Source organism: Primulina tabacum, chromosome 4 (assembly GCF_025594145.1).
Source record: "Primulina tabacum isolate GXHZ01 chromosome 4, ASM2559414v2, whole genome shotgun sequence".
NCBI classification, from domain to species: Eukaryota; Viridiplantae; Streptophyta; class Magnoliopsida; order Lamiales; family Gesneriaceae; genus Primulina; species Primulina tabacum.
Genome location: NC_134553.1, coordinates 48,438,541 through 48,671,394, shown reverse-complemented (window position 1 = coordinate 48,671,394; position 232,854 = coordinate 48,438,541). Strand labels below are relative to the sequence as shown.

Sequence of the window (232,854 nt, the reverse complement as noted above, 5' to 3'; positions counted from 1 at the left end):
TTTGACACCGTACACTTGCGGTAGTGAAAATATGCAACATCCGCAAGGACTTGATATTCCATAGAAGGTAATTATCATCACTGAGTTTTACAGAATTAATTTGGTTGGCTGGATTGATGAGAAGGACATTGGAATTGTGGGTTTGGACGGGACTGTCCACTGAAACAGAGTTGGTAGCCATGGATGGCTCTGATACCATGTTAGGAAACATAAAAGGAAGAAGGAACAAATTGAGAAATGAATTTCATAATTTCACGTGTATTGATTTACAAGTTGATGCTCAGCATAAATACACAAATATAGCAAATCAGATCTTGACACACATCTAACCGATTCTGTTTTTACGGTTACAACGATTTCAACAGCTTCAAATCTTATCAATAGATATTGGGTTTAGCTTGATGAGCCAGTGTATGGACTGGTCTTCAATCATGGGCTTCCAATTCTTTACTTAACTGCCACAACCAACAGCAGCAACCCAGGGGTCCAACCGAAGGCTTGTACTCAAGAATACGTATGAAACATGCCACAATTTTCAGAAAACTGTTTCAGTTGTTTTAATCACATATTTGCATATAAACAATAAATTTTCATGCATAATTTGTATCGACATACATAATATGACAAGATCGATTCGCAAACGAAGGATTAAAACATGCATTTGCGTTTTTAAACGCTCCAACCGTCGAATATCGTTGCGGAGGAAGTTGGTGGGCGATTGGAGCGACGTTCTGATTGTTTTTCTTGCGTAAAAGGGACGTGAGTCTATCATGCTACGTGTGATGAAGGGTCGGTGATGGTTAGATCAAAGAAAAGAAGCCAAAAAATCGAATTCCCACTGCTAGGAAGTCTCTCGGCTGAAGTGTGTGTGTTCTAAGGTGTTTTAGTGTGTGAAACTGTGTGTGCGTGAGTTCGAAGATGTGCAAAGTGTTCAGAACTGCAATCAAGGTTCATAAATCTCTCATTTACTGATAAAATTTTCATTTCTTGGTTTCTCAAATTTCTTGTGAATGCCTGTCTCCTTGAGAAATGACCCAAATCAATATGCATTTTTAAGAGAGATGCATCGTACCGCTCCCCTAGTCTGCATATCTCTATGTTTTGACAGTGCCAGTCAGTCTTTTGACAAACCTGCTCTCACGCAGATTATTGTTGTAAAATTTGAGTCTTTAGAATAATATTGGTCTTGGGGCTGCCTTTATGTCTTGATCTCTGCACAGATGCTTCCAACATATACATACCACTATACCAGCATTTTGCGATTTGTTCTATTTATGGTTAGTTTTGGATGCCTGATGTCGTATGGTTGTGAAGCTTTACTTCGCTCTCAATTTTTATTTTTTATGTCAACTATGTTTTTGATATCTGATTAGAATTTTCCTTTTTTTTTAGGCTTCTCCAATTCAATTGGCCGGAAGGCAAGTGTTTATTGAGGAGAGGAGACCGAATAGTGGCGCATCTCGTGGTGGTGGACGTAAGTATCTCAAAATCCTCTTCACTAAATAAAGAATTAGAGTGCAATCGTTATTTCTTTTACTTGAATATAAAAGAAATCCCCTGTGATCCCATAAATTCTTTCTTGTTATAATCAACTTTTTGATAAAATGAATCAGAAAGTTTATCATTGTTATGCTTATGAAGTAACTAATGCTGTCTGGAGCATGAGATTGTTATAAATGGATATATATATATATATATATATATATATATATATATATAGCGGAAGATTTAAAAATTTTATTTTATTTTGAAAAACAAAATAATTTTGCTTTAGGCACTCGTATGATTTAGCAAAACAAAACATACATAGGATGTAAGAAATTATACCTTTGTGAATTTAATTCACTTGGACACCAACCGATCCGGTATTACAGATCTGGCTCTTGATGATTCCCTACGAACTTTTTTCAAAGAAATCCTTCTATCAAGTCCACGACTAGATAGTATGTTCCTCTTTCAAATTGCACTAGAGAATGGGAAAGAGATTTTGCGTAGGAGAAGATTATTTTTGAGAGACGGCTCAATATTTTTTTCTCTCTTAAAAGGGTTGGCCGATTTTTCAATTCTCGAGTGGAGGCTTACGTAAGGTCTTGTTGTGGGGTGGGCTAGGTTTTGCTTTGCATATATTATTTATAATAAAATAATAACCTAATTACATAATTAACATTAATGGGCTTGATTTAATTAATTGGGCTAGTCCAACTAGTTTAATTAATTTAATCAAAGCCCATTAAAACTTTAATTATTTATTATGTTGGACTTGTACTCCTACAAGCCCATTAAACATATTACCCACCAATTTTTAATTAATTAATAAACTCAACTTTTGAGCTTAATAAATTAAATACATTATAAATTCAACACTTGAATTTATTATTTAAATTATAAATTCAACTCTTTGAATTTTTATCACCTCCAAAATTTAATATTTAATAAACCCAACATTTGAGTTTAATAAATTAAATTATCAAATTTTATAAATTCAACTACTTGAATTTATTCTCTCAAAATTTAATTATCATAAATTCAACTCCTTGAATTTACTATATAATATAAATTCAACTTCTTGAATTTATTCTCTCAACGGGAACAAACAATCCAGTACTTGTGTGACCCTCAATGGTTCAGGGATACAGCTAGCTGTTGGTTCACAACTCTTTGTGATTCAGGACAAAATCCTTTATTCGGGCTTATCTTAGTTAGCCCCATTCTTTTCATCAACACTTTGATCAAGAATGTCAGAACTCATTTCTGATTGCACCCTTCGGATCATGGTAAGAGCGTCTAGTAGCATCGCCCCATGATCCCCTAGGTATCACTGATAGTGCCTGCAAGAACCAGTCGATTATGATCAACGTACAGTATGGTCCCTTCATCTCAAATATCCCGATCGAATTTGCAACCATTGGTTCATCGAGGGTTACATATTAATTCGATAACTATGTGATAACTGTAATAGTGGCATCGCGTGTACTATTGGAGAACTCCTTCTCCAACGTACATCTCATACTCTGGCCAGAGATTCCATGCACTATTATTATGTTAGATCACATAGGATATCCACACCCGTAGGTGAGCGGTGAATCCCCGACTACAATGCACTGGCTCCTATATGTGTCGCAACTGTACCCAACCTCGCCACCTAATGACTCTCCTGGAGCCGGTAAACGAGTCAAAGCACAGCCCTAGCATATAGAGCCTCAGTGTTGTCCCAGGTCGTAAGGACTAATGGTGTACAATCATAACCACGGACTTATCCTCTCGAGGAATGATAACCACTTGGAAAGTCCGAGGGAGGGTTGTTCGGTATAATCATCATATGACTACCCATCTGCATGTTTGGACATCTCTATGCCCTTACTAAGAAACGCAGTACACAACATCACAGATGCTAGTCTCGAGCTCAAGCGACCTTTTCCAGGTTTTAGGCGGCTGAATCGACTAGGAACGAATTTAGATCATACAGTATTTACAAACGAGTTTCAACATCGAATTACGATTCATTTGTATTAAAGTATAATCAAGGTCTTTATCTATGTTTGATAACATGAGTATACAAATATAGAAAGAACAAACCATGAAATAATGAATTATATTAAAATAAAGATTGTTTATTACACTTGAGTCAATAAAATCCCTAGCCAACAGTTGGCTTGCAGGGCATCTACTCTAACAATCTCCCACTTGCCCTAGAGCCAACTACCCATAAACCTTAATCTCATTGCTTCGCGATGCTTCTCAAACAATGGTCCTGGCAAGGGCTTTGTAAGTGGATCAGCAACATTATCTGCAGAGAGAACTCTTTCGACTGATATGTCTCCTCTTCCCACAATCTCCCGGATGATGTGGAACTATCTCAGTATATGTTTGGATCTTTGATGAGACCTTGGTTCCCTTGCTTGCGCAACGGCACCAGTGTTGTCGCAGTACACCGGGACTGGATCAACTCCATTAGGAATGACGCCCAACTTTTGGACAAAATTCCTCATCCAAACTGCCTCTTTGGCTGCAGCCGATGCAGCAATGTATTCAGCTTCAGTGGTGGAATTCGCAACGGTGTCTTGCTTGGAACTTTTCCAAGAGACAGCCGCACCATTAAGCATGAATACGAAACCAGAGGTCGATTTCAAATCATCTACGTCACATTGGAAGCTAGAATCAGTGTAGCCTTTCAATTTCAATTCTCCACCCCCATAGACCATGAACAAGTTCTTAGTCCTTCTTAAGTACTTAAGAATATCTTTCACGGCCTTCCAATGCATTGGACCAGGGTTCGCCTGATATCTGCTTGTAACACTCAAAGCGTAAGCAACATCAGGACGCGTCGATATTATACCATACATGATACTACCAATGGCTGACGCATATGGAACACGTGTCATCATTTCTATCTCTTCATCAGTTTTGGGACACATTGCTTTAGATAGAGTAACACCGTGACACATTGGTAAGTATCCTCTCTTGGACTCTTTCATAGAGAATCGCTTAAGTATGGTATCGATATAAGTGGCTTGGGTGAGTCCTAGCATCCTCTTCGATCTATCTCTATAGATCTGTATTCCCAATACATAAGATGCTTCACCCATGTCCTTCATGGAGAATTTACTAGCCAACCATACTTTAGTTGATTGCAGTAATCCTACATCATTCCCAATGAGTAGGATGTCATCAACGTAAAGTACTAGGAATGTCACCGCACTCCCACTAACTTTCTTATATACGCAAGGTTCCTCAGGATTTTTGGCAAAACCAAACTCTTTGATAGTGCTGTCAAATCTGAGGTTCCAACTCCTTGACGTCTGCTTGAGACCATATATTGATCTCTGAAGTTTGCATACCTTATGCTCACTTCCTACTGATGTGTATCCCTCAGATTGAGACATATAAATTTCTTCTTTGATGTCTCCATTGAGGAATGCAGTCTTTACATCCATTTGCCATATCTCATAGTCATACCATGCTGCTATGGCTAGTAATATTCTAATGGACTTAAACATAGCAACTGGTGAAAAAGTTTTCTCATAGTCAATTCCCTGCCTTTGAGTATAACCTTTTGCAACTAGCCTTGCTTTGAAGGTCAATACCTTCCCATCCGCCCCAAGCTTTTTTTTGTAGATCCATTTGCATCCTATGGGAACGATTCCCTCAGGTGGATCCACTAATGTCCAGACTTGGTTCGGATACATAGAGTCCATTTCAGACTGCATGGCTTCAAGCCATTTGGTGGAATCAGTATCAGATAGTGCTTCCTTAAAGTTCTTTGGATCACATCCAACACAAGATTCATCATGGTCTTGTTCATGAAGAAGTGTATATCTTGCAGGTGGTCTAATAATTCTTTCAGACCTTCTAGAAGCTTGTACTTCAACTACTGGTTCTAGGGGATTAGGTTCAACTTCTAAAGTTGAAGGAGTATCTTGAATTTCTTCAAGTTCAATCATCTTGCCTTTTCTATCTAATAGAAACTCCCTTTCCAAAAAGGTGGCATTTCTTGAAACAAACACTTTTGCTTCATTGAGATGATAGAAATAATATCCAACAGAATTCTTTGGATATCCTACAAAGTAGCACAAAGTGGATCTACTATCCAATTTGTCTCCCACTGTCCGCTTCACGTAAGCAGGACAACCCCATATTCTCATGTAAGAATATTTGGGAATTTTTCCCATCCATATCTCATATGGTGTTTTATCCACTGCTTTAGTATGAACATTATTCAACAACATTGCCGCTGTTTCAAGCGCAAAACCCCAAAACGATGTAGGCAATTCAGTGAATCCCATCATAGATCGAACCATGTCCATCAAGGTTCGATTACGACGTTCAGAAACACCATTCAATTGTGGTGTTGCTGGCGGAGTCCACTGTGAGAGAATCCCATTCTCTTTTAGATAATCCAAAAATTCAGCACTCAAGTATTCTCCACCTCGATTAGATCGAAGTGTCTTAATACTCCTTTCTAGCTGTTTTTCTACTTCAGATCTGAATTCTTTGAACTTTTCAAATGCTTCAGATTTGTGTCTCATTAAATAGACATACCCATACCTCGAATAGTCATCAGTAAAAGTAATGAAGTAGGATTGCCCATATTTTGTGCTAACGGTTAGCGGGCCACAAACGTCTGTGTGGATCAAATCCAGTAGACCATGTGCACGTTCCACGTTTCCCTTAAATGGAATTTTAGTCATTTTTTCTTTTAGACAGGACTCACAAGTTGGTAGAGAATTTATGTCTGACAAGTCAAACATGCCTTCTCCCACTAGCTTGTGCATCCTTCTTTGAGAAATATGACCTAGTCTAGCGTGCCATATTTGTGCGGGATTTGGATCTTCTATTTTTCTTTTGTTTGTTGTTCCTTTTGTATGCGCTTGGACATTGTTTAACGGAATATCTTTCAATTTTAAGTTATAGAGATCGTTCATTAATTCGCCGGTTCCTATCAAACATTCATTCTTGTAAATATTGCAAACACCTTTAGCAAAAACACAAGAATAGTCATCTCTATCAAGCATAGAAATAGAAATAATGTTTTTAACCAATTCAGGAACATATAAAACATCTCTCAAAAGTAACTTAAAATTATTGTTCAAAATCAAAGTAATGTCTCCAATAGCAGTTGCAGCAACCCTTGCTCCATTCCCCAATCTTAGAAATGTCTCGCCATCTCTAAGTCTCCTGCTTCTTGCCATCACCTGCAAATCATTGCAAAGATGAGAACCACATCCGGTATCCAATACCCAAGAAGAGGAATTAATTGAGACATTTACTTCTATGTAAAACATACCATGGCCAGAACGCTTCTGGGCTAGATATTCCTTGCAATTACGCCTCCAATGTCCAGGTTTATTGCAGTGGAAACAGACATGCTCTGACTTGTCGGGCTTTGAGGGCCCTGGAGTAGGTTTCTTGTATGGCTTTTTGTTGGGCTTGTTCTTCTTTAGAGGGGCAGAACGCTTCTTGCCTTTATTTGGGGCTCCTTTTTTCGTACCAGACGAAGAACCCACTAGAAGAACATGCTTCTCCTTCTTTATTGTGGCCTCATAAGTAGTAAGCATATTGACCAACTCTTCAAGGGTGGCCTCAAGCTTGTTCATATTAAAATTAACCACAAATCCATCGAACGAGGGGGGTAATGACAGCAGGAGAATATCAGTCGCAAGCTCACCAGGAATAACCACGTCGAGCCCCACCAATTTCTCAATGAGCCCAATCATCCTAACACCATGCTCATGGACAAAAGTCCCATCTCGCAGACGTGTAGTCATGAGTTCTTTCACAGTAGCATGTCTCTCTGAGCGAGTCTGTACTCCATACAACTCTTTCAGATGAAAGTGAATGTCAGCAGCATTCACAGCCTCCTCGAACCGCCTCTGCAGTTCATTCGACATAGAAGCCAACATATAGCTTTTAGCTTGGAGATCATGGTCCCACCATTTCTCAAGCTTAGCTATTCAGTCTCACTGATGTCCGAAGCTGCCTCCTTCGGTGGCTTCTTATCAAGCACATACAGAATCTTTTCCGAGCTCAGAACAATTTTTAAATTTCGAAACCAATCATTATAGTTAGGGCCAGTCAACTTGTTTTGATCGAGGATGATAGAAAGTGGATTGCGTGACGTCATTTCAAATATACTGAAAGAAAAACAGATAATTGTTACTGATTATTTTAAAATAATTTTAAGATATAAAATATGGATTTTATTTTATAAATCTCCCTCCCACTATTTTGACATTTCCACCACCCTCTGATGAAAAAGAGAAATCGTATTTCCTTAGTGGGCACGTAGAGTCCAATTAGCCAATTATAATCCCGAATAATATCAGCCAATTATAATTTCTAAAAGGTAGAGTCCAATTGCATCCCTATGCAACATCCACGTGTTTTGCCTCACGTTTAATAAGGACCCAATAATATGACGTCGTTTATTTTCACGTGTCAAACCAACCCATCAATATTGAATTGTAGTGGACGGTCGCCATGAGTTCCCCCAATAATATGAGCCGAAGTCATGGGAGTTCCACTCAATTCACATCATATGTCCGGTGGAAGTCACAGCTTTCCGGCGTACAGGCCTCCCCAATAATATGAGCCAGACACTGTCTGCGGGTAGCGATCAACATGCAACCACGGTTGATGGAAGGCAAGGAAAAATTAAACTCTTTTAATTTTTACTTTTTCGGTTTGATATAAATTTTGAATCATATTCAAAATGAGGGATTTTAATTTTTAAAATTGTCTCATCATTTCAATTTAAAATCGCGTGCCACGAGTTTGTATGTTTGCCGGATTCATGCAACTATTTTATATAATAATATACATACATGCATACTACTATATATCACATATATCATAATATGACATTTAACAATAAATAAGGATGATCGATCGCCAACACTATTAGATCCTGTGAGCCATACATGGATCCTGGTCCAAACCTAGGTGAATGCAGGGATGCAAATGCAACTATTACAAGAGCTTCCAATATTTTACATGTCTTCGTCTTGATCATCGGGCCCACCATCTTCCAGTCTTGATCTCCCACTATTTCTAATATTACATTTAAATAGCCATGACACATAAGAGATACATCTCATGGGGTGGGAACGGGCCATAAACCAGGCCCACTTTAACAATATCAAATATTAAAAAACGAATAAAACAGTAAAATATCCTAACATACACCTAACACATTGGTCAAGGCTCTCGATCATCCTTCATGCATTTAATATCAAATATTAACATCAAATTAATTAAACAATTTAATTAATTGATAAATCATATATCTAATAATTATATCACTAACCACCACAATTATTTAAGAATTTAATAAATTAAATAAACTCCTTTATTTAATTTTCAATTAAATCAATAATAATTGATTTCTTATAAAAACTCATTTTTACTATAAATAATTAAAATCATATTCTAATTATTTATTTTACAAGAAAATTATTAATTTTCCAAAATCAAATTTTTTTTTTAAAAAAATTGAACCAATTTTCAAAAATATCAATTTTACCCAAAATTTTGAAAAATCAGAAAATTGCACCATGGGCCCAAACAATTCAAGCCCACCAATCAGAACGCTTCCCGAGACGATCCCGGGCAGTCGCCCCCGCTGCCCGCCCGCTGCCCGAACGTTTCGGGCAGTGGCAGCCACCTGTGCGCACAGGGGCGGGCGGCGCCGCGCGCGGCGTGCGGACGCTCCGCACGCTGCGCCGCGTGGTGCGCCGCGCAGGGCGGCGCACAGCGTGCGGACGTTCCGCACGCTGCGCCGCCCCGCACGCGCTTTGATACCACTGTTGGATCTGGTTTTCTACGCGCCCAAACGCAGCGGAAGATTTAAAAATTTTATTTTATTTTGAAAAACAAAATAATTTTGCTTTAGGCGCTCGTATGATTTAGCAAAACAAAACATACATAGGATGTAAGAAATTATACCTTTGTGAATTTAATTCACTTGGACACCAACCGATCCGGTATTACAGATCTGGCTCTTGATGATTCCCTACGAACTTTCTTCAAAGAAATCCTTCTATCAAGTCCACGACTAGATAGTATGTTCCTCTTTCAAATTGCACTAGAGAATGGGAAAGAGATTTTGCGTAGGAGAAGATTATTTTTGAGAGACGGCTCAATATTTTTTTCTCTCTTAAAAGGGTTGGCCGATTTTTCAATTCTCGAGTGGAGGCTTACGTAAGGTCTTGTTGTGGGGTGGGCTAGGTTTTGCTTTGCATATATTATTTATAATAAAATAATAACCTAATTACATAATTAACATTAATGGGCTTGATTTAATTAATTGGGCTAGTCCAACTAGTTTAATTAATTTAATCAAAGCCCATTAAAACTTTAATTATTTATTATGTTGGACTTGTACTCCTACAAGCCCATTAAACATACTACCCACCAATTTTTAATTAATTAATAAACTCAACTTTTGAGCTTAATATATTAAATACATTATAAATTCAACACTTGAATTTATTATTTAAATTATAAATTCAACTCCTTGAATTTTTATCACCTCCAAAATTTAATATTTAATAAACCCAACATTTGAGTTTAATAAATTAAATTATCAAATTTTATAAATTCAACTACTTGAATTTATTCTCTCAAAATTTAATTATCATAAATTCAACTCCTTGAATTTACTATATAATATAAATTCAACTTCTTGAATTTATTCTCTCAACGGGAACAAACAATCCAGTACTTGTGTGACCCTCAATGGTTCAGGGATACAGCTAGCTGTGGGTTCACAACTCTTTGTGATTCAGGACAAAATCCTTTATTCGGGCTTATCCTAGTTAGCCCCATTCTTTTCATCAACACTTTGATCAAGAATGTCAGAACTCATTTCTGATTGCACCCATCGGATCATGGTAAGAGCGTCTAGTAGCATCGCCCCATGATCCCCTAGGTATCACTGATAGTGCCTGCAAGAACCAGTCGATTATGATCAACGTACAATATGGTCCCTTTATCTCAAATATCCCGATCGAATTTGCAACCATTGGTTCATCGAGGGTTGCATATTAATTCGATAACTATGTGATAACTGTAATAGTGGCATCGCGTGTACTATTGGAGAACTCCTTCTCCAACGTACATCTCATACTCTGGCCAGAGATTCCATGCACTATTATTATGTTAGATCACATAGGATATCCACACCCGTAGGTGAGCGGTGAATCCCCGACTATAATGCACTGGCTCCTATATGTGTCGCAACTGTACCCAACCTCGCCACCTAATGACTCTCCTGGAGCCGGTAAACGAGTCAAAGCACAGCCCTAGCATATAGAGCCTCAGTGTTGTCCCGGGTCGTAAGGACTAATGGTGTACAATCATAACCACGGACTTATCCTCTCGAGGAATGATAACCACTTGGAAAGTCCGAGGGAGGGTTGTTCGGTATAATCATCATATGACTACCCATCTGCATGTTTGGACATCTCTATGCCCTTACTAAGAAACGCAGTACACAACATCACAGATGCTAGTCTCGAGCTCAAGCGACCTTTTCCAGGTTTTAGGCGGCTGAATCGACTAGGAACGAATTTAGATCATACAGTATTTACAAACGAGTTTCAACATCGAATTACGATTCATTTGTATTAAAGTATAATCAAGGTCTTTATCTATATTTGATAACATGGGTATACAGATATAGAAATAACAAACCATGAAATAATGAATTATATTAAAATAAAGATTGTTTATTACACTTGAGTCAATAAAATCCCTAGCCAACAGTTGGCTTGCAGGGCATCTACTCTAACATATGGCTATTGTTTTTTGATAACATGTTGATGCTTTTAGTTTTCTTAATTGGGCGGAGGAGGGCGAGGCAGAGGGGGGCCTGGTGGAAGGACTTTTGGAAGAGTGCAGCAACCAAAATGGCAGCGACAACAGCAGCCGCTTAAGAACCAATGGTTTCCGTGGCATATGATGAAGTAACACCTGTGTTAGAACCTGTGGCATTTGATGAAACAACCGAAGCAAATGCCTTCCGTTTCGTTTCCTATTTTTGTCTTGAAACTAATCCTTGTTTCCTCTTGGTTGCGTATTTTTTTCCTTTCATTTCAAGAGGTGCGTATCTGTACTTTGGAACACTAACACATGGTCACATGGACTCGTCATTGTGTGATTTTCGAGGTGCCTTAGTTTACCATCTTTTTTAAAAGCGTTTATTTAGACAAGATATGATATGATGAGAATCTCACTAATTTTGGTGTTAAAGCCATTTTGAATGTGGCTCCCAACTCAATTTTCATGTCCTTTTCCACAAATTTTTCTTTTTATGATTATGATATACAGATATATGTGTGCTATAATCATACATTGAAGGTACACCAGTTCTTCACCAGATTTAAGATCTTGACATAGATCCATTGAAACCACAACAACGCATGTTTGGATCCACCTCTGGATCGGGTTTCACGGGTGACTTCTGAGTACATCGTATAAACAACAAAAAGAATTAGATTCATGTGTTTCAATCGGTGATGATATGTGGAGTCTGCAATTCAGTATTGATGATATCCAGGTGAATCGGGTGAGCAGGGTTGGAGGCAATTCATCGGATGATTATGAGAGTTGTATTTGAGGAAAAATAAGCAAGGAGATATATATGTGATGAAGGTATATCTATAAGCTATGGCTTCCAATGTGACTTGCAGAGAATGAAAAGAACTCGTGAATGAGTGCCAGAGGGGTGTCTGGCGTAGCCACTCCGATGCTTAATTCAGCAGGTGAAGATGAAGGATAAATGCAATATATGTGAATGCCAAGAATTTAGAAACAAGAATGTCTGATATCTCAAATGTAAAACATACATGCTATTTATAGAAAAGAAGGTGATGAGTAACTTGTTTTCAGTGCCTACGCCACTTGTAATCTTAGATGTTGACTTCCTGTCACGCCGTCCTAATTCTCCATCGTGTCACATCAGTAGGATTTTGTCAGAAACGCTTATCGAGGTAAGATTTTACCTGCTTTTGCAATCGAGTGCGACATTGTTATCGAGATACCTGGGTAGAAATCATCTGGGACTTCATATGAGAGCCCGGGCTTCCGGTAGCTCGGAGAGAAGATGTCTTGGGCATCCACCTGCCCGACTTCAGAAGAATTTATCATGTAGATTGACCCTGTTTTGGGATACCCATTTAATATATCGGGCCATCCATGACCCGGGCCCCATATGACCCGGGCTCTCATGGGAGTATCAAGTATAATTTTTTTTTTTAAAAAAAAATTTTAAAGACCTATTCTATTAAACTATTAAGGTTATCACGATTAAAAAAAAATAGTCCGGTTTGGTTTATCGGAAAATTCACCAACGTATAGGCACACAATACCCGAACAAAAATGCGGCGATCAGGTCGGATCCCTAAGATGCCCACCCCTATATCTGGATCAATTATCTTGTGTTTGGATGAATGAATTTCAAATATTTTCAAATGTTTTTTTTTTGTAATATTAGATATACAAGATCATGAACTTCAAATTCATTATTCCATGTTTATAAAGTGTTTATGTTAATTATGATGTATTTCATGTTTACTCAATAACTGGAGACAATTGAAATTCATTTTATTTTTATGTAACTAATGTTTAAAAAAGTAAGTTATGGACTTAATATTTCATTTATTGTTTCATTGTTAATATTAAAATATAATCGAAATCTACAAATTCAAATTTATCCTTTCAGATTCATCTTGTATTATTTCATTTCACATCATCTTGATAATTTTCTAATATATTTATGATCAAAATGGCTTGGAGGCTGCAAAAGGCTTGTGGTAGTGACCGAGAGACGAAGCGACGAGGTTTAATCCCACTCATTGATCGCCACAAAAACACCAGATCGAGATCTTATCATTTGAACTCCACTCATGTTACATGTAAGTTTGAAATATAAAAATTGGGGTATTTTGTTTTTTAACCTCGGTCAACTATTTAATTATGAAAATCACATCTTCATGTGTATTTGAAATACACATAATGAGGTCATTTTTTAATTAAATAGTTGACCGATGTTATTTTACAAATTTTCCCAATATAGGGGAATATAAATTATATTAGGATGTGTTTGGATTGATAAATTTCAAGTTCATGGATTTCAAATATATATAAATATATTTTTGTTGTTTTATAGAAATAAGACCATGAACTTTAAATCCATATTTTGAATGTATATGCAGTGTTTTGTATTAATTACGATGAATTTCAAAATCAATCAATAATGATGTCATTTTAAATTCATGTCATTTTGTGTAATTTTAAACAAATAAATAAAATATGAATTTAAAATTTGATATATTATTTTATTATTAACATTAGAAATATAATTGAACTCGGTGTATTTCAAATCCATTTATCAAATACACCTTTTATTTTTTTAAAAAAAAATTAAAAATAAGATATATTATATAAAGAAATAAATTATATTGAGGTTGTAGGTTGGGTGGATCTTTACCGTCGCCTTACGTTATTTTACCACAAAAAGATTCGTTAAGTGGACCCCACATTCCTATCGGGTGGCTAGTCCACTTGGTAATTGGGTCCCACGGGTCCCGGTGTATGATGCCTCTTTTGTCCCAGTTTTTATTTATCTTTTAGATTATTTTCGAACACGATAAAATCGTTTTATCTGAATCTATACCCAAAAACTGATTGCTAATGAAGTTTTAGGGTGACGATTGAAATGATTGAATTGAATTGCAACATTATCATTAATTTTAAAACATTCGTCTAATTTTCAAAAAGCGATTACATATTTAACTATTATAGATGATAAAACGTACAATTACTAAGATGAAGATTGTTGGAAATTAAACAATGATTTCTTGTGTTAGAAGAACAATCGAAGCGTAATGTTTTGACATTTAAACAATTAAAAAGGTTCGAGTTAGAGCTAATACACGCATGTTTATGGTCAAAATATAGTTGTATGAGTTTAGGAAATACATATATATATATTCCTTTTTATATATTAGTTGGAGCAATTTAATTTTGAGAAATTGATTATTTTAATCCATTTCAAAGTCATAATTTTAAAAATGATCTTTTTTATTACACATTTTGTGTTATATCTTATATATTTTAAAAAAATCCTAAAACATCATTTTTTTATGAACACACATGTTTCATTTTCGTTATTCATTTGTTTAATTATCTGTTATTTTTTTTTTTATAATAGGTTGATTTAACATTTGTTTTGTTTTGTTTATTTAATTTATAATATATTAAAATTTCTAATACTACTTAATTATATCAATAAACATATCTTAATAAAATTACAAATTGTTAGTTTGAATTAGTACATACGAAACCACCAAGGTTATAATATTCTAATTACGATTTTTTCTCATGCAAAATAATATAAACAGAGTCATCAATCACCATGGTTATGAAACGTAATAATTACATCAATGTGAGTTTATACAAATACAAACAAAAAATCTGATAGTCTCAATTAAGTCTCTACCTTATTTCATACTAACAGTTTATGAATATGCACAACAAACCTTAAAAAAATAAAATGCATAAAAATACAACCCGTCAAAAGAATTATCTCAAATTATCATCACTCTGTGTCCAAATGCATGGAATTTCATAAGATTATTCGAAAAATTGCGAAAATCAAATAATAAAAAAAACGAAATCCTAGTGAAGCAATAATCATATTCGAAAAAAAATTCTAAACATAATCAAGTCAAGTCAAAATAAGAGCAGAATTTTTGCAACATTTCTTATTATGTCAACTGGAACGACATGTAGAGCAATGACGCATACAAGATATTTCACACGTGGATCATATCCTTCTTGTTCGTGGTCTTCCACATGATCTCCTCAGCACATGGAGGTAGAACAACCCTTCCTTGAACTTCTTCTGGAATCAACCAATCTATTTGGTTATCTACATGATGAATTGGCTTAGCATAGGAGATTCTCCAACATGTAGTTCTATAATATTCAAAGCACAAACTATAAATTGATCTTGTTTAAAGAAATAGGAATGATATGTTTCACGGCCACCTCCGTACACACAGAATTGATGAGATAATAAAATACAGATTTTGAGATGAAAAAATTGATGATAAATAAAGATTAAAAGATTGAGGATATCTTTGTAATTTATTATGATAAAAAAATTATTTTAATAAATTAATTTAACTGAAAAGTAAAATTAATTATAATAATTATACGAAATCTCTTTAAAAAAATCTTTCTTTAATTTTTCCTTCCGATAAAATCATATTTTTTTTGTGTGTAAAAAGAGAGAAACGGTGTCAGTCGAGGCTGGAAGTACAAGGCAAGAACCAAAGCTGATTGCTCTTTGTCGGTACAATACAAGCAGCTTTATCGTACCATCGTGGGCCCCACTCAAAAGGGACTAATTGTATTCTGTTGAGGCGCATTAAGCCGACAGTCGGGGCCCACTCCATCTTCTATGCCTTCTCTCCGCAGTTTTCTTTTCCTTCACCCAAAATCCAAAGAAACCGAATAATCTCGACATTTCGTTTAACTTCAAAGGATTCTTAATTATTTTTTTTGCGTAAAAACTGAATCTTTTCGTGAAGAACAAGATTCCCAGGGAGGAGGAGACGGCGGAGGCGGAGAAGTTTCAAGTGGCTCAGTTTAAGGTTCTCGTGATGTCGTCGGAGGCATCTTCTTCGTACATGGATGACTCTGAGCTGGATTTGGGCCTCGGACTTAGTCTTGCGGGCTCTCGCGGCGGAGGTGGAAAGTTCAAGACCAAGTCTTTGGGGCCGGCGGCGGGTCAGTGGTATCATCAGTATGCAAGAATTTTTACTGCTAGGGATTTTTCATCTGTAGCTTCATCATCATCTTCCTCTTCCTCTTCTGTCACCAAAAGAACAGCTGAACCACCTTCACCTCCAGGCCGCTCTGGAGTCAGGTATAATCTTTTTTTGAATTGAAACTTTTTATTTTTATTTCTGTCAATCAAAGTTTATTTTAAGCGAAATCTTAGATACTAGGATGTTAAGATTTTGGCTTTGCAAGATCAGATTTTTTTGTCTGAATGGAGTGCTTTACATGAGAGATGGTGAAGATCGTTTGATTTATATATGTTGTGATTTCGATTTTTATGATGTTTCGCTAAGAACTTTTTGTATCAGTTGATTCTTGCATAATCTAGTAAATTATATCATATTTATTCTATCTTTTGAAAGTGCAATGAAAAAATTCGAAATTTTATATGTAATTTTTCTAAACAATTTTATATGCAATGTATTAGATGGCCTTGACTGGCATCATTCCCTTTTGGAACTTCCTGGATCCGTACCTAATAGAAAGCGATATACTTCTCGACAAGAAATGTCTGGTTTTTCGGCACAAGGGATTTTAAAGCGAATTGGCACCCGACCAGGCCATTAAATGTTTCTTGGAGTAACCTTTCCCTTGCACTTTTGTTGTTGATGATGTTGTTATGCGTATCTTGTTATTTTATTTCTATCCTAGGAATTTATTCTTAGATAGTTAGGGAATTAGTGTAATATTGATAGTTTTCGATTTAATAGGAAACACCTGTATTGTATCAGTGCAACTGATTCAAAGATGTCTCATATGTTTCCTTTAATGGAATTATTCTTTTAATGTGAGTTTTGCTTGCAGCAGTCATGTTGTGGGATGGCCTCCTATAAGAACTCACAGAGTGAACAGTTCGGTATATCATACGAAATCGCCAGAAACCGAAGAATTTAATCCGGCTGTTGATAAATGTAAAAGCAGGAAAAATGTAGTGGATAATACCGACTTTGGAAGCAGCCGGAGCTGCTCTTTTGTGAAGCAAAAACGACCCTTAAAAGCTTCATTTTTGGTGAAGGTGAACATGGATGGGTTCCCTATTGGAAGAAAAGTAGACATGAATTCCCATGACTGCTACAAGACTTTAGCTCAGACAATCGACAACATGTTTAGTTTCAATGCAGGAGTCGGCGCAAGACGTAATTTTCTATGCTTTCATTTGTTCTGATAAAGTATTACTATTTTTTTAATCATTTTCTCCAAAAGCTTGCGAGTTACTGTTTTTGTTTGATCCAATGTTGACTCCTGGGTTCCAATTATCATTTATACCACGAAAATGTATTTATGAGCTTTATGTATATTCTAGTACTCGGTCCGCCATAAATGTTTACTAGTTATTTTCTTACATGGGTAATGATTTTAGGGGTAATCACCAAGCTTACTGAAGCTGGAAATTGGATAGAATCTTACTAAATTTGTATCCTAGAAGCAATTTTCGTATGTAAGTGTATAAAAGTGCCAGCTTTGGTCGGAAGTTTTAATTTCAAGTATTTTCTTTATTGAGTTTCAACACTCATATGGTGATCTCTCACTTCTGTTAAATTACCAACCGATGGTTTTACTGTTATTAGGATCAAAAGTGGAGGAGCAAGCAAGAGGACCTGCAAGATTATTGGGTGGTTTGTCCGACTTTATGCTCACATATGAAGATAAAGAAGGGGATTGGATGCTTGTTGGTGACGTCCCTTGGGAGTAAGATGTCTTAAAACTACATGTTCTCTAATTATTTTACAGCTGTTGTTGTATAACAATCCTCACCCACTCTTGTAGTATAGACAATTAACCGATAAAGTAGACATATCACTGCAACAAATGCCCCTATGATCGTGTGTGTCGGTATATGTCACATGATGGTAGAAACATGATATGCGGGCTGTTACGTGGTTATGATATCTGGGTTGAGCAGCTAACACCAGATACAACTTTTGTATACTGCTAATGCTCTGTCCTACAATTGTTGTAAGCTGGTGCAATTAGTAAGACAATTGCCCCTCCGATTCTGTGGCTACATGTATAGTATAGTACTTGAAACATGTAGTTGTATGGCTTAACCATATTTAAGTTATACCATTATCACTGAAAATAATTTTTTGTGCCGAAGCACGGGTGCTAGGTAATCAACATTATGTTTAAATCTGATGGTCTTATGGTTTGTCTTTTGTATCAGGATGTTTCTAAGCTCTGTGAAAAGACTTAGAATTACGAGGACAGCCGATGCTCATGGACTTGGTATGAACTAGGTTTTTTGTGCGGATTCTTCCATGCCCGCTCGATGTTATCTTGTGTTTACGTGTCCTTTCATTCCCCTTTTTGGTGACAGCTCCGAAGTCCCGTGAAAATAACAGGACACATTTGTCAACACGATTATAAGATGATGAAGAAACTCTATACTCAACGAAGATCTTGGTGCACATTTCTTTCTTGGTTTTGATATCTTTTAAACCTTACTGATACTCATTTGACAAAACACGGAAGTGATGATCTTTTTGTGTAGGTATATATAGTCGGGTTACCTTTTGTTAGATTGTAACATATCGTGATTGAGTTTTGATCTTTATACACTCACAAGCTGCTAAATTCTATCTCCATGAATGAAAAGTGTGCAATCAACTTTGTTTCAAGCTGTTGGCCAGATGGTTGTGTTTCTCATTTTATTTCATGTTTTTAGGCAATATTTACCTGATGGTTGAAATTTGAATTAATGGTATTACAAGATGAACTACTATATTATTTGCAAGATGAACCCAACCTATATCCCTCCAAGTCCAGAAACAAAACATCAGAACCTCCGTGATCTTGGTAAAAGCTAGAATCAAGAAACAACTACGGCCGAAAAGCAACATGTAATTATTTTACTCAAAGAATGCCATTTACAGGTGAGACAGTGAATATTGGCTTGTCTTTGTTATCAGCAGCACTTCCTTCTGTGCAGCTGCCACCTTTTCTCCGAGGCTTAGCTCCTTCAAGAATAGTTAAAACGTCTCTCATCGAGGGTCTATCCTTTGGTAGTTTAGCTGTACAAAGTATAGCAATTCTTAGAACTAAAAGCATCTCTTCTTGAACGTGATTGGTATTTCCTACAGTGGGGTCTAAAGCTTCTTCTAGTGGCTTGTTTTCACGAGTCTTTTTACGGATCCATTCGACAATATCTACAGATTCTCCAAATTCAGGTTCCAACGGTCTCCTCCCTGTGAGAAGTTCCATCAGAACAACACCGTAGCTGTAAATATCACTCTTCTCGTCTACTTTCAACGTGTATCCGTACTCTGTCAAGAAAAACATGAGAATACGTTATTTAATTTGACTGCAAAATGATGTTATCTAGCATAAAAACAGAAGGAAACAAATTTAGTAACTCACCAGGGGCTATATAACCATATGATCCTGCAACCATTGATACTGTCTCATTCTTTTTAACCATCATTTTGGCCAACCCAAAATCAGCAATTCTTGCCTCGAGATTGGAATCAATCAATATGTTATTCGACTTAATGTCTCGGTGTATAACAGGTGGATGACAATCGTGGTGGAGATAAGCGATCCCTTGTGCTACTCCAAGGGCTATACTATATCTTGAAACCCAATCCACCAGTAACCTTTCCGATCGTTTTCCATGTAAAGCATCTCCAAGGCTTCCATTTTGCATAAACTCGAAAATGATCATTGCATCGGAATCATTGTGGAGAAATCCCAACAGCCTTACAATATTTCTATGCCTTAATCTTCCTAAAAGATTGACCTCTCCTAGAAGATCCCCGCTGCCTCCTAATTCAATATCTGTTACCCCTCTCCATAGCTTCTTGACAGCAAAAGTGGTGTTTAATCGCTGTATCTCAGCTTTATAAACGGTACCCGTTGCTCCCATTCCAATCACATTCGATTCCTTGACACAAGCTAGTATGTCATTGCTGTTGAAACCAAGTCTTTGAAATGCCATTAGTCTCCAAGGCCATTCCCCATTGCCGGTTTCAAATCTTTCTTCAAAGCAATTCCCATCCCTCCATTTTTGGTACACATAGAGAGATGCAAAACCTGCTAGGAAGACAGCTAAAAGAGTTGAAACTCCTATCAGCCATCCTCCGAGAACGTGTTTGTTATGCAGGGCTTGTTTTTTCGATGAATCTGCTGCATTTTGTAGGCAAGGTGGAAGCACGCCACCGCAGAGACCTGAATTTCCTTCAAGGTCATCAGGATTGATTGTTCTTAACATCCCATTCGCAGGAACAGGCCCCTCCAGCTTGTTGTAAGAAACATTAAGCATTTCCAAGGCTGGAGAATTCCCGAAATTTTCAGGTATCCCTCCAGTCAGAGAGTTGTTCGACAGATCCAGGATAGCCAATGAAGGCATGCTAGCAATTAGCTTTGGAATAGGCCCAGTTAACTTGTTGTTTCGAAGGTTCAAATTTACCAATTTCTCGCACGAAGCAATGCTAGCTGGAATGCTTCCAGTGAAGTGGTTTGAGGAGAGATCCAGCACAGAAAGTGAACAGTCTTGGAACTGATCTGGGATTTCTCCTATCAAATCATTACCCGAGACCATGAATGTTTGGAGATTAGGAATGGAGAGAATCGAAGAAGTTAAAGAAGATTGAAGGTAGTTTCTTGATAAATCAATGAAAAAAAGTGAAGTTGACGTTGAAAGGTCATATGGAATTTGGCCTGTGAGATTGTTATTTGCAAGCTCAAGCCGTTGAAGCTTGCCAAGCTTGCCAAAACCAACGGGTATTGTGCCCGAAAGATGATTATTTTGCATCCTGACACGAACTAATGATTCACACGTTGATAAACTAGAGGGAATTGAATCAGAGAAGGCATTGTTAAATAGAATCAGCTTAGTTAGATTGCTTTTACTGCACAAATTCGAAGGAATAGGACCTGAAAAGGCGTTTGATGAAACATCCAGCCATTGGAGTGCCGAATGTCGGCCCAAATCTCTAGGCAAGGGGCCTGATAGCGAGTTGTTCCAGAGCTCAAGAACCTCCAATTGAGTCCATCCTGCGATGGCAGTAGGAACCGAACCTGATAACCGGTTCGACATCAGATTCAAAAGCTGCAAGCTCCCAAGATCCGATATTTGGGCTGGAATTTCACCAGATAACATGTTGTCTGAAATATCCAAAACCTGTAAGAAAGTCATGTTCCCAATCTCTGGTGGAATCTCGCCTTCGAACTTGTTTTTGTATAGAAAAACGGTGTTCAACTTCTTCAGTTTTCCCAGTTCTGAAGGTATCGACCCTCCAAGATTGCCTATTGCCAGATCAAGATACACCAGATTACTAAGATTCCCAAATTCCACAGGAATCCCACCTTCAAACTCATTATATCCAAGAACAACAGTCTCCAAAGCCGCCAATTCGCCGATCTCCGCCGGTATCCTCCCTGTCAAATTGTTCCCCGAAAGCCCCAGAAACTTTAATCTCCTCAAATTCTTGTAATTTATTGGAATGGAGCCCTCAAAGAAATTCCCCCTCAAGTCAAGACTCTCGAGAAAAGTTGCATTTCCAAGATCTTCAGGCAGAAAACCAGAAAAGTTATTTCCAGAAGCATTGAGGGCCACCAATCCGGGCGCCATTCCAAGACCAACGGGGAATTGGTTAACAAAAGAATTCTGACTCAGATCGATCCACTGAAGTTCAGTGAGATTAGACAAAGATCTCGGCAACTGCGATTCGAACCCATTACAGCAAAAGTTAAGAGAATTCAAACTCTTCAATCCCTGGATTTCATCAGGAATCTTGCCACTAAGATACTTGCGAGAAAGATCAAGACTTTCAACAAAACCATCGGAGTTGCACTTCACTCCAGTCCAGCTGCAGTGAACTGAACTACTAGACGATGCATTTTCTTCCAATTTCCAGTTTTTAAGCTCATCCAATGGATCAAAAAGACTTGCTTTAAGCTGCAGCAGAATCGAAGATTCGTATTTGGATTCGATCGCCCCCGCCACCTTAGCGTGACAAAGAACGTAAAAACAGGTGCAAAAAAGCATCAAAAAGAAGAAAAACTTATTTTTCAACTTCATTTTGCTTTAATTCTCTATGACAATTCGATTCTTTTCTTAATTTTCCACCATCTTTTTCGATTTCAAGAATCATCAAGATTGATGATGGAGCTGGTGAGGTGATGTCAGAAATCGAAACTGAGGTGATGATTTATGAAAACAGATGGGGAGAAACATTTAATGATTGATGATTAGTGAGAGATTAATCATTTAAAATAAATCAAAGATTAATTTTTTTTACAAATAATTAATAACAATAATTCGTGAGATCTTGGGCTCTGTAACACTAACAGCTGTGGATACAAATAAAATTGACTGGAAACTTTGGCTTTTCTTGAAATGTAATCCGACAGGAAACATGGCAAGAATTTGTGATCAGCAGTCAAATTAGTTGGTATATAAAGTTTTTTTTACATGTATGTGTGTATAATATTAAAATATTAAATATAATTTATATACAATTTTTGTGTTTTTTGTGGAAATTGTGCATTTTTTATTAATATTTCTCATATTTATTTCAAAATTATGACAAAATTCTAATAATTTCACATGCAAAATAATAGGTGATATTTCACATGCATGCATGTGGAAAGAATGCATAAATAAAAGAGTGAGTGGGTATGTCACTGAAGTGGATGATGCCATGTGAAATAATAGTTCCCATACATCAATATTATTAGACAGAGACATATAAATATATAATTTGTTTCAATTGTTTAATTTCCTCACTTCATAATTGCTAAAATTAATTTCAATTTTATGAATAAGAAGTTCAATTGCCATTTTCCAAAATCAAACTGATATCTTGTTTTTGGATTTTTTTAGTTAGAAGGTAATGAACCAAGATTTCAAGTTCATTCTCGACATCTTGTATCGCGGTTCGACTTATTTTATTGTTAATTTTTTTTTTCAACTTACGCAAAATTTTGTCTTATTTTTAGTCTTCTCTCTGTTCATATAGTCGAGTTAAATGTAACATTGAGTTCAAAAACCAAATTTTAAATGAGAAATTATGATCTGTTTATTTATTTAATTTTAATTGTTGAGATGGCTTCACGTGGAATTGTGCTAGTTATGAGCTAAAGTGTGATGGTGATGGAACATGTGGCACGTGCACCAAACGTGGGCCACTGATTAATGGGCCAAGAGAATCAATCCAATTATTTCTCTGGGTTTAAATTTGGGCCCTTGAAGTCGTTGGTTATTATTAATTAGAGTATGTCTATTGTAAAACAGTATCATAAATATTTATATGTGAGACGAGTCAACTCTATCGATATTCACAATAAAAAGTAATAATACTCTTAACATAAAAAGTAATAATTTTTCATAGATGACCCAAATAAGAAATCCGTCTCACAAAATACGATCTGTAAGATCGTCTCACACAAATTTTTACTTATTAATTATTATTCAATGATTTGAAAACACGTTTGTGGAATTTAGTTTTGTCAGTAATATCAAAAGTATTTTGGATAGTTTATCTATTTTAATATGTCATTTTTTGGTCAAAACATATTCAATATTTAATTAAATACCTAAACACATAACATGGAAACTATGTAATACCGGAAAAATAGCATATAATTTCCAGGCTTGGTATTATGTATCATTTAGTTATTTCATCCAACCAACCGAGCAGTATCATATAGTTGTATATTCATCAAATTTGAGAAATCTTTTATTTGGAATTTTTCTTTATGCCATTCAAGACAGAGACAGTGGAATTCTAGAATACATAAAAAAGCTCAAACGAGGACAGTGGATAATAACATGAAAAGTGTCTGTCTGTCTACGAGAACATTTGCAAAACTTATTCCACGCAAAAAGAACTAGATTTACTGCACTTGCAAAATGCAGGATGCAGTCTCATTTTGGTCAGTTTTTCCTCACCTCTTTCTCTCTAGAGACTTATTCTATGTACAAATCATGCCCACGATGGCCAGTCACAGTGACTCACCCTCGTTGCACCTTCGAAGGTTTGATTCTGTCTCTCCTCTTCTGCAGTTTGAATTTGTACTTGCGCGAACGCAGCAGGGATGGCAGCTTGAAAAGCTGCATTTTGATACCGAGCAGCTCTATTTCTTAGTTTCACGTCTGACGCATAAACAGATCAAAAGTCGAGCATGCCATTTGATCGTGATGAGTACTCTGACACGAGCTTAAGAAACATGGAGGACTTGTCATCTAGTAGTCGTGCTGGAGTGTCGAACTCCGCAACTTTACCTGTGAAATATACAATGAGATGGGAAAATTAGCATGCTGTTGGTGTTAGGAGTAATACCATTTTAGGTAGGATTCTACACATCCAAGGGGAATTCAGAAATCTGAAAGCGGATTCTCTCTTTTCATATATCATTATTCCATCGATAAACACTATGAACTCCGAGATCACAATGGGCATAGGAAGTATAGAAATAGTCAAGCTAATACTAATATAAGAATGAAAATGTAAATAGGGGCAGATTCAGCAGAGAGGGAGTTGATTCATTGCTCTCTTCAACTTTTATTTGTAGTTTTGTCCAAAAACTATGATTCACCTTCCAATAAGTTGATCGGGCCCACCTTGCTCCTTCCCATCGTGTCTCCCCCTCTCAAGATCATTTGAATCTGCCCTTAAGTAAATGGACATAAAAACGGTATGTATAGAAAATTATGAAGGTACTGACGCACCATCACTGAGGACAAGAACCAGGTCGCTATCAATAACAGTAGGGATGCGATGAGCAATTGTACAAACAGTGCAGTCCTGAAATTCGGTTCTTATTATCTTTTGGATAAGGTTGTCAGTGGCTGTGTCAACTGAGGCTGTTGCTTCATCAAGAACTAATATTCTAGCCTGTTTAAGTAACGCTCGACCAAGAGATACTAGCTGTCGTTGGCCCACACTCCAATTATCTCCACTTTCTACAACTGCCCATGTCAAAGACAACGATTAATTCCTCATGTATACTCAGGATCTTACGAACCAGGAGAAATTTTTTATTCTAATCTGTTACCTGGTGTATCGAGTTTATGTTCTTTCTGGCGAACTATCTCTCCTAGCTGAGACTTATCAAGTGCCTGAGGATACAAAAACAGAATGAATGGCACGCAATAGTCTGAAATGATATAACATGATCTCAAAGATAAGTACCAAAAAAGATAGTCATTTGAATACAGAATAATAGACACCATTTATCCATCTTTGGTTTTGAAAGGTCAAATGAGGCAAGTAATAAATATTTTGTTGTGCTACTAAAGAAGGCAAAAAATGGACCTGCCAAATTTCTTGATCAGAATGCTCTTCGAGTGGGTCTAGGTTGCCTCGAATAGTTCCTTCAAATAATGTCGGATCTTGGGGTATGATACTCAGCCGGCTACGAAGGTCATGAAGCCCGATTTTCGCAATATCAATGTTGTCTATGATTATTCTGCCACCTGCTGGTTCAACCAGTCGAAAAAGGGCCTGTATCAAGGTAGATTTACCACTTCCAGTACGCCCAACAATTCCTATTTTCTTCCCACCAGGAAACACGCAGGAGACACCATGAAGCACAACAGGAAGACTCTCCTTGTAACGAACCTAGGATAAATCCGACAGCTTTTAAACACAAGTTTTAAAGTCGACATATTATGAATCTTAAACATACAAATAGAACATGACTAAAACAATACGTGTGTACCTTTAAATCAATCAATTCGATTGTGCCAGTCTGTGGCCAAGAGGATTGTGGGCGTGAATCATCAATAACTGCTGGTGCCTCGCTGGGTATTTCACAGTATTGGTGAATCCTTTCTATAGATACGATTTTGTTTTCAAGCTTGCAAAAGCTAAGTATCCATCGTGATAGACGTGCATTTAAATTAAGGCCATACGTCACAGCAAGGCCAGCCATACCTATGGAGAAAATAGCACAAGAAAATGATTTACTACAATTTCCATGGACACCACCTAAGAAAAATATTTCCCAAAATCACCATTACTAAATCAGTCACATAGAACCTTAGAAAGAAATAATTTTGAAAGCCAAAAGGAGTGATTTACTCACTTGGGTCAATACTTCCATGTGGGAAGCTCACAAGTAAAACCATGCAGAAAGCAAATACAAATGTCGAAAGCATTTCCATACGTAGGCAAAGCCATTCGATAGCTGCAAGACTGCAGAAGAACGGACGAGTAAAGCAATCAAGAAGATAAAGATTCCTCTTCATGAATCGCTTTTCTTGGCCAAAACCTCTTATTGTAGCTGCTCCAGCAATCGACTCGGTAAAAAGATGAATCACTGGAGATTTCTGGATGCTAACAATGCGCACCAGTTCTCTAGATGATGCCATGTAGTATTTCTGCATGTGTGAAGAAAAAAGTTTCAACTTAGCGTTTCCTTGCAATATGCGATATAGGCATATCCGTAAATGCAATTGCTTTACACTAGATGCAAAGTTGAATATAATACAATTTATGACATTGTACGACTGCTTACCTGCATCCACAAGCAGGCAATTGCCATTGGCACAACAAGGAGCAATATTTGCCAAGTAACTTGCGTCATCACACCGACAATACCAAGAAGTTGGATTGTAGTTGAAGCAAAGCCACCAAGTCTAAATGGAATATCGAGATCAACAACACTTTGGTCAATTGAAACCTGATAGATCATAAAAAACCATTTTATTAGAAATAAAACAATAGAATCAGATTTAATATGACATTATAATTTAGCAATAGGAAAGATTTCACTGCCATATTTTTTAAAAATAATTTCACATATATAAAAGATGGTTATTATATTCTATAATATGAGAGATCAATCGAGTTTTAGCTCTTCAGCCTTCAACACATTTACAGGGTGAAGCAGACTTTAATTATGTAATTGGAAGGGATCCAAATGAAAAGGGAATGAACCTAGGTGTAAAGGGGAAAGATTAACAAAGGCAGAAAGACCCTTTTTCATCATCCATCTCGGCCTTTCTCTGAACTGCGAAAGCTCTCTCTTACTTAACCAGTCTCTTGTTGTAATTGTAATAACAAAGTTGTTGCTATTCAACAATGCAGTGAATCATCTATTTCATTAAAACACGCCACTGACTAGTGCAGAATAAGAACCAAGGCAAAGTCTTTTTTCCGAATTATTTAATTGATTTCTCATCAAGTAGGAGAGCGCTTACGCGATTCAGTATTCTTCCAGATGGAGTAGAGTCGAAGAAAGCCATCGGTGCGCGAAAAACTGTGCTGAGCATCTTCATAAATAACTTCTGGGCAGCTGCAAGACCAAATGTAGCAACAAGAACAGCCCTGACAAATATAAACCAGGAACTTCCAAAAGCAAGCGCCATATAAACACCAAGAAGCATCATACTACTGGTTTTAGGCTTGTCCCCAGTGGTTTGTGGATTAGCCCAAGCCATCCACCAATTACTTGCTATTTGAAGGACCTGAAATAACGTTTGTGCAATAATAATCAATGGAATCAACAACCCCTTGTACGCCGCCGCCATATACGACAAATACACTTTCATGCTCACTCTTCCACGCTCTCGCTCCTCTTCCTGAACAAGCTGTTTCTTCCTAGCACGTTTAGCCTTCTTTTTCTCTTTGATAGCTTTCAGGTCCGAAGCTGAAACACCTTCTTGTATGTCCTTTGCCATGCCAGCAATATTACTACCGACGGAATCACATTTCTTACACATGAGAACAGACCTATCAAGAGGATCGTCTTTTTCTGGTTCTTCAAAAGCTTGACTCGCAAAATCCATGGCTTCAATAGCTTCATGATGAGCAGAGACTAATGTGCTGAAATCAGTTCCTGCTTGCAAAAGCTCCTCATATCTTCCAGCTTGAATAATACGGCCTTCCTTTAGAACCTATTACAATAGCATGCTTGATTAGAGAAGAATCGTGAATTTACCTCTTGCCTTTATTAATTTATTGCCTTTAAACAGTTTATCCGTTACTTTTGATTGGTGAGTTTCACGTTACGCATTAATTTTCTGATCGTTGGTATTGTTGGACAGTACCATGCTTAAAACAAACAAACAAATCAATAAGTAAAAGTACTGATCAGCAGATAAATTTCTGAAATTCCATCATAAAATAACTAGATTATATGTGCTGGCCTCTCCATTCACTTGCCTGATATTCTAAGACGATGAATATATTTTTCTCTAATAATACATGGAAGGTTTTTTTAAGGGAAAGTTAAAGGTGGGGAAATGCAGTGAAACTTGATCCCTACTTTGTAGAATAGTTCAAATACTAATCTTTATTCCACGTCATTTGATGTCAGCACAATGATTACTCTGAGAAGCATAAATTTGTAAAGATAAACGATATGCATTTTATATGGAACATGGAAAGATGGTCTCATTATCTCCATTTGCACATATATGAGAAGCTCAATTATCCATGAAAGATGCTGGACTAATTCTCCAACAACTACAACTAGTTATCCATCCACGTTTTACAGTCTACCACGAGATAAATGTGAGACAAGAAGATACTATGCTATTTTCAATTAACCAATCAAAAATATGCTCTCATCCATGACTTAGATGAGTAATCAATATAAAACACACATAAAAAGATCCAAAACCAATCACATAGATGTCAACTTGTGATTTCTACACATGTGCGTTAATAGATACAGTGAAGAAAATACCAAAATCAAGTCGGCGGCTGGCAAAAATTCAACTTGATGAGTTACGAAAACCACAGTCTTTCCAGATAGTGCTGTCAGTATGTACTCCTGCAGTTACATGATACAGATATTTAGGCCAACCCCCTTTTCAGAGAAAAAAAAATAAAATTATGCTAATGATTTCTAAACCTTAAACAATTCTGAGCCAGTGTGTGCATCAACTGCACTGAAGGGATCATCAAGTAAATAAATGTCTGCGTTTTGATATAATGCCCTGGCAAGTTGCACCCGCTGCTTCTGACCGCCACTAAGGTTTATCCCTCTATCACCAATAATGGTCTGATCACCATGTGAGAATAGCTCCAAATCTTTCTTCAGAGAGCAAGCATGAATAACACTCTTGTATTTAGCCTTATCCATTGGACTTCCAAAAAGAATATTTTCCTCAATATTTCCAGATTGTATCCAAGCAGACTGAGGGACATAAGCAGCAGACCCACAAATTCTTACCTAATGAACACACATGGAGCATCAGCAGTGATTTAATCAACTAAATTCATGGAACAAATACTTCAGTTAGCATTTCATATAATCTGACTTACCTCACCAGTAACTTTTGGAATCTCACCAAGAATGCAAGAAAGGAAGCTTGATTTCCCAGAACCAACGACACCACAGACAGCCACTCGCATTCCCTTTGTCACCCTGATTTGTATGCCTAATAAGGTTGGAACTGAAGAAGATGAATCCCAGCTGAATTCTCCGTTTTTGATTTCTATGGAGACATCTGAAATGCCTCGGGGTAAAGTGATGGTTGCATCTTCCTGCAGCTCTTCCTCATTCAAGAATCCTGCTATTCGATCAAGCGAGACTTTAGTCTGCGCCATCATTGAAACCAAGTCAGGAAAATTTCTAAGTGGTTCTTGCAGGATTCGAAAAGTAGCCAATGCAGAAAGAACACTGCCAGCTGTAAGCTGACCCCCTAACAAAATGGAAGTGCCAAAAGTGATAGCCGAAACAAATATAGGGGAGCTCCAAAAGATAAACGTGATGAAAGCCTGTGAGTAAAGAGCTTTTCGGAGATACTTGAATTCGACATTTCGCATTTCTTCCAGTTTCACTCTGTATCTATCCTCCCAAGCTTGCAGTTTAAGAATCCTCATATTCCTGAGGCATTCAGAAGTCCTCCTCATCCTATCATCCTTTGCAGCCATTAACCTATCTTGGTAATCTTCCTGAATCCTCGCTAGTGGGACAGTCGCGATAATCGATATAATGGTGGCTATGAGAGTGGCAACAGATGCAATGCCCACATTTTTATACAAAATTGCCAGGGCAAGAATAATTTGGAGAGGAAGCATCCATATATCATGCAGATACCAAGAATAGTCCCCTACTCTTTGAACATCAACAGCCATGTAGTTAACAACCTCGCCACTGGTGTGACTTTGCCTAGCTGAGCTTGAAAGTCTGAGTCCTTTTCGATAGACCATTAGCCGTTAGAGCCGATCTTACGTGCATACCCAAAATATCGACCCCAAGATACCACTGCCGGGTTGTTAGGGTCTCTACCAACTTGGAGCCAAAAAAAATTCCAGCAAGAACGTAGCCTTCATGGGGGAAAGTCTCCTTTCCTCCTAGGTAATCCACAAAGTAGCTTATCAAGTACGGACCTACGTACGAGACCAGAGTGTTCACACCAGCAAATATTGCATTACATGCTGCCTCTTTCCAAAAAGACTTGAAAATGGCCCAGGCTAAAGAAGGCTGATTCAGAGGATTCTCAGCCTTCAACTTCTCCCAATTTGTATTCAATAGCTTATAGTTGGTCTTGGACCGATCTTTTGGCGCGAGCAAAGGAATATCTTTCAGTTCAAGTGGTTTCCTTGCCCCGATCGAAAGGAGTGGATTCAACCAAGAAAGAGTCAGCAAACTAAGAAGGCCAGCTTCACTGTAAGGAGTAACCTTAAGACACCCTGCTTCTTCTTCTTCAAGCAACAAAGGTTCTCTAAGATCAGAATTTCTAAACTTTTGAATACCAGTGACACCTCTAAAAGCAGCATAACATAGAAAACAAAGAGCCGGGGTGGCCGCAAAATTCACCAAAACATGAGAATTCAAGTGGCCTAATCCTTCTCTCAGAATCCCTCTACCATCGGCATATGCAGTACACAAGCAAATAACAAAAGATGCAACCCACCAAATTCTCAACAAATATGGGAAACTCACAACAGTCTTGTATTTACAGTAAAGAACAGAAAAGCTCAGCACAAACCAAGCTAAACTCTGAGCAGCAGGCAAAACTATAACAGTCCAATTTGAGCTCTTAACCCTCCCTTGTGCAGCCTTCTTTATTAAACCAACGCCATCAAACCCCAATACCAAAACATGCAACAACAAAACATAAAAGCAACAAAAGAGTGAAACTTTATAAGTTTTACCGATCACCACACTCTGACCTTCCTCACCGATTAGAACTCCTCTTTGGCTATTGGCAACAGAATTGCCGTTCAAACTCTCCTTCGGAAGTCGAATCCTACCGAAACACAAGGCAACCTGCCTCGCAGACACAATGGAGAGTAACACAAGAACCAACGTCAAGTTGATGCAAACTGAGGCCAATTCCAATACGGGTAAGCCCTGAAAGCTCTCTAGGCCACGGTTTGAAGCTTCAGATGCAGTTGTTTTAGTGACGAGAAAAAGATTCATACCCATAATTTTCTTTATAGGTATCAATCTTTAAGCATAGGAAATGACGGAAAGCAATGACTCCGAACTGAAAAACAATCGCTCCACAATTTACCGAGTTTAAAATTAATGTGACTGCAGAGAGATTGAACCTCGTGAAGGGCATTTCACCATCTGGCAATCGGTGCTGTGTTCAATGCGCAATGCTTATGACAAGTAGCAAAAAGGGCAGAATCTGCAAGACACATCGCACATAAATTCTGGTCAGTTTTATCCTCAAACCCAACGCAGGTACCGACAGAAATGTAGACAAAGAAAGGAAATTAAAAAACGAAAAAGAAAAGAAAAGAAAACAATCACGCAAAAACTCCTCTCTCGTCAGACCATTTTTGTACTTTTGCTTCAAGAAAAGGTGGGCAAGAATCGAATCGGAAACGTACCGATTAATCAAAAAGACAGAATCCTGACCTGGCCCGGTAGCGCTTTGATGACAAATTCGTTTATCGAGCCTGCAGTAATGGCCCTGGCCAAATTTTCTGCCTTTAAACAAACAGAAACAGGACCCTTTGAAGGTTAGAGAAATACGCCGCCAACCTTCAGCTATCAGTACTTAATGGGGTGACGATGAAAGAGAAAAAGCCAAGAAAAAATGCGAGCTGTATCGTAAGCCTAATATATATACGTCGGCATAGGTTTTACAAAAAAATATTGAATCTTTTCAACAGTTTGATCATGTTATAATCACTGTGATTATGGTCTATTATTCTTCAAATGGGATAATCATAAAAAACCATTCTTTCTTGTAAACATCTTCCAACTGGGTTCGCATTAACCCTTCCAATCGTGTCACCTTTTGTAGTGTTGTGCGCCGCCTGTCATGTACCGCCGTCTGAGAGCAATGACACAATTTGAACGTTTCAATGGAAGAAAATTGTGTGCAAATTCTTAAATCAATAATTCTTTTTCTGTTGATGGGATGTCAAATTTTTCGTAGCTTTTTTCTATCATATTATATGCATCATATATATAATTGCAAGATTTTACGGGTTGTTTTTCTGCTGACAGCGACGAGAATGTTTTTCAACTCGGGCTTTTATATATTTTTTCCACTTGTTAAAATAGGTGACTCATGCTGACATATGCTCTTATACAAAATTATACGTGACGTTTACTCGCTCACTCACATATTTAAAATATAAAAAAAAACACATCCAATCTGCTGAATCTTCTTTTCTTTTAATTTTTTTGTATTATTTTTAAAAATTGATTCCATTGGGAGTTGAATATAATAAATCTTAAGAAAGAATATTATATTTATGTTTATATATTAAAATAACCAACAAATGTTCCTGAACATATACTCTGGTGACAAAAATTTGTGTAAGACGATCTCACGGTTCGTATTTTATGAGACATATCTCTTATTTGGGTTATTCATGAAAAAGTGTTACTTTTTATGCTAAGAGTATTACTTTTTATTGTGAATATCGATAGGACTGACCCGTCTCATAGATAAAGATTCGTGAGATCGTCTCATAAAAAATCTATTCCAAACATGAGGATGAGATTTGCCTAATAAATAAACAAAAAAGTAACTGAGTTTGGGGAAAAGTTTATTAAAATGTAGGTAAGCATTTTTAGGTAAATTAAATTTTGAGTTGGGTATGAGTACGATAACAACTAAAATGATGTGTTTGATTGATGGGACATAATCCTTTTAAGTCACACCAAATCCAATCAAAATTAAACAAATATATTATATATTATATATATAATGAAAATGAAATGTTTTTATCTCATTCACGAAGCCACATGGCTACTACTATAAATTATTTGAGATATCAGCCGTATTATATCAATATTTGTTATACTTGTTTGTGTATTTAAATATCATATATTAATATCAGATCTGAAATAGTTGGTATTGAAATATTCATATATCAGTATCATATTTTGAATATTTTGTACCGATTTTTATCCGAAAAGACACATGTTATTAATATCAATACTCGTTAGACTGCGTTTGCATACTCAAATTAAATTAATAGAAAGTTAGATTTCTGTAAATTAAGGCTAATTGTTTAGGTCAAAAAGATTGGTGACTCGTGCGTAAAAAAGCCGTACGAACTATATATCTTTTAAGTAATTTATCTGAAAATGATGTCATAACTTAGTTATCTCGAATTTTTAGTGAATATCCCTATGAATAAGGTATTTATTCGGGGGAAAGCGACTTTTTGTTTATAATGTTTTTTTTTTTTTACCTAAAAGTTGGCTTACACATCTAATAACGTAGCAATTGACACAAGTTAATTGGTGACTCAGATGTTTCCATTAGCCCAAGATGATGAATCAAATTAGAGTCGTGTCCCTTCGTAGATCATCTTCTCACTTGCCTAGCCATTCTTGAATATAAAATTCTGATATGTTTCATCACATCTAATAGATAAGTGTGACGGATAACATAACAAATATAACTATAAAGTAAACTAGTTCGGTTGATAATTTTTTGACTCATCAAAATAGCATGTTTTCCGATCCTCCTAATGGCGGGTTGTGGTCCAGTCCGACCCGCCTAATTTGACATTTAAAGATAATAAATTTTGCTAGGATTGTCAGGCATGGGGACAACCCACCCGATAAAATAGGTGGGTTGAGTTGAGAATTATCCGATCAGTCAAAATGGCAGGCTGACCTAAAGGTGTTCAACTACGGTTTAATTCAGTTTTAGATATGAAAAAATCGAAACAAACAATTTCATCGGTTTCATAAAATTCCAAACCAAACCAAACCAACCAAACCATTGAATTTATATAACCAAACCAACCCAAATAATGAATTTCGATTTAGTTCTTTGATCTGGTTCGAATGACTAATTTTAACTCCTAAGTTTCATTTGGAGAATGTAGCAATTGACACTTGACAGAAGTTGAGTATATATTTTATTTGATCAGTAACTATAATGCATATAAGTAAAAACATGTATTAAAATACTTATTAAAGTTTTTTGCGACTTAGAAAAAAAAAATACTTTTAGTATTGTAATTATGTTTGTTTGGACAAAACAATAAATCAATTCTCAATGTAATCGATTCGTTACAAGCTTCCTAGATACATATTATATAATACAAACTAAAAAACAAATAAAATATACATATTTTCAAAAAAAATCACTCTAAATTTTTTAAAAATTTATTACTTGATTTTTTTTATATTAATGTACATTTTGGATCAGTTTGGTTTAATTTGATTTATTTTTATACAAAGCTTGAACCAGGCCAATTATTATGGTTTTGTTGATTTTTAAACAATCCAAATCGCAATTGCCTGAAAATCGATCCAAACCATACATTTTAGTTTTACAGTTTGATCGGTTCGATTCAGTTTATGAACACTTTTAGATCATCTTGAGCCACTAGTCCATTCTAGCATTACTATTTTTCAACATCCACAACTTAGAAAAATTAAAATCTTGGTGATAAATAATTTTTTAGATTATGGACATTGCTGTTCATGTTTAATATACATTAAATGACTTCGTTCATCGTTCATCTCTTCTAAATTTTGACTCCATCATATTCCACTAGAGAACACTCCATTTTCATTTTCATTCCTTGTAAATTACTTTTCAAAATGGTCTAGTCGTTTTCAACGTCTTATCTATATATCTATTATATATATATATATATATATATATCTATATATATATATATATATATATAAAAGCAGAGTTTTTGTCAAAAATAGTAATTTCCCGCCAAAATGTCATTTCTAAAAAATATATATATATATCATGAATATTGAAATATGTGTACTGCAATAAATGATCACTTCAATTATTGTTTGCATTGATTATATCAATTCATTTAGTTCAAATTTGAGTTTAATTCATTTTTATATTAATTCAAATATAATTTATGTATTATATGTTTTTTTTATTTTTTTATTCAAATTGAAACTAAACTCTATTGAAAACATAAACTACATTAAAATTTTTGCATTAATTATATCAATCAATTTAATTAAAAACCGTACAAATAAAATTAAAATACAAATTATTACAATGTTCATTATAGATAAATTATTCAAAAATACATTTTGCTATTTTAATAATTTTCTGCCCAAATTACTTACTAAAAAGGAAATATAATATTTAATTGCTGTGGGGACCCGGACGCTAATTCATGTCTTAATCGTTATTAATGTCAAATATAACAATTAAGAAAAGTAGGACTATTTTTTTTTTAAATATAAATGCGGAAACGTAATGTAATCTATCTGATATACATATCAATATCAAAGTACAAAACATGTACTACATGTCTATATCTCAACTAGGTTCAACGACTATACATCCAGTGCTGAATCATATTCTGCTTTTGGGCCCGGATCTCCACGCTAACTATAATCTCTCATCTTCTTCCTGTTTCTGATCCTGTCCCACCTGTTGTCAAGCACACATACAAACAAGACAACAGCCGGATAACTCCGATGAGAATTACATTCCCAGTATAAATCACGTATACATGCATTTCATATAAACAAATATAACAACATGAAACAATTATTCATAAGATGTATCAAAATCAGAAACATGAATCAATACAAACTCCGAATCACACTCCGTGATTCTTAAACTCTGACTCGACTCATCCTAATCTAAGGATCCCGATCTGGATAAGAACATACACCCACCTACACTCCCGATCGGGGTGGTGGTACGTTCTTATTCACGGACTTTGGCCCTTTCCATATCGAACATCAATAATAGAAGAAACTCCAATTCTATCCACTTCGATATAACCAAACATCCGGTGTCTTGACCTATCCGTTACAGACTTTGGAAGTTTCGCCAAATCACTATCCCGTGACAATGTGCAATGTGCCCGTGACGATTCCATCCCTATCAGGCACTCCTGTCACGAAATCAATCGTCTACAACTAGGCGCATCCACCTATGACTCAATACATAAATCAATAGATCACAGATATCAAATTCATTCAATTGCAAATATCAATGCAATAAGGTAAAGTATGTGATTTTGGGAAACTCAAGTCAAGTCAACTCGAGTTGTGCAATCCTGCATCAACATCAATTTATACCTTTCTCTTCTCGGTCTGACGAAGTCGAAGTCTCGAAGTCAAATCTGTCCATATCAAATGTCCAGTTGTAGCCTGCGTTGATAGCAACCCGGTACTGAAGTCGGATTTAAAATCAGACGGACGGATCAAAATATAAAGGCGTAAAGATTTTCTTCAAACCCTCCCTTTCCTTTCCTCGTTCTTTCTCTTGTTTTCTTACGGAGGAACTGAGTTATACATACATATATCCCATTTGCATGTCTAAGCAACGTGTCCTCTTTTCACATATTTCAGGTGGTGCTCAGGCGGTCGAGAATTACCGCCCGGGCGCGGAATGTTCTGCCCAAGCTCTTTCGGATTGCACATTGGCGCTCGAGCGGTCACAAACTACCGCCCGGGCGCCGCACCTTCTGCCCGAACACTATATTTGATGAACAATGGCGCTCGAGCGGTCAAAAACTACCGGTCGGGCGCCAATAGTTCTGTCAAAAGTTGTGTACTTCATATGTTTGGCCCAATCCGATCTCGGAATGATACGTCTATAATCAAATCAATTCAAACTCATTAATCTCATATTACCAGAATCAAAATCTCGGGCATTACAAGTTTATTTAATTTTTCTAAAAATAAAATTGGTTGAATGTTAAAAGTTATCACTACAACAAGGTTTTTCAATGGACATTAAATTACCATTTAATAGTCATAATTTTTTTTCCCAAATGCATATTATTTCGAAATTACCTTAATTTGAAAGGATTAATGCATTGTAGTTTTCTTCCAAAATCATATGTATATTGTATATCTTGAATTGTCTTCTTAAAAATTCAAATAAGATAACACAAGAAAATCAAAATAGATAGATTCAAAAGAGTTTCAAATGAACATTAAATTATTCTCAATAAACATGTATATTATCATCAATAATCAGAAATATTTGACACCCAATGCATGCAATTCGATATTTCCATAATTTGAAAGAGTTAATGTGTGGTATAATTCTGTCAAAAGCATCCAATGTATAATTTTTGTTCATTGAGATGTCTTATTTGAATTTTAAATTATAAATAATGCAACACTGCATATTATATTAGAAACCAATTTTATTCTATTTATCTTCCTAAATTTATCTACTCCAAAATTGAATTCTGAAATGACTTCTCTTTTCAACACCATATATGAATTGAATCCTTCCAAGACGTAATGTTCGTTTAAATTTAGATTTGTTCGTTGTTATGAACTACCTACATATGAAAACAACGAGAACAACGAGATATTAAGTTTGAAATATGTCTTTCATGATCAAGAAGTAAAAAATATTATTCTTCTATTTGCACAAAATTTTAATTATTACGTATTACTAATGTGATAATTTTCTTCTATATTACAAAGTTCACGGATACATGATAGTATAAAATGTCCCGTGATGAAAATGATTAAACTAATTCTAAAGAAAGTATGCATCTTATTAGAAGACACCTTATAAAATTTATTGACATTGTTTTGGAATAAACATAGTAAATATTAATAAAACAACTTTTCTGATTTATACATAATTTACTTATGATCACATGTTTCATTTTTCTTTCGAAATAATAGGCTGTTGTATATATTATGAAGAGATTTTATAGATAAAACCACAATCCATTTGGATAAAAATATTGATGAAACAATTATTGTTATCATTCAATTTTGTCAAACACGTGTCATGTCACAAAATTATTTGTGAATGTTGATTTAGACGAAATTACTGAATTTTTTAAAAAATATTTCTCATTAATTTTATTGAATGTGATTTAAAAATATATTTTTATCATATGTTAAAAATTAATAATATATATAACTTCTCGAAAATTAAAGAATTAAATATGTATTAAGGTTGATGGTCGACATCAATACACTAAATACGATAAACATCGTGTCATTGTCTTAGGCTAATACAATCTAAAATTTTGATATATGATAGTGATTATTACCCCAAAAATTAATCGACATGCATTGTATTTAAGAAAATTTTTTAAAATTAGCGAAAAAATAAATTTTATTTTTATTTTTTATAATTATATTATTTTTTTCAATTTAAATATCTATTTATTTTTCACTAATTTTTAATAATATCATCCCGTGCATCGGGTTAGATACTAGTTAAACACTAAAATGAATCGTGTCACAAAAATAGTCATCCGTCATGTCAATAATTGTGTCAATTTCTGTGTCTATCAATGAAATGACACTCACTTAATTAATATGATAAAACATATTAAAATTTTATATTCAATATTTAAGTGTCATTTATGGTACATGAAGAGTTGTTTAAAAAACATTTATTTTATTTTTATTATTATTATTAGATTTAAGGGACAGTAATTATATATTGATATATATGCTCATATCCTCGTCATTATAATTCAAATCACATCATGTCATTGTGCCCGTTTGAAATCTCAGGCTCGAACATTAAATATTGATATGATACATGCGAACAACTTATTGATTATGGTGTCAAGAACGACTAATGAAAATAATAAATTAAAATATAAAAATAAAATATTTATTTTTATTTAAATTATCGTAAAATTCGATCTAAATGTTAGATGATATAATAATATGAAGTCATATCTTTGACATTAAATGATTAACATTTTGTTATATTAGGTGTTTAATGAGTCAATTTGTGGCTTGACTTTATTGACTTTTATGTAAAATAATATTTGTTTTAATAATATTTTATGGTTTTATCCAATTATGACATTTACTTCATCTATATATCCATGAAGTTTCATAGATAAAGTCCTTGTATATACTAAATGTATCATGAGGTTTGCCTCTCAACCTAAGATCATGAAACTCATTAGGAAGTGTAATGTATATTTTAAACAGGTTTCTAGTCGATTCAACCACATAAAATAAGGATAAAGTCGTTTGAACTTAAGACTAACATTTGTGATGTAGCCGACATGTTTTATTGGTAAGGGCATAGAAATACTCATTCATACATATGAGTGATCATTTGATGATGCACTGATCAATTCTCCATCGAACTTTTCAATTAGTTATCACTTATTGAGTGACATTGTTCGCGGTTATGGTTATACATCATTAGTCATTTGACACGGGACAATATGAAGGCTCTACGTACTAGCATACACTTTGATCTGTTTACCGACTTAATTGAGGTCACCAGATGGTGAGATTTGATGTAGTTTCGAAATACGTAGGAGCCAATGCATTTTAGTCGTGGATTCACCACTCTCCTATGAAGTGAAGATATCATATGTGATATGATCAGTTATAGTGCAAGAAATATCTGGCCAGAGTAAGATGTGCACTTTGGAAATACATTTTTTTAGTTATACATACGATGTCACTATTATTATTTAAATATATATCACATCGTTATTAAATTCATTTACAACTCTCGATATACCAATGATTGTAGATTCGATCGGATATGTGAGTCAAAAGGACCAGACTGTATGTTAAACACGACTTAAGGTTCTTGCAGGCACTATCAGTGATGCCTATGAGATTATGAGGCGATGCTACTAGACACTCTTATCATGATCCGATGTGTGTAATCAGACTTGAGTTTTGACGTTCTTGATCAAAGAGTTGATGAAAAGAACATGATTAATAAAGGTAAGCCTGAATAAAAATAAATGCTATTCTGAATCATAATGAAGTTGTGAACACACGACTAGGCGGACTAGCTGTATCTCTGATTCATTGCGAGTCACACAAGTAACCGATCTTGTGCTCCTATTGAGATAGTTTTATTCAAAGAGTTGAAGTAGACGACTATAGTTTGATTGAAAACAAACAAATTGATTATTAAGGAGTTTATAAGCGGATTCCATCTAATACAAGTTGTGAAAGTTAGCATAACTGTCAATTAAGTGAGAAGAATATAAATGTCTGTTTTAGTGAAAGAGTTCACAAAACTAGAAGGTGATAAAAATATATAAATGGAAATTTGATATTCAAAATTTTCATTATATGAACAAAATTTGTATACTTGATGTATTGATGATGTCTGATCGTCAATCGATGTTATAATGAGTTCACAATTATTAATTTAGTAAATTAGGAATATACTAATTAAATAATGATTTTAGTAATGTTGATTGCTATATGTACAAGATTCTCATGGAATATTCCAGAGGAGTATATAATTAATTAATTAACTAATAGTTAATTAATAAATTAAATAATAATCATTTATAAGAAGAGCTATATCCGCTTAAAAATCGAAATAGTTGAAGTCATCGTTAAATATGCAAAGGTAAATTAAACTAAATACTCAATGAATGATTTTAAATAATGCGACGCCCAATAACGTTTTGAACGTAATAACAAAAATTTTAAAACTTACGCTCCGTCCTGAATACGAGAAAACGGTATACCAACACATATTATACGAATTCATGAATATAATGATCCTATGATTTCTATCCAATTACACACTTCGAATGGGTGTAAACTCTTTTAAAATGAAAAAAAAAAAGGAAGGAGAGGAAGAAACCGACTGGAAAATGCGAGAGAAGATCGAAAAAGTTAGCTTTATATTGCTCAACACACACATATGTATATGTATGTATGTATGTATGTATGTATATGTGTGGCAAATTGCAAAAGATTGAAAAAGGCTGCTTTATATGGTACTATTTTAAGAAACCGTAGGCTACGAGCCATAAATTTTTGTCTTTCCTCGACTTACATTTGACCATAAACCAACATAATTTTTTTAAAATATTTATTTTATATTAAAAAAACTAAAAAAACGACGGATTCACTAGTCCAACCCGCCTCGGGTTCGCATGGCAGGTCTAAGATTTGATCGAACTCGCCTCGTTGTTATCCTTGGTTGTTGATCTATTATTTACCATTGTTACATTTCATATATGAATATTAATTATTTTTATCTCTCGTTTATAACAAATTTAAGATAAATATTAGAATTGACATTCGATAATATATATGATTAAGATTGCAAAAAGACAAAGCACGAAAGAACATATTTGTAATTCCCTGAAATATTATGTATAAATGAAAAAAAAAAATGGAACAAACGATTTCATTCTGGTACACACAAAATCATTATTTAAAACATAAAATAATATTATTTCTATCATCTAAGACCGAATTTTTTGTGAAAAATGACCTCTAACATACTATCTACAACTCAAACTCAAGTAGGTTTAATACCGAAAAAAGAAAAAAACGTAATAAAGAAAAACTTTCCTCTCTTTCAACTAAAAATTGTAGGCAAAAAATTGCGTGAGACGGTCTCACAGATCTTATTTTGTGAGACAAATATCTTATATTGGGTCATCCATGAAAAAATATTACTTTTTATGCTAAGAAGTATGACTTTTTATTGTGAATATCAGTAGGATTGACCCGTCTCACATACAAAGATTCGTGAGATCATCTCACAAGAGACCTACTCAAAATTGTAACTTCAATTTCTTATTAGGTTTAATTTTTCTCTTCGCATTTTGAAAGTGAAATTTGGGAAAATAAAACCCTGGTCAGCTATATTTTGAAAAATGACAATCTCCAAGTGTATTTTCGGTATTTCAAATATATATGAGAAAATTATTCTTTTAAAAATGTTTGATCAAAGTTATTTTGCTTAGCGTCCTGTTTTCAAATTGTTCTTATAAACAAGACATTACACTTAATCGTTTATATTTTTAGACGAGAATTGCGTATATGTGAGACAAAAGTAGGAGTATAAAGCTTCATCGTTTATATTTTTAGACGAGAACACGTGATAATTGTAAATTTGAATATAATGTATGCAATTCCAATTTGTCATGTTTTGATCGATTGCATTCAATATGAATTGTTGGGTATCACCCAACCGTAGTCGTGCTTTGCCAAAGTCATCCCACCATGCCTCATTCAATGTATACAACATTGCATACACGATTAGTCTTGTTTGAATCATAGTAAATACAATTGCCCATAGAAGTCAATAGAGGAGTGAGATTCTTGGTTATATATTCAATTTATTTCGAAGAAAGCAAATACTTTTCAGTCACTATTTTGATTTCTTGACGAACAAGTATAATTTCCATGTAAATAATTTTACTGTTTTGATTTATAGTTCTAAATTGAGGATTAATGAGTTTAGTGATCATCATATTCAATCCATACTTATTTTGTGTTTGTGCATAACTTTTGGTGTCAATGAGTATATATATGTTGGAGTATCACATCTAAAGTTTTATAATTATTTTCTTTTTACGTTCAAAATGTTATTGGGTATTGTATAATTTAAACAACTCATAACGTGTTAAGAAAACTAGGCACCAAATTGATTCGAGATTAACGATGTTGTTCCTTCTTGTAAATCACTTCGAACTTTCTTCGACATACTAATCAGTTTTAAGATCAAAAACTTTGTTTTTCGTATGGATTACATTACAAATTCACACGAACTTATGCATTGCGAATAAATCCATCAATTGCAGTAAATAGAAAATTCTGACGAGGGACGACGTGGTGGTGTCGTGATGTTGCTCGGCCGTGAGCCTTGGACAAAGTGGTGGTCGAGTATCATAGGGGAGAAAGAGAAGGTAAGAGAAAATCTTGACTTGATTTTCTTATTGTGTTAATCTTTATCTTTTTTTACGACTATTTGATATCGTGTATATAATAAATACAATATTCTCATTACATTAGGATTACCTTCAAATCATGATTCTATATTTCCATTATTTATAACTTTCATATGACATTTTTCATTATTGAAAATACTATGCATAACTAAATCATCAACTCTTGATAATAAATTATATATATTATATCCACACACACATATATATGGACATAAATTAAATAATCATTATTTAATTATTTAATAAATTATTAATCAATTCTAGACTCTTCTAGCATATTGAATGAAAATCGTATACTTAGTAGTCACTATCACTAATATGTTATTTAATTAGCATATTCTAAAAATACTAAATAAATAATTATGAACTCACTATAATGTCGATCGATGATCAGACATTGACGATATATCGATGATACAAATCTTGTTCATATAATGAAAAACGAAATTTCGAAAGCCAATTTTTTTTGCTAATTTATTTTTGGTAGTTGTCAGTTTTGCAAACTCCTTCACTAAAACAAACAGTTCCACTCTTCTTACTCATTTAGCTGTTAAGCTAACTTCCACGGCTTCCAATAATGGAATCATATATAAAATCATTTATAAGCAATCTGTTTGATCTCCATCAAAATATAACTGTCAAATTCAACTATTTGGATTCAGCTATCTCAACATGAATACAAAAATTCAAAACTTTTGTGATGTTCAATGGTTCAGAGATATAACATCATGTGATTCAGAACAACATTTGTTCTTATTCAGACTTACCATAATTAGTCTCATTCTTTTCATTAACCTCTTGATCAAGAACGTTAAAATTCAGGTCTGATTGAATCAATCAGATCATGGTAAGAGCATCTAGTAGCATCATCCCACGATACTCTAGGTATAATTAATAGTGCCTGCAAGAACCAGTAAGTTATGATTAGCGTACAATATGTTTTCCTTCTACTCATATATCCCGATCGAATCTGCAACCATTGATATCGAGAGTTGCAAATGAATTCGATAACAATGTGATATATCTTTGAGTATAATAATGACATCATATGTACAACTAAGAAAACATATTTCCAAATTGCACATGTCTTACTCTGACCAGAGATTCCTTGCATTATTAACTCATCATATCATATAGGATATCTTCACCCGTAGGTGAGCTGTGAATCACCGACTACAATGCATTGACTCCTACGTATTTCGAAACCACACCCAATCTCGTCACATGATGACCGGAGTCGGTAAACGTATCAAAGTACATACTAGTAAGCAGAGTCTTCATGTTGTCTCAGGTCTAAGAACTAATGATGTATAACCATAACCACAGACTAATCCACTCGACAAGTTATAACAACTTGAAAAATCAGAGGGAGGGTTGTTCAGTACCTCATTAAATGAGCACTCACCTATATGAATAAACATTTACACGTCCTTACCAATGAAACACGACATATTTACATCACATATACTAGTATCAAGTTCACACGATCTTTATCCTTATTTTAGGCGGCTAAATCAACTAGGTACCAATATAGAATATACAGTACATTTTCTAACGAGTTTCATAATCTTAAGTTGATAGGCATACATCATGGTACTTATTGTATATTCAAGGGTTTTATCTATGCAGCTTGCATATACTAAAATCAAGATTGTTTTTACATAAGAGTCCATAAAGGCTAATGTGATTTACCTGACTAACGTGCTTGCATGCTATTGGGTTAATTATGTTAACCTAATGAAAAGAAAAAGATAACACACACAAAATTTGCATTTATTGGTATCTTAATCTATCATTTACTTTGGTCAAATTAGTTTTGGAATTTATATCTTCATCCTTTTTATCATCTACTATTGTAACATAATAGTTGTTCATGGAAGTCTTGCTCCGAATGTGCAACTCGTGAGCAAAACAAGATCATTATATTTTGGAGTAATATTTGACCATTAATCATGTTACATCGAGATATTACTCACGAGAAGGTGAAATTAAAAGTTTCTTTAGTCCAATATTTTGACACGCATCGATCTAAATATTTCCCACCTAAAATTATACTTATATTAACCCATCAACCAGATTTTTCCAACAGAAATGTGTATCAATAATTCATTGCATAATACATTCCCTTCATTTTCTCTTCCCACTTCTTTGTTCAGTTCCAAAAACACACGAGAAACAAAACTAATCAATATATCCCATACTTTTTCCTGCCCAATACTTGTTTCAATTTCATCCTAATTTTGACGGTTGTAGCCATTATACTTTAATGGTACCAACAATAGTTCTGTGGTAGAATATATATAACCAGGGGCGGATGTTTATCAGTAGGCCTTCTTTCTTAAAATTGTTTACACAAGCACAGCATATCGAATCTTAATTTTCCCACATCAATATACCACAATGAATTAAATTAATTAAAAGAAATAGTTTGTAATTTGTTTCAATATTACAACTCGCGGGCAAAAACTTGTGTGAGACTGTCTCACAGATCGTATTTTGTGAGACAAATCTCTTATTTAGGTCATCCATGAAAAAATATTACTTTTTATGCTAAGAGTATTAATTTTTATTATGAATATCGTTCGGGTTGATTCGTCTCACAGATAAAGATTCGTGAGACCGTCTCACAAAAGACCTGCTCCAACTTGTGACGGTGTAGCCTTTATCTCTTGAGTCTTTTTAGTAATTTCTTTCATTAATCTTCCCTTAATTGTAAGTTTTAAGTAACTTTATCATCAATTTAAGGGATCGAAGATTCAATATATGTAATATTGCATGCTTATGTTTTTTTCACACCAATATTTACAATTTTTATTCTAATTATAAAAATAGGAGAATATTTCACAGTGTTAAAGTTAATATAACTTTCAAGGTAATATAAAAAAAGTCAAAGTTATTTCGTCCACCAGATTAAAAGTTTCTGTCTACTCCCGTGTACATAATACTACCTTTTCCCTTCAAGAAAGAAGGTAAATTGACTGATAGACAACGTTATTTTGCATACTTACAATGAAATACTAGGTAGTATCAAACCAGAAGATTGGGATAGACTGTGTACATAGTTGCATGGGGTAAATAAAATTATCAGAGCCGTATAAGCAGTAAATTTCCTCGTCTGCATTCACAACACGCCCCCATCCCCGAGTGGATTATAGGGGAGAATCTCACTTCCGGAGTCGAGTTTTTGAACGGACAATGACCTCAATGGGGGTACTCATTCTCGAAACTTGAGAGACGAGAATCGGAGAGAACGGTGAATAGTTGTGTTTCCACGAATAACTGCAGAAAGCAAAAAGAAAAATGTATATATATGTCCCACCAATAAAAGTATAACGTCTTCCCCAGTGAAACATTTCAATGTTGATATAATAGGCTATGACAAAGGAAGTGGTCTAAGTTTATCCCTAGCCAGCCCACAAAATAACATACATGCATAGTTCTCATGATTGTAGACATAGGCTTTTTATAAATTTTTTGGTCTACATATTTATCTAGTAATTCGGCCTACCGTCATCTTTTGGCTGTGTTTCATCAACAAATGCAGTTAAATCAAGAAAACTGAAAAGAGAAGGTGACATAGGTAATTGGCACATATTATACCTCAATGAAAGACTGGTCCTCATCAGGAAAAGAATCGATAAAACTGTCCTTCAGAAGTATGGAAACCTGAAATTGTGATGTATCAGATAAAGCTAATCATTTGACTATCTGAAGTGTGTGTTACTAGATTAAAATGCAAGCAATAAATCAAAACCCTGTCGTCGTTGGATTGCACGCTCGTAATTGTGTGGGACCTGAAATCTGCACAGAGTGACTCCATGTACTGCCTCATAACAAGTAGAAATTGTGCAGCAGCATTGGCCTGCAAATTTGTGACACAAACATACTGTCATGTCAAGAGGAGGACAAGTACAATTCATTCAATATTCGAGTACCAAAACAATAATAAGGAATCACGTTAGTAGAAAAGCTAGGAGCAAGAGAAAAAAGCAGAAAGATGGTGAAGAAATAAAGAGTGAACGAAAAGCTCAAGTCGGGGTGTTGTAAAACTGAATAAGGAATACAAAGAAATATGTTTATATAGCTAGGGTAAACACAAAAAGATTAAAATGACTAATCTATCATTGAGAGCTAACAATAATATATTCTAACAGATGGAACTCGAAAAGATTTGTCACGTTCAAGGATTCTACATAATGGATCCTGCTATCAACAATAAACCATCCATTCTCCCATTGCAAAAATTATTTCCTGGAAGAGCTTATGGAGCAACCCGTTGAAAAATAATTTTTCGTACTTAAAGAAAGATTAAGCGAGCAAGTTGCTATGCACAATACCTGCACTTCATTGCATTTATGTACTGGATGTTTTTGGGAGATGGAGCTTTCCCGAGATAATAAGGAGTAGAATGGCCCAAGTTCTGAAATGAGTTCTTTGCGTCTCGGTAGTAGTGGCAGATAACATGTTTTCACCTACCATAAAATAACAAAGTTGCCCATCGCTAGTGCTATGATCAATAAAAAGAGACAAAATCTAGAAAAGAGGACTAAATCAAATATCGAACACTGGAAAAAACCTAAAAAAATTAAAAGCTAAAATCAGACAAACCTGGTTTTTTATAGCATTAACACGAACCAGATTAGAAATTTTTTTCTTCAGGTCGCCTATTTTATGTTGTATGCCAACCTACACAATTATTGGGAGAACAAAGTGCACAATGCAGAGAATATTTTAGCTCACTTAATAAATATACTTCCATTTATGGCGAGATTCATGGACAATGGACATCTAGAAAACAAAAAACAGCGAGTGCAAAACTACAGCAATCATCACTTGAAGAAACTTCTGACATTTGAAAACCATAAACTAAATATTATGAACTTCTCAAAATAGTTGAATTCTTGACTAAGAAAGACACAATCCATGTAATGGATTGGAATGGCGTGCACACAAACAAATGTCATCGGAAGAATATATATATGTACCAAACATATACATACACAAGCATTCACATTTTTGTATAACAAGTACAGAACTAGTTAATTGATTGTCTATTTTCGGTGTCTTGGCACTTGAGTTTGTATATATTATTATCTACTGGGATGTGCACAAAACCTTTTTACCTCTTTTTTTTTTAAAGGTACAGAACTAATTGGAAATAAATTAGACGAAGCACAATCAACAGCATGACACAAAATATATTGAAATACAAACTCACAATGAAAGGAACAGGTGCATCAAGAAAATCTAGCATTTTTCCAGGAAGAATCTGCAAAAAAAAAAAAAACTCAAACAAAACGTAGAGATGAAATTTCGAAATGACAGTAAGAAAGCTGCATAACAGAACAAGGACAATGCCAACCTATGAAATTCTATGATCAATGGCTATCCACCAGCGGTGAAAAAAAGAGGTTAAAAACAACACATATTCCAAAAAACATCATAACAAGAACGAAATGAGACATCTGAACAACTTGACAATAAAGAAGTTCTAACAGAGCATATTTTTCAACACTGAATGACAATTTAAATTATGTACATAATGTTGCCTGCTAGACTTACCGGAAGAAATAAACTCTGCCATTCGAATGGTCGGATCATGGGAATAATAGACAACACCAGAGCTGATAGAACTCCCTGTTGAGAAAAATTACATAATAAATGCCTTCAGAATCAGAAGTTTACCTTAACAGCCAATTTCTGATAAAATTACCAAATTTGGGCACAACACAACCACTTGCTTTTCCAAGAGGACACCGGTGACCAAAGCCAAAATCTGGAAATTAAAAAACTCATTACACTCCACAAACTGCAAGGAATTTAAATGCTTTAATCAGAATGTGTAAAAACTTCAGCCATTAGTAACAGACTGAGAAAATTGTATGACGGTACAAGAGGTGAGGACTAGTCTGCGAAGACTTTGTAGCAAAAAAATTCTCTTGAAATAAGAAGTTTGAAGTTTTTAACTGGATAATATCAAGGAAATAGATTTATTAAACTCAATTCACAAAAAACAAGGAATGCGAGAGAAATGGGAAAAGAGTATCCTGTTTTAAATGCAGATTTTTCTTGTAATTTTGTGTGATTGCCTTTATGAAAGCACCGTGTTTCTTTGAGTAATACTAAAGCTTCAATTCACAAAAAACAAGGAGTGTGAGAGAAATGGGAGAAGAGTATCCAAAATACTTCCTCTGGAGTGGTTAAAAAGGAGTTGAGCAAAAAGAAACGTGAACTAATATCAGAAAGGAACATAAGAATCCAAACAATACTAAAAGAAACAATACCAGCAGAGCATAAATCAAAGAAACTTGGTAACTATAATGAAAAAGTGAATGAACATGATTAAACTTCTTTTGTGGTTTTGGTATGAGCCGTGCAATTTCTTGAAGCATTTTTAAAGGGGTAAATATTCTTAAAGTGTATAAAAGAGCATTAATGATAATATTAAACATGGAACACAAAGAGAAAACAAGAATGTAAAGTTAGAATAACATTACACTTTCAAGGGAAAGAACACGACATATTGTAGCAGTAGTCCATAAAGAGAGTGAAGCAGCTTCCTCGGCAGCAGCTAATTTTAACTTGACCTACAAAACTGAATTGTGTCAACTAAATTTTATTATTATTTCACATGCAAGCATTCCTATATAACTAATAAACAGTGTAAAATCAGTCTAACCTGAGTGACTTTGTTACAATTTTTCATTTCGATATCAAGATACTTCTCACACAATCCGAGGGCTGAAATAGGAGGCCGCTGATATTCAGAGGCCTGTAGATGCTCCAGTGGCCGAAATATTATTTGACTTCCCCTAGGGGGCAGAGGGATGGAATGATAACCACAAACTAACTGCAGTAAATCATTTTTACTCTCCTATAGCAGAAACCAGAAAGAAACATGGAGTATGAGCAAGTATGAGCAAGAAAATGGCAACCCATATAGCTGAAACAATATGCATATCAGTATTATAAACTCACCCTTGCCCACTCCATTACTGTATCATCACTGGGATCGTCATTTACGTCAGATAAGGTCCCATCAACATCCACTTCTGAAGCCATACTTCTAGCTGAACTGCCAAAAGAAAATTACTCATTCATGAAAAACAATTACCAACATTGTGTTTAGAAAGCAAATAAAGCAAGAATAAGTCCAAATGCAACAGTTGAATAACATGGACTCAACCATTTGTCAGCACAAGTGTATTAAAAATCAACCAAAGAAACTAACTATTTTCCTACCTAAATAAGGCCTCAAAACTTGAAGAATGATTCAATGACTGGGTCCTCGGGTAGACAATGGGGCGACCATCTGGAGTATGACTATTAACATGTGTCCTGTACATCTGTTCGATGTCATTGGACTGATTTTCTGCCTTAGACGAACAAGTATCAAAATAATGCATATTTGTTCTATCATCCTTATCTAATCTCCTAAATCGACTGTTATCCAACGAGTCATTAGCAGTAGGAAAATTGAGTTCTCGGCCCGATGATGGTACATCCTCCTCTGATATAATTCCTGCAGCAGCAGCCGTGACAGCTGTTGCACTATTAACTGGTATTGCTGAAGCCATCCAGTCAGTGTCACTTTCTTCACAAGGAGAATCAACATTTCCATTTGTATGATCTTTTGACACAGAATGGAGAGGGACATGATCGGCAAAAGATATTTCACTGACAAACTGAGTAATTCGGTTCAGACGGTCTTGCGAAACAATGCTGCATCCAAGCATATGAAACACATTAATTTAAGTATACAATTCTCCACCAAAAAGCCAAACATGGAAGAAAAATGAAATGGTCCCGACCTGTTCAATATCTCAAAATGTAACTCAAAGAATGGTACTCTTGTTAAAAAACAATAACAACGAGGAGCAGGAACCAAAAACCTATTGCATCCAGAATGAGATAGGGAAAGGCCGGATGAAACCCCTGAAATGGCATGTGGTTTCTGAACAAACTCTTTTACATGCAAGCAAACACCATAAAGTGTTGCATTATCTGCCACCTGCTCAGAGCATATTGGCACAAAAGAGTTTTCAGGTTAAAGGAATGGGAAATTCTGTAGACAAATCTAACCAACACGGATTCCAAGACAGAGAAGCAAAAAACATCCAAACTATTCATAAGAAAAGTGTAGTGATTTTGCAGATAAAGGATCTCAAAATCACCGATATGATGTATAATATTCATGAAGTACTTCCAAGTATCACCTAAAATGAAGATCAAACCACTAGAAGACGAGTGGCGAGCCATAAAATACGGTGCAACATAAGAACATTCAGCTATATTAACTAAGAGAGCAAGGATGATAAAGAGAATGAGATTATTAAGTTGAATGAAATGTTCCTCACAGAAAATGGATTACCAACAAGAAACTTGAGCGTTGTTCAAAATAATCAATTGTCTGGGTGAAAATATATGGAACTTGCCTTGAGAGAAAATATAAATGATGAATCATCTCTGAATAAATGTTCCTGAATAAATGTACAACAAACAGTCATATTTGGGATGAAAGACCGAGAAGTTAGAATGAAGAATGAGTGGCTGTGTTTTTCAAAGCTCTTTCTCCCGTAATAAGTTAAATTTTTTTGTTCAAATAGCTATATGGTCCATGTAATTGAAACACAATAAAAAAAGTGTCTCATGTGCCAGATATTCATGATGTGAAGAACGAAAATTGAAATGAAACACAATAAAAAAAGTGTCTCATGTGCCAGATATTCATGATGTGAAGAACGAAAATTGAAATGGATGTGTAAGACTTCCCGCATACCTGTCCATAGACAAGCTCATTCAACTCACTAAGTGATGGTGTTTTCTCCAATACTTGTGCCTAGATTTAGAATACAGAATCTTCAGATATTCGTAGATTTTTGGCATTGAATACGATGTATTTTACAACAGCTTTACACAATTAGCAAGTTCCTCAAAGTTATAAATTGATAAATTGGCTGAATGGATTTCATATATCTAAATAGGACATTTAGACAAAGTATAGACAATCTACTAGAGGAAATTCAACTATATAATCAGTCATGATCAATCAGAATCAGTCAAATAAATGATATCCTCATTCTAATATGTTAAATTCTATCTAAAAAGGAAATTTAAAAGTACAAAACATTATGCAAGTTGTACATGATAAATCTTCCCCTTGAGTTGGTCCACGGAAATCACATATGCCCTACTTGAAGTGTGCTGCATACAATGCCCCGCCATAAATTGTGATTTTCAGTGTCATTTTGGAGAAATATTCAATTTAGAAATGAAAATTCTTACCCATCTAGATTATCGAACAATTGTTAAAACAGAACTTCCTGACAAAAAACAAAGAGAGAAAGATGATAGATTGTGCAGACTATATTATAGTCCATTCGAGAACTTAATGAATTTTTTTTATAATAAAGCACTGCAGTGTGCCGCTAACAAAGAAAACAAGCACATGCACACGTTGTCTACCATTTTGCTTAAAATTACTGATGTCTGGCTGACAGACATGTAGATACAAAAATGCTAAGTTGCCAAATTCATAACTCAAACTCTTGGAAGAGTCATGGAACAAGGCAAGCACGTACCCACCTTAACACCTTCGGGAAAGCAAAATGCAGCCAAATCTTTCAGTCGCAAAGCCAATTTTTTTCCAGGAGGATATTTAAAGAGCACCTGTTGATTGCAAATGAAAATATAAGAATAAAACTCTAATTGAACTGCCTCTGCACATGTTAAACATATTGAATAGTAGGAAAATGAAAAATAAAAATATTAGTTTCAATAGCAGCCTTCTTCACTTGAATCAGTTATATCCATATGAAATTTAAGATATAAATATGTTTCTACCTTAAACAAGGAGAACGTTGGATGATTGCTTCAATTAAGAGAGCATAAGCTTATTTTTAAGGAAATCATAACATGTGGACTGTTAAAAGTGATTCGTATACAGCACTGTCAAAGAAAGCATGTGCATGCACTCGATTGCAAGAATTTGGTAAATGTTATGTCGAACTATAAATAATAAGCAACAAAACCTGAGGTTCCAATTTTGGAAGTGTGGGCTGCTGATATGGCGGCGTTTTCAAGCTCAACATTTCAGCTCTTGCCTTTTCCCATTTCTTCTTCCTGATGAAGGCATCCTCAACAACCCCAAGATTGGCATCTGGATGAAGCCCCGCAACAATAAAGTGTTCAAAAAGAGATGTAGGCTCCTTATATTTTTCACGGTCCTACATTCACTCTCATCATATAAAATTATAGAAATCATAAAGAATCTCAATCTTCACAAGTAGTTAACCAGTCAACCACAGAGAAAAATTGAATGTACGGGGCATGTGGAACAGCATTAGTGTAACTAAGAGATACCAATGAGAAAACGGAAAAATCAATGTCATGACATTTGTTGATTTCGAAGTTGTGGCTTCTGATTGTTGGAAATAAATTAGTTCTGAGCATGTGACATGTTCTCAAGGGAAAAACCACAGAAAGGTTTCAATAAACATGCAGGTAATAATGGAGCTTAGCTTTTAAAAAGTTGTTAAAAATCCACAAGGAAATAATTCGCATGTATAAGAATAAAATCAGGTCGATCAATGACATCATAGAATCTATCAAGACAGATAAGTAAAAGAAATCAATGTGATATTGAGTTTCGAAAGTAAACTTAGACCTGTTACCCTTGACATAATGAAAAAAATATATTTAGCTTTTCGCTGTTAATGTTACAAGGATGCATACCAATGTTTTTGACTGAAGCTGATACCATTGTCTTTTCTGGTTCGCAAGAATCTCAGGATCAAAAGAAGGAAATTGGCTGCCTTCACGAAAACTACTACTATTCCAATGCAAAGCCTTTCGCATTTGACACGTCCATTTCTGAAAACTGCTAGTGCTACTGCTACGCCTATGAAACGAATCCACTACTTCACTACGGGCACGCCTATGTCTGGGCGCCGGATCCAACTGTGGAGGAGTTTTGAAGATTGGACTCCCTGAATATGCTCCATGGAGTGCTTCACCGGCCCTTCTAACTGCCTCCTCGGATAGTTTCTGCAACACGACGATTGGGGATGCTGGAGTCGACCAGTCTTCTTGCACATCATCGTTTTCTTTTGTTTCCATTTTCATATTCTAGTTATGCAAGAAATTTGCTATTTCACACCATTAATTTTCACTCTCCTACTCAAAATCATGGTGAACCTGAGAATGCCAGCATCCTCCACCATATCCATTTTATTTCAGTCTGTGCAGTGAACAATCACACCAATTGCAACACAACTGCCTTAAAAATCCTATCCCGATCCTTGTAATTATAGAACACAAACAATCCTGAAATGAATATCCACGTAAAAATACCTTAAAAGATAAACTCTTTTTCTGTGTCGCGTGTGTGTGTTCGCGAACCATGAAAACAAGAAAATGAAACAGAACAAATAAATGAATCATTGCTTCCAATTTCCATTCAAATTTCAAGAAATACACAAAGTATCATCAACAAAGAGCGATCTTTATACCTTCCTACTCTTCGTACCACGATCTTCAATACATTTCCTGCGATTGAATCCAATGCTTGACCGATTTCTTGTAAATGTATGCGTAATGTATGTGTGTCAAATATAGAAAGCGGTGCAAAGAAAACACAGGTGGGCATGCAGAGGAAGTTATCAGACACATACATCAAACTGATTTTCAACAAATAAACATAAAATATATTTACCATTTTCCTAAAACAAATTTTCATGGAAACAAAATACAAAAAATATATATAAATAATTCGTAGATATTTATGGCAGTAACTACTGCTTCATGTAACAGTCACTCTTCATATGGTAGAAAGAAATTCAAATATTATTTATAATTTTAAATTTTTAAAAATTTCGAAGTCGATTTTAAAAATTAAGTGAAACTGAAATTAAAATATACACAATAATGAATTTGAAATGAAGTGCGACGGAAAAAACTCATATTTTCTTTATTGAAATATTTAGAAAAAATTTCAATTTATTTTTTTAAGTACATCTAAAAAGAAGTTTTGAAAACTCCTACATACATAACATATCTTATGCTTTTTTAAATTTAAATCTTATTCGAGTTTTGAAAAAAAAAAAACGACAATAACAACAATAATATATTGTGTGTATTTTACATATGCAACTGTGTGGTGATCAAAAACACATTCATAATCGCGTTTTTTTATTGAGAGAGATTTATGTCATTATATGTTTGCGGGAACAGCAAACAAGCTAGTTAATGTGAGAACAAGGTCTCGACTCCAGCTAGCAAGACTGAATGTTGTTAAAATTATAAAATTGATTTTCAAATTTAAGACACGTAATTTTATGTCTTTTTAACGGTTTGCGATGATACATAACACCGACCAAACTTATTAAATTCACAATCTTTCCAGATGGTTTTTTTTTTTTTTTTTTTTTTTTTTACTGATGATCTTTTCATTCGGGAAAATAAATAATACAATACGTAATACAATATTTAGAAGTGAATGTTCAGTATCAATACACAAATGCTCATTTGCATTGTCTGAGAAATTCTAGAAAATGAGTCTCGACCTTTAAGCCGATCATTATGTCTCAATTGGCTTACAATAATCAATTCGATCATTTTTCAAATGCACATTCTCTCGTTCGATATTTTGAGGCATTTATGCGCAGCATGGCTTGCTTTATGCATAGAACTGCAACTACGCGATTGTCAATATGAAACGAATACGAGTACATTATATTGTGCATGCGGAATGCGTACAAGAAATGAAATGAAATGAAATTTAAGTTGAAATCAAAAACCAAATGGACAAGCAAAACATGGGCGGTATCATAGAGTTTATTTACCTCGTCGAGTAAAAAGCATAAGAGCTGATACAATCTCAGAAAACATATTTATGTAGTAGATAGAGATCAGAAGAAAACAAAGAAACAACCATTCAAATACCATTATGATCAAGCTATGCTTGCATGTTGAGTACAACACGGAGGCAGACGCCATCGTGCATCAGATCAAACGCCTTGTTTATGTCTTCAAAAGTCAGATTGTGACTGATGTACTCATCAACCTTGATTTCCTGTCAGAAAATTGAAAGCAAACAGACCGAATGAATGAGCCATCTTCAAAATTGAGGAGAAAATGGTGGTTATGGGAATAAATTAAAGCACTCACTTTCTTCATATACTTGTCGACAAGCCAGGGTACTTGAGAACGACTCTTGAAACCCCCAAATGCTGTACCCTTCCATACTCGTCCTGTCACCAGCTGAAATGGACGTGTAGAAATTTCTTGACCAGAGGCTGCAACTCCAACAATAACCGATGTTCCCCACCCCTACAATTTCATCATGAAGCTCAGCATCACTGAATGTGTCGATGTGAATTGGATAGATGTTAAATAAATAAATAAAATTCCTTTGTTATGCCTTATGGCAGCACTCCAACGCAGCCCGCATTAAAGAGACGTTTCCAATGCATTCAAAGCTGTAATCAACTCCTCCATCTGTTAAATCCACGATGACCTGTTGTATTGGTTTCTCGTGGTCTTTTGGGTTGATAAATTCAGTTACCCCAAAATTCTTTGCTGGTAATCACAATTATCACCGAGAAAGGGAAAAATAACAGTTAATAGTAGGACATCAACAGTACAATAAAGAAAACTTTCTAGCTCTGAGTCATAAGACTCCTACTGTCGATAAAAAATGGATAAAATCCTATGCTCACAGAAGTAAACAAGTCAAGGAAACTCTAATGATAGCAGGATATGTTTGGTTAGTAATGGTGTGATTGGTTGATGGCAGAGATAATAAAGCAAAATATGAGAATGGTGTGTCATCAGTTGATACTTCATACACAAGGAATGATATAATCAACTTGGAAAATACAGTCAAACATTCATAATTTAGACAGATAATTTCGACAGGCAAAATCTGCATTTCTTTCCCAAATCTAGTCCTCCAATAAATGCATACCTCCAAAAGACCCCAACTATTGGCCAAATTCAGAATATTTATATCGAAAAGATTTGCAAGCAAGTTCACAGATTTGGACCGGAGTAGTGTTGAGTATAAGAAGTTAGCATAGAATTTGCCTATGAAAGCAAGCATACTAATTTACTTACGTTTGTTTAATTGCAAGATTAATGAATTAATGTGATTGATCAAGACTTCCACATGAAATAGTAAATTAGAATAGCAGTGAGCAAACAATTTTGTTATCGATAGTTAATATTTCAGATAACCAATTGGAAATATAATGGATGCAATGCCTGTAATTCAACTATATTTTCATTTTTTTCTCAATAAATATTTTCCCTCCATTCTGCCTAGTTCTTGAGTCTTCTTCAATCTGCAGGAGTGGCTATCATCTACAATTAAGATTTAACAAGTGGCACTCCAGAGAGGTTCCAGAGTACTTTTCCGCTTTTATCCCCTCTACTGAAAGCACAATAAATTGTTGCAAATTATAGCAACCATTTAACCCATTCAACAATGGTGAAAAACTAGGTAAGCCTTTACGATGGGTGATAGCGAGAGGTGGATACATAAGACAGCAGCTGGTATTCCAACAAATGGAAGTATTTTATTCACACAGTGAATCAGTTGTAAGGTGCAAACATTTTTATGGGAATGGTGAGGTTGGCTACCTAAGTCAAACTTTTTAACGTCGATATCTATTCCAATAATTCGTGAAGAGCCAGCAGCTTTGGCACCCTCTGCCACCTAAATCAAAAACAATTAGCCAATCTTCATTATACGATGAGAAAAGTTCATTAGATCAATTTTATAACAACTTACAGCAAGCCCAACAGTGCCAAGGCCAAAAATAGCAACAATGGAGCCTGCTTCCACTTTAGCTGTATTCCAAACGGCTCCAAGACCTATAGGCATCAAATAACGCAGTGTGAGATTCAAAGATATTAACTAAAGTGGTATTCAGAAGTAAGTTAAGACAGATTTATTAAAGACAGGAAGACCATATGAACATGCAAATAAATCTGATTGGAAGAAATTTGTGATTGTGAATAGAAGCCAACAATTTGTATGATTATCAAACATTTATTGGCTTACCCAATATTTTAGAATGAAGTTAAGTAGCTTGCCTGTTGGAACACCACAACCAAGCAGACATACTTTGTCCAAGGGTGCTGCAGGATCAATCTTAGCTACACTGACATCATGCACAACCGTATACTGGCTAAAAGTTGATGTTCCCATGAAATGATATATTGGTTTTCCATTGATTGAAAAACGACTCTGGCGATCGCTCAGCATAACTCCAACTCCGGTAGCTAACCTTACTTTTCCGCAGAGATTGGTCTTCCCAGATTTGCAAAACTTGCATTCCCTGCACTCTGCCTGGTAACAAGGGATGACATGGTCTCCTGGTTGAACTTCAGTAACACCTTCTCCGATACTTTCAACTATCCTATAATTCCATATGAAAAGAGAGTCAAATCTGATAGGAAATGGAGTGCATCTCTTTGAAAATTAAGGAATTAACCTACCCTGCAGCTTCGTGGCCAAGAATACAAGGGAACAGACCTTCAGGATCCTTCAAATAAGATAAATAATTGATTAGAAATACTGTAGTGGCACTGGAACGGTAACAGCATAAGCTTGATCATTTCTTTTCTTTCCTTGATCTTCATTTTTCTGTACTCTTATTATTATTTCTTCTTAAGGCGGTGGTGAGACGAGCAAGGGAAGTAACCCAAATCAGAAGATATTACGGATGTTACACCCCATTCTACAAGAATACAAGCTGCATTTGAATATAGTGGAAGGCGGTGGTAAAGCTTCTCAAACATAAGCAAAAGAATAAATCCATCCAGTCCAAATGCACTAATTCACAAAACTTGGTTGACAACGCTATTAATTTGCCAAGCTACATATTTTTTGACGAAAATAAAAAGTCAAAGTTTCTACAATTCAAGTCATCATCATCCAAAACCTCTATTTCACTCAACATTTCCACCGATCCAGTAAAAGCACAAGGATCTCAGAATTCGGACACAACACACCTTGCCGCCCCAGGTGTAGGCATCGGTGTGGCAGAGAGCAGTGAAGAGTATCTTCACTCTCACCTCTCCGGCCTGCGGCGGCGCCACCTGCACCTCCTCTATCACCAGAGGCTTGTTGGGTTCCCAGGCCACCGCAGCTGGGGAAAAAAAACACAAAAACACTTAGATGAAGGTACGAATCATGATTACAAAATCCAAATCGTAGAAAACGAGATAAAAACTATACCTTTGCAAGTAATTACTTGACCTTGAGTAGCCATAGCTCGAAGAAGGCAAAGAAAATTCACTCACAGTGTGCGACTGCAAGGGATAAGATTGTACCCGAGAACAATGATGGTCGGGTCATCCCAATTATGATATGGGCCTGTATATGCTCCTGGGCTTTGGTCCAATATAATGGGCCCGGGTTAAAATCAAACTTTCAGAAGGAAAAAATCAGCGCTCTTGAAGCCCAGCGGCCTCCGCATCCTCACCAGACACCACTAAGGCACCTCCAAATCTGCAGACCCGCCTGTCAAAAGAAGTCACGGCCGGCCGCCTGTCACTTCCATACCCAGCTGGTATCATGCGGAAGTTCCATATCTTGTTATTAATATGGCTTTTTTTCATTGCTTAATTTGTTGATTTATGTTTTATCTGGATAGCTTACCAATCCTGATTGTTTAGTACAGATTTGCGTACGATGAAATATATTTCAGTTGTTTATTGATATTAATTAGGGTGAGGTGATTCTGTTGGAATTTCTGAGCTTTCAATTTTGATTTCTGACACGCCAGATTCATGACATTGATTTTGATTGTTTTCTCGGCTCAATGGATTTCATTGAAATCATGTTCTGCTAACTGAGATATCCTGTTCTTCATTTTTGTCAACGGATTGCCCTGCCATCCTTGCTATACACTAAAAAAGACAAACCTTAAATCGAGACATCAGGCCACATATCTGTGGAATGAAATGAATCTCGAAATTCATTCACTACTTTTGTAAAAATTTAAGTTTGCTCCTCAGAATTTCGCTAACTCCTTCACGGGACCTCTCCAGCTAATTTGCATGTGGTTCGAACTTGGGCGAGTTCTTTAGATTGTGTATTTTTACTTCATAGTCGTGGAATATAATCCTTTTCTTTAGTTCATCTTGACAATGCCATATTCGTGAATTTATGCTCAGTTTTTTCTCCAGAATCCAGATAAAAAACCAGTAGTCTATCATGAGCATGGAAGAGAAAGATCCAACAAAATCAATGGATTGGAAAGTTATTGAAGAGCCAGTAAGCAGTAATTCCAGTTCTGATCCAGTTGTAAAGAAACGACTCCCTAGAAGACTCTAAGGCAAATCTCAGATTATTATTTCCTTCTTCGAAGATCTATATTGTATAACCTTGCTTTTTATGGAGCATGGATAGCTGGTGGAATTGGTGCTGGCATGTTGATAGAAACCTGGATAAACAAAGAGGTCAAACGTATGGCTTGCGCTTTCCACTGCTTATTCAACGTGTTGCTTGTCTTTACATCACTTTGGGCTACACACTGTGACAATGATTGAATTCTAGCTTTTGTCCCATTAGTCTTGCACCTGTCTCGAAGACCTTTTAATGTATGAGGCACATAAACTTCCTTCTCAGCTCCCAATCTCTCTTCTGTATTACATGTTTTTCGTTTTCCACATATGGAACCAAGTTTTGCAAAAGGTTTAGATACAAAAATTTTCAGCAGTACTTGTTGAACATTTGTGACATTCTCTGAATGGTTGACGCATTTCCCATGACATTTACTAGTTTCGAGAAACCTTTCAAGTTAAAACTTAAAAGACTTGTCTTCTAACATCCCACGTTTGGGATGGATCCATGGACCAACTTATATAATGGGACATCGTTCCCAATTATTAGCCGGTTTCAAGGCGCGGATTGTTAGGGAATTACCGACTTAGTTGTAATTAACAATCTTTATTTTAGTATAATTTACATCTCATGTTTTCATTTTACTTTATCTGTATACCCATGCAATCAGCATAGATACAGTCCTTGATTATATTTTAATACAAATGAATCGTAATTCGATGTTGAAACTCATCTGTAAACACTGTATATTCTAAATTTTTTTATAGTCGATTCAGCCACCTGAAATAAGGATAGAGGTCGCTTGAGACTAACATCTATGATGTTGTGTTCCGTGTTTCATGATAAGTGCATAGAGATATCCAATTATGCAGATGGGTAAACATACGATGATTGTACCGATCAACCCTCCCTCGGACTTTCGAAGTGGTTATCATTCATCGAGAGAAAAAGCATGTGATTATGATTGTACATTGTTAGTCCTTACGACCCGGGACAATAATGAGGCTCTACATACTAGGATTGTGTTTTGAGTCGTTTACCTACTCCGCGGGAGTCACAAGATGGCGAGGTTTGGTGCAATTGCGAAATATATAGGAGCCATAGAGATCTCACGTCAAGAAAGTTATGATCGGGTTTTGTCGCGTTCTTGTGTTGCACAATGGTGTTAGTCATGAGCCTAGATCGAAAGATTGGTATATCGGAGAGTCACTCAAATTTATTAATATTTTTTTTTAATGTCCAGTCACTTGAAGTCTTATTTCAAGAAGCATACAAAGAGATCGAGAAAACGAGGGATCATAAAAAAGAGCGAGCGAGACTAAGCCCACATAGGAAATTGCAACTTTTGCATTAGATCTTGATAACTAAATACCAAATAACTATAATTCGAGCAATCGAGCCAAATTAAAGCCCAAAATAATAAATTTTTCGAGTTTCAAGCCAGATGAAATTTTTTACATTGGGCTCCAATTTGAAAGAAAAAATTATTATTCGACTCCAGACAATTCGTTTGTTCATTCCCATGATGCGAAAAATATGAACGAAGGCTCAGAAATTGAACCGAAATTAATCCAATTCAACGTCAACGTCAATTTCTTCTGTTCATTTCCCAGAATCTAGTTCCATCGAACATGCCTTAAAAAATAGCGTTGGTGAAATAAAATGTAAAATGGTAAAATATCACTCCAGAAAAACATCAGCAGTTTGCACTTCGCAGTGGCATAGCTATTTGCTGCTCTTTTTAGCACGCTTTCCTTGGCCTTTCTTCGGCGGTCCCTTTCCACGACGCTTTAACATTTCAAGTTTGTTTAAACGCCTGCAAAAGTCGATAAAAATCCGAATACAAAATCATTTGAGTAAAAGTCACACCCAAGAAAAGAACATAGATGCAAGTGCTGCCATGTGTTGAAAAAGGAATCATCAAATGATACAAGATTGATAATTTCTTGATGATGTTTCCTCACAATATCAACTTTTTCCATCACAACTCCAGAGTAATTTGTCCACTGAATTTATTATATTCTCATAGTAAGAACTCTCCAAATTTCTTTTACATTGTTGAACTACACTATAGCATTTCTTGATTTGTTAACGCCCGTCTCAAGGAGGTAAGACCTACAAGTGTTGAAAAATGATCATGCTAGTGATTGAGATTTGACGCAACTTTCTGAACAGGTTTCTCACTATGACCATCCATGTCATTCTTCTTGAATCAAGCAAGATGGTATGATGACGATCTTGAAGAAAAAGGGTCCATTTAGCAATATATCCCAAAAGTTTAATGCATTTCTTTCGTGCAAAGGGAGTGTCAACAAAATCTGCTCTTTTGTTGCCATCAGACAGTTAGAATAACACTACAAGAGACGTCTTTTGATGTCAAACTGCGAGTTTCTTTTTCATCTTGCCCAAACACATTATTTATTCCCATTTGAGAAAGAGACTCTCCCACACTGCTGCAAGGTTTTTCTATAGAGCCAGCGGCTTTCTTCATCTTATTGTGGTCACAATGCGCGAGAATTTGGAAATATTCCATATCCTGCCATAACTAGGTCCAGCCGCGGATAAAATCATATCCCAGCACACGTAGTAATGGTTCGCCGGAACAGTTGCGGTGCTTGGAACAGCAACTACCGTTCCAGTTCCAATGTTATGCTGCGGAACGGTTGCGGAACAGTTGTATAAAAAAATTAATAAATTCAAAAAATTGGTAAAAAAATTTAAATATAAATTACATCATACTAAAAATAAAATATATGAAGTTATTACAAATTAATATATCAATACAAAACTATTTTACAATAATAGCACAATAAGAAATACACACTAAAAATTATAACATACCAAAGCTAATACCATGAAGAGTGACGCGGAGGAGCGAAATCATTGTTATATTCTTCATCACTATCTCGTAGATTAAATTGATTTCGAACATTTGGATATTGACGTGATTGTCCATAGAGATATTGATTAGATTGAGATGACGAAAGATCATTAGAATGGGATGACTAATTTTGTAATAGTGTTTCGTCACGACGATTATAGTATCCGAATCCACTGATACACAGTAGAACTATCAGCTGTACTTGAAGATCTATACTCGGGACTATGACGTCCAACACCCCGCCATATAGATGATGAAGATTCATTGTATCTATCACCAATATATTGAGACAACCCATAATCAAATCCACGATGTCTAATTCCATGTGTACCAGATGTTGAAAAATCAAATGATCTATCAAAACATGAAAATTATAGCCTTATATCTTATCTTTCTAATGGAAGTGGCCTCACAACAATTGGATCAATATACAAGACATTATACTAAAAACAACAACTACTGCAACATTTTTCATACCGTTTCTGCAGTTCCATTTCCTATTTGGCTCAAGATCAATTTTCTATTCTACACATTCATTTCCATAATCATCAACAAGTATGAAATATAATACCAATAACATAACCATTTTATTACCATTCCAATAAACATAACCATAAACAATAACCATCTACAATAACCATTATCATACCTTACCGTAATGAACCATGAATATCTCATAACCATATTTTTTAAACACCAAACCGTTCCGCTCGGCCGTTCAGTTCCGCTTCGCCGTTAAATCGCCAATAAAACGTCGAAAAACAGCGCTACAAAACAATTACCGATTTGCCCTGGAACTTTGGAATGGCGGTCACCATTCCCGTTCCGTTCCGGCCGCGTAACGGCCGTTCCGGCGAACCATGCTTAGTATCACAACTCTCAACTTCTCTAAACATTACTGACAAGGAAAAAAACATAAAAATAAACACAAAAAGGTATCATATAATGAACTATATCCTTACTCTTGTTCTTGACGAGCTATGATGAGAGGATCATCCTTCTTGATATCGTAAGGGTACCAGGCAGCCACTTTCTCGCCAATCAGCTTCTTGCGCAGTATCTTATGGGGAGACCTTTGCCCTGTTGAATTGAGAATGTGGCCGAAAATCCTAGCCCTCGCCTCTGTAACCCCTTTCAAAGCTGCATCAGCCAGCACAATCTTCAAGCTCCCCAAACTTCCTCCGAAACTCATCCCTTAGATATTAATTTCCTACTTCATTCACAAAAAAATTCAAAACCCAGATAGCATTCATAATGACTATTGACAAATAAAGTAATCTTAGCAAATCACACTATACTACCAACAAAACTGCTTAAATCTGGCGACAGGCATATAATCAAACAGTTGTGGCGCAATATTTAAGTTACTAAAGCACGAAATAGTTATAAAAAATAGTTATAACGAAAAAAGGGAACAAGAAGGGCTAACATGTAATCAGTCAATTTGACGATAGCAAAATTCCCAACTCGATCTCATCCGATTTTGTATTGAAATTGACGAGACGAGCTGGCCCAGCCCAAGCACATCACGGATATGCGTACCGAGAGATGTAATGGAGTCTAATTTTTTTTAAATATTTGAGTTTGATTCGTTTATAATCGATCGAACTCAGATTTTAATCGAACATATTTAAATATTAATTCATTAAAAAAATAAATTATATATAAAAATATATGTAATATTCTTATTAAAATTTATAATTTTATTCTAATAAACAAATTTAATATATTTTTATATAATCAAAATATAAAATATAGACATCAAATATCAAAACTGTTATATTTTCATCTAAGATCTGACTCATGAGTCTACCAACGAACATGTTCACGAACTAACGAGACTAATATTGTAAAGTTCGAGTTTGAACGAGATTTTATCGAACCAAGTTTTAAATGACTTAAAACGACTTAGTTCATTTACATCCCTCACACATATTTATCACATTGTTGATAAGTTAGATAACTGATTTTCCTTATTTGGTAAAGATGATCGGATTTGCATCTCAATTGAGTTTGGGCAAAAACTTGTGTGAGAGGGTCTCACGGATCGTATTTTGTAAGACGGATCTCTTATTTGGATCATCCATGAAAAAGTATTACTTTTAATGCTAAGAGTATTACTTTTTATTGTGAATATCGGTAGGATTGACCCGTCTCACAGATAAAGATTCTTGAGACCGTCTCATAAGAGACATACTCTTGAGTTTGAGCCGAACAACTTATTGCTCGGTTGAGTGTTACCAATTTATTTTTCATATTTAATTTGTGATGAATATTAAATGTAAAAATCTAAAGAATATATGTCGGTAAAATATTTAGTCAAGTAGGGCGACTGTACATTTAAACAGAATAATTGAATTTCAAACCATGTGTTCAGACAATGAAATTGTACGGAAGGTTCCTGCATTCAGACGAGGAATTGCATCTATAAATATATGCATTCCTTCATAATTCAAATCATCAATAATTCGAGTTTTCTTTCATCTTATAGCATTTCAGTGCTTAATTCTATAATATTTATGAGGTGTTTTGTTCTCATGTATTAAAAGAGTGTGTATTCTCTTTGAAAACACAGTGAGTGGTTGTACATTGTGAAATATTACAGTGAAATTCTTTTCATCTTACATGTGATTTTTACCCTAATAATTTTTAGGAGTTTTCCACATAAATCTCGATATACAATTTATTTTTTATTTTCATATTATTATCTCGCAATTAGACCGGCAATATATTGGATTTGATAATTAATAAAGTCTTAAAGATGACCCAATTGTACCATAACCCAATCACAAGTAGGCCTAGGTTTTAAAATTTGTTTTATTTACTTCAGACACTGCATGTGTTATGTTTATTTAAACATAAAATAAAAAAATAAAGCCAATTGAGCGAACGGTTCGGACTTAAAAGTCGAAAGCAACAACTTGTACACTTCAATTTTAGTTTTTTTCTGAATAAAAAATACAACAATAAAAATTTCCTACATATAAAAAAACATCACGACGACTTATAAAATATTATATAATACTCAGTTAAACAAGTCAAAATTATATTACATCACTTTTTAAATTAAATTATGAATTTTTTAATTAAAAAATATGCAAATTGCCACAATTTATTTAAAAAAATCGAACATTTTCATTTTGAAATATATAAAATTATCTCCCCATCACCATCCACTTTATTCAAAATTGAGGTCCCTTATTAAAAATAGGTTAGTTGAGAATATATCTCCCAACTTGTGTGAGTACTCCATCCCTTTGCTTCGATTTATTCTTATACCCCACGATGGAGACTTGGAGAAGATAAATTTATTTGAGCTTTTGCAGCAGAGAGAATTGTGGTGAATGTATCTACTTAAGATTGACTTGGAGTGAAGGAAAACTACATGTCTTTACTTCCAGTTTCCTAACACATATGAGATGTAATCGAATACAAATACATATTGGACACCATCACCAGAAGGAACTCTTAAAATAAATGTCGAAGCGTCGGTGATCAAATCTTTGAGTTTTTTAAGATTGTGGAGAGTGGGTCGAGACTGTTAGAGTAGATGCCCTGCAAGTCCACGGTTGGTTAGAGAATTTATTGACTCAAGTGTAATAAACAATTTTTATTTTAATATAATTTAACTTTTTATGGTTTTATTTTACTTTACATGTATACCTATGCAATCGACATAGATAAAGTCTTTGATTATGCTGTAAAACAAATGAATAGTAATTCGATCTTGAAACTCATTTGTAAACATTACATATTCTAAATTCGTTCTTAATCGATTCAGTCGCCTAAAATAAGGATAAAGACTGCTTGAGCTTAAGACTAGCATATGTGATGTTGTGTACCGTGTTTCATGGTAAAGATATAGAGATGTCCAATTATACAGATTGATAATCATACGATGATTGTACCGAACAACTCTCCCTCGGACTTTCCAAGTGGTTATCATTCATCGAGATGAAAAGTCTTTGGTTGTGATTGTACATGATTAGTCCTTACGACTCGAGACAACACTGAGGCTCTACATACTAGGATTGTGCTTTAACTCGTTTACCGACTCTGCGAGGGTCACAATGTGGCGAGATTGGGTGCAATTGCGAAATGTGCAGGAGCCAGTGAATTGTAGTTGGGAATTCATCGTCCACCTACGGATATGGATATCCTATGTGATCTAACGAAATAATAGTGCATGAAATCCCTGGCCAGAGTATGAGACGTACGTTAGGAAATTTTTGCATGACCGGTTGAAAGAGTGGAAAAAATGATCCACTTTTTTATATCTGTTTTCATCGGATCAAACATGCTTACATGATAATTGATTTGAATAATGACTTTTCTAAGTAAAAGTTTAATAGAGACCATCCTTTATTCCTTTCAAAAGGAAAAAAGAGTGAATCCCTTTTTTTAGAAAAAAAACGAATCCACTTCACCAATGATTTAAAACTATATTTATGTATATAATATACTTTTTGTTGGACTTATTTTTTTACATTAAAATATTCTCTGTTAGAGAATATATTCTCTCATTAAAGGTATAGATGTTATTTTTAATAAGATTTTCGATAATTATTTGGAATACTTGTTATATATTGATTTTCTGATTATTTCAAAAGATCAAATCAAAAATTTGTGTGAAACGGTCTCACGGGTCGTATTTTGTGAGACAAATCTTTTATTTGGGTCATCTATGAAATTTTTTTACTTTTTATTGTGAATGTCGGTAGGGTTGACCCGTCTCACAGATAAAGATTTGTGAGACCGTCTCACTATAGACCTACTCAAAGATCAAATAGGGCCGAAGGCTTGACGATTTATATATTATATCTTATCTGATATGATGTCTAAAGTTTGGATCAAAATATTGGATTTTATATTCAATTGTAACAAACATCTCTTGTAATTTAAAAAAATTGTGACTAATTAAGTATGATGAATTCATCAATATTTCTATAAATTTTTCCCTATCAAATTATAAAAGCTTACGACTTCTTAAACAATAAAAGTAAATATACAAACTGTTAGAAATGCAATTAAAGTTACATATTAAAAATACATAAGGAAGACCATGAATTTGTAAGACAAAATATATCTTCATTTATATGAGGTTTTTTGGGTAACATCCAAAAATAAATCTTACTTTAGAATCAAAATTGACAATATCATACTATTGTTCATATATCTGAGTTCCATTGCACAAAACAAAAGTAAAATAAATTTTATTTAAAACATTAATAATAATAAAAGTACTCAATCACTAGTAGAATTTCTTTGATTTACTTCGCATATTCAATGAAGTCAGAGGTAGATAATTGTCGAAATAGACGCACGTGAAGTAATAGGGTACCATTTTACTTCGCATTATAATTGAAGTCGTATACGAGAAATTAATGAAGTCTTTGGCCGGTTCAATGAGGGAAAACAGGTCCAGAATTCAACCGATGCCGAAGTAAAACAATGTTTTTTACTGCATCGATCTCGTAAAGTGCTGAAGTAATAGCTTATATATAACTTCATAGTTTACATTCATCGACGAAGTAAATGTTTTGTATTACTTCATAATTAATAATCGTCGAAGTAACCAGTGACAAAGTAAAAACCAAAAATTATACTAGTGCATCGACGTACATGTTAAGTGATTGTACAAATTTTTTTATAATCAAGCGTGCACGACAGAGAGTTTTGACCAATCATTTTTTACACATTTACAAAGGATAATTCAATATAAGTTCATTCATACTAAGATTATTTTTCTATGTCGTACATTATTTGTTCCATATTTACGATTACTTAAAAAGTCTATAAGTATCTAATTTTTGTTCATAATGGAAAAGCCGAATAGACCAAAGTAGAAAGTCCAACGAATTATTCTTTTTCCGTGTTCATTTCGATCATCCAAGGCAACCCTAAACAACTTTGGCAAGAATATTCATCACATTGGCCAAGGAAATAAGTAGTTTAAGCCATCGTCGAGCCCGTACCAAAGAAAGAGCCGACAACTTTGTAAGGTATGGGGTATATTTTGTTTGACAGTAAAATAAGTAAGCTTGTATGTGACCGTAAATTTGTGCTTTATCAGAATTAAGTGTTGCATGAAATGTTATAACATGTCAGTTAGCATACAACGGAATATATAACGTTGTAACAGAAATTAACTTTAAATAAATACGATGAAACATAATAAATTTTGCACAAGTATAAATATTTGCGAGATGTCTCAGGGCAAAAATAATCACTAGAAAACCAACGAGTTCACACAAAAATTATCACTAGGTATTTTAATCAAAAACCAATTTTTTCAACACATTGAGAAAATCAAATGCTTCTTAAAACAAAGAACCACATTAAAACGGTATATAAGGAAGCAAAACACAATGTCAAAATTGGAGCAACAAAAAAAAATTTCAGCCAACTCCTTCACAGTTGTTGTCTGCAAATGTCTCCAACAATCACGACAACATATGGATTCAGCACTCTTCGATCAACAACAACCTTGTAGATTGTTTTCTCTAAAGTTTATAGCGTGCAAATGTGCAATAATATGCATGTGCTTCTGCGTAAATCACCTCCCTTTTGCATGAGATAAATCCTCTTATTTATAGCCTATGATTTATCAACAAGGAAACCTACACAATATAAAAAATAAGAGTTTTATTAGAAACAAACTCTTTTTAATCAAAAATATCATGTCACAAAAATCTTAGCATAATTATTACATTAATTATCACATTATCTATAAAGACAAAACCATAATTAAATATTCAAAATCACATCAACAAGAAAAAAATTAATCTTGAAAAATAAATTTAATACGAAAATTATATTTCTCTTCAAATTTGAAGATCCGATTTAAAAGTTTATGTATTGCAACATAAATAGGATTATTGGTTGAAAGGAAATCTGTTCTACCTTCGGGAAATAATCGAAATTATTTATTATTAAGCGGCATTTTAAATATAATTTTTTTGTTCGGCAAGTTATGATTTGCTCATAATGATTCATGACAAATAAATTTTTTTTAAAAATTTATTGTTACATATGATTCTCATAATTTAATATATGTATTAAGATGTTATAAATATTTATTAAAATGAAATGAGTACACTAATTCAGACTTTGCATAATGTAATTTAATAACATTTATCAAATAATTATACATACCAATTATAATTTGAAACTATTCATATTGATAATGACAGAGAGAATATCTGAATGAATGATTATTGTGGGGACCCGGGCTCTAACTCAATTCTTTTCGGGATTAATCGGATCTTTATTCAAAAATGTGGGTCAAAATTTTGTTTTTTTTAACATTAATTCAAATGTATATAAACAGCATAAGATAGTTCTTCATTTTATTTCAATAAACATAATTACATGTCTTGTTCTAATACATTCATATAAACCAGTATTTAATACAAACTACAACCACAAGTAGTACAAGTCTCGTAAGAAACAACTAGTAATCTTCTGCGCCCGAAGTCACCACGCTATCTCGAACTCATCTCTGTCGTGATCCAGATCCTGCCCCACCTGTTGTTATGCACACATACAGACATAACAACAGCCGGAAACTCCGGTGAGAACAAATCCCAGTATAAAACATGTATGCATGCTAATACATAGTCATAAATCATGCATGAAAGCAATAACAATGGGTTCCATAGTCTATGAAACCAATCTATATGAGCATGCAATTCAAATGAACTCATGTCTTGACTCGACACGACTCTACTCTAGGGATCCCGGTGTGAATAAGACGTCACTGTATGTCACCTACCCTCCCAATCGGGGTAACTGTACGTCTTATTCCTAGACTTCGGTCATGTCTGTATCGAATGTCTACAATCGGACTGAATCTGATCCGAAGCGTCGATACCACCGAACATCTAGTTTGGCAAGTCTGCCAATGACTCTCCTATCTCAAAGGCTTGAATATAAATCTATAAACAAGACAGCATCATATCAAGAGATTTGAATATAAATCTATAAACAAATCAAATTCATATCAAAAGATAAACAACAATTCTAGTATGTGATTTGATTGGGAAACTCAAATTGAATCTCATTTGAGTTGTGTCTTCCCCAAACAGAACATGAATTATACCTTTCTTGTCGTTGGAATAATTCGAAGTCTCGAAGTAGGGATATCGAACCTGTCAATCCAAATCTGAAATGACAATGTTGAGATGCACAATATCAAATCATAACTCCAACTAATGCTAGTACGGTTTAATATCAAATCTTGATACAATTCGACGGTATAACGGCATAGTTTCTCGATACCGATCATCCAATAACAATCAACATATTATCCACAAGCCATAACATCAATAACAACAATCATAATCTCCCGAAATCTGCTTTATCTCAACTCATACAAGATGGAATTTCATAACAATAGCATATAGTGTCCGTTCTTCGATCCGGTTGCAAATATACTATGTCCAACATGTCAAGAATACATAATAACCATCATATCATAATTTTTCAACACATGGAATCTAAATCATGCTGAAGCATAACCCAACTTACATCCTCTTGTAGCCTTTGAAGTGAGGAACAAGAATCTAAGCTTGGATTAAATTTTGGATGAGTAATTCTTACACAACCAAATGATAAAGATGGAGGGAAAGGCTTGAAGAAACTCTCTCCATCGTTGCTGGTATGCTGGAATGAAGAAGAAGTGAGTCATGCTCAACTTATATATACCTCAGGCCATGTGTCAACATAAAATTCAAAGGTGGATTTCTCGCACCAAGCACCGCGGGTGCGCTCTGTCTAGACCGCGGGTGCGCTACATATAAGACCGCGGGTGCGGTGACATCAACGCGGGTGCGGTTACGTTTGAACCGCGGGTGCGGTGTCATTTCTGTAAATACTTTCCAACTCTCTGTCCATCAACCGCGGGTGCACTCCTTCTTGGACCGCGGGTGCGGTGACCCTACTGTAAAAATGGCTAACTTTCTGTCCATGCACCGCGGTGCGGTGCTTCTCTAGGCGCGGGTGCGGTCCCTTTCTTCAAGCAACACTTCATCTTTTCATTTTATCCACATACAATCTAGGGCCTTACAATTGTTAACCAAACATGATATTTATAGGATAAAAATCAATGATAACTTTGTTTTCAGTGTCCAGCTGCTATTCAAGGTGAGATGACCGCTCATGACATGTCTGACATTGTTAAATCTGACAACATATACTACTTTTAGCCTAGTCATATCACTCTTATGTGTGCTGAAAAACATGTCAATGATTATCAAGACATGACGTCTCATACCTGTGAACCTGGAAATGACACATGTACCGGGGTGCTCAGGTGGATGAACATGATGTGGAGTACTGCCCACTAATTACATTACCCGAGCTTTCATTGACCGGACTCAGCTGAGAGCTCGGCTCCTTCTGCACACTGGTCGGTTTGCTTAACTTTCTTGGATTCTTAACTACCCGAAACCCGGACTAAAGATAACCCAGGTACATCTTGGATGACCCGGATATCTCCGGAGTATCATTACTCCCATCTTAGATAGTTGGGCTAGAGTCTTACTCGCTGTTTCGAACAATCCGAATGTGCTTTGGGCGAGAAATTCACTGTTATTTTGAATTCATGTGATGTAGGGTTAGACGTTAGCATTATGTAAGCCCTAGCATTTGAAAGTTCGGGTGTCGCTTCTTATTCCGAGCCTATCTTTTCGTATGCTCTGCACAACTTTCGAGGTGCATCATATTGTTTATTTGTTTAGATATCAACTGTCCATATCAAATATCTTCCACCTATATAAAATAATGATCGATTTTTCTCATTTCACACTTTTACATCTTTGCGTTCTCGTCTCAATTTCTTAAGATTTCGGCGTACCCCGCTCTTTTTCCGGTGACTTTGACATTTTCCGACCTCTTCCAAATCCCTGTAAGTTCTTCTCGTCTTCTTTTAATATGTCTGATTCTACTTATTCTACCTCTGGAATGAACGCGAATGACTAATCTATAATGAATCTGCAGCGGTGCGCTCCGATTCTTCCTCCTCCTCCAAAAGACCAGTCCCCTCTACTTCTGATATCCGGAGTACCCCTTGGTTCTCTACCACTTTGAAGTTTGAACTCTTATCATCAGAGGCGCGAACCCAATCTCCGACGGAAGAACTCAATCATCACAAGGCTCGTGCCGAAGAGGCGGAATCCGCTATGGTGGCCTCCAAGTGATCTGAAGAGGAATGACATATTTCCTTCATTCAAACCCCGGATTTTAGGGCATCAGTTGAAGATAGGGCATATTACTTCTTCCGAGTTTGACAAATGCAAGAAGCAATTCGAAGAAGCCAACCTTCTCCCAGCAGATAAAGGAAAGCTTCCCAGATTTTGTTAAAAGAATCGATTCTTTGCCCTAAGATTATGATGGGGAACGAGGTGAAAACGCCAGGGCTTAGGGTCCAGAAGTCCAAGCACTATAATGTAAGATGGTAAACCTTTATCTTTCTGATGTTTTTCCGGGTACCTTTTGGATAAACAGGATATCTCGTGGGATCATCACACACATATATATGTATGTATATGCATGTAGGCATTGTGTGTAAATAGTTAGATTATGATTGAAAGATTTGGTTACAAAAATGGAAGGTGGAGAACTGTGAAAGAAGAAGAAGACAGAGCAGCACTGTGTTCGATACTTACATACTGTCAGCATCACTTTTCGTCCTTTTCTTCCCCAAATTATTATTATTATTATTAATTCCAAATTCGAGAAAACCAAAGCACAGCACCGAAAGAGAAAACACCACCTTATCTTCGCTGCAACAACTCATTTAACACAACCCAACAATTTTTCCAACTCCAAAAAGCTAAGAGCTCGAGATAAAATTAATGGAAAATTCTCAAATACGGCGGTTGATCTATTAATGGGTTTTCTGTCTATTCCCTTTACTCGGTTTCCTCGACCCTTTTCATTTGGAAGAGATAAGAATTTTGTGGGCGAAAACAGGTTTCCATATCTATAGCCTACGCGATAATTTATTGGGTTTTTTGTATTTGCTGATCAACGTTGAGTGAGGGTTTTGTTTTGTGCTGAAATTCGGATTATTTGGGATATTTGCCTCCGGATTGAATTGAAGAGGGATTTTGAGTTGACGAATCGAGAGGTGGAGACGATGAATCACCGTGTTCCGGATTTTCAAGAGGTGGAAGATGATTTTTCGATTCCTACGTCTTCTGGTTTATCCAATTCCAGACCCAGAAGGCCTGCAATGTAAGCACTCTTCTTGTTTTTCAACACCCGTATTTGGATGATTTGGAACCCTTGAAATTGATTATGTGGTCACTTTGGATTACTTGCAGAGGTGAAGAGGAGATAATGGAGCTGCTATGGCAGAATGGGCAAGTTGTGGCGCAGACCCAGAAATCGTCGAAGAAAGCTGCGATAGGAGACGGCTGCGAGACAGTGATTACGGCGGAGCAGAGAGAGATCCGACCTGGCGGCGAAGAGGAGCCGACGCAGCAGCATTTGTTCATGCAGGAGGATGAGATGGCTTCTTGGCTTCAGTACCCACTCGATGTTTCCTCCTTCGACCGCGACTTGTACGCGGATTTTCTCTACTCCGCTCCTCCTCCATCTACACCACCTATCACCGCCCTCGCTCCGCCGCGGTCGGTGGTCGATATCCGCCCTGCCGCGCCGCCGGTTCAAGTTCCCCCACGCATACAGAACTTCCTCCATATCTCACGGATACCGACCCGGTTAAGAAACGAATCGGGGATACCGATGTCAGGCGTGGCGGCGGGGACGACGAATGCGAGGTCCTTGACTGTTGTGGAGTCGAATGAGACCCCGGTTTTGGGGCAGGTGTCTCACACGGTGGAGGATTCTAAGGTGAACGTTCCCGGACGTAACGTCGAAAGCGGCCCTCTGGTGGAGGCCGGAGAAGTGGCTGTAGGTCCTGCCGAATTCACCGTTACGTCCTCTCCCAGCTGCTCCGGAGCAAGTTTCAGTTCTGGCGGAGATCGTCGTCCTCCGGAGTCGGTGGCGGAAGACCGGAAGCGGAAAGGAAGAGAAGCCGGATACAGCGAGCTTCCGAAGGAGGTCAGCTACATTAAACTTAACAGTCCTTACCTTATTTAATACTCTTTTATTACTAATTATTTAACTCAATCAAAACTCAAAAGTGAGATCGAAAACCGGTAGGTTTGTTTTTTTTTAAAAAAAATTATATTTGGTTGGAGAATAAGTTTTTTACAATTAGGTTCATTGGAAGGATTTCCTTCTAATCAAATTATTTGATTATTTTTCAAATCCATTCATTTCAATATCACGTTATATTTGAATTGATAAATTTTAATATATTCAAATATATTTTTATAGTTTCAGATACCATAAATCTCAAATTTATCTCTCTTTTCACTCAATAATGAAGTTATTTGAAATTTATCGTACTTTATGTAAGTAACGTGTGAATAAGGAAAATATGAATTTAAGATTCATCCATCAAATCCAAGAATTTAATATCCTTTGGCTCATCCATGCAAATATAACTTTAAATTATTATTTAAACCAAGTCAAACATATTTCAAATCCCTCAACTATTGATTCGATCCAAATGCAACTTTAATCTCTATTCATATTTAACTTTAGAATATATAACAGTAATGGGGCCATTGAAAAGGTATAATATTTGTAAACTATATGGTTGTTGATGATATTTATGGTCCTACAAAATTTTGTAACTCAAGTTTGTAGTTTACAAATGTGATGCAATAAACCATTTTATTGCTAGCTTGTGTACACCCACTATCCAAATGGCTCTATACTGTTAATTGTTCATCCAAATATTTCTATCATGATTGTTAAATAATAAATAGAGATGAAAGTTTTATATTTAATTTTGTATTAAATCTAACATTTCTTTTTTCTCCGTATTTTGGGATTCTGACAACCACGAATGGTCATGGTAGTACACGTGGCATATGCCAGCGTCGGCAAAATGGCATTTTGCCACGTGGGTAGGCAGGCTGCATGCCACAAGGTTTTCGGTTGCAGGGGGCACTTTGAATTATGGTAATAATATAATAACATATAATTAAAAAAATGAAGAGGGATTTATGTGGCTGGCTGGATTGGGGAGAACCAAGTTTTCTGTGCGGGATCACGGGGAACACCTACAGAATGTTACCATTGGCCTTTGGAGTAAAACAAAATAGGCAAAATCAGACTCTGTTGGATCACAAATAATTTATGTGGGTTGGTGTAAAATTTAATAAATAATCAAAATACCATAAGAGAAAAGCTTTTGAAGAAAAGATTTCTGTCTTATTGGGTTAGTTTAGTTATGTTAGTATTTTCAATGAGTTAGGTTCTTTAAATTCATGTAGTTCGATCTCATAAATATTTCGGTTGGGTCGGTTATTTTAAAAATAAGATCAGTTTTAAAGAGTTGAGTTGATAGAGTTGGATTGGGTTGGTATGGAAAAGGGACACCTTTGGACAGGTGTTAAGTTGTTAATGTTGTACATTGATTTATATCAGTTAATCCAATTTAAAGAGTATAACGAAGCATAAGTGTAAAGAGTGATTTAGTGCTTGTTACATTTGATGATCAGTTTATCTTATTTCTGCTTCTGTTTGGTGTAATTATAGGATACCGAGTTCCAAGCTACAGACATCAAACCGCAAGCTCACGGTTCAACATTAACAAAAAAGTCTCGTGCGGCAGAAGTGCACAATCTGTCCGAAAGGGTTTGTGTGGATTTATGATTGTTTCCTGATTTGAATGCTAAACTTTTTCAATCTTTTTAATGTTGTAGAAAGGACTTACTTATTGAAATGATTGAAGTTGTTATCAATGCAGAGGCGTCGAGATAGGATAAATGAAAAGATGAAGGCACTCCAGGAACTCATACCTCGATGCAACAAGGTCAGAAAGCTTAGAAATTATGAAAAATTTCAATTATTATGTACGTTCACTTGTCCCTACTATGCTATTAGCCCTTCTGGATCCATCCCTAATCGCCCTGGTTATATTTTATGGAAAGTGGTCTGTAAGACATAAAGATTGAATCGATTATCTTTCCAAAATTCAGTCAGACAAGGCTTCGATGTTGGATGAGGCAATTGAGTACTTGAAATCACTACAACTCCAAGTACAGGTATGGTTTCTAACATCTCGTTTTTCAGACTCAATCTTGGAAAGGAGACACTCTTGATATGATAACTTTGGAGCTTTATTTAGTAACCCTGTCACATCTACTCAAACTTATGAGAAGAAGTTGGTGAAAATGTACCTGCAGATGATGATGTCCATGGGATGTGGAATGGTTCCCATGATGTACCCTGGTATGCAGCAATACATGCCTGTAATGGGAATGGGCATGGGGCTGGGAATGGGAATGGATATGAGCATGAATCGACCTATGATGCCCTATCCATCTATGCTACCCGGTTCAGCATTGCCAAATCCAGCAGCAGCACATATGAGTGCTTGTTTTCCGATGCCTGCATTTCATCTGCCACCAGTTTCTGTAACTGACCCTTCGAGAATTCAAGCTTCTAATCAGACTGATCCCACTTCAAATTCAGCAGTCTCCCATAATCCAAACCAGCCGCAAATGCAAAATTTTAACGAACCATATCAGCAATTTCTCGGTCCCCGCCAGGCACAACCACCATTACCACAGGCAAGTTTACATTGCCACACACTGAATTGTTGGTATCTGCTGTCAGATTATTCAGTAGATTACTTATGAAAATACTTGCATATCAACTTATGCAGGACATGTTTTTCGGGTAGTTATTTATATTGACAAGTCCCCTCCACTTGTTTTGCAGAATCAAACTGTGGTACAATCTATTAGCAAGCAGCCTAGTAACAGAAAAGATATTGGAAACACTTAGAAGCATCAATCTGGTAGGAAATCCGTATAGTCATATTTCTTATATTCATAAAATATCACTTTTTTAGAAAAAATAAAATATCATACTTACGATCACTAAAAACTGTTGGATATTATTGAAATTCTTTGGATTGTTTAATATACTGTGAAGGAACCATCGATCGACGTTTTGTCTTTGTAATTGCAGTGCAATAATGGTGTTGAGAACCATGATGGACTAGGATAACATCATTGTCTGAAACAAAAGTTTCAAGTTGAATTCAAGGCAATCACATAAGCAAGTCATCCGCCCGACTAAATTTTGTAAGAGAGTAGAGCACAAGCATAGACATTAGACACCTGACCTGTACCTATTACCATAGTAGCAGATTTTCTTATATTTATCTTGGATGGACTGGAACACTTTTCTTGCATTCTGAAACTTTGAGATGAATAATACGTCACAAATTCACGTGGTACAGCAACAGTCTGGTTTTTGAGTATTAATAACCTTTGATTTGGCTGTTACTCCTTTTGATTTCACGAAACAAAGTCAGATCGCAAAAAATTATGCACTTCCATTAAAAATTCCTTCAATCCCCAAAAAGCTGTGAAATACGCTCCGTTTTATGGAGTTATGGTGGCCAGGATCTGCAAATATGAAAATGCAAGTTCACTCAACTGTTAATTTAATGAAACCATGTTCATTTATATCCTGGGAAGTACAGTTTAACTTAAAGAATTGAAATTGGACTGGTAGAAATAAGTAAATACCTTTTCAGTGAACAGTCGGAATTCCTCCATTTCCATTACTTTATGAAGCTCCTATTAAAGTACAAAAACACACAGCAATATTCACATATTCAGAAGTTTGCTTTGAGACTGAAATTTTTTGTTTTGATCCACAGTTTTGGAACATTCAAACTTCATGAAATCAAACTATTGAGTTAAAAAAATGGATTTCAAATGCTGGTAAAATCTTTTAATTAAAATTACCTTCTCAGGATCCAAGGCAGAATCTATGTCACATATAAGTTTCTTAAGTTTTTCATCCTTTATTGCATCCCGGATTTCACTAGAAGAAGCTGCAGCATCAAGGAGAGAGAGAACATGAGAATTCATCAACACAAATTTTAGGAACTACACGCAACATGCCTCGAGAAAATTTCTCTTTCAAATGCATTTCCAAAAGTTATAGCATACCTGTAAACAATGTTGCAGACAAACTTAAGATATATGCATTCTGTCACAAACAGATGGAAACAAGCACAACCGTAGTAGAGAGATATGAAGAACAACTCAGATTATGGTCATTTGTTAGACACACCTTCTCCATACCTTAGCTTGGGAAATTGCGATGAATGTAACAGAAAACTAGGTGATATTCTTACCTATCGACTCTAGTTGTACTCCTTGCAACACTTCACTTGGCTCCTCAACATAAAGCGGTTTCTCATCATTCACGATTGGTGAAATAGCTAATGCAAGAATGTAGTATAAAAAGTCATGTAACTTCAAGTACCAAATAAATAGTATAATCAGATAGAACTTCCTTAAACCATTACCAAAGGAGTAAATAACTCACTTCAAGAAACAGAGAAAGGTCTGATCAAACAATTCCTTCTTACCATGAACTCAAACACAACCACATATTATCAAAACTACAATAAAAGTGTTTTACTAACTTAAACGGTGCGTAAAAACTTGCAGAGTTCTTATCCATAAACCAACCATGAAAGAGTCAGCATCATATAAGTCTCAAGAAAATCATACAATTATCAAAGAAAATAAATCAGTTATAATTGTATTGCAGCAGCACCAAGCTACGACAAAAATTAACAAGTGCTTAATCCCTTGCTTAACTAATACGATCCCATAAATGTAATTCATATGGGGTATATGGTCGACAGCACCTAAATAAACAGTTTCTCTCAAAAGCAGAAGTCTTTTTCCATTAAAATGACCTCGACATTCCATCACGAATTCCTTTGATCAACTAAAATACAAAATACTTTTGGAAAATAATAAGTACCGGTTGCCTCGGAAACTTTAACTTCCACAGGAGATTCCAGTTTTTTGCAAGGAATTTCTGGGTAAACATCGCATAAAAAAAAAGTTACAGGCATATATCCCAACTGCAAATCCAAAGTAACAAATGGCAAAACTGCTGTAAAAGAATCAATTCATTACACTACCATTGTGTTTCTTGAAACACACCACCGAACAACTGCAAGAAATCAACAAAATCATCGTCAAATCAAGTCGAAAGATTTAGAAAATCAATACACATGGAGAAATCAACGCACTAGGGTATCACACAGATAGGGCACTTGTATTTTGATTGCGCTTCCGCACACACTTCGCATTTTCTGGGTGCCATGATTCAATCTCAGCGGTTTTTGCAAGTTCGTTCCAGAGCTTCACGCCGATTGCTTGCCTTACCTTCGTAGTCTGTAGAGGCGTTTCTTGGGCTTTCTTAAGATTGGGCTTCAGGCCCGTTACGTCAGGGATGTAATCGAGCCGAGCCGAATCGAACTCTTGAATGTTTGAGCTTGGTTCGTTTATAATCGAGCCGAGCTTGAGCTTTATTTAACGAATATATGTATGGCTCACGAGCTTATTTAAGGCTTTATCGAGCCTAAACAAGCTTAATAAATATGAATTATATATTTAAATTTTAATTAAATTAATTAAAAAGTAAATTATATATTTAAAGAAAAATATATTATTCTTATTAAAATTTGAAAATTTATTATAATAAATAAATTTAATAGATTTTTCTATATATTTCATAAATAATATGCAAAATCAATAAATCAAATATCAAAACTATTATTTTTTCATCTAAAACATTACTCATGAACTTACCAACGAACATGTTCACGAGCTAACGAGCCGAATACTGGAAAGCTTGAGTTACTTTTATTTATCTTAACGAACCTCGTTAAACGAGCTCAAACGAGCTTTTATCGAATCGAGCTTCGAATAGCTCACAAACGGTTTGGTTCGTTTACATCCCTAAACGTAAATATCGATATTGAGTTTTATTTAGTATATTTAAAAAATATTAAGATAAATGACAATTTTATTTTTTTAAAAATATTTAAGTCATTATGATGTTGCTTCACTGTTTCCCCATAACTCTTTCTTCGCTGAGACAGAAGCCCTAATTTCAATTCTCAATTTCAAATTAGAAATCATGGGTCAGGGTACTCCTGGTGGTTTGAACAGGCAACTCCCCGGGGACCGGAAGAACGACGGAGATAAGAAGGAGAAGAAATTCGAGCCGGCTGCGCCACCGTCTCGTGTGGGACGGAAGCAGCGAAAGCAGAAGGGTCCAGAAGCGGCGGCTCGGTTGCCGACGGTGACTCCTTTGACGAAGTGCAAGCTGCGGCTTTTGAAGATGGAGCGAATCAAAGACTATCTGTTGATGGAAGAAGAGTTCGTTGCTAATCAAGAGAGGTTGAAGCCGCAGGAGGAAAAGACTGAGGAGGATCGATCGAAGGTTGATGATTTAAGGGGGACACCCATGAGTGTTGGAAATTTAGAGGAGCTGATTGATGAGAATCACGCTATTGTATCATCGTCGGTGGGGCCGGAGTACTACGTCGGGATCTTGTCGTTCGTGGATAAGGATCAGCTCGAGCCTGGATGCGCTATTCTTATGCACAATAAGGTATTGTTTGTGCTTTGATTTGTTGAGTTAGGGTTATTGAATTTGGAGATAGAAATGGGAAATTAGGGCTGAACTGGAATTGTTGTCCGAAATGCTACTTTTTGTATGCTCGTATTCTACCATTAATATTTTGAGACAGAAGTTCCGAGTGGTAAGATTTAGTAAAGTTATGCATCTTAAAGAAAATACCTGAATTAGCTAAATCGGTTGAAAAATGTAGATGAATTGAATTGGAAAATTTCCTTTTTGCAGGTCCTTTCTGTTGTTGGACTGCTTCAGGATGAAGTGGATCCTATGGTATCTGTCATGAAGGTTGAAAAGGCTCCATTAGAGTCTTATGCAGATATTGGTGGGCTTGATGCTCAGATTCAGGAGATTAAAGAGGCGGTTGAGCTTCCATTGACTCACCCTGAATTGTACGAGGACATTGGAATTAAACCTCCCAAGGGCGTCATCCTTTACGGAGAACCTGGAACTGGAAAAACACTGCTAGCAAAGGTTGGTATATTTTTACTTTCTTTAGTTGGTTTCCTATTTCTTCCATTGTGTATTTTGAGATGCATATGTCCTCTGTGAATAAGATGAATGTTGATATGTAATGTGGGCCTTATTGTCAGTGTCACGATGTTTGTTTTTTAATGGGCGAGTTATAGTTGTTTTATTCTTGATGTGTTACGGTGGGGAGAACAGGGAGAACCTTGTATCCCGATCGGCTGCTGTTTCTTTGATAACTACGTTTTGGGCTACATACTGGTGATTCATATGACGAGGGATAGTTGAAAGTATTTGAAGCATGTGGTGACATTTTCTGTTGTGCTTAATTTTTTAGTTTTTCTCTGTCAAGCTGGATAATTTTTTTAACAACTTTTTTCCTTTTGGGGCTTAGTGCATGAATCCCTAGATAAATGCTGAATATGAAGGGTTCTGAGTGGAATTTGTTTACGACAATATATGATTGCTGAGTATTGTGGATGGCTCCTGCCATGGGCATGATCGATGGCTCATGGCTGTAGGATTAAGTTATTGTTAGTTGATTGGCTTCTTTAATAATCAGTTTTATATTACATCCGGAAACAGTTGAGTTTGAAGCATTGTGTTCTTATCCTTGTTTTTTTTTATTTCCTTCAGGCTGTGGCAAACTCTACATCAGCTACTTTCTTGCGTGTTGTTGGTAGTGAATTAATTCAGAAGTACCTGGGAGATGGTCCAAAATTGGTGAGGGAATTGTTTAGAGTCGCTGATGATCTCTCTCCATCTATCGTCTTTATTGATGAAATTGATGCAGTGGGCACAAAAAGGTAATGTTTTCATTTGGGTCGGTCCGCTATCATTCGGCACGGTTATCATCAATGCAATTATTGGAAAATGCTCTCTACAGGTATGATGCTCATTCAGGTGGTGAACGTGAAATTCAGAGGACTATGTTAGAATTGCTGAACCAGTTAGACGGCTTTGATTCAAGAGGAGATGTTAAAGTAATTCTTGCGACAAATAAAATTGAAAGTCTTGATCCTGCCCTTCTTCGGCCTGGTAGAATAGACCGGAAAATTGAATTTCCTCTTCCAGATATCAAGACAAGGAGGCGTATTTTTCAGGTATTTTGGAATTATTTGTGATAGATGTAACACTGGAATTGGTACAGAGATGCCAACATTTTAATGACTGTCAACACCACTCAATAAGCGACTTGTTTGATGTTTAGATACACACATCAAGGATGACATTGTCTGATGATGTCAACCTTGAAGAATTCGTTATGACCAAAGATGAGTTTTCTGGAGCTGATATCAAGGCTATATGTACTGAAGCTGGTTTGCTTGCCTTGAGAGAGCGTCGCATGAAGGTAAGCAAATCCTTGCGAGGAATAATCTAGTGCAATGTTATGGTGTTTATCATCATTATGTATTTTTGTTGCTTCCCTTACTCAGTAAATATGATACTGAAGTTAGTGAAGTGCATATATCAGAAAATCTTTGTGAAGGAAAAGCATCTTTCAATTCACTTTATCCTGAAAATGGATGTGAAATGATCCTAAACGTATGGGTTTCTTGATGTAAACTAGACATGACATTGGAACACCATTTCGATATCCCCGACATTGGAGTGGCAGCTGTTGGATGTGAAAAATTCTGAACAATTAAGCCCTTTAATATCATAATATGTATGGATTTGCTGTATTCTGGTTATCAATATCAAATTTTTCCTACTTATGTAGGTGATGCATGCCGATTTCAAGAAGGCCAAAGACAAGGTTATGTTCAAGAAGAAAGAAGGCGTACCAGAGGGTCTTTATATGTGATGATTATAAAGGAAATATGTATCAGTTCACTTCTCTATTTGTGGAACTTATCAATGTTCGTTTCTTGATTTCACTTGTACCTGAATGTTTTATCTGACAGCAAATTGATTCCATGCATTACCATTCTCGTGCTGTGGGTACTCAATAACTTGATATTATAATATTATATAATTTTGTAGTGCAAAATAATGAATTGTTTGTTGTATAAGAGTAAATAAGTTATTTTAAATGATAGCTGGTGTTGTTTCTTGTAAATCAATTCGATTTTATTCAAATAAATTAAATTTGACACATTTAATATCTAACATATGGCATGGATATTTCAGAAGACTATGGAAATGTCTGGTTGGACTGCACTAATTGCGGATAAATGGACGTTTTTTGAAAATGGACTGTGGAAGTTTTGTTTTAAAGTGGGTTCAAACTTATGCGACCCCAGCTGAGAAGAAATGGATCATTGATGAAATATACATGTAAATGTATAACTTGGTTAGAGGTAATTTTTATCAATGCACATTTCATATCGAGACTCTTATTCCAGTTAAATCACGTCGCATAAAATAGAATAAAATCGTCCGCTCTGCATCCACCCCGAGTATATGCTTCAACAGGAATCTTCGTGTGCCGTTTCCGTATATGCAGTTCATCTATGGCCCTATAGGTGATCATGGAATGAAATCTCCAGCCACCTTTTGTATTTTAGCATACTGTGGTAGACGTGATGCGTGTATTTCGTGAAAAAATTATTTTAAAATAAAAATTACAAAATTTTGAAATTGAAAGAGTGGTAGATAAATAAAATAAAAATATATAATATAGTAAAACCGTGTAATTAATTTGATGAGATGGAAGATGTTTTAGACAAATCCAAAATCCCATTACTCTATATAGTTACTATATGATGCTCTTGTATTATATATAGTAATCGATATATATATGATATAATTGTCTTTATTTTCGGCAAGTAAATCTTTATATAATATAAAATTTTATACTATATATTTGTGTAGTGTATAATATAACATAAATGGTGCAGAGAAATTTAAAAATCTAATTGCACAGAATATTTTTAAATTGTAATTCGTATACGATCAAGCGTTTACCGCTTTACCAAGAGTTATAGTTAGTTGTAATGATGCTACTCAAATATTTTAAACCGTATAACATCATGGTTCAATCGCTCTATCCATCATAAACAATTATGGCACCTCAATAATTTGTGTAGTCAAATTGGTCCATTGTCTTGGTTTTCAAATTTTTTGTTTCGCACCTAGTTAATATCAAATTTTATATATCTACATGCATGCCGATATCAGAGTTGGAATTCAAAGTTATATAATGTGAAGCATTCAATTTTCATCACCAATTTTTAAAAATTAAACTAGTAATGAAGTATAAACACAAGTAAAAGTATATAATAATCAAAACATGTATAATGTAATCAAATAACAAAGTTAAAGTATTTTGATTAATCGATAAACCAAAACTTATTGTGACGATTTAGAGGCATAAATATTTGCTCATTTTGCACGATCAAGATGTTTAACTATTTTTTTTTTTGCAAATGATAATATAGTCGATCCGTTCTATATTCAAATCGATCCGACTTCCAGTCGAATCGAATGCCATGTTTGGTTAAGTACTAATCCTTTTAGCTCCTCATAAAATTAGGTCCAAGGCTATTAGGTCTCGGCTTAGCATGGAATAATTATTCTGAAACTTAAATAAAAATTTGAAAACTAATTAAGCTAGTTGAATTATTTTCTTAAGATTCATGCTATATGTAGAATAAGGTTACACATTGAGTCACAAAGAACGTTTGAAATAACAAAAATTTCTTAAATGTATTTTGGAAAGAGTTTTACAAATAAAATATAAGGATAATTTTTTTGTTACTAATAGCAACCCAATTTGTAACCTTAGTAGCTCTCTTGTGAAACGATCTCACAAATCTTTATCTGTGAGACGGGTCAACCCTACCGATATTCATAGTAAAAAGTAATACTCTTAGCATAAAAAGTAATACTTTTTCATGGATGACCCAAATAAGATATCCGTCTCACAAAATACGACCCGTCAGACCGTCTCACACAAGTTTTTGTCCCTTTTCCGAATGATATTTACACTAATCCTATTTACCGTAATTAAACACAATCTTTATTTCTGTAAAAAAAACCAATAAATTAATATGAATTTCCAATAATACTGGTCTATATCACACCCCAATATATTGCAAATAATTACTCAATTAAATAACAAAACATAAAAAATCAGTATAAATAGACGAGCAAAGTTTCATTTTTTTCATATTCATTTTCATCAATTCTTTCTCACTTTGACGCCATGGAAACCAAGAAAACCACATTTCTTTTCATCGGGCTCTTCTGCATGGTCTTGTTATTCAACTCAGGTAAAACTTATGTTTTTCTTTTCAAATTTATTTGAATATTTCAAATATATATATATATATATATATATACAACTTCGATACATTGTCCACCAACCGTGTTCACATTTGTGTCCACTGCTGATAAGACACTCATCTATTGGACGTGATGAAATATATCAAAATTGTATATTCACTAGGTGAATTTCATCTCAACGGTGGGCAGAGGGAGGAATACGATTGATTGATGAACAACATATCAAAATTATATACGTATATTTATAATCTTCTTTAAATTAAATGAATTTTTTTTCCAATTATTACAGTGAGTGCAGATTTTGAGAAAAAGGACTTTATATATCAAGGGCTTTGCTCGATATTCTCAGATTGCGATGCGCATTGCAGGGAAACCGGATTCAAGAGCACCGGAGGGAAATGTATTCATATCACCGGAGAAGCAAGTTCACCTCTGATTTGTGTCTGCATAACTGGCTAATTAATATAAATTAGTATTGTGTCCTATTTTTGATTTGAATAAATAAATGAAATTATTCATTATTCAGTATTGTTCTCAAATTCATAATTATCTACTAGCAGCACGTGTGTGTTAAGTGCAAATATGTTAATTTTTTTGTGTTATTTTTAATTTAATATTTTTTAATATATTTTTTATATTAAAAATGCTATAATCATTTGAAAATTCAAAATTTTGAATTAAAAATAATTTTTTTTACTAATTTTAAAAATTGTAGAAAGTTAATATGATATTAAAAAAAATACATAAATTTACTAAAATATATTTTTATATTTTTTTAATTTAAATAAAAATAGAGTAATTTTGTAATTTAAAGAGATATCATTGGTATTTTAAAAAATTCACCATGAAACCAAAATTATTAATTCTAAGTGAATCAACTTATTAATATAGCATACATATATTATAGATAATATAGATGCAATTATATATTATATGATTACTATTAGTTTAAACACATAAACTCCAATGAGAATGTCATCAATTTTATAATACGGATCTTCGCATGAAAAAATATTAATTTTTGTGTCAAAAATATTATTTTTTATGGTAAATATAGATCGAGTCGACTCGTCTCACATATATAAACTCGTAAAACTATTTCATGAGAGACATTCTCTATATTAAACATCTACGTCACATAATAATTATTCGTTGTCATGGTGTAATTTTAACATACCAATATGTAATACCTCGATTATTTATTTATTTATTTTATCAATTATCCTCAAGTGCGTTTCATTTGGGCAAATTCAAAAAAATAATCAATAAATGATAAAATTTTCTCTATGAATTACAATTTGTAAATTAAAAAAATTTGTGATATTGATTTCTGATCCAACTTTACTTACGAAGAATATTATTTTTTATGTCAAACGTATTACTTTTAAATGTAAGTATAGATCATATCGACTCATCCCATAGATATAGATCTGTGAGACCGTCTCATAATATATATATATATATATATATATATGCATCTATGTTTATCGTATTGTACAATCATACCCACATATTTCGTTGGTTAAATTAAATTTTTTTAATAGAAGAAATTTTTTTACAATTGATCTCGAACTCCAAACCTCATCTCACCGTACATACTTGGTATTAAATAGAGACTATAAGACATCCACGGTTAAATCAGTTATTCTTATGGAAAAAAATGACATTATTTATTTGAATAATTTAAGTAAATAAAATTAGAATATCTTTATTTTCAATCAGAGCCCAATAATATCCACGGGCCTTCCAACTAGAGTCAATTTCAAAAAGCCCACTTTTCTAGTAAAGAAGCCCAATTAATGAAATATCCATTATCTCAAAAAATAATAAAATAAAATCTCATTCATGTCGCTCATAGATTTCATTTCTTGGATAAAAATGCAGCAAAAATATTGAGATTGCTAAAATATACGAAAAATGGAACATGCCGGAGTTATATTTCAGTATCCCATTTCTCTACTACATGACCCATCAAAAGTTTGCTGCAAAACTCGGGCGTTTGCCCTCAACCCATCTGAATTCTTCTCCTCAAACTCAGTTTTGAAGGTAAAGGAGCAAACTTTAACCTCGGCCACTCGAATTAAGCGGCTCAAGGATCCCAAAGTTCATGCTTCGCCTGTTGTTTATGCAGCACAATCCAATTTCTTGAAAGGTGCAAGTCTTTTTCGGCCAGGCCGAGTCAATGTCTTTAGTTTTATTGTTGGTTTTTTTGTTTGTGTAGTTTCTTGATGGTGAAGTGGCTTGGGTTTGGTGTTTGATTAGTATTTTTTGCTTTTTATTGGGGGTAGTTGACATATTGATGCTTTCGAATTGTGGCGTGATAGGGGCTTTGCTTAAATGTTAAATTTTTTAGAAAGATGCCATAAAGTGTAGCTCGATTAAGATTGCCTCGCGTGACTTAAGGGTGTTGTGTTTGTTCTGGTGGGAAGTGGAGTGAGTGTGTGGGGCGGGGCGGGAGGGTGGGGATGATTGACCAGAGCGACGAGCAACGAATTAGTGTGATCCTAAGAGTCTTGTCGAGAGAGATTTTCTAATAGAGCTTGGAGGAATCTGTATTCCATTCCATTCGAAAAGCACATGATAGTTGGTTCTTGTAGATGGCATCCGAAATTTTCCCAGATGGTACTGCCATTGTCACTGATTTTAGTTGGCAATGTTAGGGACGAGTGGGATAATGACGGCGTGGGGAATTATTTTGAGACGGCGTGGATTTTGAGGGAAAAAAAATTAATTTGTCAAGTGTAGCTTTCAAATTTGTACTATGAAATCATGTTTGGGAGTGTAATTCATTGTAGTGAAGAGAATTGAGGGAAAATGAAAAGTCTGATTTTTAAGAATACAATACAGTACAGTACAATCAATATAAAGTGTCCCAACCGCACATATATACATCCATTGTTTTCTAAATAATTAGTAACTAACTATTATAAACGTCAACTAAACTAACCATCGGATAATTCCTGAAAAAACCGTCAACTAAACTAACTATTGGATAAGTTCTGAAATAAGTTGGATATTGAACTCTACAGAAAAACAGTTAAAACTGTGTTAAATTATGACCTGTTGGAATTGGTTTGTTTTTTCTCTTCTATAATTAAAAATTAACTTAATTTTGTATTCTCGTTAGGTTCTTGAACTTGATTTCTTTATGTTGTCGAATAGTTTTTCAAACAGTACTGAAAGTTGGCAAGGATGGAATTGAAGCCGGAACCAATATGGTGCCTGTAAGTGCTAATTTATAATGATGGTGGATCTTCATAGATATGGGAAATTTTTTTGTCGCAGTAAGTATTCTCTCTTCTTCAATCATTTTCAGGAATCTATTCCAAGACCGATAGCAAGAATATCTGTTACTGTAGTTATGGCGGGTGTGGCACTCTTTTTACTGAAATCATTCCTATCTGCGGCATTCTTTGTTTTGGTATGCATTCTCTTTTTGTCAGTTATGATTAAAGAAACACAGATCCTACGCTGCCATTGTCTCTATTAAATGTTTCAACTTATCCAATTTTTGGCTCGTCGTTATGTTAGCTGTTTACCATTCATTGCCATGAGAAACATATACTAGAGAACTTACCTTTAATATTGTTATTTTTACCCTATATCTGAAGAAATGAAGTTTATTGTTTTCCTTTTGTTGAAACCATTTTCAGAAGGTCAAGCTAATAAGATGTGGCTTACCATTAGTATTTGCACTTTAACATGTCCCTAACGTATGAATCACAGACGGGGAGAATGTGCTTAAAATTAATATCCAAAATGTGCACCGGCATGTTGATTGGTTATCAGGCAAGAAAGATCACATGAAACCTACGGGATGTTGTTGTTTTGAGCCGTGCCTCGGATGCCATGTTGAAACCATTATCCCTAAAAGTTTGAGCTCATAGGAGCTGACTTAGTAACACCTTTATCTTAGCAATACGCTCCTAGTATTGTTTATGCAAGTGAACTCACTCTTTCAGTAACATTTTTCCGTGTCAGTAGGGCAAGAAACTGAATTTGGTTTTCGCATTTTGAAGAGTCCCATGGCAAACTGCGTTAAGAAAAGGGAAAAAAATATGGGTGCCATTTGAAGCTAACTTATTAGACAAATAAGGACTTGGATGATTCCGATTTGCTTCTTAAGATTTCATTTATCTCAGCGTCTTCTACTCAACCTCATGTTACCAAAGACCTCATGAAGTTTGAAAACGTGGATAAATCATCCAATGCACCCATTCTTTTTTGACTTGTTATTGAATTTGTCGATGCTTGTTACTCATCTACCTTCCTTGTCCTCGCATGGTTTTATATTTGTTCAAATCTTGAGCTCGTACTCGGTTAATGACCAGGCTATGATGGGACTAAGCTATTTCATATTCATAGCCTTGAATAAGGATGAAGGTCCAAAAGGGGGTGGAGGAACCACTTCTGTTGATACTAGTTTGGAAGAAGCCAGAAGAATCATGGAGAAGTACAAGTAAATTTGCCTTGCCCCTGTTGTGATTATGATTGTTATCGGAGTTGTAGATTTAAACTTCAAGATTCAATTTTGAATCTAGATGTAGTCTTTGTATGTTCTTATAATTATTTTCTTCCCTTCTCACTTTCTCGAAGAATACCAAGGATTTAAAATTTTTATGAACATCAGTGATACCATCATAGCGGTAAACCGTAATCCCTCCCGCGTTGTGTGTGTGTGTGTGTGTGTGTGTCTATATATATATAAAGTTTCCCTGGTAATTAAATATCATCTGATTACTCTAAATTAAGATTTTTCTTCCTCGAAATTATATTGGTACTCATGTAGATTAAATATACATACCATCAAGAATCAAGCAAGCACCATTAATTCATGATTATTCCGAATTAATTTATGTAAATCTCCCGGGCATTGAAGTAGTTAAACCTCAAAAGTTCTTTTTTAGGAGATAAAGTTCAAATTTAACACCCAAAAAAAGACTGTAAGAGGGAGCTTTGTTGAAATTTAATCACTCCGAAGAGATTCAGTTTTTGGTAATCACATCAGAACTAAAGATGAAATCACGTTAGAATGTTTTTGCTGACAATAAAACCGCAGTAAAATTGAGGATTACATCAATTCTTGAAACCAGACACCAAAAAATTTGTATCACTTCCTTGTCTATGTTCCTACTTGAATCAAGAACAAAGGCATAGGAAAACTGTTGGAATTATTATATTAGAAAACTGAAATATCATGGAATAACAGATGAACAGATGAAACAACGCTTCTGTACGTGTCCCTAAAATCCCAAAATTTTTCGAGAAATAGACAGAGGTTGAGGTTGATCAATGAAGAAATACAAGAATGAAGGGATATTCGAGAAACCGTAAATTCTTCGTGCCTTCCACCTTTATACACTGTCATATAATCTTGTCTACTCAACACCGGACACCTTTATGACAATAAAGCACACCAGCATCAGCAGTGAGGATCCCTACCATTGAAGCCGGTTTAGCCACCAGACTCGAGGCTCTGGTGTAGCTCGCAGGTGCACTACGCCCTGATGGCACGAAATAGGCGCCATTTAGCATCATATCGCCCTCCGATTTCCAGTTCCAGTGTCTCCATTTATCGTCACTAGGATTCACCACTCTCTTTGTAATCTGTGATCAGACAAATTTTACGCCGTAAGCTTCTTGATAAACTCGGAGTTTTTGACAAAAATATTCGATGATATTGCGTTGAACTAACCTCTTTAGCAAAAGGGTTGCTTGAGGCGAGGAATCTGTTGCCTTGACTGTTGATTGTGGGATTAGCGCTGCCACCTATGGCATACATCTCCCAAGATGTGTAGTCATTGTTTACTACATGGAAATGTCCATGCCTGCACCTGGATTTCGAGAAAAATGGTCGATCAGTTACACGAAAATACATGTATTCGAGGAGCAGATGCGAGTTTTGTCTCGCCGAAAAGAAGGAAAAAGGGGCCTCGAGGCACGTACCTCGGCATTCTCTGGATTAGTCCCTCCCCAAAATGATTATAGGCAACGGTAACTTGCATGACCCTGTCTCCTGTGTAAGAATCGTTGTGTCCCAGTAACATGACCTATTTTTTAACGAAATCCAACACAATATTAGATGAGAGAATATCTTAAATTTATACCATGCATAGCAAGAAAACCGGCGAGCTTACCTCATTATGCTGAGTGAAATAATTGTTCGAAATCGTAATCGCAGTGGAACCCATGATAGCATCAATCAAACCATCAGAACAGCTCGAGAGCCAGTTATGATCAATCCAAACATGGCTTCCTGCAAATATCGAAATCCCATCACCATCAGCCATCGTTCTCCACCCATAATGCGAAGGCGAGCTCCGAACCATAGCATTCCCCGTGCGCTTGCAGTCGTGAATATGCAGTCCATGGATGATGATGTTTGTCACATACTGAATCGTAACGCAAGCTCCATTCGCGATGTGCACGTCCGCGCCGCGGCCGTCGATGGTCTTGAAGCTGTTCATGACCAGCTCTTGCTTTAGGGTAATCACCATGTCGCGTTTGAACACGATCCATAGCGGTTGGTCCTGGATAACAGCGTGGCGGAGGGTTCCTGGACGGGGGTTCACGGGATCGTCGTCACTGGGGTCGCTGACTACGTAATATCTGCCGTCTCTTCCGCCGATGGCATTGCGGCCGAAGCCGATGGCGCAGTCTGCCAGGCGCCGGCGGTGGCGCATCCAGTTTGGGTCACACCGCCAGCAGTCGTCTATTGGGTTGCCCGTTCCGCAGGTCTCAGTGGCGTTCTGGCTGGTTCTGCATTAATGCCAAGAATACACAATGTAATCATATATACATATATATATATACACATGTATTTAACATCGATAATACATTTTTTCACCTTTCCAATACAGATTTTTACTAGATTATATACGACATAACAAATTACAAAATCCAAACTTCTAACATGCATGTGATGTAATAATGTATAATCATTTGAAAACATCTGGAGTTCATGAAACTAATTCATATTATGCGTACACCTTGTACATAATTATATATCAAAAGAAAGATGAGTTTAAGATAAAAGGGAGTACTGAATCTTACACATGGACGGCGGGAGCCTTGGCATGTGGATTATGTCTTACCGCGGTGGTGGTAACAAAGAGCACAACAATAACACACGAAAAAAACAATAAATTTCTCGAAAACGCCTCCATCGATGCTCGAAAAACTTATATGTGAGTTTAAGTTTGAGATATGAATTTGGAGCAAATGGAATGAAGTTTGTGTTGAATTGAGGAAAGGGGCTCGTGCAATTCCATTATATAAGTGGATGGGAGGAGGCTGGAAAATGGGATTGCTCCATATTTTGCCCAACTTTATTAGACTTGGACTTCACAGTGTTTTTCAAAAGTTAGGTTTATTAGGTTGTGTCCACTTCTTAGTGTATATTGTATTAACGTTGTTGAATTTGACCACAAATAGACACATCGTTTGACTTTGTGAAATTGGTCAAAATTATACTTCTTTCTTCTATTTGTCGGCTCCTCTTATATTGTTTTTATTTCTTTATTTTTTTAAATAAAACTTCGTAATCCTAAATCTCATGTTTTGTACATGTAACGATTGAATATATTTTTCAAAGCAGTGTAAATATAACATACACGCGATTAGTATATACTAGTTATTATGCACACGCGATGCGTGTGTGTATAATTTTTTTTATCATTATCGATTGACTAAAGTGTAGTTTGACAATTTATGGAGTGACTAAATTGATATTTGAATTGTTGAAATAAAGTAAAAATAAAAATAAAAGTGTGTGTTAAATTTAAAAAAAAAACAAAATAACAAAAAACAAAAGCGTAATATCAGTATCATATAAGGGTAAAATTGGAAGAAAAAGTTGGTGTCCTCCTAAGTAGTTACTATCATGTGCTCAACCTTAGTAAAATAAATAGATAATACCAATTAATATTTCATATTATAATGTTTTTAATGGTTCATTAATTTACAAAAAATGTTCTACTTCTTTATTTCCATCTTTGTCTCAAAATTTACAAAACATGAGTAAATTATGGTTATTATTTAATTATAAGAATATTGAAAGTCAAATTAACTCGATGCGTGGGTCAACCACAACAGTAAAATTATACTTAGAATTCAAGGTCAGGTTACATGATAATAACTACCTAGAGAGGACACCAATTTTTTCTTCAAATTTTACCCTTATATGATACTAATATTACATTTTTGTTTTTGTTTTTGTTTTTCCAATTTCAACACACAATCTTTCAATTTTACCCTTATATGGTACCAATATTACACTTTTGTTTTTTTTTTTTCAATTTCAACTCACACTTTTATTTTTTTATTTCGACAATTTAAAAATATCATTTTAGTCTCTCCATAATTTTTCAAATTTCACTTTAGTCCATCGATAATGATAAAAAAGATTGCACACACACGTATCGCGTGTGTAGAGTAACTAGTATATATAAAGATGTTGTGCTATATAAAGATCTTGTGCGCCATGCATGACATATATATATATATGCATGACATCTATATATATATATATATAAACACACTTGTGCGCCATGCATGACATGGTTATCATTATGTGATATAATGAGACAGACCCAATTTAAATATAAAAAATATTTATATTAAGGGATATTTCATAGCTATTTTATTAAATGGAGATCTTTTATTTTTGTTAAATAGCTATTTGGCTAAATTTACCTTAAATATTTTGTGAGTTATTATATTTTATAAGGGGAGTTAGCTAGGAGCTTACTGTAGAATTAATCTTATTTTGAAAATAAAAGAATGGTTGGTTATATTTTAATATTATAAGTTTTTAATTTAAACTTTTTTGACCTTAAAATAAATGTTTTGCATAAAATTATATCACTTTAAAAAAATTTGCCAGTCAAATACCCCCAGCTCTGCCCGATGAGTAGTAAAAAAAACTAAATCCCCTGAACACCCAGTGTCTTTTTAAGAAAGGCGAACATACATTTTTTTTAATACAGATTCTTTTTTTAAAAAATTGTATATAATATCTATGAAATGGTTTTAATATATTATATTATGTAGTGGGAAAGATTGAAACCAAATAGCAAAAATTTGTGTGAGACGATCTCACGGGTCGTATTTTGTGAGACAGATCTCTTATTTGGGTCATCCATGAAAAAATATTATTTTTATGCTAAGAGTATTACTTTTTATTGTGAATATCGGTAAGATTGACCCGTCTCACAGATAAAGATTCGTGAAACCGTTTCACCAGAGAGCGACTCAAGCCAAATTGCTTATGTTGTGTCATCCACCAATTCAGTTTTACATTAATTAAGGTTCAGCAAGATTAATAACACGTGAAACACGACTACCTTCGATATTGTAATACAGTAGGTAGACGTTTCATAGATATTTTGAATTGCTGGATTAGCACTCATGAAAACTTGAATTTATACAGAAAACTCTTCTTTATTACAACCCTATTTTTAACCAACTTTCAAAACATCAAACGATAATCTTTCAAGAAATTTTTGAATCAGTTTATATACCATCCTTTGGACTGATGCTCAGCTCGAATCCTAATACACAAAATAATGGTTTTTAAAGAAAATGTGATCTATCTATCTTTGTCAATTTTACAACCTATTGTTATTTAATAATTTAGATGATACCGTAAAAACACTTCGGCCGACATCGACAGAACCCATTCATCGGAAAGATGCTACACAAAGTAATAACCTTAACAACAAACTCAAACCTATCGTTCTTTACAAGTAGAAAGTAAGAACTCTTTACAAACACGAGTCGGCAACTTTTAATTTCAACAAGCGTATATTAAAAGTGAGGTACAACAGAAGCAAATCAAGTAAGAATCACAAAGATGTTGGATCTGTATAACTGGCGTATAATAACAAATATATGCCACATTTAATAAAGAAGTAAAATAGAATCGGGGTTTTGACCTAATAAAGAGCTCACATTTGTGTGCACATCTATGCTGATTCATATTTAGGAACAACCAAAGCATCTCAGAACGGACAAAGAAGTGGATGGTGCAGATTTTGATTTCCATTTTGATTCGGACTCGGATTTTTTACGAGGAAGATGTTTAAGGAATGCTTTCACAGCTCCAGCAACGCCATCTTCGTTTTCCATGGACTTTGAAAGTTCGACTGCGCACTCCTTCACCTGCATATAATCCTAGCTAGTCGATAATCATGCTAAAAGTATACACTCCTTCCATTTCCACATTTTGCTTCTGATGACATGTTCGTAAATCAGGTGCAACACAAACTCAGTATCTAATTACTGGGAGACCAGCTGTTACACAGACTGTTTCTCTAACTGAAATTCGCAAAGAGTATATGGCATGGCGGCATGACCGTGAAAGTTGAAACGAAAGGAAAACAATATACATTGAAAAGTGTTATTTTTCATAGTTTGAGATTCCCATAACAAGTTCAGCAATCTGTTTTCCAATCGCTAGAGATTATACACCATCAGAAATTGAAAATTGAATAAAAAACAGTACCTTGGGATCTATCATGAATTTAATTGCATCGACCAGCTTCTGGAGCGAAAATTTGTCAATCGGAATTGGTGGAGGACCAACACCTCTAACATGGACTCTCTCTCCCCAAAAAGGCTGGTCACCAAAGAAAGGGATGATTGTAGTCGGGCACTGCATTGAAATAACACATTATAGTGGTAAAAAACAGTCACTTGCATTAGAAGTGCAACAAATGCTAGTTTCCATTAATTATTACCGCAGCCTTAAGACCAGCAGCTGTTGTTCCGGCTCCGCCATGGTGCACCTGAAAACAAATTGAAAAATAAAAGAAATAATCTCAAGACTGCCAAGATAGACATGCCAAATTCAAACCATTTCACCACCCTCATACGTGTATAGAATAAGGTGTTCGCAAATTTATGAATGCTCAGAGCAGGATGCTGTATACACTCCTAGTTCTACGTCAAGAAGAGATGCATCGAATCCATTAACACAACTACCCGACAGGCTGTACATAGTACATAATAGAGCTATAAAAAACCGAATTCAGTTTCCAAGTGTCCACAAGAAACACTGAAAATAAAATGATGTACCACTGCAGCACACTGCAAGAAAAGCCAGTCATGAGGGCAGTTATCCAGCAGATATACAAAGTCCTTTTCTTCTGCCACTAAGAAGAAGCATTAGGTTAAGAAATATTGTCAAAAATTAGGGATGTAAACGAACCAAACCGTTTGTGAGCTATTCGAAGCTCGATTCGATAAAAGCTCGTTTGAGCTCGTTTAACGAGGCTCGTTAAGATAAACAAACCAAACTCAAGCTTTATAGTATTCGGCTCGTTAGCTCGTGAACATGTTCGTTGGTAAGTTCATTAGTAATTTTTTAGATGAAAAAATAATAGTTTTGATATTTGATTTATTGATTTTGCATATTATTTATGAAATATATAGAAAAATCTATTAAATTTATTTATTATTAATAAATTTACAAATTTTAATAAGAATAATATATTTTTCTTTAAATATATAATTTACTTTTTAATTAATTTAATAAAAATTTAAATGTATAATTCATATTTATTAAGCTTGTTTAGACTCGATAAATGCTTGAATAAGCTCGTGAGCCATGTATATATTCGTTAAATAAAGCTCGAGCTCGGCTCGATTATAAACGAACCAAGCTCAAACATTCAAGAGTTCGGCTTGGCTCGACTCGATTACATCCCTATCAAAAATGAACATTCATACCATAAATTTTGTGCAATTATTGCAAAATGATCATAGAAGGAAAATGATACTCACAGTTACCAAGGCCACCCCAGCCTTTGTTAATAATGCCCCTTTGTTTAGTTATTTCTAATGCTTCAACAATAATCCGGGTCATTTTCTCTGGCTCTTGAACTGGCTGAGATGAAAAAAAGGTTACTTGTAGGAAAGAATCTCTCTCTTCAAGAGTAAGTCAAGGTAGCTGACAAGCATGAAAACATACACGATGGTGTTACAAGTTGCAAAGCTAATTCTAGTTGAAAATGACAACAGAAAATAGAACTAGTTTTTTCAAAGCCAGCCAGAGATCTTACTTGAACAAACAACAAAATGTACTCCTCCAAAAGGATGTGCACTAACAAACATGAAAACACTCATTTTCCATTAAATCATCACTTCCATTTTTGTAAAGAAAAAAAGTGAAATGTTTTCCAATGACCGAAGAAACTTTTTCTCTGTGGGTTCACCACAGTAAACTAGAACTCAAACTCCAAGCTCCAAAAAAGGGAGTTCAAAGTAACATGCAAACTTAAAACCTCAAATTTTATGCTAAGAAAAAAACAAGCTCAAGTCAATAATCATATCAATTTTTTTCGGCCCCAACAAGAAAAGAAACATCTCTCTCTCTTTTTCTCTCGTGGCATACAACTGGGAAATAAAGCTAGCCAAACTTACAAGACTGCCAAACCCAATGTAGATAGGCTTTGGACCAGCTTTAAGCCAGTTTAGAAGAGACTCTGGTGGTTCATAATTTGAGGCAAGATCAAGGAAGCAAAATCCAACAACATCAATCTTGGGGCCCCAGTCTGCAAAACAAGAAATATAACCATGATTTTAGTATATTGCTAAATGATTAAATTGACATTTTGCTAATTAATGTGGGACGAGTCAATTTTTAGCAAAAGAAAATACCTTTTGGTTTGGGTACAAGGTGAGGACTCCAGATATATCCATGTGGGATATCCGATTCTGGCCCTTGTGGACCACTCAAATATGTGACTGGCCTTAGCTTCAGCTTTTTTTTCCTGAAATTATTTATCATGTCTCTTATTCCAAGCCAAATCAAGGAATCAACAATCTGATATGACAGCTGAAAAAACATTCCAGGAAAAAGTCAAATATGGTAGAAGTAGATTGCTACAAATCAAACCATATATTTTTTTTTCGAGTGCATACTGTCTAGCTGACTATCAAACTCACTCTATATCCAGCTGATTGGTTAACACGAGATAAAGGATGCGGGAATTCACTGGTTGGCCTGGCAGAAAACATGACCATTTAGCAAGATCATAGGGTAAAAAACAAGAAGTGAATAATTTTTAAGTTCTAATTCAACTTTTACTATTAGCTTTAACCAAAAGGAATGATATAATCTCTATATGAATATAGAGGATTCAGATAGACTTACGACCAAGGCATTGTGAAAAATATATGTATTGGAACTTTCAATGCCTCTGCAACATGTACATGCCCTGCAGTTGTCAGAGTAAAGGTAAGCATCTGTTGTTTCATGTAATACATAATAATAACTGTTGAGAACATATGATTGTTTTAAACAAAATTACTGGCCAAGGCCCCCTACACCAATAATACCTTGTTCAACATCAGAATGTGTACGAGTTTGTATAATCTTATAAGAAACGACAATGTACTTTAGGTTGTGCTTGGATGATAGATTTCAACTCCATGATTTCAAATTCCTTGACTAGTTTAAATGGACAAAATTCAAATAATTTGCAATCCATTTTACATCAATTTAAACAATTTCAATAGTAATTATGCTGAATTTTAAATTTACCCTACATCAGTGTAAATTAAAATAAGTTGCTCAAATCATTCACCAAATCAAATCTCATTCCTCCGAATCAAATCCATCAATTCAAACGCAACCTTAGTTAACCTGTTGAATGTCACACCTTTATCGGATTGATGAGGAAAGGTACAAAATGATAATCATGTTATAAAGAAGGAATAGTTGTAATACAAGTCAAAGACCGAATTGTGGGAGGAGTCTGGATACTTTCAGAAAAAGAAAACTAACTAGGATCAATTATTTCACAATGCAGTGACGAATGCATAGTAACTGCTAATGAAGATTATTCTGTTAAACCACCCATTGGCCCAGGATGAGATAACACCTCTAGCAAGTAAGAGTTATCCTTAATATATGATAAGAGCTAACTATATTATGTGATAAGTTTATGGTTCATAACACCATCTGATCCTTGTTAATGGTTAGAGCTTGCTTTTTGACAATCAACACCAGCAATTAGATCTCATTCATGGCGCCTAGTGCCAAAAACAAAACAGCAATGTACCATAGTCAATTAAGCATACCAATTGTCAATTGGTAAAAGAAATAAGAAATGGTTCCTCTTTTTCCCAGCGTAATGCCGTAATGTCTACTTTAAACAATGATTCCAAGAATTGTAGAGAGCAAAACATGAGAATTGTTTGACTTATCTTCTAATGGACATTCCATAATCAATATAAATCTGAAATCAACGATTCAAAGTGCCAATCATCCAATGCAATATTTCATGAGAAGCCATGTACCAACTGTATAATTTGTCAATTGATCTATGTAAATCCCAAATCAACAATTTAACGAGCCAATCATCAAATGGAACATTTCATGAGAAGCCAATACACAGTGTAATCTGTTAAATTATTTAAGAAAAATACTTGGGCAAAATTTTTTATTAATTAAATAATAGAAATGACAGACATAGAAAGGGGGGAAAAAGACTCTCATGGGGCATGATCTAACCATATGCTGGAGGATTAGCAATAATTGCTTCTGCCTTAAAAGGAATTCCAGAGTCAATGTCAGGATCTTTGCATGCATTGAGTAAAGAATATATTATTTCCTTCATTTGCTTTCTCTGTACAGGCACTTCTGATGGCCCTGAAGGCAAAAACCCTTTGTTCTTAACCATGTCTGCAGAAGAGAAACAACCAATTTATCAGCCAAGTAATATATTCATTTGTAAATTATGAGTTGCCAGCAAGGCAGCAACTAAAAATTGAGATCTGTAACTACATAAGATGGTGCTGAACAAAAAGATAATATATGTCTCATAAAAACTAACACAAAAGCAAAATTGCCTTAAAGCTCTTATCCAAATTACATAAGAAGTCCAATAACAAACAAATAAGTGACAAAGATTTCAAGGACCACATAAGACAAACAGTGTCATGATGAAATACTAAGAGATAATTTTATAAGTTCGAAATTGGAGTGATTATTAAGAGATAATTTTATAAGTTCGAAATTGGAGTGATTATTTTTGTTCCAGGTATATATAAACTCTACACATAAGTTAGGGGCCAGGAGAAAAGAACATGGAATTCAATTTAGAAAAATTTATAATTCAAACATTCTGAATGTCTTGTATTCGAAGGTCAATGAGAAGCAAGGTTACCGTGACAATTTAGCAGCGCTGCATTGTGATGATTTTAAAATTTTAAACTGAATTATAATACGGTCTAAGTGGTAGTGACAGGAGGACGTATTATCCAGTATAGGCAATAAGATAAAGGTTAAATATGACAAACAATTAAAAACCAAATCAGTCATACTCAGAAAATGCCAGATTTAACCCATAACTGAAAACCTAAAGCATCATGTTCCAAAACAACAAATCCATCAAGAATGCTGAAGTGTAATAGCAAGACCAGCGAAAAATACAGATCCAATTTGAAGAGCAATATAAGCATTAGAAACATACATTCTGCAAGAACTTTTGGATCGCCACCAAGAGGATGAAATTCCAATCCAGAGGTCAATACAAACTCCTTGAAATTTGAATGTGTTGCCAGTCTAACACGATGACCATAGTCCTACACCACCCGATCATCCCCATCAAGAACTTTGCATACACCCGAAAGATGAATCTTAGTTGCGATAGAAAATTATTTTATGTTTTTTTTAAAAAAAAATTCTTCTTCCTCCAATGGCAAAGAAAACAAATTTTCCGTCTCCATATTGCCTTACCTGATTAAGTAGATGACATTTTAAGAAATACAAGTCAGTATGCATCTAATGTTGAAGATTCATACTGCATGTTGAAAAACGAAATTATCATAAGTGTTCCATTTACCAACAATAAGGATCAAGGACTTGACAATCATAATTGTTCAATGTAGAAAACTATATGCAGTATAATTCAATCACCACCAACAACCTTAGACTTGTTAATACTTTTTAGACCGCTTACTTTAGCATAATCTTAAAAAAAAAACCAAGCAAGGTTACAAAAAATAATGAAGGACAAAATTCCAACTTGGGGAATCCAAAACAAATATTCATTAACTTGTTCTACTGCAGTTGACTTGACTAAAAATCACAATAATAACATAGAAAAGGAATGAGTGGAGATAGGCTCGTGGTGGCTAACAACCCTAAATTTAATAGCTAGCTTTCCTTCCTTTATCAAACATTCCAAAAATCATCTCATTCGCAAGAATCAAAAAACAGGACTACCATCCTGCAAGACCCACCGAAAAAACTTTCCACAATAAAATATTTGTTTGCTCTTCATTTAACTCATCCTTAACTCCTTATTTGACAGGAAGAACCAGCAGAGACTAAAGGTGAGAATAATGACTACATCGACTCATTTACCTGTAGCTTTTTTCCAATTGCAATGAATGGCTGAACATCTCCACGAGTTCCAACAATAAGCATTACAATTTGCAACGGAGGAATATACTGAAGTTCTGCCGCATCAATTAGCTCATCATCAACTTCGCTATATACACTATCTGAACCGACTACTGCAGTTTGAGGTTCAACATCTTTTGGAACGTCAAGTTGTACAGTCCCATCGTCTTTGACAGTGGCAATTCTCTTCAACAATACGAGCTGCATTTTTTTAGATATTTAAAGAAAATCCCAGGTATGTGAACATACTGAAATAATCTCAAATGTCTATGACAGTTTTGTGCAACATTTTGAAAATAATCAACCAAAGATATTTTTTGTTGTGCAACATTTTGAAAATAATCAACCAAGACACCGACTATCTAACTTCGTCAAGACCTTTAAAAAGCATAGCCGCACTTTGGTAAACAATTTTTGTCATCAGCACACTTATATGACTAATGCAGTAACCAAATGCAACAGCTAAGTTAAAGAAACATGATTCCCTTGGTGACTGTCATCCAGAACAAAATTTTAATTGAAACAGAAAATTCTACGCAACTCATTTAATTATTCTAGTTAGAGACTAGTGGACCTACCTCACGTAGTGCATCCTTCAAGAGACTGATTGACAAGTAGCTAAGAATTTATAAGAGAAAAAATTGTTCTTTTCATTGAAAAAATATCACTGTTGCACTCAAACACTACGAACCCTGTACATTGATACAAAGCATGAATACATCAGCGGGATGGCTTTCCAGAACACAATCATAGCAAATCACATACTCTCTATTTCTTTTAAGTGACATTCTCAGATTCAAAATTCTTTCACATCAAATACCATTTTGTAAAAAGAAAATGTCATTAATGTCTCTTGTTACTCATGAGAAATTCAAGAACCTCTCTCTCTCTCTATCTCTACTCTCTCTCTCTCTCTCTCTCTCTCTCTCCCCCCCACCCTCCTCTCCCGGCCTCTGACCTCTTCAAACTACAGTCCATCCAGACATAAAGGTGACTAAACCTAGGTTTCTGTTAGACTCCACAGTTTGTTTCATTCAGCTAAGCAACCGATGTTGGTGTGACCTTTACCTTCTGCTGGTCGGAAATCCTGTCATCAAAAAACTGAGCAGCCTCTTTAGCAAACACATTGTTATGAGGTTGCCTCTCAGTCTTGGATCTTTCTATCTTAACTTTGTCAGAAGACGGCTCAAACCTTTCAGAATTAAACATCACCGGAGGCGTGGTATTTACTCTTGTAACGATCGCCGCTCCACTTCCTGCATCAAATTAATTTCGATTATTTCCAGGTTGATCCAATCAGTAACTCATAAAACAAGTAACAAACATAACATATCCAAACAATAACAAAAACTAACAAAATCAGATGAAAAAACTAAAACACAGCATTTGCTCTTATTTGTTCCAACTTCAATCACGTAGCACTGCTAACAATAAATCCTCAAATTTCACGGAATCAACCTGAGGAATAGCTGTCGTCATCGGAATACCGAGCAGCAACTCCGCTACTGTCTCCGGGAGCGGAGACTTCCGAAATATCCTTCGTCGAAACTTCACCTGCACTTGAAGAAGTGACGACCGCGTCATCCTTGACCATCGGCGGCGAAACCACCTCAGCTGCACTCCGATTTTGATCCAGATCTGCAGAAGCTTCCACAGTGAACCGTTAACTCTACGAATGGACAGCGTGAGAAGGATATTGCTTCTGAACAAGTTTGTTCAAAGGAGTTCTACCAGAGGTTTGAAATAACCAAATATTTGGTCAACTCCCAAACAGAATAACCATTTTAATTAATTCGATCTTTCAAAACTAGAATAAATAATATAACCTTTTTTATCCTTAATATATACTAATATAATATACATGTGTTATTATTATTTTTAATTTGATCAAATAATAATAAATAATTAACACGAAATTATTTTCAATTTAGAACAGTGGTTCGAATTAAAATGAGAGAGTTTGTTTAGATTATGTTCAATGTAAAAAAAGTCATTACTTGAGTAGATTTTTAACAGTGGTAAAAAAGGATAACTATGGAATTAAATATTGAGTAGGTTTTTTGTGACACGGTTTCACGGTGAGACGGGTCAACTCTGCCGATATTCACAATAAAAAATAATACTCTTAACATAAAAATTAATATTTTTTCATGGATGACCTAAATAAGATCCGTCTCACAAAATACGACATGTGAGATATCTCACACAAGTTTTTAGCTTAAATATTTTGGTGTTCTTTCAAGGTAAAGTGATGCAAGACGTCAGTTGATATTTTGAAAAACTCTCGATTCCCAGCCTACAGTAAAAGTGATTAGAGAACCATTTGTTCCCAGAAGATAATATTCAGTTAGAGATCAAACAGGCAAAATATCTATATCATGCATAAGTTTTCTCCTTTCACTAATTTGGGCTTGAACTCTTTTCCAGAAGTTGATTGATATCAGTGAGAACATAGTTGATGTGGTGTATCTCTCTCTCAATCTTGGAAGTATGTATCTTCATCAGTTGTCAACTTATCTTGTCTGTGTGGGTAATTAGGAGAGTTAGGATCTGGCAGATATGGAACTGCATCTCATGGGAAATGGAGAGGAACAGATGTTGCCATCAAGAGAATTAAAAGGCCTGTTTTTTAGGAAAATCATTGGAGCAAGAGTAGTTGGTGGGTTATTTGTATATTTTCCTTCATCTGACGCTTTCCTGAGAGAAACCTTTTTAACACACGCGCAAGTGAAGTTATTTTTTTGTTGTGCCTTTGCAGATGAAAGACTTTTGGAGGGAAGCACAATTCTTGTCAAATCTTCACCATCCAAATGTTGTTGCCTTTGCCTTTTAGGGGGTGGTACCTGATGGAGCTGGGGGAACTTTGGCGACCGTGGCAGAATTCATGGCAATTTGATCACTTAAAAATGCTCCAATTAAGAAGATAAGTATGGATACTTTCCTTTCCTCCTTAATTCTGCACGATCTTGTTAATTATTTTGTGATTGACATTCTGAAGTCATACAACAGGGTACTCGATCATCGTAAAAAGCTTATGATTGCCATGGATACTGCATTTGGTATGGAGTACTTGCACTCAAAAAATATTGTCCATTTTGATCTGATATGTGACAATCTGTTGGTAAATCTGAGAGATCTTCAGAGACCTATAGGCAAATTTTTTTTTTATCAGTGATGTTGTGGACAAAATTTTGAACTGTATGTTAGCATTTTCCCTGGAAAGGTACTGACTGATATTGGGATGCCTCTGTTCATAAAACAATAAGATGTAAGACGTATTCAGTGATCGAGGGGAAAACTCGTTTAACCAATTGGGTTATTATTTTTGTTTACTTTTCCTAGTTTTGGTTGTTACTGAATCATAATCCGCCTTTTCAGATTCTGTATTCAGCAACTCAGAGGTTTGACAAGCTGCTTTTGATTGTTTTCACAAGAACAAAGTTTGCATTGCCTTTTGTGGAGTCATTATATGCAAATGAAATATTCATGATGGAAGATAATTAATTTTTTTGTTAGGATCTTTTTGGGAGCAAATAACTTACATGTAAGCTAAGAGTTCCTGGCGTAGTTTGTCCTTTTTTTTTCTTTTTTTGAGCATGGCATAGTTTGTTTATGTAGAACAGAAAATAAAATTCTTCCCTCTCTCATTTGTGTGCAGGACAGAATATCAATTATATGAAATGACATTTATGATATTTTTGGTTGCATATCCTTCAGATTTTCTCAAAGGGACTTTCTTCACCGGTAATATTCCTGATGATAAAACACAATACTCTTGTATCTGGTCCTTCCATGGATGGCACTCGAACTGTTGAATGGAAGCACCATCCGCGGGTATCTGAAAAGGTAAGGACAATTGTAAATATCTGCCAAGTTAGGTCTTACCAATATTGCTACTCAGTCACATCTGAAAGAATCAGATATAATTTGAGTTCAACAGGTTGATGTGTTTTCATTTGGCATATCACTGTGGGAGATTTTGACTGGGGAAGAACCTTACTCCAATATGCACTGTGGAGCAATAATTGGTAAGCCAACATCTTAATTGTGACTCAAGATCAATTTGTTTTATGAAATTTTGATGTTGATTGCTAAAATGATAACAATGCTGGAGCATATAAAAACAAGTACATGATAAGGTGCACAAGGTATTGAAAATGCTACTGAAATATGGCTTAAATTTGACCAGCTTCTAGTCAAATAATATGGAGCACATACTCTTCTTTTATCCTCCCAAGCCCCAACATTCATGGCATAGTTGGTAAAGCATTTGGATGACAACGTGGGCAACTTTGAGGGGGGCCAATGGGAGTGAAAACTAAATGAGAATCATCTCTGAGTGTTTATTGGTTGTAACTACATCCGAATTTACCCAAGGGATGAACCATAGGAGAAAGTCGTCCTCCCTTGGGATTTGTACCTATGTTAAACTCCCGCCCCCACTCCCTTTCCCGGGCCGCCAACAAAAGAGAGAAAAAAAAAAGAGCAACTCAGAATGGGACTAAATTAATTTTGTCCATAAATAAGTCTCGCCACATGTTTTCTAACAAAGATGTCAAATGAACCAGACTGTCAGCTTAATGGTGGGATGTGGGCCGGCCTCCTCAAACCGTCAAATTACACATAAAATTAGCTAGATCCACCCCGCTAACTAAAATAGGTGAGTTGAGTTACTAACTTCCCAACCCGCCAAAAAGGCGAGTCGGGACCTGTCAATCCAACTAGTTCATTTTGACATGTCTAGTTTCTAACATTCTCGAACAATACAAATTCGAATAAGATGGTACAAACTATAAATTTGGTTTGCGGACTTGATATGAACATGAACTTATTTTCTAATTATGCATCTAGTTGGAATCGTCAAGGATGCTCTACGAGCCCCAGTGCCAGAAAAGTGTGATCCCGATTGGCAGAAACTGATGGAGCAATGCTGGTCAGCTGACCCAGAATCCCGGCCTTCATTTACTGAGATGGCTAACAATTTAAGATCTATGTCTGCTGAACTTCAGGCCAAGGGGAACATGAACCCAGTTCGGCAGATGAAGCCCAATATCCCATCTCAAAAGAATACACTTTTTTCGGGTACAAAATACGTGGATATCTACTTGTTAGCCACCTTATGTTTCTCCAATTTGATTAGATTTACTGTGTTCTAAAACCGATAGTTCAGGTCGTGGAACCAACCATTCCAATTGCAATGGGAACCACTTGAATACGGTTTTGGTTCCTAATCTTCCGACCCTCGACGTTTTCGGTTCTGGTTTTACTTGATTTGAACTGGAATTTATTCGTTTAATTATTAACTAGCAAGTAACACGTGTGTTGCACGTGGTGAATAAACGTTGTAATGAGTAAGTGGACATAAAACAGTTATATTGAGTGAAATCGAAAGAACCATTTTCTATTGAATATTCATAATATGAAAAAGTGTTATCAAATTTTTTCTTGTATAATTTTTAGTTTTTGGGTATCTCTGTGTGGCTGTTTTGTCTAAGTTTCCTCATCATTTTGTTGAAATCATCTATTTTATGTGGTTTTATCATTTCTTTAGTATCTCAAATTAAAATTCAAAATGTTGATTTTATGTTATATAATAAATTATAATGAGCATAATATATAGAACGAATTGAACTGAAACAAATTTTGAAAAAAATATATATCTAAGCACTACGTACAAGGTATAATAACTTAAAAATCAACTCAATTATGGATTTTATAAATGCATAAATCATAATTTATATAAGTGAAGCACAATAATGACAAATAATTATTAATTTAAAATATTTGTGACTAACTCATCAAAATATTATCAAAACGAATGAAATAATAATATTTATAATGAAATATAACCTCTAATATTCAATTTAAATATTATTTAACCTCCTACAAAACTTTTTTACCTTTTGCTTTTAGAATTATATATCATAGATAAATTAATTTTCATATACATTAGTTAATGAATAAATTTTTAAAAAGTACATAATTTATATTTTTCATTAAGCCTTCAATTACGAGGTGATTAAATTCTTTAAAAAATATTTGCTTTTAAAATTTATTTCAATCGTTTTTAGACGGTTGAAAATTTTTCTCATGAACCACGTGAAAAGTGCGGAAGACAGTTCAATATTTCTGATGAAATTTTCAACCGATTGACAATCTAAATAACAAGATATAGTTCGAAATATAAAGACTTGTGAAAAGTAAAGACATGAGAATTTTATGGATGTTCGGAGAAAAATACTCATATGTCACCTCTTCTTCCTCTGCATGAAGGATTCTACTAAAAGACTTTAGCTTTACAAAACTTTTTGCAACAACCCACTCCAATCAGGACTTATCATACTGCCTGTTTTGGAGCTCTTAGTGATCACTTTACACTTGTGGATTTTTAGAACTCTCAGTTCACCAGACACCACTATTAATCAAATAACTCAAAAGATTATTGATGTAAGTAAACAATTTGTTTTAGTAGCACAAATTTGATCATTGAATGATCAGATAACTTTCTGTTGAGTGCGTGCTTGATGAGCGATACATATATGATCTTTGATTGCGCTCAAACTCTTTAAGTATGCAGACTTGAAGATAATCACACTGTTGAAAGCTTGATGATTATGTGGAGTAATTAGGCTACTAATTAATTATATATTAGGTGGAATAAATTAAAAGTTTTGATATTTCATTTTTATTATTACAACAATTAGAAATTCACATATATATGTTTATTGAATTCTTGGATTTGTATTGATAAGGACTTAAAAGACAAATGTTTTGGTTATATGTATAGATTAATATTAATAATTAATTAAAATCTATAAATTAATGAAGGGCTTAAAAGACAAATCACAATTCTAATGAGGACTTAAAAGACAAATGTTTTGGTTATAGGTACAGATTAATATTAATAATTAATTAAAATCTATAAATTAATGAAGGGCTTAAAAGACAAATCACAATTCTAAACAGATTGGCGGTAATAGAATAGAGTAATAGTCAAGAAAAAAATAACGGTATACCTCGTGAGATAATAATGCTAATTAAAGTTAATTATCTAATATAAAAATATTATAAACATTTAAATTCATAAAATTAAACAATTGAAATTGTATATTGAAGTTTGCGAATACACTATAAAACCTTCCATTTAAGATTAATTTATGATTTCGATTATCTTTCTATATGATTCCGATTATGGTATTTTTGGAAAGAATATGTCTATTGTGAGACGATCTCATGAATCTTTATCTGTGAGACGGGTAATGATATTCACAATAAAAAATAATACTGTTAGCATAAAAAGTAATAATTTTTTCATGGATGACCCAAATAAGATATATGTCTCACAAAATACGACCCGTGAGACCGCCTCACACAAAATTTTACCTTCAACGAAATAAGATAGAACACAACATCACCAACCAAAGTCAACATACAATGAATGTGTAGTTAAGTTCAAAGACCATGAAAAATAAATAATATTCAACAATAGAAATTTATTTATTTTAAAAAAAGAAAAGAAGCAAGAAAGAAAAGAAAAGGTACAAATATATATAGAGCTGAAAACACAAGTCATAAACAAGCCTTCTGCTTATTCTGCTCCCTACAATGAAAGAAGCCAACACTGCAACAAATCCAAGCAAATATTCCCTCAACTAGTTTTGTCCATCCCTAATGTTCTTGCTTTATGCTTAGGGGAATCTCAAACTCGGTTACACAGCTCATGCCCACGACGATCTCACCATCAACCTGCGGATCGTCAGAGATTAAAGAACAACGATATGGTTTGGTCAAAAACTACCTGTACTTTATTCAAGATATATTCTAATATATGTTTTACATGCAAAGAAAGAGAAATACCAGATCGATCAATCAGTAACTTCTGGTTGATCTTCATGGGACCGAGCACGTGTCAATCTCCTACGCCTTCTTGGGTTTGAAGGAGTGTCATCAACAGTATCTATGTTCAAATCCGGTATACCTTCTCTATTGTCTTCATCACGATCATCATCATTTTCTCGAATGCCTAATAAATTTTCACCCCATAGATAACGACGTCTTGAAAATGTTCCACCAGAACGACGGTGTCTATACAACATTCTTGACCTGCCACCTCTAAGCTCGGCTCCTGATTCCATCGAGCCAATCATATGAAACAAGAAGAATGTGCTTAACCACCGGCCTCCTTCACTGTCACCTCCACCATTATCCCTTTCACCAGAAAATCTATCACTGTTATCTAAAACATAATCACCAAGTACCATCGCACCGGGAATGGCTGATCGAATGGCACTGACGATATCGTCATGCTCTCTTTGGTGTTCAAGCCGACGCCATGCACTTTGTCTTGATGGGTCAACATCAGCTGGACGAACTGTTGGATGAACATTTCTAGCATGCCTACGTAGCTCTCCGTAGTTGCCAAAGAATGAGCACGATTCATGGGAGCAGCTTCGAGTCTTCAGGTTAAGGTATTTTCTTGCATTTTCCACAACTTTCCAGCCCAAAACATCTCCTCGGCATAAAGGGCATTTTAGGTTTGTCGTCTTCTCTGACTTCTCCATGTAGGTTTCATCAAGGTTAAGATTTTCCCATGATGTTGGATGTACATTTTCGAAATAAGGATTCACATTTTGGGAGCTATTTAGTCTTGATCCACCAGGTATGCCAACAAGGGTTGCAGAGTTGCCTGCAGTCAGAGAGACATCCACGTGATTCACACTGATGTCACTTGAAGTCATCGAGTCTTCATTAGAAGTAACAATAGAATCAACATGTCCTTCATGTTCCAAACTCGGTGCAGACAATTTATCAGGATTATCTTCTCCAAGTTTTTTAAATCGATCCAAGCAATTTGAATGCCTGTAACTGGTATCACAAATGAAGGAGCGACAGCCATTGCCGTGGGAGCTGCAAATGAGAGAAACAGCGTTGTGTGGGTGGTCCATGCATATTGGGCATAAAGCTTCATCCAATTCCTTGTTCAGAGCAGAGACATCTGCATCATTTGATATGCTTCTTTTTCTAGTAGCCATCTATTTGCACTGTGATATGTTGCTAATATTAAATTCATTCGTATAGTTGTTCTACATAAATGCTGATGCAAGAAAAGAAACCGAAGAAACTTTATTCTATACTTGACAGTAGAGATGGCAAAGACAATAAGATTAAAAACAAAATACAACTAAACAAAACATTCTCATTATCAAAGTTATTAAAGGCCACAAGTTCACATGAGGTATAAGCAGAAGGTGCACAAGTGTTCTCCAAGTATAAGCATGACCCTTGAGACAATGTGGGTGCCTTTCAAAATTAAGGGTTTAGGGTTAATGCGAGCTCCAAGAATTTCAGGTGCTTGCTTCACATTGAAGGAGCGCACTTCACTGAAGGGCTGTGCAAGCCAAGGAGCATAGCTGAACCATACCGCATGTTGAACCTTGGCACACCACTCGCAATCTATCTACTAACATCTCAACTTATGATGAAGATATATCAGTTCTACCAACTAGCTACTGAATATCAGTTTTAACCAACTTACCTGTGTTGATATAGAATCCAAGAAGTCTGCAGATAATAACAGAACTATTTATACACGGGTGCTCTTGCACTTACAGAGAAAAGATCTTAACTAATTCATCAAAGCAATCATATCTTCACCAATTTGAAACCGAAATGTTCATTGAAAGTTTAAACACCGTCTTAGAAAAACTTCCAACATGCACTATGACCGTACTACACAGGAAGGATTTTTTAAAGGATAAAACTCCTTAGTTTACACAAGGATCGATGGTGGAAAACTTAAATCTTTTCCACCCTTACTAAGAGGTTATCATAAGCAAAAGAAAATAATCAGAGAATAAAAGAATGGCTAAAAAGAAGTGGTGGCACCAAATCTTTCAACAAAAGCAAATTTATGAAGTCAAAACGAAAAAAAAAAGTTCTGCTTGAAACATTTTGCAGGCGAAGGCATAATATTGGGAAAGCAGCCAAAGGACTAACTCCAGAACATCACAAGTCACCATCACACCCCTGCCAATATCAGTAACAAACTCAAGGCACATGTTAACCTATGTTAAAAACTTCTCAACTAAAACTATGACAGCCAAATATCAGTTAAAGGTCCAAGTACAAAGATGATCCAATAATCATAAGCTTTCAGCAGATATAGATAGAGCCAAATCATCGATCACAATCTCTACCCAAAAAGAGTTCCACTTATATGTGGATTTACCTTGATATATGACGGAGAATAACTTACCACTTCTACTTATGCACCAGAGGACAGCTACTATCCCAAAAAACAATCAGCTGAGAGACGCAAGGATCAGAATGCTCCATTCCCCACCCTTAGGCGGCCAGATAAAGGTAGAAGAGGCATAATTTGAAGTATAAAACAATTTAAAGAGATGCAAAAATTGAACGTGTTAAGTTGACAACACTGACAAAACAAAGTAAGATAGTTTAATTTTCTGACGGTAAATGAACACGAAAAATTGTATTTTGGATCATAGACAATCAGAACACAGTATATCAGCCATTACATTTGTACTTACCGGTAAAATTGCACTGAAATTTCTCTTTTTTACTGGCAGCTTCAGTATTGTATAACACAGGATTGATTTTATCAAACGAAATATCAGTATCTTTAGTTGACTTTATAGCATATCAGATTGCAACTGGGCACGAGCATAAATCAATACAATTCAGAAATGAACAGGTGTAAAATCTTGAGGATTGAAAAGGCTTCAAATAAAGAATTATTGACTATTTCTTTGGCCACGGACACCAATGAGTCCCGCAACCTGCAGTTGTATTGTGGGACAATAAATGGTCATTTGCGAACAATCCAGCATCACATCAAACATAAAACAAGCAGAATATACAGAATAAATCCCCCAAATAAAAAAGCACGACACAAACCAGGATGCAAACATGAAAACACTAAACTTTACATAATTCAAAATACAAAACCAGCAAGTGTGGCGAGTACATCACAACAACATTAAAGCAACCCTTAGATCTGGATGAGCAATACTGCGTTGAAATCACATCAATACAGTTACAGGTCAAATTTGACAGTCCTAAAAGTTTGCCATCAATTTCCAAAAAAAAAAAATAAGCCTTTCCAAAATCCCCCAAAAGTTCAAGAACCCAGACATCAATTTTCAACCATCAATTATACCCTCTTGATCCTCACGTAAACCCACAAAGCTTAAAGATGGTAAAGATCCTCCCTTTATACAAGACACCCATCAATCAACAAAACCAGATAAATTAAACGACATATCACATAAACATAACATAGACACCAACCGATCAAACCAGAAACCATCTGATTAAAGTAATCAATAAAAGAATCCCCCCAATTAAAGATTTCAAGAAATTAAAGGTACGGAATTACAATTAGGAGAAATTAAGGCCCGTCTTTAGTCCTTTGATTGTTTGATTGAATTTTGCAGGGGTTAATTGAATTCACAAAATAATAAAAAAATTCGGTGGGAAAAAAAGAGTGTGTCCGCTGAAAACGGGTTGAAGAAACTGTAAGGTTTCGTGTGAGGTTTTCTCATTTCTGAAAATAATGGGACTTTTATGTAGAGGACAAGAGAGCACGGTGAAGGTAAAATTCATGGGGGTAATTTGCGATTTCAAATAATTTCAATCAAAAAAACAGAGTGATTATCGATTTTTTTTCATAAAAAATTTCGATTTTGTGTTTTTCAAACTCAGATTTTGCTTTAGTTTATGTTTAATTTAATCGAAATTCAAAAATTGACGGGATGCCGAATCATATTCAGATTCTACAAAAGTAATTCGTAACAATTTAGTACAAGAATTTTTGTTTTCAAACGTTACTCACTTTAAATTTTAAACATTTTTTTATAATCTATAAATTTAATCACTTCTTTAAAAATCATAATCTATTACAAACATTGTCTTACTTAGCTACCTAGGAGGAAAAAAATATCCGACTGGGACGCGAAAAAAACGAATACTTATAAAATCGAGTATATGACATTAGGGAATCCGGTGATCTTCAATGTTTTTAAATTGATGATATGGTTTGTGATCAAATATTCTTATACAGTATGCTTTTGACAATATATGATATACTATTTTTTATTTATATTGGTTTTGATGAATAGCGGAGAAATGACTTGATATTAGAAATTATGCTCAAGATTTTTATACAAGAAAGAAAATTAATGTATTATTAGATGTAGTGAATACGCTATTATATTGTCATTAATTAAATGAAATACAAGAGGTAAATTCTTTTTATAAAATTTAATGATTTTTTTTAGATTCAAAAGCTCGTAATATCACTGTAAATAATCGTCAATTATAAGTTTAAGCAACCAGAAGTAAATTCATTATTCATTCAAACAAACGAAGAAGGAGAGGACAAAGTAAAACGATCAATATGATGTGTTATTTTATTAGCCGATCTGCGATCATGAATAATCTCAGAAACCTTAGTTGTTTTCATGTTCTATATTATTTCTGCCGTACAATATCCAATATAGCCAAGATACTCCTGATTGTTGGTGACTGTCTGCTCCGCCAAAAGTAAATATGATGCAACTTGAACATCTAGAAAAAAATTCTCATAAAATAGTTTAATGTCTTCTCGAATTGCTAGGAGTTCACCCTGGACTACAGAAATTGGTTGATTAATTTGTTTCCCAGATGCCAATAATAGCCGGCCTCGAGTGTCAACATTTAATGATTTTTATTTATTGATAATACATGTATTATTAATTATGATATCACGAAATGTATGATTATATATCGCAACAATGGTTTTCGAAAAGAAGATCTCTAAAAACAAATAGAAAAAATAAAGAGAAGTATCACTATTCCTATTAATAGCATTTTTATTTAATGATCTATTGCTTAAAAATGTTCGAATATAAAGTTTATTATGTAGCCAATATACATTTATTAAAAATATTCGAAAAAGCACCAAAAGCGATCAAAGAGCTGATGGTTTTTCCATACCCTTTTTGCAAATTTACAATACCACAAAGGAAGAATCATATCTCCAGAAGATTTATCACATCGAGTTGTAAGGACAGTGTTCACTGGTAAAGCATCAAAGATATGAATTCTCACTTCATTTGGGACCTAAAGATTCCATATTTTACGTAAAGGAGTCGTAAATGTGCTAGTGTTGAACTCATCAAGAATAGCAAGAACTGGTTTTTTTTTTTTTTTTTTATGACTTGAGAATTTACAATCGTTATTTTTCGGTTTACATTTGGTAAACTATTAAATTATTGCAATTCCACTATGTATGGATATTGATTCCAAAGTAGAATCCCCAAAAATTCTTCATTGTTTTCTTGAAATAGTGGATATTGATCCTTGAACACTGAAGAGAAGGAGATTCAAAAGAAATTCTGAATTCATGGCAAATCAAGAGCCACTGATAATCTTTGATAGATGATATGAGAAAATGGTCGAGATCCATGAGAACTCAAGGCAAAATCCATTGGCTCAGTCCCAACAACGGGCTTCCTCCCATGGTTCGCCGGAACGGCCGTGATGCGGCTGGAACGACCGTTCCGGAACGGGAACGGCTTATGCCGTTCCAAAGTTCCGGGGTGGGTAAGGTGATGGCTTGTATCGGCGTTTCGTATACCGAAAACGGGGATACAACGGTGGAAAACGGGGATAGAACGGTGGAACGGAACCGGAACGCAATTCGCGACGGTTTTGTTTTGAACAGTCGCTATTAGCGACGGTTTTTTGTATGTAGCGACGGTTTTAATAAAACCGTCGCGAAATTAAAATCGGCGACGGTTAAATAAAAAACTGTCGCTAAATTTCGCGACGGTTTCTCATAACACCGTCGCAAATTCAATGCACGTATCTTTGCTTTCTATACAAATAATGCAATTGTAGGTCCTAATGCACGTATCTTTACTTTCTCGATGATATAATATTTACATGTACCTTTCTATATAAATGTTTGTTTTCATCAACTTATATTTCATTTCTCATTGTTATTATATTATCATATGACATGAGTAATTTAATAAGCTTAACATTAATTTCACTAGGAACATTGGAAAGCAAAGCACATCGGTTGATGTGAGATGATGAATCTTGAGTCTTCTTCCCGCTGCATCCATCAATGAAAGACTAATAAAGAAGAGACTGCAAGTTAACTATTTCTATTGAGAAATTTTCATTATAAAGTGTGAAAAAAACTAAGTTAATTATAAAATATTTCTATTTTAATTGATGTTAAATAATTTGTAACATCACTTTATATAAGATTTGATACTTATTAATTAGTCCATCACTTTAAATTGATTCAAATTTGGTGAACTTATATATATCCAATCGAAAATATTTTAAAGTTTTAATTAATTAAATACAAATAATTTTTAATAGTATATTTAATTTTTGATATGGTTGGAAATATTTTAAATATAATGACGATATAAATTGTGTTCAATAAATTGTTAATAAAATTCTAAAAATATTTAAATTTTTTATTTACATCAAATAATCTATTTAAATGATATTTATTTTAATTTTTATATTTCTAAATATTTTCCAAAATTTTTAATTTTTATATATTTATAATATTTTTTTTAAATACCCGTTCCGCGACCGTTCCGCGAAATTTCATTGTAACTGGAACGGTAGCATCCGTTCCGATCTCCGCGACCGCGACAGCGAACCAGTTCCTCCATGAAGGTAATGATGATATCTCCACCTATCCTTCTGGTTTCCTCAGTGACGTCGGGAAATTCGAAGTCCGTTCCTGGTGGAATGGATGTTGTTTTCCATCCAAAGAATTTGTATGAATATTGGGAAAATGGTGGTTTGAGGACACAAATGGTTAAGAAAAGGGAAAAATTGTTTCTTGTGTGGAGAATAGTGGGATTGGGCATGAGACTTGGGTTAGAGTTGAGAATTTGGAGAATGGTTTGTGTGGAAAAAGTAGGCCTATTTTCTTTAGAGGATTTGCTACAATTGTTACCAAGTTGTTTAATATTGTTGAGCCTGATGTTGCTGTAATTGGCAAGAAAGACTACCAGCAGTGGAAGATCATCCAAAGGATGGTACTTGTCTCATTCTTTGGTATTGCTTTAAGAATGTCGTATAAAACCAAAGGTTTTTTTTTTATGTTTAGCATGTCATTTTGTAAAGTTTTACACTTGATTGGAATTCAGGTCAGAGATCTTCATTTTGGAATGTAAGTGGTTGGTTCGGAGTTCATGCGAGATGAATTAAGATGGCCTTCCAATGAGTTCGTGTAACGTGCATCTTTCCTTAGACCAGAGGGGGAAGGTTTCTTTCTTGATTTATTTACCCTACGAATACTTGTAAGTTCTCCAAGTGTAATAGATTTTTGAGAAGAAATCATCAAATAAACAAGGTCTCGAATCAATGGTGTGAAAGTTCCTTTGCTTTGTTCGACTAGAATTTTTCTGTTTCCACAGGCTTTATCGATAAGCAGGTCTCTGTACAAGGCTAAATTAGCAGCAGAGAAGGGACAGGTTGATTGCAAAGAATTGATCCATGCTATTCAAGAAGCTGGTGGAAAAATCTATCATGCCGAGGTGAATTATATAGAAAATGTAGGAACAAGAACTTTGATGAGACGTATACTTTAAACATATCACAAAAACCCAATTTATAATATGTTAAGAAATCGAAAAGTAGGTTGGTATTCCAATTTACTTTTTAAAAGTTACCAAGTTGGTATATTGAAACTTTGTAAACGGTGGCAAATGAAATCCATGATTGTTCGAGTGAAGCGATAACCAGCCAGATAAGTTAAGCCATCGACCATCCTTATTTCGTATATGGTGTGATATTATAATCTCAAAATGTTGTGTTTTCTCTTTTTCTTGTTCTCATTGCTAAGCAGAGAGTAGATCAAGAAAGTTTGGGAAGATTTGAAGGAGATAAATAGGGCTGCAGTGTTTTGTTTTGCTGCTTGGTTTGGAAACGTCAGGCTATTTGACAACATGGAAATCAACGTTTAGCACATGTTTGGAAATAGTTGACTGACATCGTCCACCATTTTTTCCTTGTTTCTGAACAAGATCAAAGCTGATTCTAGGAATATCCTCCAGGCGCCAATCCAGACGACTTGTTACTGTTTGCCATTGGTTCTTTCGTATAACACGAACTAGTGGAACACACCAAGTTTAAGGTTTACAATCGTGTAATCTTTTTACAAGTGAGTAGACCACCTTCCTCGGGAAGGTGGGCAATACATGGACATGTTTTGAGAAAGTACTGTTATAGGAGAATTTAGGTATGAAGCCTAGCAAACATAAAAAAAATTGCAGGGGTACCATCGTAATTATTTGAACGAAGAAAAACACAACAGGTATCTGAAAACTTCCTTCATACACAACGATTCTAATAATGGTGTTCAAAAAGTACAATCTATACAAGGCATAAGCATTGTCTCACAAGATGCACATTAGGGTAACCAAAAAAAAAATTTAATGGGAATCAAAGAAATATCTGACTGATTAAGGTAACATTATAACCAACCTGATTGAAATACAGATTAATGACATTTGAATCCACGACATACCGATAAGACTATGATGAGAATCAAGGCAATAATAATGGCAAGAACAATAAGCTTTATCTTCATATTCTGAAACCACATCTTTCTCCTCATCTTGGTTCCTTGAGTCCTAAAATCTTGGGCCTACAGAAAAGTACAAAAGCATGTATATAGTTCAATGTCGTGAAACAAAGATGCACATGAAGATTGAACAACGTAATTAGATCCCCAAGAATTGAATAAAATTTGAATATCTAACCAATGGCCCAAAAGTTTCATAACCACCAAGTTTAGTAAGTTCATGAAGTAACTGCCAAGATTTCAATCATAAAAAGGAAAGCCATCACAGGCCACTCCTAGTGACTAGTACTTTAGCTTCAGCAGCACTACTTTGACAAAATCGAGTTCAACATGGTTATGCTGATTCTTTCCCGTGAATCAAAACCTAACCAATTCAATTTGAAACCTTAGACTAATTCAACAAAACCCAGATCATGGTCAAAGTTTGGTTACAGGTATTCCACTAAATATAAGACTCCAAGAGGTCCACATAGTAAGCTATTAATATAACAATGTATTCACAGACCTGAGATCGAAGGTTTTCTGTTTTATCCACCAGAAGTTCAATTTTCTCTCCACGGTCAAGAACCTGCAGAGGCAAATAATGGCAATACAAGTAACACTATCAGAAAAACTAAATTCAGCCACATCATACAACCATAAAACAGGATGTTGCTCCTGAAAATAATATAATAGAAAAGTGAGAAATGCTTTTACCTTTTCAATGTTTTCCATCATCACTCCTTTGACTTCTGAAACCTGAGCTTTCACCTTAGCAAGCTTGCTGACCTCCTCGGGATGATCTACACAATACTGCATTTGCTCCTTCAGTTTGGGCCTAAGTTTTAGTCAATAGAAGACGATTTGTTAATTTAATGAATTAAGACAATCATATCCATCAGAAGTCAGAATAGATGAAAAAGAAAAAGTGAGAGAAAACAGTAAGGTAGCATTACCCAAACTCTCTATTTAGGCTGTTAGCTACAGCTGTAGCAGCCTTTCCTCCACTATACTTCTTGGTAAAATCCTCTTTAGTTCTTTCCAGGAATGCAATCGGAATTTGCCTTCCAGCAGATTCAACAGCCACAACACAATAAGCTGTCATTGAAGGACACCAACCATTAGTCTACCAAAACAAAATTAAGCGAAATAAGCATATAATTTGCATGATCACACATTCAACCTAAGAGTGAAGTAACTGAAAATTACATTAAAAGAATATGAAACAAAAGGTTAATTTCCACTGATTCGGTGCCAAAACCCATCAATTAGGAATTCCATGGTACCCCAAAAATCAATTCGAAGATGGTAAACCATGTTGAAACATCAACTACTAAAACCAGCCAAACAACAAATGACAACCCCATTAATACAATGGGTTCAACGGGAGCACCAGTCCTGATCCCATCAACATCAACTTTGTAACAAAATATTATTTCTGAGTCGAAAAGAAACCGAGTAACAAACTAAAAATTCGATTTGATGCTTTGAACGCCAAAGACTAAGGAGATGTAAATACAAAGAATCTGATTTGCTCATCCTCGTCAAAACAGAAAAACCTCATCAAATGAAAGAAACGCAGAATATGAGATATGTACAAAAGTTAATTAAGAAAAACATCTAAAGCAGACAAGATCTAAGCTACTACCGCAAAAGCAAAACCATTCAAATAAGATCCGACTCCTAATGCAAAAGTAAAACCATGACTCGAAACCAATACCACGTATCTCGCGAGATCCAAAACCAAGCTACACACGCAATTAAAAAATCGACCCAATCTAAAAAATCAATCGTATCAGACAAATCAAATAAGGGTATAAACGGATAAAAAAAGGCGCATACTAAATCCATCCTCCACCAGGTAATTGAATGTGTGGCCATCGCAGTTGTAGGTGAACTTATTGTTGGTAGCGGGTAGTTTCTGAAGGCACTGAGCAGCGATTCCGGTGAAATTGCCGGTGAACTCCGTGTACTCCGCCAGAATCACCGTCCCACGAGCCACAAAGCTGTAGATCAAGGATTGCTGCCCCATTTCTGTACTCGTTTCTCCCCACACCAAGAATCAACCAATCTGCAAGTACTTAATACGTATATATTATAGGAGTTTGGAGAGAGGAATTGCAGAGAAGGGAAGGAGAGGAATGACACGCTTATTAGAAAAAGGCTTTTTGGGTGAGCTGTTGAAGACTGAAACATTGCTTCCACCAAAGCCAACAACCGGTAATTATTATTGTTATTTAAAGAAAATTATTTTAATATTTTTTAAATTTTGACAATTTTAACAGGTAAAAACCTGTGTGATACAATCATACGTGTCGTATTTTGTGAGATAGATATCTTATTTGGGTAATTCATGAAAAAATATTACTTTTTATACTAAGAGTATTACTTTTTATTGTGAATATCGGTAGGATTGAGTCATCTCACAGATAAAAATTAATGAAATCATCTCACAAGAGATATGCTCTTTTAATCATACCGTCATGAGACTATTGATTTTGATGTATACATTAACATCATAAAAAAGACTAAAATTTCCACATAAATTACAGTATTCAATGAAATTATAGCTTTTAATATTTTCTTTTCCGAAAAATAGATATTCGTTTAAGTAGTAGGTTTCTTGATGAGACGGTTTCATGTAAGACAAGTTAAAATTGTCATATTTACAATAATAAATAATATTTTTGACATAAAAAATAATAATTTTTCATGAATAATTTAAATAAAATATTTATATCATAAAATTGATTCCTAAGATGGATTTGTAAATTTTTTTTTTAAAAAAACAAACGGAAGTTTCATTATTATTAATCATTTGTACACTATTACAAAGAATAACGTATTCATGAATTGAACAAAACCAAGCTCAATCGAAAAACTAAATTATATTTACTGGATCAAAATTTAACCAATTCACAATCTCATTTTTCAAATAAACCAAATCGAAAAAATAAGTCAGTCTAATTTTAGATAAGACTCTACGAACCAAACTGATATATCAAAATCATTATAATAAATATTTTTTAAAAAAAAATGCCTAAAAATTACATTTAATTTCCATTTTTTCTTATAAGTATTTTACACAATATAAATAATACAAATGAAAGTTTTGGTTCTTTACATTGGCATTTAAGATTTTAATATTTTATATTGATAAATTTTCGGTTTTGATTTATTATTTTTTATAATTTTGATTTTTTTTCTACGTGACGATGAATAAATAAAGGAATGGCGGCCATTTTCCTTTTCCTTCCGATGCGAACACACCAAATTTTTCGGACAAACCATTAAAGCCGCACCTAAATGCAGCTGTACTTGTCATAAAAACGACTGCAATCTTAAAGTGAAATCAAGCTCTTGATTCAAAGAAGAAATGGGCTTCGGGGGAGTGGTAGCAGCATCCCAACAAGCCTATTCGATATATTGGAAACCTCGTGCCCCATCGGTGACCCGCCAACGTTGTTGCCGGGCAAAACCCGCTGCTTTGTGGCGTGAACATTCATCGTTTTCATCCAATCTCAAGCTCGTCTCAATTGGGTCGCAGAAGTTCCGAGGAATTAATCTTGGGTCAGTTGGGTGTAGGTGTACAGGTGATTCGGGTACCATTTCTATCTGTCTGCACATTTCAGCTTCTTTTTGTTCTGTTTTTGCTGATTGAATTCGAATTTCTTTATTTGTGTAGATAATCTTGTAAAATTTCGATCTTTTTTTGGTTGAATGTGAATTTATGTGTTGGGTATTGTTCTAAAAGTCTCTTGGGGAGTGTGAATTTGGGACTGGAATCGTGCTAAACTAATGAAAGCTTGTTGCGTTGTATTTGAATCTGAAACCATTGGATAAATTTATTTTACTGCCTCCTCAGCTTTCGTCTGGTTCCATTCTTTCTGTAAAATTTATAGCTTCACTATGCAAAGTACTCAAGTTTGAAACTTAGGACATGCTAATGAAAATTGAGGCTCGAAGTCTATCAATTTTGTTCAATCAATCTTTTGCTTCCAGTTAAATTTTTTCGAGTTCAGGTACTATTTTAATTCAGAAATTTAGAAATTTGTGCCTAGTTACCACCGGTTTAGCCATTGGTAGTTGGGGAAACAGATGTTTATTTGATTCTCAAGTATCCATGTTAGGGGACAAGTGTGTTTTTAAGTAAATTGTATCTTTTTAGGTGGTTTGTGTTTACCGTTTATGAATTTAGTTTCGCCCCTGCTGGTTTTATGGAATTTTGTGTCCACGATATGTTTCTACTTAACCAGGTTTATCCTCAGTGTTTAAACGGGTTTAGTTCATTGTCGAAATGGGTTTTGCTTTCTAACTATTGGAAGAATCGGTCAACACTGCCTGGAGTGCAGTTAGTTCTTGCCAAAATTATGTTATGTCCATACAGACTGAAGTATATTCGCTGTCCCTATGGCTAAGACCCTTCACCACTGAGTTTCTTAATCACTGTACAAGTCTCTGCTGTCACTTGCTGGTTGTATCTTCCTTTGTGACAACACATTGAAATTGCTGCTGAGATTGTTCTCCCGGCAATCAGATTTCGTTTCTATTTATAATTAATTTATTGTCATAGACTCATAATATAAACTGGATTTCTTCATTTTTATTTTGTAGTGTCCACATATTGCATATTCTAACACTAAACATGTATGGAATACTCACTTATTTGATGCAACTGTAATTAGTGTATGATCTCAATATGTGAGTATATTAACTTTCAGGTCTACTTGGGAGTAGATTTTGCGCATAAGCATTGAATGTAGAGTCGCAGAGCTGCTCAAGCAAGAGATTATGTCTACTGTCTAGCATCTTCATAATTTCTTCGACTTTGCATTTGCAAATCTGTTCGGATTTTTATTTTATAGAAGTATAGCTAGAGTCAGTCTGATTATCTCTGTTGTTTTTTCTTTATCCTCTTTGATGGATAACAAAACATGTTATTTTATGGAAAGAGAAGCATCAACAACACTGCTTCAAATGAATTTCAAACTATCATTTGCAGGTGAGAACGAGAGCATAACAATCTTGGATGCATTTTTCTTGGGGAAAGCTCTGGCCGAGACACTCAACGAGCGCATAGAGTCATCAGTTGGAGAATTTCTCAGCACTGTCGGCAGATTACAAGCTGAGCAGCAGAAGCAAATTCAGGAATTCCAGGTACATATTTTGATTTGTTGCATGGTCCTAAATAATCGGATCAAGGAGAATCACGCTCTTCTGGCCTTCCAGGTGGAACTAAGTCACCAAACCATTTGCACCTGCTAATAGAAATAAATATATACTTGTTCAACAAGAATAAAAAATAAATAAATGTATATTTTGAAAATTAGATTTGTTTTGACTGAATGGAAGTTCTTACATTTATCTTGAGATCTTTCTTGTGTTTTGTCCTTGCTAAGTCTTAATATCTGGCCAGCATCCTTGGTGTTGAATGGCCTTATTCAAGAACAACTGAGCAGTATATATTCTATCTTGATTCTGAAGTACCGTGTCTTAACGTAGAATTCGACTTTTAGGTCAGTGTTGAAATCGGCTTTCTTAAAAGTTTGAGCTCATGGGAGATGACATACATTGGTTTTGTACTTTAACGCACTTGCTTGCATGTTGAACTGAATAGCCAATGAATTTATGCCTAGAATTTATAGCCAAGATGTAACACTGACACACGTGCAGGTTGGTGGAATATTATACAACAAAGGTCACCCAATATTAACTTAATAAAATAAATGATAATTGTCCTCTAGAGTTTGAAAATGTGAGCTCATGGCTTTTAGGCCATGTTGAAACCACTTTTCCCAAAAAAATCGAGCTCCTGAGAGATAGATAAACAGGAGTATAAAGTTTGTCAGAATGGATATAATTTTACACATTATTTTTGGCCATCGGTCTGAGTTTGTTTTGCCATGAGCTTGATCATCCCCTGTCCACGTTAAGGATCATATTTTGAGTAATTTTCGGAACATTTATCCACAGGAGGAAGTGCTGGAGAAAGCTAAACGAGCGAAAGAGAAAGCAGCACGTGAAGCAGTGGAAACACAAGGGATTATATCCAAGTCCTCTGCAGCTGATGTATCAGTAGTCAACGGTGGTGTAGCAAAAACGACGTCCTCGTATACTTCCAAGATTGATCAGACTTTGGAACCATCTAACGATGATCCTTTGTTAGATATGCTCAAGGATGAGTAAGTGTAAGGGATATCTCGTATCAGTATAAGTTGGTACTCTGTTTCATCCTCCAACATTAAATTTTTTATGTGGGGAACCACCACAACACTTAAATTGCAAATTAAGTTCTATATATTTACCTATTTAGGATATTGATTGTGTATATTTTCAAATTTCAGTTTTAGTCTGTCATCGTTAATATGGTGTAACATGTGCAGTACGACATCAACATTTACATGGAAAAATAACTGAAAGCGCAAAAAAAAAAAATGAATGATACAAGACTAAAGCTCAAATTTGACAATATGAAAGATCAAAATCATATAAAAACAAATATAAGGCACAAAATTATGATTTTCTCATTGTTTTTATTTTGTCGAATTTGATGACTTTACCCCTAAGTATATATTTATTTGATAAATAAGCTATGAATTATATTTTACATTAGATGCATCAATTATTTTGATTATTATTAAATAAACAAAATAAATGAAATGTCTCTATTGATTATTCTTGAATTTATCAGTAGTCAGTACGATATATCAATTTGATTGTACAAATCTGCACGCACAATTTGTTTTTGCACACAATTAACAAAGTAAACAAATAGGATCTAATATTATCTATTCTATATTATTAAGTTTAAGATACTTAAAATGACTAACTTTTGATATGATGGTTTGTTTTAAATTTTATATATTAATAAAATTTTGATACAAGTCATGTTTCTTAGTCATTAAATTGTGGGTTCAATTCTTACTTGAGTTTTTTTTTTATTTTTTTATCTTTTCTATTTATTTTTTTATATTCATATACCAAAATTGCAGTGTAGTCACTTACTATTTTTTATAATTATATTTTGATTATTATTTAAATATAAACCAAATGAATTATTAAAAATATTGTTGCGTGTGTTGATGTAATAATGTAAAATAATTGTTTAGAAGATTTTTTTATATAAATCAGTTTGGATAAGATAAATTTATTGAAAAATAAGTTGCTTTAAAAAGAATTTTTAGTCTATATATTATTAGTAAAATATTCAAATTTATATTTTTACTTTAACTTAAAGATCTTAAATTAAAGCTTATAAAATATTTGTAAAGATCTTATAATTTATCTAATTAGTACACATGGAATGCTGAAAATGCCACAAGGAGAGTGAGTGATTGGTTGGTGGCAATAGAATCTGGATCGAATAAGGTAACCGGGTCGGGGCGACAATGCAAACCTAAACGGGTCGGATCTGTCTAGATCGCGCACAGAGCCAAAAATTATGGGGTGAGAGAGGCTCGAACTCTCGACCTCAGGATTACTCAGAAGCTATGAGACCTACGCGCTAGCCAACTGCGCCACCACCCCTTGTTGTAACAGTATGTCAATTAATTAGATTAAACGTAAATACTAGTTATTCTGCACACGTGCCACGTGTGTTTACAGTCTTTTTTATCATTATCGATGAGTTAAAGTGAAATTTAACAAATTATTGAGGGACTAAATTGATATTTGAATTGTTGAAATAAAAAATAAAAATAAAAATGTGTGTTGAAATTGAAAAAAAACCAAAAAACAAAAGTGTAATATTAGTATCATATAAGGATAAAATTGAAAGATTATGTGTTGAAATTGAAAAAAAAAACATAAAACAAAAGTGTTGAAATTGAAAAAAATAAAACAAAAAACAAAAGTGTAATATTAGTATCATATAAAAGTAAAATTGGAAGAAAAAATTGGTGTCCTCTCTAAGTAGTTATTATCATGTCCACACACTTAATAATATAGTATACAGTATAAATAACACACACAGAGAATATTTATTTATTTATCGAAGCAAATAATGAGTTGAGATTGTGATTACTTGAGTTCCTTGTCTAGTAATATAATACCTCCTCTTTCCCTATTAATTGAATATCAAATTGTTATGGTGAATGGAACGATTTACGGTATACATAAATCGATATATATTGATTCGAAATATGAAAATTTATTTCCAAAATCGTTTCACCAAAATACACAAACTGAAACCAAAAATTTTGTTTTTTTTTTAAAAAAATTAATATTTTTGCTCTTGATTTTGTGTAATTCAAATTAATTATAGGTCCTCAATTAACCTGGACTAGGTAGCTAGTAATGGGTGGTCAATGGTGGGAAACATAAGAAAGTGACATGCAATAACTAAGTAAATACTTTGTAAAAGGTCTCTAAATTACGCATAGTGCTTTTTCAGAAGATAAATTGTGCCCTACCTGCTTTGCAGGACAATATCTTTTGCATATAAAAGTTACTCTTTTCACGTTATTTAATCAACTAAATAGGTCTCTTATGAGACAGTCTCACGAATTTTTATCTATGAGATGGGTCAACCCTACCGATATCCACAATAAAAAATAATATTCTTAGCATAAAAAGTACTATTTTTTCGTGGATGACTCAAATAAGAGATCTGTATCATAAAATACGACCCGTGAGACCGTCTCATACAAGTTTTTGTCTTAATCAATTAATATATACATTAGGTTTTATTCATATTTCACACATAATAATGTTATGGGTCGGTGACTGAATAACATATCAATAAGATTTTCATGAGATCGATAATTTAAAAAAATATACAATTAATATGATCAGTCATCTTGTAAATGGATCTAAAAAATTGGTCTGATTACAATATATTGAAATTCTATTAATTTTAGTCATTTTTTTATCAAAGAGTTTTACGTGTCGTCAAATATAACTGATGTATCCGACTCTATGAGTTAATATTTAGGTGAAAATGGAGTAAAAGCGTTTTTTATTTCGCACTTGGACTATTTAAATGACAAAAACCAAATTGAGCCAACATATAGAATGATATTGGTAATTTTCTCTTATATATACACTACTTTAATTAAGAGTAAAATAGAAAAATTGAAATCACATATTAATCAAACATTTACTTATAGACTTATATATATATATCTCTATATTATATATACTATATTATTAAGTTTGAGACATTTAGAGTAGCTAACTTTTGGTTTCATGGTCTGTTTTATAATTATATTTATTAATACAGTATTAACATTTTAATGCAAGAAACATGTAGTTTAGCGGATAGAGTCTTTGTTTCATAAGCATCAAGTTGTAGGTTTAATTCCTATTTTGGCCTTTTATTTCTCTTTATTTTTCTACTTAATCTTTTTAATTCATATATCAAAATTACAGTGCAGTTTCTCACTATTTCTTATAATTATATTTTTATCTTCATTTAAACATAAATCAAATGAATTATAAAAAATATTGTACAAGCATACAACGCGTATGTCGGCGCATTAAAATATATAATTGAAAGGATTTTGAGACAACAAAACCAAAGTGGACCAGTGTTGCCATGATTAGATTATCCATTAAAATGTCTTGCAATATTGTACATGTTTAGGAGCAAATATAGTTTGATGGGAAGTTGTGAAACGAAAATTAGGGAAAGAAAATGGCTACGTATTATTGATTAAATGGAATATGACAATCAATTTTATCCAATTTATAGCTTTAACATTATTAATACTCATTATATTTACATTTACGATCATAAAATAAGAGTAGGTCTCTCTTATGAGACGGTCTCACAAATCTTTGTATGTGAGACGAATCAATCCTACCGATATTCACAATAAAAAGTAATATTCTTATGGATGACCCAAATAAGATATCCGTCTCACAAAATACGACCTGTGAGACCGTCTCACACAAGTTTTTACCATAAAATAATTCATAATTTAAGTGAAAGAGGACGTGGTATATATAATCATTTAAATTGTTAACTGATATACACATAATATAAATATAATTATCATATTTTAAAATATTTTTATTGTAAAGTCCAAAATTTTAGATAACTATTAACTAGTTATATATATAGCATAAAATAAACGAATAACATAAATGTGAGATTATGTCAAAATACTTTAAAGACGGAGAAAAAGATAATTTAGCAATAAATTATGTAAAGTTAGTTAGAACAGTTAATAAATCTAAATAATTTATTTTGTATATAATTTTTTAAAAAGATTGAGACCTTAATTTGGACTCTTTTTTTTTTTTTTTTTTTTGTAGTGATGGGAGAATACGATGCTTAATTTGATTTCTGTCAGCTTTTTCTAACCAAACTTAATACTTGATTAGACGAGAAACCAATATTGCCACTCTTTTCAAACATTTACATGGAAAATTCAAATAAATAAATCTCGGTCAAACAAACATGGGAATATGTAATAAGCTTTAATTTTTGTAATACCTGTTGTATCATGTGTTGCAAGAAGAGAGCGTACACGGGTGTTCTTTAATTTAATATAAAATGATTCGAGTGTTTGAAATATAACTTGGACTTAATTAAATGTTACATTCATGTCTATGATCATTAATCCCTTTTTTTTTGTTCTAAGTTTTTTAAATAGAAAATAAAATATATATACATTTCTAATAATTTTGATATGTTGTCCACCAACCGTGATCACCTCTTTGTCCAGCACGGAGGTGACACTCATCTAGTGAATGTATAATTTTGATTTGCTTCATAATGTACGTCCAATAAGTGAGTGAAACCTTGGTGATTACCTTTCTAAATATATATGTTATATTTGATTAAATAGGAAGTACTGAACATTTATGTATCCTTTCAACAAATAAAAAAAAAAAGAAGGTATATTGCAGCTGATTCGAATGGAGGTTGTCACATTAATATTATGACTCATGAAAGTAACAACCATTTAGTTAAAGAAAACAAATCCACAATAAAGAGACCCACCAAAGTTCTACTTGCTTTTATCATAAATATATACCAGCTATATATATATATATATATACATAGACACACACACACAAACACACACACAAAAATTATTATGATACGGTTACACATGTCAATTTCATAAGACATATATCTTGTTAGGGGCACACATGGAAAATTACTTTTTATGCGAAAAATATTACTTTTTATTGTAAACATGAGTATGATTGACACGTTTCACGATAAAAGATTAGTAAAACCATGTCACAAGAGACTTACTCGTGTGTATATATATATATATATATACATGGAATTTCTTCGAAACCTCATTTCCTCAACACCACCTTTTTTAAGATTCTTCTCCGATATTCTTTTCTCATCCTATACCCTAATTTCCTCTCCTGAAATTAGGGTTGTGTTTGGTTAATGGATATTTATTTTTTCTTGGTTTTTTTGGGGGGTTCAGGTTTCTGTTCACAAATTGCATGGCAATAACACTGAATATCAACTCATCTCCAGTTCTTGAAATCCCCACAAAATCCCATCATTTGCTCCTCTTCTTTTTCAGCCTTCTCTTCATGTTTCTTGCTCTTGTGAGCTCATCTGTTGAGCATCCTTCCAAACCATCATCGGTTATGGCTTCGACTATCCTTAATCTCGAACCCGGCCTTCTCCCAGATTCTTCTGTCGAAAAGAATTTCCAGAAAACAGTGGATTTTCACCTAGCAAAAATGGGAAATCCCATGCATATCATAAATCAAAAGGGAAAGAGTTGGAGGCAAGTGATCATGAAGTTCCGAGCGGACCAAACCCTATTTCAAACCGGTAAAATTATCGTGTTTGATAGATCGTCTCTCCAGTGTCAAACAGAAGAGGAAGATGAAATTAAAGCTGAAAATTTGTAGCATAACGCCGCACGTTAATTGTTTTAGCTCGTCATATGTCATGTTAAGCGCCATGAATTAATACAATATGTGTTGAGAGAAGTTTGTTGTAGTTAAATTATTTTGTTATCTTCTTCAATATCCTACCATCATCATTTCTTTAATTTTCTTTTTCCCTTTTAATTTCTTTTTCCGAGTAGAATTTTACAGTACAATACTCGTAATCTTATTTGCATTTAAATCAATATATATAAATGTTTGCATGAAAACGATATCTAATCTTGCTGAGGTAGGGATCATTTGATTGATCAAGAACATTTCTTGAGCTGTGTAATTTGATTTTGGATTCTTTCTTAGGCTTTCTGCGCTCTACAAAAGCCAACTATAGGCTAGAGAATGTTATTTACGTTCCATTATATATATAAAATGGGTAAATAAACGTTCAGTACTTGTTAAAACCATTCTTATAAAATTTTAACGTATATAATCGACAGTTAATGTTATTTACACTTCATTTTATGTATAAAATATCAGTGCCAATAATATTAGTTTTATTTATTTAAATATATTCGAGTTGCGTAGATTTTATTAAATGATTTTGGTACATTACATTGCTTTATTCTTTTCAAATCACAGCATCCAAGGAAAACAAAGTTGATGCCAAAAACATCATAGTCCCCTATCATTTCATAATCATCACTTTCTATTTTAAATTAAAATACTAAGTTTCAAATTTGTTTGTAATATTATATATGAGATTGAAACAAAAATATCATATTCCATTTTATAATTAATAAATGATATATCTCTAAGACATTTTGGACAAAATTAATAAAAAAAGTATCCCATATTTATCAATATTTTGAATATAAAAAATAATATAAAATAATATTGAAATTCCTTTTAAGTTCTTTTTCTTTAATATTTTTAAAATTTAAATTATTTAATTCATGTAGATAGTCACTATATATACATATTTTCTTATTCCCATTTCCAAATTTAATCTCCCATCTAATATGGTAAAGGACTAAAGGGCCTATTCGACCATCCAATATGGTTCGATAAATCGTTTTTGCAGCTTTCTGAAAAGCGTGGTAATAATCAATACGCTTCACTCACAAGCTCTGCAAAGAATTAAATTAAAGCACGTTTTTGGGTCACTCCAAAAAAGAGCTACTCGTATTTTGAAATGAAAACTTGCGTACATTTTGCTTCTTTTAAACTTTTTTAAGTTTAAGACACCTTTTTGTATAAATTACGAGACATTAATTTATAACATATCTTTGTTTCACCTCATTTTAACAAAATCATTATATTATCGACATTACATATATTATATATTTTATATCATATTATATCACGAACGAAACAATATCATAATTGTGTTGCATTTTGTAAAAAAATTTTGAGTTCAAAAATCAAAACCCACTGCAATTCAAATATTATTGTGAGGCCGGCCTTATTATTACTAATAGCATTATTAAATAAAATGAGAAAAATTTTAATTTTGATCTTATATATTTGTCTCGTTGCGCTTTTGGTCCTTTGACGTTAAATTTCTATATTTGTTTTGTATCTTTTAATTTCTAATCATTTTAGTAATTTTTTCGCAATATGACACTGTACACAAGAATGACATATTAACGTCGTATCAATATTATGTCGACTTCACATCACCAACACATATAACAAATACCAAAATTGCAATATTTAACGAAGATAACTGATTAAAGGTTATCCTGATAAATTATTTATAATATGTTGAAAAACATCTTTCATATATTATATATAATATTTGATTAATTGAAAGTAAATAAAGAAATTTGTGGTATATTTTTGTAACTTTTTATTGGAAATCCAACTATACGAGGACACACACATGTGACATGGCCTGTACTAAAATTTATTCTCCCAAAGGTTACGTTGACTCCTTTTTTAAAAAAAATTGGAAATCCAACAATTAAGTTACAAAAATACACCACAAAAATTTGAAATTATATAGCCTACGACTATCAGATACTTTTTTTAAAAAATTATTATTCTTTTATTGTTAGATTCTTAAGGAAATTTGAATTGGTTTTATTACAGATTTTAAATCTTTATATATTATTTTCATTATAATTCTAACATACTTCGTCCAAATGCAACCTTATTTTCGACAAGATTAAATCATAGTGCATAAAAATTCGATAAATACGAAAGTTAACAAAAAAGTTTAATACGAGAACGTGCGGCAGATTCATAGCTACTGCTCAGGAAGCCATAAACACGGTAGATGTCATAGCAAAAAAATGTTGAATTGTGCTGCAACAACAGCAACACTAGTATTTTTTACTTGGTACAAATCATTCCCTTCTAGCTAGCTAGTTAGCTCTGTGCGGCATTCAGATGCCCGTACTTCTGCATCACTTTCCTAGTGGCAAGAGCAGCGGCCTCGCTTGCCTGGATTGTCCCAGTAGCCATGATTGTAGCAAACTCATTGGTGATCTCCTCTTGAACTTTATTTCGAGCATCACCAAGAGGGTCGCCGGAGATGAGGTTATTAGACGGCTTCTGCTTTACAACACCATTAACTGGGGAAGAACTCTTTGGTGTTGGTTCAGGTGCAAACTTCTTGGGCATATCTTCTGCTTTTGATTTTTCAACTTGTTCTATCTTTTTTGCAGGTTGGGCCTTAGTGCCACTAGCTGCTTTGTTAACGGAACTTGCTGTCTTAATAGAATTAGACACAGCTGCTGGGCCAAACTGGGGTGCCTGGGGTACTGCTCCGGCTCTTAATGTAGTCTCCAATTGCTGTATCATAGGCACTGCACCAAAGGGCATAAAATTCAGTGAAAACGTGCATAAACATTGATTATTAACAGCTTCCTTCTCGTTCAAACAGCAATTGCAGAAGGTTATAATATACTCTTTCGAGCTTTTCGAACCACTTCAATAATTCAATGTGGAATTTTCTTTCAACGGTGTTTGCATCCACATATAAATTCATCCAAGATGTTAAGTATTCTATTTCTATTGTTGTGAATAAGCTGAAGATGGAGTTCAATATTTAACAGAATAAAAGAGATTATGATCATAAAATGCGTAAAACTTACACATGAGAGCACCCATGGGGCTGCTCATGACTTCATTTGGGAGATTCAAAATGTAGTCTGGTATCGAAGCACCCACCAGAAACTGGGCAACCTCGTTACTGAAATTGTTGCAATTATGGGTAAGTAAACTGTAAGTCTCAGCTGTGTACCGATGATCAATCTCTTGTAAATACGATTCAAATACGTCCTTAGGCACATGGGTAACACCAAGATCAACTACTTTAAGAGGAGTCCCATAAGGTGTTGTTCCGACTGGAGCATTTTGTATGCCCCCACCAAAATAGTATTCATTACCATAAACCACAATTCCAGTATGCCTACACAACCAAAAGCAACATACTTTTAATGTAAAACAGGCCTAAAATGCTAATAACAAAAGAATCCAGAAAATGAATGTGCATCAAAGCAACCAAATGTAATAGATATGTTACCCAACACACAAATATTCCACTTCTTTTTACCTACCAAACCTCACATAAAAAAAGGAGACAAATCTCATTCTTTTGTAACCACCTATGCAGCGATCATAAACTTAAAACCACCCACCTAAATTTATTAGTCAGAGACCTACTAGCGAGGAAAGTGGGTATTATATGCGTCAGTCAAAAACAAATTTTTGCATGTGTTGTTAAGCATCTATTGAAATTTACTTCACAAGGCTGTTCATAAATTGGGCATATTCTTCGATACAACTTGAAATATTAATCTCAACCACGAGGAAGTTAATCTAAAAGTTGTGAACAATCACTCTAGCGGAGTCCTCCCCTTCACCTAAGGTTTGTCTATAACCCTGTCACCTCACCATACTTGGACACTTTAAGAACGAAACAGAGAGAGAAAGATGCCTCCACTAAAATTTAATAATTTGTGTACTGTACAAAGTATAATGATCAAGGAAGTATAAACATAAGGCAAGAGGAAACATCAATGAGTAATTGATTATAACAAAAAATTGGGTACAACATTCATCAACTTTCTACGCATTAAATGGGACAAATAAAAATAAGATAAATGGTAACGTATAATTGTATGAATTTGTTCACATGCCAGAGAAATATAGTGCCAAGTTGTGTTGAAATGCTCCACCATTATATTTGCTTGTAGATGATGAGTGTTGCAAAGAAGAAAAACAAGGGAATCGTTAGGAATTGAATCAAGATGTGATCTATGCGGTGTGGTTTAGTGTAACATAAGAAGTGATAATATCTCAAGAAACCAGTATTTACACCAACTAAAATAAATTACTGTTGGAAATGAAGAAAATCAAAGTCATGTTGTATATAGGAAAGAGCCTAGAGAAGCCACACTCGAATCTACATAATCTTAGGTTTGCATTTGAAAACAAGCCTTCCATAAAAATGTAAATCTTACCATATTCCTTCAATAGATTTTCCCAAAAAGGTTGTTGATAATTGTCTGGCAAGACCTTGGCTTAAGTCATAGACATGCAAGGAAACCTTGTAACTCTCCTGCAACAACACAAGGTCTGGTAAATTTATATACAAAACATAATTCAACTCAATTTGTTTCCTGTTTCTCATGTAACATCGACTTCCTTTTAATGAAACAGAAATAGATACAAGGAAAGTGTACCTCTGCCATTTCAATCGTCCACCAAGTATGAAAAAAGCTAGAGAATGTAGCAGGAATTTGTACTTTGCAGTAATGATTCGATGACCTAGGGAAAACAAAAATTTACACATCTCAATTCTCAGTCATACGTATGCCAAGAAAGAGTTGCAAAACAGTATGTTCCCCAGCAGCTAAAAGTAAGATGACAGACTTTTCCCCACTAATATCACAATTTTAACACAAGTGATCGACATTAAAGTTAAATGCTACATAGCATTCTCAAAAACAGGTGTTGGTCGATAAAGGTTTAACATAACCCTCCAATGTTGGTTGTTAGAACAGGAAAAATTAAACCACATAGTAAAATCCAGAAGGGTAAAAATGAAGCCAACTATGCTTCCAATACTGTTGGTAAGCAGTAAAGAACTACTATTCAAGAATTAAAAAGTTTTTCCCAAAGATTACGTGAAGAATAGTTTAAGACAAGCCTATAAAAAATACAGACATCAATCAACCAAGTATCGATAGTGACACACAAAGTACGTTACATGAAGTCTGAATCCAATCAAATATCCAGCGAAAAACAAATTTACAAGATGAGGTCACCAATTAGATCATCAAATAAAAGCAATCTAGATCAGCAAAGAGCAAACCCCACCATTGAAATCCATCCCGATACTCACGAGATGTATACCAAAACTCTGGTATGGGGATAATCGTGGAGAACATTCCATTTCACAATTACATATCAAAATCAAATTATGATTAGGATCAACCCTTCTTCTCCAAACTCCAAACACACCAGCTCCAATTCCAAATTTCATTATGCATATTAAAAAATTTCGATCCGCCTTAAAAAGCAATAATTTATCTAACAATCACCAAATTAAAAATTTATCACACCCCATCTAACCCGAAACCAAATGTCCCGCAAAAAATTGCACAATCAACAAGATCTGTTAATCAATACCCCGAAAAAGCACAAAGATCGACCGAAACTTCTCAACCACGTAATCAAAATTCCAAGAAAAGCTAATTTCTTTTAAAAAAATGCAAAAACGAATGAAAATACGCGTACGTACCACAATGTCGGCTCACCTCAGGAATTTACCACAGGATTCTTGTTTTCAAACTTACGGATCGGGAAATTTATATTGTCTCGCGAGGTTGAGGCTGCGGAAAGATTCGCCTCTACTGTACCAGTTTCTAGAACCTACGGGCCAATCGCTACGCGACACGTGTCCATAATCGTTGGTTTTGGCCTTTTCCCCACCGTCCATCTCGGAATCCAAATATTAATATTAAAAATAAAAAATCTAACGGAACAGAAAATCGAAATTTAAAAGTTTATAAAAAAATATTAAAATCGAAGTTTAAATATTAGATTCAGAGTATACCATCTCTAGAATCTTTTCCAACCCATATACTCTAAATATTATTAAATACTCTATTTATTTAATTTTTTTCATTTTCAACCCATATCCTCTAGATATTATCAAATAATATATTTCTTTAATTTATTTCATTTTCAACTCATATTCTCTAAATATTACCAAATAATTTCTTTTTTTAATTTATTTCATTTTCGAATACACTTACACACACATATAATTAATTAATAATAAATTGTTAAAAAAATTAAAACAACGTTTGATTAACAAAGTCGACCCAAACTTTATCTTGGTCGACCAAAACAAGATACTTTGGTCGACCAAAGCACAACCAAAGCAGTGCTTTGGTTGGTCGACCAAAGCACGACCAAATATGAAGTGTGGGTGCGTGAGTCGACCAAGCTTGTGGGTGGGTCGATCTTTTCTTCTTCAAGCAGCAGTTCAAAAGGACTATATCGTAATTTTTAAAATATCTATTTTGTAATTATTTTTAACTTCTTTTCAATCCTCCATATTGCTCTAAAATAGAAGAAACAAATAGAACACGGTTGGAAAATATTTCATCCTCTATAATGCTCTTGTATATATATATATATATATGTTAAAACTGAACAAATCTAAAAAATCTAAATTTTAATAGATACATAATTTTATTTAGATTATATATTATATGAAATGATACTCAGTGAAGTAAAAAATCGTTTTTGCTAAATTTTAGGTGAAGTAAAATTATAATTTCTTATATTTTAAATATATTTTATTTAGTAATTTAAATAGTCGAAATCGAATAAACCGTATCGAAATAATAGAATTATTTTAGTAGAAAATTGAACCGAATAGAAAAAAATAGTTCATATATTAAATTATATATTTCTAAAACCAAAATAAATTACGTAAAATTAAACTAAATCGAAACGAAACGTGTGAGTCGTATTAAAAACTCTGTAGGGAATTATGCAAAATACTGATAAAGTTGAGGACCGGGAAAAAAACCGAAACTTACCTAAAGGTACCCGACACCGAATATAACAGAAAAAGATTCCTCCAATTCCTCAATTATTCACTCTTGGATTCCCCTCTCCCCCATGAAATCTCCTCTCTATCAGCTTCAGGAACCGCAATTCTTGGATATCCAAAGAGATGGGGAAGTATATGAAGAAATCGAAGTCCCCAGGTGAAGTTGGAGTGAAGGATGATGCTTCACAGTCCTCCCTCGGAATCTGCACTCGCGCCAAAACCCTAGCTTTGCGGCGTCTCCGGTCTTCTTCGGCCGGCTGTACGCCTTTGAAGAGAGACCTGGGTTACCTGGAGTTGCGGTCGAGGCGGCTTGTGAAACGCCCACCGCTTCTCAGGAAGTGCTTGAGGAATTCCCGGATAGTTTCTTCTGCGGATAATAATGGGTGTACTGGCGAAGAATACGGGGGATTTGGATCCAGGAAAGCTTGTTCGGGTTCTGGTTCGGTTGGGCCGGGGAAGGGAGAGGATGCATGCTTGTTGAGGAAAAGCAGGGACTTGGAATCGGGGGATTTGGGAATCGAGGTCTCATTTGGGGAAAATTATTTGGAGTCCAAAGGCGGGGAAAGGTATGTTATACTCTGGATTTTTGTAATTATTATTTGGTTGTTCCATTTCAAGTTTTTTGTCAGATTTCATTTTTTCTAAGGTTGGTTCTGTCTTGATTTCTTGGTTTCCTCTGACTTTTGTGGTTAATTCTGTGAAGAGACTTGTCAATATTTTAGTATTTTATCTTAGGAAAAAGGATACTCGGATTCAGGTTTTAAAAAAAGAGCCTGTTTTCCTTTAAAGCAGAGAATGTTGAGGGGAAACTCGTTGGGATAGCTGTAAGATTCAATTAAGAATATGTGTTTTTTAACTCAAGTATTTATTTACCGGGGCCTGCCATCCTTCCTTTGCGGTCGACGTTCCGGCTTTGTCTGTCGACAGCTGAATGTCTCTATCTGGTTCAATTCATGATCACAAATGCAAACCTTATCCATGGGCCTTAGCGGACGTTTTCATTCTTCACCTGGTCCTTGGTAGCCTTTCCAAAGGTAACTTGAATCTGTGGCCTATGTGGATGAGGATCCAAGAGTTCTTGAAGTGTTGAAGAGCGTCATTTGGCAGTGACAAATGTGGAAACATTGTGCTCACACCGCCACTTCCCAAGAAAATAGTAAATATTTTTACCTATCATGTATATTTGCCTAGCTTTGGACCATAATACTTTTGGGGACTGCATTAATGAAGGACCACAATTTTATCTATGCAATATTACACAGAGCATAGACCTGTCCAGTAGCTTGTTTGCCACCCTCGATAGGTTTAAATACAGTCCTTCAAAATCTACCTGTTTCTTGACATGATTTTTTGGTGTACTATGAAATGACTCCGCTGCCTGATGCTGAGTCATGTACCTTTTCGTGTTTTGGTCATGGAAAATTTATATCCTGCACTCACGTATACATCACAACTGTAGTTTGATTGAATTTTCCTTGTGACCTTGAACCGTCCTATGTTAAGAACTGGATGTGTTAACGAGTTTTATGTATGGCAGGAGCAACAGAGAAATCAAGCACTGTAGTTTGATCATGGTTGCAGACAGTAGCACCATATCTGGTTCTACTATGAAACAGGCAAGCATTGCTCCTGTCGCCAGTCAGAGGGCCCAAAATTCTCGTTTGTTAGACATGCCTACAACAGCTGAAGTAGAAGAATTTTTCGCTCACCAAGAACAGTTGTGGCAACGCCTTTTTATGGAGAAGTATATAACTTCAGTCGATTGTTTCAAGAAACTATGAATGTTCTCGTGAGCATCTGTCAACTGATATAAATTTTTTTCCATTGATTCACCTATGCGCAGGTATAATTTCGACATTGCGAATGATTTACCCCTGCCCGGTCGATACAAGTGGGTAAAGAAATCTCCTTAGCTGTACAAAGTAGCTTTAGTACAAAGTTCCCTTGGACTCTTAATTACTGTAAAGGGGAGCAAAAGCCGTGGAAGATGTGTAATTCAGTATTTGGTAGAACGAAGAAGATGGACTAACTGCTTTTGAAGTAGATCTCTGCAGAAGATGTAGCTTAAGTTTCCGAGAATCTCCCATCCTTCTGAGTTTGGATAGTTATTGATGCTTCAGTTTAGTATTTAACTCATCTCTTCCACCTACTGGAAATGTGAACGGCCCCTTGAAGCCATTTTTTATGGCTTTTCGACTGGAATGGAGGCATGAATAAATTAAATGTCAATTGCCTTTTGTAAATTTTTTAATACTATATCAGCTTTTGCCAATTTTATAGTTCCAAGTATGTGCCTAGTTGAGAAAAAAAGGAGAACATTTTCTCTCTTTTTTGTTAATGAAAAAAATGAAATTGTTTGTTATAATTTAATGGTGGAAGAAGACAAAAGACGAGAGAATTCAATTGTTCATCGTATCAACCAATCACACCTACCTATAGGATAGGGTGGAGTGGCACATAAATGGGAACACACAACGATTTATTAATCATCTATTATAATACTCTCTTTTAGATTATTGGGAAGGATCTAATGTTGTTTCAAATTCTTGGATGTTGATGTGTACAATGTTTATTTGATAAATTGGCTAGCTTTGTCGCTAGAACGAATTTGTTGGACATCAATGTAATCATTTTTCTATATTTCATGTGTGTGTAAGAACTTTGGTGAAATATGCATTGTTTTATCTTCTTTAATATAGCATCCTTTGGGTTGTCAAATAAGAGCAACATTATCTTCAAATATAATCGTCGCGCTATCTTTAGTTGTTAGTATCTGTATGATCCATGAATATGTTGCATCAGTGGATCTTGATTATTTGCATTTTTGACTTGTTTAATGCATTACAATGATCTCAAGGTAGTTTGATGTTGTCGTTGTTAACACTTGTTTTACCATGATATATCAGTGTCATCTCGTGTAAACACAAAACATGTTAGAGATCTAGTTTTATATAGATCTGAAAAATAAATTGCATCTGCATATACTGCTAAAGATAAATTTGATTTTGTCGAGTAAAACAACCTCATGTTAGTTGAACAAGATGACGAAATATGTGCTTTACACCATTTCAATGTCTTCGGGTTGGAGAATAGTTATATCTTGCTAGAAGGTTAACGGAAAATGTTATATCTAGGTGAGTTGAATTCGCAAGATAAATACGCACATTACACTTGAAGGGTGATACTTCGGGATCAATTATATTTTTCATCTTCTTATGGACAAAAAAGATAATTTTTGTTGTCAAGTGATTGAACAAGTATTGGTGATGTCACATATATTTTTTCTGGTAAATGTTTAAGTTACAATTTAAGATAAAAAATTTTTGTCTTTTGTCTTTCATCTTGAATTGCTTTTCAAATACTTGATAGTTTTAATAATCTCTTAAGAAGTACTAAACTAATAATATCATAGGCGTGTGGATTATCTTAAGTTGTATAATGATTTATGTTGCTTTTAATTGAAAGGGGTTGTTGATCTGTATTGCATAATTTTCAGGTACATGCTTAATTTTGACATCATAATAATTTCTTTATTTTTTTTAATTAATAAGAGCTAATTAATATATTTGATAAGTAGCACACTAACCGTATTTCTCTTCGGGTGCATTTTTCGTACAATGAATAACTTCTAACAATAAACTTTAGCTCGAACCAATTATCAATGGTAATTAGTTGGCATGATAATGTTGCAGGCAATATCATACATCCCAAAATATGAAGCATTATATTTTAAGTTCATGGTTTAATAGCTGATAGGAGGCATTTGATAATTAATCAACCAAAATTTTTTTATTAATTATATATTTTGGAAATTATACTCGATACTATTTTTGTAAACACCAGGTTGTGAGTCGTGGACTGACACTTATAATTGGTTATTAAAATCCAAAAAAAAAAAATATGAGAATTCAATCTCAATTTAAATTATTGATATAGGTCATATGATTAAAGCTAGGTGGATAAAATGGAGGATGCCATCAAGAGCTAAAGTGATAGAAGGATGCCTGCGAGATTGGAAGAAAAACTATTGTTCGACCAGCTATGCTTTATGACTCGGAGTGTTGGGGCATTATAAGACTACATATGCATAAAATTGCGATAGTATAGTTGACTATGTTAAGATGGATGTATAACAAAATACGCATAGATAAAATTAAGAATAAAAGGATTCTGAACTATTTAGGTATAACTTTCATAGATTATAAGATTATGAAGATACATCTAATATGGTTTAGTCATGTGAAGAGGAGACCAAATACGACATCAATCCGACATATATTAGATTGACACGTAAATGGAAGGAGTGGAAAGAATGAGATACCATTAAAAACTTGAATAAATGTGGTTTATCTTATATCTTAATTTAAAAAATGATATGTGAGAAAATCGTTTAATTTGAAGTATTAATATCGATATAGCGGATCCCGTAACTAAGAGAAATATGCTATGATGATATATGCATGTATAATGTGAAAGAACACTATTAAGAAATGAAGAATGAATCATATACATGAGACACAGGAAAATACATGATTGGTCGGTTGCTTCAAATGTTGTTTAAAAAAGTGAACAGTTATGGGATTACAGTAATAAAATTACGATCTCGAGGCTCATTTTGCAAATACAAATAAACCCAGGGATGAGTTGAAATTCTACAGTTGTATACATAACGTGACGAAAATTCATAGGCTCACTTTGTTATCATGTCGTCAACCCCGGAGGACGCCGCCGCCCGCCATTACTCCTCCACCGCCGCTGTGACGACCTCCCCCACCAATCACCGGTCTTACATCTGCTACAGCTGCAACTTCTCTTTCCACATAACCCCGGCCACCACTTCATCTTCTTCTTCCCCGTCTTCATTCCGTTGCCCGCGGTGTCTCCACCGCCATATCCTCCCCCACCACACCATCTCTCCACCGCAACAGACACCGCCATCGCAGCTGTCTCCTCCGATTAACTCCGATCACACCCCTGTCACAACTACTTTCTCTTATTACACTTCCGATGACTCCGACTCTGAGCACGACTACGATTCCGACAACTCCCTTCGCTCCTTCACCACTCCTACTTTCCACCCCTCCACCCCAGCTTTGAAATCCTTTGTCAATTCGCTCCCGATCAAAACCCTTATCCCAAATCCAGCTAAATCCTTGCAGTCATGCTCAATTTGCATGGAAGATTTCGAGATCCATTCGAATTCTTGTGCCATAGTTAATGAATTACCATGCCAGCATTACTTTCACAATAGTTGTATCGTAGAGTGGCTTAATCGGAGCTATACTTGCCCCTTGTGCCGCTTTAAATTGCCAGTTGAACCTGGCCCCATCCGATGGGAAGATGAATATGACGCTGTTTTGGTTGTTGATATGGCTCTGATTAGGGAGCCGATGACGAGGAGGCTGAGCGGAACTCGGAGCTTGGGTTCAGGTGCAGAAGCCGCCGAATCAAATTGGGAACGTATGGGATTGAATTTTGATGCTATGCACGATGAAGATGGCGATACTTTGATGGTGGATGTTTGATATTACACATTGGTTGTATTTTTGGTAATCAAATTTTGGCTTTCATTTCTTGGTGTTCGTTGTTGGGCTAGTTTATTTGTGTGTACAATTCTTAAGTCTAATGGTCGGATTGCATAATTCTATCTTGGCATCACAGTTCAACCTCGTGAATAGGCATGTTCATGATTCAAGCCTCAAGCATAAATTTGTTGGTTCGGTTTTTTGACATTTTTGTTGAAATTGAAGCCTTGATTGATGTCTGTATGCAGTCTTATGGAAGTTTGTGCGCTTATATCAATGACAGAAACTCTGCAAATTTGTTGGCTCGACTCATTTCAATTGTGTTTGCAATTAGAGTCTTGATCGATGATGTCCCTGTCGAACCTTAGTTGAATTTTATGTGCCATGAGAATTTAGAACCCTGAAAAAATGATATTTTTCCGCCTATTAGATAGTTAACCATGTTGTTTTCCTGGATTACACGATCATGTGAAAATTTGAAATGTTTTAAAGCTCATTATTGTGTTTGATGAACTTCATTAATTGTATTTCAATTTCGCATTCACTTGTTGTTTTGTGTTTCTTGTTATATAAATTATTGTTCGAGTTTTATTTTTTGTTCATGAATTTTGTTCATGAATCTGATGAGTTTGAATGCAACACCTAGAAATGGAACAAGCTGCACGGATAGCCTCATTACTGTTTCATTTTTGCGTTGCGCATGATTATTTCAGTAACAATTGCGCTTTTATATAAGAAATAGATGTATTTCTCACTTTGGTTTGTCTTGCAATCCCCCATTTACGAATGCTTATGTCAGACATAAATGCCGATTCTAACTTTGTCATCTCATTTACAGATTCACGTTAAGTCATCCAATCTGTTGAGTGGATTTGCCTTAGCTATCTCCAACAAGCATGAATGTGAGGATGATTAACTATAATCATGCTTCTTACCAAAGTTGTGTTTTTGGTTTGTATATTATTCAGCATTCACATAACAATGGAGTGGGTAGGGGTGGACGACTAAAGTGGTCGGCAATATTTTATCTGAAAGAATTGGGAATGGAGAGGTCTGGTAAACAGAAGGGCTAGGAAGTTTTCATCTGAACTCGCCAAAGGGATTGGAGATTAAAAAGTATTCCAAATATTTGAAGAAATGAAAGTTTTCTTGAGTCCAATTGTGATGATTTAATCTTCGAGGATGCCAAGGTTAGTGTATACAGGACATCACCACAGACATTTCAGTATTCTTCCCGAGGTTTCTTTCTTTTGTATCTTTGGTGTTTAATGGAGTATCATTTGCTTTGTTTACACACATGCGGTATGTCTCTATCAAGGGTGTCTTCTCATGCATCAATTCACTAAATTTGAATGATGTTTGTATAGGTACATAAATTGTTGGCATTAGGTTACAAAATCAATCTTATTTCAGAAGGGCTTGGTAATTTTAAAATGATTCAGCTTGGATATGAATTTTGAGAGTTCTTGTAATATAAAATGTAGTACAGCGTGATGTCATTTCCCAACCCAATAAGCCCAGTAAAATTTGTATATTTAACAAGACGTATTCGTTCATAAAACCTAGTGATATCAACAACCTACCACAACAAACTTAACCAAATGTTCCTACAAACGAAGCCTACAAGCTTAAAGCCACAAAAAGATAATCCAAAACTTATAAAGCCTCACACACTCCAAGTTTATGCAATCGTTCCTCCCATGCGCTAGTTTACATCTTATGCCAAAGGTGCAGGATACTTTTTCAAGTTTACACACAGTTCTTTTTAAGGTTACTAGCAGGAGGAGGGCTAGACATGGTCGAATTCTTCATGGGTCACCCCGTGACTGAGCTAACATCTACTATAAGTTTAACTGGCCTGTTTGATCTGACCGAATGAACCCTTGAAGCTCTAATCTGAAATCTGACTTCTGATTTCCTATGAGGAGCTTGGCTCCAATCTCCATGCCCAAATGGCATTTCCCCCAAACTGCACCCTTCTGTGGAGCTGCACTTGTTGCATAAACGAGTTTTCGCAGCTGGTTAAGAGAATCCATCTGGAAAAGACGGCAACACTACCGGATTTCTCATAGCAGCTGGGTGAGGGTGAGCTGCCAAGAATCCGGGTAACATTCTTTATGCCGCTACTGGACACAATGCAAATCGACAGTGACATCGGTCCCCGAATTGACACCCGGAGTGATGGAACAAAATGAACTCCATGTTTAGTGTTGGAAAGATTCAAATTCTAAAAATAAAAAAGAGGATTTCGACTCCGCCGAAAGGAAGTCGTTTTGCACCTGCCGGAATAAAGTAAACCTCAGTTTGGAGAATATGGCTCGTCCTGTTTGTCCGGCCGCTGCATTGGAATATACTCCTTGTTAGCAAGTCTTACGACATACTCATTAAGAGAAGTGCGACTTCAGCACCGCGTTTATCGACCGGGCTAACTCCCCCCGTTTCCCTATATAGAGTGACCTATTCCCCTTTTAGAATGTCAAAGAGCTTAGGATTACTTCTTCCGTTACTACACTGTTAATAAATGAAATAGAAATCTCTTAAATTGTATTCATCCTGATAATTTAAATGAGTTTGAAACGATCGATAATTAATCAATATGCCCCCTAAACTAATTCAGAGCCAAGTTTCCTCTCAACTTCACCGTAATGTGAAGCACCAAAGGACAAGATTTTAGCATGTCAATTTGTTTTTAGGTTGTATTTACATAATCTATTATATTCATTTAGCTCAAAATTAAAATAAAAATTGAATTCTATCTCATTGGTCTGAAACTTGTATTTTTTTTTTTACTTCAATTATAAATTAATTTTCTAACCTAGTAATGGATTTCAAAAAGTACAATGTGAATCTTCTCACGTATCCAAATACTATATTCTTAGATTATGCGGAATATTATATTATATTTATGGCTTCTTTGTTCAACAATCTGGTCATTGACATAATTTTGTGATATTCCGTTAGTTTTGCATGCATGATGGATGATTTTTTCTCTCTATTAAATTTTAATTTTAGTCGTGTATTTTTCGATTTCTGCATTTTTAGTTTTTCTCATCGGGAGTTCTGATTCACTATACATATCAGCTTCATGTCGAAAAAAGGACTAAAATTGTCAAAAAAAAAACTAAATATGAACTAAAATTAAAATCTGACAATATGAATGACCAAACTTATAATAAGACAAATATGCTGGACCGAAATTACTCTCATATTTATATATTATTTATTCATCTATTAATTATTTATTTTACATCAATCAAATCATTGAATTTAATTAATATATCACTTTTAATAAACAATATTACTAATATTTTATTAATTATTAAAAGACAAAATAATAATTTATCATCTTATCTCAAATTTGATTAATCAAATCAAATTAATTATTATTTATCAATCAAATTAAATATTATATTAAAAATATTATAATACTGTCCAGATTTTTTAAAAAATATTATAAAGTTGATCAAAAATAAAATTATTTGTGAAAACAATAAACATTGTCTCACAGTCCATGGTGGTGAGTCGAGCGACCTGTACAAACGAAAAAGTTGGCCCTTTTCCTCTCAATTCCATTTCACAAGTGCTCCACCAAAACGGATCTCGCAATGCCTTCCGTGGCTTATACCGTTGAATCCTGCAAAGTTGAAACAAGCGACGGAGTCAAACTGCACACTAGAATCTTCAAGCAAGAAGAAGAAAACGAGGGTGATAAAGATAATTTGGTGATTGTTTTGGTACACCCTTATTCTGTACTGGGTGGGTGTCAAGCTCTTTTGAAGGGGATTGCTAGTGGGTTAGCGAGCAGAGGCTATAAATCAGTCACTTTTGACATGAGAGGTGCGGGCAAGTCTACTGGGAGGGCTTCTCTTACTGGGTTTAAAGAAATTGAAGATGTCGTTGCTGTTTGCAGATGGGTTTCTGATAATCTTTTCGCTGACAGGATTTTACTGGTGGGATCTTCTGCAGGTACTGTTTTTCTGTTGAATTGTGATTTGTATAAATGGTTGCTCGGAATGAGTGGGGTCTGTATGCGTATTGTCTGGTGGCGAATTGGAATTTCTTGATTATGGAACTTATTTAGCTTGTGGTGGGTGAAAATATCAGAATTTAAGTTGATTTTGTAGGCAAGAGTCTTCTGATTTTGCTATGAATTTTGCTGCAAAAGATTAAGGGCTTGAGGTAGGCGAATTCTGAAGTTATGAAAGTGATATATGCTTTAGTTACCATTTATGTTAAGTTCTTTTTGTTGTCAAGTTGTGTTGCATAACCAAATCTAGGCTCGTTCTAAGTAGTAGATACAGAAATTTAGTCCAAGGAGAGTTCAATTTTTTGCTTGAGAGAATTTGCGAATGATTTGTGGGAGCAAACACAGAACTACTTTTTAAAGGAAGGATAAGAACTTATATACCCACATATAGTTATTTCCTTGTTTCCAGTTTTCTTGGTTGGTGTCATTACCCATGCCTAGCATTTTCGATATCCTGACTCATGTAGTTTTTCCCTGGTAGTTTGGGAATGCAACTTGTTTAATGATAAAGACGAAGCCATTTTTTGACCTTGGCAATCGAAGAGTTGCTTTTCAGTCTTTTGGAATGCTTCTGTGCTCATTAGCAGAATGACGCTGCTTTGTTATGTATAATCAAGATTTCTCAATTCTTGACATGATCTAATATTTTTTAGTTCAATTATGATTGCATGTGTCGATTATGATACTCGTGTGCTTGTTGTAGTGCATCTTGTAGGTCGGTGATTTTGACTTTTTGAAATCAGCTATTGCTTCCTGAGCTAAGCTATACTCCAGCTTGGTTAATACTTTTACTTGATTTATGTTCGACTCAGTCCAGTGTAATGGTCATGTGGGCTGGTGCTCCCATCTTCTATACTGATATGCTATCAGTTAATATATGTTCAAGTTCAGTTATTTCATTGTATCTGAAAAGATATTCTATAGTGATAGAAATAGCACATTTTCAAAGAGTTCTTGTTGCAAACTAGACATAATAAAGTCTGGGAAAACTGGACTATACTTGCGTAGATTGCTGGCATTATTGCTGAGTTATGTGCTTTATATATATATATATATATATATATATATATATGAATGCCCTTACCTTTTTACTTGGGATCGGAATTCATAGTAAATTGACTCTTACAGTTTCTTCTCATACTTTCTTCACAGGTGCACCAATTTCAGGTTCTGCAGTTGACATTGTCGACCAAGTTGTCGGTTATGTTAGCTTGGGATACCCATTTGGTCTGATGGCCTCGATCCTCTTCGGACGACATCATAACACTATTCTAAAATCACCTAAACCTAAACTTTTCGTGATGGGAACTCGAGATGGATTCACGAGTGTTAATCAGCTGAAGAAGAAGCTGGCATCAGCAGCAGGACGGAATGAGATACATCTACTTGAGGGTGTAAGCCATTTTGAGATGGAAGGGCCTGCTTATGATGATGAAATGGTGAATTTGATTATCAAATTTATAGCATCGTTATAGCTACTAAAGTATTGGTTGTCATTGTTGTATGAATATCGTGTGCAACACCCCCAAATTTCTTGGTTCTTGAATCAATAATGGAAATGATTGTGTGAATTGAAAACTCGACGTAAATCTAACAGCCAGTGGTGAGAAACCGAATGACAGAACAGTGATGGTAGAAATCTCATGTGAAATTATGGTCTTAGGAACTTCTGGATCACATCCGTGCCATGAAAGTAACGGATTTAACTATGCTACACTAGGAGAAGTTCGAAAAATAGGAATAGATCCTCGATACTAGCCCGAAATGATCGAAAAGTTTGTATCGTCGGAGTAGATTTCTCGGTAAAGCATAATATCAACCAAAGATGTGACAAATTAAGCTCCTCGTTCGTTATCTTTTTGTGATAATCCTAATATTGAATAGTTTGTGTATCATTTGCTTAAGCTTGAACATAAATAAAATCAACCCAAATATATCAAATTCATGTCACAATGTGTATCCCATTGATGAAAACAATAGGCTTCATTGTATGAAACAACTAAGTCAATTTCACTATATTTTCAATTTTTAAAGTCTCACGTATTATTTAAGTGTCAAGAAATTATTTTATGAAGTCGATGCAATAATATTATTATAAATTTAAAAGAATATAACATTCTCACATTAATATATACATATATATCAGGGATGTACGGATCGAATCGAATATTAAACAATTTATGTTCGAATTTAATTTGAAGCTCGAAAATTTTAATATTTTTTGCTTGAAATCGATACGAATCAAGAATCGATTTTGAGCTCTGCTTGAAATATCCAAACATGTTTGTGAACTACTTGAAAATAAAGACTCAAAATATATTTATTTAATATATAATTATATTATTAATAAAATATAAAATTCGCGAAATATCGAACAAAATAATTTGATCTTGAGTTTGGCTTGACATAAAGTTCAAATATATTCGAGTTTTGCTCAAATTCGATAATTTCGAATACAAATAAAATATATTTCGAGTCGACTCAAAATAATCACAAACAAAGTTGATTCATTTACACTCCAAATATACATACATACATACATACATGCAAATACTTTGTTTAAGTTTAGTTTTAACAGTAAAAAATTCGAGTTCCTTGAGGAGAATACAGAAATAGCATGGCTCCTCAAATTGCAAGAAAATAAATATTGACTCATAAATACACTTTCTAGACAAAAATTGGAAAAAAAGAGAGAAAAGAAATGGTGTGAGCCAAACAAGTCCTAGCAATTAATCCACAAAAATGTTTTCCCACATTACCGCATCAGTATCTCGCACCACCTCTTCTCTCACCGCCCTCTCCCTCCGCCGGCCTGCTTTCCCTACGCCCGTATTCCGATTCTACCCCTTCAGCCCTCTTAAATTCCAGAAACTCCAGACATTCACCATCTTCTCAATGGACGGAAGCGCTTCTCCGTCCGCCGGCGCCGTCGATTCGATTTCTGACGGTTTGAGGAATCAGAGCTTGGAAATTGGTAGAGATGATAGTTGCGTTGTTAGTAAGTCTGTTGATAAAGATGGTATTGCTCAAAACAGGGTTAAGCTGAAGCTGGAAGAACTGAGGTGGGACCACTCGTTTTTTCGTGAGCTACCTGGTGATCCTAGAACAGATTTGATTCCGCGACAGGTTTGGTTTCTTGTGGGTTAATTTGCTTTCTTTTCGACTTTATTGCAACTTTTGCAACTGTTTTATTAATTTCTATAATTTAAATTAATTGATAATGGAGCTCATGCCCTTGCATTTGCTTACAGTGATTGTATTACACGAAAAAGTATGAATAGAGTATGTAAAATAATTAAAGTTTGGCCTTTTGATGTCTTTGAAATCTTCAACTGTGTATTTTTGGGTTGGGATATTGCAAATGAGATATTGGAGAATTCGGTTTTGTGTTTATATTTATGGAAAATCTCCTCTTATTTCGCAATTGTTACATTTTGGTGGCTAAAGTTTCTCAATGGCATTATCATAGGTTTTTCATGCTTGCTATTCCAAAGTGTCTCCATCTGCTGAGGTGGAGAATCCTCAGCTTGTTGCATGGTCGGATTCAGTGGCGGAGCTTCTTGATTTGGACCCTAAAGAGTAAGTTGTTTTGTTTATCTGCTACCTCTCACTGAGTTTATTGGTATGCCTTTCCGGTTATTTGAGATTTGTTTCTTTAATATAGACATGATATTTGTGTGAATCTCAGATTTGAAAGACCTGATTTTGCACAGAAATTTTCTGGGGCCTCAGCTTTAGTGGGAGCGTGAGTGTTGTTTCTTCGGTTCTTTATAATTTTTCTATTTCGTTCTTCATTCTTTGTCGGGTCTACTTTATACAGTTTTTTGTGACATGAACTATATAGGATGCCTTATGCTCAGTGCTACGGGGGACATCAATTTGGAACATGGGCTGGCCAGTTGGGCGATGGTCGAGCAATTACTTTAGGAGAGGTTCTCAATTCAAAGTCTCAGAGATGGGAATTGCAGCTCAAGGGTGCTGGAAGGACTCCATACAGTCGGTTTGCAGATGGTCTTGCTGTCTTGCGTAGTAGTATCCGGGAGTTCCTCTGTAGTGAGGCAATGCATGGTCTAGGAATCCCGACAACACGTGCTCTTTGCATTGTGACAACTGGAAAATATGTTAGTCGGGACATGTTTTACGAGTATGCGTTCCATACCTATTTGGATATCCTCATTTAGTTTTTCCTTAAGACTTAAGGTTTCTGCAACAAATTGAAGTCTTCTGTTAAATGAAAAAAAGCAAGAAGCTCTCAAGCTTCTTGCCTTTCCTGCATTTTTCTATTTATGTTTCTTAACTTGTGCTTGTGTCGCGCATATCTTTTTTCAGTGTCTTTATGGATTTTCTTTTATATTAGCTAAATTGATAGAAGTTTTACTTAAAACTCAAAATTTGCAATCTTGACGGGTTGTTGATATCACAGCTATCTATCTTGAACATAGTGATTTGATCTTCAAACATGCATTGAACTCTCTTGTCATTTTGTCTAAAAGTAGTTATTTGTTTCTATCACGTGCAGTGGAAATCCAAAGGACGAACCTGGTGCAATTGTTTGCAGAGTTGCTCAATCCTTTCTTCGCTTTGGTTCATATCAAATACATGCGTCAAGAGGGAAGGAAGATATTGGCCTCGTTCACACTTTGGCTTACTTTGCCATTAGGTATCACTTTCCTCATTTAGAGAACCTCAGCAAAAGTGACAGTCTATCCTTTAGCACTGGTGAAGGAGATGATTCAGTTGTTGATTTAACTTCAAACAAATACGCAGGTAATAATTAATTTGAAAATTGATTTAATTTGTGCCTTCCCTAGAGCTAAACAAGACTTGATTTCATCCATAGAAACGACTTATACGACTAGCCTAATTCAAATGAAATTAAATTTAACAGTATCTTAGATCCTCTGGCCAACCTGAATGAAGATAAAGTGAAATGTGATCGAGTCACATGCCTCTTACACGCCATCTTTCCACCCGATAAGCTCGTGCCTGTTTCTTTCCTTGTGTATGCAAGTGAAATAAGTTATACATGTATGATGAACAAGCCAAAAAAATGGAACTATGATATTATTTCTTTCTTCATTTTGAATAAGGCTAGTTTACCCCAGTAACTTATTTGTTTGTTTTCACAATGGCAATATATATCAGCTTGGGCAGTGGAAGTTGCCGAGCGTACGGCTTCTTTAGTTTCTCAATGGCAGGGTGTTGGCTTCACCCATGGAGTTCTCAACACTGATAACATGAGTGTTTTAGGACTCACCATTGATTATGGTCCTTTTGGCTTCTTGGATGCGTTTGACCCCAGTTACACTCCAAACACCACTGATCTTCCTGGAAGAAGGTACTGTTTTGCAAATCAACCTGATATTGGCCTATGGAATATTGCACAGTTCGTGACAACTCTTTCTGCTGCCGAACTGATAAATGACAACGAGGCAAATTATGCAATGGAGAGGTATCTTGAATGGCTTATTTAATTTGTGAAATGTCATGCTAGCTTGACTTTCTTTGAACTTTTTTTTTTGAAATTGTCAGATATGGAACAAAGTTCATGGATGATTATCAAAGTATAATGACAAGAAAACTCGGTCTGCCAAAGTATAATAAGCAGTTGATCAGTGAACTTCTTAAAAACATGGCAGTTGATAAAGTCGACTACACCAATTTCTTTCGGTTACTTTCAAATATCAAAGCTGATCCTACCATTCCGGAGGAAGAACTATTAATTCCTCTTAAAGCTGTGTTGTTGGATATTGGCAAGGAGCGCAAAGATGCATGGACTGGCTGGCTGAAGTCCTATATACTGGAGGTACAAAAACATATTTGTAAATTGCATTTGCAACACGCACAAGTGATTTTTTTTTTTCATTTCATTGCTTTTTCTTTTTTAAATTTCGAACAAGGTTTGTATTATCAAAGCCATGGTCGACAACTCTATAAACCATGTGTGGATCCATTATCTTAAGAGTGATGGGTGGGCGGAAAATATCCTGAGTAGTGTTATACATGCAATTTGAAATTTTTTCTTGGGTCATATCGGTGTTCACTTTTCATTTCCTCTTACCACAGCTTTCTGTCGGCACCATCCCTGATGAGGAGAGGAAAAATTTGATGGATGCAGTAAATCCCAAATACATTCTTAGGAACTATTTATGTCAAAGTGCCATTGATGCCGCAGAGCAAGGCGATTTTGATGAAGTTCGCAGGCTGTTGAAGGTTATGGAACAACCGTACGATGAACAACCAGGAATGGAGAAATATGCACGCTTGCCCCCCGCTTGGGCTTATCGTCCAGGTGTGTGCATGCTCTCTTGTTCTTCTTAAGCCGTCACAATACACAAGAAGCCTGTGCGAAATAGATATGATGTGTATATAAACGATAAATGCTTTCCGTTTTTAGTTTGCAATAACATATAGATGTTCTTGTGCTGTAATTTCTCTCGTGAATTTTACTTTGGGCATAGAATCATACAGGCCAAGACACATTTTTGTCATGCCCAAGATACTTGGCAAGATGTTTGTCTGAGTTTGCTGCTGGTTTTAGATTACACAACAGCGTTCAATGTTACACAAACTGCTCGTTACATGTGAAAATCTATCGATTGATATTTGACTGACAAAATTTTTGTACATCTACTGAAACTATAAAAAATGTAAGTGCAAAAAAAATTATTTAGTTATATATATAATTTTAATTATCTCGAACCGAATAATATCTATGAATATAATATATTTGAACATATATGCATATATTTTGCATCGAGGGAAATTAACGAACCCAAGAGTTTTTCAAAAGAAATAAAGGGTTTAAATTTATTTAAAAGACAATCTGAAAAGTTTCAGTTATTTATTTTATCCAAAAATAATAAATATCAGTAATATTAATATTGTAACTAAAAGTTTTTTTTCCCCATTAAACAAGTTTGACAAAAATTTGTGTGAGACGGTTTCATGGGTCTTATTTGTGAGACATATATCTTATTTTGGTCATCTATGAAAAAGTATTACTTTTTATGCTAAGACTATTACTTTTATTGTGAATATCGGTGGGGATGACCTGTCTCACAGGTAAAATTCATGAGACCATCTCACAAGAAACTTAATCAGCAGATTTAACACGATTGGGCATGATTTTGACTGGTCTTTCCTAATTTTGACCAATTCAATGTGTTTTACTCAATTTTTAATAGCACTGAATTTGTGAACTAAACTGTCTCGTCAGTTTTCACGGGTCGAGCTCGAATTTTTTATCAATGTCTTTTATTAGTTGATTATTTCTGGATACAAGGAATGATGACCCACAGAAGGTAGGGTTACTATGGAATCTAGTCCATCAACTTTGAACATGAAAATGACAATTAATAGAACAACAGCCCTACATGTTGTTTTACAGCTGTTTCATGTACAAATTAGAAATCACCATGGATTCGAGCCTTTCTCATCCCATAGTTTAGGAAATATATAAAAAAAAAATTAGAAATCACATTCTCTTTGAAAATTGAGAAGAAACGAGGGTAATTAGCAAAATAATTTTGGTCAATTTTTTTTGACATTCTCATATGTATTTGAAAATACTCAAATACACTTGAAGATGATCGTTTTTAAAAAAATGAAGTTTGATCGAGGTTATTCCCCATAGATATCGAAGAAATAAAGGACAATATATATTCGAATGAGCTTTTATCATTTCAAAATTTGTATTTCACTTAATGTTATATATATTTTATAACATATTGATAGGATAATAAACCAAGTAATTATATTTATTAATTGGATGTTTGCTACCAAATTAATAGTATGCATAAATATAAGAATCCATTTGATATACTCATGTGAAGCTAAATATCATCATGGATATATTAAGCAAGCAACATGATTGTTTAATGGTGCAATGGGAGACGTCGAGACTTCATCCGTTTTTTGATCAAAACCTGGCGTCGTAATTGAACCACATACAACCATATGTTGCCCGATTTCAAATCGATCTCAAGATTTTTCAAGTTTACATATTGGATATATTAAGCAAGAGTACTTCAGGGTGGCGACGAATGATTTTAAGGTATTTTTTTTTAATAACATGCAACATGGATATGTAAACATGCTGACCAAAACATTTTGATGGAATTAAGCGAAGAAGCCAAGATGACGTGTTGTGTTAATCTTACTCTCTCTTTTTTTCCTTCTTTTTTTTTTTTTGGTTAATTTTGTAACTTGTCTAATTTTTCAATATGTCGGGATATAATATTGTCAAAATTATTGATACGGCCAAATCAAAGAGCCACATCGATGGATCTAAATTTTCCAAGCTTTGATTTTTGTATTCAAAATTTAAGAAGTTTCATGTTTGCGTGTGGATTTCTCGAAGTGCCTTATTTTCCATCTCTATATCTTGTCTTCATGCATGCAGAAGTTCTTGCCAAATTGTATGCTGATAACCAAGTTGCATTATCATTGTTTGCAGTGAGATATATGATCCCAAAGAAACATTGCGATAGGGCTGCGCGGTAGCTAATCATGTTGGAAGCAAAAGAACCAACATGAAATATAGCATGTTTACATGAGAGACTAGCCATTAAAACTAGCTGGGGAAGATAATGGACTCACAAGAAAGGAGAATATTTCTGCACAATTCATACAACCTACAAGGTTTTGTAGAAGTACGTAGTTCCACTTAAGTGCATGTCCTTAATGAATAAAAAAAGTGGTTTGTCGGGGAACAATTCTTCCCGTACAGTTGTTCCAAATTTTGAAATACTGTAAAAAAATTGCATTATTTATTATCCAACTATTTTTAATATTACGTATAGACGGGGTTTGATGATTTGAAACGTCCTAGGTTAAAGTCAACACTTCTTCTTCTTCTTCTTTTGCTGGCCTAAGCCGGCAACGAACAGATATAAAGTAAATATTTATTTATGACATGAAATGAAATGAAGACCAAAAGGAATTTAAACAGTGAGTAAACATAGAAAAGGGGTCTTAGAAATTCACATAGGGAACCTTTGGTTGTAATGGGAAAAAAACAAAAAAAAAAAAAAGATGGTGTGAAAGTTGGGTTCAATAAAATTATTGAATAAATCTAATTCAATAGTTTAGATTGGATATTTAAAAAAAAACAAACAAACAAACAGACAAATTATATCAAATTGTGGGGAAATATTTTCTTGTTCTCAGTTGTCCTTGTTTAAATTCTTGAATGAAAATAAGAATACAACGATCATGCCAAGTGACTTCAAGAAGCAATACAGACAAAGTCATTACTACAAATTTAAGCATTTAAAAGTAGAAAAGGAAGCAACTTTAAATTATATGTATCTCTATTATACTGCATCACCATACTTTATTCAAACTCTCAGAATTATTAAACATATGGTTGAAACTAATTCATGAAGGATTCAGGATCTGGAGGTTGAGGCACTTCAACGGATCCTTCAAGCATATGTAATACTCTCTTCATGTTTGGCCTCAACGATGGATCTTCTTGAATGCACCAAATGGCAGCCATCACGAATTTTTCGACCCGTTTTATATCGTCCAGGGCTTCCTCATCATCAGCCACTAGCAAGCTCAGTGTACCTTCTTTAAAACAATCGTAAGCCCAATCAGTGAGAATCGCCTCGTTATCATTTGTAATGTATGTTTCGACGTTCCTTCTGCAGCAGATGAGCTCCAGTAACACGATGCCGAAGCTGTAAACATCAACCTTGACTGTGATAGGCAAGTTTCTGAACCATTCAGGAGCTACGTACCCTCTAGTTCCTCGGATCCCGGTGGTGGTTCGTGTTTGATCAGGCCTTAAGAGTTTTGCTAGCCCGAAATCAGAGATCTTTGCTACGAGGGATTCGTCTAAAAGCACGTTTTGAGGCTTGATGTCACAGTGTATGATTTGAGTGCTGCAATCTTCATGCAAATAGCACAGTCCCCTTGCAGTTGCAAATGCAATCTGTACTCTTCGGTACCAATTTGGCCTTGATTCGTTGAATAAAAAGCTTGCTATCGAGCCATTGCTCATGTATTCGTAAACAAGAAGCCTGTTTTGACCTTCATCGCAGTATCCTAGTAAATGGACCAGATTCTTGTGGTTTGTTCTGCTGATCGAGTTCACTTCAGCTTTAAATTCTTGCTCAACTTCTTTGGCTATCTTATTCAACTTTTTCACCGCGATTAAACGGTCATTTTCGTTCTTCAGGGACCCTTTGTAAACAGTTGAGCAAGCCCCACTACCCAGTTCTTCCTTGAATCCATTTGTTGCTTCTTGTAGCTCTTTAAAACTAAAGCTTCTTAAGTTAACTACCCCAGCAAGGGCTGTATCTGGTTGAAGTATCTTCGATTTTCGTCCTTTCAAATAAAAACCGAACAAGATGAAAGCAACGAATAGTAGTATGTTCAGAAACACTGAACTTCCCAAAAGAGCAGATCCTGTGATAATGAGAGTGGATCTGTTGCTCTTACTCGGATTACTCCCTGAAGGGCCTAATGTCGCATTATTTATCCTCACTTTCATCAATGCTTTTCCCCCAAGGCTTGAGTCAACTCTTCCATTCGAAAGAGGGTACTTCTTCTTCCAACAAGAACCGCCACGAAATATTGCAGCAGAGCAAAAACAATCATCTAAACAAGCCCTTCGACACCAATCTTCTCCGACAGGTTGGAAAAGATCGTAATCACTATCGGGGAAATCAGTGTTAGGCATGTCGACAAAGGTGAAAATGCGATGTTTCTTGTGATTCTTGATCACAAACCTGTGGGATGAAATCAGGTTTGCATCCGCTCATTCTGTCGTTTTGATCAGCCAGAGAGTAACCAATCGGGCAAACACAACTGGGCTTCTGATCAATTCCGAGGGAGCATATGCTGTTGAAACCACAAGCACCCGATCCCGAAGATTGCCGTATCAGTATACAGATGTTAGAAGGAAAGAAGTCCAAAATGGACCAAGCCGCTGGCCTTCCACCTGTTGAATTACCAGACTTGGGATATACATAATGCCTGAGAACCCCGTCGTAATCCAATATCGCTCTCTGGTAATACTGTTCGGTTGAAGCGCCATTTGATGACAGTAAATCAAGTATTGTTCCGTTCTTTGCTGTGAGGAAGATGTAGCCAGATTGGTTAAAGATGACTTGGAATCCACTGCCAACAGTTTGTGTTGCCCAGTATGCATCAATATTGTTATCCATAGGGAAGTTCCTGGTGTACAACACAAGATTCCCATCAAGTTGTAAAGAAAATCTGAATCTCCCACTCGAGTAATTCGTCTCCGAGAAGCTGGAAACCAAATTACGCCCTTGATCAAATATCTGGGCCGGTAAAATCGTATCGGTTGGATGATCAAAACTTTGCCACAGGACAGCTGATGCATTGTTTACCAGTACGAAGTTACCGGTGTCCAGCATGGCGCCATATGCCACACCGGAGCTCGCCAGATATTGATTCCAAATTGGCTGGCCCCTTGGATCATCAAGTTCAAATCTCCCCTCTGCAAAAATCTGAATCTTAGACCCTTGTGCAGCTGGATTATCTCGATTCGCAGACCAAATTATAGTTTTTTCGGGTATTTTGTCGAACCAGATGGCAAGCAAGTAGCCTCCAACAGGCGTAATCTGACGGAAACCAAAAGCGAAATCCCCGGATGGAGATAACCAATATGAATTCTCTTCTTTTGCAACGAGAGATGAGCCCGAAGAAAAGTTGCTATACGGCTGCGCAATGGAAAATATTGGAACCGAAACCAAAAGAATCAGCATGAAACATAAATTTGTGTTGCAGAAAACTGCGGAAGCCATTTGAGGGAATCAGTACAAGGGAGAAGAAAAGATAATCTTGCAGTCAAGTTTTGTGAAGGTAGTCGCTGTCCGTTTAATAGGTAACTTGTCTCAATCATCTTTGTAAATAAATGAAGAAGAACGACGACCTAAACATTGCTTCCCATTGGCTAGATGGCTGAAACCATCCTCAGGGGAAAGCTATTCTCTCAGTCTCAAGTATATATGTCGTTTTATTTTCTTCTTCTTCTTTTTAAAAAATCATAAATAACAAATGTCACGCCCCGAGATCGGGGTTAGTTGACACTGGCGTTGTTTTACAACCACACAATTGAAAACAACAAGCCTCGTAGTACAGTATAAACCAAAAACCAGTTTATTACTCATAATCAATCAAAAGATTGTCTTTACAACGTAGATTCTTAAAATGATAAAAATAATATGCGGAAGCTTTTACAACTTACTAAGCCAAAACTAAAATAAACTTCTTGAATCATCTTCTTATCAGCCCCAAAACTGGTCTTGCTCATCCTCTTCGATTTTCTTTTCTGATTTATCTGGGGAGAGTAGAGTAAGAGGTGAGTATTTTGGGAAATACTCAGCAAGTGGAGGCCGTTCGAGCACAATATAACAACATGCATAATTTCAAAAATCACATGACTTGCACTTACATAACATCATTCATATCACATGCATAACATTTACCAGCACTGATATTCATCCACTTTCTATGGTTTACTGACGTCAGTCCCTAATTTTTACTCCTCTAAGGGGGCGAGGCCGTATAGCGGTTATGTCCCCCACCGCGTAAGGGTACGTCATGGTTGGGATTCCCACCCATATACAGTCGAATCCTCACAGTGCCCAAAACCGTATGACAACCAACACAAGAACGGAGTAGAAGAAGAACGTACTCGACCGTATTTTCAAAAAAACGGAATAAATATGCATAAACGAAAGTTTAATCTTTAAAACAAGCCCACTTACCTTAGACTAGAAGAAAACATGAAGAACTCTGAAACTATAGAAGAATCATGCAACCAACCCCTCGAAAACGCAGCAGCACATCTACCGAAAAATTAGCCGTCTTGAAAAATTCACTGCGCCTTATTTCACCGTTGGATCGGACTCAAAATTTTACAGTACGTTCACAAGTACGTTAAATATATTATGAACGGTGGAGATCGGGTTTCAAAGTTGTTTAGGCCTATTCATACAGAAAAATCGTAGGTATGCTGAATTCCCGCCTAAAATCTGAGCAATTTTCTTTCAAAGGCTATAAACGAAAAATTAACCGTTGGATTTTGCTGAAATTTGGATATGTTTTGCGAAACATAACGAAGCATATTCTGAACGGTGGAGATCAGATTCCAAGCACCCGAGTGAGAGAAACGAATTTCTGAACTTGAACAGAATTTTGATGACTCGTGCAGAATTTTAGCAGCAAAATTTCGAAAATTTGGGGAGGAACTCGAAAAATTCATGTAAATTCTGAATGAGATGGTCCTCCTATTTATAAGGGTGATGAAAAAATTCTACCATAATTCGATAGATATTTCTTCCATAATTTCGAGATAATTATTCCATAATTATCGAGATACTCATTCCTTAAATATTAGGATGTTACCTTGTTGAGAAAATCTACCTTGTACGTAATATTTCCTTCCAATTTGATTGATGTCCAGCCTTATTTCGAAATTAATACATGATTTGCACTGAAATTTGAATTTCATGTATTTATTGGCTTGGAATCTCCAATACCATGTATTATTTAATATTTTCGAATTTATTATAAATCGAAAATAAAGTCTTATACATGTCTATATTTAATTAATTGCATGTCCAAAAATTTGGGTTCTCACAACAAACATATATCCAATTCAGTCTTATTTTTTCCTAATATTTTCCTATTTAATTTGGAATCTTGATTCATCCATCACTCATTGAATGATTGTAATATAGAAAAGTTTTTTTTAATACTATTAATTTTTTATTCTGCGTGAAAAAATCAATCTAAAATATTTTAATTATTTACGTAGTATACAACTAAAAAAGAATTCCAAAATTTACCAATTTTTTTTATAACAGTGTCATTTGTTTAAAAATATTTTTTGGATTATAAACAGTAGTAAATCGATTTAAAATTTCCTCACTAATTAAATATATATATTTCTTCATTTAAAAAAAATTATTTTTAAACTATTTCATCTCAACAGATAAAATAAATTATAGGAAAAAAAAATTAAAAACTGTGTATAATATATATGTCAAAATTGAGTAATAGTTTGAAAGTTATATGTTGTCTTCATATATCAACATAATTGTGATTTTGTCCAATTATATTATAACAACTCAAAATGAAGAATAAAAACTTTACCAGAGGAGGAATGATACCCTATTTAACATACCTATTGACAACACCATGGCCCAAAGAGTTGTAAGAAAGTGGGCTGAAAATAAAGAGGCCCACTCTGAAAAAGTTATTGCAGATTATTCTCGAGAACTTGGGAATACCAATGAAATTGGGAAAGCTCCATAAGCACAGGAAAAAGAAATAAAGAAAGCCAACCAGTGGGAAGATCAAACAGTAAGGACTCGTAAAGCTCCACGTTGGATGAAAGATTACGTTTCCAAGTAGCATGTTAAGATACGATAGAATTTTAAGAGTTGCTAATGACTACTGAGATAGATATATTCATAGGGGTTTGTAGTGGGAAAAAAGGAGGATGAATACAAGCATGGTTCGCCGGAACGGTCGTTATGCGGCCGGAACGGAACGGGAACGGTGACCGCCGTTCTAAAGTTCCAGGGCAAATCGGTGACTGTTTTGTAGCACTGTTCTTCGACGTTTTATCGGCGATTTAACGGCGAAGCGGAACGGAACGACCGAGCGGAATGGTTTGGTGTTTAAAAAATATGGTTATGAGATATTCATGGTTCATCACAGTAAGATATGGTAATGGTTATTGTAGATGGTTATTATTTATGGTTATGTTTATTGGAATGGTAATAGAATGGTTATGTTATTGGTATTATATTTCATAGTTGTTGATGATTATGGAAATGAATGTGTAGAATAGAAAGTTGATCTTGAGCCAAATAGGAAATGAAATTGCAGAAACAGTATGAAAAATGTGGCAGTAGTTGTGGTTTTTAGTATAATTTCTTGTATATTGATCCAATTGTTGTGAGGAGGCCACTTCCATTAGAAAGATAAGATATAAGGCTATAACTCTCATGTTTTGATAGATTATTTGATTTTTCAACATCTGGTACACATGGAATTAGACATCGTGGATTTGATTATGGGTCGTCTCAATATATTGGTGATAGATACAATGAATCTTCATCATCTATATGGCGGCGTGTTGGACGTCATGGTCCCGAGTATAGATCTTCAAGTACAGCTGATAGTTCTACTGTGTATCGTGGATTCGGATACTATAATCGTCGTGACGAAACACTATTACAAAATTAGTCATCACATTCTAATTATCTTTCGTCATTTCAATCTAATCAATATCTCTATGGACAATCACGTCAATATCCAAATGTTCGAAATCAATTTAATCTGCAAGATAATGATGAATAATATAACAATGATTTCGCTCATCCGCATCACTCTTCATGGTATTAGCTTTGGTATGTTATAATTTTTAGTATGTATTTCTTATTGTGCTATTATTGTAAAATAGTTTTGTATTGATATATTAATTTGTAATAACTTTATATATTTTATTTTTTAGTATGATGTAATTTATATTTAAATTTTTTTATCAATTTTTTGAATTTATTAATTTTTTTATACGACCGTTCCGCAACATAACATTGGAACTGGAACGGTAGTGGCCGTTTCAAGCACCGCAACCGTTCCGGCGAATCACGAATACAAGAATTTAATTGCGTTCTCTATCCCTTTTTTCTTGTCTATTATTCTGTCTTCTTCTTCCTATTCTACATTCTTCTGTTTATTCCTCATCTGAATCTTGAAAGTAAAATTAACTAGATTCTATCAAGGAACCGTGCCTGTGTTTTTATAACACACAGGTGAAATATGTTTGATTTTTTTTTTTAAAAAAATAAGGATGTATTAATTTATTAATATTTTTTAAACTAATTATATACATCTTAGACTTTTTTTACAAAACATTGTTGCAATTACCAGGTATACAAGCAGTTGTCCAATTAATTTGTGGATTAGATAACACAATTATTTATAGGTGATTTGTCTTTATGAAAGAGACAAAAGGATGTTATCGATATCACTGAAAAAAATCGCTAGTTTAAAAAGTTTTTTTTAAATGGTAAATGCTGTGAATCAAAATTAAAAAATGGATTGTTATATAAAAATATGTTGTTTAAATTAATTATATTTTTTTATTAATTAGAAGGTGTTTGATTAAACTTATTTAAAACAACTTATATGTTCTCATATCTTATAAGTTGTTTGAAGATATTATAAGTTGTGATGTCTTATTTTAAAAATAAACAATTAAAATATTTAGATGAACTTATTTTAAACAACTTAAAGATGTTAAGAAGTGAGATAAAGTGAGGATTTAAGAAGATATATAAAGATATTTTAGAGAACTAAAATATAAAAAATAAGATTTTTTTTATAAAAAAAATGGGGTATATCAACGTTTTTAAAACAGTTTATAAGCTGTCAAACATCTTATTCTTACAGTTTATAAGTTGTTTGCGATTTTTTTTACCAAACAAATTATGAGATCTTATAAGCTCTGTCAAACACTTTGTTGATAATCTAAAAGTATTTTTGACATACGGAGCTCATGAATTTTTCCACGTTGAGCTTGGATTTGTGACATACACTATTTTTCTGCAGAGTATTTTTAATTCGGTTGATTTAAGTATGTAATAAAAGGTTAAATTTTAAAATATATATATTAATAAATCGATTTTTGTTTGGTAGTTTTCCTCTTAATCTGGAAAACAAATTTTCATTTTCAGTTAATTATCAAAATTGTCGGAAACTGTGATATGCTAAAAGCCCATTGAAATACATTCGATTTCTGGCGGAGCTATGGCGCAGGAGTTTTGGGCCCTGACAGGAAGTTCATAGAGCCTGGCCCGTTTTATTATCTGGACTGAGCCTTATCCTCGTCGATGCTTTAAGGACAAACACTTGAAATTCTAGGAGTTGATTCTGAAATTGGATCATTATTCTTCCAATACCTATGTGTGTGTGTGTGTATTTATATATATATATATATATATAGACACACAAAATTTAAAATATTATTGATAACATTTTTAATAATATTCACCACGAAATTAATAATATCTCTAACACTATTAATTAAATTAAATTTAAGAGACCAGTACTTATATTTGCCCCCACAATTGGTCGCAACCCCTTATTTAGATATTTTTAACAGCACAAAGACTATTTTTTACGGTCTCACGGGTCAATTTTGTGATATAAATATTTTATTTTGGCCACTTATGAAAAATATTATTTTTTAAGTAAACATGAGCAGGGTTGACCAGTCTCACAAATAAAGATCATTGAGACCGTCTCACAAGATATCTACTCATATATAATTGATATATAAAAATGTACATATTTTGAAATTTCTAAAATGAAATTATGTTTATGAGTTAGTTATTTATTAAAATAAATCTTTTTTCCATCAATATGTTGGGTATATATACACAATAAATTGTCGATATGATTTTTGAGCAAATATCTTGTGAGACTGGTTTACTCATTTCATATTTACAAAAAAAAAATATTTTTTGTAACACCGAGTGTATGCCGTTTTATTAAAATATATAGTTGGTGATAACAGTGCAACTCAAATCTATTAAATCATATAACAGCTTAAGCATAACGTTTCGATTGTTTTATCAAACAGAGACAATGATTGCATATCAAAAATCTTTCTCTCAATAATTTCACTACGATCATGATAATCAAACTCATGATCATGACTATGATATCAATTGTAGAACTGAGTACTTGTCGTTTTACCAAAAGTTATAGTTGGTTGTAAAGATGCAACTCAAACGTCATGGTTCGATCGCTCTACCTAATATGAACAATTATTATATGACAACAAATAATTTATTTTTTTCCCAATAAATATGCAATTTTCATATTAAAAATATTGGTTCAAAAGTGATGTAAAATTGATTCACATCAAAAAAATTTGGCTCCATGCTTACAAAAGGACAACTAAAAGATTAAAAAAAAAATCAAATGAAATTTTGTATAATACATAAATGAAAATTAAAGCATTTGAGATCATCAAGATTTTGTGAATATTTTGTTGTCTGCTGCCAAAGCTACTGTGAATACGATGGCTCAAACACTTGAAAGAAAAATACAAACATCTGGTCTAATCAATTCGCCAAATAATCTATTATATATACACACACATATATTTCATTTTCAATGTATATGATAGACAAAATTAATTGTTCATGTCCCGTGTGTATATATATATAATTGATGTGACCGAGAAAAAATGAGTGCGAGATGTGTATGCACTTTCATCGGGTCAGATTATGAAAAAGAATGAGGAATGAGAGTTTAGTGAGATGTTTCTAAACCAGATATCTCCTTCCTTTTCCTAGAAAAACCAGCGATGACCTGTAAACACGAAGATAACCACGTGAATAGGCGCCTCAACAAATGGGTGAGGAAAACACGAAAGAGAGATGCTGTAGAAATGGTGTGGGAAGATATATATGTGAATGAATGAATCAAATTTGAGCAAACCTGATATTTATAGCAAGAAAGTCAATGATGACATTGTTTTCAATATCCACTTACTGATTATGGTAATACGGCTGCTCATACCCTACTTTCTGACAACTTCTCCAACACGCCAAATCCCTATGATTCTGACAGTAATGATTACCAATATATTTGTGCACTTGAATGCAGTGCTACTATCGAGATAACCCGAGTAGAAAGCCATCACCCGAGAATTTTTCTGGAAGCCCAGGGTATATGCATGGCTGCTAGTAGCACGGGAAGATGATGTTCTGGACATATATTTGCCCGGCTATTTGTCGGATTAGCCAAAAAATTCTCATAACATGATCCATGACCCGGGATCATCTGATACCCATGACTCGGGCCCCCGGGGTGTATATATATATATATATATATATATATATATAAACAAAAAGTACAAGAACTATTCAATCGAATGAAATAAAAATAAAATTATTATTTAAGAATATGTTATTTTAAATAAATATTTATTATGTTAGAAAAATATATTGTAAATGCTTAAATAATTATTGCAAATTTTATGGAAAATAAGATTGGTGTTTAGTCTCGAAAAATCAAATTTTTTTCATCAAAATTTAAAATTAATTATCAGTATCTTGTTTCTTTTTTTTCTCGATAGCATCACATCAAATATTTGCTAGCACGGCATCCTCTCACACTCTTCCAAGAGGTAATTACGGCAATGGTTGATAAAAACAGAGTAAAATATTTCAATTTCAAATTTATATTTTAAATTTAAAAAAACTTATTCCCATAAATGACTCTTTTTTATATGACCATCCTAATTCCCTTTATTGATATGTTATTTTGATCCAATACAATCATGTTAATTATAAAAAAAATATTCGAATCAAATTAAATTATATAGTAGAATATAATAATATAAATTAAAATGTGATATAGCGGAAGTATATAATAAAAAGATTACCTTGTTGATTCATAGAAAATGACATTAAAAAAAAACTTGAAAATAGTGAGAAAATACTTACGATAATTTTATTGAATTGAAAAATTGCTTTTACATCAAAATTGTGTCGGTATTTGTAGAACGAACTAATCAAAATCAAAAAATATTTCAAAAAAGGAAATTATGTAATTAACGTAAGTATAAGATGTTATATGGTTTAAGAAAAACGAGAAAATATTGGGACCTCGTGTTCTCGCACCTAAGACGTGGCGAAAGTTTAAAATTTTTGTTATTGGGTGTCGTGTGTTCAAAAATATTCATAAAACATTTAGAATTATACATTTGTGTTCTTAACACTTGACTTCAAACTATTCCGGTGTTTGGGCGTATATAGCATTTCTTGTAAATTCTTACGAATGGCTCTTCTCCTTTGATCGCCTTATTGGGTCCACGATCAGAGAATGAATTTCTTGTTTGGATTAATTCCAAACAATTTTTGCGTTGAGATTATAATATTCGAATTTCCAAAAGACAGATACAGAGCAACGACGGTGATGCGGCGTGGATGGAACACCAAGTGGCCGAATCCTTTCTTGTTCAAAAAGGGGCGATGGACGTGAGTTTGGTTGCAGGAAAAAAGGGTTTTCTTTTCTTTTGTGTGCAAAAGTTCATTATTAAATAAAGAGCTCTAATGATGTATATATAGAGTGAGACTTCTAATCTAATTAGGAGTCTCTCTCTCACAAGAATTCTACATATATCATTATATTAAAAATCCCATATAATTAATATATATAATGTATTTATTAACTTTCAATAATACATGATATAATAATATCATATACACATATTTTATATCATCATATAAAATATATACATGTATATGTATATTAAATTAAATTTCAAATTACATTAACCAAATAGTTAATTTATAAATTAAAATATTTGGTTAATTTAATTCTAAACTCTTCTAGAACATTCATGTGAATTGGTACATGTTAGTAGTCACCACTACTAACACCAACATTTAATTAGTAAATTCCAAATTTACTAAATAAATTATTTCAAACTCAGTCCCGATCGACGATCCGAGTGCGTCGATATATCAAGGATACAAGTCTTGTTCATATAATAAAAATCGAAAATTTTGAAAATCAAAATTTTCGCTTACCATATTGGACAGCTGTCAGTTTTAGTGAACTCCTTCACAAAACAGACAGTTTCAGTCTTCTTCCTTCTTTAGCAATTGTGATAACTTTCATTTCTTCCATCCTATGGAATCAGCTCATAAACTCCTTTATATGCATCCAATTTGATCTCTATCAAACTATAGTCACCAAATTCCAACTTTTTGAAATATGACTATCTCAACGAGAACATAGAATCCGATACTTGTGTGACTCTCAATGGTTCAGGGATACAGCTAGCATATGAATTCGACAACAATGTGATTTATCTTTGAGTAATAGCGTCATGGTATAAGAAACTGAGCAAACGCATTTCCAAACTGCACATGTCTTAATCCGGTCAAAGATTTGTTACACTATTAACTCATCAAACTACATAGGATATCTTTACCAGTATGCAAATGGTGAATCCCCGACTGCAATGTATTTACTCCTATGTATTTCGAAATTACACTCAATCTCGCCACCCGATGACCCTCGATGAAGTCGGTAAACGAATCAAAGTGCATGCTAGAACGTATAGCCTCTACATTGTCCCGGGTCAAAGGACAAATGTTGTACAACCATAACAGCGGACTATTCCACTCGATAAATGGGAACCACTTGGATAGTCCGAGAGAATGTTGTTCAGTGCATCATTATATGATCACTCATCTGTGTGAATGGACATCTTTATGCCCATGTCAGTTAAACATGGTATTTACATCACATATGCTAGTCTCAAGCTCGAGCGACATTTATCCTTGTTTTAGGCTGTTGATTCGACTAGGAACATTTTAGAATATATGGTACACTTCCTAATTAAGTTCCATGATCTTACGTTGTGACGCAGACCTCATGGTACCTATTGTATATTCAAGTACTTTATCTATGCAACTTGCATGAGTATACAGATCAAATATAATGCCATAATCGATTAAATCGTAAAATATTATAAAAATAAAGATTGTTTTACATTAGAGTCAATAAAAGTCCTAGCCACATGTTGCCTTGTGGGGCACCTACTCTAACATAAAACACTCACATGAGTTTTGTTCGATGACTCTTTGTAAGGCCTATGGGCCTGCCACTTTTAGATCCTGCAATGACAACCTTCGTGACGGTCCATATTGTAAGGCCCATGTGCCTGTCTTTTTGAGTCCTGCAATCACAGCCTTCATGATAGTCCATGGCACCCTACTCACAGAACTCCCTACACCTGGCTGTGGAGTAGGTGTCTCGCCAAGTTTCGAACCCAAGACCTCATCCAGGCCATAAATACTTGGATTAAAGAAACCTGGTACCTCTTGGGTTCGAAACTTGAGAAGGCACGTACTCCACAGCCAGGTGTGGGGAGTTCTGTGAGTAGGGTGATATGGACTGTCATGAGGGGTGTGATTGCAGGACTCAAACATCCCTCATGACAGTCCATGAATAGCTCAATTGGTATCAAATTTCTTTAATCCAAGTACTTATGGCATGGACGAGGTCTTGGGTTCGAGACTGGGTATGCACGTACTCCACAACCATGTGTGGGGGAGTTCTGTGAGTAAGGTTGCATGGACTCTTATGAGGACTGTGATTGCAGGACCCAAAAGAGGCAGGCTCTTGGGCCTTACAAAAAAAGTGCATTTTTTTGTAAAGGCAGGCCTTTTTTGTACGGCCCATGGCTTGCCCTTTTGGATCATATAATCACAGTCCTCATTACAGTCTATGCAACCTTACTCACAGAACTCCTCATATCTGGCTCAATTGGTATCAGTTCTCTTTAACCCAAATACTAATGGTCTGGAATAGGTCTTGGGTTCGAGACTGGGGAGGCACTTACTCCACATCCATGTGTGTAGAGTTCTGTGAGTAAGGTTGCATGGTATGTCATGAGACTGAGATTGCAGGACCCAAAAGAGACAGGCTCATGGGCCTTACACTCATTTACAATCAAAATAGGCTTTATTTTCCAAATCCGACATCGCACAGGATTTATTAATTTGATCATATATGTCTTTATAATTTTGGTTCTTTATATTATCAAATTTAAATATTAGTCTTAAATTTTGAAATTTTTGGAAAAATTTCATATTTTAGCGGGAAGATTAATGTAACACAGCACATATCAGCGTTATGTCAACACGACATTAGTGTTACATAAAAAAAAAAAAGTACTAAAATTACAATAACAAAAAAGAAATAACATATTAATATTGAAATTTGAGATTAATATTAAAAAGAGATAGATATACAGAGTCAGAATTATAATTTTCCCCTATTAATATTGATGTAACACTCGTACTGATCATTTGAAGAAAAATAGAAAATAACCCCCTAAATTCCCAATTAAACAACGATTCCATAAATTAATTTATTAATAAAATCGAATCGCACATATACTCTTGTCACATTAGGATGAGAATTTATTTTACTGATTTATTTTTACTGCATTAGTTTAATTTGACCAGGTTAAAAGAGATTTTCCCGAAATATTTTAAATTTTTTGGTCTTAAAATGGCATTTTAATTCGTATTTTATTTCGGCAAATAAATGGCTTGATAAGTTAGTTAATTATTTCAAATTTATTTTATTGTCGGCCCTAGCATCGTTCGGTCCTTTGACCTAATTAAAGTCTGAAATAGTTCACATATTACTTTTTCAGATTTTAAAAAAAAAATTTGTTCATAATATTTAATAATTGTGTCTCTGCTCCCGGGAAACATACAATTATATCAAGGGAAAATATTCAATTTTAATCTATTATCCCTATTCATTTTGTCATTTTTCGTTGGAATGTTGACATGTCATCAGTCACAATAACAAAGGTTGGTATCACGTTAGTACCGCATCAACACCCCTATGGATAAATATATAAAATTGCAAATCTAAAATTACGAAACAAGCAAATCAACGGCCGAATACAAAATTCATCTACTTGAAGGATCAAAATCGCTTTGAGGACAATTTAAGTACGAATTTACAATTTTTTCACCCAAAACTATATCAGCACTCCGAAGAATATCGATGTATATTTGCAAAAACAATAATAATAATAATAATAATAATAATAATAATAATAATAATAATAATTTATTACAATAAGATCAATTCTTGACTGATTTAATCTTATCCATGCTAACTTAGGGGATGATTTTTGGAATTTTTTCTTGTATTAAAATTAAGCAGAAATGGTTTGTTTATCTTTAAAACTGTATATAATAATATAGACCGACTTTTCATAAAATATTCGAGAAACTTTTTATGCTCCTAAAACAGAATTATTGCACATGCACATGAACAATTATCGATCCCGCCCCTTCAGACAAGCCATTTGAAATTTTGGCTTACAATATATGACTTTACCTTTTGTCTTTTATTTAATTTTTATATTGTAATATATCTATTAACGACCTCAAAGCGAGATCTTATCATAATCTTTTTGGATGTCAAATTAAACCCTAATTTTTAAAGAAAAATGGGTGTTGTGTGGAAAAAGATTATTGTTAAAATATATATTTAAATCTCCCCTGAAATGGGAATGTGCAAATCTGTTGTATTTTCGAAATAAAAAAAAAAAGACGTAAAATGATTTCATCTGAACTTTCATAAACCGATACAGTCTCTTTTATTTTACAAATCTTTGTTTTTATTTGTTTTACAATGTGATAGTTTCTGTTAAACTTCACTTTTATCGATCAAATGTATTTATTTTAATCATAGAATGTATTTTTTGAAGTGATATTTTGTTTTAGTAATAATTTTTTTTTTGTTGGGGGATGAGATTGATATAATTGATTCTTGAACATGAGCCTTCGTCTCAAACTTAAGATTTTGATATCAGATAGAGTTATACTAAACAATCTACTATGTATAGCTCTTATTAGGGAGTGTTTCAAAATTCATATTTTTGGAGAAGTGGTTAAATTTATTGATTGCTAAGAAGTGAGTATTGTTTGAAAATAAAAATGAAAAATGAAGAAAAATTTAAGGTAGAGTATTTGGTAAATAGTATTTAAAAAAAAAAAACAAAACAAAACAAAAAATACCGTTATTGAAATGTTTGCAAAATATTGGGTTTGATTGTGGATTTAAAGGGTAATTTTGGATTATAAAAAAAATATAAGGGTTAAGAGTGTAAAGTATATATATATATATATCCGTCACTCAAGTCAAGTATTAGGAAATTTAATGTAATTGGTGAATATTAAAATATTGAAAATAACTAATGAATAGGTCTCTTGTGAAACGATCTCACGAATCTTTATTTGTGAGACGGATCAATCCTAACGATATTCACAATAAAAAGTAATACTCTTAGTATAAAAAGTAATATTTTTTCATGGATGACCCGAATAAGATATATGTCTCACAAAATACGACTCGTGAGACCGTCTCACACAAGTTTTTTTCATAACCAATTAGTTATCTAAGTTATCCTTCTTTTCTATTTCCGTCATCTAACTTGTCAAATTTACTTATTAGAACTTTGTGTTTTTTTTTTTTTTTTTGCTTTTAATTTGTTTCGGTCACATTAATATTTTTCGACATCATGTTAGTGCCCAACGAAATAAGAATATAACAAAAACCAACAAAATCAAAGTTACATGATTAAGATCCAGCTTTATCAAGTTAAATGACGAAAATAAAAAACATGACAACTTACAAGACAATTCAACAATTTTCCGAAAATATAAGACTATATGTTAATTAGAAGGTAATATTGATTGAATTTATCCGTGACATTTCTGATTCATTTCTCACCGAAAGTAAAAATTTATTAGGCACGACTCTATGATTTTTCTTTATGTTAGTAGTTTTTCTCTCCTTACTTAGACTGCGACTCCCCCAGACTTTTGGGCATACTCCCTAACCTGCTTTGTTTAGGTTTATTTTCATTGAGTTGTCATATATTTAAAGAAATGTACAAGTGTTTGCCAATTTAAGCATGACCGAGTCCTTTTGTATTCTCTACTTGTTATGTTTTCAATTTTGATAGACAGATCTTCGATACATTAGTCTCTCAGCGAGTGATTCTTCCTATCGAAGACGATGGAGTCAGACTAGCAGTTTTAACTTGATTATGTGCATCAACTCGGGTATAAAAAGATGATTATGTTGACGTCTAAAGTATCTACTATTTATTTAAGAGTACAATTATATTATGTAGTTTTCGCTTGAACTAACAGAATTATGTCCAACTGATATCTTTGGAGCACTCATACAGCAACTTTTAGAAAGGGGAGTGAAATTAAAGGTAATATCTAGAAAATTAATTAAATATTTAAGAATATTAATTGAACATTATTATTAATATTACAAATAGGAAACCATATTTTATTTGGTAGTTACCTACTCGGCTCCACATTGTTTGCTTTACCTCTTATTTCCTCGATTTAGCGGGCTACATTGATAATAATGAATCAACTTTTAGTAACACACATACGATTTATTACCAAAAGTTACAACCGATGAAACGACGAATATCATTTTTTTTTTTTACATTAGCAACACCATATATCAAGAGAAGAAGGACATGAGTTCGAAAATCGTACACCGCCGCTTACAAGCGCACGGAAAAATTTCTAGATAATACTTCAACAAAAAATAAAGTAAAATGCCTAAAAATATATCATATATGATGCCCCCTAAGTTTAGCACATCTGGGGGGATCCGTGGCCACCTCGGAATGACCCTCAACCCATCAAAAAGATAGGAAGCCAAGCCCACAGCCCCTAGCCCACAATCCCGAACCAACCCAGGGGTCGGGAATTCAGGACCCTAATATGGAAAATAAAGGAAGATATATTCATCAAGAGATAAGGGACCCAATAAATGCGGGATACGGGTAAATCGAGACAAGATAAGATAGAGTTCTAGCCGTTATCGAGCTAGAGTTCTGGTGTTTGAAATCCCTTATCCCAGGCCAGGCGAGGATCGTATCTCGAAAGGAGTTCTACCCTAGCAGGAAAGCTCATCATCCCCCTATAAATATCATGTCTTGGCATACAGTTTGATTCATGGATACTCCATTATTCATTTAACATTATTATATTACGCCCTTAAGTTTACTCCTCGAACTGAATTAAGCATCGGTGGGTCATGCCAGATAGTCTCTGACGTCCTCTAACCCTTTTTCTATTTGTGGAGAGATCATGATTCCGACCCGACCCAATCAACCGTGACGATTTGAAGACTCGCTCTCCAGATCGAACCCGAGATAAAATTTTGGTATCATCAATATATAAAAACATTTCAGAAATCTTTATGTCAATATCATTAAATATTACAAATATATAATAATTAAATATATATATAATAATAATAATAATAATAAATGGATATATTTAATAGCATATATTGATTTAAAAGTGTCGGAGAATCCTAACATCCTTTAGCATACATCATTAAATGTCATAATGGTTGTGGCCACACAAGTATTTCAACTGTATTTGGTAGTTAGTTAACCCATCCATTAATTATTTGTTCCACTGCCCCCAATCATAACTGAACATAATTATGAAATGTCCCAGCCTTGGGACCTCGGGATTAATTATATATTATTTATAAAATATTTTTCGATATATATTTATTATTTTTTTAAAAAAAAATCGATATTGTATTAAATAGTGGACAAACATTTTTTAAGAAAAGTGAATTTTTCTACAAAATGTCACTATTTAATGATTAATGTATGCCTCGACAACAATTGATCCCAACAAAAAATATTTTTCCAAAAGTGATATTTTCTATAAAAAATAAATAAATAAATTATATATAGAAATTGATGATTTCTTGAATCTAAGAATGTCAGTGACCTTAGTCGCAGCTCAAGCTCAATTCAACTTTTTTTTCCTTTTTTTTTTCTTTTTTTTGAGAGAGAGATATCTCTTATTTTAGATATTAAGATAAGTGTTTATATTATTACATTAACTTTTAGAATATTTTTTGGTATTATATTATTAAAATGTGACATTAACTAACGTTATCTCTAAAATGTATTAATTTTGTTTTCACAAGGAACATAATATTTGGTGACAAAAATTATTCGAGTGTCACTTGGAACTAAATTCATACATATACATAGCACGCATGAACAAGGTTTTAGAATAGAGAGCATCCGACACAAAAATTAAATTAGTCAAAATGACTCCAACAACCATAAGGAAAAAGGTATTACAAATTTAAAAATTATCGAATTTTAAATTAGTCTACTATCTTTGTTTTTTTTTTTTTAATCTTTGTTTTCTCTAAAGAGTCCTAATGTAGCTCTACCATAATGTAGATCGATACGCGTAATGTCACATCAGTATTTTCGTGAAAAAAAAATTAAAATTGGCAAAATGTACGATATAACGTTTGCAGTTTCAGCAAAAGTTATAGCTGGTGATAACGGTACAACTTAAATTTTTTAAACGACATATCAGCTCAAATGTCACATTTCGGTTTCTCTTTCAACATTCAACATGGACAATTATTGCTTTTCAATAATTGAATTCTTTGCATTCCATGATAATTAAATTTTCCATAATTTATATAAGAAACTTGTGTCTAGAGGTATAAACGAATTGAATCATCTTGTAAGCTTTTCGAATTTTTATTTTCGAACAATATTTCAAATAACTTGTGAATGCGTTCATATTTCGAGCCAAATTCAATCAACAAATTTTAAACTAATCAAGCTTCAAACCAAGTATGAGCGCTCGAATATATCTTATTTGAAATTTAAAATTTACTACATATGCATTTACCCCTACTCGCGTCATTTACTCCACTTTTCATTGAATTTACAGAGATGAATTGAAAAATACATTTTGAATATTCTAGTATTATGATCAAAGTGCCAATATTTTTCGTAAGCCTAATATTAACATAAAAAAATATCTTAACGAATATTAAATTAATTTATGTGTAATATCTGTTAAAAATCATCTAAATATTTCCCTACTCAACAGAATATGACAATATATACACTCCATAAATTTTAATTAAATGTATATAATTATACGATTCCATTAAAAGAACTTTTTTTTTTTGCGTCTGTTTATTAATTTTTTTATCCAATTTATTTATTTATGGAGGTTATGTTAGCCAAATATTTATAAATTTATCTAACTCGTCGACACTATAATTAATTATTAGCCACTATTAGTGATTTATACCTGTGGGACCAATAAAAAATATTGATCAAATCAGATTGATCAAGACATATATATTTGCATTTGTAACTTACATAGATATAAGTTTAAAATTTTATGTTATTTTCGAAAATTATCTAATTTATATGGCAAAAACTTGTGTGAGACTGTCTGACGGATCGTATTTTGTGAGACGGATCTCTTATTTATGTCATCCATGAAAAAAAATATTACATTGTGAATATCGGTTGAATTGATTCGTCTCATAAATAAAGATTCGTGAGTCCGTTTCACAAAAGACCTACTCAATTTATATTAAGACTTATAAATAAATCACTAATTTAGTTAATTCACAACCAATCACCACCGATTTATCAAAAAATAATATTTAGTCATAATCAAATTTAAATTTTTTAAACCGAACAACGGTCTAATTTTATATTTTCATGTCCTAAGGGATAACAACACAATAATTACTATGCAATATAAAGTTTTAATCGAAATTTGATCAATAAAACAATTAAATTAATTATTTTACGATCTCTCGTTTAATATATATGGAAGATGATCGATTTTCAAAAGAAATGCAAAATTATCTCACTTTCACTACTGCATTATTTTAATATATGATTGTATATTTAATGGCATTATACCTCATAACCACTGAGAATTAATCAAAGTAAATTTATTTATTTTTCTCAATTAATTAGTACGATAAAAATCAAGTCTTGGGGACAAAAAGTAAACGAAGATTTAACACAATTTCTTGAGCAGAATCCAAGTTCTTCCCAATGGTGGGACCTAGCAAAGATTTTACACCACCTCCCCGAGTAATAATAATCTATAAAATTCCCCATATCTTCCCTCTTCATTCATCATATATAGCAAATTTGATGCAAAAATTGTCAGCAAAAAAAAAACCCTTCAGATATAAGTGTGGCATACAAGAATGAAGATCAAGAAAGCTTTGAATATTTAGTCATTTGGTAAAATTCTAAATATATCGGATGCTAATGAAGGAGAAGAGTGGCAAAAAACAAGGGACGGTGTCCCCATGCGCGGCTTGCAAGCTGCTTCGGCGGAGATGCGTGGAGGATTGCCTCTTTGCGCCGTATTTCCCGGCGGCGGAACCCCACAAGTTCGCCGGTGTGCACAAGGTCTTTGGTGCTAGCAATATCAACAAGATGCTTCAGGTATTATATTATTACCGCTTGGCTTTCTCTTGCTTTCTTTTCAATTTTGATTAATTTATTTGTTTATAATACAGAAAGAATTAAAACCTACGTACTGATTTGGCCGATTGACTAAAAGAATTTAAAATTTATTCTGAATTTTTTAGCTAAAGTTTCAAAGATAACACGCCATTGTAATATACATGTATATACACATATACATGTATATATAGATATAGATATATATCTTGGAGATATACATGTCTATATATCGATATATAGATATAGATATATTTTACAATTTCTAATTGATTTCTTCAACTACGGCGCTGTAATGACGTAAGATCCTCGTCGGTGGCAGAGTCAAAAATTGAGAGGTAAAAAATTAAAATTGTTTCATATGTATAATTGGCAAAATTATATTTTTTTAAGTACATATATTTTTGTGTCAAAAACGTTGCCGATCTCAATCTATCTCATCAGACACTAGGGATAAGAATTTCAAATGGGAAAATTTGCAAAATAATTTTGATAACTATTTATTTAAGAAAATGCCTTCTTATAGTCAGACAGCTTTTGCATCCTCAAACTATACATGAGCTTTCCAGTGAAATATAAGTGACTCATATGATCATGTAGTTTTGACGTGAGTAGATGAAAATTTATATGCATAAGATCGCTGTGACAAGTGCTAGAGTTAGATACAATCTTGGTTTTTTTGGTGTTACACTTGTTTTTCCTAACATCATCAATATTATACTACATTAGTACGTTAACCTTTTTATTTGTAACATAGCTGTGACAAGTGCTAATGTTAGCTTGAAATTTCCCAACATCAGTTGTTATAAATAGAATATAGACAGAATCCTAATAAATCCAAGGTTCAATTTCCACCAAAATCATTATATTTGATTTATCTAATAGCCGATTCGAAACTTAAAAAAATTGATGCAGGAATTACCCGAGCATCAGCGAGGCGACTTCGTAAGTTCCATGGTATACGAAGCGAATGCTCGACTGAGAGATCCGGTGTATGGATGTGTGGGGGCTATATCATCACTGCAGCAGCAAGTAGAAGTTCTTCAGGCACAGCTAGCACTTGCACAGGCCGAAGTAGCACGCATGAGCGTGCGACACTTTGCGTGGACCGTGGCAGATTTGCCGAGCACACCTTCTCAGCAGGTCAAGTCCTTTTTTAGCATGGACATGGCGGATCATCTGAATCAGTATCCCTCCTTCTGGGCATAGTATTATTTTCTCCATTTTGTTCTACTGATATTTTTATGATGCATGCGATCTCTCTTTGTTAAAGAGATGATGATTATGAAAACCACCGTATATCTAATTCGAGTTATGACTCGTATTTATACTACGCAGAGACTTGTAAACTATCTAAACATCATCTCTGAAACATATTTTTCAGAAGTTCACAGCCCAAACTGAATAAACATAAGAAATACAGGAAAACTGTAGCGCCAAACATAGTTTAAAGTTTAAAGAAAAGTTGCTACATAAATTTAATCCAACATAATTTGACACTAAAAATCTCACATGTTACTCGTTTGGCAAGTTGATGTTTCCTCAATATTGCATCATAAATTACCAAATTGAAAAATGCCATTAATCAATGATAAATTCTCACATGAAACCCATTTCATCCACATTCTTGATTCTAACAATTCCAATAACAAAAACCCAGAAACGATTCTGCATCTAAAATCTTAAGCTCTCTCACCCCTAATTCTCCTCGCTAACTGAATATCCTTAGGCATAATGGTGACCCTTTTAGCATGAATAGCGCACAAGTTCGTATCTTCAAACAAACCCACAAGATACGCCTCTGCAGCTTCCTGAAGCGCCGCCACGGCGGAGCTCTGGAAGCGAAGGTCGGTCTTGAAATCCTGGGCAATCTCCCTCACAAGCCTCTGAAAGGGCAGCTTCCTGATGAGCAACTCGGTACTCTTCTGATACTTTCGGATCTCCCTCAGAGCCACCGTCCCTGGACGGAATCTGTGCGGCTTCTTCACGCCTCCGGTGGCCGGGGCGGATTTTCTCGCCGCCTTCGTCGCCAGCTGCTTCCTGGGTGCCTTCCCGCCGGTGGATTTCCTCGCCGTCTGCTTCGTACGAGCCATCGATAAGGATTTCTGGCGATGAAAATTTGACGGTATTTGCTACTGACGGATGAAAACGGTGATGCTACTGAAGATTTGGGTGGGATTTATAGGGAAATTTTAGAGGGAATTTGGGATGCTTTTAGGGGAAATGGACAATTTGGGCCGTTGGATAGGATATGAGTGGACGATCTCGATTTCTTATATCGGTGGGCTTGCGATCTGAGTGTTTACTGAATAGCCAATGGGAAACGATCTTTTGTGGGGCGTTACATACGACAGTGACCGTTGATTGTGCTGTGTTTGATGGTCAAGATTGATTAAAGTGAAACTTCTCTGATTCTAACAATAATTTATTTATTATTTCCTAGCTAAAAAATATAATAATACTATATCTTTTTTTTGATTGATTAGCAATAATATGCAAAGAAATAAAATTCGGAAATAAAAAAATTGATATTAACAAATTACTCGTCTATATATCACTTTTTATAAATGAGTTTCGAAAGATCATTTGGTCTTCCTCGATATCCTTCTATAAAGATAACAATAATTTCTATGACACCCTTTAATGTCAAACATAAGACGTTTATTCCATTGCAAAATTTGTTTGAGACGGTTTCACGGGTCGTATTTTATGAGACGGATCTCGTATTTAGGTCATCCATTAAAAAGTATTATTTTTTATGCTAAGAGTTATACTTTTTATTGAGATTCGTGAGATCGTCTCACAAGAGACCTACTCTTACTGCGTATATTCGCTATGTTAATCATACATATGGATTTACTATTCATATTTTATATCTTCCGTCATCCTACCATTGGAACTAAATTGTGTTTTGATTGACTAGCATTGTGTAACGAAATAGTTTAAATTTTTTTTAAAAAAATAATTATATTAACAAGTTAATATGTATATTTGAATTTTTTTTGGTAATTTAAGATTTAGTATTTCTCGTGCCTGAAAATCTTATCGAGATCCAATAAAAACTAGTTTGGAAACCAAAGTTAAATCCACACAAGCCCAATACCAGAAAATCCAAATATCCAATAGAAAGACGGTTAAATCGCGCTTCAAACTTTGTACTGAAGTCGCAACTTTCTTTTTGGGGACATTCCAAGGGACAAGGATTTAACACACAGCATCAGCAGACAATTCGACCTTTTTGAGGTATATATGCCCGCACACGCGCACAGTATATGCACCAAAAAATTTGACTGATACGTTGGTCACGGCTAAATCCACGATTATGACAGAGAGACAACTAAAATTTGTTAACATAGAAGAATTCTTTCGAATATAAGATTTTATGTGACTTAAAAATAGAGTATATATTGACGTCAACGAAAATTCTTGTTTTCAATAATGGTGAAAGATCATACAACAACGAATATAAACATAACCTTAACTTGCATCTTATTTGATGAAAGGTACTTTTACCAATGACAAAAACTTGTGTGAGACGGTCTCACGGGTCGTATATTATGAGACAGATCTCTTATGTGGGTCATCCATGAAAAAATATTACTTTTTATGCTAAGAGTATTATTTTCTATTGTGAATATCGGTAGAATTGACTCATCTCACAGATAAACATTCGTGAGACCGTCTTTACCAATATAATTATGACTTTCCTTTTCTCTTCAATTATAAGTATATATTAAACAAACATAAAAATATGATTTCATTATACACACGGATATACATATATATGTACGTATTATTATTATTGTCGTATGATCTAATATTAACATTTTACCAAAATGTTTGTTTTTTATTAAATTTGCAAGCAATCAATCCTATAAGATCTTATATCAAAGCTAAGTTCAGTGTTCTATTCCCATGACTCGAGCTAGTGCAATTATCCGAAAAACGTTATTTGAAATCTTGATGAAAAGTCATCGAAAACATACCGTCTTGGGTGTTTTTAAAACAATGAAATTATATGATTATCACGAGTTACAGATTTTGGTTAAAAAAGCTCCATCTTAGGATTAACACCGATATTTCTTGCAAATTTGACTAAAAGGAATAACAAAAAAAAAAAAAGGTGTCAGCTAGAAATGTAAACGAGCCAGCTGGAAAAATATTTTGATTCGTATTCGAACTTATCAAATTCGAGCCGAACTCAGACATGTTCGAACTTTTTTCGATCCAAAATCGAGCGCACGGTATTTTTCATGGTGGTGCTCATTCTCATCTTGTTCAGGTCCATTAGCATGCTTAGTGTCCACTATTGAAAGGAGTCATGCATAGCCATATGTGACCGACCGGTACGAATATTTTAGCGAATATCTTTGCATGCGATAAATATTTAAAAACAAGGTTAAAAAAATTTATTCTCGATAATGTAAAGTGTAAGCCTGTAATCTTGTTCCACTTAAATGTTTATATTTGATTCGAAGAATCTAATTATATTTTTTTATGCATCACGAGTTTCTATCTTTATAATAACCAAAGCTCTCTCTCCAAACAAATTTGAAAGCGATTCATTCATATAGTAATAGGGGAAAAAAGTGTTATCCTATAATATGTACCCAAGTCTGTAAATAATGATAACACAGTAACTTACATCTTTTAAATCGTACAACATCTGAAACATAATTATTGAATTATACAGTGTTCCGGATAATCTTTAAAAAAATTTTCGGTGTTCTCAAAGAATCATAACCCAAAAACATAAACATGTAATCTTTATATGATGAACTACATTATTTTATTTTATTTATTTTTACTGAATTGGAGACATTCTGAATTCTTAACTTGAAATAGCAAAGAAAAAAAAAACTTGAAATAGCAAAGAATAAGCAATTGGAAACGAAATTGAGTGTAGTGGGATGGAGATAAGGGGTAAAGTGGAACTTTAGAGGGTCCACAGAACCAAACCCACACATAATTTCTCAAGCATTTTGTGCTTGTCCACAATACAATTCAAAATGTTCCAGCGGAAAATAAGCCACGCCATAGTGAAAATTGGACCACATTTAGTCCGATCCACGTAAGGGACTTACTTCTCCCTTTTTCTTAGATTCGGTTGTATGTACAAAATATGCTTGCCACTCATTCAAAGTCTCAAATACAGGACAACCCTTGTTCTCTGTCATGTCTTGTCTTATGCATAGTTTTTAGGATCGAGAGTTCGCTGCTTTAGCCGGAAGATGCCGACTTGCGGAAGGACTCGAGATGGGTTGTTGGACGATGAAATGAGAGGGCCGGGCAGATATAATATATTCTAAGTTGTATCAATTCTTTATATATATGTCAGAAATAAGCACAGATTATTTCGAAATGTTTTTTTTTAGAATTTTTTAAAAAATAATACGTCGCGGTTAATCGAGAATGCATTTGAAAATCAATTTATTAAAATAGATCATAATTTTAGCATCTTAATTAGCAGTGGTGATCAGTGTCTTTTTTTGAATGTAGAATATAAATTTCCAAATATGTGTAATGCCATAATCTTACAATAGAATCCATAAAGAAATATTCATATTTCATACAACCAGTTCTGTTTGTTGGCATACTAAATGACCATTCTACCCTCTTTTGCTCCACCATAATGCTAAGTTAGGCTTCTTCTACTCCAGTTGTTTCTCCCTCACAAGCATTTCTTGATCCTGATATTGGAGCCGTTCGATCTATGGTCTCTGCTTTGCAAAGCACGTACATTTTGCGCGATTATCCGAGAGTGCCTGTGAAGTTCATAGATCAGGGAAAAAAACGAATGAGATAACGGTGAAAACACATGGATTTTGTCACACACAAAAATGAAGTGCTTGAATTTGAAGTCATTCTAGATGTCTGTCTACCTTTACTTGTGTCTGAAGATCCTTAATGTAATCAACAGCTAAATCCAACATATCTGATGTATTCGTTTGCTGCACGAATCGATCGAAACGTGAAGAAACATCTGTTTTGAATATTAGCAAATGTTGTGGGAAAAGTTTGGTATACCTTTTCCATGTTGGGAACAAGTTCTTGCAATTTCCTCATGCGCTCACTGATCTTGGTTCTTCTGACCTGAAATAATTTAATCAACCTTTATGAAAAACTAAAAAGTTTTCACGCTTCGAAACTCCATTTTTATCTAAGAAATCGTTACTCTTTCAGCAATGCTTCGAGGGTGGGTGGCACAGCCCCTTTTTGCTCTGGTTCTACATGGTACCGAATCTTGCAACAGCTTCTCCATCGCGGATAATTCGGCGGAACTTCTCGGTAAACTTAGGTGATGAGATAACAAAGACGTGGGGTGGTTTCCGATTTCGGTGTTCTGCTCATTACAGCTCATGATTTAAACATCATAAGACTGAAATAATCTGAAAAAGAAGAAGGATCACTATGCAAGAACCTGGTCATCTGAGGTATTGACGCTCTTGTTTGAATTGAGGAAATTATCGGACATAATCTCTGAGTCCTCCCATGAGTTAACAGAGAAACGTCCTTGGATATATTCGTTATAATCAGCATGATCATCGTCAAAATGGGTGTCGCCTGGACCGTTATCTCCGAGGTCTTTGCTCGAAATTTCAGATATTGGAGTCATGATTCCTGGAGAAAAAAAAGGATGCATTGAAGAGAAAAGTGGTAATGTTTCTGCATTAGGCCCAAGATTCCCCATTCCTCTCGTTGTGAGGAATTCTGTGAATCGTTAGAACTCGTTTGGAATCGAGTTTACTCCGTATCGAAAACTCAATTTATACATGCTTCTGTTTATCAGATTGAAACTACAAAATCTGATTGACATTAGCAGAAGGGAGATTTTTCCTGTTTGATACTTGAGAAAAATGACAAATAACGGGTTGGAGTGTATATTTTTTAAATAAACTTCACTTGAGAAACCTGTCATATAATTTACATGACAGGTTAAAAGGTGAAACGAAATACATTACCATTTTCGATATTTATGCTAGCAAATAGTCCAGCTGGTGAACTGCTATGTCGGATGAGATTTGAGCTGCCGTCGAAGCGACCGCTGATGCGGCCACCGTCTTCCATCTTGATCTGCGCGACTCGGTTAGAGCTAATGGAACCTAGTAAACTGTTACACGAATTGTTCATGACAGAGTTTTCAGCTTCGGAGCTATGATTATGATACATCATCTGAGAAACTGATGAATAATCATGGCTCTTCTGCCTCTGCAACTGATTGGATTCTGTCTCTTTCCTAGGTGGCAGAAACGGAGAGTTCGACTGAGATTGCGGCTGTATCTGTAACTGCTGTTCTCGAATATTGTCCGAAGAATTCATGAATCTGGAGAAGATTCTGTGTGTCTCAGGACTAGAAGCCCGGAGGTTGAACATCTGCTCAAAATCCTCAGTTTCCGATCTGCCATGGTTGGAAGAATCGTTTCTGCTCAAAAGGGTGGCAAAATATGAACTCGGAGCCGATCGATACCGGGCTAATCCAGAGCCCGTTTGCTGCTGCGCCTGCATCATATTTCGCTGGAACTGCTGTTGTTCTTGCAGTCGCTGATGATTATTCATCGAATCAAAGTTTCAAGAATCGGCGCAAAACAGAATAATTCGAGGACAAACTCAAAGAGCGGGAATCAGGATTCTGAGTCCTTCAGATCTCACATGCATTGAGATATTCTATATAAACACAAAACCCAGCCCAATATTCCAAGAATCTATCTATGCCGCCCTTGAAAAAACAAGGTGTTGGAGACGAAATGATTGAAACTAAGATGATAAGATAAGATCACCATCCACAAAAGAAAAGGGAATATATATAAACAAATCAATTCAGACAGCAAAAGCCAGGGTTCTTTTAAATAATATAATGATGATCCATGAAGCACAGTAGGACTTTTATATGCAATAACTCAATTCTTTGTCCGAAATATTGAGTTGCAAAGTGGAGGAGAAGAAGTGGAGATATATGGTTGCTGTCGCAGACTGGTAATTAATGGGTTTCTTTGTGAGAGAGAAATAGAGAGATCAAAATGGGAACTCAAGAATCCAGCAGAGATCACGGTTTTCCTTTCATTTCATTTTATTTTTATTTTTATTTTTATTTTTATTTTTTCCATTAATGAAGCTTTGAAATTTCTTACACAACGGTCACGTTAGACCTTTCTCTTTGTATTTCAGCTTGACATAGACCAATTTTGGGTGACTCGGGTCTAGATAGTAAGACTTTATCGTGCACGGGTAAAATTATATTATACCAACATATATTTATCTCCTCAGATCCAGTAAACTATAAATTAAGTAGCTTAACTTAAAACTAGGTATGCTTATCAGTTCCGGATTCACCGATGCTGGAACCGATTCCAAACCGGTTACTCGGGAAAAATTTCTTTTGCGATATGCATGTAGTAAATTTACATTGATATGGTACACAGATTATTGCTCGAAATTGTTACAGAACATCTGTGTATATTATTTTATTAAGTTTGAGATACTTAGAATAATTAACTTTGGTGTCATGGTCTGTTTTAATAATTATATTATATATGTTAATAAAATATTAAAATTTTAATGTTAATTATATGTAGTTCAGCGGATAGAGTCATTGTTTCTTGGTGTTTAGATTTTAGGTTCAATTCTTACCAAGGTTAATTTTTTATTCTTTTACTTTTTCAATTTATTTTTAAATTTTTATATGAAAATTACAGCTTAATCGCTCACTATTTTTTATAATTATATTTTGATCCTCATTTAAATATAAATCAAATGAATTATAAAAAATATTATACAAACACGCAACGCGTGCGTCCCTGCACTAGTTCTGATAAAACTATGGTAAATAAGACCATGTTTTTGGAGATCGGTACGATATCCCAAAAACAGCAAGTTTTCGACTCTTGTCCTAAACAAAAACCTCTTTTTGCACATATTACCTTACAATTTACTTATATTTGTAACCCTTTTCTCTCGCTTTAGCTTTGAAAAATTTTACAGGGGAAAAAAAGACCAATCATTCTCTAATATATTTGCTAGCGTCCTCACGCCATCTTTGCTCAAAATTGTATCTACTGCCCATTTACAACTAGACTCAAAATCGCCGGCTCTGACAACAGCCAATAAAGTATCAAATTTAAGATAAGATTTAAAGTTCGAAATCCGATTACAACAAACTTCGATTCAAATCCGATAATAATTATTAATTAAATAAAGAGTAGGTCTCTTGTGAGACGATCTCACGATTTTTTATCTGTGAGACGAGTCAACTCTACCGATATTCACAATAAAAAGTAATATTATTTGCATACAAAAATAATATTTTCTCATGGATGACCCAAATAAAAGATCTGTCTCACAAAATACGATCCGTGAGACCATCTCACACAATTTTTTTGCATTAAATAAAATGGTCACTTGCTCCATGCCCATGTTCAAAAGGGATGATTACTTACGTTTTAGCTGATTGGGTGTCTGAGTAGAAGAAAGTATTTATTTTCAATTTCTTTATCCCAAGTGATGTAAAGCAGCAAATTTTTTTATTTTTTTTTAACAATCTTATCTTCATGGTATGCTTAAAAATAATCTCACGACAGAAATTTATTATTATAATTCGATTTATATTCGTTATAATGGATTTTGAAATAAAAAATAATGTGATTTTAAAAAAAAACTCATAAAAATCCATGTAGTAAATAAAGGAATGGATTTTTTTAATTACTTTTCCATCTAAACTTCAAAAATTATATCTATTAGATTTAATTTTTGTATTTGAGTTGGTTGACCAGCTTCTTCTAAACATAATAATATCAACAATAATAATTACAATTGATATTTTGGTCTGAAAAAATTGATACAACCAAACTGCCCAGCAGTTTTATTATAAGAGTGATAGGGGTGACCTGCCTATATACTTAATTGTTTAATCATAATTAAGTCAATCAGATTATTTATTTTATTTACTCCTAAACCAATAAAAAAATCCCTCAACGAGAACATCTTATAGTTCAATTTTGTGAGATATATCTTTTATTCGACCGAACTCATGAAAAAAATATTATTTTTTATGAAAAAAAAATATTACTTTCGCTCAAATTATGAATCGAATTGAGCCGTATTACAGATGTAAATCTGCAACGAGACCATCTTACAAAATATTTACTCAAACAATTAATGTTTGGATCTCATTGGCCCCATCAAATCCACAAAATTTAATAAAATAAGATCAATTTCTTTTATTACCGGAGTTTCACAACGGACATCGTATTTTGTCAAGATAGAAAATAAAAATCGCAAAAAACATTGTATTTTTTTTTTTTCAAATTATTGATAAAATATTGCAATTGTAACTTGTGCAAATCTCCTGTAAGCGCCATTGGGTCGATGGATATATAATTCGTAGTTAGGTAAGAGATAGGTGTTGGGAAGAAATTAAATACGACTTTGCATTCCGTGGTTGGTATCTTCGTTGGGGAAGATTACAATAATATCCAATAATATAATAATATGTTTTATTAAGTTTCAAATTAAAGTAATGTTTCTATTTTTTATATGTAAATACTGACAAAAGAAATTTTCTGATAAAATTTAATTATTTAACCTTTTTTTAAAAAAAATACCGGTTCCGGTCTCTTTAACGTGGTTGGAAACCTCTGAAATTATTTCGATATTGAATTATCTGCCCGACAACAACATTTGAACGATCATTTAAGGACTCCAATTCTGACCGGTAATAAATGTCAGGGCTTTGCAGTATTTGATTGATCACAATTCTATATACTCTAACAACAATAAAATTTGTTGAAATATTTTCTCTCTTAAATAAAAATCCTCTAAAATGTTAGATGGAACGCTGTGTTGGTAAACTTACTTGCTTATTGTGATATATATATTTTTTTACATGTTAGTCTATACTAAAATACTCATTAAATAAATATAAAATAAAAAATTTTGTTTTTTTTTTAATATGTGTAAAAAAAAACAAATAAATCCACGTAATTGTGAGGTGAATTACATGTTTGCATTATTTCACTTTTAGCTCTCTTTCAAATGATAAATTTGATCACGAGAGTATGATTAGCATTTAGAAGAAAAGCTGAAAATAACATTTTATTTTGTCGGTTACGTACAAATATATGTATGTATATATAGAATTTTCTATGGACACAAAAATTAAATAAAAAAATAAAGTCAAAATATAATAATTGAACTGGACCTCACATGTATTAAGTTGATAAGACAACCAGCATGGTCCCCGTTTATGTTTCTTAAACTACATGTTTCTGTTAGTCTAAAATTTGTACGAAACCATCTCACGAATCGTATTTCATGAGATGGATCTCTTATTTGGGTCATTCATGAAAAAGTATTACTTTTTATTCTAAGATTATTACTTTTTATTGTAAATATCGGTAGGGTTGACTCATCTCAAAAACATAAAGACAAGAGACATTTAAAAGTATTTTCATTTAATATAGAAGTATATTTGATATGATAAATGTCTACCGATTAAGAGACATTAGTGCGAATCTTGGAATAAGAGATAAAAAGTTCATATTCCTGAAAATTTGTTTAAGTTATCATATAACAGTAATATATTTCCTTTGATGATAATTGGTCAAACCTAGAAAATGTATTTCAAGACGACCGAGTAATGTTCATATTTACGATAAAAAGTCATATTTTTTTTATAGGTGACCCAAATAAAAAATATGTATTGTAAAATTGACACATGAAACTGTCTCACATACATGTTTGTGTTTCTTTTAATACATGAGGTAGGGTGGAGGGTTTTACGCAATGTCGAGGGTTTAAATCACGTTCCGATTTCGTTTGACTGACGATAAAATGGTAATTGTATTGGCAACATATTTTAAGAAGAACAATGAGTTGTGATTATTAAAGCTGACTATCTCCATCAATGGTAGTTAAACTTCATGTAAATACTGTTCGGTCTCATACACGTAAATTAAGCTATTCAGTATCGTAAATTGGTAAGACTACTCAGTATTTTAGCGTTTTTAAATCATGTGCTTGCCCCTCATACTCAATTTTCACACCGGTTCGACTCGGAAAGTTTATATAAAGTTACTCGACTAATTACTTCAAGTCAAGAATAACTTCATCGTTTGTTAATAATTACTTCAAGTCAAGAATAACTTCATCGTTTGTTAACCCAAACTTTTAAAAGAAATTTCAAACAGATAATAACAAAACTGATTTTTCTAAAATCAAAACAAGAGATGACTTACATATATGATGTATACATGGCATGTTGACCTACACTAACCAAGAAAATGGAGCTCACCCGGAAGAAACGGCAGGTAATCCCTTCCTTTTCAAATGGGAAAATCTTGAAATTTTATGTATAATTTTTTTTTCAAAAATTCTAATATCACCCACCCGAAGTGATGAGTTGTATCCTAATCCAATACTTCCTGCATAAATGTTGGGGCACTCTCTTGTAAACCCTATTTCTTGATGGGCTATTTTCATCACAATTGGATAATTATTATTTTTTATGAATAATTATTATTTTTTATGTCAAAAGTATTGATTTTCATGATAGGTATAGATCGCAGAGACATATATTATAGATACTGATCGTGAGACCGTCTCACAAGATACCAACTCTAATATATAACTAGCTTCCATGTGCACCCTTGTACAATTGATTTTTAATTTAATTTTTTGTTTATTTTCATCAGTTTTTTTAATTAGTATGTGGAACATCGGTAAATTTATAATTGGAGCTAAACCAATCACCTTGTAGCGATATGAATTAGATAGTGATGTACTTGAAATAAAGAAAAGATTAAATAAGTGACATTAAGCATGTAGTACTTATTTGAAGGCAATTATTGAAATAGAAGATTTAACATATTCCTGCAGAAAATAAGAAAAAAGTTGTGAATCACTGATTACTTTACAAAAAATAAACATCGAGACTGAAAAGGATGAAATATAGATAAATAACCAATAACAGAAAGGCAAAAAATTAATAGAAATAAAGATTTGGAAGAAAAAATAATTTGAAATTATGTGTTCATAACCATGTCTCAGAAAAAAATTGAAATACTACATTTTCCAAGTTTTTCCATACCAAAAATGGCTCAACACCTCCTCTCACACAGTCACCCACCCGCTTGAGTCAGCGGAGCTCGTGCAGGATCTCGAATGTCTAGTGATCAGAACCATGATGCATGCTTATAATAAAGACTTGAACATCGAACAGTTTGCGTAAACAAAAGAATCGAATTTTATTACATCAAATGTTCAAACCATTGTAGCTCCTTGGATCCCTGATTCTCTGTTATCTGACAGAGTATCAACGGCATGATCAATCTTTTTAACCAAGAAACAATTACAAAACAAAAAAGTCAAACAAATTCTTGCCACACTCGAGAGTAAGGTAAAATATATGCTGACATGAGAATCTCTTGATTTCTCATTTCTCAATAGTCATCTTTTCACACCCTAAAACTCGTGTAAAATTAAATGTCAGATGATCATCCAAGGAACAAACAAATAGTGAGTCCTGTAGGGATAATGAACCTGTCAAAGCTGTTGTGATTTGCGAAGGTGCTCCAACAATGACATGGCCTTCCTTTTAGCCCTTTCTGTGCCATTTTTGGCAAGCTCCGTGAGTGGTATTACAGCGCCAAGTCTGCTTAAACAACCGAGATTTTCATTGTCCCTTTTGCACAAGGAAAGTAAAATGGCAGCTGCATTTTCCTTATTACGAGGTAAACCTGTCCGTAAAAGATCAATTAAGATGGGTATGGTGCTAGCTTTAACGATGGCCACTTTTGCCTCATGATGGTTGGCTAGGACTGAAAGAATTGTTAAAGATTCATCAACCATTAAATTGCTGGAATCTGTGAGCATTTTTAACAACGCAGTGATAATCCCAGCTCTTACAGCCCTTCCCTTGTTTCCTTGATAGATACACAGATTGAATAATGCCGTTGCAGCATCTTTCTTCCCTCTCGAGCTTCCATTCTGAAGCAAATCAACCAGAGCTTGTATTGCCCCCGATGCACCAATTATAATTTTGTTTTCATCAGCAAGCGACAAGCTGAAAAGGGTTGCTGCCGCATTCTCTTTTGCTTCCATACTCCCAGCTCTGAGAACTAGAACAATAGAAGGAATCGCATTGGCAAGCATGATGAGTCCTTTATTATTGTCAAATATGGAAAGATTCAGCACAGAAGTAACCGCATTTTCTTGAGTTTCACAATCCTCAGATGTCAACATACTAACAAGAATTGGAATTGCCCCGGCTTCTGCGAGCAAGATTCTGTTGTCCGTACTTCTTTTGGATAGCGATCGGATTTCAGCTACCGCAGCTCTACGTTCCTCTATCGATCTGCTAGAGAGCTTACGAACAAGTGCTTCGACTGCCGCAAAGTCACCAGCAACATCACGAAGAGATCCATCACTCTTTCTTATTTTACCATTTATTAGTCCTGTTGGCTGCTCTATATTATGTTTCAAGCACCACTGGGATATAAGACTTCTCAAAACGTAATTTGGAGTTAGAGTGTGATGCTGGAGCTTCTGCTGTGTTTTCGGGCACGTGGTGTTGCCACAATCAATCCATCTCTGTATGTAAGATCTCTCATAGGTCTGCAAAGACAAAACGTAACTAGATTAAAAGCATTACACATTAGAATTCTCACCCTATACCACGGTATGTCTTCTTGTTTTTCTTTCAGTTGCTCAGTAAGAAAGACCAACTGTGCTGATTGTGTCATAGAGGAATGTGAATCTCACCTGCCCGGTTGCAACAATTACTGGATCCCTCATAAGTTCGAGGGATATGGGGCAAAGGAAATCTTCAGGAATCACCTGCGAATCTGGTTTCTTGTTCTCCTCTATACTTTTGCAGGTTGACCTTTTGGCAGTCCTACTATCCGAATCCTTCAAGATATTAACCTCAGATGATGTCAATGAGATCCTCAAACTTTCTTTGTTGTAAACAACGTCGTCCAAATCGCGGCCTTCCAAGTTGCCTTCGACTTGATCTTCCGTGTTCAGGCCAACTTCATGATTTATAATGCCGATATTTTCAATATGTAGATTTCTGGTGAGCCTGTTACCTGACTGGAAAGGATCAATATCCTTGTCCAACGGATGAGACAAGGCTCTGCATAATAAGTTTGAGTTAAGAGGTCCACCGTATCTTTCTGTGGCTCGTCTCAACTGTGCCTTGACTAATTCAACCTGGCAAGCACATTATGTCAAATTAGTGAACAATTCAAATACCACGTAAATCTGCTCAAAAGTCAAAACCAACCTGTTCGTATACTTCTTCAGATATATCAAAAGCATCATACGGTAAGTTAGCCAGCCCTTTCTCTAACGTCCACGTCACACATTGAAATTGAAAGGAAGTTTTCTTCATTGCTCCATCCTTGAACCAAAGCATAATAAATTTCAGGACAAGCATTAACGTTTTATAAATACAAGAACCATCAGCTCACACTCGAAACTATGAGATATTAATCATTAATCAAACAAACGATTGTATAGCCAAAAAAGATGAGCATATACAAATGATAGTAATGGAAATGATTGATTGTCTTTTGATCTACTTATTGAGACACACCAGTTTATTTATTTATTTTTTAAAAAAAAGAGATAGATCAATGCATACTACATATACCCAAAAACCATATTATTTTTAAGTATGCACTTCAAACAATGTTTCATTTTAAAAAATAATAATCTCCCGAGCACAGAAACACCTCAAATCAAATAAGAAGAAACAAATACAATTTTATATTCAATTGGCTAATTTTTGCAAACAAATTATTTGTGGGAAATCAAAAGGTCCAGTACCCCCTCTAACTGCCACACTGTATGTTCTGATTAAACAGTCAACAGTTTCAAAAGTTCAGATCAGATCATAGAATGAGCCATTGTCAATGGGGTGGATCCATATCAAACCTTATCGTGACTTAATGCACTTTCGAAGCAAAACTCGCATCTTTAATATAAGTACACAAAATCTTGCAAAAATTTCACTCCATATAGCAATTAATCAACGAACTTCCATCACATAGCCAACCAATATATGTGGTAAAAGCCAACAAGAAAAAAAATCAGCAAATTCAAATCAATCAAACTCGCGAAACATGAAAAAATCCACATCGATTCATCGCATTAACTAAAGCAACAATAACCCTAAGAAGAAAGGGCCAAAATGTACACCATTAACTCGTAATAATTACCGAAGAAATCATGGAATTGTCGAAGTTGTTAGCAGCAGAAACGAGATTTCTCGCAGCCTGAAGGGCTACGGTTAGATCAGAGAAGCCCAATTCAGCATTTTCTTCAACTTTCTTGCTGGAATCCCCGATTTCTTCAAGAAAATGGGCCAACAGTGAGACTCTTCGAGCCAGGTCGGTGCAGTCTTTCTTAAAAAACCCGGAGAAACCAGCAGCTGAGATCCGAACGATGTCCCGCACTAGGCGGAGGGGCGTGGTTGTGGGTCCGCCATCTGCCGCCGCGGTGTCCCCGTCGGCCATTCTGAGAGGAGAAAATAGTGGTGGGGTGTTTGCTACAAGAAGACTGAAGCCAACGTCATGGTAAATTGTGGGCTTAAATGAGTTTCGGGTTAAGCATTAGTTGGCATCTTTTTTTTTTTTCTTTTTTGGAAATATATTTGAACATTATCAGTATATATATAAAAGCATGATTTTTGTCAAAAATAATAATTTTTCGTCAAAATATCATTTCTAAACAAAAGATATATCATGAATATTAGTTCAAATTTGAATTTAATTCATTTTTATATTTATTTAAATATAATTTATGTATTATATGTCTTTTATTATTATTTATTTAAAATATAAATTACATTAAGACTTTTGCATTGATTATATCAATCAATTTAATTTGTGATATGATTTGAAAAAAGTATTTCTCATTAGTTTTATTAAATTTGATTTAAAAATATTTATTTATCACATGTTAAAAATAATAATATATATAATTTCTAAGAAATTAAAGAATTAAATATGTATTTAGGTTGATGGTCGACATTAATATTTTAAACACGATAAGAACCATGTCATTGCCTTAAGGTAACACAATTAATCGACATACATTTATATTTAAGAAATTTTTTCAAAATTAGAGAAAAAATAGTTTCTTATTTTATTGTTTTATAATTATATTATTTTTTTACAATTTAAATATCTTTTATTTTTTATAATAATTAATTTTTAATAATATCATTCTGTGCATCGCACGGGTTAAATACTAGTATTAAATAATATGTGCAAAGTTGACATTGTTTATATATTTTTACTATTAATAATAATAATAATAATAAGAGAAAACCGATTTGATCATCGCTTCGATAATGAAAATATTGGTTATAACTTACAATTAAGTAATAAACCCGATATCTCGTCTCAAATTTGGACATTAATGTTACATAAAATATAAGTCTTAATCTATTATCCTTTTTTTCTGCAAATACATTGAAAGAAGTTGGGTCTCGGACTCAAAATCCCATCTCAAATTTAGCACATTTATGCATATGAATTACAAGTAATAGACTAATATCCCTTTTTTCAATACTTGCATACATATATATATATATATATATATATATATATATATATATATATATATATATATCTGTGTGTGATAAATCAAGTGGGTGATTTTGTTAAATTGGGTGAACGGTCGATTTTTGGTGTTTTTTCATTTTTTTTTAGTAGGTTTCTTGTGGGACGGTCTTACGAATTTTTATATGTGAGACGGGTCAATCCTACCGAAATTCACAATAAAAAGTAATACTCTTAGCATAAAAAAATAATATTTTTTCATGGATGACTCAAATAAGATATATGTCTCACAAAATACAACCCGTGAAACGTCTCACACAAGTTTTTTTTTTTTTCTGGTTGTTGGTCTGTTTGAGTAATTGTGCGTACATAGACGTGGATTGTCCATTTCTCTGAATGCAAGTAAATGTATCCTTTTTGTTACTTACAACTTACCAGCAAATACCCTAACTAGCGTATGGCATACGATGGTCGATCACATATTAAACTTTGATATACCAAATTTTGACAATCATGGGATTTTGAAGTTAAAGTGACGCTTATACGTCAAATAATATTTTTTTTCATGATAAAATCTGTAATCGATGATGATATCTTTTTCTCTATAACTGTATTTGGATCGAATAATATGCATAGATTTGATTTCAAATTCACGTTTTTGTTCAAACACAACATGAAAGGGTTTTTATGTCGCACTAGAATCAAACACGAATATGTTTCACTATGCCAAATTGGGGCTGATAACTTCCTAGTAAATAAACTAAGGAAATGCATTTTTAAAAAAAATTGTACATTCTACACTGCCGTTAACAATATCATCCTCGATTATTCATTCGATTTTAACTAAATTTTAATAGTACGACATGTCGGAAAAAGTAATTACTGAGAGAAATAATTGATAAATCCATGATGCTCTATGGTAGTTGTGGAGACCCGGACGCTAATTAAAGTTTTTAATCGTTCTTAGAATTAATCAATCAATTATAATAAACATGGTCTAATTTTTTTTAAAAAAAATACAAAGCGGAAACGTTATGTAAATCAATCTGAATTACATATTAAATATAAACATACAAGTCCGGTATTGTCTACAATAATCCAACTAGGTTCAACTACATATCAGTGTTGACTCCTAATTTATTTCTGAGCCCGGATCTCCACGCTATCTAGTCCAGCCTCGTTCTCTTCTTGACCCTGATCATGTCTCACCTGTTGTCATGCACACATACAAACAAGACAACAGCCGGATAACTCCGGTGAGAATTACATTCCCAGTATAAATCATGTATACATGCAATCATATAAACAATATAAAAGCATATAATAGATATTCATAACATGTATCAAAATCAGAACATGAATCAAATATTCGTAGCATGTATCATAATCCGAAACATGAATTAATATCAACAATAACTCTTACTCTAAACATGTACCATAATCAGGAACATAAATCAACATCAATCAATGAATCCATATCCGTAACTCTTAAACTCAGACTAGACTCAATCCTAGTCTAGGGATCCCGATTTCCAGACGTTGGCATTCCATATCAATCACCAGTAATAGAAGAAACTCCAATTCTATCCACATTGATATGGTATCGATCATCAGTAATAGAAGAAACTCCAATTCTATCCACATCGATTGCCAATCGTCCAGTGACCTATACGTGATAGACATTGGCACTTTCGCCAATTTATTATCTTGTGACATCGTGCAATGTGCCCGTGGCGATCCCGCCACTATCAGGTACTTCTGTCACAAGATCACTCGACTAATACCCGCTTTCTATACATTCATAGAACAAGCATATCCAGTCAAATCAATGAACATAATAATAAGAAGTATGTGATTTAGGGAAACTCAAGTATATCATACTATACTCGAGTCGATCTCCCGGTACCACATTGACTTATACCTTTCTCTTCTCGGTCTGACGAAGACGAAGTCTCAAACTCAACTCTGTCCATCTTCATTCTGACTCTGTCGAAGCTTTGGACTCACTGTCTGTCGATATCAATCTGGCAATAACAATATCGAATATACTGTATCAATGTATAACTCAATTCAATACCTAATCTGATCGATATCACGACACCATAATACAATCTCAATCAATACTGAATCTGATCAATATCAATTCACTGATGTTTCGACGGCATGATAATACAACCTCGATAACCCCGTCAATTTCAACATCACATATATAATAATACGGCTCATAATCAATATCAGATAAAATCAGAACCTAATCGAATTCGGTTTCAACGGCATAACGGTACCATATAAATATACCACGCAACATAAATCAACATATATCAATTCCTGTAACTCATACTTGATAACAATACAAATCTGATATCAAATCTCAATCAAATCGACTCCGAAAATCATAACAAATACATACACAGTCTGTTCTTCGATCTGACTTCAAATATACGATGTCCACTGTATCAGAAACACCATATATGATTCATGTTCAATTCTGACAATATCATAATTTCAAATCGTATCTAAACGTAACAAAACTTACGTCCAGTTGTAGCCTGCGTCGATAGGAACACAGTATTGAAATCGGATTTAAATTCTAACGGACGGATCTTTCACAATCACAAATCTAAAAGGCGTAAGGATTTTTCTCTCCAAAGCTTCGACCCTTTTCTGAATTTTGTGAGGGAAAGACGTGCAATTCTTATATATTATATATATCTCGCACATAACAAGAACAAGTGGCTCACTTTCCTTCTGCATGCCGCGCCCCGCGCATATGCGCCGGAAGCTTTATCCGGAATTTGCTACTGGACTGCTCGCGCATATGCGCGCACATAAGTCGCGCATATGAGCGAGACCTACTGTCTCGTGCATTCTACCACTCGCGCATATGCGCGCCTTCCGCCGGCGCATATGCGCGAGGTCCTCTGGACAATCACTTTGGTTACTGGACACCTCGCGCATATGCGCGCCTTCCGCCGCGCATATGCGCGGGGTATTCTGCCCGAATCGCGCATGTGCGCGCACTAGGTCGCGCATATGTGCGAATAGCACCTCCCTCGCACATATTTTCGCGTCTTTCCCGGCCTAATCCATTCTGTCTATATTTACCTTAATTAATCCATGAATCATTTCAGATTAATCTCAGATTACAGTAAATATAATCCCGGGCATTACAGTAGTATTGGAATGTATATTATATAATATAGATATTCAAAATAAATATATAAATATATATTTGTAAAACGATAAATGTTCGATAATGGATGACGAAATTCACAATTACATAACACAAAAACTATTGTGAGAATGTTTTACGAGTAAATTATGTGAGATAGATCTTCGACCCGACTCAATTCACGAAAATTTATTAATATTTTATGTCAAAATATTATTTTTCATAATAGGTATGAATCGAGTTGAGTTATATAAACTCGTGAAACCATATAAACCAACTCTAAACTTAAAGGCTGCGCTTGGTTTGGAGGATAAAATAAACTAATGATTAGTAAGTAAATGATAAAGAAAATTATTGTTGTAGGAATGTAATATATGGTGTTATTTTTTGTATGATTTTTAAGTGTAGGATAATTTTGAATTTTTTGATGAAAGGACAAAATTGTCCTTTTTTCTTCTTCCACTCCGGCGACGGCAACGTTCCGGCAACGTCGGTGCGGCCAGCAGTCAACGGCGTCGACGGCTGCCGGCCGGCCGGAAGTTATCGGTGGGCGGCGGTCGTGGCAGGAAGTGGTTGTGAGTTTGGATATAGGAGAAGGGTAAAATTGGAAAAAATAGGAAGGATTAAAAGTTGGATAAATAATCATAGGGGGTGAGGAGGTATTATTTTAACCCACCTAATATAACTTAATCATTCATAGGAGGTATTGACTTGGTTAAATGATCACGCGTACCAAACGAGAGATAAAATGGGTTAAAAAAAATAAACCACCTTATCACCCAAACCAAACACTCTTTGACTGAGACTATGCCAACTCAAAGAGCATTACGACAGTGGAGAGAGTATGAAATACGAATAAAAGGAAACAGTTGGGTACAGAATATTGCGAATGCTTTGCATTGGTTGCTTGGGATACCCTTCGCTGTCACATACCATATTTCTATTTCTATATTTGCATTGAATAATTAATTAACTAATTTTTTTTAAATAATATATATATATATAATTAACTAATTTTTTTAAAATAATATATATATATATATTATATTATTTGATACGATGTAATCGCAAAGTCAATAGTGGAAATGATAAAATACCAAAACGTGTTAATGGACAAAGGAATCAAGAATATGATTATTTTTTTTAACACTTCTTGGTGTATTAAATAATGAGATTAAAAAAATTAATTTTCATAGTATTAAATTCCCAAGAATTACGAGGAATTGAATCCTTCCTAAGTTTTAACATACTTGAACATTTATAATTAAATCTAGAGAAAATTATTTTAAAATTATAAATATGTAAGTTTTTGGATGAAAATACAATTTACACGATTAAAAAAAACATATATATTTTTGGCAATGTGTTCCAAGGAATATTTGTTTAATTTCATCTCTCAAATAAGCATATACCTATTCACTTATAAAAAAATTATTTCAACAATTTTTAAAATAAAAAATAAAAAAATTAAATGAAGCCACTGGCCTTCCTTGACATTTCCAACATATTTTCACATTTCCATCCATTTCCCGTAACCAACTATAATATTGTTTTTTAACGTGTATTCGAACTCATATTTTTTCTTTATCGAGAGATATTTATGTTGCTACATATTTGTTTTAACAAGTATTCGAACTCATATTTTTTCTTTATTGAGAGAAGTTTATGCTACTATATGTCCGGTATGACGACAATGATAACACTGTTTTTTATTGTATATTAATTATATACCTTTCATTCGGTTAAATTCGATAATGTTAGTAATATATTCGTAATATTATACTATTGATTATATATTCATATACAGATTTTTATAGTCCAATTTGGAATCAGTTTTGGTAGGTAAAACATAGTTTCCAACAAGGCATGAAGCATTCGTCAATATTCAATACAAGATAGAGTAGGTCTTTTGTGAGACGATCTCACGAATCTTTATCTGTGAGACGGGTCAACCCTACCGATATTCTCAATAAAAAATAATATTATTAGCATAAAAAGTAATATTTTTTCATTGATGAACCAAATAAGAAATCTGTCTAACAAAATACGATCTGTGAGACCGTCTCACACAAGTTTTTCAATACAAGATAATATCAAAATTTATGGAACAAAATTGAATATTTAAAAGAAAAAAAAATCGAACGGGGGCGATAACTCTATATTAGCAAAAATTTGTGTGAGACGGTCTCACAGGTCGTATTTTGTGAGACAGATCTCTTATTTGGGTCATCCATGAAAAAATATTATTTTTTATGCTAAGAATATTACTTTTTATTGTGAATATCGGTAGGGTTGACCCGTCTCACTGATAAAGATTCGTGAAACCGTCTCACAATAGACCTACTCATCTAAAAATATATATTTGATTGAGCTCCTCGTTTGAATTTAGTCGAATATTGGTGGTGGTGATTATTAAACATTCAATTAAATCGACTTTCGTTTAAAAAATAAATACGATGAGCTGTGGATGATCAATTATTAATTTGTCACATAAAAATGTTCATTGAATTTTTGTGTTGCAGGTTGAGGTGCCAGCTCTTTTCTACACAACTAATTTCAATGAATCTTTTTGGAATTTCTAATAATTGAAGACCATGTGACCAACTTATATGTGTCCAAATTTTTAAATTGGGAGAAGGTAAAAAGATCATCATTATTATTATTATTATAGATTACGACTAACACGGTCATATAGATTTTTATTCGTGAGATAAGTTGATTTGATCTATAATTATCATGAAAATAATACTTTTGACATAAAAAACGATGTTTTTCCACGAGTTGTGTCGGGTCAGAAATTTTGTTTCTCAACATTATTATGTGAGATGATCTTTTGTGATTATTATATTATTATTCTTTCGATTTGGATGAGAGTTTCCAATATTATTATCACTTTTGGAAACTATTTGACACAACACAATTTTAGAAGATCACTGATCTGAACAAGAAAGGAACTAGATCGTGGGATGATACTATATCTTCTAAATACGAGTAGATTTTTTGTGCAACAATCTCACGGATCGATATCCGTTAAACTATATATTTAACTTAAGTCATCATATATTACACAATATTTATTCAAAACATAACTAACAAAAAATAATAATTTTACGATAAGAAATAATACTATGCACATAAAATTAATTCATTTCACGAGTCGGATCGAAAATTCGTATTCGTTTTGTTTCCTATAGGTCAATATTTACCTAATAAATGGTGATTTGTACATAGTCAAGTAATCAAAGTCCTTGAACGGCCGGTGATTGAGGAGAAATAGTCTCTTGACCTAGTCATGGAATGTGCTTCCAACCACGACTTTTCTTGAAAGGGACAAAGGCAAATCGAGTTTCTAAATCTTTTTTATTAGTCTAATTAGTTGACAAACTTAGTGGAAACATATTTTACGTACGTTATTCCTCAATTAATACCCCATAATTCAAAACACCTATAAACCCTAAAAAAAAATCGTCCAAAATTTACACTGTCGAACGACTCCTTCGATCGTTTGGATATGATTACTAGCGATGTCGTTTTATAGTGTGAAAAATATCAAAAAATTAAAAATATTATGCTTTGGGTTATATAATTATATATATTTAATTGTATTAAATTGATGAGAATTAAGTATAAATGATATGATGGATGTGTAAATAGAAAAATACAAAAACTTGTGTGAGAAGGTTTCACGGGTCGTATTTTGTGAGACATATATCTTATTTGGTCCATAAAAAATATTACTTTTTATGCTAAGAGTATTACTTTTTATTATGAATATCGGTAGGGTTGACCCGTCTCATGGATAAAGATTCGTTAGACCGTCTCACAAGAGACTTACTCATAAGAAAAATATAATTGAGGAAAAATAATACTATTAAATATGGCATCGCATTTAAGGTTGGACATGTTCACATAATTGATTTATCTTACATTTATTTTTCTTGTTTTAATGATCTATAATCATCAACATATTTTATACATTTCTAATTTAATATATATGATTATAGCTCTCATCTTTTTGGTTACTAAAGATCTTAAATTTTTTATTGATGTTAAAATTAGCGTACATGTATAAAATAATATATGATTCACTAATATACAAACTATTTTTAGTCCATTATTTCCATAAACATGTATGTTTCTGCTTTCATCAAAAAATACTTTTTAACTTCCAATTAAGTACTTATTTATTTTTTTCTCAAAAAAATGATTAACGGTCTCACAGATCTTTATTTGTGAAACGTGTCAACCCTATCCATATTACAGTAAAAAGTAATATTTTTTCATGGATGACTCAAATAAAATATTTGTCTCAAAAAATTAATCTGTAAGATCGTATTATAAGAGTTATTGTGTTTTCAATAAACCAGAAGAAAGAAATAAGAAACAAAATCCTCTCAAATGGACCTCAATGAAATAAATTCCACTGTTGAGATATATTGGGGAATATCCAAACCAAACAAAGTCATCGTAGTTGGGCTTCAAATATATTATTATCCAATTGGGCCTAAACAAAATAGCCCAGATATTTTATCAATGTGGACCAACTTAAAATATCACAAAAGGACCCAATACTCCAATATACTCCTATGATTAAATATATTAAATAATTAATTATGTTTAAATTGTTGTGATTTTACGTAAAACTTATTCAAATTTCATTTCTAATCCACCCGGATATACTTAGGCTACGTTTGGTTCGAAGGATAGAATAAACTAATTATTAGTATGTAAATGATAAAGAAAATGATTGTGGTAGGAGGGATTAATATGGGGTAAAATAATATTATGTTTGGTAAGATTTTTAAGTGTAGGATAATTTTGAATTTTTTGATGAAAAGACGAAATTGCCCTTCCCCTTCGCGGCGGCGGCGACGGCGTCAATGGCGGCCGGCGGCCGGCCGGAAATGGTCCGCCGGAAACGGCCGGCGGGGGCTGCGGCCGGAAACGGTCGGCGCCGACGGTCGGCCGGTGCTCGGCCGGCGGCGGTCGTTGAGGCGGCGGGCGGCGGCGGGAAGTGGTGGTGAGTTTGAATTTAGGCGGGAAGTGGTGGTGAGTTTGAATTTAGGAGAAGGGTAAAATTGGAAAAATAGGATGAATTAAGAGTATGATAAATAATCATAGGGAGTGAGGAGGTATTATTTTAACCTACCTAATATAACCTAATCATTCATAGGAGGGATAAAGTGGGTTAAATAATCACGCGTACCAAACGAGGGATAAAGTAGGTTAAATAATATAAACCTACTTTATCCCTCAAACCAAACGGGGCCTTATCATATCAATCGAGTTTGACCATATTTATAATAAAAAAATAATAATATTAGTAAAAAAATAATATATTTTCATAAATGATCCAAAAAGAATATTTATCTCATAAAATTGAGATATAAGACTATATTACCGGAATTTTTGTTCGAAATTTAACCAAAAACTTTAGACCAAACTTTAGGTTACGATGAGATCACACTGCTAACGATGACAGTGAGCGAAGACTAGAGATGGCAATGGGATATGTTTGTCATCTCCATCCTCGAATTTCATCACACCTTATCCCCACTTTTTCGGGTACGGGGAATCTCCGAAACCGTAGGGATCAACTTCTCATCCTCGTTTCAAAAATATTAATGTGGCAAGATGAGGATGTGCTCGGAGATCTTCTCAAATCAAAACTTATTATTATATATTATAATTAGTTATAATATTAATATTAATAATATTATTATTTTATTACTGATATTATTTTTCGGACGAGTTCGATGATGGAGATAGTAATCTCATATCCGCCCGAACTATTTCAGGGATTTTTTGGATTTTAATAAACCCCCTAACTCGAACCCGAACCCGATCCGAACATGAAAAAATCGGGGATCTCCATCCCCGTTTCGAGTTTTTCCTGTGAGTCTCAAACTCGTAGAAAAAATTGCCATCCCTAACGACAACCACTGAAATTACTGTTCAGCCCTTATTTTTAATATTAACTTCAGTCAGACCAGTTCCAACTTTTCAAATTTCAAAATCATCTCAATTTTTTCAAATTTCAATAATAAATTGAAAGTGTTGCATGATATTTCCAAAATTTTGAAAATATCCAAACATCTGGTAAAATATAAATTTATAACTAATAAGATATTTTATTCTATAATATTTCATTTTGTGTATTTGATGATTAACAATCGACAGATTTCAGATTGCTGGTTGTTACTTAATAAAATAAAAATAGGTCTAATAAAATATTCAACGGGCATTATTATCTACAACTTAAGGACAAATATTATATTATATTAATATATAAAAGTCGATACAATTTAACAATCTATAATATATACCAAGGATATATTACATCAAGTAAAATACTATTTCACAACTCACTAATGAATTAATAATTTTAAAAATCGAATTACTATATTTTAAAAAAATAGATTTAATAAATTTTTAATAAAAAAAAACCAAATCATATGCATAAAAAAATCTAGGTGATTTGATCTCGTTTATACAAATAAATTCAACTTGCAGTGTCGCAAGGCATTACAAATGCTAGATGGTTTGATCTCGTTTTCGCCCAAACTATCGATACAGAACCAGAAAACAAACATTTAGCAATGTCACAAGTTTAAAGATGGAAAAATATGATGGGGACAAGAACTTGGAAGAGAGCATCCACCAGCATTTTTTTACTTGCAAAGGCCGCAAAACAGCAAACAGAAGTGCACATCACGAGCATCGAATCCGCGCTCAATGCATACGTTGTCTTGGCTGGTAAGACTGTATGGCATCAAGAAGTGTGGTAAATCAAGCCTGCAATTGGTGTGGCCTGCTTGTGTGAATAAAGCTTCATGTACAGCATGCAACCTTGGAAGCTGTGAAATCTTCACAGAAGGATAATTGACTTTCGCTTTGGCTATAATAAAAGAAGAAAGATAAGGCATCAGAACTATTAATCATTCCCAAAATATTCAGCTCTAGATACGCCTAAATTTGTAGTTAGAAACTGGTTATTCTAGGTAATGTAATACCAAACCCATTGATCACTGCTGGATTATGTGACCTACATGAGATCTCTTCAACACCCAATTGATTCAGTAGTAGCATCCAATACACAAGGAGCATGGATTGGTGCATTAATGGATTGGTTAATCCTTAGGCAGTTAGGTAGGTATCCTCAATTTTTTAAAAACAATGAACACAAACCCACACCATATTGGAGCAAATGTTCGTCACAAGGAAATGATTATCTGAACAATGTCTTCTAAACATCACGACAATAGATACGCAAATGACAATACATACAGTTGAACCTTTCACGATAAGCAAAAGGCCAACTTGATCTATTATAACATCAAGCAGGTCCGAAATAAAAAAAAAACACCCGACAAAAGTTGGGCTTGATGAGGAGATTGCAATGCTTACATATGTCCTGTCAACCTCTTCAATGAATTTCTCAGGGTAATCGAAATACTTAGCACATTCTTTCTTTATTGCTGCCGAAAGAGTTCCCTCACCAGCCTTTTCAAGATTCCTTATTAAAATGGTCAAGGCTAACTTATCTGGATCGCAACCTGAAGCCTTCATCAGCTCATAAGCATTCATTGCTTTGTTTACCTTTCCTACTTTGAAATATGCTCCAATCATCTCAGTGAAGGTCCTCGTGTCAGGTTCTAAGCCTTCGTTCCTCAGCTCCACAAAGAGCTGTTCAGCCATCTCAATCATTTTGTTCTTACCCAACATCATTATCATTTGGTTGAACAGAGATAAATCCGGTGCATACCACACCTCCTTCCTCACAAAGTCAAAGACCTGAACCGTCAGTAAATTTCAGATAACCCACGTTTAATAAACAAAAAACCCCCATTAGGGGACATAAGAACACAAGTGCACGCTCAGTGAATAGTGTGATCTCGAATTTGCAAATCAAGAAAATTTAAAACTACATCACACCTCAAATGTCAAAACAGATCAAATAAACTACGTATTCACCAGTTAAGAGTACAATATTAAGATTGATCACGACAAAATATTAAATCAAATCCCAAAACCTGGAGAAACACTTCAACATCACTAATCCTAATATAAAGCAATTAACCTTTTTGCATTATTTAACTGTTGAGGATCACCATAAATCCAGTGCAATAACTTAGAAAGTTTGCATAAATGGCAGCGCCACATATGTTAACAAAGATATACCAATGCTTTTATAAGACAAATCAAGCAGCAAAATCAACAAATCTCCACAGGGCTTGACCGTGAAAATCAAGAATTCAAGAGACGCGGAAAAAACTTCAAATTGATGAACAATACCTCGAGGGCTAGATCCAATTCATTTTGCCTCTGCAATTCAGCCAACGTATCCAACAAATCATCCTTCAAAAGCCGGCTGACTTTTGTGCTGAAAACATGCTCCAATTTAGAAGAGTTTTGGGCCAATTTCAGGCACTGAACTGCTTGAATGGACTCAGTGGAGATCACCCGTTTCCTCCACAGGGGTTTCCGTGGCCCATTTCTCAAACCACAGGCGATTCTCGGTGTGTTTCTTGCGTGAATAAAGGTGGAAGTTCGGGGCTTTTCGCAGAAAGCCAATTGAGAGAACTTAAAACTCATCATTCAAGAAGAAAAAGCAGCCGCCTATGTTTCGAGTAGAGATGTCAATGGCCGTCCTCTACTCGAATTCCATCCACGCTCTCGTATCCATCTCGATTCTCGTTTTTTCCAATTCCAGATTCTCAAATCCGATAAACTTATTATTATCTATTATTATCAATGATAATATCAATATTTGTATTTATATTAATATTATTATTAATATTTTAAAAATTAATAATATTATTATATTAATAATATTATTATTTTATTATTATATTATTTTCGGGACGGGCTTGGAGATGAGGATAGTAATCTATATCCGTCCCGAACTATATCGGGGTTTTAAAAAAATTTCCGAACTCGATCCCAAACCCAAACCCGAAAAAAATCAGGGATCTTGATCCTCGTTTCAGGTTTTTCCCGCAAGGCTCCAAACGCATAGAAAAGGTTGTCATCCATGTTTTGAGGAACCCGGGGTTTCATACAATTTAAGAAAATTCGGTACACTATTTCTAATCAAGCCATATATTAGCAGAAATTGAAACTTGTCGTGAAAAAGTAAAAATTTATGGTAAAAAGTAAAAATCTCAAACTCTCAAAATTTACCAAACTACACACTTTATAATATTTTTCTCTCTAATCAATTGTGATTTTCTTCACAAATGAGAGATCTATTTATAGGAAATCTTTACAAATAATCCAAAAATAAAATACATCATTACCTACGTCATCACACACTAATTTTCAATATTTACAACTCTTATTTTCAACATTCAAATATTCAATACACACATTTTAAATATATTTTTCAACACTCCCCCTTGTGATGATGATCATAATGATTGTCTTCATTACGTGTTTTTATACTGCCTCGTTAAAAACCTTACTTGGAAAAATCCATTGGGATAAAAACCATAGTAAGGGAAAAAGAGTGCAGTCACGTAAACTCTCCCTGATGTTGACATGAACAATTCTTCACAAATTTCGTAGATTGCGCATCCCAATATTATATATGTGCTTTCTGAATATTGACGTAGGAAGTGTCTTTGTGAAGAGATCTGATGAGTTTTCACTTGATTGAATGTGACGAACATCAATACATCTATTCTTCTCAAGCTCCTTGGTGAATGCGAAGAACTTAGGAGGAATATGTTTAGTTCTGTCGCTTTTTATGTATCCTTCTTTCATTTGAGCAACACATGCAGCATTATCTTCATATAGTATCACAGGCATCTCATCAGATGATAATCCGCATGAAATTTGGATATGTTGGGTCATTGATTTTAACCACACACATTCACGACTTGCTTCATGTAGTGCAATAATCTCGGCATGATTTGATGAAGTTGTTACGAGCGTTTGTTTCTGAGAACGCCAAGATATTGCAGTGCCTCCACGAGTAAATACATATCCAGTTTGGGAACGTGCCTTGTGTGGATCAGATAAGTATCCAGCATCAGCATAACCAATTATACTTGGATTAGCATCTTTTGAATACAAAAGTCCCAAGTCTGTCATTCCTCGTAGATAACGGAATATATGTTTAATTCCGTTCCAGTGTCTCTTTGTTGGATATGTGCTAAATCTTGCCAACAGATTCACGGCAAAAGATATATCAGGCCTTGTACAATTTGTAAGGTACATAAGGGCACCGATGGCACTTAGATATGGTACTTCTGGACCAAGAATATCTTCATCATCTTCACATGGACGGAATGGATCCTTTTCTATGTTTAATGATCTAACAACCATTGGAGTACTTAAAGGATTTGCTTTATCCATATTAAAACATTTAAGGATCTTTTCTGTATAATTTGTCTGGTGAACAAACATTCCACATTCTTTTTGTTCAATTTATAAACCCAGACAATACTTGGTTTTTCCAAGATCCTTCATTTCAAATTCTTCCTTCAAGTATGACACAACTTCTTGAATTTCCTTATTCGTTCCAATGATGTTTAAATCATCAACATATACAGCAATAATTACGCATCCGGATGTTGTTTTCTTAATGAAAACACAAGGGCATATTGAATTATTTACATATCCCTTTTTCATCAAGTGATCACTTAGTCGATTATACCACATTCGACCTGATTGCTTTAACACATATAATGATCTTTGTAATTTCACAGAATAACATTCCCTGGGTTTTGAACTTTGTGCTTCAGGCATCTTAAATCCTTCAGGGATTTTCATATATATATTACTATCAAGTGATCCATATAAGTAAGCTGTAACAACATCCATAAGACGCATTTCTAAATTTTCAGATACCGCCAAGCTAATCAAATACCGAAACGTAATTGCATCCATCACAGGAGAATACGTTTCTTCATAATCAATTCCAGGCCTTTGAGAAAAACCTTGTGCAACAAGTCGAGCTTTATATCTTACTATTTCATTTTTCTCATTTCGCTTTCGAATAAAAACCCATTTGTATCCAACAGGTTTTACACCTTCAGGTGTAAGGACTATAGGTCCAAAAACATTACGTTTATTTAGCGAATTTAATTCAACCTGGATGACATCTTTCCATTTTATCCAATCCTGCCGATTTTTACATTCACCAAAAGATTTTGGTTCATGATCTTCGTTATCATTTATGATGTCGATTGCCACATTATAAGAAAATATATCATCAATTTCATCTATATCTTTTCGGTTCCATATTTTTCCAGTATTAATATAATTGATAGAGATTTCATGATTCTCGTCAGTTTGTGGTCCTGACAGAACATTTTCATCATCATGTGTTTCTTCAGGAACACCATTCTCTATTTTGTGATCATCATGTGTTTCTTCAGAAACGTCATTCTTTATTTTGTGATCATCGTGTTTCTCTATGAATTTTCTTTTTCGAGGATTTTTATCCTTGGAACCGACTGGCCTTCCACGCTTCAGGCGTTTAATGACATCATGAGTATCTTCCATTTGTTTCTTTGGAATTTCAATTCGAGCAGGGGCATTTGCAGCATGTATATATGATTTAGTTACCCCTTTTGTGTCTGCAAATGCATCTGGTATTTGATTTGCTATTCTTTGCAAGTGTACAATTTGTTGTACATCTTTTTCACATTGTTTTGTTCTTGGGTCCAGATGTAACAATGATGATACATACCATGTAGTCTTCTTTTCGGTATGTTTCTGTTCTCCCCCTAACATTGGGAAGATTTCCTCATTAAAATGACAATCAGCAAAACGTGCTGTGAACACGTCGCCTGTCTGAGGTTCAAGATATCGAATGATTGATGGACTATCATAACCGATATAAATTCCAACCTTTCTTTGAGGTCCCATTTTCTTTCGTTGCGGTGGTGCAATAGGCACATACACCATACATCCAAAAATTCTCAGATGAGAAATGTCTGGTTCTTTACCAAATGCAAGCTGCAATGGGGAGTATTTATGATATGCACTTGGTCTGATGCGAATTAATGAAGCAGCGTGTAAAATTGCATGTCCCCATATAGAAATAGGGAGCTTTGTTTTCATAATCATTGGTCTAGCAATCATTTGCAGACGTTTAATCAATGATTCAGCCAATCCATTCTGTGTATGTACATGAGCAACAGGATGCTCAACAATGATTCCCATAGACATACAATAATCATTGAAAGTTTGGGAAGTAAATTCACCAGCATTATCAAGTCTAATTTTCTTGATTGTATAATCGGGAAATTGATTCCTCAATTTTATTATTTGAGCAAGTAATCTTGCAAATGCAACATTTCGAGTTGATAATAAACATACATGTGACCATCTGCTGGAGGCATCAATCAATACCATAAAGTATCTGAATGGTCCACATGGTGGATGGATTGGTCCACAAATATCACCCTGAATACGTTCAAGAAACATTGGTGATTCAGTTTGGATTTTGACTGGTGATGGTCTTATAATAAGTTTTCCAAGAGAACATGCTTTACATTGAAACTTATTATTCTGAAAGATCTTCTGGTCTTTCAGTGGATGACCATGTGTATTTTCTATAATTCTTCGCATCATTGTTGAACCAGGTTGTCCCAATCGATCATGCCAATTGGTTAATATCGAAGAATTATCAACTACCATGTTTGATTCAACGGGACTTATATGTGTATAATGCAATCCAGTATGGAGCATTGGTAGTTTTTCAATCACATATTTCTTTCCTGATTTATATGTGATAAGACACATATATTTCTCATTCCCTTCATTCATTGTTTGAGTATCATACCCATGGGAATATATATCATTAAAACTCAACAAATTTCTTTTCGATTGTGGTGAATATAAAGCATCATTGATCAAAAATTTTGTACCATTAGGTAACAAAAATTGTGCTTTACCACATCCTTTAATCAAGTCTACAGGACCTGATATTGTATTCACCGTTGTTTTTGTTGGTTTTAGTTCCAAGAAATATCTTTTATCTCGGAGGATAGTGTGCATTGTACCACTATCGGGTATGCAAACTTCAGCTTTGCTCATAGCATTTTCCATATTTGAACTTCAAAAAAAAATATGCAATGAAATAAATTACTTGCAATATATATTTAAATATAACACAAATCATAATTATACAATAAAACATTATTCTATGAATACATGAAAAATAGATTATTGTACATTTATATTCTACCATTATGTTGTTCATTTTCAGAGAAATCGTTGAGAAAATCTGCAGCATCAATATTGTTCATTTCTATCCCACCAACATATTGATCATTTCCAGAGAAATCATTCATAAAATCACCAGCATCAAAATGAGTTGAATCACTCAAACGGTCACTGCGTTCAGTGAAGTTGGTCTCCTTTTCTTTCCCCTTTAATGATTCTTTATAAAGTTTACAAAGGTGCTCAGGGGCTCGACAAACTTTGGACCAATGTCCTGGAGTACCACATCGGTAACAAGAACTTTCATATCTTTTTGAGTGCTTCTCATTAACACTTGTATTCTCATGATGCCTTTTCTGTGGATGGTTTGGGACGTTCTTTTGAGATGAGTTATAAAAATAACTATCTCGATTATTTTCAAAACCACGGCCTTGACCACGACCACGGCCAATTCCACGTCCACGTCCACGTCCGCGTCCACGACCTCGACCTCGACCAAAACCTTGTCTTTGAATTTGATTTTGGTTTCCAGGTTTAAATTCATTTTTATTTACAGCATTTACTTCTGGAAATGCTGTTGATCCAGTGGGTCGGGACTGATGATTTCTCATTAATAGCTCGTTGTTTTTTTCCGCCACAAGAAGACAGGCGATGAGTTCAGAATATCTCGCGAATCCACGTACTCTATATTGTTGCTGTAGAGTAATATTTGATGCATGAAACGTGGAAAATATTTTTTCAAGCATCTCAGATTCTGTGACCTCATGTCCACAAAATTTTAATTGCGAGATTATTCTATACATCGTCGAATTGTAATCACTGACTTTTTTAAAGTCTTGGAATCTCAATGTATTCCATTCATCCCGGGCGGTCGGAAGTATAACTTCTCTTATATGTTCGAATCTTTCTTTTAATCCCTTCCACAAAGCCATGGGATTTTTTTCAGTCAGATATTCACATTTCAATCCATCGTCGAGATGTCGACGCAAAAATATCATGGCTCTTGCCTTTTCTTGTGACGTGCATATGCCATTTTCTTTAATGGTCTCGCTTAGACCCAATGACTCAAGATGCATTTCTACATCTAGAGTCCATGGCATATAATTCTTTCCCGTGATGTCGAGCGCAACAAATTCGAGCTTTGTTAAATTTGACATGGTGGTACTAAAAAAAATTACGATGCATTTTATTAGTTAATAATTATTGCAATACAAAGTAACGGATAAACAACAAGTACAAGTATTTGTAAAAATAAAGAAAACGCACGAGGAGGATATTCTCCGATAAATACAAGACTCGTGAGTATGATAACCAAAATAATTAAAAATAACTTTGAGAAAGTCATCTTATTTTTTCTTCGAAAAATTTGATGAAGAATAATTTTTAGAGAAGAAGAGAAAGTTGGAGTGATTGAATGTGTTTGTGAGATGATATTTATAGGGTAAAAACTAGCCGTTTTGTTACCGTTTATGACCGTTGGTGTACAAAAAAATGTATGTATTTGTATAATTTTATGGTAATAATATGATGAATATAATATTAATCATGTTTAAATAATTATGTATATCATATCACATTATTATAATGAGGTGTCGTAAGTTATTTTGTTTAAAAACCTTATAGGCTTTTATACTTGTCGTATCCCTTACCGGGAGTGTGGGATGTCGTCTTAACATCCTCCCAGGATTTATAACAAGTTTTTGAAAAATTTATTTTTATTATTTCTAATAATAACATTATATTATATATTAAATATATACACAATAAATAAATAACAGTAAAATAAATATTATTACTTTTGTTACCTTTTTCTTCTGTTTGGAGCTTGGAAAAGGATGGAGGACTTTTAGAGCTTCGTGCTGATAACGTGTTGTGAAAAAGTAAAAATTTATGGTAAAAAGTAAAAATCTCAAACTCTCAAAATTTACCAAACTACACACTTTATAATATTTTTCTCTCTACTCAATTGTGATTTTCTTCACAAATGAGATATCTATTTATAGGAAATCTTTACAAATAATCCAAAAATAAAATACATCATTACATACGTCATCACACACTAATTTTCAATATTTACAACTCTTATTTTCAACATTCAAATATTCAATACACACATTTTAAATATATTTTTCAACAAAACTTTTATTTTTTTTATTTAATGGAGGCTGAAGAACATCAAGCTTAGGAAAGGAAATCAAACCTAATAATTCATCAAAACTTTAAATATTGGATACCAAACTTTGAGTAGATATATTGTGAGACGGTCTTATGAATCTTTATATGTGAGACGGATCAATCTTACCGATATTCACAATACAAAATAATATTTTTTCATGGATGACACAAATAAGAGATCCGTATCACAAAATACGACTCGTCAGACCGTCTCACACAAGTTTTTGCCCTAAAATTTTAGTTTAAAAAGCTGTTTTTTTGTTTGAATATTGAATAAGTATAGTAAAATATTTTTGTTTTTTATTTTTAAATAGAAATAAAAAATTAAAAATTTAAATTTTTATTTTAAAACCTTTTTTTTTTAACGTGGATCAAACTAGACGATTGATGGAACATAGTGTGAACATTTTTGTCAAGGACCCTGGCTTTAACTACTTGTACTAGATCCTTATCTAAATATATGTGGTAATTTATTTGTATGATATTGTTCATTTTAAACATAAATCTCGTAATCTCGTCAACAAAGATATCTTTCATTCTTATACATGATCTTCTCTATTTATTTTCGATTCGAAACTTTTGGCTTATATTCTGTATGTTTATGTCCTATTTTTCATGTTTCCATCATGCCAACAAGTTGTATAGCGAAACACATCATTTCAGAAAATTAGATATATTAAACTTTGTATATATATATATATATATATATGATGTTACATGATGGAGCAGGAATTGACATTTTCATCACTGAAAAGGGCAGCATACTTCTCTTCATGGGCATTTGGGCTTGGGAAAGCTTGAACAACGTTTCTTACATAGCCGGGCGGCGCCTTCTTGTCGTAGACTTGAGGTGCGTAAGGGTAATATGTCAGGTCGTACTTTACGTACGGCCACATCTCCGCCGCCTTCCCGGTGCTCCTCACTTTGCTCAACACCTTCTTGGGATCCACGTTTCCATTCACCGTCACTCGACTTTCTTTCCTATTTACATCCACTGATTTTGCACCTGATCAAATACAACCCGACATATTTAGCCGCCCGTTGCTTAGTAGAGCGATCGCAACAAAAACACGATGATCCATGTCAAGATTATATAGGGTTTAAACTATTTCGTTGATAACTTTTGATGAAACGAAAGCTTGATCACTAAAAGAATAGGAATCGGTTGTCTAAATTTAACCATATAAAATGATAAAGACATCATATATAGCTAGTAATCATTTTTTTAGGAACTAATTGATGGTAATAAAATTCAGTATGTAATAATAAAATTTAAAATATATACTATTTATTTATTTTTAAAAAAACAGCAGTAAAGTATGCCATCTGTATTTATGGAATATAATTTATTTATATGCCATGTTTTTTGTTTTTATACTAAATATTTAAGTGAAAAACGAACATCATTCCAATTGTAGGACATATATCACTATTAAGTATCCGAGAAAAAAACTCTCACCGCGTGGAAATCGACATATAATATTTTTTTATATACATATTTTAATATATCCAAAAGCAAAATATGGGGCAAAACACCAAGAAAACCCATGCCATGAATATCGTTTAATAATAGTTAAAAGTTTTAAATTATAAATTTTCAATTTTGATACCATATTTATTAATGAAATTATATACTTTATAGTAGAAGAATAAAATTTATAGATTCTGGGAAGCTAAGGTAACTACTGACCTTTCATGGAAGAAACTGCATTTCTAATCCGCCTTTCGCATCCTTCACAGTCCATTTTCACCTTTATTTCAACCATCTGCAAATATATAAACAGTTATGATATGTTGTTCACCCATCGTGCTTATCAATGAAATGACTCTTATTTATTTGATGTACAGTTTGGATATATTTCATCACATCCAATAGATAAGTGACACCTTATTTGTGAGCGATCGAAAACATGTTAAAATTGTACGTATAAATATCTATGTATATATTACCCTCATTGGCTTGCGCCTGCTCTTTCTTGTGCTTGTAACTTCGAACACATCCGAAATATGATCAAGAAAACCCATTTTTTCTGTATATATTGTTGAGTTTTCCTTCTTTTTTTTCCCCTTCGTTTGAATTAAGGGGGATGGGACTTGGGAGAGAGGAGGGAGGAGCAGGTGCTTTGATTTAGCTCTTATTTTGTATGTAAACCCTCTATTTATATATAGACGCAAACACGTAAGACATTTACCTATTTATTGGATTTGGTATATTATTTAATATTCATTTATTTAATAATTTTACTTTGTAAAATAATTAATTACTAATTATAGTATTAAGCTATAACATATGAGGAAGACAGGAAGACAGACGACGTCATTTGTGTCACCTAATTATTTGTCTCACGGATTCCAGATAATTAATCAAGGAATTGCTTTACTTGCCGTATAATTAATGACTTTTTAAATAAGATTTTTTTATTAATATTTGTTTATTCAAATTTAATTAATATTATATATTCAAAAATTCGAAATAATTTAATTATGGGGTTGCATGCTACTTAAACAAATTTTTAAAAAAAATTAAGCCAAATTGAGAATAATTCGCAAAGTTTAATAGGTCTTGTTAAGTTTCCACGTCAAGTCGAGCTATTTTTATTTTAATTAATAATGTGATGATAATTTATAAATAATGTTGTGACATGATTAAGACAATGTAATAATTTGTGTGGTTAAGTAATTTGAGAAATTCAGAAATATGGAAATCTGAAACTATTTATTAATGATATGGAGCCCATTTTGGTTGCATTATTTGTGTAAGAAATAATAATAGTGGCAAAGCGTAATATGTGGAAACGACTTGCATCTGCTAGGTTGTCGATGAGTCGAGGTCTTAGGATCGTGAGTTCGGGTAATTAAGACTTGTATTATTAGTGACTGGTGATACCCCGGGCCATGAATGACCCGTGATATTAATTAGATAGCCCAGATCAGAGCCAATATATCGGGTACTCTCCTCGTTAATCGGGCATTGATTCTCCTCCCGGGTAATCAAGAGCCCGGGCACTCATACAAGTGCCCGGGAACTTCCACCCGGTCTACCTCGAAAATTGCACCACACTCGAGTGTGATTGATACAAGCTGTCTAATCTGTCAGAGCAACATGGGTTTGGAGTGTTCTAAAAGTCATCAGAAACTATAGTATAGGCAGCCGACCTGCCATACTTAGTAGGTGGCACTGGAAACGAGGTACATACCCCATTTTCCACTATAAATAGCAGGTATTAATGTCATTTACAGATTCTGAAATCTTTGAACTCTAAAGCACTTACATATATTCCCCCATATATTCGCTTGTGTTTATCTTCAACCTGCTGACTTAAGCATCGGAGTGGCTACGCCGCACACCCCTCCGGCGCCCATTCACGAGTTCCTTTCTTGTTTGCAGGTGTTATCGAAGCCATTATCTTCACTCAAATTCCTAAACACTAAATTATTGATTTGATCTGGTGGAGTCATTTACCCGGCTCATCCATTTCATTAAGATCACATCAGTGACATATCACCTTAAAGATAAATTTTATCATTTTTTATCATCGACGTTGTCTCAAACAGTTATCAATCTTACCCATTAAAATATATTGTCTCTATTTTTTGATTCACTCAGCCAACCAGATCATACAACACAGAGCCAATAAATTTGATATACGAGAACTATTTATCTCATTCGTACACACTTAACCCAACAAATATTTTATTGCGTTAGGGGTGGTTATACACTTATAATTTTTTTTATAAAAAATATTTTAAATAAATTCCATATTAGTATTTAGTGGTTCAAACACAAGGTAAAAGGGAAGTTGGGTCCTCGAGTCGACATTTTTCCAAGTTTCTACATCAACAAACCCGACATTATTTTATAATCTACGAGTTGTATATGAAATGTTACTCTCAAAATATCTGCGACTGACATTTTCAATGTAATAATACGTACAAGCATGCAAAATGACTCAAATACTAAGGAAATATATGCATTATATTTAATCAAATTCCATAAACATACACGTAAGTAACACGTTTAAATATAATAAATTAATTAATTAATTAAGATCTTGGACAGCAAGACAATAAATCTTTTTCCCCACCCTTTGCCACTCATTTTTAAGCTGACACGTTGTACTTTGAGGTACACTTCACCGTTTGAAAATTCTAAATAATATCTAGTGATGGACTATAAAATAATAATAATAATTCAAACCCAATATATATAACTGTATAAATTTTTTGAGATTTTATTCTTGAGATTGTCAATTTTGTCCATATTTATAATAATAAGTATTTTTTATGAATGATCTAAATAGAAAATATGTCTCGAAAAATTGATTTATGGAACTGCGACACAAAAGTTTATATACACACACACATATATTATTATAGATAAATATGGGCCGAGTAATTTAATTGTTTTACCTTATGATTCAGGACAGCACTGTGGGTACTTCGACCGGACACGTAACTAAAGAACATCCAGCGGTAGTGAAAAAATAATAATAATAATAACACGTTGATCAAAATATATAAAATTTAATAATCTTATTTAAATAAATTAATAAAGATGTTTATCTTACAAAATAATTATGATATTCTAGTTTGTCATATAAATTGCCATGCCACATGCCTGATTAAAAAATAAATAAATCATCTACGCAGGGTGTCGGATAAGTTTGGGAGTCGATATTTTTTTTTCATTATTTTAATAATATCATAATTTTAATCGTAGTTATTTGGGGCGCGAGGCGCGAGGAGAAACGCACGTCTTATCGAAGTAAAGCGCATTTGATACAAATTTTAAAATTCAACATATAAAAATTATTTTATACTATATAAATTAAATACTTTTCACAAAAATAACAAATAATATATATAAAAATCAATTAACAGATAATGTAGCATAAATCATAACAAAAAAAAAACTCCAATCAGCTAAAATTCATTATTAAGTTGCAAGTGCATCATAGTAACAAAAAACAAACTCCAATCAGCTAAAATTCATTATTAAGTTGCAAGTGCATCATAGTATATTTAGACGTAGAGACTAGAGAAAGGCCGTTGCAGTGCTGCACGAAAGACGTAAGACGCAGATGACATAACCAGAAAAAGTTTGAGAACTGAGACGTAGAGACTAGAGAAAGGCCGCTGCAGTACTGCACGCAAAGTCGCATACACAGAGAGAAATTGAGAGGTCGCTAGGGAGAAAAACGGACATAAAATAGGGATTTTGTTTGTTATTGGGCTTTAAAACTTATTGGGCTTTAATTATATGTATAAAATCGTACCATAAATGGCTTTATTGGTACAGGCACACAAGCGCGCGCCTTTCAGCAGAGGCGCACCTGGGTCGAGGCGCTTGATTAATGTGTTGCGCCTATGTGGGTGCGCCTGGCCTCGAGGCGCAGCCAGGCGCTCGCCTTTTATAACTATGATTTTAATAATATTTTTAGAGGCAATAATTGTAATATATTTAGAAATGAAATATTAATTTTAAAATTTAATGGCTTATGATTTTAAATTTTAGTGTGATGCATATTTTCTGTACGTCAAAATATTGATTTACCAGTATTGGGATCCTAAAATAAGAATTATATTTAGATATCTCAACTTTCTTCAAGGACATATGGACAAATTGTTTCGAGTAGGTTCTTATGAGACGGTCTCACGAATCTTTATCTGTGAGACGGGTCAATCATACCGATATTCACAATAAAAAGTAATACTCTTAGCATAAAAAGTAATATTTTTTCATGGATGACTCAAATAAGAGATCTGTCTCACAAAATACGACACGTGAAACCGTCTCACACAAGTTTTTGTCAATTGTTTCAACACCTTGCACTTAACCGCTTGTGTAAATTAATTGCATTTAAAAATCAGCTTGAAAACTTGTTGCAAATGGGATAATCGTGGTTGAGTTTTTTTTTTTTTTTTTTACAAAGTGGTTAAATGTGTGAGTTTTTTAAAATGAAATGATATATTACCCAAACTAATTAACTGTAATGGATTTATTTTGGGCGTTTTGATGATCATGTAACATTATTCTTTGTGCTCCCTTAGTTCAATTATGCTAATATTTGGTATAATATCACTTTAATTAGATTTTAAAGCTCGCATCATCGTATAAAGAAGGTTTTGTTTATGCAACTCATATTGATAGTGTCTTTATTCATTCAATACCTGACAAACATGCTTTGTGGACAAATTAAGATAACTCGTTCAATTATGATATATGAATGAATGATCATGATTCATGAAATGACTCGACACACATATTATGTGCTGAGTTGAGGTGGACAGTTCATATCTACCGAACCGTGTAAAGAAACTGGCAATCAAAAGCTAAGGTTGTCATTAACTAAACTTAGATGATATTGATTTTAGATCGATATAATTACTGATTATATCATTAATGAGATTGAAGGCGCCCCGCTGCCCACGCACATTATAACCCACCATTTTATATGATTTTTTTATTCAACAAAACTTTACAATAATATAATAAACATTATTCCCATTGCAAGCTCTAAAATCCCAAGAAATTCCATAAAAAAATCATGAGAAATGGCACAAATGAGTTTGTGAGTAGAGACATACATCTGAACACCAAAATTACCGTCTAGCAGCACGGACCAAGCCAAAATTGCCAACAAAAAAAGTGAGATTCTCAAACGTCCAACCTATATCGAGCCTCATCATACAGCTCAAAATCAAGAGATCTATATGGCAGCATTTTCAAAGTAAAGCACGTGTTAGCTCCATCTTCTCTTATCCTCGTCCTCGTCAACTGGAGTGTACCATGAAGGTCGATTCTTCAAGTTGCTCAACCGATAATTCAGTAGCACTTCCTCATTAGAAATTCCCCTCGTCGCCACAAGAACGAGGCTTTTCAGAATAGGAATATTCGATATGATGTTGCTTGATTTCCAGGATTTGAACCAAAAGGTGCCGAATTTCTTCATTCTCACTTCATCCCCATTTCCAAATGACACGTTTGGTATGTACGTTCTCATGTTCTTCTCAGTTAGCGGAAAATCATAGGAGCAAACCATAGCATTGGGGGTCATGTCCTTGGCTGGATGGTTGGCAAATTGAGCAAAGGCTAGAGGATTTCTCCTCTCCAAAACTTCTCCTTTACCCCCTGGCCGCGTCCCGTCTAGAGGTTTACTGAGAAGTTTCCACACTCGATCTGAACCAGTCACACCACCATCAGTATCTAATTTAGGCACTGAAACACTTGCGTGATCCCATATCTCACGAGTTTCACCACCAGCACCCCAAGGCTGAGCATTAATGACAGTTCCATCATACCTCGTGATCAAATATGGGTTTCGTAAATCAACTCTAGGATATCCAGGAATATAACGGTAATATGCAGGTGAGTATGCCACGCCAGGGTAAAAAGCAATTACAGCACCTACATCAGCTTCACCATCCACGAATAAACCTTGGCCGGCATCCTTATGTTGAATTTGAGATGGCTTGACTGCAAGAGTGTATCCAATGAGATCCTTCAGTTTTGCTGACACTTCGTACAGCGTCAATGGCTTTGTTGCAGGAACAGCTGTGTTGAAAGCAATTCAGTAGGATAGTCAAGAAATTGTGTGCAAAGGCAGACAGGAAGATATGGACAAAATAATACACCGTGTAAATCATCGAAAAAGGTTGTTACAAGTCGGTTTGGTGTTGCCATGTATGCATACCACAAACAGAAGGCCCTTTTAAAACCACAAACTCTATATCTCAAATTATGTAGGGACTGCTGTACAATAAATTGTTACTATACCACATAGAACCAAACTTTATGTATGATTAGGTTAATGAGATGCTACATGCGAGCATGCATATCCAATGATTATGTGCGATCATACTTGACCCCACATGAAAAAATAAAATAAAATAGGGTCAATATCGGTAACTAGATCTACCCTGAAAGTCAGATAGCGAGAATTCAACCCAATCCTATTATGATGTTTCTCAAAAGAAATGCTAAAATGGATAAAAGTGTATCACTATCACACATTCTTCTGTTGAGTTCTCCACTTCCTTCCATTGTAGCTAAACGGTTGTTTTTCCCCATGGCAACAGGAAATAAAGATAGGAAGGGCCAAAGGGGAGATCCAATCTCTCCAGAATAGCTAGTGTTTGCTTAGGGATGAGCACAGCAGCACTAAAGCACAGGGTTGATTTATATTTGAAACAAAAGAGTGAGTAAATCAGACCTTTGAGTTTTATGGATGATTAATCATCATTGCTATCTTCTTTGCATATTATCAAGGGCAATAAATATCACTTTGCAATCAAAGGATGTAAAACCAGAAATTATTTGTGAGTCGGAATAACAAACTCTCATTTTTACTATCTGCCACATATCTTCGCAAGGGTTCAACAACCAGCCTCCACGAACACATCATGCATATGTGATGGAACAATAATATCACCTAGAAAGTAACTTAACACAAGGGGGAGGGGATGAGGCTGACTCACCAAATGGACGAGCAAGATGCCGCACAGCACATTTTCAGCGTTGCTAAATTTAACCGTAAATTATACAAAGCACTAATGTTACTTACAAGGATAATTAGGTGATGGAGTGCTACCACCAACAGCAAGTCTAAGACCACTGTGCTGAGGAACAGTACTTCTTCCTGAAGGTAAGTTAAGTGTGTCATCAGCCAGTTTTGAATCAGGAAGAAGAATGTCATCCATACATTTGCAAAAAGTACCGACTTGTTCATGAATATTTTCTTGAACTTGTTTCTCTTGTTCAGAAAGAGATGCCTTGCTGGACATGTCAATTATTTCTTCGGCATCTGCTTCACCGGCGTTCTTTCCTAAACGATTATAGCTACATATGGAGTATTTACATAAGAAAAATGACCAAAATATCACAAAGAACAAAAGTTAAATAAAATGCGAAATATACTCCATGATAAGCTAAGGATGAGACACATGTTATCTAATAGAAGAATTGAATTGTAGGATATCTAGATTTACATAGGATACAGTTCTGATTGAGTTCACAATTCAAATATATTGATTGAACTATAAAGGCAAACACTTTCGCAGATCTATGCATATGTTGATGATTGGACGACTAACTAGACGAGGTTTAAACCAGTAATAAAACTTCTCAATCAGATTATCATAAAGAACCCCCTTTTGATTGAGAGGGAAAAAGTATGAAAGCCCTCTGTTTCCTTGCCTCAGTAAGGTAATCAAAGAATCTTCGAATAGCCTCAATCCATTGTGAATTTGTGATCGTACAGATCACGAGGTCCCAAATTCCATGACCAGTGATTGTCAGCGCATTGTTTCAATGAGTTTGACTCACTTTCTCGATCTCACCATAACTTATTTAATTTATGCTCCAATATAATGTTATATTGATAAAACAAAAATAATAACGATTTTGAAACTCGACAAAAGTAAATGGTTGCTGGAAAACAATTTTCACCACAAAATCTAAAGTCAGATATTTTAATAGCATGCTTGCTGCAAATGCAAAACACTCGTTCTATCATCCAAAGACAATTAACGAACAAAATCAAAAAAATTAGCATAACAAGTAAAAAACCGAAACAACAGTTACCAAGTATAAAGAAAAAGGCGATTGACATCAGCTTGAAACTGGAGTTGCCGTCCATTCTTAGGTAATGTTGGACTTCTCGCAAGCACCTTCACTGCCTATTAAGCAATACATATGATTATTCTGGATGTTGATTACATTTAACAGTTATAAACCCAAACCGGAGTTAAAATGAAGCGGCAGCGAGAAATTACCTCTTGAAATTTCTGAAAGAGAGACGCCATTAAAAGGGAACGAGTAATGATTGCAGAAATTTGGGTCCGCTTCGTTCAAATTAGAGAATACACAGGGGGGGCGACCACGTAAATACTAAATGTCGGAGGTTCAAATACAAATTATAATTTAAACCCTCGTGTTTGTGCCCATGTTTTGAACCGAGTATCATGTTTGATATCAATTTTGAGATTCAATTGTCGTTTAATTCTTGTATGATTATTTTTCCATAAAAAAATAGTTTAATTTTTAAAGAAGAAATTTATTAGAATTTTTATATATTTAATTAACAAAAATTTGTGTGAAACGATCTCACGGATTGTATTTTGTGGGACGGATCTCTTATTTGGGTCGTCCATGAAAAAATATTACTTTTTATATTAAGAGAGTATTACTTTTTATTATGAATATCGGTAGAATTGACCCGTCTCACTGATAAAGATTCGTGAGACCGTCTCGCAAAAAAACTACTCTAATTCATTATCTGTGAATGAATAGAAACAGAGCTAACTCAAAATATTACCAACAAACGTTTGTGGTTGAACGAGCAAAATAATTGTGGAACCTAAATCAAAGCCTCTAATCTGTCTATCAGACAAAAATTGTTCTTATTTTACAAAAATGTGACTAATGTGTTGATGCATTTGCTTTCTATGTGGAGACCCTCCAACTGGTCCGGTACCCTTGTGACCGTGCAAATGAATTCTCCGAAACGATTATATTATGCCTTAGAACAAGAAAATGACTGATAGGATTCGCGAGTGTGAAGATTACCGAGGGAATCTCCAATGATTCGTCTCGAGACGTGTAGCTCCAACGGTCGATATTAACAATCACGAAACTCGAGAGTCGAGACAAGAAAATATCCCCGAAATAATAGCATGAAATGATTTTCCATACGAACGAAAACTTTTCGAATGTAACCTGTTCTCTCCACATATCAAGTATCAGGTGCAGGTACCTAACTCTGAGTTCCAATCACTGATAAGTTTGTTTATGGACTCTTCAAAAATCTTGACCTGAGGTCCCGGCTTCACGACATTCACATTACCCCATTGCGAACATGGATCCATCAACCAGCTCTGTCGACCTTTGCACCAAGCACCAGGCGTCACTCGGTTACGTCCACGCATGAGGATCTTTCTATCAATCATATCTAGCACTGGCTGATCTTTTTCAAACTGTCTGGCAAAAGCAGCCCCACTTTTAGCCATTTCATCATAATCCGACGTGTTGAGGTAATGGGGTTCCATCTTAGGAGGATCGTCCCAAACAAAATACCTCAAGTCGGCATTGACGGTCGTATTTTTGAACTCGGGTGTATTGCATATAACAGAATGGAAATAGACCTCGTGGGACAAGACCATATTATTAACATACATTAGAATGGTTCGCGGAAGATTATCCCAACCGAAAACACAAAATTTGAGGAAGGATCGACTCAAGACAACCCATGGAGAACCTGGAAAGTATTAAATAATGGTTTGTTGCGAGCAATTAACGAGATAGATTCAGTTAATGTTAGAAACCTGACCATGCTGAACTATACATGTACTTACCCGTGAAAACCTTGAAAGCATCAGGCATTGGACGCTTCTCAGTTGCGTGAAAAATTTGAGTCCTTCTAGCCAAGTAAATTCCAGGGTCAACTACAATGGGTTCAATTCTTTGACCCCTGAAATGACAATTAGTAGAGAGAATCAGTAAACAATAGGTGAAATTAATGCATAATGATGACAGTTAAGCAGCAAGAATTTGCATACTCTTTCCAACCCAAGTCACTAGTGTGATCGATAAAGTTCAGGTCTCTCTTAACTGATGAGAACACATGGGACAAGTCTGAAAGAAAAACGGGAAACTTAGCAGAATTAGCGAGCCTGATGTGCGATAAAAATCAAATAACACAATAATATTGATGGCATGATAGCTCTTCAAATGGCATGATAGCCCTTCAACTGAGTAATTTTTGAACAAATGCATCATATATGATATCACAACTCTAAGTTCCAATTTCCCCTCCACCCAAGAAACCCAGTGAGTGTGAAAAATTCGTCAGCACTTCAATTTCAATAAAGTTCAGCATCAAACCAAAACCCAAAGTTAAGACCTAAAGGAAAGTTCTACCTCACGGAAGTAAACGAAAAACTTCAATGTAAATGCATTCAGTAACTCAAGGCAGTTCCATTTCTTAAGAGAATGTTATGGGGTCAGGATTTCTAAAAAATAACCAATTTGACAAGCAGCCAGTATAAAGTAATCAGATTCTTAAAGTCAATAGCATAAACAGGACTGACATATATATATTCAGGTAATAAAAATTTTGAAATGTGCAACATTTTCTCAGATGACAAAAATTTGGTGAAAGAGTAGCATATCTATAGATAGTCGAATGCCGAAAATACAAAGTATGCATTAGTTGCTCTGATCTAGAATGCTGATTTACCAAGGTTTGAAAATGCAAAATTTAACCAAAACATACAAAATTTACAAATGCAGCTGGTTCTACTACCATGCATGGTGGAGAGTATTTACCTTAACATAATTTTCAGTATATTCAGATATATTTCATCAAAGTATTATTTAATTCATCGAGATACAGGAAAGACTCTGAAATTGGTTAGTGAGCAGTCAAAATTGGTTAACAGTTACAATATTCCAATCCACAAATATCGAAACAAAACACAAACCAAAGGTAAAACTTCAAAATCCAATTGTATCAACACATCATTCAATTGAAATTTCCGATACTTGACATATAGACAGTAGCAATTGCAAACGGAGCATCAGCCTAAGCTCATGGCACCAAAAGATTAGAACATTCCATCAACAATTAAAGTACTAGTTCAGCAAAGAGCAACCAAGATCAAGATTCAACCATCCCATAACTACAGACAAAAAGAAGCATGTGTGATTGAAACACAAATGCTGCTCCACAAACGTTGCGCCAAGATGAAAACAAAACAGGAATCCTTATCAAACCACAAACTACTCCAGTGAAAATAAAAAGGCAAGACACCAACTCTAAACATGAAGCTAGATAGCAAGATCATACCATCTTGGGTAACCAACGGATAATCCATAGCACTAAGAGTTAAAAACCAATCCCACCCTTCGTCCATCTTCAACAAAACAGCTGCAGCCCTCAAAATAGCAGCAATATTAGTGGAACCCATTAAAGTATTTGGATCGGGCTTCCCGAATACATCCACGTTCTCAAAGGCCCGAACTGCTGGCACTGACTTCACCAATGCCGCCAGCCTCGCTCTCTCCTCATCACCTCCATCCGCCGAAATATGCAATAAATACCTATTCCTGGGATGGTACACCGCTAACAACAAACGGAAAATCCTCTCGCCGTCCCCTCGTCCACCGAAAATGTAATAGGCAAAAGCCGGGGGATGGCCTGGCCCGCGAAGAACCGCCGAATCAAACGGCTTGTGGGATGAAAAGTCTTTATAATTCGTGGAGCTGAATCCCGAAATAAACGATAAGAACATGAGAAATGAGACGAAAGCAGCAGAAAACAGGGAGAAAAGCCATTTCCTCTCAGCTCCCATCTGTAATCTCGATATTGCTCTTGTAGCATGGAATTAATATTGATTTACAAGCGTGGAAGAAATTTTATCCCAAAAAAACTCAAATTATACGATCTAAAATCACACCAGAATAACAATCATTGCTTCGATAAGCTCAAGATAGTGCAAAAAACAAATGAGAGAGTATCCACAATCACTCGATTGGATCAGAAGGTAAATAGTTCTTTGTTTTCCAAATTTCTTCGTGGGTTTTGATTCTCGTTTGAAAAATTCCTTCTGGGAAAAATTTCTTCCGTATTAGGGTTTGATGGTGGAGGTAGTTAGATTTAGGTGGAACCGTGGAAGAGAGCAATGAATTAGATTGATTGAATGATTAGCGATTTGGTGTCATTTCTGGAACTTCGAGAGAAGGAATATATACATTTGTTTAAAATTTTTGAAATAATTTGTAAATAAAAAAATTTATTTTTACTCCAATTAGAATCACTTCTCCTTCTAAATATGAAGTTGCAAAATCTAATATGATCTTTATCTTATATTTCTAAAATTGATCGGTTTTGCGTTTCATTTTCACATCAAATTATTCTCGATATATGTCGGACGATTGAATCTCGATATCCGAACGTCTTCTTTAATTTCGTTGGACAATTTTGCATTTCATTCTTATATCAAATTATTCCCACGATCGGATCTCGATATTAGAACATCTTCTCGAATTCCGTCTGACACCAAAATTTTGAGGTTAGGACTATATCTTGAACCAAAATCTCGAGACGAATTCGAGACTTCACCTTTACTAGCAAATTTGGGTATAAAATTAATAATTTTAATATTTTATTTTATTATTATATATATGTGTATATTTTAAGGTTGAAGTGTTGACTGTTGCTCCTCTGTCGGTTGTAGGCTTTACCCACGCGCCACATAGACCATGTGGGGGTGTGATTTTCTTAAATAATCTCCAACAAATTACTATAATAAATTTTAGCATTCAATTAAATTAATGGCAAAAAACTTATGTGAAACAGTCTCACGGGTCGTATTTTTTTAGACATACATCTTATTTGGGTCATCCATGAAAAAATATTACATTTTATGCTAAGAATGTTACTTTTTATTGTGAATATCGGTAGGGTTGATCTGTCTCACAGATAAAGATTCGAGAGACCGTCCCACAAGAGACCTACTCTGAGTTAATTTATCCAAATAATCTTTTTATTATATCAAACTACAAACTCATCCTTCAAACCCTATTCACCATCAATTTCTATCTCGATCTCTTTTCTTCTCTCGTCAATTCCATGCGTTGGAGTTTTGAAGTACATCCATTCTAGTTCTTCAAACATATATGAATTTCATTTTTTTGTCGACCTAACTTTTTCACACAAATAATTATTGATTTTTTGTTTATAATAATATATATGCATATATATATATAGTTTTGTTTTTGTCAAATTGTTGAATATATTGACTCCAACAAAATTTTCTAATTTTGATTTTAATTTTTTTAAAAAAATTGACTTGATTGTTGTCGTGATTTTTCCACAATTTTAAGGTTTTTAATTAAGAATTTTTAAGTTGAAATAAGTGGATGATTTGCTTATTGCAATTGAAATATGTGTGTATTTTTTGAAGTTGAATTATGTGTGAATTCTTTTATTTGTATGTATTAAAATTTGTATATTTATGTGTTATTGTTGATTGTTGAAATAATTCTTTTGCTGAATTTTTGAAAACCATACAAACTCATTACATAAACCGAGTTGTATGATCTAATTATTGGGAATTGATAGAATGTCACAGGGTTATGGTAGACTAGAATCATCTCCGGTGGAACCTCCTATGTTGAGTTAAATATTATTAAGATTAGATTTCAATTAGTTATCAAATACTGAATGACGCAAGTTTAAAAGTGCATAAAAATTGAGAATAAATATTGAACAATGATTGTAAAATAACTTACTTGAAATAATGAACAGAAATGTAGAGCAATGAAGAGAAAAGGAATAAGGTATATGGCAATTGGCATGAATCTACCTCTTTATTTATTTACTTTTTCCTGATAACCAGGCAATAAAGAATTGAAGCAAATAATTTAGATTAAAAAGGGTAATGTAGGATATTTTAATTTTATAAGACATAATGTAAAATGTTTAGTAAAGAAAAATTGTTTAGAATAATTAATTTCCCTTGTTTTACTCACCAGGTACAATTATCGTACTCAACAATTTATCTCTCAATAAATACACTTCTTGCAATAAATGAAAATCGAACACGTGACATTGGTTTTGATATGTTATAGAGCACTTTACCAAAAAGTTATAGCTGGTGATAACGGCGAAACTCAAATATTTTAAATCGTACAACAGTTCAAATACCACGTTTTGATTGTTCTAATCGACCATTTGCATCCAATATATTATTTCCAGATTTTTTCCCATTAAATTTTTGTGCTAATTTATTATAATGTGTAAGATATTTTGTTTTTGATAGGCTTCAAGAAAAATTATTATGATATATTTAACTAAGATATATTCTCAAGTTTTGATATATATATATATATATATATAAATTAATGTGAATTAATTAATAATTTCATTTATCCTTCTATCTATTTTCTTTTTAACTTTCTATCTCATAAAAAATGTTTAAAAGTCGACTTTATAAAAAAAAAAAAAAAAAACATATTGACGAACTAACGATGCGTCACTGTAGCACGTGTGCGTATGCTAGTTTATAGATTGTTGGAGGTAGAAATAGAAAAACATGAAGCAAGGGTGGGAACTCTAACGATCATATATTCATTTCTATAATTTTTATATATTTTTTTTCTCAATGTTCAGTCTCGTGAGATTGAATAACAAATATTATATAACATATTGATAATAAATTGAAAGATAAATACAATTTAAATTATAAAAATCAATTTGAAATCCATAGATTTCGAGACACAATCAAACAACGATTATTTGTTATTATGGATTTAAAATTATTAAATCTAAATCAATCGATTTAAATGCAATGTAGATATCACACTAATAGTGCCCTTTATGTTATTTAACAAAAAATCATGTAAGACGATATCACGAATCAATTTAATAAAACGAATATTCTATTTGAATCACACATAAAAAAATTATTTTTTGTTGAAATATGGGTAGTGTTGACACGTCTCACGAATAAAGATCTGTAAGACCGTCTCATAATAGACCTATTAATATTATTTTATGTATTTTTTAAATACTGTTTTTGGTGAGTAACACTTTAATAATCTAAAAATGAGCAAGGTTGTAGCTTCTTTATCTACCATCTCTTCACGAGATACAGCCCAAATCTTGTGGTGAGCTAATTTTCGAGACTCAAGACTAAAGCAAAAATTTATGCGAAACGGTCTCACGAGTCGTATTTTGTGATACAGATATCTTATTCGAGTCATTAACGAAAAAATATTATTTTTTATGCTAAGATTATTACTTTTTATTGTGAATATCGGTAGAGTTGATCCGTCTTGCATATAAATATTTGTGAGATCGTCTCACAAATGACCTACTCCCAGACTAAAAGGAATCTTTATGAAATAGCCTAATTTTATGATTAATTGTTAAGAATTAAATATGAGAGGATTTGATGTTGATTGCATGTTCTGACGTAGAATCCCATTTAATTTTATTTGGGTTGTGTGACCAAAGGATTTTTGTCCCTTGATATTATATTATTCAATTTTTTATTATTCTATCAAATTATGATTTAATAATCCAACATTCAATTCAATCTTGGCATATCCAATTTGTAATATTTTATGAAATGAAATATATAATATAAACTACCAAATATGTTATTTTTTGTTGAATTATAGGTCAACTGCTATTTTGCTCAATCCAAGTCCTTTGATTAATTGATTTTACACGAAACCGTTTCAAAAATTAATCATGCGAGAGGGATCTTCAACCTGACTGAATCAGGGGTGGGTATGATATATCGTACCGAACTACGGTACAGTATACCGTATCAAAAATATCGGTATGGAAAAACCATACCGATACCGGAAATTCTACGGTACAGTATACCGTACCGAAAATATCGGTATGGAAAAACCATACCGATACCGGAAATTCGGTATACCGCACATTCGGTATACCGAATTTTCGGTTGCGGTATACCGAATTTTCGGTATGAAAAAAGTTCATACCGGTACCGTACCGACACCGACAATTTTTTCGGTATACCGAACTTAAATTTTTTAAAAAAATAATAATAAATTATTTTCGGTATTTCGGTATATACCGAAATATCGAAAAAAAAATATTATGTACCGATACCGATACCGAAAATTTTCGTACCGATTTTTCGGTATTTCGGTATTTTTTCCCACCCCTAGACTGAATGAATGAAAAAAATTGCTTTTTATTTAAATGATAGTTTATTTAATTAGTTCATTCCTCACACTATAACTTATTTTGATTTTTATAACTTAAAATAGTTGGATAAATCGTCTAGAGAAAGTATTGTCAAATAAGTTCCGTTTGAATAAGTACTTATAAAAGTATTTTTTACAATAAATTATAAAAATTTTAAACGTTGTTTTGAGAATAAATATGTGTTTGGACAACTGCCGTGTAAAAATGATTTTATAAGTTAAAAATGTTTTAAAAGTTAAAAAAACATCTCTCAACTATTCATTAAAATTATATTTGGATAACTTATTTTTTAAAACCATTTTCAAATAATTTGTACAAAAATCTTCTCCAGACATGTAATTAAAATGTTCACTCATATAATATTAAATTTTTTAAAAGTATTTATAGTTATGATTTTGGTTCAGTGTAGACAATGATATATTATAATTAATAAAACAAAAAAATATTAAATATAACTCTAATATCCCCGCATTTCCAATATTTTGTTCTTTTTGTTCTATTTTTTTTTTAAATGTGCATTATAGATATATTGATTTTCTAATGAAATAAAAAAAAATAAATATAAGAAAAATATTTTAAAAATAATAAGATACATTAGTCAATAACCTTATAAAATCCACATACCTCAAACTAAGGCACGAAGGTGCAGGCCTCGCCGGACGTTGGCGAATGCAAAGGCAGTCAGTCGGACGGAGGTTTCTTTTTTCCTCAGTCGCACTGTTTCATTAAGTGCATTTTCTCATGGCCTACGGGCCTGCTTCTTTTGGGCTTTCAAAATTTATTTTTTTCCC

The 232,854-nt window shown here is 34.2% G+C and overlaps 30 protein-coding genes, 1 long non-coding RNA gene, 1 other non-coding gene and 1 pseudogene across 48 annotated transcripts; 13 read left to right on the top strand and 20 right to left on the bottom strand.

The window, feature by feature from the left end:
- Nucleotides 1-15,842: 15,842 nt before the first annotated feature.
- LOC142543653 (auxin-responsive protein IAA12-like) lies at nt 15,843-18,905 on the top strand. Of its 2 annotated transcripts, none has more exons than XM_075651037.1 (5): nt 15,843-16,432; nt 17,152-17,483; nt 17,916-18,036; nt 18,512-18,573; nt 18,665-18,905. In XM_075651037.1, the coding sequence occupies exons 1-5, from the start codon at nt 16,167-16,169 to the stop codon at nt 18,712-18,714; spliced, it is 831 nt and encodes a 276-aa protein (XP_075507152.1). In that variant the 5' UTR covers nt 15,843-16,166; the 3' UTR covers nt 18,715-18,905. The 2 variants fall into 2 exon arrangements, with proteins under 2 accessions (XP_075507152.1, XP_075507153.1); XM_075651038.1 differs by having other exon boundaries at nt 15,844-16,432; nt 17,155-17,483.
- Nucleotides 18,906-19,134: 229 nt separating this feature from the next.
- LOC142543652 (uncharacterized) lies at nt 19,135-22,542 on the bottom strand. Its single transcript, XM_075651036.1, has 2 exons — nt 19,705-22,542; nt 19,135-19,610 (listed from the first exon to the last, which is right to left on the bottom strand). The coding sequence occupies exons 1-2, from the start codon at nt 22,364-22,366 to the stop codon at nt 19,201-19,203; spliced, it is 3,072 nt and encodes a 1,023-aa protein (XP_075507151.1). The 5' UTR covers nt 22,367-22,542; the 3' UTR covers nt 19,135-19,200.
- Nucleotides 22,543-24,084: 1,542 nt separating this feature from the next.
- On the bottom strand, nt 24,085-32,599 carry LOC142543651 (ABC transporter C family member 5-like). The gene is given in 13 exon segments (XM_075651035.1): nt 24,085-24,571; nt 25,019-25,258; nt 25,345-25,408; nt 25,605-25,910; nt 26,011-26,225; nt 26,377-26,671; nt 26,809-26,973; nt 27,494-28,189; nt 28,984-29,070; nt 29,152-29,472; nt 29,565-30,455; nt 30,457-31,885; nt 32,091-32,599. Coding segments are annotated over 12 exon segments (4,614 nt in total). The 5' UTR covers nt 31,678-31,885; nt 32,091-32,599; the 3' UTR covers nt 24,085-24,458.
- A 13,839-nt stretch (nt 32,600-46,438) lies between these two features.
- LOC142543650 (uncharacterized) lies at nt 46,439-55,070 on the bottom strand. 3 transcript variants are annotated; one of them, XM_075651031.1, is made up of 19 exons: nt 54,866-55,067; nt 54,090-54,680; nt 53,387-53,581; nt 52,941-53,024; nt 52,135-52,194; nt 51,791-51,835; nt 51,167-51,366; nt 50,598-51,077; nt 50,334-50,430; nt 50,035-50,229; nt 49,853-49,942; nt 49,069-49,131; nt 48,918-48,992; nt 48,574-48,624; nt 47,964-48,041; nt 47,693-47,827; nt 47,110-47,217; nt 46,956-47,021; nt 46,439-46,634 (listed from the first exon to the last, which is right to left on the bottom strand). In XM_075651031.1, the coding sequence occupies exons 2-19, from the start codon at nt 54,477-54,479 to the stop codon at nt 46,557-46,559; spliced, it is 2,490 nt and encodes an 829-aa protein (XP_075507146.1). In that variant the 5' UTR covers nt 54,480-54,680; nt 54,866-55,067; the 3' UTR covers nt 46,439-46,556. The 3 variants fall into 3 exon arrangements, with proteins under 3 accessions (XP_075507146.1, XP_075507148.1, XP_075507147.1); XM_075651033.1 differs by having other exon boundaries at nt 53,387-53,514; nt 54,866-55,065; XM_075651032.1 differs by lacking the exon at nt 48,574-48,624 and having other exon boundaries at nt 54,866-55,070.
- Nucleotides 55,071-56,156: 1,086 nt separating this feature from the next.
- LOC142543647 (alcohol dehydrogenase class-3) lies at nt 56,157-59,755 on the bottom strand. The gene is made up of 9 exons (XM_075651025.1): nt 59,599-59,755; nt 59,373-59,509; nt 58,857-58,903; nt 58,452-58,777; nt 58,147-58,229; nt 57,996-58,071; nt 56,776-56,933; nt 56,523-56,684; nt 56,157-56,427 (listed from the first exon to the last, which is right to left on the bottom strand). The coding sequence occupies exons 1-9, from the start codon at nt 59,630-59,632 to the stop codon at nt 56,311-56,313; spliced, it is 1,140 nt and encodes a 379-aa protein (XP_075507140.1). The 5' UTR covers nt 59,633-59,755; the 3' UTR covers nt 56,157-56,310.
- A 115-nt stretch (nt 59,756-59,870) lies between these two features.
- On the top strand, nt 59,871-60,995 carry LOC142543649 (uncharacterized). The gene is made up of 2 exons (XR_012819805.1): nt 59,871-60,427; nt 60,552-60,995. It is a non-coding gene; the product is annotated as an uncharacterized LOC142543649 (long non-coding RNA).
- Nucleotides 60,996-62,037: 1,042 nt separating this feature from the next.
- LOC142543648 (small ribosomal subunit protein mS33-like) lies at nt 62,038-65,144 on the bottom strand. Of its 4 annotated transcripts, none has more exons than XM_075651026.1 (3): nt 65,019-65,144; nt 64,552-64,802; nt 62,038-62,524 (listed from the first exon to the last, which is right to left on the bottom strand). In XM_075651026.1, the coding sequence occupies exons 2-3, from the start codon at nt 64,779-64,781 to the stop codon at nt 62,434-62,436; spliced, it is 321 nt and encodes a 106-aa protein (XP_075507141.1). In that variant the 5' UTR covers nt 64,782-64,802; nt 65,019-65,144; the 3' UTR covers nt 62,038-62,433. The 4 variants fall into 4 exon arrangements, with proteins under 4 accessions (XP_075507141.1, XP_075507142.1, XP_075507144.1 ...); XM_075651027.1 differs by having other exon boundaries at nt 64,552-64,799; nt 65,019-65,126; XM_075651029.1 differs by lacking the exon at nt 65,019-65,144 and adding an exon at nt 64,891-65,001 and having other exon boundaries at nt 64,552-64,799.
- Nucleotides 65,145-73,616: 8,472 nt separating this feature from the next.
- On the top strand, nt 73,617-79,000 carry LOC142543645 (transcription factor PIF1-like). The gene is made up of 8 exons (XM_075651022.1): nt 73,617-74,827; nt 74,917-75,658; nt 77,210-77,308; nt 77,421-77,486; nt 77,653-77,718; nt 77,860-78,246; nt 78,398-78,476; nt 78,650-79,000. The coding sequence occupies exons 1-7, from the start codon at nt 74,730-74,732 to the stop codon at nt 78,461-78,463; spliced, it is 1,524 nt and encodes a 507-aa protein (XP_075507137.1). The 5' UTR covers nt 73,617-74,729; the 3' UTR covers nt 78,464-78,476; nt 78,650-79,000.
- LOC142543646 (uncharacterized) lies at nt 78,661-80,924 on the bottom strand. The gene is made up of 7 exons (XM_075651023.1): nt 80,748-80,924; nt 80,637-80,668; nt 80,474-80,530; nt 79,833-79,919; nt 79,438-79,526; nt 79,216-79,266; nt 78,661-79,092 (listed from the first exon to the last, which is right to left on the bottom strand). Exons 1-7 carry the CDS (start codon nt 80,819-80,821, stop codon nt 79,069-79,071), a joined length of 414 nt encoding a protein of 137 aa, XP_075507138.1. The 5' UTR covers nt 80,822-80,924; the 3' UTR covers nt 78,661-79,068.
- A 638-nt stretch (nt 80,925-81,562) lies between these two features.
- LOC142543644 (26S proteasome regulatory subunit 4 homolog A) lies at nt 81,563-84,543 on the top strand. Its single transcript, XM_075651021.1, has 6 exons — nt 81,563-82,117; nt 82,370-82,615; nt 83,246-83,415; nt 83,496-83,712; nt 83,820-83,960; nt 84,333-84,543. The coding sequence occupies exons 1-6, from the start codon at nt 81,641-81,643 to the stop codon at nt 84,414-84,416; spliced, it is 1,335 nt and encodes a 444-aa protein (XP_075507136.1). The 5' UTR covers nt 81,563-81,640; the 3' UTR covers nt 84,417-84,543.
- Nucleotides 84,544-88,696: 4,153 nt separating this feature from the next.
- Nucleotides 88,697-91,490, top strand: LOC142543643 (uncharacterized). Its single transcript, XM_075651020.1, has 4 exons — nt 88,697-88,991; nt 90,002-90,063; nt 90,156-90,260; nt 91,171-91,490. The coding sequence occupies exons 1-4, from the start codon at nt 88,757-88,759 to the stop codon at nt 91,300-91,302; spliced, it is 534 nt and encodes a 177-aa protein (XP_075507135.1). The 5' UTR covers nt 88,697-88,756; the 3' UTR covers nt 91,303-91,490.
- A 505-nt stretch (nt 91,491-91,995) lies between these two features.
- On the bottom strand, nt 91,996-94,065 carry LOC142543642 (putative pectate lyase 10). The gene is made up of 5 exons (XM_075651019.1): nt 93,893-94,065; nt 92,977-93,598; nt 92,786-92,889; nt 92,535-92,673; nt 91,996-92,446 (listed from the first exon to the last, which is right to left on the bottom strand). Exons 1-5 carry the CDS (start codon nt 94,003-94,005, stop codon nt 92,222-92,224), a joined length of 1,203 nt encoding a protein of 400 aa, XP_075507134.1. The 5' UTR covers nt 94,006-94,065; the 3' UTR covers nt 91,996-92,221.
- A 2,469-nt stretch (nt 94,066-96,534) lies between these two features.
- LOC142543641 (sterol 3-beta-glucosyltransferase UGT80A2-like) lies at nt 96,535-104,997 on the bottom strand. Of its 2 annotated transcripts, XM_075651017.1 has the most exons (14): nt 104,712-104,997; nt 104,322-104,509; nt 103,215-103,454; nt 102,319-102,430; nt 101,358-101,528; nt 99,996-100,059; nt 99,788-99,845; nt 99,500-99,677; nt 99,263-99,393; nt 98,624-98,726; nt 97,916-97,992; nt 97,579-97,626; nt 97,344-97,493; nt 96,535-97,000 (listed from the first exon to the last, which is right to left on the bottom strand). In XM_075651017.1, exons 1-14 carry the CDS (start codon nt 104,845-104,847, stop codon nt 96,821-96,823), a joined length of 1,836 nt encoding a protein of 611 aa, XP_075507132.1. In that variant the 5' UTR covers nt 104,848-104,997; the 3' UTR covers nt 96,535-96,820. The 2 variants fall into 2 exon arrangements, with proteins under 2 accessions (XP_075507132.1, XP_075507133.1); XM_075651018.1 differs by lacking the exons at nt 104,322-104,509; nt 104,712-104,997 and adding an exon at nt 102,585-102,648 and having other exon boundaries at nt 103,215-103,355.
- A 578-nt stretch (nt 104,998-105,575) lies between these two features.
- On the top strand, nt 105,576-108,685 carry LOC142541741 (RAF-like serine/threonine-protein kinase 24). Of its 2 annotated transcripts, XM_075648206.1 has the most exons (6): nt 105,576-105,912; nt 106,012-106,180; nt 106,263-106,312; nt 106,971-107,099; nt 107,194-107,281; nt 108,105-108,685. In XM_075648206.1, the coding sequence occupies exons 4-6, from the start codon at nt 107,010-107,012 to the stop codon at nt 108,407-108,409; spliced, it is 483 nt and encodes a 160-aa protein (XP_075504321.1). In that variant the 5' UTR covers nt 105,576-105,912; nt 106,012-106,180; nt 106,263-106,312; nt 106,971-107,009; the 3' UTR covers nt 108,410-108,685. The 2 variants fall into 2 exon arrangements, with proteins under 2 accessions (XP_075504321.1, XP_075504322.1); XM_075648207.1 differs by having other exon boundaries at nt 106,263-107,099.
- Nucleotides 108,686-110,696: 2,011 nt separating this feature from the next.
- LOC142543640 (uncharacterized) lies at nt 110,697-114,859 on the bottom strand. 4 transcript variants are annotated; one of them, XM_075651015.1, is made up of 3 exons: nt 113,804-114,859; nt 111,111-112,307; nt 110,697-110,999 (listed from the first exon to the last, which is right to left on the bottom strand). In XM_075651015.1, exon 2 carries the CDS (start codon nt 112,283-112,285, stop codon nt 111,119-111,121), a length of 1,167 nt encoding a protein of 388 aa, XP_075507130.1. In that variant the 5' UTR covers nt 112,286-112,307; nt 113,804-114,859; the 3' UTR covers nt 110,697-110,999; nt 111,111-111,118. The 4 variants fall into 4 exon arrangements, with proteins under 4 accessions (XP_075507130.1, XP_075507129.1, XP_075507128.1 ...); XM_075651014.1 differs by having other exon boundaries at nt 111,111-112,294; XM_075651013.1 differs by having other exon boundaries at nt 111,111-114,052; nt 114,652-114,859.
- A 1,860-nt stretch (nt 114,860-116,719) lies between these two features.
- LOC142542086 (pantoate--beta-alanine ligase-like) lies at nt 116,720-119,840 on the top strand (annotated as a pseudogene).
- LOC142543639 (vesicle-associated membrane protein 721-like) lies at nt 119,609-122,060 on the bottom strand. The gene is made up of 5 exons (XM_075651011.1): nt 121,699-122,060; nt 120,813-120,954; nt 120,574-120,694; nt 120,383-120,445; nt 119,609-119,940 (listed from the first exon to the last, which is right to left on the bottom strand). The coding sequence occupies exons 1-5, from the start codon at nt 121,886-121,888 to the stop codon at nt 119,794-119,796; spliced, it is 663 nt and encodes a 220-aa protein (XP_075507126.1). The 5' UTR covers nt 121,889-122,060; the 3' UTR covers nt 119,609-119,793.
- Nucleotides 122,061-123,093: 1,033 nt separating this feature from the next.
- LOC142543638 (uncharacterized) lies at nt 123,094-126,173 on the top strand. 2 transcript variants are annotated; one of them, XM_075651010.1, is made up of 3 exons: nt 123,094-123,449; nt 124,859-125,013; nt 125,830-126,173. In XM_075651010.1, the coding sequence occupies exons 1-3, from the start codon at nt 123,233-123,235 to the stop codon at nt 126,040-126,042; spliced, it is 585 nt and encodes a 194-aa protein (XP_075507125.1). In that variant the 5' UTR covers nt 123,094-123,232; the 3' UTR covers nt 126,043-126,173. The 2 variants fall into 2 exon arrangements, with proteins under 2 accessions (XP_075507125.1, XP_075507124.1); XM_075651009.1 differs by having other exon boundaries at nt 123,096-123,458.
- Nucleotides 126,174-127,298: 1,125 nt separating this feature from the next.
- TRNAM-CAU (transfer RNA methionine (anticodon CAU)) lies at nt 127,299-127,383 on the bottom strand. Its single transcript is given in 2 exon segments — nt 127,299-127,334; nt 127,346-127,383. It is a non-coding gene; the product is annotated as a tRNA-Met (tRNA).
- A 6,536-nt stretch (nt 127,384-133,919) lies between these two features.
- Nucleotides 133,920-137,614, bottom strand: LOC142543637 (uncharacterized). 3 transcript variants are annotated; one of them, XM_075651006.1, is made up of 5 exons: nt 137,420-137,614; nt 136,359-136,443; nt 136,137-136,234; nt 134,766-135,082; nt 133,920-134,477 (listed from the first exon to the last, which is right to left on the bottom strand). In XM_075651006.1, the coding sequence occupies exons 2-5, from the start codon at nt 136,365-136,367 to the stop codon at nt 134,038-134,040; spliced, it is 864 nt and encodes a 287-aa protein (XP_075507121.1). In that variant the 5' UTR covers nt 136,368-136,443; nt 137,420-137,614; the 3' UTR covers nt 133,920-134,037. The 3 variants fall into 3 exon arrangements, with proteins under 3 accessions (XP_075507121.1, XP_075507123.1, XP_075507120.1); XM_075651008.1 differs by having other exon boundaries at nt 137,436-137,584; XM_075651005.1 differs by lacking the exon at nt 137,420-137,614 and adding an exon at nt 136,996-137,369.
- Nucleotides 137,615-138,734: 1,120 nt separating this feature from the next.
- LOC142543636 (cyclin-dependent kinase inhibitor 3-like) lies at nt 138,735-141,024 on the top strand. Its single transcript, XM_075651004.1, has 3 exons — nt 138,735-139,311; nt 140,283-140,489; nt 140,589-141,024. The coding sequence occupies exons 1-3, from the start codon at nt 138,869-138,871 to the stop codon at nt 140,656-140,658; spliced, it is 720 nt and encodes a 239-aa protein (XP_075507119.1). The 5' UTR covers nt 138,735-138,868; the 3' UTR covers nt 140,659-141,024.
- A 2,392-nt stretch (nt 141,025-143,416) lies between these two features.
- LOC142543635 (uncharacterized) lies at nt 143,417-145,604 on the top strand. Its single transcript, XM_075651003.1, has 2 exons — nt 143,417-144,294; nt 145,109-145,604. The coding sequence occupies exon 1, from the start codon at nt 143,449-143,451 to the stop codon at nt 144,268-144,270; it is 822 nt and encodes a 273-aa protein (XP_075507118.1). The 5' UTR covers nt 143,417-143,448; the 3' UTR covers nt 144,271-144,294; nt 145,109-145,604.
- Nucleotides 145,605-147,769: 2,165 nt separating this feature from the next.
- On the top strand, nt 147,770-150,192 carry LOC142543634 (uncharacterized). Its single transcript, XM_075651002.1, has 2 exons — nt 147,770-148,236; nt 149,450-150,192. Exons 1-2 carry the CDS (start codon nt 147,876-147,878, stop codon nt 149,770-149,772), a joined length of 684 nt encoding a protein of 227 aa, XP_075507117.1. The 5' UTR covers nt 147,770-147,875; the 3' UTR covers nt 149,773-150,192.
- Nucleotides 150,193-150,977: 785 nt separating this feature from the next.
- On the top strand, nt 150,978-154,857 carry LOC142543633 (uncharacterized). The gene is made up of 8 exons (XM_075651001.1): nt 150,978-151,423; nt 151,767-151,876; nt 151,986-152,042; nt 152,142-152,441; nt 152,817-153,064; nt 153,443-153,749; nt 153,830-154,103; nt 154,364-154,857. Exons 1-8 carry the CDS (start codon nt 151,040-151,042, stop codon nt 154,616-154,618), a joined length of 1,935 nt encoding a protein of 644 aa, XP_075507116.1. The 5' UTR covers nt 150,978-151,039; the 3' UTR covers nt 154,619-154,857.
- A 2,656-nt stretch (nt 154,858-157,513) lies between these two features.
- On the bottom strand, nt 157,514-160,244 carry LOC142543632 (G-type lectin S-receptor-like serine/threonine-protein kinase LECRK2). Its single transcript, XM_075651000.1, is given in 2 exon segments — nt 157,514-159,006; nt 159,008-160,244. Coding segments are annotated over 2 exon segments (2,406 nt in total). The 5' UTR covers nt 160,081-160,244; the 3' UTR covers nt 157,514-157,673.
- Nucleotides 160,245-177,886: 17,642 nt separating this feature from the next.
- Nucleotides 177,887-179,647, top strand: LOC142543630 (LOB domain-containing protein 4-like). The gene is made up of 2 exons (XM_075650998.1): nt 177,887-178,214; nt 179,148-179,647. Exons 1-2 carry the CDS (start codon nt 178,029-178,031, stop codon nt 179,439-179,441), a joined length of 480 nt encoding a protein of 159 aa, XP_075507113.1. The 5' UTR covers nt 177,887-178,028; the 3' UTR covers nt 179,442-179,647.
- Nucleotides 179,648-179,831: 184 nt separating this feature from the next.
- LOC142543631 (histone H3.2) lies at nt 179,832-180,399 on the bottom strand. Its single transcript, XM_075650999.1, has one exon. It carries the CDS (start codon nt 180,323-180,325, stop codon nt 179,915-179,917), a length of 411 nt encoding a protein of 136 aa, XP_075507114.1. The 5' UTR covers nt 180,326-180,399; the 3' UTR covers nt 179,832-179,914.
- Nucleotides 180,400-183,704: 3,305 nt separating this feature from the next.
- On the bottom strand, nt 183,705-186,241 carry LOC142543629 (transcription factor bHLH130-like). The gene is made up of 6 exons (XM_075650997.1): nt 185,195-186,241; nt 184,654-184,853; nt 184,408-184,575; nt 184,260-184,325; nt 184,115-184,183; nt 183,705-183,997 (listed from the first exon to the last, which is right to left on the bottom strand). The coding sequence occupies exons 1-6, from the start codon at nt 185,787-185,789 to the stop codon at nt 183,944-183,946; spliced, it is 1,152 nt and encodes a 383-aa protein (XP_075507112.1). The 5' UTR covers nt 185,790-186,241; the 3' UTR covers nt 183,705-183,943.
- A 5,210-nt stretch (nt 186,242-191,451) lies between these two features.
- On the bottom strand, nt 191,452-194,823 carry LOC142543628 (U-box domain-containing protein 11-like). 2 transcript variants are annotated; one of them, XM_075650995.1, is made up of 5 exons: nt 194,447-194,823; nt 193,510-193,626; nt 192,987-193,436; nt 191,766-192,839; nt 191,452-191,527 (listed from the first exon to the last, which is right to left on the bottom strand). In XM_075650995.1, exons 1-4 carry the CDS (start codon nt 194,741-194,743, stop codon nt 191,769-191,771), a joined length of 1,935 nt encoding a protein of 644 aa, XP_075507110.1. In that variant the 5' UTR covers nt 194,744-194,823; the 3' UTR covers nt 191,452-191,527; nt 191,766-191,768. The 2 variants fall into 2 exon arrangements, with proteins under 2 accessions (XP_075507110.1, XP_075507109.1); XM_075650994.1 differs by having other exon boundaries at nt 191,452-192,839.
- A 10,616-nt stretch (nt 194,824-205,439) lies between these two features.
- On the bottom strand, nt 205,440-207,671 carry LOC142543627 (protein THYLAKOID ASSEMBLY 8-like, chloroplastic). Its single transcript, XM_075650993.1, has 3 exons — nt 207,261-207,671; nt 206,373-206,759; nt 205,440-205,863 (listed from the first exon to the last, which is right to left on the bottom strand). The coding sequence occupies exons 1-3, from the start codon at nt 207,561-207,563 to the stop codon at nt 205,834-205,836; spliced, it is 720 nt and encodes a 239-aa protein (XP_075507108.1). The 5' UTR covers nt 207,564-207,671; the 3' UTR covers nt 205,440-205,833.
- A 7,302-nt stretch (nt 207,672-214,973) lies between these two features.
- Nucleotides 214,974-216,454, bottom strand: LOC142541739 (heavy metal-associated isoprenylated plant protein 21-like). The gene is made up of 3 exons (XM_075648205.1): nt 216,267-216,454; nt 216,007-216,082; nt 214,974-215,322 (listed from the first exon to the last, which is right to left on the bottom strand). Exons 1-3 carry the CDS (start codon nt 216,339-216,341, stop codon nt 215,030-215,032), a joined length of 444 nt encoding a protein of 147 aa, XP_075504320.1. The 5' UTR covers nt 216,342-216,454; the 3' UTR covers nt 214,974-215,029.
- A 4,344-nt stretch (nt 216,455-220,798) lies between these two features.
- LOC142543626 (uncharacterized) lies at nt 220,799-224,135 on the bottom strand. The gene is made up of 4 exons (XM_075650992.1): nt 224,091-224,135; nt 223,900-223,994; nt 222,881-223,155; nt 220,799-221,871 (listed from the first exon to the last, which is right to left on the bottom strand). Exons 1-4 carry the CDS (start codon nt 224,118-224,120, stop codon nt 221,060-221,062), a joined length of 1,212 nt encoding a protein of 403 aa, XP_075507107.1. The 5' UTR covers nt 224,121-224,135; the 3' UTR covers nt 220,799-221,059.
- Nucleotides 224,136-224,570: 435 nt separating this feature from the next.
- Nucleotides 224,571-228,064, bottom strand: LOC142543624 (beta-glucuronosyltransferase GlcAT14A-like). 2 transcript variants are annotated; one of them, XM_075650991.1, is made up of 5 exons: nt 227,162-228,064; nt 225,873-225,948; nt 225,669-225,784; nt 225,490-225,571; nt 224,571-225,294 (listed from the first exon to the last, which is right to left on the bottom strand). In XM_075650991.1, the coding sequence occupies exons 1-5, from the start codon at nt 227,664-227,666 to the stop codon at nt 225,057-225,059; spliced, it is 1,017 nt and encodes a 338-aa protein (XP_075507106.1). In that variant the 5' UTR covers nt 227,667-228,064; the 3' UTR covers nt 224,571-225,056. The 2 variants fall into 2 exon arrangements, with proteins under 2 accessions (XP_075507106.1, XP_075507105.1); XM_075650990.1 differs by having other exon boundaries at nt 224,571-225,571; nt 227,162-228,062.
- Nucleotides 228,065-232,854: the final 4,790 nt, after the last annotated feature.

Coding starts and splice junctions, on each gene's coding strand:
- LOC142543634 (XM_075651002.1), top strand. CDS start 147,876: ATGCCTTCCGTGGCTTATACCGTTGAATCCTGCAAAGTTGAAACAAGC. Junction 148,237..149,449: donor ACTGGTGGGATCTTCTGCAG/GTACTGTTTTTC, acceptor CTTTCTTCACAG/GTGCACCAATTTCAGGTTCT.
- LOC142543646 (XM_075651023.1), bottom strand. CDS start 80,821: ATGGCACCCAGAAAATGCGAAGTGTGTGCGGAAGCGCAATCAAAATAC. Junction 80,669..80,747: donor CCTATCTGTGTGATACCCTA/GTGCGTTGATTT, acceptor GATTTCTTGCAG/TTGTTCGGTGGTGTGTTTCA. Junction 79,093..79,215: donor TCCGACTGTTCACTGAAAAG/GTATTTACTTAT, acceptor TCATATTTGCAG/ATCCTGGCCACCATAACTCC.
- LOC142543650 (XM_075651031.1), bottom strand. CDS start 54,479: ATGAAAATGGAAACAAAAGAAAACGATGATGTGCAAGAAGACTGGTCG. Junction 49,132..49,852: donor GTGTTCTTTCCCTTGAAAGT/GTAATGTTATTC, acceptor TTTAATTTCCAG/ATTTTGGCTTTGGTCACCGG. Junction 47,828..47,963: donor TTAATGCTATAAAAAACCAG/GTTTGTCTGATT, acceptor ATTTTATGGTAG/GTGAAAACATGTTATCTGCC.
- LOC142543644 (XM_075651021.1), top strand. CDS start 81,641: ATGGGTCAGGGTACTCCTGGTGGTTTGAACAGGCAACTCCCCGGGGAC. Junction 83,416..83,495: donor GATGCAGTGGGCACAAAAAG/GTAATGTTTTCA, acceptor TGCTCTCTACAG/GTATGATGCTCATTCAGGTG. Junction 83,713..83,819: donor CAAGGAGGCGTATTTTTCAG/GTATTTTGGAAT, acceptor TTTGATGTTTAG/ATACACACATCAAGGATGAC.
- LOC142543641 (XM_075651017.1), bottom strand. CDS start 104,847: ATGGTCAAGGATGACGCGGTCGTCACTTCTTCAAGTGCAGGTGAAGTT. Junction 104,510..104,711: donor TGACGACAGCTATTCCTCAG/GTTGATTCCGTG, acceptor AATTTGATGCAG/GAAGTGGAGCGGCGATCGTT. Junction 102,431..103,214: donor CAATTGGAAAAAAGCTACAG/GTAAATGAGTCG, acceptor CGGGTGGTGTAG/GACTATGGTCATCGTGTTAG.
- LOC142543643 (XM_075651020.1), top strand. CDS start 88,757: ATGGAACATGCCGGAGTTATATTTCAGTATCCCATTTCTCTACTACAT. Junction 88,992..90,001: donor ACAATCCAATTTCTTGAAAG/GTGCAAGTCTTT, acceptor GTTGTCGAATAG/TTTTTCAAACAGTACTGAAA. Junction 90,064..90,155: donor CCGGAACCAATATGGTGCCT/GTAAGTGCTAAT, acceptor AATCATTTTCAG/GAATCTATTCCAAGACCGAT.
- LOC142543648 (XM_075651026.1), bottom strand. CDS start 64,781: ATGAGTTTCGGAGGAAGTTTGGGGAGCTTGAAGATTGTGCTGGCTGAT. Junction 62,525..64,551: donor ATAGCTCGTCAAGAACAAGA/GTAAGGATATAG, acceptor CGACTTTTGCAG/GCGTTTAAACAAACTTGAAA.
- LOC142543642 (XM_075651019.1), bottom strand. CDS start 94,005: ATGGAGGCGTTTTCGAGAAATTTATTGTTTTTTTCGTGTGTTATTGTT. Junction 92,674..92,785: donor CTAATCCAGAGAATGCCGAG/GTACGTGCCTCG, acceptor CTCGAAATCCAG/GTGCAGGCATGGACATTTCC. Junction 92,447..92,534: donor GCAACCCTTTTGCTAAAGAG/GTTAGTTCAACG, acceptor GTCTGATCACAG/ATTACAAAGAGAGTGGTGAA.
- LOC142541741 (XM_075648206.1), top strand. CDS start 107,010: ATGATAAAACACAATACTCTTGTATCTGGTCCTTCCATGGATGGCACT. Junction 107,100..107,193: donor ATCCGCGGGTATCTGAAAAG/GTAAGGACAATT, acceptor TGAGTTCAACAG/GTTGATGTGTTTTCATTTGG. Junction 107,282..108,104: donor GCACTGTGGAGCAATAATTG/GTAAGCCAACAT, acceptor TTATGCATCTAG/TTGGAATCGTCAAGGATGCT.
- LOC142543631 (XM_075650999.1), bottom strand. CDS start 180,325: ATGGCTCGTACGAAGCAGACGGCGAGGAAATCCACCGGCGGGAAGGCA.
- LOC142543647 (XM_075651025.1), bottom strand. CDS start 59,632: ATGGCTACTCAAGGTCAAGTAATTACTTGCAAAG. Junction 58,230..58,451: donor TGGTTGTGGTGTTCCAACAG/GCAAGCTACTTA, acceptor TGATGCCTATAG/GTCTTGGAGCCGTTTGGAAT. Junction 56,934..57,995: donor CGTTAAAAAGTTTGACTTAG/GTAGCCAACCTC, acceptor TGTGATTACCAG/CAAAGAATTTTGGGGTAACT.
- LOC142543640 (XM_075651012.1), bottom strand. CDS start 112,285: ATGGCTACTAGAAAAAGAAGCATATCAAATGATGCAGATGTCTCTGCT.
- LOC142543653 (XM_075651037.1), top strand. CDS start 16,167: ATGTCGTCGGAGGCATCTTCTTCGTACATGGATGACTCTGAGCTGGAT. Junction 18,037..18,511: donor GTTGGTGACGTCCCTTGGGA/GTAAGATGTCTT, acceptor CTTTTGTATCAG/GATGTTTCTAAGCTCTGTGA. Junction 18,574..18,664: donor AGCCGATGCTCATGGACTTG/GTATGAACTAGG, acceptor TTTTGGTGACAG/CTCCGAAGTCCCGTGAAAAT.
- LOC142543652 (XM_075651036.1), bottom strand. CDS start 22,366: ATGAAGTTGAAAAATAAGTTTTTCTTCTTTTTGATGCTTTTTTGCACC. Junction 19,611..19,704: donor ATATGGTTATATAGCCCCTG/GTGAGTTACTAA, acceptor TTTTCTTGACAG/AGTACGGATACACGTTGAAA.
- LOC142543635 (XM_075651003.1), top strand. CDS start 143,449: ATGTCGTCAACCCCGGAGGACGCCGCCGCCCGCCATTACTCCTCCACC.
- LOC142543626 (XM_075650992.1), bottom strand. CDS start 224,120: ATGGCGTCTCTCTTTCAGAAATTTCAAGAG. Junction 223,995..224,090: donor TCTTTCAGAAATTTCAAGAG/GTAATTTCTCGC, acceptor ATTGCTTAATAG/GCAGTGAAGGTGCTTGCGAG. Junction 221,872..222,880: donor TCCATCACCTAATTATCCTT/GTAAGTAACATT, acceptor CTTTCAACACAG/CTGTTCCTGCAACAAAGCCA.
- LOC142541739 (XM_075648205.1), bottom strand. CDS start 216,341: ATGGGTTTTCTTGATCATATTTCGGATGTGTTCGAAGTTACAAGCACA. Junction 216,083..216,266: donor GCAGGCGCAAGCCAATGAGG/GTAATATATACA, acceptor ATATATTTGCAG/ATGGTTGAAATAAAGGTGAA. Junction 215,323..216,006: donor TGCAGTTTCTTCCATGAAAG/GTCAGTAGTTAC, acceptor GTATTTGATCAG/GTGCAAAATCAGTGGATGTA.
- LOC142543638 (XM_075651009.1), top strand. CDS start 123,233: ATGGGCTTCGGGGGAGTGGTAGCAGCATCCCAACAAGCCTATTCGATA. Junction 123,459..124,858: donor TAGGTGTACAGGTGATTCGG/GTACCATTTCTA, acceptor TATCATTTGCAG/GTGAGAACGAGAGCATAACA. Junction 125,014..125,829: donor AGCAAATTCAGGAATTCCAG/GTACATATTTTG, acceptor ATTTATCCACAG/GAGGAAGTGCTGGAGAAAGC.
- LOC142543637 (XM_075651005.1), bottom strand. CDS start 137,066: ATGTTCTCCACGATTATCCCCATACCAGAGTTTTGGTATACATCTCGT. Junction 136,444..136,995: donor TATCGGGATGGATTTCAATG/GTGGGGTTTGCT, acceptor TGTTTTCCCTAG/GTCATCGAATCATTACTGCA. Junction 135,083..136,136: donor AAATCTATTGAAGGAATATG/GTAAGATTTACA, acceptor TTGGTTGTGTAG/GCATACTGGAATTGTGGTTT.
- LOC142543624 (XM_075650990.1), bottom strand. CDS start 227,666: ATGGGAGCTGAGAGGAAATGGCTTTTCTCCCTGTTTTCTGCTGCTTTC. Junction 225,949..227,161: donor TCCGTTGGTTACCCAAGATG/GTATGATCTTGC, acceptor TTTTTCTTTCAG/ACTTGTCCCATGTGTTCTCA. Junction 225,785..225,872: donor AGTGACTTGGGTTGGAAAGA/GTATGCAAATTC, acceptor TTGTCATTTCAG/GGGTCAAAGAATTGAACCCA.
- LOC142543629 (XM_075650997.1), bottom strand. CDS start 185,789: ATGAATAATCATCAGCGACTGCAAGAACAACAGCAGTTCCAGCGAAAT. Junction 184,184..184,259: donor TTGTTCCCAACATGGAAAAG/GTATACCAAACT, acceptor CGATTCGTGCAG/CAAACGAATACATCAGATAT. Junction 183,998..184,114: donor ATCTTCAGACACAAGTAAAG/GTAGACAGACAT, acceptor TGAACTTCACAG/GCACTCTCGGATAATCGCGC.
- LOC142543628 (XM_075650994.1), bottom strand. CDS start 194,743: ATGGCCGACGGGGACACCGCGGCGGCAGATGGCGGACCCACAACCACG. Junction 193,627..194,446: donor ACAATTCCATGATTTCTTCG/GTAATTATTACG, acceptor CTTTGGTTCAAG/GATGGAGCAATGAAGAAAAC. Junction 192,840..192,986: donor TAATTGTTGCAACCGGGCAG/GTGAGATTCACA, acceptor TTGTCTTTGCAG/ACCTATGAGAGATCTTACAT.
- LOC142543636 (XM_075651004.1), top strand. CDS start 138,869: ATGGGGAAGTATATGAAGAAATCGAAGTCCCCAGGTGAAGTTGGAGTG. Junction 139,312..140,282: donor GAGTCCAAAGGCGGGGAAAG/GTATGTTATACT, acceptor TATGTATGGCAG/GAGCAACAGAGAAATCAAGC. Junction 140,490..140,588: donor CAACGCCTTTTTATGGAGAA/GTATATAACTTC, acceptor ACCTATGCGCAG/GTATAATTTCGACATTGCGA.
- LOC142543627 (XM_075650993.1), bottom strand. CDS start 207,563: ATGATGAGTTTTAAGTTCTCTCAATTGGCTTTCTGCGAAAAGCCCCGA. Junction 206,760..207,260: donor AATTGGATCTAGCCCTCGAG/GTATTGTTCATC, acceptor CTGACGGTTCAG/GTCTTTGACTTTGTGAGGAA. Junction 205,864..206,372: donor AAGAGGTTGACAGGACATAT/GTAAGCATTGCA, acceptor CTTTTATTATAG/CCAAAGCGAAAGTCAATTAT.
- LOC142543630 (XM_075650998.1), top strand. CDS start 178,029: ATGCTAATGAAGGAGAAGAGTGGCAAAAAACAAGGGACGGTGTCCCCA. Junction 178,215..179,147: donor ATATCAACAAGATGCTTCAG/GTATTATATTAT, acceptor AAATTGATGCAG/GAATTACCCGAGCATCAGCG.
- LOC142543645 (XM_075651022.1), top strand. CDS start 74,730: ATGAATCACCGTGTTCCGGATTTTCAAGAGGTGGAAGATGATTTTTCG. Junction 74,828..74,916: donor AGACCCAGAAGGCCTGCAAT/GTAAGCACTCTT, acceptor GATTACTTGCAG/AGGTGAAGAGGAGATAATGG. Junction 77,487..77,652: donor TCATACCTCGATGCAACAAG/GTCAGAAAGCTT, acceptor TCCAAAATTCAG/TCAGACAAGGCTTCGATGTT.
- LOC142543639 (XM_075651011.1), bottom strand. CDS start 121,888: ATGGGGCAGCAATCCTTGATCTACAGCTTTGTGGCTCGTGGGACGGTG. Junction 120,695..120,812: donor AGCCTAAATAGAGAGTTTGG/GTAATGCTACCT, acceptor ACTAAAACTTAG/GCCCAAACTGAAGGAGCAAA. Junction 120,446..120,573: donor TGATGGAAAACATTGAAAAG/GTAAAAGCATTT, acceptor TTGCCTCTGCAG/GTTCTTGACCGTGGAGAGAA.
- LOC142543633 (XM_075651001.1), top strand. CDS start 151,040: ATGTTTTCCCACATTACCGCATCAGTATCTCGCACCACCTCTTCTCTC. Junction 152,043..152,141: donor GCCTCAGCTTTAGTGGGAGC/GTGAGTGTTGTT, acceptor TGAACTATATAG/GATGCCTTATGCTCAGTGCT. Junction 154,104..154,363: donor TGAAGTCCTATATACTGGAG/GTACAAAAACAT, acceptor CTCTTACCACAG/CTTTCTGTCGGCACCATCCC.